This window comes from Staurois parvus, unplaced genomic scaffold (genome assembly GCF_062004578.1).
Source record: "Staurois parvus isolate SC_StPar_1 unplaced genomic scaffold, SC_StPar_1.0 ptg000096l, whole genome shotgun sequence".
Classification (NCBI taxonomy): domain Eukaryota; kingdom Metazoa; phylum Chordata; class Amphibia; order Anura; family Ranidae; genus Staurois; species Staurois parvus.
In genome coordinates this window covers 5,198,030-5,486,387 of record NW_028317892.1, presented here as the reverse complement: position 1 = coordinate 5,486,387, position 288,358 = coordinate 5,198,030, and the positions used below count along the sequence as shown (strand labels likewise).

Genomic DNA, 288,358 nt, shown 5'->3' with positions numbered 1-288,358 from the left:
CACTACTACTGTGTATCCCTCTGGAGCTGTTGGGGCTGCCCTTGAGGCCCTGTATGATATTGAAGTTGACCACTACTGTCATAATGCATAGCCCCTAGTCTATCTCAGGAGCAAGCAAGGGAGGGTGGCTATGGTCCTTCTTACAGTGGGACCATCCTCTAACAGAAAGTCGGATCACAGCAGCAAAATAAAGGAATTTGGAGATTTGGAGGAGGCTGAGAGCAATAGAAGGTACTTTTCTGAGTTAAGAATATATACTTGAGCAGAATTATTTGACCAGAGTTTAGTGCACATGCAATGTATACAAATGAATCACAGTTTTTAGTAGAGGTAAGGGTTCCGATTCACGCAAGTTCCAGCTTGCGGAAGAGCAGACCACTTTGTGCAATGTGAGTGCTTACAGATTGTCTTTTTGTAAGCCTCCCTATTCTTCCTTGCAGGCTTAACAAGGACTATCAGACCATATTGCTCCTTGGAGACAAGATGATGCATGTAAATTTGGCTATCCTGCAGTCTGTATTGTTGCATTAATGCTGGCATGTGTTAAACTGTTGACATTTATAATCTTGAAATAAATCGCCTGTGTCATTCTGTGATATATGAAGTGTATTTGCCAGTGTGCTAAGAAAGAACAGTGCCAGTCCACATTTTTATTTATTTGCCAGCAAACCCTGATTCTTGTTTCGCAATCTTTATTGCTACAGCCAAGCTGACACTTGTTACATCGATGACTTTTTTTCGTTGCATCAAATATATTTGTGGCCTTCTTACGCTCCACAATCAATTGACAGTTTGCCAAAAGAGTGCTAAGTACTGGGACATTTTGGGTTGATATACTAAAGGCCCATTTCACACAAACGTTCCGATCAGGTCCGCCAGCCCGTTTTTCAGGTGGAACCGATCAGAACTTCTATTTTATTCTATAGAGCAGCTGGTGTAAATGGACACGTGTCCATTGACACCTGCCGATATCCAATCTGATCCGCCAAAAAGAGACAGACGGGGATCCATTCCCCTTCCATCCGTCGGATCTGATGGGAAGGCAGTCAGATGGAAATGGACAGGCGGTCCGTTTCCATCCAACTGCCCATAGAGAACAGCTGGCTGTGTCTGCTCTGCAGCAGCGGAGCGGACATGGACCTGTCATTCGCTTGCTCAGTGGGGAACAGCTGAGAGATCTCTCGCTGAGGAAGTGGATCCACTGACAGGTCCGCCCCATTTGAAAGGGGCCAAGGCAAATCGGCTGTTCAATTTGCAAGGGAATTTTTTTCTTAACTCAGAGAATGAAGCTCAGCTTTGTTGATTTATATTATCCAATCATATGCAAGTATTACTGCAGTGTTTTTTTTTAATTTTCCTTACACAAGGTTGGGTTTTCGTTGCAAAGTGAATTTTTACCACATTCATTAAGTTAAGGGAAAATTCCAATGAAAAGTGAAAATTTCCTTGCAAAGTGAATAGTCCATTTGCCTTCAGTAAATCAACCTCATTGTGTTTGTTAATATTTGCCTAAACTAACAAGGAATCTATTTTTCACCATACACACATTTTTCAACTTCAAAAAATCCAAGCTTTGGTGTGATGTGGACAAAAAAAGGTGTTAAAAAAAAAACAACTCAATTTCACTAGATGTAATACAAACATACAAGTATTTCAGTCCTCAGTCCATATCTTTACACCTAATTCCTGTGCATTTCTTATGCCGGTTGTAGCACACCACACATTGTTAGTTCGTTGTGTAGTCATCAGGGGCGGACTGACAACTCATGGGGCCCCTGGGCAATAGGGGATCATGGGGCCCCTGTGTCCTTGCCCAAACTCAAAAAAGCCTATGAAAAAGGTACCAGGGGCATCTCATGGGGCCCCCTACTGACCCCGTGCCTGAGTTTCAAAATGGTCAGTCCGCCCCTGGTAGTCATATTGCTGTTTGGCCTGTTACTACTGTGTATTTGGACAGCATTATTCTAGAAATGGTTTCTTTATTACAAACACTACATGCTTTAAAGCCCTCCAGTCGTTACTTTTCTGCTTTTGATAGAAAAAGCAATTCACCCCCATGCACACTTGACGTTTTTATAGCGCTGTTTTTGGCGTTTGACTTTTTTTCTACAGTCAATAAACTCCCCAGCATGTTATCCTTTGCATCCATGCACACATAGACTGTAATCAACATTTTGGCTGGGATGTTTTTTGGGAGGAAAAAAACCCCCAAACTAGTAGGTTTTTTAGCTGTAAAAATGCTCTAATGCTGAAATACACAGTAAAACACCACAAAGTGGCGTTTTTGGATTTTTTTTAAGAAAAAAAAAAAATTTTTTTGTAAAAAAACTGCCAAAAAACGCTAAAAACCGCAAACATGGAAAAACGCTAATCGCAGAAAAACCCCGCTAAACGCTAATGCAAAAACGCTAAAAAAAGCTGAAAAACTCACGTTTTTAATGTGACTTTACATAGCTAACGTTACCAGTGTTCTCAAAACCTCCAGTGTGCATGAGTACTTCAGTGTAGCCAGGTGCCGGCTGTATCATTCAGGGACATTTACAGATGAGGCTATGATCCATTATGCTCAATTTGCAGATCCGATCCATCCTGCGGGGATCGTCGGCTTCCTTTACAACTTACCTTTTCTTGGAGCGGGTCCGGGTTGAGCAGCAAGATGTGTCTCCCATGTAGATATGTCCCCCCTGAAGCAACTGCGCATTCCCGGTTTCAGGCACGATCAATCGATGATAGCAGTAGTTCTATTATCGATTGATCGTGCCTGAAATCGGGACATGCGCAGTTGCTTCAGGGGGGACATCTACATGGGAGACACATCTTGCCGCTACACCGGTGTCACCCCGTATAGGTTGCATGCCGACGATCTCCGCAGGATTGTCGGCATTCAACTTATACGGGGTGACACCGGACCCGCTCCAAGAAAAGGTAAGTTGTAAAGAAAGCCAACGATCCACGCAGGATGGATCGGATCCATCCTGCGGGGATCATCAGCTTGCTTTACAACTTACCTTTTTGTGGAGCGGGTCCGGTGTCACCCCATGCAGTTGGAGTCACCCGGTGCAGACTGCAACCCCTGCACCTGCCTACGGACGCCACTGATCATGAGCGCTCCTGATGAACTGTGATAGCACATGAATTTGTGAGTGTATTTTATCTATTGTTTCTAGCTACCTACATCATCAAGAGCACTCCTGATGTGCTTGTGATAGCACACAAATTTGTGAGTGTTTTTTGTTTCTTGTTTTATGGATATTTTAATAAAGATTCTTGTGCAATAAACCTCTATGTCTTGTCCCTTCCATAACTCCATTGACTGCCCCTTTCAGGGGAAGCAGTATGTGACATCTCTGCAGTTTTTGACCTTCGTAGTCAATATATTAAAATGAGTTTAACATCATCGGGGTGTCCCTAGGAGATGAATTCCACATGAATGAAGGATTGGAAATGTGATTATCCCACATCTGTTTGGGACTGGCTTAGTGCATTTTGGAGCGCATAAAATTTTCTGTACACTGTGGACTATATGTAAGAACTGATTTGCATGTTTTGTTAAAATGTTTTATTTATATATTATTCTAGATTAAACATTTCATAATTTTGCTCTGTTCATACTTCATATTCATATTTTCGGTGGATCATTTATTAAAAGAATAAACACTTTAAAAAATGTTTTTACTTTAGGGTATGTATATTTGTGATCTGTGTTATATTTGCTTACTTTATTTGGGGTTTAGTGTTGTAGATTGAGTTGTTTGTATTTACAAAGTAATATATTTTTGTTATTAACACAGATTCTTTGATGATTTTTATTTTTTGGGAGCAGCACGTGTAGGGAAAAGCGGAATTTGTTGTTACATATTTTGAAATTGTAATTCCACTATGACTTAGTAGTGAAGAAACAGATGTGTGTGAAGTCCTAGGATCCATCGCTATCATACATCTACTGTTTGTGATCCCCTACATATGTGTTGAATGGAACCAAACAAAAAGAACAGGTGTACAAAATCATCCGAACATTACTTTCATGAATCAATAACATGTGGATTGGTTGGAAATATCTAAGATGCTATTATTGTAGTTATATTCCTCCACAAACAAAGAGTCATTCAGGTTTCCTTGATTTGAGGGAAACATGAAGGAGGTTGAGGGTGTGTCAGGAATGTACATTCAAATGAACTGAATATGGTCTGCGGCTGAGGTTAATGTCAACAATTTCCTTTATTGCCATAGTTACATGACTGTAGTCAATTAGAAGGCCAACCACCTGTAGAAGAGACTGCTGAACACACAAAATATCATAATCTGATTAACAGCTATTCACCAGGGGTCTTTTAGGGATTGGCAAGCAAAGAAGTGCCATTTCAGTTATTACCATTATTAGCGTACTGCTTTCTATGTTTCCCATGTTCATAAGCATGATATGCAGAAGGGATACTTTAATATTTAAAGTGTTACTAAACCCACAACAGTAAAATCAGTCTGTATATGCAATAAATGTTTGTTATACGCGCTGTGGAACCTAAGGGGTTAACCCTATGCCAGAGGTGGACTGACCATTTGGAAACTCGGGCACTGCCCGAGGGCCGGGGTCAGTAGGGGGCCCCATGAGATGCCCCTGGTACCTTTTTCATAGGCTTTTTTGAGTTTGGGTGAGGACACAGGGGCCCCATGATCCCCTATTGCCCGGGGGCCCCATGAGTTGTCAGTCTGCCCCTGCTCTATGCATTGTGTAAAAAAGATGTTTAATCCTGTCTTCTCTGATCCTCCCCTTCTTCTACTATCCCCGACTCATCTCCTGATAGAACAGAGCCTTGGGGGCAAGCTGCACATGCTCAGTGTGGTGTGTATTGCTAATTTTTTTTTTCTTGGAATGTGATCAGCACAGGGCCAATCAACACTGTCCAGACAGAGAGTCAGGGGTCCTGCAGTCTCATAGTACAGTGTGAGGGGAATGAAAACTCCACTTACAAGCTTTAACCAGTGCTCTGTTGGATACTGATAGAAGTCACAACACTGCTGTATAGTGCTGATGAGTAAAGGTATTCAGCAGTTTATATTTACTAAAATAATTGCATTTCCATGTTGTGTGTACTGTGGGAGACCAGATAGAGTGAATGCAGAGTCTTGGGTTTAGTTTAGTAACACTTTAAAGCAGGGGTGTCAAACTGGTGGCCCTCCAGCTGTTAAAAAAACTACAAGTCCCATCATGTATCTGCCCTTAGAAGGCATGCTCGTAACTGTCAGTCTTGCAATGCCTCGTGGGACTTGTAGTTTGGCAACAGCTGGAGGGCCGCCAGTTTGACACCCATGCTTTAAAGCTTAAAAATTAGGCCAAACAAATATTGTCTAAATACAAAAGTCATGAAGATTCCTGCTCAAAAGTCATGAAGAGTCCTGCTCAAATCTTGGTGTGCTTTGTATTTTTCTTCCAGATGTGTGCAGTAACCCAACATAAGGCAGCATATCCACGTTTCCTCTGTGCAAGAGCTTACTTTAATAAAGACCAGTCGCTGCTGCTCTTGCAAGGTGACTGCTCTTGTATCTGCCGCCTTTCCTGTAGTTTTCTGCAGGCAGCCTATAGTGGGTGGGGCCTCCTGGGTCCCTCCCACAATTCTAATCTCTTTACAGGCTATGTACAGCACAGTGATGATGTCCCTGTAATGTTAGGTTTTCCAATAAGATTTGGTGTACAAAAAGTGGATTTATATCTTGTCTGGCTATTGGGGAATGGAAATGAAAGTTTGTGTGCTTAGAGTTCAGATTTAACAATACTCCACCAGCTAACCATTTTCTAGTGACAATAGTCAAGGTCTGGTAAAGAATAAGGAATCCCAGCCTCTTCCCATGGACACATATTAAAAGAGAAGCTAAGCACACATGACCCCAGACAGCGGCGGACTGACAATTCATGGGGCCCCTGGGCAATAGGGGATCATGGGTCCTCGCCCACACTCAAACCACACCCAAAAAAGCCTATGAAAGGAACCAGGGACATCTCATGGGGCCCCCTACTGACCCCGGGCCCTCGGGCAGTGCCTGAGTTCCCCAACGGTCAGTCCGCCCCTGACCCCAGATAATCCAGGGAATTAACACGAAACGACACTGCATCTGAGCACCACAAACCAAAAATGCTATTTGATTCATTTTTAATATTCAAAGCAAACTCCCCCATCCATTTATGTCTCCATGCTTTATTTTGCTGAGAATTCACTTTGAAAAACACCCCTTGGCATTTTTTGCTGTTCATATAGTATTTGCTTACTGGAATCTATCTGCCCTTAGATCAGGCATGCAGGCGGGAGGGTGTGCTTAGCTGAGAAATCCTCTCCTGAAGAATCCTGGGTTGTATGACATCATTTACCTGGGCTTGGAAACCAGGAAGTACTTGAAGAAATGTAAAAAAAAAATGTAAACATGATATGCTTTCCTATCCATTTACTAATGCTAGCAGCATAAGGATTAAACATAGTCAATGTTGAATGAGAGAGTGAAGTTCCACTTTTAAGAAAAATGGGACTTTTAAGGTGGGGGGTCTCTCAAAGAAAATCTCACAAAAACAAAATGAAACAAAAAAATGAATAAGCTTTATTTAAAAATAATATTGTATATAAAAGGTGCACAAACCCTATAAATAAATGAATAAATGATAATTAACACCTTATACATGTTCATCCATGAGAAATCGCAAATTCCACAATAAAAAAAAATACAATCCATGAAACAATGTGAAGTAATAAAAACAAAATCGAAAGATGGATTAAAATAAAATTAATAATAAACAGAGAAGTCCACTCCCAGTGTCCAAATTAAAGCTTTAAAAGACAATCAAATATCAATATAAATGATACATGCATGAATCCAACATGCAGTGTTCCCGGACCACCAATTAGCAAAAAGTGCAACCAGATTTCAATGATCTCTGAATGCAAGAGATGAAAAGCGCTTAGACACCTAAATGAGGTCACTCCAGAGCCCACTGCCACTTTCCAGCCCCATCTGGTCAATCCGCAATTTACAGGGGTACCCAACTTTCCTCCGGGATAGTAGGAAGAGAACAACAGAAGACCATAGAGTAGTATCGCTAAAACTCCCAACTTTATACATGTAAAATATACTCACAAGCATCACACAGCGGGTTGCTTGGTCCACGGTACATTGGGAGCCATGTTTATATGAGAGGCATGCCAGAGTCCAAGATACCTCCCATCTGATGCTTAACTGGCTGATGGCATGTTTTTTTGTCCTTGTAAATTTTGAAACAGGCTGGCAGACACTAATACAAAGGAGTTTGATATGACATTATGAACATAACCCCCTTTGTTCCCCTGAAGATGCCCTTGGGGTGAAACGCGTCGGTTTTCATCTGTCTACTACATAAGTAATCTTCTTTTTGCCAGCACTTTCTGTACTGAACAACTGAGAACAGTGTATAATGTCCAGTATTCCCTACAGAAATGTTGTGGTTGATTGAATGTATTTAAAACCTTATACAGTGTTCTATGGGGATTATGCTCATAGGATGGCATACAACAAATATGTGATATAGTATTTGACTGATTTTAGGGGTATTGGGGATACATGTCCTTGTGACTTTTACCTTTATTTGTAAATAGAGCTTATGCATTTTAATGTTTTTATGAGATTTTCTTTGAGAGACCACCCACCTTAAAAGTCCCATTTTACTTAATTCCCTGGTTTATGTGGGGTCTTGTGTACCTAATACTATCTAATAGGGATGAGGTGGTTCGCTCCAGATATCACCCTGTCACTATACAAATGTAAAGAAATTAAATCTAAGCAAATATTTTCTATTGCTCCTAATAGCAGAGCTTTTTAAATCTATAAATGTAGTGATCAACAATTTTCTATTATTTCTTCAAGCTGGCAGGACTATGATTCATTGTATGAATATTATGTAGTCTTTTTTCTACACAGCATATGGAGCTTTAGCTCCTTTCTTAGGTTTTCTTTTATTATTTACTACAGATACTTATACAGTGCTGTCAATTTACGCAGCGCTTTATACATATAATGTACATTCACACCAGTCCCTAACCTTCAAGGGGTGTACAATCTAAAGTCTCTAACTTAAATTCATACATACACATACTAGGGACAATTTAGACAGGATCCAATTAACCTACCTGCATGTCTTTGGAGTGTGGTAGGAAACCAGAGTACCCAGAGGAAACCCACGCAGGCACAGGGAGAACATGCAAACTCCAGGCAGGTGGTGCCGTGGTTCGGATTTGAACCAATGACCCTAGTACTGCCAGGCGGAAGTGCTAACTATTTAGCCACTGTGCTGTGCTTATCTAGTTTTTTTGTAAAAATCCTTTTGCTTGCAGAGCTAAATCTGAAATGTATACACACAGTGAATCAGAATAATAATTAATTACCCTTGCTTATCATCCCTCTGTACAGCTCCATTGAAGTCTCAATTAGACAGAGAGAGCCTGAAGGCAGGGAGCTTCTCTTGTTCTTTCTTTAGTTAACCCTAGTGCAGTTGTAATATTTCCAATCGATGTAATGCTTTGAAATCACCCTACCATCAGCAGAGGTGATTAGTTAAATTTAGTTCTGCTGGGTGGTAATCTGTCCAGACTAATTTGTAGTAGCTCACTTGGTTTTCCCATAAACTCATTGGCAAAATACAGGAGAGCAACAGTAATGCTAGATTAATAATATTTATGTCTTCCCTGCCCAGCCACTAAGATGTTTATTGACAGTGGTGCATGCTGGGGGAGGATATAACTATTTGGTGAGTGGCCTGGTGAGCTCTCTTTCTCTCTCCGAGCTGCCACTTGGTTGTGATCAGAGCCCATGATTGTCACTCCATCTACATCCACTGCTGAGGAGTACTCAAGAATGCTAAGAACCGTTGCACTGAATTTATATTCCAGCTCATACATGAAGAGACAGAGCCAGAGAGGTTAGTCCAATCAACTGGCAAAACTATCAGGTTTGCAAAGGTCACACTTGCAACTGGGCCTTGGCGTTCCACCACCTTGTGGGGGGGGGGGGGGGGGCCCAAGATGGCAGTAAATGAGCCCACTGCAGAACATGTGAAAGGAATTGCAGAAGCATAATAAAGGGCTCAATCATAGGAGGAAAAGGTCCTGGGATCAATGGGAAGGGCTCCGAGCTCTGAGAGAAGGGCCCTCCATGGTTTCTTGCACCGAGGACCTGAAGGTGATAGTTATGCCTCTGATCCAACCAGTTGAGGAGGAGGAAAACAACCAGTCAGCCCCTGAAAGTGATGAACATATGGACAAGCTTCTCCCTGAACATGTTGGAAAAAATGATAGTGAAAGCAACTCTGATCGTACAAAACAGAAAGTCAAATGGGCAAAACAACCCCCAAGAGACTAACCTAAAATTTTAAAGGAAATAGCTCTGAAGAAATTCTTACTACTGTGCAATGGTCCCCTGACACTTAAGTGCTGTCCAATATAGCACCAGAGGAGAAGGCTCATAGCTCCTGTCCTGACACCTTGGTGGAAACTTCCCTTGGCCGATATGTATTACAGGCTTTAGAGAGAACATTAAGCCATACATCCTAATTGTATTAAGTGTTGTTTATTGCTGCGTGCAGCAATATGTTATATGCTGTGTATGGCCTCTAGGGGTCTCACTACTTAGATACTGGTACAACTGTGTTATTGCGTCTCTTTGGTTGTAGTTCTGAAAGCAGACACATGTTTAATGGCAGCTATGAGCACCTAATAAAATGTCTCCTACTAACTACAGTGTGTGAGCATCTGAGCAGGATCGACTAACAGAACATGGTGGCAGCTGGGCACTGGACCTCTGAATAGCAAGTCTTCTGTCTACAAATACAGATTGTGTGACACTAGAACTGTACAGAGAATCAGCAACTGTAAGTACAGAGTCCCTATCAGACTGCACTATGGAGAGTGGCCTGAAACCCCCTCAGAGACTGGATGTCACTTCTTCCAATCTCTCACAGACATGGAGACACTGAAAGGAAGAGTTTACTCTGTATGTGGACCTGACAGTGGCACCCAGAGATGAGCAGAGGGAAGTAAAGCTGTTTTATTACTTGATTGGGGAAAAAGGCAGAGAACTAGCCGAGACCCTGCTCACAGACAGCATGGCACTGACAGACATACTGCAAGCATTTGATAAGCACTGTGACCCCAAAAAGAATGAGACGGTGGAGAGATACAAGTTCTTCTCAAGGAATCAGGAGATTGGGGACAGTGTGGACAGATATGTGACAGAGCTGAGGAGACTGGCTGCAACCTGTGGATTTGGGGACATCAGGGACTCCCTTATCCGAGACAGGATAGTGTGTGGCATCAGAGACTCTCACCTCAGAGAAAGATTACTGAGGGAGGAAGAGCTGGCTTTGGAGAAATGTATACAAATCTGCAGGGCTGCTGAGCTGACTAAAGACAGGCTGAAGATGATGGAGGGCACCAGTGATGCCTCAGTACATGCAGTATCTGTGAAGGGCAGAGCAAGGTCCAGGCTCCCTGTGAGCTCAGTCCAGTGTAAATACTGTGGCAAAAGACATGAAAGAGACAAAGAGAAATGTCCAGCGTATGGGGAGTCCTGCAGGACTTGTGGCAAGATGAACCACTTTTCAGCTGTGTGCAGATTCAAAACCAGCAAACAGTACAGACAAGTCAACACAGTGACCCAGGACACAGACGAGGACAGCACAGAGGGCATCACATGGCTGCAGCTGCAGTCTGCAACAGAGAATGTCAATGTAGTCAAACAGCCAGTAGCCAATGATGCAAAGCAGCTCTTTGCCATATTTATGGTGGATGAACAGCCCATAAGATTTCAGCTGGATTGTGGAGCAAGCTGCAATGTCATTCCATTTACTCTGCTTAACAAACAGGTTCCCATTGAGCCCACTGATAAGGTACTGGTCATGTACAACAAAAGTGTTCTGAAACCCATGGGAACATGCAAGCTAAAATTAAGAAATCCACGTAACAGAAAGAGCTACAGAGTGGAGTTTACTGTGTTGCAGGAGGACGATCACATTCCTTTGCTGGGAGTTAAAGCAGTTCAGGCTATGGACTTAATAAAGGTGCAGTCCCATAACATCATGGCTCTGGAAGTTTCTGAGAATACTCAAAATCCTAAACAAAAGGCAGAATACATTTTGGATTTTCACCACATAAAAACAGAGTATGCTGATTTATTTGAAGGTGATGGGTGCCTGGAAGGTAAATACAAACTAGAAATTGATCATACAATACAGCCTACCAGACTGCCTACAAGAAGAGTACCTGTAGCCTTAATGCAACCGCTTAAAGAGGAACTGCAGGATTTGCACAGCAGAGGTATGATAGCACCAGTACAGGAAAGCACAGACTGGATAAGCAGTTTGGTGATAGTGAAAAAACCATCAGGCAAGTTAAGAATATGCATTGATCCTAAGCCACTGAATAAGGTCCTTAAAAGAAATCACTATCCAATGCCAACAATAGAAGATATTCTACCAGATCTATCAAAGGCTAAAATATTTTCGGTATGTGATGTGAAAAATGGGTTCTGGCTCCTGGAACTGGATAAAGAATCAAGTTTATTAACAGCATTTTCTTCCCCATTTGGACGCTATAAGTGGCTGAGAATGCCAATGGGATTAAGCCCGGCTCCAGAAGTATTCCAACAAAAATTGATGCAAGCTTTGGAAGGACTATCTGGAGTAAAAATAATAGCAGACGATATACTAATAGTTGGGGAAGGTGATGATCTAGAATCCGCAACAAAGGATCATGATAAAAAGATGATACAATTCTTAGACAGATGTAGAAAAAAACAAATCAAACTGAACCTGGCAAAATTCAAACTAAAAATGACAGAAGTACCATATATAGGACATCTTCTTACCTCAAATGGTGTTAAAGTCGATCCAGAGAAGGTGAGGGCAATACAGGACATGCCGACACCTACAGATATACGTGGAGTACAACGATTCCTGTGCATGGTGAATTATCTTTCCAAATTTTGCAAGCATTTATGAGACATGTGTGAGCCACTGAGACAGCTAACTCACAAAGATGTACTCTGGGAATGGACAGAAAGCCATGAAACTGCTTTTCAGTCAGTGAAAAATGCTATTGCAGACGCAGCAACGCTAAAATATTTTGATCCAGATCAAGCAGTGGTAGTACAATGTGATGCCTCAGAAACCGGCCTTGGAGCCACACTAATGCAGGATAAACAGCCAATCACATATGCAAGCAGAGCGTTAACTCTAACAGAGCAAGGATATGCTCAAATCGAGAAGGAACTACTAGCGGTAGTATTTGGGTTAGAGAAATTTCACCAGTACACCTACGGTCGACAAGTGGTGGTGCATTCAGATCACAAGCCTTTAGAAAGTATTACAAAGAAGCCACTACTGAATGCCCCAAAAAGACTGCAGCGTTTGCTGTTAAGGCTTCAGAAATATGATTTTAACATTTGTTACTGTCCAGGGAAGGATTTACTGATTGCAGATGCCCTAAGCAGAGCTTACTTACCCATCACAAATGAAGAAGAAAAAGACATTGAAAGCATCAATATGTGTGCATATCTGTCTGTCTCAAAAGACAGACTGAAACAAATACAGACCTGCACAGCGGAAGATAAAACTCTACAGATCCTAAAGACTGTCATCTTGAAAGGATGGCCAAAACACAAGCAGCATGCTCCAATGGAGGTTTCTCCATTTTTTCACATAAGAGATGAACTCTTATGTGAAAAGGAGAAAGGGCTGTCATACCAAACTCCCTTAGAAGAGACATTATAGAAAGATTGCACTTGACTCACTTAGGTGTAGAAGGATGTCTACGTTGTGCACGAGAATATGTTTATTGGCCTGGAATGAATGACCACATAAAAAACTTTATAGCACAGTGTGAAATATGTGCAACGTACAATGATAAGCAACCGAAAGAGACATTGCAACCACATACAATTCCAAACAGACCATGGTCAAAAGTAGGAACAGATCTGTTCACGTGGAACGACAAGGAATATCTAGTAACTGTGGACTATTTTTCCAACTTCTGGGAGATAGACTACTTACAGGACACAAGGGCCAAAACAGTAATTAAAAAACTCAAGGCCCATTTTGCCAGATATGGCATTCCGGATATTGTGTTCTCTGACAACGCTGCTCAATTTACATCGGAAGAATTAAAAAAATTCAGGGAGAGGTGGGAATTTGAGCACCAGACATCATCTCCTGGATATCCACAGAGTAATGGTAAAGCGGAGTCAGCAGTAAAAACAGCCAAAAGACTCATACAAAAGGCAAAACAGGCAGGTACAGAGATATACCTGTCTATACTGGACCACAGAAATACACCCACACAAGGCCTAGACACCAGTCCAGCACAGCGGCTTATGAGTAGACGTACAAGGACTCTCCTACCAACTGCAGGTCAACTACTAAAGCCAAAGCTTGTGGGCAATGTTAAAGCCAAACTAACAAAGAATCAAGATAGGCAAGCTTTCTATTATAATAAAACTGCAAAAGATCTGCCTGTTCTCCAGAGCAATGATAATGTACGGATTCAGCCAATAGGCAAATATGACAAACACTGGAAAAAAGCGAAGGTTGTACAGAAATTGGGACCACGGTCCTATGAAATTATAACAGAGGAAGGAAGAAGATGGAGGAGAAATCGGAGACATCTGAGAAAAACACAAGAAGGAGATGATACAGGGCCCTGGGAACAGTATATGGACACTCAAAGCGATGAGACTATGAATACCAGCAACAAAGAAACAGGGACTGCTGAGGAGCATAGGGAGGTCTCTAGGCAGAGAGAGACAGTCCCAGAAAATAGTCTGCCAGAATCAGAAGAACACCAAGACTTCTGTGAAGAAACCTCATATGTTACGCGAGCTGGCAGAACAATCAGAAAGCCGGCTCACCTCAAGGATTATATCTAATTTATAGCTATGTTCTACTTCACCATTTTGTGTTTGTTATATTTCATTGTTCTTTTATTTAAAAGAGAAAGGATGTAGCAATATGTTATTTGCTGTGTATGGCCTCTAGGGGTCTCACTACTTAGATACTGGTACAACTGTGTTATTGCCTCTCTTTGGTTGTAGTTCTAGAAACAGACACATGTTTAATGGCGGCTATGAGCACCTAATAAAATGTCTGCTATTAACTACAGTGTGTGAGCACCTGAGCAGGATCGACTAACAGAACACTGCGGGTCTCTCATTTCAAAGTCATCTGAATTAATGTGTGCACTGCTTAAAAAATTTGTGCAATCCATTAAATGTTTACAAAACCTTAGGATGTGTCAAAGAGTGTAAGCAGCCAAAGTGGGTGACCCTCTAAAGGACAGAAGAACCAACCAGTGGCTCCTAAACGGGTTTCACTACTTTTTTGGGGGAAAAAGAAGGACAAATGTAGTAGAAAGGCCTGTTTAGTTCGGTAGTGGCCCTACCTTAACCTGGAGTGTCTCTAGCTAAATTAGCAATGTTTGCAGGTAGGAAGTCTGAGCTTTGTTTATATTATCTGTGCTCACTAGGGTTCTCCTAAGTTTAGGACATTGATTTTTTTCTGCCTTCTGTGGTTGAGTTGTCTCCAGCAGTTAATGTGAGAGGTAATAATGTATGAGTTACAATATAAAGGTGAATGCCACTTCCTGGATCTCTCTGTTTTGTTTTTTGCCACTTCCTGGATCTCTCTGTTTTGTTTTTTGCCACTTCCTGGATCTCTTTGTTTTGTTTTTTGCCACTTCCTGGATTTCTCTGTTTTGTTTTTTGCCACTTCCTGTCTCTCTCTGTTTTGTTTTTTGCCACTTCCTAGATCTCTTTATTTTGTTTTCAATTTACCATTTAATTTTGTAATACGCTCATTTTGAGAAGAAAGCTCAAACAGCTCTCCTCTCCCCTGGCCGTTTACATAAAACTTTGAAGTTTGTCAAGGGGCTCACAGAATGCAAAGTGTTCTGTGATTGGACAAGGGGAGAAGAGGGGGCAGGCAGAGCAGCTGTAAATGATGCTACCGCTGCTGTGTAGGACACCATGCATGGAGCACCAGAAGTAACAATAACTGTTCTATCAGTATTAAATGAAACAGTAAATTGTTACAAAAGAGAGAGAGAGCTACACCTAACTCCATATTTCATTACAGCTTGAGTGAATTATCATGTTAGTCTGCTGACTCAAGAGAGTTTGATAAATGTCAGGAAACTAAAATTAGCCAAAACGTCCCCACCACCAAGCAGAATTGCAGGATTTTTTTTTCTATTCTTCTGGGCCTGCCTCATCACCATGACGTATCACTTGTCCTGCAACCTCCTGGGATACTTACCTCACATCTCCCAGGAGGCTGCAGAATCAGCACACAGAGCTACTAGGGGCAGTTGTCATAGGAGCTGCCTGCCTAAACCCACAAAAGGTAGTCAGCTAAAGAGCACCAAGATGGCGGCTCTTGACCCACCGTATGGTACCCAGACAATGTATTGCAGAGGGACAACACTGGATTCACTGTATGGGTGAGTATGTGTTTTGAAGAACCCAAGAGCACAGGTAAGAGGGAAAAAAATGGGAATAAGGGAAGATGAGTACTACTTCAAAACAGGTGTGGATAAAGAAAACCTAGCAGAAACGACATGCATACTCATTTGTTTTTCTTCATTACCACAAGGCATTTTTATATTTTGTGACAAATGCTGAGGTGTAAGTGAAATGCATTCCATGGTGACGAATATCTCAAGCTTTGCAAGGCCGAGTATGAGTGCATCAGCATACATGAAGCGATTTAATCTGAACCTTCTGTTTATTCTGTCTGTGGAGAAAACAAATACATTTCACATTATCCATACAGCACCAGTATCATAATGATTCTTTTCAAGTACTTAGCATCTTATAAATATTGACATAGTTACTAAGCATTGCCAAGGCTGAAAATAGAGTCCACTTGATAGTAATGTGCCATTAACAGAATACCTCTAAGTGCCTGCTCTTTATTTCGTGGCAGCTTTGCTCACTGCAACATAGATCAAAAAATTCATGACACAGTTAGTTTTGATTATTGTTTTATATATTATTTACACTTTCCAGTAGACGATACAGCCAAGATGCAAACGTTGATAAAAATACAGATCATAACAGGAAATAAAAGGCACAAGACCCTGCTGAAATCATATTTCTTTGTTATGCAACCATAAGCAGTATCATTAACCACTTGCCTACCGGGCACTTATACCCCTTCCCGCCCAGGCCAATTTTCAGCTTTCAGCGCTGTTGCACTTTGAATGACAATTGCACAGTCATGCAACACTGAAACCATATGACATTTCTTTCACACAAATAGAGCTTTCTTTTGGTGGTATTTAATTGCCGCTGGGTGTTTTATTTTTGCGCTATAAACAAAAAAAGAGCAAAAAATTTTGAAGCACTGATGGGCACTAATATGCAGCAGTGATGGGCAATGATGAGGTGGCACGGATTGGCAGCACTGATGGGCACTGACAGGAGGCACTGATAGGTGGCACTAATGAGCTGGCACTGATGATGCTACACTGAAAAGCGGCACTGATGGGTGGCACTGATGGACAGCACTGATGGGCAGCACTGATGGGTGGCACTGATGGGCACAGGTGGGTGGCACTGCAGGGCACAGGTGGGTGGCACTGATGGGCACAGGTGTGTGGTACTGATGGGTAAAGGTGGGCAGCACTGATGGGAACAGGTGGGTGGCACAGTTGGGCGGCACTGCTGGGCACTGATCATCAGGGCACTGATCATCAGTGACCTGATGATCAGTGCTGATCCATTCGCTGACAATTGCCAGTTCTCGGCAGTACTTTCCTCATGCTGTGACAGCGTGAGGAAAGTGCAGCCAATAACAGGCAACTGTATTTACCCCGTGATCTGCTGTGTCATTGGACACAGCTGATCACATGCCCAAAGGCTGATTGGCTGTTTACTGTATGACATAATCAGCTGAGTCCGTAGGGGGCACGCAGGGGGTGTGTTCTGGAATGACATCCATGGACGTCGTCCCAGAACCAGACAACCACGCCATAGCCATCCTTCGGCTATAGCGCAGTTGGGAACTGGTAAACATTACACTGACACCCTCTGCAGATCACAAGGGCAGTGCATTTTGAACGCTGTGCTGGAAATGCACACAGATCGCGGGTTTCATGCACCACATTCTAGTGTAAACCAGGACTAAATGTTTGGGCTCATTTATGGTAAACTAAATGTGATTGGTTGCTAAGGGCAATATAGATACTGTTCCATCCTCCAAGATTATAAATCATACTAGATATTTTAGACCCTAGAGTTCCACCCAAAAGGGGAAGTTCCACTTTAAAGACTTGTCCCCCGTTCCCCATTAAGGATTGGCACCTTTGGGGAGCGGGTACCCGAATTTGACAGGTACCCGCTCCCACTTTCAAAGCGGAAGTTGTCCTCCTACCCTCCCTCCCTGAAGTCTTCTGGGACACGTGACAGGTCCCAGAAGACAACGGGGGCCATTCAGGAAGCGCAGCCCTACTCACGCATGCGCAGTGGGCACCCAGCTGTGAAGCCACAAGCTGTCACAGCCGGGTGCCCACACTGAAGATGCCGGTGCCTGGAATACAGGACGGCCGGTGAAATGGGCTGTGGCTGGGGCAACGCGGGATCGTGGAACAGGTGAGTGGCTGTTTTTTAAAAGTCAGCAGCTACAGTTTTTGTAGCTGCTGACTTTTATTTTTTTTACAGAGTGAGTGGAACTCCGCTTTAACAGAACTTAGACTGAACACAGCAGGCGATAAGAGGTTCACATTTTGACACAGAGACTGGTGCCAAAAATGGCTCTGGTGTTGTCTGAGCTGTCTTCTTTAGGGCCCATTCACATTTCTCCATTCCTGGGCAGCACAATAATACACGCTAATAAAGTATATTGCATTATAGCAGTCTAATCATTTTGAATGGGATGCCAACGCACATGGACAAAAAAGGGCATGCACTTATTTTTTCCAAAACAACACACTGCAATGTATAGTAGTGCATTACTGTTCATTGTGCTACACTGCAATGCAGGTGTGTCGGAGCTGTATTAGTGTGTTGGGGTGCAATTCAAAATGAATGACACCACAAATGCTCTAATGCATGTTAGGTGGGTGAACATGCATTGCAGTAAATTGTGCAGTACTGCAGTGCAGTGCAAAAGTCTTCATCAGTCCTTAAAGTACAACTAAAGGCAAAACTTTTTTTCTAGATTTGGACAGAGTGGAAAGGGATTAGAACCCCTGCCAGCACTTATAGCTGTCTGTGCCCCCGTTAGGGAGATTCACCTCTCTATTTATCCTGTTTACCATTATAGTTGAAAGTTAAAGTAAAAAAAAAAAAAAATGTTGGGTTGTCCCCAGAAAAGTAATAGAGGGGAAATCTTTCAAAGGGGACACTAGTTCTGTGACCTGGGGGTCTCCTATGGATTCCCTTAATTTGCAGGGATTTCCTCTCACTTCCTGGTTTGGCAATGGGACAGGAAGCGAAGGGGAATCTCCCCAATAGTATACAGATGGCAAAAAATACACTGACAGGCAGGGGCGGACTGACCATTTGGAAAGTCGGGCACTGCCCGAGGGCCTGGGGTCAGTAGGGGGCCCCATGAGATGCCCCTGGTACCTTTTTCATAGGCTTTTTTGAGTTTGGGCAAGGACACAGGGGCCCCATGATCCCCTATTGCGGGGGCCCCATGAGTTGTCAGTCCGCCCCTGCTGACAGGGGTTATGACCCCTCTCCCCTTACTCTATCCAAAATGAAAAAAAAAAACAATGTTTTTGCCTATAGTTCTTCTTTAAGGCTCCTTTACTCTCTGAGGAGTATTCCACTCCGGATCACTTTTGACAGGCAAGGAACATAATGCTGTCTGTTTTAACGCCTAAACACCTGTACCTCTGCTCCTCAACCTTGTGCATTGCACAGGTTTGCTTGGAGGCTGTGGCACAACCCACCAAACATAACAGGGGGGGATAATTTTTTTGTCAACTGTGGTGAGCAGAAAAGCATCTCAGAATGCACAACACATCAAACCCTGAGGCTACGACCACAGAAGACCACACTGGTTTCAATTGTTCTCACTGAGGACACCATGTTGAGGCAACAGTGGGCACTTGTAGGCAGGTGCTTAAAAGTGTGTGCTACAAAATAAAGTTCACTTTATTTTTACTGTATTGTTCAAGAAAGATGTTAAATATGTACAGACAGGGGTGGCCTGACAACTCATGGGGCCCCCGGGCAATAGGGGATCATGGGGCCCCTGTGTCCTTGCCCAAACTCAAAAAAGCCTATGAAAAAGGTACCAGGGGCATCTCATGGGGCCCCCTACTGACCCCGGGCCCTCGGGCAGTGCCCGAGTTTCCAAATGGTCAGTCCGCCCCTGTGTACAGGTTCTGTCAGTATTGTGTCAGTAGGCTGCCCAAGAGTTAGGAAGGGGTTAAGTCTGCCTACTCCCAGGTGTTCAAGGTCCTGTTTCTGTGTCCCACTCCTTTGGAGTCAATGGGACACCATTTTGCACTGGAGTCAATAGGACGTGATTTTGCATTAAAATGAATGGTTTTTATATTGGAGTCAATGGGACACGATTTTGCATTGGAGTCAACAAAACACGATTTTGCATTGAAGTCAATAGGGGGTGTTTTTCCATTGGAGTAAAAGGGATGCAATTTTGCAATGGAGCCAATAGAAATCAATTTTGCATTGAAGTCAATAGGGGGTGTTTTTACCACTGGAGTCAATGGGACAAGAATTTGCAATGGAGTCAATAGGACACAACTTTGCATTGAAGTCATTAGGGGGCGTTTTTGCATTGGAGTCAATGGAACGCAATTTTGCATTGACGTCAATAGGGGGGAGTATTTGCACTGGAGTCAATGGGACGTGATTTTGCATTGAAGTAAATGGGGGGGGGGCATTTTTATATTGGAATCAATGAGACACGATTTTGCATTGGAGTCAACAAAACACGATTTTGCATTGAAGTCAATAAGAGGTGTTTTTCCATTGGAGTCAATGGGATACGATTTTGCAATGGAGTCAATAGGAAGCAATTTTGCATTGAAGTCATTAGGGGGCGTTTTTCAATTGGAGTCAACAGGACGAAATTTTGCAATGGAGTCAATAGGACACAATTCTACATTGAAGTCAATAGAGGGCATTTTTTCATTGGAGTCAATGGGACGCGATTTTGCATTGAAGTAAATAAGCAGTGATTTTGCATTGGAGTCAATAGGATGCTATTTTTGCATTGAAGCCAATGACATTATCTGCACCTTTTTTTTCTATTGGCAAAATACAGATAACCCTATATTCAAGGCAAACTCTCCCATCCATCCCTGTCTCCATGCTTTCTGTTGCTGAGAAATCACATTGAAAAACACCCCCTAGCATTTCTGGCTGTGGCCATCTTGAGTAAGAGCAGATGATTCATGTAGGATTTATTAACTGGAGTCCATCCGCCCTTAGCTCAGTCATGCAGGCACGAGGGTGTGCTTAGATGAGAAAGCCCCTACTCCCCTCCTGTAGGACTCTGGAGGTGTATGATACCACTTGCCTAGGCATAGAGACCAGTAAGTTAATGAAGAAATGTATAAAAAATGTTTAAAGCAAGTAAATACAATATACCTTCCCATCTATTTACTAATGCTAGCAACATAAGGATTAAAAATAGTTCATGTTAATTGAGAGAGTGAAGTTTCGCTTTAAGTTCAGCTTAAGGACACTGGTTTAGTTTGCAGTAAAACAAATGGATAACTAACAGCAGTTTGCACAAACAAAAAGCTTTTACCTATTTGAGGCACACAGCATGCACTCATTGGAATAGGAATTTCCATCAGTTCCACAAACAGGCTCAAAGTTCCTTGGGCACCCAGGCAGTTCGTACAAATGGCATTTTGGCTGAAAAAACAATGTCAATGCACAACTATATTTAACAAATATATAATTGTCTTCCATACAGAGTGCTTTCAAAGCATTTGGACCTGATAAGATAGAGGTAAATATTTAATTTATGTGACTATTGCATCTGTTCAATTACAGACAGCCAGATACACTGAAAAGAAGAGTTTGTAGGAACAAGGAATTGTATGCTATCCTAAGCAATGACATAAAGAAAATTATTTTTCAATAAGAAATATCTGATGTCAAATGGTAGAAGCGCTCTCAATATAGGAAGGTGGGGTACAACCCTTTCATATTAATTAACTCAGATTTAAAAAGACACATGCACTTTGCCCATTGAGGAAGCATCAGGTACTGTATTTTCACTAGCCGAGGCAGAGAAGGGAGAAGCAGGGAAACTCCACCAAGATGTACAGTATATTAGATCAGGGGTCTCCAAACTTTCTAAACAAAGGGCCAGTCTACTGTCCTTCAGACTTAAGAAGTGCTGGACTGTTGGGAGTAGAAAAGGTCATGACTTACGTGGAATAAACAATGTCCCATCTTTGGTGTCAGTTGGAGGGTTAGAGCCCCATCATTGGGCCCTATTGTTGGTGTCTGAAAGAAATTGTGCCCCATTGGGAGGAATTGTGACCCATCATTGGGAGTTATTCTGCCCGTTCATTGGTGTCAGAGGGGGGAATTATGCCCCATTGTTGCTATCAGTGGAGAAAAATAGTGCCCCAAGGGCTGGATAAAAGTAAGCAAAGGGACGCAGTTTGCAGACCACTGTATTAGAGCATTGGAAGGGCCCTGTTACACAGACACTCTTACTTTCCCCTGAATGGGCAAAATGACATTGTCTCTTTAAAGACAGTTTATAATGCTTAAAGTGTTACTAAACCCACAACAGTCAAATCAGTCTGTATATGCAGGAAAGCATGCTTGTTATAGTCACTGTAGAACCTAAGGGGTTAATCCACTGCATTGTGTAAAAGGCTGTTTGATCCTGACTTCTCTGATCCTCCCCTTCTTACAGTGCCCCTTCTTATCTCCTGATAAGACGTATCGTGTGGAGACACTCTGCACATGCTCAGTTTGGAGTGTATTTCTAGAGTGTTTTTTTTTTCTTGGGAGAGTGCATGTGATAAGCACAGGGCCAATCAGCACTGTCCAGACAGAGTCAGGGATCCTGCATCCTCCTAGAGCAGAATGAAAACTCCTCCTACAAGCTTTACATTTGCTCTGCTGGATATTGATAGGAGTCACAAGACTGCTCTAACTGCTGATGAGAAAAAGTATTTAGCAGTTGTGACAGGAGGTCAGGAAGAAATAGGGGATGTGTTCAGGATGGGAGGTATATTTGTCCCAGGTTCCTGCTCTACACAGACTGTTTCTCCTGTTGTGCTGTGTAGTGGGCCTGTGTGGCTCACCGATGAGTTAATGAGCTCAGGTGTAGTGAGTTAAGGGCTCTGGGCTCTATAAAACTCCCAGGCTGCATAGGGAGAATGCTCCAACCTGCAACCAGTTGGCTGTGCAGGGCAGACTGGGGAGCAACCAAGCCATCCTGTGGTGAGAAATAATCTGTGTGAACACCCTGTGTCTGTGCAGTGGTAGGCTGTATTCAGACAGCTAGATAGGAAACCTGTGTTTGTAGTTAGATGCCCAGTGTGGCAAGGCTTTATTTTCTGTTTTTGTTTTGCTGTTTTTGGATTTATGCACCGTGTGTTCACCAGACTTTGTAAATAAAGCACAACCTTATTCACCAAGTACCTGCTGTCGTGCTGAGCCTCTTTCATGGTGTTCTGACCCATCCAGGGGGTCAAGCACAACCCGCTACTGAGCTAATCCCTCACACAGTTTATATTTACTAAAATAATTGCACTTCCATGTTGTGTGTACTGTGGGAGACCAGATATAATGAATGCAGGGTCATGGGTTTAGTAACACTATAAGTTTGGTTACATTTTGTTTAACCCATACCAGACATGGTACCTGTATTAAATGAAAAGTTTCCCCGTGCTATTGCCTGTTATTTATTGAAATCTCCTCTGCTCTTCAATACCCCTGCGGTTGTGATCTTCTGATGCTGCTGGGGTTAACAGGAGGAGACACTGGACCTGTCACGGCAACTATGCCCTCTGCTTCATTCACAAAAGCTGTACTATCGCTTCTACCAATGAAAAGTACTCTAGGAATGAAAGTGCTGGACCTTCATTTGTTTGCCTGTCCTCCATTCACAGAGCATGTTTCATGGCAAGAAGCAATAGTACAGCTTTTATGAATGGAGCAGCGGGCTGGAAAAGGTGGGCATAGTTGGCACATGAGTGCCTTTGAAGGGTCCATCTGATTGTATTAACCCCTGCAGAATCAGAAGATCACAGCTGCAGAGGTATCTGGGGATGGTATCAGAGGAATGAAGATTTCACTACAAAAAAGGAGACAGCAGTACAAGAGGCACTTCATTCAGTGTACGTATCGTCCCTTTAAGCAAGTACTGTTACACTTGACAATTAGAATCTGGCAAAGTTCAACATCATATTTTTTATGCATGCTAGGCCTAATATGCTGAGGTTTTCCACTTAACGATATGCCAAGCCAGCCTAGAATAATTTGAAACTGGGGCCGCCCAACAATTAGAGAGACACCTATTAGCAAACGTATGTAAGCATAGGACACCCCCCCCTTAAAAGAGAATTATACAAAATAATCATTGGTTAAACCCACAAGTACTTTTTTTACCACTAATTTCTTTATATTAGCTTTAACCACTTCCTGTCCGCACACTTTTACCCCCTTCCTGTCCAGGGCAATTTTCAGCTTTCAGCGTTATCACACTTTGAATGACAATTGTGCGGTCATGCAACACTGTACCCATATTAATTTATTTCCCATTTTTTTGAGACAGAGAGAGCTTTATTTTGGTGGTATTTATTCACCGCTGGGATTTTTATTTTTTTGCTATGTAAATGAAAATGTCCAAACATTTTAAAAAAAGTGTTTTTCTTATAAAATGTAGCAAATAAATAATCTTTCATCATAAATCTTGGCCAAAATGGCCGTTATCTTTTTAGTAAAAAAAAATAAATAAGCCAAATTAGTTTATAACCAAAAATTATAATTTTTAAACTTTTGTTTTACATTTTATTTTATTTTTTTAGATTATTTGTTTTTTTTTTTACATACTGTCACCCTAGTAGTACAGTGTCACCATGGTGACACTGTACTACTTGTGGGGGTGATGAAGGTTTTTTTCTTTTTTTTTTTTACAGTGATTGCTTTTACACCCATATAGGATGTAAAAGCAATCATTTCTCTTTCTCTCCGTCTGCATTCTTGCAGCCATTGAGAACTACTGAGTGAGCTGTGATTGGTCACAGCTTGTCACATGGTAAAAGGCGGTTTTGAATAGCCTTGTACCATGTGACCTCTGTGATCATTCACAGATTTCACACGTAGTAAGCAATGATGTCACAAATGACATCTTGCTTACTACTTTGCATGTGATCACTGATTGGCCAATCAGTGATCACATGATCGGGACCTCGTACAGAGGTCCCGTCCAAAGATCGGTGTTTCACTGTGTCCGGAGGACACAGCGGGCACCGGATCGCGGTGCTGCGCACTCTCAGAGAGCGCGCACAGCTAGAAATGGCGGGTGCCGTTTATGAACAGCAACCCGCCCCTGGAGTGCTACCGTGCTGCCATTTATAAACAGCAAGCGGACAGCAAGTGGTTAAGAAGGGCTTTTTTCAGTAGGAATGCAGGGGAACGTAGTTCCGGCACCTTCAGCATTTAAGGTATGTAATGACCAGGGGTGCTGGGTTGTGCTGTAGGGTCTATTGATGCTGGCTGCTGCTGGATCTATTGTAACTGGAGGGGAACTATTTTAGCATGGTGGTCTATTGTTGCTGAGATGTCAATTGTTGCTGGGATCTGCTGTTAAGGGAGGAGTCTATTGTTGCTTGCTGATGGGAGATCTTTTATTGCTGCTGGGGATCTATTGTTGCTGGGGTGGTATTTTGTTGTGGGGGTCCATTGTTGCTGGGGGGGTATTGTTGCTGGCTGTATTGTTTTATTTTACTGCTTTCCTTGTTATCATTAACATATTCCATACAAAATTATATTTGGTTCTATATTCTCTACAAAGGACCGGTACTTGGAGGTGAGTAGGGAGTGGAACCAAGGGATAGTTCTTGGAGGTGAGTAGGGGGTGGAAACAAGGGGTGATTCAGAAAAAGGGAGTTCCTGAAAAAAACCCTGGCTTTAAATAATTACAAATGCAGCGATTTAGAAATTGGATTGGAAAAGGTTTAGCACTGTAAAACACTTTTTGATAGTGCATTTTACAGTGCCTTGAAAAAGTATTCGTACACCTTAACGTTTTCCACATTTTGTCATGTTATAACCAAAAATGTAAATGTATTTTATTGGGATTTTATGTGATAGACCAACACAAAGTGGCACATAATTGTAAAGTGGAAGGAAAATGATAAATGGTTTTCAAAATTTTACAAATAAATATCTGAACAATGTGGCGTGCATTTGTATTCAGCCCCCCTGAGTCAATACTTTGTAGAACCACCTTTCACTGCAATTACAGTTGCAAGTCTTTTTGGGGATATCTCTACCAGCTTTGCACATCTAGAGAGGGACATTTTGCCCATTCTTCTTTGCACAATAGCTCAAGCTACAATCAGACTGGATGGAGAGTGTCTGTGAACAGCAAAAGTCTTGCCACAGATTCTCAATTGGATTTAGGTCTGGACTTTGACTGGGCCATTCTAACACATGAATATGCTTTGATCTAAACCATTCCATTGTAGTTCTGGCTGTATGTTTAGGGTCATTGTTCTGCTGGAAGGTGAACCTCCGCCCCAGTCTCAAGTCTTTTACAGACTCTACCAGGGTTTCTTCTAAGATTGCCCTAAGATTTGGCTTCATCCACCTTCAGATCAACTCTGACCAACTTCCCTGTCCCTGCTGAAGAAAAGCATCCCCACAACATGATGCTGCCACCACCATGTTTCACGGTGGGGATGGTGTGTATAAAGTGATGTGCAGTGTTAGTTTTCCTCCACACATAGCGTTTTGCTTTTAGGCCAAAAAGTTCAATTTTGGTCTCATCTGACCAGAGCACCTTCTTCCACGTTTGCTGTGTCCTCCACATGGCTTCTCGCAAACTGCAAATGGGACTTCTTATGGCTTTCTTTCAACAATGGCTTTCTTCTTGCCACTCTTCCATAAAGGTTAAATTTGTGGAGGGCACAACTAATATCTGTCCTGTGGACAGATTCTCCCACCTGAGCAGTGGATCTCTGCAGCTCTTCCAGAGTTACCATGGACCTCTTGGCTGCTTCTCTGATTAATGCACTCCTTGCCCGTCCTGTCACTTTACGTGGATGGTCATGTCTTGGTAGGTTTGCATGTCAGGGCAGGAGCCGAGGAACGGACAGGCAGGCCTAACAATGTAACGCACTGGCTGACGACAACCACCACCCACAGACCGAAGTCCCTCAGGGCGCGGAGTCTAAGTCCCAGGCTGCCCTTCACCAGGGCCCCTGATGGTGGGGATGGACTTGACGCAGCCAGGAACCAGGTCGCAGCCCCCGAGACACCTCAGCTGCGGTAATGGCTGCCGCCAATGGCGTGTAGCTGGTGGAAGAGACAAAAGAGTAGTCAGACAGGCCGAGGTCAACAACAACAGGACAAAACAGTACAGGACAGCAGACGAGAATCACAGGTCACGAGCCGGGTTCAGCAACAGAGGGTCAGATCAAAGGAGAATACAAAGAATAGTCAAGTCACAAGCCGAATCAGATACCAGGAGAGTCACGAGAGTCAGAACAGAGTAATAGCGACACAAGACACAAGTGCAAAGAGCATGTGCAGGCTACAGGCTTATATGTCATCAGCCACGCCCCTCTGGGGGATGGACCTCAGAGACCTGAAGGCATAAAAGGATTCCCACCATGCACAGCAGAATCCAAGATGGACGCCAGCACATGGAGTAGCATAACCTCAGGGAAAAGGTAGGACCTTGACATTGCAGTTGTGCCATACTCTTTCCATTTTCGGATTGAACAGTGCTCCCTGAGATGTTCAAAGCTTGGGATATTTTTTTAAACCCTAACCCTGTTTTAAACTTTTCCACAATTTTATCCCTGACCTGTCTGGTGTGTTCTTTTGCCTTCATGATGCTGTTTGTTCACTAATGTTCTCTAACAAACCTCTGAGGGCTTCACAGAACTGCTGTGTGTATGTGTATATATACTGAGATTAAATTACACACAGGGGGGCTGAATACAAATGCAGGCCACACTTTTCAGATATTTATTTGTAGAAAAAAATTGAAACCCATTTTATTATTTTCCTTCCACTTCACAATTATGTGCCACTTTGTGTTGGTCTATCACATAAAATCCATTTACGTTTTAGGTTGTAACATGTACATTGGATGACTTTAAAGGTACTACGATGATAATTCCTAAAATTCAACGCTTTATTAAACATGTACACATATAAAATTCACTTACAGAATATAACCCAACCCTGTAACATATGAGGAAATCAATGCAGATTCACATACTATAAGTAGATCCCACAACATCATAGATAAGCCATGTCTCGGCAATAACTGAAAGGGGTACTCTTAATATAGTGATGATGATGGCTCAACATGTTTCGTGATATATCTGCATTGATTTTCCCATATGTTACAGGGTTGGGTTATATTCTGTAAGTGATTTTATATGTGTACATGTTTAATAAAGTGTTGAATTTGATGAATTATCGCTGTAGTGCCTATTAAGTCCATGTTTTTCACCCAGTCTACATTTAGCCAATGTTAGCATGAAGCACTTTAGAACTCTTATTTTGCCCAAACAGTAACCACCCTGTGTTGGGAGCATTCATTGTCATCTTTGGTTGTAACATGCCTAACGTGGAACATTTCAAGGGGTATGAATACTATTTCAAGGCACTGTATATACAAATATATAGATCAGATAAAAAATGAGGGACAAATGAGGAGGAAGGAGGGACAGAGGGACTTTGTTTCCAATGAGGGACAGTCCCTTGAAATCAGGGACAGTTGGGAGCTATGCAGATATCAGATTTGGATTGGGTAGAGGATTACTGTGAAGAAAATACAAAATGTTAGCTGCAGTCAGAGTTTATTCTAAATCAAATCTAGATTGAAAGCTGAAAAGTTTTATTTAACCTGTGACAAGTGTTAGAAATCTCTATTCACATACTGTACATGCTGGAGAGATGCAGAATTCATCACAAGTCACAGCATTGCAGATGTCCTTTTGACAGCTACCTCTTCACACCTAAGGCCTCACACACACTTGAGCACAAAAACACCTGTAAAACAAGCATTTGCCATTTTTTTTTCTGCCTCCAAACTCCCTCCATGGCAGCCTATGCTTCCATGCACACATAGGCATTTACAAGAGTTTAAAGGGAGGGGCATTTAGAGGGAAAAAAAAACATTACAAGAGAGGAGCATTTTTGCAGAAAAATGCCGAAACACACCTAAACAAGTGTAAATGTGCTTAAGCACTTAAATAAATTGATAAATGAATATTCTGGTCAATTAAATAAATGCCCAGGCACTTAACACACCTAAACTTGCCTAAATGCATTTGCAAAAATGTAGATTGTGTTTTTTTTGTTTTTTTTAAGCTGCTTTTTCATCTGCTAGGAGAAAAGCATTTAAAAGAAGCTCAGAGTATGAAGCCTAAATTCCACATAGTATTCGTTTGCCTTTTTGCCTCATTATTAGTATGTGGACCAGGAGCCAAAGAATTGCATTTCAAGTCTGTTAGCTTTGAGACAGATTCCTTTTAACACTGTGGCTGATCTGCTGAGATAGATATAGACATGAGATGACTGTCATTTTTTATTGTGTGACGATGACAAAAGACTATACTTTACTAAGATACCCACATACACTGCTGACCAAGGTTGCTTAAAATGTTACTAAACCCACAACCGTAAAACCATCTGTATATGCAGTAAAGCATGCTTGTTATACTCGCCGTGGAACTCAAGGGGTTAATCCTCTGCATTGTGTAAAAAGGATGCCTGATCCTGTCTTCTCTGATTCTCCCCTTCTTCTACTGTCCCAATCCATCTGCTGATAGTTCAGAGCCCTAAGAGTCACTTGGTAGAGAGTTTTTTTTCTTTGGGAGAGTGCATGTGATCAGAACAAGGCCAATCAGCGCTGTCCAGAAAGTTGATGGTTATGCAGCCTCATGGGACAATCAGAGGAGAATGAGAACTCCTCCCACAAGCTTTAGCCAGTGCTCTGCTGGACAGTGATACAAGTCACAAGACTGCTCCAACTGCTGATGAGAAAAGGTATTTAGCAATTTATGTTTTCTGAAATAATCGCATTTGCATATTGTGAGTACTGTGGGAGACCAGATATAGTGAATGCAGGTTTCTGGGTTTAATAACACTTTAAGGAAATAATTATAGGCCTGAAAAACCCTGTCAATCAGAACTGCTGATGACAGAGGGGTTAGAAATTCATCTCTCCCAACTTATAGATGAAGTTTGGATGGTCCCAGGAGTCATATTCCGCTGTCTAAGGGCAATTGGATCATGTCCATAATTTTATCCAACCCGTTGTGTCTATGGGTACCTAAAAAAAAAAAAAAAAAGAACCTATACAGGGCAAACCAGCAGGTTTATTTGAATGTCTAACCTACAACCTTTCCCGATATACACTATATTGCCAAAAGTATTGGGATGCCTGCCTTTACACACACATGAACTTTAATGGCATCCCGGTCTTAGTCCATAGGGTTCCATATGGAGTTGGCTCACCCCTTGCAGCTCAAACAGCTTCAACTCTTCTGGGAAGGCTGTCCACAAAGTTTAGGAGTGTGTCTATGGGAATGTCTGACAATTTTTCCAGAAGTGTATTTGTGAGTTCGGACGAGAAGGCTTGGTTCACAGTCTCTGTTCCAATCATCCCAAAGGTGTTCTATCAGGTCAGGACTCTGTGCAGACCAGTCAAGTTCCTCCACCCCAACTCACTCATCCATATCCTTATGGACCTTGCTTTGTGCAGTGGTGCGCAGTCATGTTGGAACAGGAAGGGGCCATCCCTTGGGAGCATGAAATTGTCCAAAATGTCTTTGTATGCTAATGCCTTAAGAGTTCCCTTCACTGGAACTAATGGGCCAAGCCCAACCCCTGAAAAACAACCTCACACAGGGGCGGACTGACAAATCATGGGGCCCCTGTGTCCTTGCCCAAACTCAAAAAAGCCTATGAAAAAGGTACCAGGGGCATCTCATGGGGCCCCCTACTGACCCTGGGCCCTCAGGCAGTGCCCGAGTTTCCAAATGGTCAGTCCGTCCCTGACCTCACACCATAATCCCCCCTCCACCAAACTTTACACTTGGCACAATGCAGTCAGGCAAGTACCGTTCTCCTGGCAACCGCCAAACCCAGACATGTCCATCAGATTGCCAGACAGAGAAGCATGATTCATCACACCAGAGAGCACGTCTACACTGCTCTAGAGTCCAGTGGCGGTGTGCTTTACGCCACTGCATCCAACGCTCTGCATTGCACTTGGTGATGTAAGGCTGCTTGGATGCAGCTGCTCGGCCATGGAAACCCATTTCATGAAGCTCTCTATGCACTGTTGTGCTAATCTGAAGACCACATGAAGTTTGGAGGTCTTTAACTATTGACTCTGCAGACAGTTGGTGACTTCTGCGCACTGTGTGCTTCACCATGTGCTGACCCCGCTCTGTCATTTTACGTGGCCTACCACTTTGTGGCTGAGTTGCTGTTCCCAGTTGCTTCCACTTTGTTAAATTACCACCAACAGTTGACCGTGGAATATTTAGTAGCAAAGAAATTTCATGGATGGCCTTATTGCACAGGTGACAACCTATCACGGTACCACACTTGAATTCACTGAGCTCCTGAGAGCGACCCATTCTTTCACAAATGTTTGTAGAAGCAGTCTGCATGCCTAGGTGCTTGATTTTATACACCTGTGGCCATGGAGGTGATTGGAACACCTGAATCCAACGATTTGGAGGGGTGTCCCAATACTTTTGGCAATATAGTGTAGATTCATCTTTTTCTTGCAGTTTTGTTTTCTACTCCCTCAAGCCTTCCCTAATAAGAATTCAACTTCTTTTCTTCAATGACAAAAAGTGAAAAGGTTTGATGTGGATTGGAATGCATTTATTATTCTTTAATAGCTTAATATCCTGATAATAAATATGTAAATAAACAAAGACAAAATAGTGACATTGTTCTGTGGTATTAAAACAATTCAGGACTAAACTAAACTATTCAAATAAAATATTTTTTTTCTGAGATTAGCTATAGGACACACAAAAAAAAGATACAGTATGTGATGCCACCTGCTGGGCAAAATGTGTTCTACAATCTATCATTCCTATGATTTCATTTATTATTATTATTATTATTATTATTATTATCATCCACTTGCCCTCCTGAGGATTTACCCCCCTTCCTAACCTGGCCATTTTTTGCGTTGCGGCGCTGCGTTAATTTAACTGACAACTGCGCTGTCATGCAACGCTGCACCCAAATTAAATTTACGTCCTTTTTTCCCCATGAATTGAGCTTTCTTTCGGTGGTATTTGATCGCCTGTGCAGTTTTTATTTTTTTACCGACAATTTTGAGAAAAAAACAATATTTTTGACTTTTTGCTATTAAACATGTCCAGAAAAAAATCAAATTTTGTCATAAATTTAGGCCAAAATGTATTCTGCTACATGTCTTCACATCTACACATCCCAATATGTGTAAATTAAGTGGTTTATGTGAAAGTTATAGTGTTTACAAATGGCAGTGTATATATATACTGGGATTTTTTTTTACTAGTAATGGCGGAGATCAGTGACTTATAGCAAGACCGCAGGGACATTCTGACACTGGGGGGAACTGACTTGGTGTCACTAACATCCCCAGTGACACCAATATAGTGATCAGTGCTAAAAAAAAAAAAGCACTGACACTGTACTAATGGCACTGGGCATAAAGGGGTTAACATGAGGGGCGATCAAAGGGTTAACTGTGTGCTGGGAGTGTTTTACTATGGGGCGGTGTCTGTGTGCTTCACTGTAAGCACACTATTTTGGATGGCTGTGCTGTGCACAGCCATCCAAAGCAGTGTGCCGAAGCTGCCAGGGAAGAGAACTGTTAGTAAAAATCCTCAGTAATCACCGGGCGCCAGCAAGTAATCACCGGCCGGGACCCGGTGATTAACAACCGCGACCAGGAATGGCGGTGTGGGTAGGACGCATGCCCCCTACGCAATTTTGCTCACCAGTGCCGCCCTGTAGCAGTATTTATGCTATAGTGCGGTCGGGAAGCAGTTATTATACAATATTTATATAGCGCGAACAGTTTGCTCAGCGGTTTACGTAAATGTAAACCCTGTCACTACATAGTTACATATTTAGGTTGAAAAAAGACACAAGTCCATCTAGTTCAACCAATAGAAGAAAACACACTTAAATAGAAAACCTTCATGTACACAATCCTATAATCACAGTTGATCCAGAGGAAGGCAAAAAAATCCCAATAAAGCATGATCCAATTTGCTCCAGCAGGGGGGAGAAAACTCCATCCTGATTCCCCAGGAGGGAATTGGATATTCCCTGGATCAACTACCCCTGGTGTTAATACCTATAAGTGTCCAGTTATATTTTGTGCATTTAGGAAACAATCCAGGCCTTTTTAAAAACAATCTATTGAGCTTGGCAGAACCAGCTCTGGAGGGAGTCTTTTCCACATTTTCACAGCTCTTACTGTTAAGACGCCTTTTTGTGTTAGGAGGTTAAATCTCTTTTCCTCCAGACTAAAATCCCATACAAATTGCATATAAACTTGAACAAAAAGATATGCTAATTATTTAAAAAGTAATTTTCAATATATTTCAGTAAAATAAAACCTGGTGATCCTGCCATGAAGGTCTTTTTTCTGTCTCCCAAACATGCTTCTGCATTGTCATCCTGTCACACAGGTTACCAATGAAGAATACAGGTGGCTATTTCTAAACATATTATGCAGGCATGATCCACTGTTGTCACTATTAGGAAACCCACCCTGAGAAATGTCATGCAGCCATTAATACATACATGTAGTCAGGAAGTGATAGCAAGAGCTGCAGGAGATCAGCAGCATTGAGAATAGGAGGTAAAAAGGCAGGGCTTTAGCAAATTGAATGCCAGTAAGAGTTTACATCTATTTTAAAACATTAAAAACAAGTAACCTTTGTAGTATGGCTCTCCCTGCACTGCAAGGGTTAAGTGCTCTTTCATTTAGAGGGAACATAAACAGCAACTCTATGTACTTATCCCTTGCCCTGGCAGCTGACACTTCTCTCTCTTGAGTGTGCGCAGGCCTTTGACATCCTCACTTACAATGCAGGACTGCTGATCCTGCACTGTACAAGATGACGTCACAGTGCATGTGACACTAGGAGCAGAAAAGAGAGCCTTAGTGCCAGTTGTGCAGTTGGGAGGAAGCCAGCAGCAAAGATTACAGTAAGTAACTGCTTTTTATGTTTACCCTATACAAAAGCAAGCTTTTATCCCTTGCTGTATGGGGGAAGCCTCACTGCTAATATAATGCTTGATTTTACATGGGAGTTCGGCACTTCCTGGAAGACTTTTGGACATTGTATAAATGTATCCTAGGTATTTTACCTACGCAGGTTGAGGGGTTCAAGGGTTTGTGTCTGATATGGAAAAAAATGTTTGTTTTCTCAGATCTCAGGTCTTATAGCCTGGAGCATTTGTGGAGCTTTATGTGGGATAAAGCCTCCATTCCTAGGTCCACATCTTTACAGATCTTTTTATATCTGAACTGACTGATGTTTAGGGCTTTAAGTGCTGCCTTTTCCTAGGGGAACCTATTAGAGAGCACCCTGCTAGTCAGGAAATTACCCAGGTTAAGTTAGTGGCTTGGATGGGTCAGATGATTTTATTGGTTTTATGCTATGGACTTGCTAAATAAAAGGACAGGACAAATGTGCATGGACTGTTCCTGCTACTATCAGTTAAGCCTGCCCCCTACTTTATACAGTTTATATACACATTCTTTGTTTTACAAATAAACATTTATTACATGAGAAAGGATTCCCACAGCACTATGGACTTTACTTTTAAAGCAAGAGCACAGCAGATGTGTATGCTTCTCACAAATTATGTCTTTGAAAAACCTTAAGGCATTTGTTGGTAAAGGAAATAAGGGGAATGGGCCTCTGACTCCTGTGTGTATATACATTAAGTTTGAGCTATTGAACTCTGTAAACAAGCTTCTTACAAACAAGGAGCTAAAGAAACATAAAAATTTGTAAAAATAACTCCAAATAAGCTCCAAAAGGAGAATATAAAGCCAATTAAAACATAAAAAGCATAGCTTGTAAAGTAAAGATAAAGAGCAAAAGAAGTGCCAAGAAAATAATACCTTTATAACCCTAAGGCTAACTACGCACAAAGAAACACTGGTGTGTTGGCACAGATACAGCCTAAACTAATATAATCAGTCATTTCAAGTTATATAAAGCTGTATCAGGCTATTTGGCTCTCATCAGTACATTGTGTGGACACCATGATTCTATTATGTGGGTCTCGGAGAATAACCTAACAAGGATAGCGAGTTGGCACATGGTGTAGAAAATTAAAAGGAAGCAAATGCCAATCCTCTAAAGTCCTGAGAGAATAGTTCTTGTACCATGTAAATAATTTCTTTATGCCCCTGTGGCAAACTATGACTCCAAAACTGCTTTTTCACACTGAGTTGCAAAGACAAAGAATTTCTGTTAAGGTGTGTTTTGGCAAACCAAGTTTCATTATTGTCACATATAAAGATGAGGATTCCTTAAGTCTAGTGACATTTCATCAGTAATGTACATAGGATAAACTTAGACCCAGATCTACAACCAGTGGCTAATATCCAACTGTCCCCATCTCTATGGATTCCATAATAAACAGGACAGCAGTTGTAGACACAAGAGGATTGCATAATGGGTTTGCCATCATCCACATGGTGGTCTTCCCTCTTACTTGTGCCAGACATAGCCAAGTAAATAAAAAAAAAAAAAAAACAAAAGTGGGGGGAAAACATACAGTAAACCAGCCACCCCTAAGCACTGTTAAAGCTTTTTAAAAAAAATGTCCCCCTAGCATGTTGTTCTACTATGCACTGCACTGCATACTCACACACTATGACAGACTTACCTGTAAAAGGGACTCCTCCAGCCTCCATCATCACACGGTCTTCCTTACAGGTTTGCGGGCTTTGTCTGAACTGCGACGACGCCACTCCCAGGCATGCGCAGAGGCGTTAGGATCATGGCACAGCACTCTGGATTGATGGTGCATTCAGTGTGCCTTCAATTTAGTGCACAGTGCACATAAGCCGTCTGCAGAAATTGTGAATATCTCCTAAACGGTGCACCTTTCAGGAGATGCTCATTGTACCTAAAGGTAAACTATATTACCTGTAGGTACACGTGACCAAGTGGTGTTTACTATCGCTTTAAGTGCTAATCCCTTTACCAGGCCCACCACCTTAGGGGACGGTGAGTCAGTCAGGCTGCGTAACAATTGTTGCTGTAGATGGCAGGTTGTGACCCTTGGATGCATGTAGTTGTGCTGTGTGCCCAAATAGGCAGTGGCTGAGGGTGCTGGTTAAAACTTTCAGGAGCAGTGAAGCAGAAGGAATGAGGGCATTGAAAGGGCCTTAGTAAGAATAGAGTGGAAACCTGCCAAAAGATAGTGGCCAGGGAACAAATAACCGGCCTTAGTGACACCAAGCACCATAGTAGCTCTAGACAAATTAAGAGGAGGCAATCCGCTGATACATTCCATGAGCTGCACGCAGTGTACTCGCTCAGATTGAGGAATCTTCAGAGAAAGGGACAGGGGCTACCATGATTTGGACCTGGGGAAGGCTCTGCAGAGAATCCGCAGACCAGAAACCTCTGGAGTGACACATGTAGTAGAGTCCTGTGTTTGCAAAAAGACACATCCAGGTATACTGCTGCAGTGCTTTTCCCGTGAGACGACAATAATTCAGTCAATTAAGAAAACCTGAGCTCAGACTGATTGGAGAGACTTCCAGAGTTTAACATCAGGCTTGAATCAAGGCCTAAGTTGTTAGAAAATGAAAAAAAAATCCTCACAAAGTCTTGAAACAGCAGAGCTAGAGAAGATCTGACCTCCTAGAGTAGTCTTTCTCAACCAGGGTGCCTCGAGGTTTCTTCAGAGGTGCCTTGGCAAAATGTCTACAAATTGCCCAAAACTTGCATACATGCCAGTGGGTGGAACAAGTCTGCCTTTTAGTTATACAAAGCCACGGGTTTTCATTGTGCAACATTACGACCTTCTAGCCGTCAGCGTCCTGACAACCAATTACATCATCAGTTGATAAGGAGGATGTCAGCTGCCTGCACAGCATCCTAGTTTGACCCTCCCCTGCCCCTCTCCATCAGTGTTGGGGTTACATTAGCTCAGTGATGGTGCAAAACTGAGGGAGAAGAGAAACAATGGAATACTAGTCAGTACCAGTGTGCAATAGTGTATTTGCTTTGGGAGAAAAAAACACCTCTATTGTTGGGTGTTCTACATGTGCGGATGTTGCTGCATTATATCAAACTATTAGAATAGTTTTTCACATTTTAGAATGGGTGCCCTTTTAAAATTATGGACAGTTTTGAGGCACCCCATTTTAGAATGGGGTGCCTCAAAAGACTGTCCATGGTTTCAAAGGGTGCCTTGGAACTGTCCATAAGGGTGCCTTGACTGAAAAAGGTTGAGAAACACTGTCCTAGAGGACACTAAGCTAGCTTTTTTGTACATAGTGTTAAGTTCTCCTGTAGGTGGTAGTATAACCCAAGGTTCTTAATAAGAAAGGCTGTGTCCCTCTATGGGCAATAGAGAAAATAAATTTTACATACTAATGCAGGCCATACATGGGTCGAATTTCCGAACAAATTTTCTTTAGAAAATAGGAAATTTTGTGCATTTTGTAATCCAATGGTGCCACCACTGATTTCAAAATTTTACCAACCAAGCCTTTAATTTCACCTCATGTTGCTATTGAAAAGAATTTTCATGAGCAAGAATTTTCTTTTCTTTCCAGGTCACAGCTCATACTTAAGCTGGCCATACATGGGTCAAATTACGAAAGACTTCTCCCATCATTGATTCAAAATTTGTTAATTTTTCAAACAATTTACAACATGCCCGATCACTCAAATTCCATATTCACTCGAAAATTGACCATTGCTGTGGGCCACTAATGGTGCAAAATTCTAATGACAATTCTTAGAAAACATTTTCGAAAGAAAATTCTTTTGGAATTCAACCCGTGTATGGCTGGCTTTTGCTGCGTTTGCATAGTTCACAAATGACTTGTTTTCACCCTCAGAAAAATATTATCATTTTCTGCCTGTGCAGGAAGAATGCTTTGACAGCCAATACACCATCAATGGACTGGACTAGTGTGATGGAAAATATTATATGTATAGGAACTGCATATATTTTTAGGCTTATTTCAGCCTAATGAAGAGGAATGAAATTCTGCAAAAGAGGGGAAGAAAAAGAGCTGCATACAGAACTCAGCCCGTGTCATGAAATGAAGGGGTTGCAGGACTGGACAAATCAAAGAGCATGCTTAAAGGGAAGGTATTTTCAGTGAGCACATATTTTTTAAGTCATTTCACATTTTAAATGCTCTTTCATGTTTACGGTTTTTTTTTTAAATTAAATGTAGTTATTTGCAGATTGACCACTAGAGGGAACTGTGCATTTGACTAATACAGTTTAAGGTGTATTTCCACTTTTGCAGTCAAAATTGAGAGAACCCGTTTGTATGTTTGTTCCCATTCACAAACCTAGGAATAATGTCATTTCTTTGGAGCAGGCCTTTATGCAGACTGCAAGCTACTCTGATGTCAAATTTGGTCTGTCCACAGACAGACTGGGAACATGCAGTTTCCTCTTATTAACATGCAATGCAGAAGCCCAGCTTCTAGATCTTTAATCCTTTGTTAGGACAGGCAGTGTTCAAATCTAGTTTACAAATGATCATGGAAATCAGCCAGCACAGTACATGGTTAATTTTGGTAAAAATTTAAAGAAGTACAGCCAATACTCTTGTGGCTGCACTTCTTTGCATCACAGGAGTGCAGTCCGTTCTGCACTCCTAAGACCTGTGTTCAGCTGACAGTGGGCTGAAGCCAGGCTGGGGAAAGATCCTGACTTTAAAGTCGGGATTCACCCCAGAGTCTGGAGCGGCACCTGGCTCAGCCTCTCGAAAATCCGCTGAGAGCCTGAGCCTGCTGCTCCCTCCACAGCCCAGTGCTCAAGTGAGCACGGGGTAGGGTGGGGCAGAGCAGACAGTGGTGACTGACAGTGCCTGTTGGACCATGTACTTGTATTAAAAAGTATCCTGTTCTCTTTGTATTGCTTCTAGTGTATGAAAGACCTGGTGTTTCTGACAGTCCCTCTGCTATCCTATTTCAAACTGACAACACTAGGCATAAAAGCACATCCATCTCAGTGTGGTCAGTTTACTGGCTGTGCTGGGAGAACAGCCTGCCTATCCTCCTATGGTCAGACTTATGCTGACACGCAGCCCTACACAGCCATTCACTGGGAAGATCAGTGTATTTTTGTTTCTCTCCCTCTGCTGACACGCCCCCTGCAGTCTCCACCCCCACCTCTTCAAGTCCCTTATGCAGGTATTCAAAAAGGTAATATACACAGTTGTGTTCAAAATAATAGCAGTCAGACATCACTAACCTGATCAATCGCTGTTTTTGGTAGAAATGATATTTCTACATGGCAAATAATTTACTAGCAGGTGTAGTAGAGTAATAGAAATCCAACAGACCCAACAGTCATGACATGCATGCTGCTGATTCTGTGTAATTGAATCACTAATTGAAAGGGGCATGTTTAAAATAATAGCAGTGTGGAGTTCTATTAGTGAGGTCATTCATCCTTTGAAAAACAGGTGGCAATTATTGCCCTTATTTAAGGAAGGAAGGCAGCAAATGTTGTACATGCTGGTTACAGTGCATTTCTCTTTGAAATTCTGAGGAAAATGGGTCGTTCCAGACATTGTTCAGAAGAACAGCGTACCTTGATTAAAAAGTTGATTGGAGAGGAGAAAACATATAAAGAAGTGCAAAAAATTATAGCTGCTCAGCTAAAATGATTGCAAATGCTTTAAAATGGCAACCAAAATCTGGAAGACGTGGAAGAAAGCAAAAAACTACCATTCGAATGGATAGAAGAATAGCCAAAATGGCAAGGACTCAGCCAACAATCAGCTCCAGGAAGATCAAAGAAGGTCTAAAGTTACATGTGAGTACTGTTACAATTAGAAGACGCCTATGTGAAGCCAAGCTATCTGCAAGAAGCCCCCGCAAAGTCCCACTGTTGAAAAAAAGACGTGCTGAACAGGTTACAATTTGCCAAAGAGCACATTGACTGGCCTAAAGAGAAATGGCGCAACATTTTGTGGACTGATGAAAGTAAGATTGTTCTTTTTGGGTCTAGTGGCCGGAGACAGTTTGTCAGACGACCCCCAAACACTGAATTCAAGCCACAGCACACTGTGAAGACAGTGAAGCATGGTTGCGCAAGCATCATGATATGGGGATGTTTCTCATACTACGGTGTTGGGCCTATTTATCGCATACCAGGGATCATGGATCAGTTTGAATACATCAGAATACTTGAAGAGGTCATGCTGCCTTATGCTGAAGAGGAAATGCCCTTGAAATGGGTGTTCCAACAAGACAACGACCCCAAACACACCAGTAAACATGTAACATCTTGGTTCCAGACTAACAAGATTGACGTTATGGAGTGGCCAGCCCAATGCCCGGATCTTAATCCAATAGAAAACTTGTGGGGTGACATCAAAAATGCAGTTTCTGAGGCAAAACCAAGAAATAGAGAAGAACTGTGGAATGTAGTCCAATCATCCTGGGCTGGAATACCTGTTCACAGGTGCCAGAAGTTGGTTGACTCCATGCAACACAGATGTACAGCAGTTCTCAGAAACAGTGCTTATACAACTAAATATTAATTAAGTGATTCAATGGAAAGCAAAATCTTCAAACATTTTTCAGTTTATATAGTGAATGTTTGAGTTTGTAAAGAAGAATACAAACACTGCTATTTTTTTGAACAGTCTAATATTCACTTTTCTTCACTTTTTTTAGAGGAACAACACAAATTTGATATATTTTTCTTCATGTTTTGATTTGGAATAGAATGTGTAGTGTTCCCAATGCACTTCTGTGTATGGAAATAAAAGCTATTAGAAGGATTTTGAGCTGTATTCACTTTTTTCAACACGCTGCTATTATTTTGAACACAACTGTGTGTGTGTGTGTGTGTGTGTGTGTGTGTGTGTGTGTGTGTGTGTGTGTATGTGTATGTGTGTATATATATATTGGAATTTTTAAAATATATTTTTCTTTCATATGGGAAATGAGGTACACATCACACTTCTTATAAATATTCTTTGCTTACTTTAAACCCCCCAAATTTTTTCAAAGGAAACACCTATTTTTTCATTTGTTAGAGGACACATCTCTGCTTTAGATCAGTGGTCTCCAAACTGCAGCCCATGGACCGGATGTGGCCCTTTGCTTGCCTTTATCTGGCTCTTGAGGCACTATTCCACCAACTGAAACTAATATTGGAGCACCATTCCCCCTGCTGACACCATCAATGGGGTACTATTCCTCCCATTAAAACCAATGATGGGGCATTTTCTGTTCCCACTGGCCACAGTTTGGCCTTCCTAAAGCCTGAAGAACAGTAAACTGGCCCTCTGCTTTGAAAGTTTGGAGACCTTTTTGATTTAGATGATCTCCTATTGGGGACAGTGCCACCTGCAGCAGAAGGATGCTAGATACAATTGAAAAAACAAAAGACACCTCAGGGATGGCCTGCTGGTGGCCAATTTTCCCCATGCTGTGAAAAAGCTCAACTAGTAGCTTCTACAGGAGTTTGGTGTTTTGCTTGTAGAACCAGCTCAGAGTTATCCTATGTGTCCTTGCACATTACGACAATTAGAGGCATATTTTAAGCTCAACGTTTAGAGGCAGAAAAAAAAAACCTTCTGTATTGCGTTTTTGATCAGCGCTTTCTGGCAGAAAAAATGCTAAACTCTACTAAACTCACCTAAACTGTGTATCAGCATTTTTTTCTTCCAAGAGAACTGACTTTTTTGTAAGCCCAGTGTGCATGGAGCCTTTGTGTTGAGGAGTTGGAAAGTAAAAATGTTCTTTGAAGTTCTATTACCTTTGGTTTTACTTCAAGCATGTTTCTGCCTGGGTGACAGACTAGTTGGCCTCAGACTGTCCTGTCACAGTGTCCCCCTCAATTAACAGCACCCCAGCTGCAGTGGATGGAATCCTACTCCTCCCAGGGGACTCTCATGATCATGGCCTGGGCAGCAGCATGGTAAGTGGAGGATCTCTATTACTTCCCTTCTTCTTCCACCCAAGGTCTGGTGCGTTGTGCTCTTCTCTTCTGAGGTGAACTTTGTGGGGGCTTTGCTTATAATCCTTGTCCCTCATTTCAAATATACTGTATGTCTTTAAAAATACAAATCTACATTTTTGGAATGCATTTTCAAATATATGTAAAAATATATGTTAAGTTACTTTATTAACTTATGTTATAAGTTACTTTATTATATGTTAAATAAAATCTGAAGAATATATTTGTAAAAAATATATTTTTAAAAATATATTTTTTTTTAAATATATTCTTCAGATTTTTTAAACATATAATAAAGTAATTTTAACATATATTTTTACATATATTTGTAAATGCATTCCAAAAATGTAGATTTGTATTTTTAAAGACATACAGTATATTTGAAATGTATTTTTTAATTTTTTCATATATTTGTAATAAAAACGCATTTCAACATGCAGTGTATGTGTATATGCATGTATGTATGTATGTAAAATATTAAATATATTGAATGTGGCCAAAATTGTAACATTTCAAATATATGGCAATATATTTGGGAGGAATATTATATAAAAATATATTTCAAATATATTTTTCTTCCATATGGGTTGTAATCATCCCTTAGATGTGTATGTTTCAACTTATTTTTTTATTTTGTTTTCATTTTTTTTTTATAGAAGCTAATTTTTGTAGGTGCTGCAAAATTCTTGTTTTATGTTATAAAGCTGGATTGTTATGCTCTTAGCAGAAGAATGGCAACCCTACTGGGACTATAAAGTGGATGTACTGTACACTTGCAACTTAATAGATGTGAAAGCAGCCTGCACTCTCAGGTAGCTGCAGTATAATAGCTGCAAAGTTCAGTGAATAGACAAGCACAGTGTGGGAATGTGGTGTAATCTGTCTGTACAAAGGAAATCAGATTCCTGCATTGAGTAAAACCAAAGGATACAGGATAATGCTAGTGAAAGACCTTTTTATATTGTAATTGACACACTTTTCCTGAACATTTGTAGAGTTAGATATATGACATTCAGCAACTGCAAAAAGACCTATCAGTCTGGGCAGGGCAATCTTTTGTCAGCAAAATAAAGAGAAAGTTAACCTCCTTCAGCTGCTGAACATGTATTAGACCAAATACACAAACCAGCTTCAGAAAGTAATGATACATTATCAACGCCTAAGATCCTATCACTTGGCAACGGAGAATTCTTTATTGTTTTTTTATTTTTGGGTGATTTATTTGGGTTCTCAACAGCACTTCATTTAAAGTGTTACTAAACCCAGGATCCTGCATTCACTATATTTGGTCTCCCACATGACACAGAACATAGAAATGCAATTATTTTAGTAAATATAAACTGCTAAATACCTTTTCTCATCAGCAATATATAGCAGTCTTGTGACTTCTATCATTGTCTGGCCAAGCACTGGTTAAAGCTTGTAGGAGGAGATTTCATTCTTCCTTAGCTGTCCTATGAGGCTGCATGACCCCTGACCCTCTGTCTGGACAGTGCTGATTGGCCCTGTGCCGATCACATGCACCCTCTCAAAAAAAACAAAAAACTCTTCAGCAATACACCCCAAACAGAGCATGTGCAGAGTGTCTCCTAGGGATCTGTGTTATCAGCAAATGGATTGGGGACAGTAGAAGAAGGGGAGGATCAGAGAAGACATGATTAACCCCTTAGGTTCCACAGTGAGTATAAAAAGCATGCTTTACTGCATTTACAGGCTGATTTTACTCTTATGGGTTTAGTAACACTTTAAGTTTAACTAAGTGCTACATAAGTGTTTTTTTTTAAATACAAGAGGCATGTGTGTTCTTTCTTGGAGTCTTTGTGGATTTCTGCCAGACCTCTGCAATAATCCAGCATGAAACAACACCCTCACTTGTATTTCCTGTAGTAAACACCAGTCACTCCTGCTGAATAATTGTGCAGGATGACTGGTCTTGTATCTGTCCCCTTATAGTTTTCTGCTGGCAGTATGTAGTTGGTGAACCTGTCATGTCTCACCCACAACTTTGTAAAGGCTATATGCAATATAGTAAGGATGTCACCATTCAATTTACAAAATAATATTGTTATTATTATACAGTATTTATATAGAGCCAAAAGGTTTGCTCAGCGCTGTACATTATAGTGGGGGACAGTACATGAGACAATACAGTAACAAAACAATACACAAGGGGTTCGAGGGCACTGCTCCTTGGAGCTTACGATCTAGGAGGGAGGGGATAGTGGTACAGGAGGAAATGGCTGTGGGGGATGGAGTGGAGGGAGGAGTGGAGGAGATTGGCTGTTAGGTGAGGGTGGGGTAGGCTTCCCTGAAGAGATGGGTTTTCAGGGTGCGCCTAAAGGTGAGGAGGGTAGGTGACAGTCTGATGGATTGGGGTAGAGTGTTCCAGAGGATGGGGGAAGTCCTGGAGAAATCCTGCAGTTGGGCGTGGGAGGAGGAAACCAGGGAGCTAGAAAGTAGGAGGTCTTGTGAGGAGCGAAGAGTATGGGTTGGGTGGTATTTGGGTATCAGGTCGGTGAGGTAGTTTGGGGCAGCGTTATGAATGGCTTTGTATGTCAGAGTTAGTAATTTGAATTTAATGTGTTGGGCAATCGGAAGCCAGTGGAGGGAATGGCAGAGGGGGGTGGCAGAAGTGGAGCGGTTGGTAATATCTGGGTTTGCAGGGCATTTGGTGTGAATTTATATCATTTGTGGTTACTGAGCAATATATTTAAATGAAGGTGTTGTGCCTGGGAATTCTGCTTATTGGAAAATTGCCTTGAAAGATCCTCCCCTCTTTTTAATGAAATGAAAAAATTAAGATGTTTACCACACATATGCTATGCAGATGTCTCCATTGTCTTTGTTTTATGGGTGACATCTGCCTGTCTATGGCAAGCTTTAAAGTAAGTAAAGTTATATGAAATACATAAAACTTTTATGGTCCTTTCCTAAACTTGCATTAAACGAGTATCTACTTACCGCATGTACAGCTTCAATTTCAGGAACTGGAAACAGCACTAAAAAACAAAACAAAAAAACAAAAACAAAAAAGCAGAATTAAAGCTATAATAGAATACAACAATTCTCCTAACACTAAATTCAGCTATAAAATCTAATATATTTAAAAAAAATACACAGTACATGTGAATGTGATCTACTTGAAATTAATCATCTATAGTCAAAGCGGTGCTGAGAAATATATGGGATTGCTGGCCTCTTATTCTGAAAATGTTAGTTGCCTGAAACGAGAATGCATATCAGGAGTTCAGATTTCGCTGGCTGCATGGTCAATCTTGGTCAGCAACTACAGTTATTGAATTATTGGATCTGAATGACAGTCTAGCAACTAGCATTTTCAGGAGCCAGAAATGGCAGCTTTCGTATTCATCTTTGCACAGGTTTTCTTTTACCAGTATGCTATGTGGCTTATTCTCTAACTGGTTTTTCCTCAGCAGTCGTCAACAAGAATCCTAGCTGCACTGCCTGATATTAGACATGTGCACAGCTTATTTTGTTTTTGTTTAATGCCTTAATTGAAGAAGAATTTAGTTTTGTCATATATACCCCATTCCCATGCACATGTTGGGGGGGCAGGATATGGGGACCCCCTTGTTAAATGGGAATTCCAGATTCCGATAAGCCCCTCCACCCATAGACCCCCACAGCCACCTGCACCGGGTTGTGGGGAAGAGTCCCTTGTCCCCTTCAACATGGGGACAATGTGCTTTTGGGTGGAGCCCCCCCCCCCATTTTGAGGGCATGTGGCTTGGCATGGTTCAGGAGGGAGGGGCACTCGCTCATCCCCCCTTTCCTGGCCTGCTGGGCTGCATGCTTGAATAAGGGTCTGGTATGGATATTTGGGGGGGAACCCACACCATTTTGTTTTATTTTGGTGTGGGGTTCCCCTTAAACATATTTCAGGCAAACATTACAATACGGTCCCCAATGCTTCTTCTCTATTGAAAAACAAACAGTTTTGGGAAGCTCATATTCTGAGTGCATGTACATGATTGAAGGCTCACAACATGAGTCTCAACATAATTTAAAAATATACTGCATGTGTGTGTGTATACCGTATGTAATACATATTGGGGGTTAAGATGCTCCACAACAAGTGGGAATGTGTGTGTTATGGAAAAAGAAAAATCTGTTACTAAGAAGTACAAAACCTTATTACATTTATTACATTTATCATATAATACATTTATATATGTATTATATTATATGCTGTATAAATAAATTATATACTTAAATAAATCTTAAATATATATATATATATATATATATATATATATACTGTTTAAGGAAAAGTGTTCTGATGAAATTCTAGCAGATACAAATATATAGGTTTTAGTAAAGACAACATAATATATTTTGCATGCATTGGTGTCATTACCTGCTGTTAGTGTGCAGAGAAGTACAAGTCTTTTCAATTTCAGCTCCATGGTTGTATGTGACTGTCTGCAGTCTAGTGCTCAGGACTGTATGTCGCTGATTTCTAGAACAGAACAAGTTTATCCTTTGTCTGCCTTTATCAGGCTCACCGAAACAAGATGAGGCTGTTTGTTCCCACCACCACCGTTTTATGAAAAAAACATCCCACATTTGACTCAGATTGATTGTAGGGCTATAACAGTCAGTTCTTATTTCAAATACTATTTAGGAAGTGACCACCTGGTTTTATTATAGATCATTAGCTAACATATCACAAAGAGTTAATGATCTGTGACCAAAATATAGAAACCCCAATATACAGTGGGAAATATAATTATTTGATCACCTGCAGATATTGTAAGTTTGCTCACTTACAAAGAAATGAAAGGTCTATAATTTTTATCATTGTAGAGACAGACCATCAACCAAAAAATCCAGAAAAAACAAGATACAAATGTTATAAATGGAGTTGCAGTTCAGTGAGTAAAATAAGTATTTGATCCCCAAGCAAAACATTATTTAATACTTGGTTGAGAAACCCTTGTTGGCAAGCACAGAGGTAAGACGTTTCTTGTAGTTGATTACCAGGTCTCCATACATCTCAGGAGGGATTTTGGTCCACTCCTCTTTACAGATCTCAAAATCCTTGAGGTTTCTTGGCTGTCACCTGGCAACTCGAAGTTTCAGTTCCCTCCACAAAGTTTCCATAGGATTAAGGTCTGGAGACTGGCTAGGCCCACTCCATGACTTTATTGTGCTTCTTTTTGAGCCACTCCTTTGTTGCCTTGGTGGTATGTTTTGGGTCACTGCCATGCTGGAAGACCCATCTTCAGTGTTCTGGCTGAGAGAAGAAGGTTCTCATCTAAGATTTTACAATACATGGCCCCGTCTATTTGCCCCTCAATGCGGAAAAGTCAGCCTGCACCTTTAGCAGAGAAACAGCCCCATAGCATAATGTTTCCACCTTCGTGCTTGACTGTAGTGATGGTGTTCTTAGGATCATAGTCTGCATTTTTCTTCCTCCAAACACAGCAAATTGAGTTAATGTCAAAGAGCTCAATTTTGGTCTCATCTGACAACAGCACTTTCTTCCAATCTTTCCCTGAATCAGTTAGATGTTCATTGGCAAACTTCAGACGGGCCTGTACATGTACCTTCTTGAGGAGGGGGACCTTGCGGGCGTTCATTCCATGGCGGCGTATTGTGTTACCAATGGTGTATTTGGTGACTATGGTCCCAATTGCCTTGAGATCATTCACAAGCTCCTCCCATATAGTTCTGGGTTGATCCCTCACTTTTGTCATGATGATCCTTACCCCGTGAGGCAAAATCTTGCACAGAGCTCCAGATTGAGGGCGATTTATGGTTATTTTGTATTTTTTCCATTTGCAAAAAATCGCTCCAACAGTTGTCTCCTTCTCACCAAGCTGCTTGCTGATGGTCTTGTAACCCATTCCCACCTTGTGCAGTCTACAATCTTGTCCCGGAAGTCCTTTGACAGCTCTTTGGTCTTGCCCATGGTGGTGAGGTTTGAATGGAAGAAAGAGATTCTGTGGACAGGTGTCTTTCATACACGAGTTGTCATTAGAAGCACCTTCTTAAATTGACAGGACTAATTTGTGTACCACATGAGCACATTGCCAGTCTGTCGGAGCCAGAATTATTGTTGGTTGGTAGGGGATCAAATACTTATTTTACTCACTGAACTGCAACTCAATTTATAACATTTGTATCATGTATTTTTTCTGGGTTTTTGGTTGATATTCTGTCTCTATCATTTAACTGCTTCCCGACTGCCCTATAGCAGAAGTACTGCTACAGGGCAGCAGGGATGCGCAAAATCATGTATATATGCGTGATTTGCATTTCCGGTTATGGGGCACTGCCTATCTGCGCCGCTATTGGCTCCTCTGCATGTTAATCGCCCGGTCCCGGCCGCCAATGTTCGGGTGATCATCGGTGGAGCTGACAGGGGAGAGGTCTGTATTTAAACACAGATCTTTCCCCTACCAGCACAGACATACTGCTTTGTATTGCTCTGCACAGCAGAGCAAAACAAAGCAGAATGTTTACATAGTAAAACACACACAGCACACTATGTAAAACACAACGCAGCACACAGTTAACCCTTTGATCGCCCCAGATGTTAATCCCTTCCTGCCCAGTGTCATTAGTACAGTGACAGCGCTTTTTATTAGCACTGATCACTGTATTAGTGTCACTGGGGATGTCAGTGGCAGTTAGTTCCCATCCAGTGTCAGAATGCCCGTTGCAGTCGCTGATTGCCACCATTACTGGTGATAATAAAAAAAATTCCAGTATATATACCGCCATTTGTAGACGCTATAACTTTCACGTAAACCTATTCATTTACACGTATTGGGATTTTTTTTAGCAAAGACATGTGGCAGAATACATTTTGGCCTACATTTATGAAGACATTTTATTTTTACTTTTTTTTACTGGATATGTTTTATAGCAAAAAGTATATTGGTATTTTTGTTTATAGTGCAAAAGGTGATCAAATACCACCGAAAGAAAGCTCTATTTGTGGGGGAAAAAATGACAGAAATTTCATTTATGTACAGCATTGCATGACCGCGCACTTAACAATTAAAATAACACAGCGCCTTATCGCAAAAAATGGCCTGGCCAGGAAGGGGGGTAAATCCTGTGGAGGGCAAGTGGTTATAATACATATATGATAAAAATTATAGGCTCTTCATTTCTTTGTAAGTGGGCAAACTTACAAAATCTGCAGGGGATCAAAAAATTGTTTTCCCCACTGTAATGTAAGATTACTTTGGATATCAATAACAGTTGCAGGTTTCAGTAGAAATTTGGTAATACCCTTGCTTCTGCAACTGTCCAAGGTTGTTCCTTCCTAAAGACCACCATGTTTGGGCACCATTCGAATGGGCGCTTTGCCACGCTGTGAATCTAAGTGTCAGGAATCTACAGATTTCTGCTACTGGGATTGACAGCTGCATTTGGATAGCAACTGCTGCCAAGCCCGTATGTTGTGTGTAGAAGTGACTGAGACAGGTAGCTTTGGCCGACCCCCGACAGCCTTTCATTGCAATGTATGCACTCGGTGACTGCTGTATCCATTTGCAGCTGTCAATTTCCCATGCAGTGGAGTTGTGCCAGCACTGCATGGGTTAAATGCTCGTTTTTGTCTAGGGGCTCAGAAAGTAGAGATATACTTACCCAATCTGCCGATCCTCTGAGCACAGGACTACTCCCCGATGCTCCTGCCCCCCCATGCGCTAGAGGTCTTGTGAATGGGCTATTCCCAATGACATCAAGCCCATAGACCAGCTACGTATGAGGATGGCAGGAACACTCCCCCCCCCCCCCATTCTTCCCCCAATCTCTCTCTTCCCTTCTCTCCTTTTTTCTCTTCCCTCTGCCCCCCCCCCCCATTCTATACATCTCTCTCTCCTCTCTTTTTCTTCCCCTCTCTCACCTCATTCTCTTTGTCTCTTCCTTCTCCCCCAACTCCTTTGCCCATGTCCCTCTCCCTTTCTCCCCCTTTCTTTCTCTTTTCCTCATCTCTCCTCCACCCATTTCTCTCTCTCACTTATCAATTGCTCTCTAATTCTCCTTCTCCCCCCCTCCACACACACTCTCTCTCCTCTTTTTACTTTTTCTTCACCCCTCTCTTCCTCCATCTCATCTCCCTCTCTTCCCTCCTTAGCTACCCCCTATCTCTTTCTCCCCACCTCTCTCTCTCACCCTCCTCTCTCTCCCTCTCCCTATCCCCCAACTTTCATCCTGACTCCTGCACTCAAATATGTTGAGATGTATGTTATAGATGCTGGTTTTAATTAAGTTCTTGTTTAACCGCTTCCTGACCGGCCTATAGCAGAAATACAGGGTGGCACCGATGTGCAAAATCATGTGTATATATATATGTGATTTTGCATCTCCGGGTAGGGGGCCCAAGTGCTCTACCCGCGCCGCCATTCATGGCTGCGGCTGTCAATCACCGGGTCCCGGACGGTGATTACCTGTTGGCGCCCGGTGATTACTAAGGATCTCCGACTGGGAGGAGGGCTGACCAATCACAGCAGATCACAAAACAATTGTATACAATGGATGGCTTGCTTTCATGCTATCCTTGTATACATTGTATTGTTAGCTGTGATTGGTCACAGCAGTCACATGGTACAGACAGGGCCAATCACAGCCCATATGGAAATGGTAAAATATGAAAGTGCAGCGCTAACTTAAAACAATGATTACACATATGATAGATCCCATATGAATGTGGATCGGCAAAATGACGGCGTCAGTTCATCAGATGTGCTAAATATGTATACAGTCTCCAACGCGTGAGGAGCCAGAGATAGTAGATATCAGAAATGATAAAGAATAGCCAAGTAATGCACTAACCAGATAGCGCATGTTAAAGCGCATGGGACATTTAAGACCTGTCCCTGGTACTCAGCCACTGTATCACTGGAGCAAGGCGGTGTCATCTATAGGGTGACCACTAGATGTCATCTGTCCGGATGGAAGCTGTATCCAGCCACTATGTTAATGGATCAGGTAGGTGTCATCTATAGAGTGACCACTAGATGTCATCGGTTCCAGGAGAAGCTGTATCACGGATCCAGGGATGTCACTGCAGATGTGTTCTTGTTAGGCACAGTCCCAGGACCTTCTGGATTTACAGGCTCCCCAGAAATAAAGAGCCCGTGGTTATGGTTTCCATGAACCGTACAAAAACTGTAAACTATTGCACCTTTCTGGTCTAATCAGGCTGTGTACTTACACGATACGCGTTAGGGAAGTGCCAAGCTATCTTATGTACATGTACCTCCGGTCTGGCCGTTTATAAGCAGCTGTACCTTTTGCTAGTAAGTTCTTTTCTGATTGTCCAATTTTAAATAAACGTTATCACACTATTTGAGGCCTTTTTCCACGGGCTCTTTATTTCTGGGGAGCCTGTAAATCCAGAAGGTCCTGGGACTGTGCCTAACAAGAACACATCTGCAGTGACATCCCTGGATCCGTGATACAGCTTCTCCTGGAACCGATGACATCTAGTGGTCACCCTATAGATGACACCCACCTGATCCATTAACACAGTGGCTGGATACAGCTTCCATCCGGACAGATGACATCTAGTGGTCACCCTATAGATGACACCGCCTTGCTCCAGTGATACAGTGGCTGAGTACCAGGGACAGGTCTTAAATGTCCCATGCGCTTTAACATGCGCTATCTGGTTAGTGCATTACTTGGCTATTCTTTATCATTTCTGATATCTACTATCTCTGGCTCCTCACGCGTTGGAGACTGTATACGTATTTAGCACATCTGATGAACTGACGCAGTCATTTTGCCAATCCACATTCATATGGGATCTATCATATGTGTAATCATTGTTTTAAGTTAGCGCTGCACTTTCATATTTTACCATTTACTCTGGAGGTTCACGAGGTGCCTTTTTGTGCCAGCAGCTACCCTATCTACATTCACATACTGCGCTCGATTTTATATATATTTTTTATATATGTTTATTTTATCTATTCACAGCCCATATGTACCATGTGATGAGCTTGGCCCAATCAAAGCTAATCACAACAAAAGACTGAATGAATTAGTAAAAATGGTTGCTAATATCAATTAAATACATTGGTACTAGCAATCCTAATGTGCTTAGAGTAGTATGTTATTATGGTAACATTGTATTGCTCTGGTCACAGTGTGTTGAAAAAAAAAGTAAACACAGAAAATATATATAATAAAAAAGAAACAAATTGAAAAAAAATTACAAATTAAATTCTGATTCTTATTTTTTATTTTTTTTACATACTGTCACCAATCAGTGTCCCTGATCATCGCCACACCAGTTATCTGATAACGCTGTACTGGACTGGTGACAAAACATTAAAAAAAATTGTGAATTTGAATTTTTTTTATTTCTACATTTTACAAATAATTGTGACAAAAAATGACAACTTCAAAAAACTCGCCATGCCTCCTAATAAATAATTTGGACTGTCTATTTTCCAAAAATGGGTCATTTCAGGGGTATTTGTAATATCCTGGCATTTTGGGCCTCAAAAAAGTGGCTGTCAGTACATCAGGATTGATCATATATATTTGGACACAGGCATGATTTTAAATTTTTTCAGATATTTACCAAAACATATTCAATATATAGTTATATAATGGATATGGGCTGAAAGTGCACACTCTTAGGTTTAATTTGAGGGCATGTACATCCAAATGGGAGGAAGGGTTTAGGAATTACCCCTTTTTCAAGGGACCAAAAGTAATATGTCAATGAAAGCCTAGCTTACTGGTACGTGACTGCCCACAAGAATGCTATGTTCACTGGTCAGAAAGTACAGGAGGCTGAAGAGGATGGGAGGGACTGGTGTCTAGCCAGAACTTATTGGGACATGCAGATGGGTCAGTTTAGGAGGCAGGCAGACCCTTGGTGAGCAAACAGGTAAAGGATTGGTCCAGACAGCAGGTAGAAATATGGCCAATAAACAGGCCAAAGGACAAAGGTAACATTGCACTGGTGTGGCAGTGATCAGGAACACGGTTGCTGGCTGCACTGGTGACATGGTTACTGGCGTGGCAGCGATCAGGAACACGGTTGCTGGCTGCACTGGTCTGGTGACATGGTTACTGGAGTGGCAACGATCAGGAACACTGTTGCTGGCTGCATTGGTCTGGTGGCATGGTTACTGGCGTGGCAGCGATCAGGAACACTGTTGCTGGCTGCACTGGTCTGGTGACATGGTTACTGTCGTGGCAGCGATCTGGAACACTGTTGCTGGCTGCAATGGTCTGGTGACCTGGTTACTGGCATGGCAGCGATCAGGAACACTGTTGCTGGCTGCAATGGTCTGGTGACATGGTTACTGGCATGGCAGCAATCAGGAACACTTGCTGGCTTCATTGGTCTGGTGACATGGTTACTGGTGTAGCAGCGATCAGGAACACTGTTGCTTGCTGCACTGGTCTGGTGGCATGGTTACTGGCGTGGCAGGGATCAGGAACACTTGCTGGCTTCACTGGTCTGGTGACATGGATACTGGTGTAGCAGCGATCAGGAACACTGTTGCTGGCTGCAATGGTCTGGTGACATGGTTACTGGCATGGCAGCGATCAGGAACACTGTTGCTGGCTGCACTGGTCTGTTGACATTGGGACTTCGGTAGAAGTGATGAGGAACACGGTTGCGTGTGATGGTGTGTGACTTGTGTGATGGTGATCATGAACACTGTTGATGGCTGCATTGGTCTAGTACGGAGGCAATCAGGAACACTGTTTCTGCTTCAATTGTTTTTGTTAATTTTTATTTAAAAAAGGAATACAAAACAATTTGCTTGTACAATGTTAAGCTGTCAGGAGGTAATAGAAACCAACAATATCAAATGGACAATGATACAGACTCAAATCATAGTCCAGCATGGAAACTAGCAGCAAGGTAATCATTAAATAGTCTGCAGGTGCATTAGGAGATTAGCCTGATTTAAGGATAAATAACAAATTGGCAAATGATCCCTAAACACCATTTCCAATGCAGTCCCCTCCATGGTGCTAATATCTGCAAATTCAAGAAACTTAAATAGTTTCTAAACTGCGTTGTATCACATATGAAAGTCAAAGAGACAAAAACAAGAGCCAGGTTGTATGTCCTGACAGCAATTTATTAAGCACTTGAGAACTAGAAAATGATAAAAGGAAGACGGGAAGAGAAGGGGGAATAGGGAATCGGGGTGTGCCCATCCAGGAATCCATCACCATCTCACTAAGAGATGGGAACACTGTTTCTAGCTACACTGATTTCGTGACACTGTGGCTGACTGGCTGCACTTTTAGGGCTCATTTGCAAGTGAGGATGGGGCAGTAAAACATTGTAGTTGAGCCTCAGTTTTACCCCCCAACCGTTACTCCTTTTGCTGCAAAGGCATTGACTATCGGTGTACACATGTGGCAACTGCGATGTCACTCTTGGCAGGTGCAGTACCTGCCGATTGTGACCTATTCAAGTGAATAGGGGTACTTGTGTGGAGACCAAAGGGTTATAGCAGGCGATATAACACCTCCTCATTACCTATCAAATGCTTTCCAAAGGAGTGATCCGAACTTGGATTGCTCTTCAGAGAGCACCACACATGTGAATGGGGCCTTATGTGACACTGGTTTGGTGGGACACTGGGACTAGCTGCACGGGTCTGCTGACATTGTACTGTTGTGATAGTGATCAGACAATGGTTGGCTGCATTGACATACAGTGATATCAGATCAGCCAGCCATTATACATTATCAACACCACAGTAGTACATTGGCATTATAGTGACACTGCACTTGCTTTGGTGATGTATGTAAAGAGAATTTTTTTGTTTACATACGGTCACCAGAGCAGTGCAATGTCACTATGATGATATTGTACTGCTTTGGTGGTGATCAGAGACAATGGCTAGCTATACTGACATACAGTGATATCAGAGCAGCCAGCCATTGTACATGATGACTGCCATAACAGTGCAATGTCACCATAGTGACACTGCCCTTGCTCTGGTGACAGTATGTATAATAAATATATATTTACAACCAGGACTGTCTTGTGCCAACGGTAAAGCATGGTGGCGGCGCATGATTTGTGCAGCCATACCTTGGTATTCTGCTGGCCTCATCATCACCTTGAAAGGTAGAGTCACTGCCAGCAACTTTGTAAAATTTTGCCTGACCATATGCACCCCATGGTGCAGACATTGTTTCCTGAAGACGGCACCATTTACCGAGACAATAATGCTCCAAGTCACACAGCTGGTATTGTCAAATTGAGGTTTGACGAGCATGCAGACCAAGTCTCGTACCTTCCCTGGGCACTGCAGTCACCGGACCTCAATATCATGGAGCCACTATGGTCAGTTTTGAAGAACAAGGTTCGGGCTTGTTTTCCACTGGAACAGGAATAATTTTTGCATGAAGAGTGGGTAGCAGATTCCATTATCCACCACCCAAGACTTATATTTGTCATTGTATATTCCCAGGAGAATTCAGGCTATCTTGGATGCCAATATTAAGTAACAATTTTGTTTTTTTACATGGTGCTTCCATAAGTGTGTGTGTACGTACACATACATATATACACACACCTACCTGACATGACATATTGCTATGACATGAATGGTGATCTGCTGGGAGTAGAGTACAGCTACGTCCTCCCGAAACAGAAGCAAGGCAAAAATGTATTTTTCATATTGTATGTATTAAGGGTGGGTTTAACCTCCTGTCAGGTTTTTGTTTTGCCAACTCTGTCTCATTGTTGAGATAAGAAGAGGTAGTTCATGTTCTTATTCAAAAAACATTGGGGAGAATTTACTAAAACTTGAGTGCAAAATGTGGTGCAGCTTTGCACAGAAACCAAACAGCTTCCAGGTTTTTTGTCAAAGCTTAACTGAACAAGCTGAAGTTAGAAGCTGATTGGCTACATTGCACAGCTGCACCAGATTTTGCACTCTTCAGTTTTAGTAAATAAACCCCTGTGTGTAACTATATAATGGGAGCTACCATGTTTTATTATGACAATTAAGTTTATTCTTGGTATAAAAAAAACAAACAAAAAACTGCGTTCTTAGGGGTACTTTTCCTCCCTCTCTGCTTCTGGGTATGGTTTTCTATTCTGTGTACAATCCCATTAGCTAATTCCCTTGGTCATATGATCTAAGAAAACCAATCTTGCTGATCTACCATATATCATCTAACAGAACTGGCAGTTAAACCTCAAGCCACCACAGCTCCACTATCAGCTACATGTGCTTCTTATTAATTATACAGCTGGAAAGAACATCAAGCAGCAACCGCCATGCAGTTTGTATCCCAAAAACTGCTCGTTCTTATCTAGAGCACTGCTTGCTTTCCATGTAAATATTCATTTTAAAAATTAATATCTACAGCATGTGATACTTAGGCTATGTTTGAAGAGAAATATCATCCAGATCTAGTATAACCCCCGTAGGAAATACCTACGTAAAAAGGACAATAGTTAAGAGAGTGAATATTTTTTAGACACAAAGAAATTAGACAGACAAATGCTTAAGTGTCCAGTTTTAATACTTAATGCAGCATATATTTCATAATACAAACTTAGTCCAAATACTAACTCCAGACAAGCAAATGCTACAGAGCTAGAGTCTGCATTAATATTGCAAAAAAATTTAATATTAGCCCTTTCATGTTATGCAAGTCATACAATTTTTCCCACTCCAAAAGTCATTACATATAAATCTGTCATTCAAGATTATGTTAATTTAACAACGATCTTAAATACAAAGTTACTACACAATGCAGTGCATACAGAGAAGTATGCCAGTATAACTGAGGGTCAGATCTTGGTCAAACACGAGGATTGTACATGAATCTGATTGTTAACATTGGTCTGAGGAATAATCACATGTTTATAGACTTGCCTTGCTCTTGTTGGAAAAAAACAAACTGATTGTTTAAAATATATATATTTTTTTTTACAAAGGCTGCCAATGGCAGCTCATACGTCCATCTGAAATGATTACTTGTGCTTATGGAAAGATTATTAAAAAGTGCTCTCCTGGCTGGCATTTTGACCCTCTTTCTGGGGTTACTAACCCTTAACTAGCCTGCAAACAAAGACTTTCAAACATTCTCTCATTTTTTGAAAGCTGAAGGAAGTGAGACTGATTTACTAATGGGCAGCCTGGGAGGGAGGTAAAAACAGGCGGCTCAGTCGGGGTTATACTCTTTGTCCCAACTGCCCACCTAAAGTATAACATTACAGCTGTTAACTCACCGCCCGTTCAGCTTGCCCATTGAGGTCAATAGCAGCACCCCGCAAAGCGAGCCAAACCAAACTGATACGAGACATGGAGGAGATCAGCTATGAGGAAAGATTAGAGGAACTGAATTTATTCTCTCTTGAGAAGAGGAGATTCAGGGGGGATATGATCAACATGTATAAATACATCAGTGGTTCATATAGTAAACATCGGGGTAGAGTTATTCACCCTGAGGTCATCACAGAGGACAAGGGGGCACTCTTTACATCTGGAGGAAAAGAAATTGAATCTCCAAACATGGAAAGGTTTCTTCACAGTGAGAGCTGTGAAAATGTGGAATAGACTCCCTCAAGAGTTGGTTCTGGCCAGCTCAGTGGATTGCTTAACAAAAGGCCTGGATTCCTTCCTAGATACACAGAATATAACTGGATACTAACATTTATAGGTAAAGTTGATCCAGGGAATATCCGATTGTCTCTCGGGGGATCAGGAAGGATTTTTTGTCCCTGCAGGAGCAAATTGTTTCATGCTTTGTTGGGGTTTTTTTTTTGCCTTCCTCTGGATCAACTGTGGGTGTAGGATTCTAGCTTTTTTTTTTTTAATGTTTGAACTGGATGGACTTTTTTCAGCCAGACTAACTATGTAAATTTGACTTGCGGTTCCTGTGCAGTATTTTATCACAAAACCACCTCCTGGGATAAAGAAAAAAAAAAACCGCAGAGGAGCTGGCAGGTCACTTTTCAGAGGGCGGTCAGCACAGCTGCCCATGTGAAAGAGCCCTCAAAGAGTTGAAATTATTCTTCACTCATTTTATTGAGTGAAGATTCTCAACTAGAAAAGCTACAATTTCTGGGGAAATTGTGTGAAGTGTTCTTGCCTCCACCAGTAGACTACAACTGGAGTGGGTGTAGTGGCTTGTCACTCTGCTGCCTGCTCACACACCTGGGTTCCTATGGCAACTCACTCTACAGCAAGGGCAGAGAAGAGCGGTTAAAAACAAACTGCTCCAACTTGCTCACTTCAGTGGCGGTTGCTATCTTCAAACGGTTGTAGTTTAAAAATTATAAATCCTACACTGAAGAGCTTTATATTGTGAGAATCACAAGATCCAGACCTACATTTTGATGCATAGTATGTCTCTGAAATATTAAAAATGACGGCACAGTCACAGTTTAGATATTGCCCTTCAAATTTGAGGTGGCTAGATTGGAGCTTCAATGAATGTCAATGGGTGGCGTGAGTTGCAAACAAATGATCATATTGTGAAAACTAGCAGGACTATGGCATTTTTAGTGACAGCAGGGATAGCTGAACATTTTGATATAAGATTTGTGTAGGTGGGCTTGAAAATGAGGGAGTGATGGCAGTTTAGAAATCATGTCCTGATTTTTCAGCTCACACTCTAGCTTTTGTCAGCTCCCACTCTACTTTTGAACATTCTGCCATTCATTCCTATGGGACCAATTTCACCACAAAAACGGCGATATTTCGTGAACCATTCGGCAAAACGTTCCACAAAGTAATAGCACACCAATCGGGAACAATCCGCACGTTTCAATATATTACGGTCTATGTAGTGTAAAAACTGTGGGAGGAGTTAGGGTGGTAAATTTGGCTATAATAATAAGAATATATATGTGAGATAACAGTAAGTGGTCTTGCCATGCAAGAACACTTAATTAGCCAATGATGTTAAAAGCACATTTCTGCTTGTTTATGCACTTATGTCATCTGCACACGATTGGGTATTTATAGTTTACAATTGAGTAAAAATTCTCAGCTCCTTTAGTAAACTAGCAATTGTGTATCTGCCTAACAATTACCCAACTAGCCTCCAGATTTATCACATGATAAATGTATCCAACTAAAAAAACTTGCACTCCATCAGCTGAAGTACTGGCTATATCACGGTGGTGAAGCTGGTTGTTCCCCTAATATTTAACAGTCATTCCGGGGTACTGCTATAAAAATAGAGGGGTATTTAGAATTGTCAATAAATGCTCAGGTAAGTGAGCATACCTTTTCCAGCAACTGAATAACATAAGTACATTTTCTAGGTGGTGTGGATAAGTGTAGGTGGTTCTATTCAGGTGGCAACACCTCAGACAATTTACCCAGAGGCCAGCAGTCATGCAGATAGAAGGCTATCCACCTTGAATGTAACAGCATTATATTTAGTGTAGATACCCAATGATGTCTTAGCCTACAGAACAGCCAGCTAGTCGGTGAGTTAAGTGGAGCTCCCCTACATGGAAGCACATCTGCTTCCTGCAAATTCTGCTCACAAAGCCTAAATGCTGGGGTTTGCTGGTTAAAAGTGTAGGTTTAGAAGAAGTGATTCATGTAAGTGGAAATATGGGAGCTGCTATTACCGCCTTGTTTTTAAAGTTCCGGGCTTCAGAACAGTCATCCTAATTCTAGCTACCTGAGTTACACACCCGAGTCTGCACCCTCAAAAGCAAGTCAACAATGACAGCTTCCATATTTCCTTCTAAACAGGTAAATATGTATTTATTAAAGATTTTCAGAATACATAAAACAGGTGAAAAAGAATTTGTGGATGAAATGGACAATACAATTGAAATGTTTACAAAGACAATATAGCAACAACAATGTTTAATTGTGTATTAAAATGTATACATTATGAGACCAGGTACCTAAAAAGCTAAGAAGGGTTTAGATACTAGTGCATGAAAAATAGGACATGTTGTTGCATCCCTGGATAAGAACAGCCACCACCTAAATTTTAAAATCTATTACTACAAAAGGTGCATCTTTGACTTGCCATGGACAAGGAACAGTATGAATCCATCACAGGGCAGTCATTAAAATAGATCTTAACCCAATCAATAAGCTTTAGCATGTTAATGCAATTATAAACATTTTCAATCTTTTTAAATTTCCAATAAAATAATACTTGGTGACACTTCCATGAAGATCTTTGTTCAGGCACTTCCTATTATGACAGGGGTGTCAAACTCCATTTCACCGCAGGCCGTATCAGCATTATGGTTGTATCTTAAGACTAGATGTCCAGAGCACCCCACCCCCCATTACATCAGATGTCAAGAATCCCACACCTTCCCCAACATCATCGTGCAACCCCCTTGGGGGAAGAGCTGGAAAGCAGAAAGTGCAGGGTCTGGAGGAGGACCAGTGGAGTGGAGTCAGTTACGAGTCTGCTGAATGCTGAGACCAGGGGAAGCAGAGATGAGGGGGTGTAGGGATGAGGAGGATTTGGCAGATTTGTTCTATTCTCCTCTCTGCTGCTGACTGCTGAGACAAGGTAGGGGCAGAGACAAGCGGGTACCTGCAGGAAAGGTGCAAGGGCCACATGAAATGGCCAGATTCGGCCTGTGGACCTTGTGTTTGACACCTGTGTATTATGAGGTGACAACTACTTATGCTCCCAGTGGACACTACAAGCAGCTGTACCAACACACATTGTGAGGCATGGTGCACTGTTGTCCCTACCAGGAAAGCCAGCCATAGACAGATTAAAATTCAATCCATATATGGGCAGGCTGGTTGTACTGGCATCGATTTATCGATCAACCTCAGTACAACCAGTCTGTCGTTTTTGTTTTCCCATATGATCACTGCTATAGTCACCAGCAATGCTCCATAAACTGTACATGATGCTGCAAAAGGATGAACAGTGAATATGTGATGGCAGCAGCCTTACAAAGAAAACTGATGGAAAAGGAAATGAAAAAAAGGTGTTAAAACAGGTCTATCAAGTAAAATCACATGAAAGGGAATCCATTATTTGTAATAAGTCAAGTGAGCAAAAGCACACAACTAAAATTGTGTAATACTAAGCAAGATCAATAGATTTGCAGCATCATTTCCAAATATTGGTATTTACTTTCCTCGGATGATGTTGTTAGCAAATATGTAGATAGAAAGCCCAAACTCATCTTTAGACAACCTAAAACTATTCGGGACTTCTCTGTAGTCACTCTTCAGATCAAGGGGTGACCAATGCAAAAAGAAGGGGACATTTCCTTGCAAAAATTTAAAACAATGTCTGTGGCTCTCTGAGGAGAGCAGTATTGTCCAACTGCATGGATGTATGTATGTGGAGCATTCCACACAGGAAAAACAAAATAGATTTTATGCACAAAGAAATATATGATCATGTATACCTAGTGGCCAATGGCAAAATTTAAACTCCATTTAGCCGCCATGTGGGCTTATGCCACAATTTCAATTCTTCAGTTATACATTTTTTTGTGTTGGATCATGTTCGTGAGAATGAAAGAGGAGGTTATATTGATGTACCTGTTAAACAATATTTATACAAATGTTGAAAGCCATGACACTTGCGGGTTTAAATAAAACCTTGAGTAAAATCCCCCTATTTTTTTATTTATAATAGGTACTTATATAACGCTGTAAATTTTACGGAGTGCATTACATATATTGTACATTCATATCAGTCCCCTAACCCTCAAGGGGTGTACAATCTAAAGTCCCTAACTTACATTCATACATACACATACTAGGGCCAATTTAGTCAGGAGCCAATTAACCTCCCAGCATGTCTTTGGAGTGTGGGAGGAAACTGAAGCGCCTGGAGGAAGCCCACGCAGGCACAGGGAGAACATGCAGACTCCAGGCAGCTGGTGCCATGGTTGGGATTTGAACCAACGACCCTAGTACTGCCAGGCGGAAGTGCTAACTGTTTAGCCACTGTGCTGTCCATACATTTATTCTATTTGAAAAATTATCTAGGTAAGCTGTGTGACCTTTTTAAAAATATATATACAATATGTGTGCTTTATTTTATGTTTGCGTGTTACAGTATTTTTTTTTCTATGAATTGTAAATTTATCCTGCATTTATCCATAATAGGAGGATTTGATCCTACTTTATCTCTTATCCTTGGCTCTCAAGATTCTCCCCTTTTCAGTTTCTTTTTTTTCTTCCCTACATGCAGGGTGAAAAAAATATGGATGCCCAGAGACCATTACCCCGATTGAGGCTTGGTCCCTTTAAAGCAGCACAATCACAGAACATTGCTTTGCTATTTTGGCTCATCCCGAAGCCCCTCCTTTTTCTGCCCAGCTGGTCATAGTGATTGCAGGGTAGGTTATACCTTTGCAGGCAACAGTAACACTTGAGAGACGTGCACTGGCTGGCAATCAATCTAGATTCTTCAGCTGATCTAGTACTAGCAGCGGCTTTGCTGCCCTCTTACGGACTGGAGAAACCCAGAAGAAAAACTGCACAAAACAAGAAACAAACAGAGGGCGATCCAGCCTAGCGCATTACCTTTGATGATTTTATTAGAATTAAAAAAACAGATGCGACTTAAAATATATTTGTTTGTGTATACATCAAATTCCACAATGAACATTAAACCGTCTGGTCTCTTCAACGAATCTCAAATGTGAGAAGACCCTCCAAACAGGCTGACACATTTTGTGGCTCTGATGAAGAGGGGATAAACCCTCAAAACACATCAGCCTCTTTGGATGGTCTTCCTACATTTTGGGATTCGTTGAGAAGACCAGACAGTTTCATGTTCATTATGGAATTTGATATCCAAGTTGTTTGAGTATACATCTGATTTTGTAATTCTAATAAAATGGACTGATGTGCCCTTTGTTATTGTAAGTTATACATTTCCCTGTTCCTCCTGACAGGTTGGGGTCAGTGTAGATCTACAGGTGAAACTCGAAAAATTAGAATATCGTGCAAAAGTTCATTTATTTCAGTAATGCAACTTAAAAGGTGAAACTAATATATAAGACAGACTCTTTACATGCAAAGCAAGATAGTTCAAGCCGTGATTTGTCATAATTGTGATGATTATGGCTTACAGCTCATAAAAACCCCAAATCCACAATCTCAGAAAATTAGAATATTACATGCAATCAATAAAACAGGATTGTACATAGAACAATATCGGACCTCTGAAAAGTATAAGCATGCATATGTACTCAGTACTTGGTTTGGGCCCCTTTTGCAGCAATTACTGCCTCAATGCGGCGTGGCATGGAAGCTATCAGCCTGTGGCACTGCTGAAGTGTTATGGAAGACCAGGATGCTTCAATAGCGGCCTTCAGCTCTACTGCATTGTTCGGTCTCATGTCTCTCATCTTTCTCTTGGCAATGCCCCATAGCTTCTCTATTGGGTTCAGGTCAGGTGAGTTTGCTGGCCAATCAAGCACAGTAATCCCACGGTCATTGAACCAGGTTTTGGTGCTTTTGGCAGTGTGGGCAGGTGCCAAGTCCTGCTGGAAAATGAAGTCAGCATCCCCATAAAGCTGGTCTGTGGAAGGAAGCATGAAGTGCTCCAAAATCTCCTGGTAGACGGCTGTGTTGACCCTGGACTTAATGAAGCACAGTGGACCAACACCAGCAGATGACATGGCTCCCCAAATCAACACAGACTGTGGAAACTTCACACTGGACTTCAAGCATCTTTCAGTGTGTGCATCTCCATTCTTCCTCCATACTCTGGGTCCTTGGTTTCCAAATGAGATGAAAAAGTTGCTCTCATCAGAAAAGAGGACTTTGGACCACTGAGCAACAGACCAGGTCCATTTTTCTTTAGCCCAGGTAAGACGCTTCTGACGTTGTTTGTTGTTCAGGAGCGGCTTGACAAGAGGAATACGATATTTGCAGCCCATGTCCAGGATCCGTCTGTGTGTGGTGGCTCTTGATGCACTGACTCCAGCCTCAGCCCACGCCTTGTGAAAGTCCCCAACACTTTTGAATGTCCTTTTCCTGACAATCCTCTCCAGGCTGTGGTCATCCCTGCTGCTTGTGCACCTTTTTCTTCCACACTTTTCCCTTCCACATAACTTTCTATTAATGTGCTTTGATACAGCACTTTGGGAACATCCAACTTCTTTTGCAATTGCCTTTTGAGGCTTTCCCTCCTTATGGAGGGTGTCAATGATGGTTTTCTGCACAACTGTCAGATCAGCAGTCTTTCCCATGATTGTGATTCCTACTGAACTAGACTGAGAGACCATTTAAAGGCTCAGGAACCTTTTGCAGGTGTTATGGCTTAATTAGCTGATTAGAGTGGGACACTTTGAGCCTAGAATATTGCACCTTTTCACAATATTCTAATTTTCTGAGATTGTGGATTTGGGGTTTTCATGAGCTGTAAGCCATAATCATCACAATTATGACAAATCACAGCTTGAACTATCTTGCTTTGCATGTAATGAGTCTATCTCATGTATTAGTTTCACCTTTTAAGTTGCATTACTGAAATAAATGAACTTTTGCACGATATTCTAATTTTTTGAGTTTCACAGTTGTGGACGTGGACGTTGTATATGCCTCTTCTATCTCCTATGAGCACTAACATTCTAAGCATGTGTGGAGTTGTTGTACATGCCTGGGTGCGTGGGCACAGTGGACAACTCTGGCGCCCCCCTTGCTTTTATGGCAGGATCTGGATTGGGCACTATGGGTGGACCGTATCCCGACATTGGTGACAAATGCATGGCACCCTGGTGTCTGCACCAGATGTGACACAAGGTGCAAGTGCATCATTTCAGGTGAAGAGTGCATCTAAGGAGCATATCTGCCGGCTCAATTTTATTAGGTATGCTGGTGGGACATGCTATGGTAGAGGTTTAAGACCTCATGCACACAGGACGTTTTTGCAAACTCTTCTAGAAGCCTTTCATCCTGGCAGCAGAGTTTTAGAAGAAAAAATACAGTGTTAACAAACGTTTAGATGCGTTTACAAGCATCAAGCATTTTTTCTGTTAAAACTCTGCTGCTCTCTAGACACACTGGCAGTGGGGCTTATTTTCCTGCCTCCAAAAGCCCCTGCCACTAAATACTGTTAAAAGTCTGTGTCCATGGACACATGAGGGGCTTGATTTACTAAAGGCGAATATACTGTGTACTACAAGTGTAGTTGCTCCAGAGCTTAGTAAATAAAGTAAAATCTTCACTCTGCAAAGAATACCGAATTACATGCAAGGAAAATAGAAAAAAAATCAATTTTTGCTTGCACATGATTGGATGATAGAAATCAGAAGAGCTTTGTCTCATTTCAGAGCTTCAGATCTAAAGCAACTGCACTACTACTCTACTTTTACAATCTGTTTTTACATTTATATATATGACTTCTCTCTCCCCTTCTATATGGCTGGCGTGATATGACTAAGAGCTTATTTACACCTTGTGAGGTGGGTTAGAAGCTTTTTGATTAAGCGTTTAATTTGATTTTTTTTAATGCTTTACCACTAATATATAAATATTATACATAATATATTATTATATATGTTAGATATATTATGAGGACAAATACCATTTTAGTCCAAAACACTATCTGGGGTCCATTTTGTTTATATTCAAGTATGGGATTTATACATAGGCATGTGACGTTCCAATATTTATTTTGCCCATCTATGCTCCAAGCCAGTTTTTTGGTCATAAATACTTATTATATATACACACACAGCATACTATGACTTAAGACTCAATTCATATATGGTATATGACACTGCACAACCCTTTGTTTGCTTCTCCCTTTGGTTTCCTAATGCATGTGGGCTTTGATCTTCCCTTTTCTATCATCGGGGAACTGTGTGCCTTGTAGGAATCCTCAGCATTTCCTCCTGTTAGTTTGGTATGAGGGAAGCAATCTAGCAAGTGTTTAAGTTACTATATATACTGTACATTATAATAGTATTAAATGGATATGAAAACTTATTCAGTGTTTATGCTTTTCATACATATTTCCAACGTATTTTAATAATGTATTTTCCTGATGAAGCCATGGCGTGAAAAAACGTAGAATAGGACACCTCTAGCACCCCTTATATGTGATGTGACTTTTTTCACACTTGAAATACCCTGATTATTAACATTTATAAATGACCTCTTTTTATAGATTGTTCTTGGTAGTTTTCCAGTCTGGGAATACACGGTCTCTGTATAGACAAGATATTCTGTAAGCTGCATGTGTATTGAGGGCTACTTTTTAATCTTTCAGTTTTAATCTTCGTAAAATAAAAATAAAATTTTATGCAATTTCTTAGTCTGTTGTTGGCACCTTAAAAGCCTCAGGTTTGCTTTCTTAGTTATCTATGCATGTGATCAAGGATGTGGTGCCAGTTGTATAATCATCAATCCTATCCTAATAGGACGGGAGCTGCTGTCTTATGAGAAGGAATGTAAGGGATGGGAAATTGTGCTGTAATATTTAAAAAAAAAACAAAAAAACACATCAATAACAGTTACAAAAGGAAATAATCTCCTTCCCTTTACTACTCTACAAGAGATATGAATTACCTTCCAGATTACTGTTCGGTTATCTTCAAATTTTGTGCACTCTATTGCCCTAATCTAACCTTCTTTTCCCCTACACTCATTGAAAAATTTGCATTATGGGAGCGACATGCAGAGGACTGGTCTCTAACATATACAAACTCTTGATAATACCCAGTTCTGATTCAGACCAAAAACATAGCTAGATAATCAAACAGGAACACATTTTAAATAGAAAGTTCACAATGGAGGAGGGAGATTGCACACAACTTCTCTTTGAACAATCTATAAAGAGAATCAATTCAAGATATTTTACAATAGGATTTTATTTCTCCCACTTCACTCAGTTAAAATACATTTTCCATATTCCAATCCATATTTCCCATGGTATACAATTGCTGTACTGGTTTCTTATCAAGATCTAGAGCCTGGACTTTTGCCCACTGTGCCAAAATGATCTTCTATCAGACATCATCTTTGCTGTTGTTACACTATGCAATCTTGAAGCCTAACACTCCATTAATATCACCGGACCGTATACTATAAGAGTATAGCTACCATTCCTTATACTGTCTGTGACAAAGTTCAAGCCCTGTAACTTTTTTACCTCCTTTATCTAAGGTAGCCTATTAATCAACCATGTATTGGGTCATCTTGAGTGGAACCACAATAGGCATTTCACTGTAGTGTACCCTTGAAAATTCTTCTAACACATTTAACTAAAAAAAAAGGAGAGTGTATGAAGTGTTGAATATTGTTATAACTAAGAGTTTGGAATGGCTGGGCCAGCAATGGCATTGGAAAATGTTTCTCTTTATTATGAAAAGTGCAATTCTGCCCAAAAAGGTGAACTTATCCTTTAAAAAGTACCCGGAGTGTGGAAGTTGTGCCCAAAGGGTAAAGGACTATTCACCAGTACTGATTGTAGGTTTTGTGCAACTGATCTTACCATGCTCTGTTCCATATGGTCTCTTTCTGTGGAGATGGCCATCTTGGTACAAGATAAGGGCTCTTCTTCCTTGTGTCAGAGCTCCTCCTCTAAAGACTGGTGATCTAAAAATTGGCTGGGGAAATATTCAGGAATCAGCAGGAGAGGTGGAGAAGCACAGACCTACAGAATGGAACCTTGCACTCTATGTCCCAAGGTAGAGTTTCCTCTCCAGAAAGGCAAACAGTGATCTGCACAGTAATGACTTCACAAAATTCCACTCCAAATCTCCTGAGACTAGCAGACAGAGCTGGAGTGACTTAGATGATCTCATGCTGCCTGTATACAACTATGAGGTTCAGACACAGGAGTACCTATGCATAAGAAATGTACAGCTATTTCACAATTCCACACAACTCATGAAGAGCAGAAGACAAAATCGTTTTTATGGTAAGGCAGTTCAGCCACTGAACTGTAACATCTGCTATAATAATAAAATTACCATTTGCTTCTGAGAGACCAGCTAAATTGTTTCAGGCTTACTGGGGCTTATTCAATGCATAATATAAACCTATGCTATGAGTAAGCACCAGTAAGCATGAAACGCGCTAGCTGATCTCTCACCCCTCCCCACTGTGTATTCACTGGTCTTTATGGACATTCTACGGATACCTTTCAATAAAGGCGATTTCAGTGTGCGACCAGATTTTCTCCCTCTGCTATCTCCAGTTATGAGCTAGGCCGGCACCTGTGTTGTGCGACTGTGGCAGATTCAGGAGGACCAACCTGGAATAGTGTTCCCCCCCCTCTATCCCTGTCTGCAGCCTTTGCAACTTAAGAGGAAGGGGTTGGTGGTGGTAAAAACACATGGTTGGGCCCTTACTGTGCTTTTCTGCCTCCTTGTATGGTCATCCTTGAGCTCTCCTTTTTTTTCCTCAGTTTTCTTTTCTGAAACGAGCAATATATGTTAGTTGCAGTCATGTGCACTACTCTATGCACACTACACATCCCACAGTCCATAGTCCCTAGTCTGGGGATAAGCAACCAGTAGATCATGATCTACCAGTAGATCTCGGCCAGGACTTCCTGACTCACCATCCCAGAGCATCAAACGGAGTGCGATGCCGAGGGACGACTTATAAAGTTGGAGCTATAGTAGGGAGCAAGAGCCACATAACTTGAGGTCTCCTCTGTAGTGCTGGTTCCTAAACCCTGTCATGGTTGGAGGGTGTAGAACCTTCCAAGCATGGCCCATTAAGTGAATGAAGTATATGATTTTTTTTAAAAGTAGTCCTAGGTTAAATACTAGATGCCCTTTTATATATCCACTATGAAAAAGTCACATCAGTAGACCATCTTGAGTAGATAAGAGATGACTATTCAGAGAAAAGCTTTCAAAAATTGTTGGATGTCAATTGCTGCTATGTGCAACACAGAATATATATCTAATTATAAAGGAAATTCTCAATGACAGGCATGAAATTTCAGTAAACCATATATTGCATATAAAACAAATCCATGTATTTTCTTGCTATTACAAATAGATATTATAGATATTGCCTGGAATACATTTATGCACAATTGGGGGGGGGGGGGGAATAGTACAGCCAATAAATGTACACATGTCAAGATGTGCTTAAAATTTGAGGTATTCTGCAAAAACTAGCTTTTATAAAATGGTTGCATACTTGCAATAACTTGGAAAACAATGTTCTAAAACAAATTTAAAGTACAATGGAGTAGAACTTAGAAATATAGAAGTACTTACTTAGTAATACTTTTAAGTTTTATATCTGGGAAAGCTCTGACATTTTGCTGCATATGCTGTGAAGCATGGAAGACCTTTTACTCTGAAATCTAAACAAAACGCACACTAAATACCTAAGCCGGCCATAGATGGATCCAGCTGCTCCGGCCAAAATGTGATCCATCTATGGGCTGGCTGGTTTTATTAAAGTTGATCCATCATTTGACTTCAGTACAACCAGCCTGTGAGACATTTTGTATGCAATTACTGCCAGCTATAGCGCTAGCAGTGATCATTGTGTTTTGCTGGCAAAGAAGGCTCCCTGCTGGCTCTGCAGGAGAGATTAAGTCAGTGTTAATGAGGGAACCCATGGTGGAAAGAAAGAAAAAAAATTGTATAATCTATGGCTTGCCTTAGTCTTCACCTAATACCTTTTAGCAAAGTTTCATTTACTGTGCTTCCATGACCTCCCTTGTACCCCCTGACAACTCTCATATTTACCAATCCCCAATCTGTGGAGTCTTGGAGCTGCATAGCCTCTTTTGAATTTTGCACAGGAAAAAATGGATATAGGGGCATACATACATGGAAAAAAACAATGAGGATTGTAAAGAAGAGACTGTGTTAGGTAGAGTAGTCCACACAGCAAAATCGCAGTGCAGCACAGATATTTAAATATGTGATTTGTCATGGGAGGAGGAGGAGCAAGCATATAAAGTGTAACTCCACTGAAAGTAAAGTTGCACTTTACATCAATTCACATGTGCTAAATAGCATACAGCGGTATAGTCAGCTGCCTGCCTTTCAAGGTTTCTGTTTGTCCATGTATTAATACTATCCAGACTGAAAGAGAGCTTTTGTAATTAAAAATAGCACTGGTGTAATATAAAACCATAGAAATGTATACGATAAATACAGAACAATGTCTATTTCTGTTTTAAAGCTAAATCATGAATTTCCACTCTTTCCTGTGTCTTATTGCACGAAATTATTTGTGTAGGTTAATAGTCTTGCCTGGCAGCTAAGGGAGAATAGCTGTGTCTTCACAGAAACAGCTTGATGCCATCTGCCCAAAGCATGTGCTGCAGCTCGTGACTGAGAATACAAACAGTGCAGAGGTCCCTTCACTGAAGAGTGCTGCTGTACTGCACTATGCTGTTCCTCTATGAAAAATACAACCTTTACAGACCGCAAAAGTGACAGTGATACTGTATAAATGGCAACATAAAATGTTTGCAACTACTTAACTGTGCAGCTCGCCTTCCTAATGCAAGCAGCTCACTGAAAACTCTGTGAAATACTAACTTTCTGAAAGTCAGCATTTGCATAGGACTAGGCATGCCCACTGTCCTACATATGAAAGTACTCAGGCCTGGTGAGATGCCACTCAACAACTTGTGGGAAATGCAAGTCGTACAATATAACTGTTTTACTGCTGTCTATAAACACCATAGTTTTTTTTTTTTATTTTTTGTTGATGCCGTGATGCTCTCATCATTGCTCATCTGAGCACCAGGCATCAAGCTGCATCTGTTGATACACTATATTGCCAAAAGTATTGGGACGCCTGCCTTTACATGCACATGAACTTTAATGACATCCCAGTCTTAGTCCATATGGTTCAATATTGAGTTGGCCCACCCTTTACAGCTATAACAGCTTCATCTCTTCTGGGAAGGCCGTCCACAAGGTTTAGGAGTGTGTCTATGGGAATGTTTGACCATTCTTCCAGAAACGCATTTGTGAGGTCAGGCACTGATGTCGGACGAGAAGGCCTGGCTCAAAGTCTCCGCTATAAATCATCCCAAAGGTGTTCTGTGGGGTTGCGGTCATGACTCTGTGCAGGCCAGTCAAGTTTCCCCACCCAAAACTCGCTTATCCATGTCTTTATGGACCTTGCTTTGTGCACTGGTGCGCAGTCATGTTGGAACAGGAAGGGGCCATCCCCAAACTGTTCACACAAAGTTGGGAGCATAAAATTGTCCAAAATATCTTGGTATGCAGACGCCTTAAGTGTTGCCTTCACTGGAACTAAGGGGCCAAGCCCAACCCCTGAAAAACAACCCCACACCATAATCCCCCCTCCACCAAACTTTACACTTGGCACAATGTAGTCAGGCAGGTACCGTTCTTCTGGCAACCACCAAACCCAGACACGTCCATCGGATTGCCAGACAGAGAAGCATGATTCTTCACAGAGTCCAGTGACGGCATGCTTTACACCACTGCATCTGAAACTTTGCATTGCACTTGGTGATGTAAGGCTTTGATTCAGCTGCTTGGCCATGGAAACCCATTCCACAAAGCTCTCTATGCACTATTGTTGTGCTAATCGTAAGGCCACATGAAGTCACATGGAAGTCTTTAGCTATTGACTCACCTATTGGAACACCTAAAACCAATGATTTAGAGGGGTGTCCAAATACTTTTGGCAATATAGTGTATATTTGTTCAGCATGTCCCTGTCGCAAGCTAGTTTAGCCCAATCTAAAGTTATATCTAATCTAAAGCATATTTAAAGTCAAAATTGTTGGATAGCATGAAAGGTCAAAATTGCTGTCAGTTTTTTTTCTTTATACCATCTGTGTTTCATTAAGGAAATTTCACGTCACTTTCTGTGCTATAGACTTTGTGGGAATGAGAGGATCTCTTTCCAATGTAAGGGAAACTCCCACTTAGACAGCCGTCATATGAACAAGTGTGTCCATTGGAATATTTATCCTCTATTCTGTATTCCTGGTGATACTGATGATCAGGACAGAGAGAATGAAACCCCCTAAAGGGGATACAGACTACAAACAAAAACCTGACAGTTTTAACTCTTCACTGTCCAAATGAGAAATAAAAAAAAAAAAAAAGACATACACACATAAATTATATATTTATTTATTTTTGGGGGGGTTTTTTGCCATACACTTTATATTTAAATGTATATTTTTCCATGGATAATTCATTAAAGGGATAGTTCACCTTTTCAAAAAAAGCTGTCAGCACCCCCGCAGCTTGTCCAACGGTCGGGGAATTTGAAATACCTACCCTTCTCTCTTTTCTCCATGCAGTGCTTCAGTATTGCACCAGATAGATTATGATTGGCCAACACCATCCCAGTGAATTGATTTGGTCTGTCCTTGAAGAGCTGCACAGAGAAGAAGGAATTTCAATCCCTGGACTAGCTGTGGGAATGCTGACAGCTTAGCAACCCCAGAGGTAAGTACAGAGGTGACCGAGGGGGTGGGAAGGGTGTCTGGTGTTAGTTCACCTTTACAGTTTTTCTGTTAAGGCTGAATTAAAACTTGAATGTGTGTTAGGCAACACTGCTGATTTACCCACTCTATACTGGGTTTTCAACAGGAATATATGGAACGTTCCCATTTTATAAAATGTAAACCTGACATCAAAGCCATAGCGGAGTTTATAAGTTTTGCTAGGGGTGAGGAGATTTTTAAAAGGAAAAATATAGTGTATTTTCAGCGAGCAAATATTTTGAATTATTATTGTAGTGTATTATTGTAGTGTTCTATATATATATATATACACACACACACACACATATATACACATACATACATGTGTGTGTATGTACATATATATATGTATGTGTGTGTATGTACATATATATATGTATTTGTGTATATATATATATATATATATACATATATATATATATATATATATATATATATATATATATATATATATATATATATATATATATATATATATATATACATATATATATACATATATACACACACACACACACACACACACACACACACACATACATACATACATATATATATATATACACACACACACACATATACACACACATATACATATACACACACATATACATATACACACACATATACATATACACACACATACATATATATATGTACATACACACACAGTGGGGAAAGTTTGGGCACCCCAGCTAAAAATTTGTATTAATGTGCATAAAGAAGCCAAGGAAAGATGGAAAAATCTCCAAAAGGCATCAAATTACAGATTAGACATTCTTATAATATGTCAACAAAAGTTAGATTTTATTTCCATCATTTACACTTTCAAAATAACCAAAAACAAAAAAATGGCGTCTGCAAAAGTTTGGCCACCCTGAAGAGTTAATATCTTGTACTGCCCCCTTTGGCAAGTATCACAGCTTGTAAACGCTTTTTGTAGCCAGCCAAGAGTCTTTCAATTCTTGTTTGAGGTATCTTTGCCCATTCTTCCTTACAAAAGTCTTCCAGTTCTTTGAGATTTCTGGGCTGTCTGTCACGCACTGCTCTTTTAAGGTCTATCCATAGATTTTCACTTATGTTGAGGTCAGGAGATTGTGAAGGCCATGGCAAAACCTTCAGTTTACGCCTCTTGATGTAATCCCCCGTGGATTTTGAGGTGTGCTTAGGATCATTATCCATTTGTAGAAGCCATCCTCTCTTTAACTTCAGCTTTTTCACAGATGGCATCAAGTTACCATCCAAAATTTGCTGAAATTTTATTGAATCCATTTTTCCTTCTACTCCTGAGATGTTCCCTGTGCCACTGGCTGCAACACAACCCCAAAGCATGATTGATCCAACCCCATGCTTAACAGTTGGACAGAGGTTCTTTTCATTAAATTCTGTGCCCCTTCTCCAAATGTACCTGTGCTCATTCCGGCCAAAAAGTTCAATTTTAACCTCATCGGTCCACAGAACTTGTTTCCACAATGCATCAGACTTGTCTATATGTTCATTTGCAAAGTTCAAACGATGATTTTTGTGGTGAGGACGTAGAAGAGGTTTTCTTCTGATGACTCTTCCATGAAGACCATATTTGTACAAGTATTTCTTTATAGTGGAATAGTGTACCACAACGCCAGTGTCTGCCAGATCTTTCTGGAGGGATCGTGCAGTCAAACGTGGGTTTTGAATTGTTTTTCTCACAATCCTGCGAGCTGTTCTGTCTGCTATTTTTCTTGGTCTTCTAGATCTTGCTTTAACTTGCACTGTTTCTGATGACTGCCATTTCTTAATTACATTCCGAACAGAGGATATTGACAAAAGTTTGGGTGCCCAAACTTTTGCAGATGCCATTTTTTTGTTTTCTGTTATTTTGAAAGTGTAAATGATGGAATTAAAATCTAACTTTTGTTGACATATTATAAGAATGTCTAATCTGTAATTTGATGCCTTTTGGAGATTTTTCCATCTTTCCTTGGCTTCTTTATGCACAGTAATAAAAAATTTTAGCTGGGGTGCCCAAACTTTTGATCCCCACTGTATATTTCGCATCTATATCCAAAAAACAAGAATGTAATATAGTGCAGATTTAGTCCTTAGATGTGGTGGCTGCATTTGTTCTCTTTTTCAGGCTCTTTATTTTTACTCAGAGATTCTGTCAGTACTACACTTCCTGTCCTAGGGTGACAAAGCTCAAACCATAGGTTTAAAGAACCCTCTCATTTCCATAACTTACTGGGGTGGTTTTTTAGTTAACAGAGGTGAACTAGGCAGGGTTAATAACAATGATTCAGATAACACTACAGAATGAATAGGGTAGCACTGGATTTCTGGCAGGTTCAACAGATATTTTTGCACCTTTTGAACAGATATAACAAAACACTTTCAATGGTATGCTTAACAGACCAAATGGGGGCAACTAACAAATTAATTGTTAGGGTTACATACACTTTAAAGTAGTAATTTAGTTTTGTACAATTTTAAATGTTTGCTATTCAATACTTCTTTATTAAAATACTGAGATTTTTAGATTATCCACTGGAGGGAACTCCTAATGACTAAGTGCAATGCAACTGCATTTCTCTTAACAACCATCAAGAAAAGATATCAGTCATATAGGGAGTGTATTGTGTTCAAGGAGTCAGCTAACTCACAAACATGCATTTTTGGATGAAGAGTAAAGCCGGCCATAGGCGGTTTGAATCTCAGCCGGTTCCTGCTGAACCATGTATAAACAGACTGAATAGACACAAGTTGATCGATCCATGACGGAATTTACATGTGATTATCCCTAGTGGCTGTTCTAGGCAATAGCAATAATCACTGTGTTCTCCCAGCGGGGACGGCTCCCTCCGTCTAGGGAACACAATGGCTCAGCGGGAGGGATTCCCCTGTAAACACTGTCTGTGTTGATGGGGGAAATTAGTGAATATCTTTCCTGCAACCAGTTGTTGCAGGAAAGAAATTCTCTCCGTCTATGGTATGTCTAAGGCTTCATGCATACTGCAGCTTAAAGACACCTTTTTTACAGGCATTTGAAGTTTTTTTTTTTCTGACTTTAAATGGCCCTCTATGTTAGCCTATGTGTCCATGCACACAGACATTTACAGGTGTTTGGAAGCAAAAGAGTTTAGAGGCTAGAAAAAAAAAAACAAAACAAATTTGTACATTCTGGAGAGGAGTGTTCGGACTGAAAAAATGCACAAACGTGCATCAATGCACGTTTGCATGGTAATACATTTTAATATCCAGCATAAATTAATATTCTGGCTAGTTAGAATGCATTAATACCAAACTTGCATAAACGCACATGCAAAAAAAAAAAAAAGTGACTTTTACTGCGTTTTTCCAACTGCTTTTCTCCTAGGTGTCCTTTGGAGTGCAGTGTGCATGGAGCCTAAAGCACAAATATTATACAGTATGATAAAGCAGGAAGCAGAGGCAGTATATGTAAGAAACAAATATGACTGCCCTCATGTACATATATCTACAAACTTTACATACAAACCAGATGTTGAAAACATTAACATTATTTACAAAAAGCTGATCTCTTTTTGCAGGTAATTAAACAAAAAAAAAAATGAAAAAACAATACATTCTCTACATTCCCTTTAGTTTCACTGTTGAGAAAAAAAAAATATTGCCCCATTGCATCCTATACTGAATATTCAATTGGGGGGCAGGGTTCTGCTTTTTTAATTGTTCTTTACATTTTATTGCCAGTCTGTAACCCATGAATGGGTTACTAAAATAAAAAAAAAAAAAAAAAAACACAATGCAGCGTTCAATAAGTGCTGGTTTCAGACAGAGAAAGTTCAATTCCTTCTAGCTTAAAAAGGATTCTAATTCAGTACAATGTGCTACCGACTGTAGGGCATTAGACTGAGTTACAGAAGCATCTGGCTTGCAATAAACCCATCAAAAGGCCATCAAAGAGCCAAATGATGAGACATGTGCAAGACAAAGAATATGTTGCTGGAAGATTCAGATATAATTACAAATCAAGCATTTAGGGAAGCAAAGAAACCTTTAACGATGTCCTATTACATCATGAAAAACACATTTACAATTCCAGTTCAGCAAAAAAAAAATTAAAAAAAAAATCACATATTCCAAACTGCATAGAGAATTATTTGAAGGCTCCTGCATTAAACATACCTGTTTTCACCTGTGCAGTCTTTGGGTCACAACTTCTCGATACATAATAGAAATGTAAATAAGCAATAAAAACAAAACAAAGAAATCATCCATGAAACCTAGAATACCAAAGAGAGCTTCAGGAATAATGTCCAGTGGTGACACAAGATAGAAAAAGGCTCCCAGCAGACAGAGAACAATTCTGATTCGGAACATCCAGAAGAGACCACCCACTGAAAACATCTCTCGAAATGCGTGGCGTAACAAGGTAGGCAGATCCATGATCCTTTCTAGAAGCTAGAATATTAAAATACAAAAACAGAATTATTTTCTTGTTAGCGTTTAACAATGCATCTCTATATAAACCTGAATGGAGATAAACATGGAGGCTGCCATTGCTGAACTCAAAATGCCAGTTTCCAGAATATTATGTTGATACACTTCCTTCAAGTTTAAGTTTTGGGTAGAGTGGAGAAGAGTTAAAATGTCCTCCAGGTTGTAATTTCTGTCTGTGCCCGTACTAGGGATCTCACTTCTTATCCCTATGACACCCATACCAGAAACAGGGGGTGTGGTTGTAACCAGAACAGGTAGGCATAGACAGCAATAAAAAGCCATTGCCAAAAGTCCTAACCCTTCTTCACTCTATTAACAAATGTGTTTGTTTGCTCACTGAAGTGATAGTGAGCAAAGCAAAAACCAGATGGATGCTCTAACCCCCTACCCCTTTGTTCAAAAATGCAGAAATGATGGCAGACCATAAATGAACCATACCCTAGAGAACGCCCATGTCGGCTCAGAAAGTACCACTAGGTAGTCTCCTGCACATATAAAGCACTATACTGCAAGGGTGCGTGTTATCCTTCAAGAAGTCTATGCATTACCAGGTCCTTACAGCTGAAGTTTAGTTAAAAAACTGGGTTTTTTTTTTTTGCTACAGCTTCAATCACATAACATACCTGTAATAAAGTATATCCCTCGTCCTGTAGGTTGATAGTTGCTGTAGCAATCTACCTCAGTGATGCCTAGTCTTCTTCACAGCGCTGAACTTTCAGTGCTGCAGGGGATAAAAGCTTTGGGACGAACTTTGGTGAAGATCCTGGTGGGTGCCCGCTCCTTCCTCCCCTTGCCTCAATTCAACAAAAGTCTTTCGTTGTTTTACAGTGTTACATGCTGTGATAACAATGCAAGGACTTTGGTCAATGGAGGAGAGGACTTCAAGGTATTTGAAGGTTAGACCTGAAGTTATTAACCCTGCAGCACTAGGAGTTCAGTGCTGTGAAGAGGACCAGGCATCACTGGGGAGTAGATTTCTACAGGAACCATCAGTCAGCAGGGCAAGGGACACACTTCATTACAGGTAAACCTGGCTTCTGGCCTTGTTCCAGCTGTTTTCAGCCCATGTGTACCTAGCTAAAGTTATGCAACTTCAGCTGAAGAAAAAAAAAAGAAAAACCTAAAAACTTCAGTGTTAAATCTATCACATTCACATTGAAATAATGTTGGCTGAAGAGAGACTGAGTACTAAGCAAAAAAAAAAAAGATATGAATCTCTTTTGCCGCACTTAGGAATTGGGACCCAGTTTTTGATATTTGAATGTGATTAACCCAATTATGGAATTTGTACTTACAGAACGAGGCTGTCCCGAAAATCTTCTATTATAACTGTTAACTTCCTGAAATATCTCTTGCACATCTTGCTGTTCAGTGACTTGAAACATCGGAAATAGCAACGTTACCTAAAATTAACAGTTATTTCAATTAACATCCAAAACCCACTCAACAAATGTTTTAAACCGGATAATTCACTCACACAGATATAGATGAATTATTCATATCACTAATCTATTATTCAGTGACTCTGTACTGGATTAGAGTGGACCGATCATAAAAAACACACACTTTACAAATAAACAAGACACGTTACTTTGAGTAAGTGAGGACCTCTTTCTTGCCTTGAGTAGGAAAGTGGTGACGTTCTCTCCCTCGGGTCATTTTAGTAGGCAAATACAGTGAGGAACAGAAGTATTTGAACACCCTGCGATTTTGCAAGTTCTCCCACTTAGAAATCATGGAGGAGTCTGAAATTCACATTGTAGGTGCATTCCCACTCTGAGAGACAGAATTAAAAAAAAAATTCAGGGAATCACATTGTATGATTTTTAAAGAATTTATTTGTCTTGCACTGCTGAACATAAGTATTTGAACACCTAAGAAACAGCAGGAATTCTGGCTCTCAAAGACTTGTTACTGTGCCTTTAAAAAGTCCACCTCTACTCCACTCATTAATCTAACTTAGTAGCACCTGTCTGAGCTCTTTAAAGACAACTGTCCACCGCACAGTCAGTCAGATGCCAACTACTACCATGGGCAAGACCAAAGAGCTGTCAAAAGGCACCACAGATAAAATTGTGGACCTCCACAAGGCTGGAAAGGGATACGGGGCAATTGCCAAGCAGCTTGGTGAAAATAGATCAACTGTTGGAGCAATTGTTAGAGAATGGAAGAGGCTAAAGAAGACTGTCAGTCTCCCTCAGACTGGGGCTCCATGCAAGATCTCACCTCGATAAGAAAGGTGAGGAATCAGCCCAGAACTACAAGGGAGGAGGTGGTCAATGACATGAAGAGAGCTGGGACCACAGTTTCAAAGGTCACTGTCGGTAGAACACTACGCTGTCATGGTTTCAAATCATGCATTGCACGGAAGGTTCCCCTGCTCAAGTCATCACATGTCCAGGCCCGTCTGAAGTTTGCCAATGACCATCTGGATGATCCAGAGGAGGCATGGGAGAAAGTCGTGTGGTCAGATGAGACCAAAGTAGAACTTTTTGGTCTAAACTTCATTCGTCGTGTTTGGAGGAAAAAGAAGGATGAGTTACCATCCCTACTGTGAAGCATGGGGGTGGTAACATCATGCTTTGGGGGTGCTTTTCTGCGAAGGGGACAGGACGACTGCACTGTATCAAGGAGAGGATGAATGGGGCCATTTATTGTGAGATTTTGAGCAACAACCTCCTTCCCTCAGTCAGAGCATTGAAGATGGGTTGTGGCTGGGTCTTCCAACATGACAACGACCCAAAGCACACAGCCAGGATAACCAAGGAGTGGCTCCGTAAGAAGCATATCAAGGTTCTGGAGTGGCCTAGCCAGTCATCAGACCTAAATCCAATAGAACATCTTTGGAGGGAGCTGAAACTCGTGTTGCTCAGCGACAGCCCCGAAACCTAACAGATCTAGAGGAGATCTGTGTGGAGGAGTGGGCCAAAGTCCCTGTTGCAGTGTGTGCAAACCTGGTCAAGAACTACAGGAAACGTTTGACCTCTGTAATTACAAACAAAGGCTTCTGTACCAAATATTAACACTGATTTTCTCAGGTGTTCAAATACTTATGTTCAGCAGTGCAAGACAAATAAATTCTTTAAAAATCATACAATGTGATTTCCTGAATGTTTTTTTTTAAATTCGGTCTCTCAGAGTGGGAATGCACCTACAATGTGAATTTCAGACCCCTCCATGATTTCTAAGTGGGAGAACTTGCAAAATCGCAGGGTGTTCAAATACTTCTGTTCCTCACTGTACATTATCATCTCTGGCTAGCAGGAGCACTTTTATCACAATATTACAGTCTTATCTTCACCGAGACTGCATATGCAGCAATAAATATGGCTTTCCCATGTACAAATATAATCACAAATGATAAATAGAAACACGTGTTTTAATATGTTAACACACACATTGATAAGACTGTTTACATAAAAATACTGTTTACATAAAAATACACTTGTCCATGCACTTGGCTGTGCCTAGCTTCTATAGCTGGCCACACAGTAGGGTTTATTTACTAAAGCTGGTTCACTCAATCTGGTGCAGCTGTGTATGGTAGCCAAAAAGCTTCTAGCCTCAACTTGTTCAGTTAAGCTTTAGTAATAAAACCTGGAAGCCGATTGGTTTCTATGCAGAAGTGCATGAGATTCTGAGTGAACCAGCTTTAGTAAATAAACTTCACTGAAATAAATCTGTCTGGTTCCTGCTCAGCAAAAGTCGATCATTTGATTTCTTGACTTCTGTCTTCTTGATTTTTTTACTTCTGTTGAAGGGTCATGCTAGAAAACGTTTATCAATCAGCGGCTGCAGCCAATCAGGGCGATCACTGATCACTGTATCCTGAGAGCTGTCAGAGTACAACACCCCTGCAATTGCTTCTCCATAGAAGTAGAGTAGGAGTGAGTGCATTCACACTAGTGTGTTCTCTCCTGCATTTGCTTTCACGCTGAGAAGGTGCAGCATTGTGAGTTTTGTGCGCTTTTGGATCCAAAGACATGAAAAGTGCATGAAAAAACACATGTGCATATGTTTTTGGTGCATTTTAGGCAGCATTTTGTGTTTAACAACCAGTCTCCTCCTCCCACGAATAAATGCATGAAACATGAAAACACATCAAATGCACATGTAAAAATGCATGATCATGTGGGAACACCACTAGACTAAGACAGGATGTGTGTTATTGGTTGGTTCAATAAGTAAAAAAAAAAAAGAAAAAGATAATAACAAATATTACACAGCCAGCACATCTAAGGATTGGTAAACTGCTTTATATTATACTTTTGTTATTGTTTTTTACGTACACTTTAATGTTAATTCTTTCACATATTTATCTAAAACGTTCAAAAGATATACAGTGTCCCCCCCTACAAACATGCAATGTAAAAAGACAATGTTACATCACAAATAAGGATTTTAAATACAAATGGAACTTTTTCTTTATTTGGAAGAAGTGGTGAGGGGATTACAACAGGGTTACGACAGGGTTTATTAACGGTCCATGTCCCCTGTGGTTCTGATCACCAGTGTCACCAGGAATTAAAATCAGCGTAATTCCAAAGTTTTTAGATGTCACCAGAACAGGAAAAGATGGGAATCCTTACAATCAGCACACTTATCCCCTGGCAACTGCCAACTTTCCAATGATGTTGTCCCTATCTAGAGCCGAAAAATGCTGCTTACCGTTTGACGGCAAATGGGACAGCTAATAGCACCAAGCCATGATCCATACCTCCAATATGCAATGATGCATGGACCTGCAAAGAGATTTTCAATATTTATTTAACTGTATGCACAAGCTAAATATCACACCACTATGTACCAGATTTATTTACAAAGAAAAAAAAAAAAAACAAATGAGCAGGTCTGGGCCTGTTTTCCTAGCATTCAATCAGATGTACAGCTTTAATAATGCTGTCCCCAGTCCAGATAGCTGCAGGGTAATCTGTCTTAGCAATATTTCTGTGACTGGCCTGCAGCAGGAGGAGGGAGTAGGAGTGTGTTTTCTCCCAGATGTGTCTGGAGTTACTGATGATGTCAAATGCTGATATCATGTGGTCTTCCCGGTACCTCTCCTTTCATCTTGTGTAGACATTTTTGTGGGAGGCAACTGCAGTGCACTTCAGGACCTGGAACCAGTAAGTCAATAGTACACTACAGTACAGGGCTGGAACATAGGGGTGGGGGGGGGCATCCCAGAGGGGCAGCTGCCCTGTGGACAGTGTTTTAATGTAGAGAAAGGGAGTGGGAGGGAGTGTAGCAGTAGATACCAATAGTGCTTTCTGGCATTACTACACTGAACAAGATTGTGCCCGGAGAACCATCTGCTGGCAGCCACCTTTAACCTCCCTAGCGGTCTGATTATGTCCATATTTCTGTGCTCAAAGCAGTACATTTTTTTTGCATGGAAATATGTATTTTTTTTATTGTAGGCTGTAATTTTTAGGAATAACTCACTGAAATCTGTCCGAACAAGAGTCTAATATACATCCCGGGTAGGCTAAAACTTGAAACACAAAATAATAACATAAAAATAAATTTAATTCAATAATATAATCAAACCAAAAACACTGAAATTTGAAATATAGCGCCAAGTTCGCACATCACTGAGCAAAGTCGCAAAATCGTTTTCAGTGTCTGATGCCGAATTTCCCCACGAATCATCACTCAATTCTGCAAGTCGTTCTGATTTACTATCGCTGTTCTCTAGCTGGTCTAAAACCGCTTTTGACCTAAAGGGACGCTTTTTGGACACCATGGACATTTCTCAGTTTCCGGGCAGAAAGAACAGTAAAAATGCAGGCAGGGCACAGGACAAAGCACTAGGGACAAAATGTATGTGAAATGGTTTGATACAGTAATGTTATACTATGTGGTTTTAGTGAATGTCACTTTTTGTCATTTTCAAATTTCCCGCTGTTCCGTCCCCCATACGTCCCGATGCTCGCAGGGGACGGAACCCAGAAGACAGATGCCGGCATCCGCCGGATTACATTGCCTAGGACACTGCAGGAAGGACATCGCAGGAGCGTAGGACAAGGTAAGAGATCGAGGGATCCCAGAGCAGCGCCGCATGGTAAGCCCGAGTGTAGCTCGGGGTTACCGCTTGTGGTACTGAAACTTTATCCCGAGCTACACTCGGGAATACCGCCATTGAGGTTAAACGCAGCGCAAAAAAAATATATATATATACAGTCAGGTCCATAACTATTGGGACATCGACACAATTCTAACATTTTTGGCTCTATACACCACCACAATGGATTTGAAATGAAACGAACAAGATGTGCTTTAACTGCAGACTGTCAGCTTTAATTTGACATTTACATCCAAATCAGGTGAACGGTGTAGGAATTACAACAGTTTGCATATGTGCCTCCCACTTGTTAAGGGACCAAAGTAATGGGACAGAATAATAATCATAAATCAAACTTTCACTTTTGAATACTTGGTTGCAAATCCTTTGCAGTCAATTACAGCCTGAAGTCTGGAACGCATAGAAATCACCCAACGCTGGGTTTCATCCCTGGTGATGCTCTGCCAGGCCTCTACTGCAACTGTCTTTAGTTCCTGCTTGTTCTTGGGGCATTTTCCCTTCAGTTTTGTTTTCAGCAAGTGAAATGCATGCTCAATCAGATTCAGGTCAGGTGATTGACTTGGCCATTGCATAGCATTCTACTTCTTTCCCTTAAAAAAACTCTTTGGTTGCTTTTGCAGTATACTTTGGGTCATTGTCCATCTGCACTGTGAAGCGGCGTCCAACGAGTTCTGAAGCATTTGGCTGAATATGAGCAGATAATATTTCCCGAAACACTTCAGAATTCATCCTGCTGCTTTTGTCAGCAGTCACATCATCAATAAATACAAGAGAACCAGTTCCATTGGCAGCCATACATGCCCACGCCATGACACTACCACCACCATGCTTCACTGATGAGGTGGTATGTTTAGGATTGTGAGCAGTTCCTTTCCTTCTCCATACTCTTCTCTTCCCATCACTCTGGTACAAGTTGATCTTGGTCTCATCTGTCCATAGGATGTTTTTCCAGAACCGTGAAGATTTTTTTAGATGTCGTTTGGCAAACTCTAATCTGGCCTTTCTTGTTTTTGAGGCTCACCAATGGTTTACATCTTGTGGTGAACCCTCTGTATTCACTCTGGTGAAGTCTTCTCTGGATTGTTGACTTTGACACACATACACCTACCTCCTGGAGAGTGTTCTTGATCTGGCCAACTGTTGTGAAGGGTGTATTCTTCACCAGGGAAAGAATTCTTCGGTCATCCACCACAGTTTTCCATGGTCTTCCGGGTCTTTTGGTGTTGCTGAGCTCACCGGTGCGTTCCTTCTTTTTAAGAATGTTCCAAGCAGTTGTTTTGGCCACGCCTAATGTTTTTGCTATCTCTCTGATGGGTTTGTTTTGTTTTTTCAGCCTAATGATGGCTTGCTTCACTGATAGTGACAGCTCTCTGGATCTCATCTTGAGAGTTGACAGCAACAGATTCCAAATGCAAATAGCACACTTGAAATGAACTCTGGACCTTTTATCTGCTCATTGTAATTGGGATAATGAGAGAATAACACACACCTGGCCATGGAACAGCTGAGAAGCCAATTGTCCCATTACTTTTGGTCCCTTAACAAGTGGGAGGCACATATGCAAACTGTTGTAATTCCTACACCGTTCACCTGATTTGGATGTAAATACCCTCAAATTAAAGCTGACAGTCTGCAGTTAAAGCACATCTTGTTCGTTTCATTTCAAATCCATTGTGGTGGTGTATAGAGCCAAAAATGTTAGAATTGTGTCCATGTCCCAATATTTATGGACCTGACTGTATGTATGTATGTATGTATGTATGTATGTATGTATGTATATATATATATAAATAAATCACAAAAAACTTAAATGAAAAATATAGAAAATAATGACCAAATAAAAGTGCATAAAATAAAAGTCCCAATCCAAAAATTTTTTGATTAACCATTAAATGCAGCCTAGGACCTGACTTGTCACATGAGAGTTTTGGTGACTGCCTGTGCAGAGAGAGGACAGGGGGGTGCTGGAGAGGCGACATACTCCATCTGATGCTGCAGACTTCTCCACATCTGTATATGGTGCCTTGTGCAGCTGTACAGGTGCTACCACTGGAAATGAGGGCAGGGAACTTGCCAACAGATAGTGGACTGTGGGAACTCACCAGCAACGCCCTGCCAAGGTCCACTGAGTGCAATTCAGGGAGCGGGGAATGTACACCGAAGGTGGCTTTGTTATGGGGGTGGGGAGATTGTATTGAGAGGATAGAGGAATTTTTGTTTGGGAGACACTCTGTGCTTTACTTAGGCAGCCCATAAATGATTAGTTTTCTTTCCTTACACCGTTGGTGGAAGGAAAGAAAAATCGCTTGAATGCCTCCTGAAGCGCTTTTGTTTTCTGCTGGTGGGGATGCGGGGAGCCTTCTTGGCTGGCACAACACATTAATTGCTGCTAGTGGCTGTAGGCGCTGGCAGTAATAGTAAGTAGAAAAATCTAACAGACTGACTGTACCCAAGTGGATCGCTGGGTCAATTTGGGATATATCAGCCTGCCTACACATGGGTCGAATCTTATCCCAGTCCCTGCTGAACTTCAGTTCTTGTTTGCCTGGCTTTACTTTTGACCTCTGCTCAAGACTGCATAACATGTAGAGTGTAAAATAGGCTTAGGTGTTATTAAACCCTACCCTTTTAGGCCACTCCCACTATTTTGTCCATACCCACTTGTAGCATGCTTTACATGTCACTATTATCCCTGCCCCCTGCCCTACCCCCCCAGTTAAAGTGGGCATAGTCAGGCAGGCGTCACTGGATTTCATTTTGAAATTTTGCTCACCTTACTTTTCAGTACAGAGCACATTAAATAAAAGCCCTACACATTTGCATTACAGACAGTCACAGTCCTAGCACTGCTCAGTTTTCATTTACCACAGAAAAGATGTCCACAGTTTGTTTCCACTGGAAACGTGGCCTGTTGTAAACAGACTGGACAAGACATGTCTGAGTAAAACTGATGCCGCTCATGGATTGCTGTTTCCTGAAAAACACAAAGAACAAATCCAAATCACATACATAAAATGCATATTTTATTATGCATAAAAAAAAGGAGGTAATGGTTTTATTCTCTTATTTTTTTACCATGTCCTATATCACCAAGCGAGAGTAACTAGATGTAGGGTGTGGTGTTCAGTATATATCCAGTAATTGCTCTCGCTTGAAAGTTGCCATACACATTTATGAAAGGATAACTTGGTTACAATTACAATGGGTACTGCAAAACAATTAAAGCCCAACCCTAGGATAAAATTAACCTCCCCACTTCCCTATCACTGATTGTGGATATTAAACAAAAAAAAAATGTTTTGACCCTCCACTGCCCAGCTTTCTGCTCTTTGCTTACTACCTGCTAAGGTCCTTTTTTTGGATGTCCATGTCATTGTCTGTGTGACATGGACAAATATCTTTGGCTGTCCAGCGAAGGGATCCTCTAAGTTACAAGAAGAACACTTATGTTGGCCTAAAGGGAGTGAATGGTCCGGGCAGTTCAAGGCAAATTTGAGGCACTTGACTACCAGTTCCATTTGATTGCCAGAATGCAGATGGTCGTTGGCAGTGATGCACATGCAGTATGAACTCAGCAGTCATTTCTGAATTCCTACTGAAGGACAGTCATTCAGGGCTAATAGCGGTTAATTGCACATTTTTGACATGTCAGCCCTGAGCAGTAGCAACGGTCAGTAGAGTTGAATCACATTGTACATACCTACAGACAAGATTTTATACAGAATCTTCCTACCAGCAAGATCAGCATAAATAGATACGCTCTTCTGAGTGAGCCCTTAAAAAGCAGCTGTACTGGGGACCATAACCTTACCCCAGCTGCAATCTCTACACCCTATTTAGTAACATCCTAGCATGAAATAGAGCAGTGTTTCTCAAACTTTTTTCAGTCAAGGCACCCTTTACAATTATGGACAGTCCCGAGGCACCCCATTCTAAAATGTGAAAAACTATTCTAATAGTTTTATATAATGCAGCAACATCCACACATGTAGAACACCGAACATTAGAGGTGATTTATTCTTCCAAAGCAAATACACTTTTGCACACTGGTACTGACTACTGCTCCATTTTTCTCCATCACTGAGCTAGTGTGACCCAAACACTGATGGAGAGGGGCAGGGGAGGGTCAAACAAGGATGCTGTGCAGGCGGGTGACAACCTCCTTATCAACTGACGATGTTATTGGCTGGCAGGACCCCTGCGGCTAGAAGATCATAATGGTGCACTATGAAAACCTGTGGCTTTGTGTAACTATAAGGCAGGCTTGTCCACCCACTGGCTTGTATACAAGTTTTGGACAATTTTTAGACATTTTGCCAAGGCACCCCTGAAGAAACGTCAAGGCACCCCAGGGTGCCTGGGCACTCTGATTGAGAAAGGCTGCAATAGAGGAAAAGAAACTCAATTAAAAGGTCGGTCCACCCAAAAATATTTCATTTACAGGTCAAACCTGCTTCACTTTAGCCACCCACTAGACTCTTGTATCATTTTCTCTTTTATAACTCCTGGCTCTGTTCTTGCCACTTTGAAATTTAGTGTGTTCACACTCTCCTGTTGTATCCATAAGGCGCCTTTCACACGGGCATTCTGTCCTTTTTCATCCGACTATTGATGGATGAAAAACGAACAGCAATGCATTCCTATGGGCATATGGATGTAAACAGACGTTGTCCATTTAGATCCGTTTTCATCCGCTTCTGTTAAGGTTCTTTTTTTTTTTTTTTTTTAAATAGAACAAATCTGCATTTTTGTTCCGTTTAAAAACAGAAGTAGATGAAAAACAGATGTAAACAGATGAAAAATGGATGTAAACGGAACAGAACTAAATGGAGAGTGGATAAACTGATGTAATCTGCATCTCTTTTTTCATAGCAAAAATGTGACTAAACAGATGAAGCAGGCGGACCACCCGTGTGAAAGCAGCCTACTATAAATACATAGAAATTGTAATAGCCATTGCAGGTGTGTAGACTCTAGTAATAAAGAGCAGAAATCACCACCACCAAGTGAAATAAGAACCATTAAAAGTTTGAACTCCCCAGAATGCACTAAACACTGAAATAATTATTCAACTTATACCGTAATATCCATGCATACCTATTTAGACTACTTATAGTGTTTCAGTGGCAAGATGTAGCACCTTATGAAATACATAGATTTGTGCTGGCAAAAATTATTAAAAACATACTCATAGGTTAATATTCCTTAGTCCCCTTCAAAGGAAATGAAGAACTCACTTGTTCATTTTGTAGCTGCTCTCTGATGGCTCTCACCCTTTCTTGGTTTTCAGGGTGGATATTTTGCTGCTCATTTCTGTTTAAAACATGGAAAAAAACATAACTATATGTCACTAAATGAAAAATGTTACCCCAAAACTGTATAAACACAGTTATTTATGTCCAGGTCTATTCATCTCTACTAAAATAAGAGCTTCTCTGTGTTTTGTAAAGTGCAACATCCCCAGCTTTCCATTAGATGTGAACTAATTTCTGTACATATTTCAAGAAACAAACAACTTCAGTTATAGGTCCGGTTCACATTTCATGTATTCCAGTGCGGGGGTTTTTTTCTGCATCCAATAACACACAGAAACTAGGTTACATAGCTGTCAATGGCATAGTTCACACCAGTGCTTGCAGCTCCAGTGCGTTCAGGTTCCAGAAAAAAAAAATGCCTTTTATTCCCTGCACAGAACTGTACTGGAGCATGGAAAAATGCACTGAAGCGCATCAAAAACAGACCAGACTTCAAATGACCCAAAAAAGGACAAAAACCACATCTGGAGCACATCAAAAACACATAAAAAATGCACCAGAATGTGTCAAAAACACAAATGCAGAAACGCATCTGGACTGCGTTTCTATGGTGTGAACTGGCCCTTAAATGTTCAACGGGTATTACAGAAGAGTTGACTTGTCAAATTTCAGAAAATTCAGGCCTCTAGTTTCAGAACCGCTATCAAATCAGCCTGACACATGTACTAAACCTGTGGTGATATTTAAAGTCAAAGAGCTTTTAACTTACATAAAATGACCAACACAGATTGGCATTTTATTAGGGTGCCCAGTTCCATCCTTGAAGAAAACACTGTTTGGCTCTGCCCAGACTACAGCATTACCAACTCTTTTCTGATGAGGGGCCTCATTCACACTCGCATTGCAGTAATGCTTGTTACACATTTTAGTGTATTACTGTGTCATTCAATGAAAGCACCACATGGCATAAAATATATTACAGTATGCTGCACTGTAAGTAAATGCAGAAAGACCTATTTTTCATACGTAGAGATGGGTTTGAAATGAATTTGCTGCATAACACGGTGCAATGCATCTCATAGCACAAAGGCACGTGCATTGCAGCACAATGTGGTGTGAATAATCCCCTTTAAAAGTCCATCTTTGTACAATTAAAAAGGTCTCAATCTCAAAATAAACACATGGAGGATCTCAGAGGTACTTAGGGAACACCTAAAGAAACAGGATCATGAAGACCGATATGCTATTAAAGTTCTATAGAAGCATAAATAAGGGGTGGCTACAAAGAATATCCTAAATTCTGAATACCCCCTGTAGCACAGTATTATGCATATTCATTATTAAAAAACTTAACGTATTTACACAATTAAAACGCTACCTACAGAAGCCCATCAAAGTTCAGTGACTAAATGAGTAGTGTCTTAGTCAAAATGGGAACCAAGAGGCCAATAGTAGCTCTGAAGGATCCACAGTTAAGATGGGAGAAATTCTCCATGAGAAAACTATGCCTGGACATTCCTAAAATTCCTGAGACTAGAGTTGAGGTTCACCTTCCTGCAGAACAATGAACCTAAACACACTGCCAAGGCTACACTGGAATATCCTTAAACCAAGAAACAGAAACCAGAGGGCGAGGCCAAAGTGATGACTGAGGCCAACTAGAGCTCACATCCCTTTCTGTTTGACTCCTGGGGATCAGTAGGGCGGCGTCCATCCTTCCTCACATTCAAGAACCAGAAAGTCTTAATGTGAAACCAAATTCCCAAGCTTTTTTCCAGCCTCTGTCAGATGCCAGGAATGGATTTTTAATTCCAGGTCAGCTATGTAAAGATAATGATTTCACAGTATCTCAACATCAATTTCACAGTATCTCAACCTCAACCATTGCTGACCCTGCTCTGCTGGAGCCATCATTGGGCTGCCTCAAACCAGGTAACAGAGGCATGTCCTGCATCAGAAACGTAATGAAGAACAGAACCACTCCCAACTGTTAGGCCTAAACAAACGCCAATTCCCGTGGCAGAAAACAAAACACTCACATAGAGCATTCTTATACACGTTTAGGCGCATTTAGAAGTGTTTAGAGTTTTTTTGCCAGAAAACGCCAATCAAAAATGCAAACTAGAAGGGGGTTTTTTCTGCCTCCAAATGCTGAGCTTAAAATATGCCTCTAAATGTCCAAATGTGCATGGACACATAGGATAACACTGAGCTGCTTCTACAGGAAAAACACAACTCCTGTAGAAGCAGCGTTTTTTTAAGCAAGTGTGCATGGACCCTTAGAGCTTCCTTAAAGTAAGCCAATGAGGAGAGAGCAGCCGAGCCGTGACTATGTGTCTTTTGGGCGCAGTGAGCAGCGGCTCAGGAGTGAGCATGTAGCAGTGCCCCCAGGGCAAGCAGCTTTCCCTGGGGGAACTGCTCGAGGGGGAAGGGCCAGAGCGCTGTAGGACCCAAAAAGAAGAGGATCGGGGCACCTGTGTGCAAAACTACTGCACAGACCAGGTAAGTATGGACATATTTTTTTATTTTATGAAGTATCATTTTAAGGTGCCTGCAGCCTAATAAAAGAGCTTTCTACCAACATGTAAGTCTACATCAAGCCTGTTCCAATGCACACTCCTCGGAGAGAGTATGACCTTCTTAATCACTTTACTACCGGGCTATAGCCGAATGACAGCTACAGCGCGGTCCTCCAGTTCTGGGAGGGCGTCATATCCCCTCCCTTCTGGAACGTCCTCCCAGAATGTACCCCCAGTGGCATGCACCCACTAGGGGCGCATGATCGCTGTGACCTTTGGACACAGCTTATTACATGACATGGTAAAAGGCCAACCACAGCGGTCTTTTACCACATGACCAGCTGTGATCACAGCTGACCACCATGTAAATACACTTGCCGGTTATTGGCAAGTACTTTCCTCACACTGTCAACAGCATGAGGAAAGTACTGCTGGTAACTGGCAACTGTCAAAGCAGACATCTGCAAGGATAATCAGGGCACTGATTATCAGTGCAACCCAAAAAGTGCCCAACAGCGCTGCCCATCAGTGCCCAACAGTACTGCCCTGCCAATCAGTGCCCAACAGTGCTGCCAATCTGTGCTAGTCAGTGTCGCCTATGAGTGCTGGCAGTCAGTGCCCTTCAGTGCTACCTATTAGTGCCACCTATCATTGCCACCTATCAGTGCAGCATCATCAGTGCCTCCTCATCAATGCCCACCAGTGCCGTCTCATCAATGCAGCCTAACAGTGCCCGCCAGTGCCGCCTATTAGTGCAGCCTCATCAATGCACATCAGTGAAGGAGAAAAATTATGTGTTTGCAAAATTTGATAATAGAAACAAAGAAAACTTTTTTTTTTCAATGTTTTTGCTCTTTTTTAGTTTATAGTGCAAAAAAATAAAAAACCCAGTGGTGATTGAATACCACCAAAAGAAAGCTCTATTTGTGTGACAAAAATTGATAATTTCATATGGGTACAGTATTGCATGACCACATAATTGTCATTCAAAGTGCAACAGCGCTGAAAGCTAAAAATTGGCCTGGGCAGGAAATGGGCAATAGTGCCCGGTAGGCAAGTGGCTAAACTGATTTCTCCAGCTTGTAGAGGTGCTGTGGATGCAATAGCTGTCAATGCAAAAAAATATAAAGTACATTTAATTATGCATCACAGAAAGACATAGCATGATCCTGGTAATGTAATTATTCTGTAAATATCTGCACAATTTTTGTGGCATTTTAATGTACAAAACATTGCAGGGTATGCAAATACCTCTACTCACTTACGAACATTTGGATTTTAAAATGTCACTTTGCAACATGGCATCATAATATACTACATCCATTATTTCAAACAGCTACAAATCAAGTACTGTGCTTCTTTAACATACCTTAAGAGAAAATAGATGAGTATAGCTACAAAGCTCAGACTTAGTACAACTGCAACAATCACTTGATTGCTTACTCCTTCAATAAATGTCCCATCGTCCGACTGTAAGTGCAGAATATTGTGGGGGTTTTCAGCCATTCCAGAATTTAGGCGTTAATACCTAAAATAATACCTAAAAGCAATAACAAGTTAAGTCAATAACATAATGTGTGTACTTTAAGTTCAGTCTTATTTTCACTTTGCTAGCACAGGAAATACATTGACTGTATATAACACATGATGTTAAATTAGGTAACTAGGCCTTTAGCGGAATTCCAACACCTTTGAATAAAACTTTTAACTGTCTCACACATAACAAAAATTAAGCCACATACATAAAGGCCTTGGAGACACTGACATCACATCACTGCAAGACTATATAAGCTATTCATACATTGATTTGTAAAGCGTTGCTGTCAAATGCTATTTTTTAATGCTATAGGTGGAGAAGTATCTGTTAGGATGGTAAACTGGTAGGATGCATGAAGAAGTCTCACCAGGTGTACTGCACTTATTTTTCAACTGTCTATTGTGGTTTTCAGTAAGGTTTGTTTAACCTCCCTAGTGGTCTGATTATGTCAGTATTTCTGTGCTCAAAGTGGTAAATTTGTTTGCATGGAAATAGGTTTTTTTATTGTAGGCCTGTAATTTTTAGGAATAACTCACTGAAATCTGTCCAAACAAGAGTCTAGTAAACATCGCGGGTATGTTAAAATTTGAAACACGAAATCATAAATTATAATTTAATAAATCATAAAAAATAGTAACAAATTTAATTAAATATAATCAAACCAAAAACACTGAACTTTGAAATATAGCGCCAAGTTCGCACATCACTGAGCAAAGTCGCAAAATCGTTTTCAGTGTCTGATGACGAATTTCCCCACAAATCATTATCACTCAATTCTGCAAGTAGTTCTAATTTACTATCGCTGTTCTCTAGCCGGTCTAAAACCGCTTTTGACCTAAAGGGACGCTTTTTGGACGCCATGAACGTTTCTCAGTTTCCAGACAGAAAGAACAGTAAAAATGCAGGCAGGGCACAGGACAAAGCACTAGGGACAAAATGTATGTGAAATGGTTTGATACAGTAATGTTATACTATGTGATTTTAGTGTATTTTGTGAGTCACTTTTTGACATTTTTAAATTTCCTGTCAGTTCCGTCCCTATACGTCCTGACATCGCAGGGAACAGAACCTGGAAGAAGGATGCTGGCATCGGCCGGAGGACATTGCCGGGGATGCTGCAGGGGGGACATTGCAGGAGCGAAGAACAAGGTAAGTGCAGAAGGGATCCCGGAGCAATGCTGCAGGTATTCCTGAGTGTAGCTCGGGGTTACCACTTGTGGTGCTGAAACTTTACCCCGAGCTACACTCGGGAATACCTCCAGGGGGGTTAAAAAATAAATAAATAAAGATGTCATACTGACCTGCTCTGTGTGGTGGTTTTGCACAGCGCAGCCCAATTCTCTTTTCAGGTCCGCCACTGGCACTCTTGGCTACTCCCTCGTGATCAGTGACCCAATAGCAAGCTGCTTGCTATAGGGGAATTGGTGCGCGCTTGCTCCCTAGCCTGGCTTTAGGCATCCATAAGACACATAGAGCCATGGCTTGGCCCTGCCCCTGCTCTCTTCTCATTGCCTCACTGGCTGTGATTGACAGCAGCCAATGAGAGAGAGTCCTGGGACAGCTGAGGCTCTCGTGCACATCGCTGGATCGAGAGGGGGCTCAGGTGAGTATTAGTGGAGGCTGAGAGAGAAGTAGCACACAAAGTTTTTTTACCTTCATGCATAGCCTCTTTACAACCACTTCACAATCCTGTTTTAGTTAAGTAATCCCATTACAAATCATTATGCACAAGTCATCACATTGCACCATAATATTGATATATTTTATTTGTCCTGATCCCATCTGCGTGACGGGAGAACATGTAAGAGGATGTGCGCGGACTGCGATCCGTATCTGTATCTGTATATGACTTGTTATGCCTTTCATACTTCAATAAAACTTTTTTGGAAAAATATTGATATATTTTTATTTCTTATCCCATTTGATCAGAGAGTATTGATTGTAAAAATACAGGTGTCTATGCCTCTGTCCAGTAATAACTACAATCTTAACCCCTTAGCGCCGGCACCTCCCGGCCCTTTAAGGGTTTCAGAAGCCGGGAGGCGGGGCAGGGTTTTAGGGTCATGTGACCACCATGATTTGCCATCACGGCGGTCACATGATCGGGAAAGGTCACGATCGAAAGAGGAGATCGGAACCTTTCCGTGAGTACCGGACATGTGTGCAGGGCGAGCGCTGTCAGCACGTTTTTCTTAATTGCACACAAATGTGCGGCCGCTCGGCGTCTAGGCCGGCGTGAAGAGGTTAAACCCCAGAGCTAACTTGATTTCATGAGAAGATTGCTATATTCATTTTTAGTTTTTAATAATTTCTAACATATAAACATGATGATTTTAGTTAAAGTGGAACTTCACCTCTCTCAATCAACACAGACTATTTCTAATCCTTACACTGCCAGCATTAGTAAATAGATAGGAAAGCATATCATATTTATTTGTTTTAACCTTTCGTGCATTCCGGCAGTTACTTAGGCAAATGATCTCGTACATCCTGGGAGTCATCATGGGGGCAGGGAGGGTTCTCAGCTCAGCCAATGCCTGAGCTAAGGACAGATGGATTCCAGGAAGTAACTGTTTGTTTAGCACTGATCACTGTATTGGTGTCACTGGGTATGTCAGTGACACCAAGTCAGTTCCCTCCAGTGTCAGAATGCCCGCCGCAGTCCTGCTATAAATCGCTGATCGCCGCCATTACTAATAAAAATAAATTTAAAAATTCCAGTATCTATACCGCCATTTGTAAATGCTATAACTTTCACGTAAACTAATTTACATGTATTGGGATTATTTTTTTTTTAGTAGACATGTAGCAGAATACATTTTAGCCTAAACTTATGACAAAATTTGATTTTTCACATTTTTTTTACTGAATATGTTTAATAGCAAAGTGAAAAAATATTGTTTTTTTTAAAAAAAATGCCGATCTTTTTTTTTCTATAGCGCAAAAATAAAAAGATGGACAGGCGATCAAATATCACCAGAAGAAAGCTCAATTTGTGGGAAAAAAAAAAAAAAGGACGTAAATTTAATTTGGGTGCAGCGTTGCATGACTGCACAATTGTCAGTTAGGCTACGTTCACACTAGCGTTGTGTGCAGGTGGCAGAGAGGCATTTGGGAAGCGTTTTTACCGCTTCCCAAACGCCTCTGACAATTCTGCACATTGCAGCACATGGTGCTGTTTTTAACGGGAGTGTTAGCATTAGCGTCACGGCAAAATGGACACCTCTGGTCAAGTCAGGAGGCCTTGAAGCCTCCTATTCTAGCCTATGGTGCTGCTCCGCAAACGCCCGACCGCGGTTGCGGGGCGTTTGCAGAGTGGTAACACCATTTAAACTTCATTATAGGCTTTTGTGGGGCGTTTTTAATGCTCGGCAAACACCTAGCAACCGCCGCTAAACCGCGCATGCGGCGTTGGTGGAGCGTTTGCCGAGCGTTAAACACTCCACAAACACCGGACCAACGCTTGCCAAACGCTATAGGGCCGTTTGGCAAGCGTTGGTAAAACAGTCAAGTGTGAACGAGCCCTTAAAGTAATGCAGCACCTTAATGTAAAAAATGGCCTGGTCTGGAAGGGGTGGTAAATCCTCAGGAGGGCAAGTGGTTAATACAGTGCGTGTTTTCCCTTTCTTCCTAAGGATTTCAGTGTGCCATACTCAAGGATGGACTAGAGTTTGTGTTCACACTGAGCAGATTAACCCTCTCTATTTGTCTTGATGACCACTGTCCTTGAGACAGAAAGTGGGGAGGGGGAAGATGTCATCAAAGCAAAAGATGAGAAAAATATTCCATTGGGAACACCATTTTCAATGTCGACTCTCCAAGATGGGAATTCCGTTCACTTTGGAGAGATTTTCTCTCATTTTCTGTTGTGTCTCTTAGATAGGAAGTGAGGGGAAATTACACTAGTGGCACAAATACACCAAAATAAACTGCATAGGGTTTTTAACCTTCCTATACATGTATTAACGTTCATGTAGTAAGACACTGAAAAGTTGTAAGGCCAACGTAAAACATGAACAAACCTATGTTGAAAGACACAAACTATATAACCTCTGACTTACAGCATTTTTTGCCCTTAAAATGATGGGCTCTGTTGATATCCCATCCCCTTGATTGCTGATACTTCCCTTCTCCTTGCCTTGTTTGTCTAGTGGGCCAAGAGTAGATAGCTTTGTGTTGGCTCCATGTCCATGACAAGGGATAGCAACAAAAGGTACGAGCAGGGAGAAAGGTCTTATCACAGGGAGCTTGTTACTTATGCTTAATGGGAGAACAGTGACTGGTCTGCTTTAGTGGAGGGTTTATTGTCCATCTCTGTTGTGTAGGAGGCTGGCAGAGCCTTCAGTAGAAGAAGAAGAAAAAAGGGAAGCGCCATCTAAGTGCAGCAAACCTACAATTTTCATTAAGCTCATAAATTGGCAACTCACGTTAGAAACTGCAGTTTTTAACATGCGAGTTGCTAATTTATGAGCTTAATGAAAATTGTGAGTTTGCTGCACTTAGATGGCGCTTCCCTTTTTCTGCTGGAATTGTGTTTATAGAGTTAATTTCTAACTCTTGGCTAGCAGCCACAAGTTTGAAGCAGACCATAAGAGTGTATTCCCTGGACTCCACATTGGGTTTCAATGGAATTTTAATCGGACTTTTAAGCTATTTTGTACAAAAGATAAGCCCTATGGCTTTAACTCTTTATGTGCCATAAATACCCTTTTACCAGAACTTATTGCAGATTTCTTCCAGGGAAGCAGGTTTTCATGTCAAACACTGAAGTAAGCCCAACAAAAAAAAGTTGTAAGTTTACAGAAAGCATATAAAATAGCTCTTTCCCTAAAACACGGGTGACAAAATGGCAGCTCTCCAGCTGTTGCCAAACTACAAGTCCCATGAGGCATTGCAAGATTGACAGTTACAAGCATGGCTCCCAAAGGCAGAGGCATGATGGGACTTGTAGTTTTGCAACACCTGGAGGGCTACCAGTTTTGACACCCCTGCCCTAAAATCTCTCTTCTCAACCCTTCTTGATCATAGAGTAGACTAGACTAGATTTACTCAGCCTTCAAAAGTGGGTATCTACTACATCATCTGGCAAATAAAGTGCATATACCCTACACAAAAATGCCTTGTGACCACTAGACAGCAAGAGAACTGTGCAGCTCCAGATTTTTGTAAGTGCCGTCTTGCAAGTCAGTAACAGCAGACTCTCTTGTGGACATCTTGATTCTTTTGCGCTAAATTGGCAGGCCATGAATCAACTTTTCTGGACCAATTTCAACTATGTTGCCAACTCCCCCTCAGGAATAGAAGAGATTCTTCTGCAGCCAAGATCCTGGAGGTATATGGTTTCAGTCCTGGACATGCATGCCATCTGCACAAGCATTCAGGTCTCTGTACAGGATGAAGCAAGTATGCAGGATTGTGATTAACCCTTTAATGGGAAAGACGTCTGATCATGTGACCACTTTGACAGCCAATCTCAACGGCCACATGATACAAAAGCTGCAGCGGCAAAAGGGTGTTAAAGCCCACTCTTGTATCATGTGACCTCAAAGATTGGCTCTCAAAGCGATCACATGAACAGAAGCTTTTTCCATCACATGCTGGGAAGTCCTTCCCGCTGGCTCCAATCAGAAGCCTTGACCGAAAGTAGGCAGTGAAAGCTTGGTCAGTGTGCTGGGGGGGGGGGGGGGTGCAGTATGCAACTTCCTGCCGCTGCGGATGCATATGTGTGGTGGCAGGGTGTTAAAACCCACCTTTCTTGCCACCGCATATATGTGTTACGTGGTCAGCAAGAGAGTAATGTTATGGTGTAGTTTAGGTTTAGTTGTGTTTTTGGCTTTTGGCGTATTTTTCTACAGCCAGTAAACTCCCCAGCATGTTATCCTATGTGTCCATGCACACAGACTGTAAACAATGGTTTTTGGCAGGGGCGTTTTTTGGCTGGGAAAAAGCCCACAACTAGTGGGTTTCTAGAGGAGTTTTTTTTAGCTGTAAAAACGCTTTAACATGGCAAACCACGTCAAATCCGCGTTTTTGGACTTTTTTTGACCACAACAATGTATTTTTTCCGTAAACAAATGCTAAAAAACGTTGCAAAACGCTAATGAAAAAACACAAAAAAAATGCTGCAAAACTCACTTTTTTTTAAAGTGACTTTATACAACTAACGTTACCAGCATTATTAAAACACCACGTGTGCATGCAGCCTAAGTCTGGCCATAGACGAGCCGTTTATCAGCTGACAATTCGGCCGATAAACAAAAAATCGGTCGGCCCCGTTGTTGATGCTGCCACCAAAAAAAAAACGATCGTTTTTCATGGATTTTCCAGCATGACCGATAAAACTAAACGAGAATATCTGCGAAAAACGGCCGACAGGCTGCCCCACTAACGGCGTGAATATTGGCCGATTTTTCGTGCGGACGAAAATTCGGCCAATAAATGACCCGTCTATATCCTGCATAAGAGTTAACCACTTGCCTACCGGGCACTTTCACCCCCTTCCTGCCCAGGCCAATTTTCAGCTTTCAGGGCTGTTGCACTTTGATTTACTATTGCATAGTCATGCAAAACTGCACCCAAACAAAATGTGTATAAATTTTTTTTGAGACATATAGAGCTTTCTTTTGGTGGTATTTATACACCACTGGATTATTCTTTGCTAAACAAACAAAAAACAAACCCAGATTTTTTATTTTTTGCTAAACAAACAAAAAAAAACCCAGAAATTTTGAAAAAAAAGGGTGTTTCTGTTAAAATTTTGTAAATAAGTAATTTTTCTCCTTCACTGATGAGGCTGCACTGATGGGCACTGACATGTGGCACTGATAGGTGGTACTGACTAGGTATTTATAGACTGCACTGATGAGGAGGCACTGACAGGCATCACTGATGGGCACTGATATGTGGCACTGACAGGCGGCAATGATGGACACTGATGGGGCTGCACTGATAATCAAGTATGATAGGTAAGATACGACTTGATGTGTTTTTGATGCAATTTTCATATTACTGCAATTACTGTAGGAGAATAGCTTGGGGAAAAAAAGCACGGAAATCGCATTTAAAAATAAATGTGTGTAAATGCTTTTTTTTAATGCCTTTTCATTGAAGTCTATGGGGCACAAAATTGCACTGCATTTCACCAAAGTAACAAGAGACCATTCCTTAAAGTCACACCGTAATTGCCTTGCATTGAAGTGAATGGGCAACACTGAAATCAATGTGATTTTTATTGTCATACAATTTGCTACCCGTGTTGCAGTGAATTTCACACCAGTGTGAACCAGGCCTTATCAGAAAGTGAAAGAATTTATGAAGGTTTTCCTTGATTTAGATAATGACCTGATCCAATTATTCTCTAGCTAAACGCTATATCATTTGATTTTCCAGTTCCATGGATTTTACACTTTATTTTGATGGCAGTCATCCACACTATAGCAACCCAGAGGAAACCACCAGGGGCTTGCATAGTGTGTCAAATTTCAATCACAGGTTCCATGTTGTCCATTCATGTATTCTTTGGTCTCTTTGGTATTCTTATTGTGGTTAGTGAACCCTTGAGGCTAATGCACAGATAGCCAGTATTACTAAAAAAATGTGTAAAACATGCTACTGCCTACTTTGCTTAACATTTTCATCTTCTCTCCACTCTTGACTTATGTTTGGCCTTAGACTGGGCATAGACCAAGGGTGTCAAACTGCATTTCATCGCAGTATCAGCATTATGGTTGCCCTCAAGGGTCGTTTGTATCTGTAAGACTAGATATCCAGAGCACCCAACCCACTATTACATCAGATGTCAAGAATCCCACGCCCTCCCTAATATCACTATGCACCCCCTTTGGGGGCAGAGCTGGAAAGCAGAAAGTGCAGAGTCTGGAGGAGGACCAAAGGAGGAGTGGAGTCAGTTACCAGAGTCTGTTGAATGCCGAGACCAGGGGAGGCAGAGATAAGGGGGTGCTGCAGCTGCACTGAAAGGTGCAGGATTTGGCAGAGGAGTTCTATTCTCCTCTCTGCTGCCGACTGCTGAAACAAGGTGGGGGCAGAGACAAGGGGGTACCTGCAGGAGAGGTGCAAGGGCTACATGAAATGGCCTGGAGAGCTGGATTCAGCCCGCAGGCCTTGTGTTTGACACCTGTGGCATGGACTGTTAGTTTGTATTCATTCAGCCAACGGGCTGAACAAAGAAAAACTTAAGCCTAATGCACACATACTGAAATTTGTCTGGTTCAGCAGAAACTGGCTGAATTCTGATATTTATGAACCACTGTCTTTTTAACTAAAGACTGTCTATTAAGCCAATGGCTGCAGTGCTGTTCTGTGTATTCTAATGGAGGGAGCCCCTGCTGTCAGAATACAACAGAACAGCTGGAGAGATCCTTGCGCCCACACAGGGGCGGATTGACCATTTGGAAACTCGGGCACTGCCCGAGGGCCCGGGGTCAGTAGGGGGCCCCCATTAGATGCCCCTGGTACCTTTTTGATAGGCTCTTTTGAGTTTGGGAAAGGACACAGGGGCCCCATGATCCCCTCTTGCCCGGGGGCCCCAGGAGTTGTCAGTCCGCCCCTGCTCCCACATCACTTGTGTTGATGTGGGGATCTGTCAGGTTTTTTTTTTCCTTTGTTCAATCCACTACTTGAATGAAAAAAAAAACAAAACTATACATGTATACCCAGCTAAACAGATTCCTCCATCCATTCCTCCTGCTGCTATCAGCACACACTGATCAGTGCCTGTACTCACTTGGCTACAGCTCCTGATCAACAAGAGTTTTCCAGTGTACATGTTTGAAAGAAGTTGATCCAATGGTTGCCATCTGTTGAACACGGAGGGCCACACACACACACACATCAAAATTTGACCCGCCCCTGCTGAGCCAGGTGAATTTCAATCTGTCTATGCCCAGCTTTGCTCGCATTACACCTTGTAAACCTTACATATACCCAGTGAAGTGACTGACCTCAGGTGATACACAGAGATAGAACAAATCCTCCTACATAAGTTGTACTTGTCTATCAGCAGTTTTCTCTAGTCTAGATCCAGTAAAAGTGTTGAATGGCTAAAGCTTGTAGAGCCTTCAAAAGAAAAAAAAAAGGAGCGGAAAGCTAAAGTTACACTCTGCAGAGCTCAGTGAGGAGAGTTCTGAGAGCTGATTGGATAGAAGGGACACCCACCAAAGCCCCTCCCCCCTCCACACAGCTCACCAGAGCAGAGCTGAGGCTGTCAATCTACTGGAGATCCCTGTCACCATTATTCTCATGGTGTTAGGAAAACTTGACAGATATGATCCATGCTGATAACAGAGGAATGAAGCAGAAGGCAGAAATTACACTTATTGCTCTTAACTCAGACAAGTACACACTATAGAGGAATATGCTTTGTTCATATTTCATGTCTACAACCACTTGCAATTGCATAAGCACATATATACAGTACTTCAGGAAATAAAAATAAACCCAAACATTAAAATATCATATAAGCTTCATATAAGCACACTTGTCCTCAAAAAACCCCTCCATCTTAACCTATTTGTCCATTGAGACATAGGTGTTTACAGGTATTTAGAGTCAGAAAAAAACATCACTTGCAGGTTCTGAAGAGTAGCGTTTGGTAGTGGTGCACCAAAACGAATATTCAGGACTGAAACCAAAAATTCAAGATGCACTTGACCAAAAACAAAAATTGAAACCGAAATGGACAGTTTTTGAAAACATTTTTCTTTCATATATACACTATATTGACAAAAGTATTGGGATGCTTGCTGTTACACATGAACTTTAATGACATCCCAGTCTTAGTCCGTAGGGCTCAATCAGTTGGCCCACCCTTTGCAGCTATAACAGCTTCAACTCTTCTGGGAAGGCCGTCCACAAGGTTTAGGAGTGTGTCTATGGGAATGTTTGACCATTCTTCCAGAAGTGCATTTGTGAGGTCAGGCACTGATATCAGACGAGAAGGTCTGGCTCACAGTCTCTGCTCTAATTCATTCCAAAGGTGTTCTATCTGGTTGAGGTCAGGAATCTGCCGTCCGGTCAAGTTCCTCCACCCCAAACTCACTCATCCATGTCTTTATGAACCTCGCTTTATGCACTGGTGCGCAGTCATGTTGGGACAGGAAGGGGCCATCCCCAAACTGTTCCCACAAAGTTGGGAGCATGAAATTGTCCAAAATGTCTTGGTATGCTGACGCCTTAAAAGTTCCCTTCACTGGAACAAAAGGGGCCAAACCCAAACCCTGATAAACAACCCCACACCATAATCCCCCCTCCACCAAACTTTACACTTGGCACAATGCAGTCAGAGATGTACCGGTCTCCTGGCAACCGCCAAACCCAGACACGTCCATCAGATTGCCAGACAGAGAATCGTGATTCTTCACTCCAGAGAACACGTCTCCACTGCTCTAGAGTCCAGGGGCAGAATGCTTTACACCACTGCATCCAAAACTTTGCATTGCACTTGGTGATGTAAGGCTTGGATGCAGCTGCTCGGCCATGGAAACCCATTCCATGAAGCTCTCTACACACTGTTGTTGTGCTAATCTGAAGGCCACATGAAGTTTGGAGGTCTTTAGCTATTGACTGTGCAGACAGTTGGCGACTTCTGCGACCTGTGTGCTTCAACATGCGCTGACCCAGCTCTGTCATTTTACATGGCCTACCACTTTGTGGCTGAGTTGCTGTTGTTCCCAGTTGCTTCCACTTTGTTATAATACCACTAACAGTTGACTGTGGAATATTTAGTAGGAAGGAAATTTCACGGATGGACTTATTGCACAGATGGCAATCTATCACGGTACCACGCTTGAATTCACTGAGCTCCTGAGAGAGACCCATTCTTTCACAAATGTTTGTAGAAGCAGTCTGCATGCCTAGGTGCTTGATTTTATACACCTGTGGCCATGGAGGTGATTGGAACACCTGAATACAATGATTTGGAGGGGTGTCCCAATACTTTTGGCAATACAGTATAGAAAATTGTATTATATCTGACTTTTTAATTAATATAATGAATTTAAACGAATATGAATTTAAAAATCCAGCAATGTAAAAAAACTTACTGAAAGTAACCCACAAAAATTGGACAGAAAATGAAATATATATAAAATTAAAAAAAAAAACAAAACTAAATAGAACTAAATTGAAGTCAATGGGGGGGGGGCTATGATTTAGCATTGAAGTCAACAGGACGCGATGTTGCATTGAAGTCAACAGGGCGCGATGTTGCAATGAAGTCAACAGGGCGCGATGTTGCAATGAAGTCAACAGGGCGCGATGTTGCAATGAAGTCAACAGGGCGCGATGTTGCAATGAAGTCAACAGGGCGCGATGTTGCAATGAAGTCAACAGGGCGCGATGTTGCAATGAAGTCAACAGGGCGCGATGTTGCAATGAAGTCAACAGGGCGCGATGTTGCAATGAAGTCAACAGGGCGCGATGTTGCATTGAAGTCAACAGGGCGCGATGTTGCATTGAAGTCAACAGGGCGCGATGTTGCATTGAAGTCAACAGGGCGCGATGTTGCATTGAAGTCAACAGGATGCGATTTTGCATTGAAGTCTTATCATTATCGGCACTTTTTTTTTTCGGTCAGCAAAACACCAATAACCTGATTTTCAGCGGCCGATGTATCGGTGCATCACTAGCATTTGGGCTTAAAAAACGCACAAACATGCATAAACGTATTTTAACACTAGGCACGTTTATGCACGTTCACGTGCTAATACATTCGAATGGTCAAAACAAATTAAAAGAGAAGTACAGCAAAAGCTCTTTTGGCTGTACTTCTCCTGTGGATCACAAGAGTGCAGTTTATTCTGCACTCCTATGACCTGTTTTCAACTGACAGCAGGCTGAAGCCCATGTTGGCTGAGTCACTCAGACGGTCCAGGCTGGGGAAATATATAAAAATAGTGAAGCGCTACTAAAAATAAACAATTCTAAAATACAATATGCTAATAATAATAACTAGAAAAGCTACAATTTCTGGGGAAATTGTGTGAAGTGTTCTTGTGTTCAGCTCACACTCTAGCTTTTGTCAGCTCTCACTCTAGTTTTGAACATTTCACCATTCATTCCTATGGGACCGATTTCAGCACAAAAACGCCGATATTTCGTGAACCATTTGGCAAAACGTTCCACAAAGTAATAGCACACCAATCGGGAACAATCCGCACGTTTCGGTTTATTACTGTCTATGTAGTGTAAAAACTGTGGGAGGAGTTAGGGTGGTAAATTTGGCTATAATAATAAGAATATATATGTGAGATAACAGTAAGTGGTCTTGCCATGCAAGAACACTTAATAACCCCCTTTACTACCCATACATGGGTAATATATGGTGATTAGCCAAAAACGTGGTCCCTTACAATAAGGGAAAGAATACACATACAGTGGGGCAAAAAAGGATTTAGTCAGCCACCAATTTTGCAAGTTCTCCCACTTAAAAAGATGAGAGAGGCCTGTAATTGGCATCATAGGTAGACCTCAACTATGAGAGACAAAATGAGAAAAAAAATCCAGACAAATCGCATTGGCTGATTTGGAAAGAATGTATTTGCAAATTATGGTGGAAAATAAGTATTTGGTCACCTACAAACCAGCAAGATTTCTGGCTCTCACAGACCTGTACTTCTTCTTTAAGAGGCTCCTCTGTCCTGCACTCATTACCTGTATCAATGGCACCGATTTGAACTTGTTATCAGTATAAAAAGACACCTGTCCGCAACCTCAAACAGTCACACTCCAAACTCCACTATGGTGAAGACCAAAGAGCTGTCGAAGGACACCAGAAACAAAATTGTAGACCTGCACCAGGCTGGGAAGACTGAATCTGCAATAGGCAAGCAGCTTGGTGTGAACAAATCAACTGTGGGAGCAATAATTAGAAAATGGAAGACATACAAGACCACTGATAATCTCCCTCGATCTGGGGCTCCACGCAAGATCTCACCCCGTGGGGTCAAAATGATCACAAGAACGATGAGCAAAAATCCCAGGACCACATGGGGGGACCTAGTGAATGATCTGCAGAGAGCTGGGACCAACGTAACAAAGGCTACCATCAGTAACACACTACGCTGCCAGGGACTCAGATCCTGCAGTGCCAGACGTGTCCCCCTACTTAAGCCAGTACATGTCCGGGCCCTTCTGAAGTTTGCTAGAGAGCATTTGGATGATCCAGAAGAAGATTGGGAGAATGTCATATGGTCAGATGAAACCAAAATAGAACTGTTTGATAGAAACACAACTCGTCGTGTTTGGAGGAGAGAGAGTGCTGAGTTGCATCCAAAGAACACCATACCTACTGTGAAGCATGGGGGTGGCAACATCATGCTTTGGGGCTGTTTCTCCGCAAAGGGACCAGGATGACTGATCCATGTACAGGACAGAATGAATGGGGCCATGTATCGTGAGATTTTGAGTGCAAACCTCCTTCCATCAGCAAGGGCACTGAAGATGAAACGTGGCTGGGTCTTCCAACATGACAATGATCCCAAACATACCGCCCTGGAAACGAAGGAGTGGCTTCGTAAGAAGCATTTCAAGGTCCTGGAGTGGCCTAGCCAGTCTCCAGATCTCAACCCTATGGAAAACCTTTGGAGGGAGTTGAAAGTCCGTGTTGCCCAGCGACAGCCCCAAAACATCACTGCTCTAGAGGAGATCTGCATGGAGGAATGGGCCAACATACCAACAACAGTGTGTGCCAACCTTGTGAAGACTTACAGGAAACATTTGACCTCTGTCATTGCCAACAAAGGATATATAACAAAGTATTGAGATGAACTTTTGATATTGACCAAATACTTATTTTCCACCATAATTTGCAAATAAATGCTTTCCAAATCAGCCAATGTGATTGTCTGGATTTTGTTTCTCATTTTGTCTCTCATAATTGAGGTCTACCTATGATGCCAATTACAGGCCTCTCTCATCTTTTTAAGTGGGAGAACTTGCACAATTGGTGGCTGACTAAATACTTTTTTGCCCCACTGTATGTGTTTACCGTGCAAGATGACGATTAAATAAAGTGCCTTAAAACAATACATATAAAAAAAAAAAAACATATGCAAATGCCTGATAATCCCAAAAAATAGTCCAAAGAATATGTATAACTGTGATCTTTAGACAACAGAACAATCATGCAGGTGATGAAGTGCTCTAGTGATCTTCACTCAAGTGTCAAAAAATCCTCAAACAGCAATGCCTGCTCACCTCCACACATTGACCCAAGGGGCCAACACGCTTTTAGGATCACCTTAAACCAGATCCTTAAAGTTACTTCTTCCACCCATGGACAAACAGATATCTCATATGCTCCTCTGTTCAGCAACTCTTACTCCTTGGATGGTACTCCTTGGATGGTACTGCAATAACGCTTTTACTCCACCTCCACTTCGGGTCATATTAGTGAAATATAAAAACAGATTCCTCCATAGTGTAATATGTTTTAATAGATAAATATATTAAATAGCCATTGTTACACTCACATGTGCTCCAAACAGAAATCGCTATTCACCACATCCTATGGGTGTACTGCATGGGCTGGGTGTAGCAATATGGCCTCTGCGCCCGAAAGTGCATCACCGCGTAACCAGAAATGGCGTACCGACGCGTTGCCTCGTGACTTCATCAGGGTTAACCAGGCTGGGGAAAGATCCTGACTTTAAAGTCGGGATCCACCCCAGCATCTGGAGCACCTGGCTCAGCCTCTCAGCAATCCACTGAGAGGCTGAGCCAGCCTCCCCCTCCACAGACCAGCGCTCCAGTAAGCATGGGGGGCAGAGCAGATAGACATCACAGGTCTAACAGTAGGCTGCGGTTCACAAGGCGCATGTGCTGTGGGAAGCTGGCTGTGAAGCTACAAGGAGTCACAGGCAGCTTCACTTAGTAAACATGCTGGCATCAGGAACCCAAAGACCAGTGAAGAACCGTCCCAAGCGAGGAAAGCCCTGGATCCCTGGACAGGTAAGTGTCCTTTTATTAAAAGTCAGCACCTACAGTATTTGTAGCTGCTGGCTTAACTTTTTTCGGGGAGGGCACTGAAAATCCTCTAAACATTCCTAATTCTGTAACATTCATAATCCAGTGTAAATGGGCCCTACCTAACGCTAGTTTAACACATCACCTTGCAGGATGCAAAGAGAAATCAATATATTACCCCATCCACATTAAACAGCATTATTTTTTAACATCCAAGATTATTGTTTATTGAATCAATGGTATAGTACAATAACAGCAACACACAAGCAGTACAGTGAGACATTATCTGAAAACATAAATCAAAACATACAAGATAAATCAGTGCAACCCTTCAGGCATAGAGGAGCAGGGATCACAGCAATGTCAGTGGCAATGCAACCAGTTAACAAGCAAAACATCAACAGAGTAGCATGTTCATTGTTCCGTCCAGGGTTACCAAACCTTATCGAACTTCCCAGGACAACCTGTATGTATGTACATTTTTACATAGGTAATACTGCATTAATAGACGCTTCCCACAAGGCCATTGGGGGGGGGTCAGGGAGAGGTTCAGTTCCGAAGTATCTCCTTGGCATAATATAACAAGTGGGAAAGGAGCAGTTTGGTGTGGCGAGGCCTCTGTTCACCACCTTGTATACCCAACAATACAAGCTCAGGGAAGAGTGAAAGGGACAGCCGTAGCCGGGTGTTAACACAGATAAACACCTCCATCCAAAACTGCTCCACTTTAGGACAGACCCAAAACATATGAAAGTGCCCTCACAGGAATGACAACGGGGACAGTCAGCGGACCTCTGTGGATAGATTCTGTGCAGTATCTGAGGTATGTAGTATACCTTGTGCAAAAATGTCTGCAGCAATTTGTCTCTAGAGGAAATAACCAATTTAGAACTATCTTCAAAACATTCTTCCCATGATTCCCCATCCAAGGTTGGAATGTCCTCCTGCCATTTCACCCATACCCTATCCATCTTGGGGGAGTCCAAGCTGAGAAGAGCCGAATAAGAGAAGACAAAGGTTTAGAAAGGGACTCCTGCACAAGAAGATCCTCTATTGAGTCAGTCTCCAGTCTAGGGGAGGTTGGAAATTCTGCTTGTGCTTCATGGCACAATTGGTAATATCTAAAGTACATCCACCCAGGTAATCTGTGTTTACAGGAGAGATCTCCAAATGATAGCAAGGTACCCATAGGCATGATGTCCTTAACCAATCTGATGCTATAACGTGCCCACACCTGGGGGTCAGGTAGCTGCTGGAAATGAGAGAGTTGGATTGCCCCACAAAGGGCAATATGGGGACCACTCATGAGTCTGCAGAAAACATTTCCTAGCTACAGTCCAGACAAGAATAGTGACCTTCGTAGGGAGTGGAAAGGGAGGCGTAAGCCATAGGGCCTCAATGTACAAGACTACTCAATTTTAAAAGGGAACCCAGTATGGCCGCTTCGAGACATACTACAGCATTAGCCCGAGATCCTGTGAACCACCATCGTACAGTGACTAAGATAGCTGACCAATAATAGATCAGAAAATTGGGTAGTGCCAAGCCACATCATATCAGCAACTGGAGGGTGGACCTTGCAAAAAGGGGGGGGGGGCACTAAACAGCATTGATAAAGATATATCCATTGGTAAATGTCAGCGGCTGTCAGAATACCCAAATCTGATTGGCTTCCGTCACTGCTCATTCAAAAAAATATCCTGTACTGTTGCTTCCGGTCTAGGTTCTAAGAGTGTGTGACAGGGTGACAATGCAGGAGAACAACTGAGAGACAGAGACATCCTATAACAGGCTAATATTTAAATGAAAGCGGCAGATTTAAATGTATTGTCAATGACTTTTGAATTTAATATGTTAGGGTTTTTTCACATCAGCCGTCATGCTAAAACACCACAGGCTAATGTCAGTTGTGTAGGGGCAGTGCTTGGCATGGTTACAATGCAAGGCATGGTTTACCTTATTTTTAAAGTTTACTGACGTGTCAAAAAGTGACACGTCATTCAAGTCTACGCACCTAGGTGACATGCGATGAGTTGTACTGCAAAAAAATGCAGCAAGTCTGTATTTTCACGTAATGCAATGCATCTAGCCTAAAGCACCCATACGTGGATCAAAATTCAGCCAAATTACAATCCATTTCTGGGCAGACACTGTCTTATTTTCCGCGTTCAATCAGCGCTGCAGGCTATAGCCTGCAAAGCTTATCAGTGTATTCTGATGGTGGGGAAAGTCTCCCTATTGTCAGAATACAATAGCTCAATCAAGAGGATTCCCCCGTGCACATTCAGTGTGTGGATGAGGGAATCAAGTAAATTTTTTTTTGTTTAACCAACTGGTTGAACCAAATAAAAAACTGACTTATCTATGACTTTTCTATAAGTTGTTGTAAACTCTTACATATACCCAGTGAAGTGACTGGCCTCAGGTGATACACAGAGATGAAAAAAATCCTCCTATATACTGTAAGTTGTATCTGTCAACCTGCCACCTTCCGGTCTAACATCAGTTCAAAGTCCAGAATTTCTAAAGCTTGCCTGAACTGTAAGAAAAAAAAAAAAAAGGGGGCAGACAGCTGAAATTATATACTGCAGAGCTCAGTGAGGAAAGCTTTGTGAGCTGATTGAAGGGATGGGACACAACTCCCTTCACACAGCACACAGGAACAGAGCTGAGGGTGTCAATCACAGGTTGTGGTGGAGCTTCCTCCCATCACCTTTTTCTCCTGGTGTCAGGAAAGGTTATCAGAAGTGACTCAAGCAGATAGCAGAGGAACACTTAGTGCTCTGGAAAGAGGCAAGTACACACTATAGAGGGATATGCTTTGTTCATATTTCATGTCTGAGGTTTACAACCACTTTAATTTGATCCATGTAGATCAATGCAACTCAACGGAGATGGTGTGAACGAGCCTTAAGGCTGGATACACCCTTGAATTTCTTCAGGCAATTTTACATGCTTTTCTGCACATTTGTGTGCATGTTTTCAGGCTTCAGCTTTTTTGATTAGGCTGATGGAAAGCTTGTTACTTTGAAAAGGAGTGTTGAGAGTTTGCAAGAAGAGCATTAAGTGCATTTGTAAGCATTTTTCAGGTGCTTCCATTAAAGTCTATAGACACCAAAAATGCGTTACTCTGCCCCAAAGTAGCTTAAGTATTTTTTGGAGTTTCAAGGAACAAGATGCTTAAGTGTGAACAGGAACCATAAGATACAATGGCAATCCTCATTTCTTTTGACTCCCATTTCAAATTGCTCAGCTGTGAACCAGCCAGGGCTAAGGTATATGAGCCCATTTACACTGGTAGCAGCCCTTAATACTGCTCTGAAAAGTGATCTATGGTAACAGGATCCTGGATGTCAGATTGGGAACATGTAAGAGATCATTCTAATGGTAGTTATACACACTTTGATAAACATTTTTTTTGCTTTTCAGTCAATCTCTTCCAATGGAAATAATCTACAGATGCCAACCCATTTGATCAATGAATCACACAACGGAAAGTGGGTTTTGATCAATTGATACGATCATACAATATTGATTATGTCTCCATTTCCACCCTGTCACCCTTATCTGATTGATCGAAATAAGATTGTGTTAATGAACAAAGTATCTTCGTGCTGCCGATTAATGAAAAACGATTGATAAAAGTCAACCCAGGTCGAACAACTCAAAGTGAAGTAAGGCCCATTTCACACGGGCGATCTGATAAGGTCAGCTTGCCAGTTTTTTAGGCGGAACTGATCGGAACCTCCATTCACCTCCTCCATTCGGGTGTAAATGGGCTGATCTGGTCTGCTAAAAAAGAAAAAACAGAAGGGGATCCGTCCCATGTCTAAGGCAGGGGTGTCAAACTGGCGGCCCTCCAGCTGTTGCAAAACTACAGGTTCCATCATGGCTCTGCCTTTGGGAGTCATGCTTGCAACTGTCAGCCTTGCAATGCCTCATGGGACTCGTAGTGTGGCAACAGCTGGAGGGCCACCAGTTTGACACCCGTGGTCTAGGGCATTCGGATTGGAGGGCATTCAGATCGGAGGGAAGTTAGGTGTAAATGAACAGTGGAATCTGTTCACTCCCGGCTGACCATAGAGCAGAGTGAGCTCTGTCCATGTCCACTATGCATAAACTGATCAAATCTGCCATCCACCCACTCTGCTCTGAGCTGCAGGGGTTCAGTGAACACACCCCCTGCTGATTAAAACAGAAGGCGCCAATGTGAAAGGGCGCATAATCACAACGGAAGTTATGGCTATTCGATTGTTTGCAGTTTCGATTGTTTTGTTTGAATCACACATCAACTGGATATGAAAAAAAAACCCCAAACATGTATAGCAACCATATTGCTCATGACACTCATTACAATCTTATTGCATAGATCTCCTTTATATCTACCAACAACTACGTAGTGTATGTAGGACCTGCTTGATACAAATTGATTGGATAGCTTAGGTAGATCATAATATTACATAGTTTTGGTGAAACTTAGGTTGATTGAACAAAGATTGCACGGTTATATTGTAACACGTATACTCATCTTAATGGTGGTAACAATTTTTTATATAATTTCATTGTCTAAGCCTGGGTTCACATATGTGTGGTGCTGTATATCGCATGTGATTCACACAGGAACCGTACCGCATTCCTGTGCAAATCACATGCAATTTGTGTGTGGTGCAATTGGAGCCATACATTTTGTACGGCTCTAATCGCACCCCACCCGCACCACAAACGTGCAGGGCCCTTTTTTGGGTCCGCACTAGAATCGGATCGCATAGGTATTCACACATATGCGATCTGATTCTGTACATCGCACCGCAGTTTGTGGACTGCTTTCGGGGTGTTAACTTGAAATACACAACCTCAGTGGTTTGCATGAACGGGGTGCGATTCTGATGCGGTGCGGAATTCGCACTGCAAAGTTGCAAATTCTTCACCACATCAGTGTGAACCAGGGCTAAAAATATACTGTCCAATCAGAAATACTACTGGAAGATCGAAACGTTAATTCGATGTGGCATAGACTTAAAGGATAAGTTCACCTTTGGGAACTTGTTACATATTCCACCCGTTTTTAGGGTGGAACATGTAACATGTTCCCATAGCTGCAGCCGCTCCCCCTCCTCCTTCTGACAGTACGAGAAGTCTCCCCGTACTATCTGTCAAATGTGAAAACAGCACAGCCGTGCGCGGCCCCACCCACACGGCCGCATCATTCATTCACAGACTTCCGTGAATGAATGAACCGCAAGTCCCAGCAGCCTTAGCATGTTCCTATAGCTGCAGCAGTCCCCCTTCCCTCTGACAGATAATACGGGGAGAAGTCTCCCGGTACTATCTGTCGAATATAAAAACAGTGCAGACGTGCGGGGCGCCACCCACATGGCCACATCATTCATCCACATACTTCCATGAATGAATGAACTGCAAGTCCCAGCAGCCTTAGCATGTTCCTATAGCTGCAGCAGCCCCCCTTCCTTTTGACAGATAGTACCGGGATACCTCTCCCCATACTATCTGTCAAATTTGAAAACAGCGCAGATGTGCGGGGCACCACCCACATGGCCACATCATTCATCCACAGACTTCCGTGAATGAATGAACTGCAAGTTCCGGCAGCCTTAGCATGTTCCTATAGCTGCAGCAGCCTCTCCCTCTGACAGATAGTATGAGGAGACTTCTCCCCGTACTGTCAAATGTGAAAACAGCACAGACGTGCGGGGCATCACCCACATGGCCGCATCATTCATCCACAGACTTCCATGAATGAATGAACTGCAAGTCCCAGCAGCCTTAGCGGCTGTGGACTTGTACTTTGGCTGTGGAGCGCCGTGGTAGATCATTGAAGCTTCCTGTCAGAATATCTGCTTGCTCATACATCCCGTACGGCAAGCAGATATTCTGACAGGTCTGCAGGAGACATGCATGGCACCAGTGATCTACTGCGTGCTGGTGCAATGTCCAGGCTCCTGTAGACAAAAATAATAAATGCACATTGTTTTGCAGGTAAAATAATAAATGCACATTTTTGTGCAGTTAAAAAAAATGTGCATTTATTATTTTACCTGCAAAACAATGTGCATTTATTATTTTTGTCTAAAAGGTGAACTTATCCTTTAACAATCATATCAAATCTACTTTCCTACCTTCTGGACTTTCTGTCCAGACCGATCAGAAGAATTTTGATTAAATCTTTTCGGAAACGCCTTGATCCGATCATTCCACTGCATTGTTACGTGTATGGCCACTATAGTGTGAAGGAATAGGACAGCTACAACATGAATACATCTGATACATAGACTTGTATAGAGAGAATACGAGCATACCACAGTATAGTAATAACAACCCTTGTGACTGTGTGTAAATACAAAGTAATTACCTTGTCATGGTTGAGAGACAGTCCAGGAGTATGGCAGTCCCAGTACACTACACTGCAGACTTTGGAAGAAGTTTTCTCAGACAAGTAGCAGGCAGCCCCAGGCAGAGGAGAATGCAGACTATTTCATGGTGGGACTATGGAGGGAGAGGAGGAATAGCAGCAGCCTGTCAGCCCTAGGCTTGTATGCAGCAGATAAGACGTTAGAAGCACAGTCTAATCCATTCTCCCAGGCTGACAGTGGCACAATCTCATCTCTTCCTGGAGGAGGGCCCTGTGCAGGAAGACCAATGTATATCACTTCCTGTAGCAGCATTACATGACAAGTCTGCACAGCCAGCTGCTGCTGTCTATGTGATTGTCTGTCAGTGTGTGTGTGCAGAGGCTGCTGACTGCTTATGTCCTCCCACTCCTTCATACAGCCCTTCACACACTACATTCCTCATCATTAGAACTGGAGAAGACTAGACTGCCACATTACACACATTCTTCACATTCACAAACAGCTTTCATTGTCATAACACCCTTTCTTCTTCTTTATACATAATAGTACCAAAATTATAATTATACAAAATGTTACCATAATCACATTCTAAAGTTTGAATAACAACTAAAAAAAAGGTGCAATGGTGATAAAAATGGAGCGATTGTAGTGATATACTAAAGTTTTTTTTTAAAAAAAGGGCAGCACAGTGGCTAAATGGTTAGCACTTCCACCTGGCAGTACTAGGGTCGTTGGTTCAAATCCCAACCACAGCACCACCTGCCTGGAGTTTGCATGTTCTCCCTGTAGTAATAATGTAGTGCAGTTCTAAAAATGATAAATGGCATAAATACATAAAATACCAATATAAACACATAACCTGTACAAGGTTAAAATGCAGTACTTACACCAATAAAACTGCCAAAACATGTAAGATAAGCAATAAAAACACATAGAATATTACATAGTGCAGTGCTACAATGGGTGACAGCAATGTAAATTAAATAAAACACATATAGCTATAATCAAATCACCAGTAAAGGTATGTAAATCTGCATATAGAAAAATGTCTGACTAGAATTTGGATAAATATAAAGATACTAAATATCCCACAAGGGACTGCACACAATATTAAAATGATAAATAGTTGGTAAATATAATATATTATAATTAATATAAATATAATATATATATATATAAATGTAAATATAAATTTATATAATATAAATGTAGGTGTAGACAAATATTCCAGATAGGTGACTCTAATTATCCCAATAGAAACATATAATCCAGTGACGTGCGGTGAATAGTAAAATTGCACGCTCACCAGAAGCGCAATTTACATGCACATTTTTTTTATATAACAGCCAGAGGTCCCCTCTGTAATGGAACAGGATGCAGCCTGGTATGGAAAACCTCCTCTATGGATCTAGGCGGTTGGATGTCAATCAGAGGTCCCATTTAAAGGTAAGTTGCAGTGGGGTCTGGTAACGGATCTCTCTCCTCTGGGCCCTGGGATGGTCACCTGTGATCCTGGGGGTTAGATGCAGCTGATTACTAAAGATGGCCGCCGGACCTCCGTGATCCGGCGGCGTGACGTCACGGCGTGCAGGGCTCCTTCTTAACGCATTTCGTATAAAACGTACGTTCTCAAAAGGGGTGTTGCCATGTTCTCCCTGTGCCTGCGTGGGTTTCCTCCAGGTACTCCAGTTTCCTCCCACACTCCAAAGACATTCCGGTAGGTTAATTGGATCCTGTCTAAATTGGCCTTAGTATGTGTACAGTGAAGGAAATAAGTATTTGATCCCCTGCTGATTTTGAATGTTTGCCCACTCACAAAGAAATGATCAGTCTAAAAATCGAATGGTAGGTGTATTGTAACACTGAGAGACAGAATATCAACAAAAAATTCTAAAGAAATGCATGTCTAACAAATTATGCACTGATTTGCATGTTCATGAGGGAAATAAGTGTTTGATCCCCTTCACAAAACATGACTTAGTACTTGGTGGCAAATCCCTTGTTGGCAATCACAAAGGTCAGACGTTTCCTGTAGTTGGCCACCAGGTTTGCACACATCTCAGGAGGGACTTGATTGCTCCTGTGGACAGGTGTCTTTTATACAGGTAACAAAATGAGATTAGCAGCACTCCCTTTAAGAGACTGCTTCTAATCTGAGCTTGTTACCTGTATGAAAGACACCTGGTAGCCAAAACTCCTGCTGAATAATAGGGGATCAAATACATATTTCCCTCATGAACATGCAAATCAGTGCATAATTTGTTAGACATGCATTTCTTTTGAATTTTTTGTTGCTATTCTGTCTCTCAGTGTTACAATACACCTAACATTCCATTTTTAGACTGATAATTTCTTTGTGAGTGGGAAAACATTCAAAATCAGCAGGGGATCAAATACTTCTTTCCTTCACTGTATGTATGAATGTGAGTTAGGGACTGTACGCCCCTTGAGGGTTAGGGACTGGTGTGAATGTACAATATATATGTAAAGCACTGCATAAATTGACAGCGCTATATAGGTACCTGTAATAAATAAAGTTTATGTATATGAATACTGTCAAGTAGCAGTGTGCACTGTGGATGTCATTCCTCAGGGGTGAAGGTGGTGGTTATTTCGATTTGGCTGTAGATATGTGTAATGTGTCTGTTAGTCTCAGGGGTAAAGGTTGTCTTTATTCAGGATGCAGGCAGTCCTGTGCAATGTGGCTGTCACTCTATTCTGAGTACAGGCAAGTCTGTGCAATGTGGCAGTCATTCCTCAGGAGTGAAGGAGGAGGGGGGTCATTCAATTTTGGAAACAGCTAGTCCATTGCGATGTGACTGTCATTCCTCAGGGGTGATGCTGGTAATCTTTCACTTTCAGGTAAAATTAGTCCTGTGTAATACGGTTGTTGGCCCTTAGGGGTGAAAGTGGTAGTCATTCTGTTTCAGGTTCAATTCAGTACAATTTGTCCTCAGGGGCAAAGATGGCACACATTCTGATCTGAGTACAGTTAGTCCTCAGGGGAAAAGGTGGCCATCATTCTGTTTTGAGTATGGTTAGTCCTCAGGGGTGAAGGTGGCACTAACTCTATTCTGAGTACAATTAGTCCTCAAGGGTGAAGGTGGCAATCATTCTATTCTAAGTACAGTTAGTACTCAGGGACAAAGGTGGCCGTCATTCTGCTTCAGGTACAGTCAGTCTTTTGTAAAAAAAGCTGTAGATCCTCAAGGGTGAAAGTGGCACACATTCTGTTCTAAGTACAGTTAGTCCTCAGGGATGCAGGTGGCAGTTATTCTGTTTCAGGTATAGTAGGTCCTGTATAATGTGACTGTCAATCCTCTGGGACAAAGGTGACAATCTTTCTGTTTCTGATACGGTAAATCTTGTGTAATGTAACTGTCAGTCCTCAGGGATGAAGGTGGCAGTCATTCTATTTCAGGTACCATGAGTACTATGTAATGTGGTCATCCATGGGATGCAGAACCCATAAGCACCCCTTTAACCAAATAGTAACAAAACCTCTTGAAATAGAATAAAGGTTGAAAGCAGCAGTCATCCTGTTCTCAGTACAGTTAGTCCTCAAGGGTGAAAATGCCAGTCATTCTGGTTTGAGCACAGACATTCCTGTGCAATTTGGTTCTGAATCCTCAAGGGTGAAGGTGGCAGTCATTCTGTTCTGAGTAAAGTTAGTCCTCAGGGTTTAATGTGGCACTCATTCTGTACTTAGTAAAGTTATTTCTCAGGTGTAAAGGTGGCAGTCATTCTGTATTGGACAGGGGCAGACTGACAACTCATGGGGCCCCCAGTCAATAGGGGATCATAGGGCCCCTGTGTCCTTGCCCAAACTCAAAAAAGCCTATGAAAAAGGTACCAGGGGCATCCCATGGGGCCCCCATTGACCCCGGGCCCTTGGGCAGGGCCTGAGTTTCCAAATGGTCAGTCCGCCCCTGGTATTGGATATAGTTAGACCTTTGTAATATAGCCACCAATCCTCAGGAGTAATCAGACAGTCCTGTGCAATGTGGTTGTCAGATCTCTGACTTTCATTCTGTTCTGAGGACAGTTAGCCCTTGAGGGTGAAAGTGGCACTCATTCTGTTATGGGTACAGACATCCCTTTGTGATGTGGCTGTCAATCCTCAAGGGTGAAGGTGGCACTCATTCTGTACTTAGTACAGTTACTTCTCAGGGGTGAAGATGGCACCCATTTTGGTTCCAGTACTGATAACCCTTCATGATGTGACTGTTAATCATCAGGGGTGAAGGTAGCAGTCATTCTGTTGTAAGTACAGTTAGTCCTCAGGGGTGATGGTGGCAGTCATTCTGTTTTGGTAGAATTAGCCCTCTGTAATGTAGCTGTCAATCCTCAGGGATGAAAGTGGCAGTCGTTCTGTTTCCAGTACAGGCTGCCCTGTGCAATGTGGTTTCCATTCCTCTGCGGTGATGTCAGCAGTCATTCTGCTCCTAGTAGAGGCAATCCTGTGCAATGTGGCTGTCAGTCCTCACGAGCAAAGGTGGAGTCATACTGTTTAAAGTACAGACAATCGTGTACAATGTGGCTGTCAGTTGTCATAGATGAAGATGGTGGTCATTCTTTTCCAGACACAGGAAGTACTATGTGATGTGGCTATCAATCCTTAGAGGTGAAGGTAGTTGTTATAATTTTGTGGACGTGGAGTCATGTGTAGTGTGGCTCTCAGTCCTCAGGGGTAAAAGGTGGTTGTCATTCTGCTCTGGGTACAGGCATGCTTGTGCAATGTGACTATGAGTCCTCGGGGGGATTGTGGTGGTCATATTTCTGTTCTGGATGCAAGCAGCCCTGTTAAATATGACTGGCACCCAATCCCGTGGCACAGAAGGGAACAGACAATGGTCAGGAGGGGTAGAATGGAAACTTTAATGGGTTGACAACTTTTGCTGTGAAAGAGCATATACGAAAGGGCAGAGTATTTTTGGATTAAAAATGTAGATTTTCTAACTCCACCAATATTAAACATATATCATATATTGGTGGAGTTAGTGTATCTACATTTTAAATCTGTTTGTTAATGTTTGTAATCAGGCACATTGTGGATTGTTCTAATTTATTTTATTTCATTTATTTTGGTCACTTCATTTCCAATGTATTAGTTTAAACCCATATTTTCACTAAGCACAGGGGTTTATGCATAATATCTCATTTTGGGGGAACATTACAATGTAAGGCCTCATGGTGCTTTTTTGTAACGTCTTTGTCATTCTATACTACATACAGGTAGCCTTCTACAATGTGCCACCAGTCCTGGGAATTAAAGGTGGCAATGATCCTGTTCATAGAACAGGCAGTCTGTGTATGGTGTGCAGGTAGCTTTTAGACCTGGTTCACATCTTTAGCATTTTACATGCATTTTGGTACACAAAAAAATGCATGTTTTATACAAATACTAAATCCAATGAGCCTGCTCACATTTGTGTACTGCAGTGCGGCACATTGGTACAAATTGCACATGTCCAATTATTGGTGCATTTTTATGTGTTGTGATGTTCAAAATAATAATGAAAACGTGTAAAATCCATTATAATGCACATCAAAAAATTCACTAATAAACAGAAAAAGGCAGACACAGATAGATGCGAACCCAGCCTTAGTGGTAAAAGAGATGTAGAAAAGGAATACCGCTCACATGAAACAATCAATGTCAAACCCCACACAGGTGCAGACCCTGGCTCGCCACCACACCAACATGGAAAAGAAGGGTTTGGCCACACACCGGAGGTTTGATAGACAAATTTTAATTATTTATTGATCCATAAAAAGACACAAGACATACAGCACTAGGACAATGCTAGCTGTTAACGCGTTTCACACGGTCACGTGCTTAGTTAGAACCAAATATAGCCATAACATTATGACTGAGCACGTGACCGTGTGAAACGCGTTAACAGCTAGCATTGTCCTAGTGCTGTACATCTTGGGTCTTTTTATGGATCAATAAATATTTTTCATTTTTCTATCAAACCTCTGGTGTTTGGCCAAACCGTTCTTCTTTTCCTAGAAGATATGTAATCTGCTTCTGCTCTTCTTTGTCTGTATTTGACTACAGAGCGTGATGAGTCCAAAAGAGAATTGAGGAAAGCAGGAAGGTTGGACAAAATGACAGTCAGTAAGAGGTCTAGTCGTATTACACTGTATGTTCTTTAAAGCTAAACTCCAGGCAAATATAAAAGAAAAACAAAATAATGCAGCTCTGTATTTATTAATACCTTATTAAATGTATTTAAAAAAATGTAAGTACGTAAATATCACTTGGTATCAGTCTTTTGCCATGCCCTGTACCACAGAGTTCAAAGGAAGGAGAAGCAACCAATCATTTGTGCTGCATTGTTCATGTGCTAACGAGGAACATGCTGATTGGAGGAGAGAACAGAGTGGCAGAGATATTACAGAACATATCAAATATCATAACCCAATATACAGAGACATGTTAATTAAGTTAATACATGCAATTTTATTATTATACAGGATTTATATAAGAATAATAATAATACATGCCATTTTTTATTATTATTATTATTAGTATTATTATTATACAGGATTTATAGATTTATATAATAATAATAATACATGAAATTTAAGCACAATTTAGTTTTGTCTTCCTAGTGCTTGTAAATTTGTTTGTCATAAATGCTGCTTAACTCCTTTGGGCCAGTTTCAGAAGGGTCATGTGACGGCGGTCACATGATTGGAAAAGGTCCCAATCGCAAGGGGAGATCGGGACCTTTCCGTGAGTCACGGACATATGTGCTGGGAGCGCGCTCTCAGCACATATGTATTTTCAAATGGTACGCAAATATACGGCCGCTCGGCGTCAAGACCCAGATGCAGAGAGGCCAAATATTTGCGTGTGCATGGCATCTAGGGGTTAAAGAGTAACTCCGCTTTTGTTAGGGAACAAACATTCCCCTCTGGGTGATCAATGTACATTTCAAGGATTTTAACAAACTTTGTGGCAGATTCCTACCTTTTGTTTTTCTGAAGAAATAGCTGTTTTTCTGTGTCCATGTGCAAAATGAATGTGAATGGGAGTGATTTTATAATTAATAATCAGCTGCCACACCTGGCAAGATCTGCATCCTTTAGATGTGATTTCCCTTTAGAAGTATCTCATCAAAAAATACTTTTTTGTTGCAGGGGATGCTCAAAATCTGACTGGCATCTTAATGCTTCAGTGAAAAACAATGAGCCAATTTCACAAGCAGGAAATTACATTTCTGGGGGACGTTTCCTATTCCTATACCATCTGCGTATGGAATGCCTCCAGGTTGCCATATTACATTGCATTTTACAGAAAATTACAGCAACGCAGATTGAAAAGGAAAGCAAATTTTTAATAACATTCAATTACAATATGACTTGTGTAGCAATTGTATATGCTATATATATGTATATATATATATATATATATATATATATATATATATATGTGTGTGTTTTTTTTTTTATTTGCAAACTCTTTCCTACTAAAATGGGGTTACCCTATAAATTGTGACAAAACACTAGCGTGCAGTTCTCAGGTTCATTGAGCGTATTACAAACACAAACCACTAGGTGGAGCAGCTACCATGTGTTAATGTATTTCTTTGCTGGAATTATGGGTTGAAGCATTTGGCTTCATTATCATAACTGTGATCGTCCAACCAGGTTTAGTGCAAAGAATAATGGTGAGTTTACAGTGCACATACAGTACATATAGGTGCTGCTGTTGTTCAAATAATACATCATGTTAAATATGTTAGTGATCAACAAAACAACAAAGATCAGAGTGGGAATCTTATACCAAAGCTGTAAGATTGTAATTAGTTTTGCATAAAACTAGCGGTCCTACTAAGATTGGTAAATGGTATATCTTAAAGTGTTAATAAACCCACAACAGTAAAATCAGTCTGTATATGCAGTAAAGCATGCTTGTTATATTCACTGTGGACCCTAAGGGGTTAGTCTTCTGCATTGTATAAAAAGGATGTTTTGACCCTGTCTTCTCTGATCCTCCCCTTCTTTTACTGTCCCCAATCCATCTACCATAGTACAGAACAGCAGTGGCAAGTCTGCACATGCTCTGTTTGGTGTGTATTGCTAGAGAGGGTGCTAGGGTGTATGTGATCAGCACAGGGCCAATTAGCACTGTGACAGAGGGTCAGGGGTCCTGCAGCCTCATAGGACAGTTAGAGGAGAATGAAAACTCCTCCTACAAGATTAACCAGTGTTCTGCCACTGATAGAAATCACAAGACAGCTATAGACTGCTGATGAGAAAAGGTATTTAGCAGTTTATATTTACTAAAATAATTTCATTTCCATGTTCTGTGTACTGTGGAGACTGGATATAGTGAATGCAGAGTCCTGGGTTTGGTAACACTTTAATGCATGGTTTGTATTTTTATACTTAGGTCATCTATACAGTCAGGACCGTGGATAAGGGGGTAACACCAGTTCTCCTGTACGGGACCCAGGCGAGCTGGGGAGCCCAGGCAACTAGGTGAATTGGATGTAGGCAGGGAGGGTGATCAGCACAGCATGGGAGCAATTACTGGAACCAATCCCCTGTATGGCTCTGACTGCAGCAGCTTAAAACTGGCTTCTTTTCCTTTCCTTTTCCTTTCCACTGGCTTTCCGCTGCTGCAGAGAGAGCCATACAGGGGATTGGTTCCAGTAATTGCCCTGACACCGCACCCATCTCCCTGTGCAGCATACACTTTCCCCTGCTGCCCAAGCCCCCCTGTGTGCCCCCATCCCCACCGTGCTACTGGCTTCCCTCCTCTCCTTACCACCACCAGCTGCAAGCACACAATAGGATCCTTCAGGGTGGAGAGTGGGAGAAGGGTCCGGTAAATATGTCACATTTACCAGCCCCTTCCTTTCCTGAATGAACACAATGAGTGATCAGTACCAATCATTTACTGTGTTCATTCATAACCAAAGCATATTAGAGCACGGTTTTTTTGGGAGGTGGGGTGGACCCCTGTCAGGTTGGCTGTATGGGGCCCATGGTTTCTAACAGCAGCCCTGCATACAGGCTTTGATTTTAGCATTGTGAATATTGTGAGTATTAGGCAGTCTGAGTTGGTCACATTTACAAAGACCCTTAAGTGACCCTGTGGTCACTTAAGGGTCTTAAGCAGCAACCAATGAAAGTTGGTATCTACAGGTGCCTGCATAGTACATGTATACCATATGAAGCATTCAAAGAACAGGGGCGGACTGACCATATGGAAACTCGGGCACCGCCTGAGGGCCCAGGGTCAGTAGGGGGCCCCATGAGATGCCCCTGGTACCTTTTTCATAGGCTTTTTTGAGTTTGGGCAAGGACACAGGGGCCCCATGATCCCCTATTACAATCTAAGGTCCCTAACTCACACTCATACATAGACATGCTACGGCCAAGTTAGACAGGAGCCAATTAAGCTACCAGCATGTGCTTGGAGTGTGGAGGAAACTGGAGTACCCGGAGGAATCCTACACAGGCAGAACATGCAAACTCCGGCAGGTAGTGCCTTGGTTGGGAATTGAACAGATGGTCCTAGAATTGCTAGGCAGAGGTGCTAGCCACTTAACCACTGTCTGTGCCCAGATTTCCATAGCCATTGATGGTTTAGTGTTTTTACAAATGGTCATTAAGCTCTAACAAACAAAAGACAGTGCTTGAAAAAAACTTCTGTTTATGCTCATGAGTATTGAAGAAAAGGATATTATACTTGTACAGAGATAGAGGTAACTGATATATGTAGCCTCACTTGCTCTTGGAAGCTTTTTTTAGATTTACTGTGACTGAGCGGCAACTGCAGATTCAGTAACGTAAATAAGCAAGTTTGGGGCACGCATGCAGACGCCTCCTGCTGTGGTTGGATGCAGCGGGATTTTGTCAGCAGGTCCAGGCCAATGATTTATGGCTGAGACCTGCTGATCAGCTGTGTCCAATCACAACACAGAGTCCTGTGTTTACAAATACACAGGACTCTGTACACAGAGCAGCAATCTAGCTGCTGCTTCTCCCTGCAGAGAATGAAAACAACCAGATCTGTTAGTAAAAGCAGGTCATATTACACTTGTTGGGCAAACAGTTAACCCTTTGATTGGCCCTAGATTTTCCATTCAATAAATCTTTATTATACAATGTATACAATGTAACCTCTGTCATGTTTACAGTCAGATACATGCAATCAATAGCTTACAAGTTGAGGAGGTAACACATCATATACAAAAACCATAACAAAGACAAAGCTTATGGTGCATCAGAGTAGTCCACTGACTATAAGAAAAATTAATAATAGCGCCTATGGTCAAAATTGTATAACTTACTAATAGTGTACCAGCTGCAAAAAAACCACCATATATAAAGTGTACCAATTAATAAATAATTTGCGCTAGTAAATATATATAAATATATGTAAAGAAATCATCAAATCATAAGTCCAGAAAAATATATATATACCAATACCACAGAAAAATATAAAAAACTTTTTAGGTGCAAAAAAACTTTTGTGCAAAAGGAGTGTCTCAATATAAAAAAAGTGTCTCAATATAAAAAAATTTCACCAAAAAACCTTGATAATATAATGGCAGATCATCCATAAAAATATCTTCAGAAACGGAAGCTCTCCAACACACCGATCCTCATCGATCGAAATAACAGGACGAAAAACTTTGTAGTTAATCGAAAATCCACTTCTCCAATAGAAAAAGGACCACCTTCAAACGTATCCATGGGGGGAAATGCCAAGCACTTGAGAGAAACAGAAAGACTTCATGGTGCAATATTATAAAAACCAATTCCTTTATTAGATACTCATTGCACTTACTCAAGAGGTGTCCCGCGGATGGACGCTCCGTGAGGACGTCAATGACGAAACGCGTAGGGCGGAGCTTGATTGATGTGATGTCATTACGTTTTTGACTGCCAGCTATTGCACATGTGCTGAGTAGTCAGGCTCGTTTATGTGATTGCTGTTGATGCTGTTGATGCTGGTGTCGGCTGGGACACCTCTTGAGTAAGTGCAATGAGTATCTAATAAAGGAATTGGTTTTTATAATATTGCACCATGAAGTCTTTCTGTTTCTCTCGAGTGCTTGGCATTTCCCCCCATGGATACGTTTGAAGGTGGTCCTTTTTCTATTGGAGAAGTGGATTTTCGATTAACTACAAAGTTTTTCGTCCTGTTATTTCGATCGATGAGGATCGGTGTGTTGGAGAGCTTCCGTTTCTGAAGATATTTTTATGGATGATCTGCCATTATATTATCAAGGTTTTTTGGTGAAATTTTTTTATATTGAGACACTTTTTTTATATTGAGACACTCCTTTTGCACAAAAGTTTTTTTGCACCTAAAAAGTTTTTTATATTTTTCTGTGGTATTGGTATATATATATTTTTCTGGACTTATGATTTGATGATTTCTTTACATATATTTATATATATTTACTAGCGCAAATTATTTATTAATTAGTCCACTGACTATGTTACCTCAAAGGAAGACGAGCATAAGTAACAACAGAAAAGCCATACGCCCTGAGGAATCAGGCATTGGTGCATGAGATATCAATGTATAGAAATGTACTATTTAAAAAAAAAAGTGCATAGGAACAAAGCACAAATCATCCCTACAGAAGAGCATAGAAAATGAAAATAAAAAAGACAGGGAGAGAAGGAGGACATCAAGGTGCTTGAGCCTGTGCCCCAGGTCTCGATGTTTAAAGTATATTCGCCATAGATTTTAATCACTGATCACTGTATTAGTATCACTATTGATGTCAGTGTCGGTTAGTCAGTTAGTGTACCTCCCAGTGAGGGTCTGTTGGCACAAGATTGCTTGCCACACTATCACAGTCCCACTATCGTTGATCATCCTCATTACCAGTATAGTGTCATAGCTGTATAAATTTCAGTATATACTGTATGCCATAGTTTGCAGATGCTACTTTCACACAAACCAATTAATATTAACTTATTATGATTTTTTTTTACCAAAGACATGTAGCAGAATCCATTTGTTCTAAATTTATGAAGACATTTTACTTTTTATTTTATTTTTTTTTATTGGAGATGTTTTATAACAGAAAGTAGAAAATAACATTTTTTTCCAGGATTTGCTGTGGTTTTTTTTTATATATATAATAAAACCGCAGTGGTGATCAAATATGAACAAAGGAAAGATCCATTTGTGTGAAAAAAATGATCTAAATTTCACTTTGGTACAGGGTTGCATGACTGAGCAATTGCCAGCTAAAATAGCACAGTGCTGAGTAGCAAAAAACGTCTTGGTCATGAAGAGGTTTTAACCTACCGGAGATAAAGTGGCTAAGGGCTAAGAAACTTAAAAGACTTCTCTAGGTAGTAATAAGGCAACCCTTCTTTCATACAGGGAAAAGTCTCAAAAAGAAACATGTACTGTTAACAGAAATTAAATCTCTAAACTGAGATGCATTTTTATTTTTGGATGAGGTTCACATTGTATTTCTAAATATGAACTAGAGAAGCAAAAGAACCTAGCTGGAGTTAGTAGTTTAGGTGCATTTCACAGCATCAAATGTTTATTTATTTTTTCATTTATTTTAGGCACTTCTATAGCGCTGTCAATTTACGCAACGCTTTACATATATATTGTACATTCACATCAGTCCCAAGGGAGGTACAATCTAAGGTTCTGTATATGCTGTTATTACATTGTGTATTGCAGTCAGATATTTGAGAATTCCCACCTTATACACTACACAAGACAGACTGAAAAGAAAAGATGTGGGCTGAGGCAGGTCAGTGAAGTGGTTTGGGCCTCAACTATGTGTTACTAAACCCAGGACCCTGCATTCACTATATCTGGTCTCCCACAGTACACAGAACATGGAAATGCATTTAATTCAGTAAATATAAACTGCTAAATACCTTTTCTTATCAGCAGTTAGATCAGTCTTGTGACTTCTATCAGTGTCCAGCAGAGCACTGGTTCATTTTGTAGAAGGAGTTTTCATTCTCCTCTGACTGTCCTATGAGGCCACACAACCCCTGACCCTCTGTCTGGACAGTGCTAATTGGCCCTGTGATGATTGCATGCACCCTCCCTCCCCCCCCAAAAAAAACTCTCTAGCAATACACACCAAACTAAGGGTGGCTCAGCAGATGGATTGGGGACTGTGGAAGAAGGGAAGGATCAGAAATGATAGGATCAGCCTTTTTACACAATGCAGAGGATTAACCCCTTAGGTTCCACAGTGAGTATAACAAGCATGCTTTACTGCATATACAGACTGATTTTATTGTTTTGGGTTTACTAACACTTTAAGGAACTCTATGTTGACTGCAAAAAAGAATTGTATCTTATCCAAAGGATATAGACATAGAAGTTCCTTATTTTAAAAGTAGGAACAATATCTGATTCTGGCAAAACAGGCAATTAAAAGAGAATTATGGGAAACATGCTTACCTAGGTGGATGCACCAAGTGACGTCAGCTGACAGTGGGCCAAGACTTCATTTACCACGTAGCGCTGTGGACATTGCATCTCCACTAACATATCCTTCTTACAAAACAAATTTACTGGACAAGGTTTTCAACTACTGAAATGTCTTGGCCAGTGACTTTTGTGGGTAGTTCAAAGACATTATACTGTATGATCTCTTTTCTTTCTCCTATCCCTTCTTTTCTCCCTCTTTCCTTCCTTTCTAAAGTGACCTCTGTTAGTTTTTTACATGTTGGACTTGTAGTTAAGTGCACTTTAATTTTGTTTTACATCTGTTTTATCTGTGGTTATATTCAATCGTATGGAATGTGTGTCTTTATGGAAACTGCACCAAAGATGTAGTGAGTTGTTCCACCACACTAAAGTACACAGGTGCTAATTTAGCCTAAGTAAAAATGCCCAGTGATGAGCCCTTCAATCCCCCCAACCATACCACCGTATTAAAGTGTTACTAAACCCAGGACCCTGCATTCACTCTATCTGACCTTACACAGTACACGGAAATGCAATTAGTTTAGTAAATATAAACTGCTAAATACCTTTTCTCATCAGCAGTTAGAGCAGTCTTGTGACTTTTATCAGTGTCCAGCCGAGCACTGGTTAAAACTTGTAGGAGGTGTTTTCATTTTGCTCTAAGAGGATGCAGAACCCTTGACCTCTGTCTCGACAGTGCTAATTGGCCCTATGCTGATCACATGCACTCTCCCAAGAAAGAGAAAACTCTCTAGCACACCAAATTGAGCATGTGCAGAGCGTCTCCACATACTATGTCTTATCAGGAGATAAGGGGGATACTGGAAGAAGGGTATAATCAGAGAAGACAGGATCAAACAGCCTTTTAATACAATGCGGAGGATTAACTCCTTAGGTTCCACAGTATACAAGCATGCTTTACTTCATATAACACTTTAAGAGAGCAGACCAATTTGTGGTGAACTGGATTTTTCCTTAACTTTTCTGCCTTCTTTTTCCATCCCTCCTTTTCTCCTTCCACTTCATCCCTTACTATCTTATGTCCTTTTCTCCCTTTTATATGTTCCTTCCATCCCTGTTTTCCCATGACAACTTCCCTTATTTCCCTTAAGCGGACTACACACTATACATATTTCAACTGATTCCTAATGAACCATTTGAAATTCACTCCCTGACGCAACCCTCCAGCCTGACATCCTCGCAGCCATCCAGGTATTCTGACAGCCATTGATAACATCTTTTCATGCTGTTCTCTGATTTCTTTCCCTTCAGTTACTCCCTTCTTCCATCCACCCTTTCTTCTCATTTTTCTCTTCTCTTCTGTCATTCTGTCCACTCCTTCTATTTAAATTTACTAACTACTGTATATTTAACATAGCACTACCACTAGGGAGTACTTTTGAGTGCATAGGTATTTTGTAAAATATGCCACAGTATAAAAATTCTACAACTTTCCCGTTAGCCAAATGTTTACAGCCTGCTAAAGTGTTAGCCTTCTAAATGTGTTAACTCAAGTGTTGGCGCTATATAAATCCTGTATAATATTAATAATAAATATTTACACACAATATTACACTATGACTCGGTTCACACTAGCCAACTCCAAAGTCGCACTGAATATTGACTTTACACTCTCTGCCACTGAAGCTGTATCAAAGTCACATCAAAGTAGTGTAGGGACATTTTATGAAGTCACAGCAAATTCAGTAGTAGTGTCAATTGGAACAGCTGATAGAGAAAGATCTTAAGAGTCGCAGCTACCCAGGACTAGAATTGCACACATATTCTACCTAAAGCATGATTGCTACTACAAACTTAGGCTGGCCATACACTATACAATTTTCTGTCCAATTTCCTTTAGATTTACCGTCAACTATGTAGTGCAAAAGCCTGCCTAATTGGATACAATTGAAAGTGTTGTTACAGTTGCAAGAAAAATATGTGAACCCCTTGGGATTACGTGGAGTTTTGCATGAATTGGGCATAAAATGTGCTCTGAATGTCATCTAAGTCACAACAATAGAAGAACACAGTCTGTTGAACATAATACTACACAAACATTAGATGTTGCCATGTTTTAATTGCACATAACATGTAAACATTCACAGTGCAGGGAGGATAAAGTATGTGAGGCCCTAGCTTAATGACTTCTCCCAGAGCTAATTATAGCCAGGAGTGAGCCAACCTTGACTCCAATCAGTGTGATGATATTGGATGTGTTGCTGACAGCTGTCCTGCCCTTAAAAAACACACACCTGTTTTGGGTTTACTGGTTTCAAGAAGCACTGTCTGATGTGAACCATGCCTCGCAGAAAAGAGCTCTCAGAAGACCTACGATCAAGAATTGTTGACTTGCATGAAGCTGGAAAGGGTTACAAAAGTATCTCCAAAAGCCTTGATGTTCATGTGTCCACGGTAAGACAGACTGTCTACAAATGGAGAAAGTTTAGCACTGTTGCTACTCTCCCTAGGCGTGGTTGTCCTGTAAAAATGACTGCAAGAGCACAGCGCAGAATGCTGCACGAGGTAAAGAAGAATCCCAGAGTGTCAGCTAAAGACCTACAGAAATCTCTGGCACATGCTAACATTTTTGTTGACACATCTACAATAAGGAAAACATTAAACAAGAATGGAGTACATGGGAGGACACCACGGAGGAAGCCATTGCTGTCCAAAAAGAATATTGCAGCATGTTTGAAGTTTGCAAAAGAGCACCTGGATGTTCCACAGCACTACTGGCAAAATATACTGTGGACAGATGAAACCAAGATTGAGTTGTTTGGGAAGAACACACAACACTATGTGTGGAGAAAAAACGGCCCAGCACACCAACATCAAAACCTCATCCCCACTGTGAAACATGGCGGAGGGAGCATCATGGTTTGGGGCTGCTTTGCTGCCTCAGGGCCTGGATGGATTGTTGTCATCGATGGGAAAATGAATTCCAGAGTTTATCAAGACATTTTGCAGGAAAACGTACAACCATCTGTCCGCCAACTGAAGCTCCGCAGAGGATGGGTGATGCAACAGGACAATGACCCAAAGCATACAAGTAATTCAACAAAACAATGGCTGCAACAGCACAGAATACGCCTTCTGGAGTGGCCCAGTCCTGACCTCAACCCGATTGAAATGCTGTGGCATGACCTTAAGAGAGCGATTCACACCAGACATCCCAAGAATATTGCTACACTGAAACAGTTTTGTGAAGAGGAGTGGTCCAAAATTACTCCAGATCGTTGTGCAGGTCTGATCTGCAACTACAGGAAAAGTTTGGTTGAGGTTATTGCTGCCAAAGGAGGGTCAACCAGTTATTGTCCAAAGGTTCACATACTTTTTCCTCCCTGCACTGTGAATGTTTACATGTTATGTGCAATTAAACCATGGCAACATCTAATGTTTGTGTAGTATTATGTTCAGCAGACTGTGTTCTTCTGTTGTTGTGACTTAGATGACATTCAGAGCACGTTATGCCCAATTCATGCAAAACTCCACGTAATCCCAAGGGGTTCACATACTTTTTCTTGTAACTGTAGGTTTGACCTCATATTATATGGTTTTTGGTAAATCTAAAGCAAAATTCTCAAGAAATTTGTATAATGTATGGCCAGCCTAAATCTATGTAATATGTCTCGCTTCATGAGCTTTAAGTGACCTAGAGCATAATCAGAGCTTCTGTCTTGGTTTAATCAGTTGCATAACATTCCAACAGACCTGAAAAAGTAATGCTGGTATCCAGTATTTTATCATTTGACGTGGCAGGGCTATTTTGTCCAAGAGAGATTATTTTCTGGGATACTTTTACACTCTCTGGCATTGAAGCTGTATCAAAGTCACATCAAAGTAGTGTAGGAACATTTTCTGAAGTCACAGCAAATTCAGTAGTGTCAACTGGAACAGCTCCCATAGAGATACATAGCATTCCAAATATCCTCAAACTTTCGGTCACACAAGTCAGATCCTAAGTCGTAGGAGTTTGAACCGAGCCTTAGACCCCTTTCACATGATCGGACAGATCAGATCTGCCTGTCTGTTTTTCAGGCGGACCCGACTGGACTACCCATAGTTCTCTATGGAGTGGCAGAGAAGTACAGACATGTACGTTTTCACCAGCCTGTATACGATCTGATCCGGTGTGCCAAAATCAGACAGATGATCCGTTTACAAGCAACTGCCCCATTAAGAAGAGCTGTGTCCACTCTGCACAAGCAGAGTGGACACAGACCTGTCATCTGCCTGCTCAGCAGGGATCAATGGACAGATCCCCTGCTGAGCAGGTGGATCCACTTGATGGCGTCCGCCCCCTGTGAAAGGGGCCTAAAGGCTCAATTCCCCGAGCTCTCACATCAGGATGTTTCCTTATTTCCAAAAATTGACAGTTATTTACTGCTGAGCTCAATCACATTTCAAAATTACAGACACATGTAGGAAAGTTAAGATCCTTTAGTAAAGCTTGAATTGAGCCTTATGTTTAGCCACCCTACAACACATAGCACATAAATATCCCGAGGAAGGAAGCAGGTGGCTTCTGCTTCATTGCCATCACTTCCCTTGTTAATCCACCCATGAAAGCTGAGCTGTCAGCCACTTGTTTATTGAAGATAAAATACTTAATTCATCCATATATCCCATGTAGAGCTCAAGTGACATCTACTCACAGTGTGAAACATTTTATTTATTTTATAATGAAAGACATTCTAAATCAACATAGAATATTACAACATGGCAGGATATCAAGTGTAAAATTCTTTGCCCATTTTGGCATTTTATTTAGATATTTGTGGTTTCACTGAATGCCAGGGTCAGATAGTGCTAATTAACCTTGACTGCACATCATCTGCAAATCTTCACACAAGTATATTACTTATCACAGTTATTATAAGTATCAACAGCGAGAGGAAATACACATATATTGCTATTATTACATTTTCTGCATCTTCTTCTTTTAGCCTGTTAAATATGCCACTCAAAAGAAACTGTCAATTTTGTCAGGATATCAGAGCTGTCCAGGGTCCTTTGTATACTTCCTGTGTTATCTTAAGAAGTCTATTATATTATATAAGTACCTGAAATAAATACATAAATAAATAAATAAGAAGTCTATTTAGCCCCCTCAGTTCTTACCTTGGGCCTACAAGTCATTTAGTGCCCTATGCTTTGGAGATGAGACAATGGAATGGATTGGATAGTTAAGCAAAAGAAATAGTGAAAAACAAATATATTACAGGAAGGAAAAAAAACACCAAAAGTAAAATTAGAAGATAAACCTGTTGCATCTCTATAGCCACTTGCCTACAGGGCTCTTACACCCCCTTCCTGCCCAGGCCAATTTCCAGCTTTCAGCGCTGTCACACTTTGAATGACAATTGCGCGGTCATGCAACACTGTACCCATATGAAATTTTTATCATTTTTTTGTGACAGAGCTTTCTTTTGGTAGTATTTAATCACCTCTGGGTTTTTTATTTTTTCTTAAACAAACCAAAAACCACTGAAATTTTTGAAAAAAAAAAATTTTTTTCTTAGTTTTTGTTATAAAATTTTGTAAATAAGTGATTTTTCTCCTTCACTGATGTGCGCTAATGAGGCTGCAGTGATGGGCACTGATAGGCTGCAATGATGGACACTGATAGGTGGCACTGATGAGGAGGCACTGGTAGGTGGCACTGATGGGCATTGACAGGCATCACTGATGGGCACTGATAGGTGGCACTGATGCACACTGATAGGCGGCACTGACTGGCATTGATGGGTAACACTGAAAGGCAGCTCAGATGGGCACTGATATGTGGCATTGATGTGCACTGGTAGGCACTGAAATGTGGCACTGGCAGGGGGCATGGATGGGCACTGACAAAATGGCACTGATGGACACTGACAGGTGGCACTGCTGGGGCTACACTGATCATCAGTCCTCTGATGATCAGTGTAGATGTCCCCTCCGAGGAATGCCGATTACCGGCTCTTTCACATTACCGGCTGATCACATGACCGAGCCGACATCTTTGGCTCTTTCCGTGGATCGGTGATCCACTGTGTCCTAGGGACACAGCGCACCTCTGATCGCCGAGCGCCCCCGGAGCCGGGCATGCGTGGTGAGAATGGGAGAACATCATATAACTTCCTCCCAGAACGAGAGAACCGCCTTGTGCCCGTCATTGTACTATATGGCGGGTGTGAGGCGGTTAAACTGGTGTTAAACCCCAAATCATAAATTTATTATATTGCAGGTTACCAATTCTAAGATGTGATGGCTGCATTAGTTTTCTTTTTAGGCTTTATTTCCTTTATTTTCACCTGATGATCCTGCCAGCAAATCTGTTGTTTTTCAAGTGCTTGCTATGGGGGTAGATGTGCAAACTCACTCCTGAGCCAGGCTCTGTGTGTCTATGGACATAGACATGGGTTGATTTTTTTTTTTTAAAACTGGAGAGTGCAAAATCTGGTGCAGCTGTGCATTTTAGCCAATCAGCTTCTAACTTCAGCTTGTTCAATTAAACTTTGACAAAAAAAAAAAACCTGGAAGCTGCTTGGTTTCTATGTAGAGCTGCAACAGTTTTTGCACTTCCTGTTTTAGTAAATCAACCCTATAGTGTGGCTCAAGCCACACCTCCTCCCTCCTTACTGGATTTGATTGACATCAGCATAGAGAGAGAGGCCATCTTTAGGGCAGAAGTCCCGCCCCCCACTGGAATAACTGAGAGCAAGGCTTGGAACATAGCCCTGCGCCTACTTTCGGTCCTGCGCTCTTCAGAGACTCAGGTCAGGAAGGGGGATAAATCCTCTGAAGTGGTTAAATGCAACAGTGAGCTCAGGGATCAGGATTAAGTAACGCACTGAGAACAAGAATTAGGATTAAGGTGTCCGTTTATGACACAGAGAATAGCTGTGATTCAGAGGATCGCAGCTACTCTCTGGTAATTCACAGTTTATGACACTCAGGAGATCAGTGAGGAGCGATGTCAGCCTTTCACTGGTGATCTGTGTTCTGCCTCCAGATTCTCCAGCCCAGAGTTGGAGAATCAGAGGAACCGCAAACCAAGCAGTGATAAATTACCTCTGCTTAGTGAACTGATCTCTTACTGTAATCTCGCGAGATTATAGTAAAAGCAGCCGTTTTCCAGCATTTGTAGATCATTCTCCCTTCGTTCGGAGAACTGATCTACACCGCTTCATAAAAGGCATTCACAGGAGAACTGTGTTCTCCGAGAATTCCGGAGAACTGAGCAGCGATCTATTACCGCTGGTTCATTAACGGACACCTTAGTAATTTACAGACATCAGGGCTGTAACAAATAAATAAGTAACACAGAGGTCAGGATTAACAGTTCAGGGATCAGGTCAGTAGGAAGTTATTCCCCGATTAATCCCTTAAGGCCCACCCACAGTACATTTACTGCTGCAGGGTGGGCCCTGGGTGCAAAATCACATATACATGATTCTGCATTTCCGGGTAGGGGGCGTGTGTGACCACCCTACCCGCGCTGCCGATCGTGGCCCCTGGTGTCAATCACCAGGTTCTGGCTGGTGATTACCGGCAATCACTGTTTGGGCACACTGCTTGGGATGGCTGAGCACAGCCATCCTGATCAGTATGCTTTACAGTGAAACACCCCCCCCCCAGTAAAACACTCCCATCAAACAGTTAACCCGTTGATTGCCCCCAAATGTTAACCCCTTCCTGCCCAGTGCCATTAGTACAGTGTCAGTGCATTTTTATGGCACTGATCACTGTATTGGTGTCACTGGGGATGTCATTGACACCAAGTCAGTTCCCCCCAGTGTCAGAATGCCTGCCGCAGTCCCGCTATAAGTCGCTGATCGCCGCCATAACTCGCTGATCGCCATTATTAGTATAAAAAAAAAATTCCAGTATCTATGCCGCCATTTGTAAATTCTATAACTTTCACGTAAACCAATTACTTTACACGTATTGGGATTTTTTTTTAGCAGAGACAAGTCACAGAATACATTTTGGTCTAAATGTATGACGAAATTTTTAAAAAATTTTTTACTGGACATGTTTAATAGCAAAAAGTCCAAAATATTGGACATACAGGCGATCAAATACCACCGAAAGAAAGCTCAATTCATGGGAAAAAAAGGACGTAAATTTCATTTGGGTGCAGAGCTGCATGACCGGGCAATTGTCAGTTAAAGTAACGCAGCGCCGTAGCGCAAACTGCTTAATTGCTCCCTGACCACCCGGATGCCCCTTCCAGATAGCGTCAGATTGCTCGTCAGTACACATGTAATCATATTTAACCCCTTGATTGCCAGGAACACGCTCATACACAATAAACCTCCATTGCTAGTATAGTGTCTGAACAGATCAATATCTTTGATCAGATCAGCACTATACCAGCGTTCATATTAGTATAGTGTCCCCAAAAACACGTTAGTGGGATCAGCCCCGGAACCAGCCAGCAACCTGCCAGCACTTGCGTTTAGCCCCTACGCTTACCCCCCCCTTTCTCCCCGAGCAAGTGCAGTGTCAGTAAGTCACTGTCACTTGATACATTGCACAAAAAACTGCAGTGTTCGCAGAATCAGGCCTGATCTCTGTTAGCACTTGCCGGTAAATTTTGTTGACTCTCATATGCAGCAGGGTACCAGTACTAGTGCCGCTCTACCTTTTGGTGAACTGGCGAGCACCAGCAGCCTAGTACATCCTGGTCTTTCACATACCAGCACTGCAGTATCACTTGGTGACGTGGCGAGTCCCATAAGTGCAGTACAAGCTGGTGCGGTGGCGAGCACAAGTATTGTCCTGCAACCACCAAGAATTCTCACACAGGCCCGTAGAGCCCCTAGCATCCTTCCGGATGTGCTTGCAAATCCTGATTGGCAGCCCACAAATTCTGCAGCACCCGTACTTCCCCCATTCACTGTCCAACCCAGAATTCAGATGGAAACAGCAAATTTAATTAATCCCCTTGATTTTTTTGTAGCTGTTTTTCATGGAAGATCTGCAAGCATTGATTGTGGATCAAGGCAATTTACATGCACAACAATTTATCATCGCCAACTCAAATTCAAACCTTGCCAGACCATTCGCATGGAAACCCATTACGGTTTACGAATTAAATTTTTTTTTTGGGACTATCCCTCAACATGGGCATTACTAAAAAAAAATTAATTGAGGTTGTATTGGTCCACAGACATAATTCAGCATATGCCGTGTTCTCTGCTGCCATGGCCAGGCTTAGATATGAGAGTATAATGCGTTTTATGCATTTCAATGACAATACACTCTGTCGTCCTCGGGGTGACCCTGAATTTGACCGGCTCCACAAAATTCAGCCCCTCGTAAATCACCTTAACCAAAAATTTGCAGATGTCTATACTCCCCAGCAAAACATCTGCGTTGATGAGTCCCTCATTCATTTTTCTGGCTGCCTTGCATTCAAACAATTTCTCCCCAGCAAGCGTGCCAGATATGGGGTCAAGATGTATAAGACCTGTGAGAGGGCAACAGGCTATACATATAAGTTTCAGATTTACGAAGGGAAAAGATAGTCATGTGGAGCCCCCCGGATGCCCAGACTACATGGGGAGTAGTGGCAAGATAGTTTGGGACTTGGTGTCATCATTTCTCCATATGGGGTACCACTTATATGTGGACAATTTTTATTCAAGCGTACCACTATTTAGACATTTATACAATCTTGTAATTGGCGCATATGGCACCATGCGACCTAATGTGTGCCCACCATTAGAAATGGGTGGATGCAGAGCAGTATATTCTTGGTGAGATTACATAAAGTAAAGTAAGAGCAGAGGAGATATCTAGAGTCTGATAGACCCCAGATTTCTCAAAAAAGAATATATGACAATGCCCACTGAAGTTATATATATTGCAGAATATTTGCATTCCCTGTGATAGCATTAAAAGTGATCAAAAAAAAAAAAAAGACTGTGTAAAAATAATTTAAAAAAATCAAAATAACTTAAAAACAAAACAAAAGAAAAAGCACCCTTGCGCGCAAGCGTTGACCCTGTGCTGGTATGTAAACAGCAGCTGCACCATGCATGTGAGGTATCGCCGCGAGCGTCAGATCAAGGGCAGGAATTCTAGCACTAGACCTCCTCTGTAACTCTAAAATTGTAGCTTGGAAAGGCTTTTAATGCGTTGCCTATGGATATTAAAAATGTATGCCGTTTGTCGCCATTGCACCGGGCATGCACAGTTTTAAAGCATGTCATGTTTGGTATCTATTTACTCGGCATACCATCATTCTTTATATTTTACCAAATAATTGGCCAATATATTGTGTTTTTGTGCATTAAAAGTAAAATAAATTGTATTTTTTTCAAAACATTTGCGTTTGAAAAATCGCTGCAGGAGTACTATGTGACATAAAAAACTGCAGCACCCGCCATTTTATTCACTAGGGTGTTTGCTTTAAAAAATATATAATGTTTGGGGGTTTAAAATAATTTTCTAGCAAAAAATACTGATTTTTTTTCATGTGAACAAAAAGTGTCAGTAAAGGCTTGGTCTTCAGGTGGTTAGACGAGTGAGTGATGTGTGGCACAAACTTCTAATGCTGGGCATAAAATGCCCCCACACCCCAAAACGACCCCTTTTTGGACACCCCAAACTACTTGCTGAGAGGCATGTTGAGTCAATAGAAGAATTTATTTTTTTACCATAAGTTTTTCGAAAATAACAAAAAAACGTTTTTGTTTTTAACAAAAATTGTCAATTAAATGATTTCTTGCTCACACGTGCCATGGGTATATGTGGAATTACTCCCCAAAATACATTCTGCTACTTCTCTCAAGTATGGAGGTACCACATGTGAGAGACTTTTTTGGCAGTCTAGCCAAGTACAGGACTCCAAAATCCAATAAGCACCTTCAGGCTGTTAAATTGACTATTTCCTCATTACACTTTCTGACTACCTATCACAGTTTCGGAGGCCCTGAAATGCCAGGATAGCACACCCCCCCCCCCCCAAATGACCCCTTTTTTGGAAAGTAGACACCCCAAGGAATTTGATAAAAAGTATGGTGAGTATTTTGCAGATCTCGTTTGTTGCCACAAGTTTTTGGAAAATGAAGAATGAAAATAAAAACTTTTTTTTCTTTTCTTTTTTTATATTTAAAAACCTTATGAGGAAGAATGAAATCTGCAAAATACTCACAATGCCTCTGTTTAAATTCCTTGGGGTGACTACTTTCCAAAAGCCATTTTGAGGGGGGTTTGATGCTATCCTGGCATTACAGGGCCTCTGAAACTGTGATAGGTAGTGAGGAAGTTACGCACCTTCAGGCTTTCAAAGTGGTCACTAGATTTCAGGCTCCTGTATGTGGCTAAGCTCCCAAAAAGTCTCACACATGTGGTATCCCCATACTCGGTAGAAGTAGCAGAATGTATTTTGGGGTGTAATTCCAGATACCCATGGCTTTTGTGTGAGAAATATATAATTTAAATGACAACTTTGTGTAAAAAAAAAAATGTTTTTGTCATTTTCCAAAAACTTGTGGAAAAAAAAATTAATCTTCCATGTCCTCAATATTCCTCTCAGCAGATAGCTTAGGATGTCTACTTTCCAAAAAGGGGTCATTTGGAGGTGTTTGTACTGTCCTGGTATCTCAGCACCTTAAGAAATGTGATGGGCAGTCAGAAAGTAAAAGCTGTGTAAATTCCATTATCTATACCATAGTTTGTAGACGCTATAACTTTCACACAAAGCAATCAATATACACTTATTGGGATTTTTTAACCAAAAATATGTAGCAGAATACATTTTGGCCTAAATTTATGATGAAATTTGAGTTTTTTGGATATTTTTTATGACAGAAATGATAAACGTTCTTTTCAAAACTTTGTTTATAGCGAAAAAATAAAAAGCACACAGGTGATCAAATACCACCAAAAGAAAGTTCTATTTGTGTGAAAAAAGTACGTAAATTTCATTTATGTACCGTATTGCATGGCTGCGCAATTGTCGGTTAAACTAGTGCAGTGCTGTATAGCAAAAAAATGGCATAAATTGCAGTATCCATACCAAAGTTTGTAGACGCTATAACTTTCACACAAAGCAATCAATATACACTTATTGGGATTTTTTTTACCAAAAACATGTAGCAGAATACATTTTGGCCTACATTTAAGACTAACTTTCAGTTTACTATATATTTTTTATAGCCGAAAGTAAAATATATTGTTTTTCTTCAAAATGTTCAGATTTTTTTGTTGATAGCACGAAAAATAAAAAGTGCACAGGTGATCAAATACCACCGAAAGAAAGCTCTATTTGTGTGAAAAAAAGGACGTAAATTTCGTTTGGCCACAGTATTGCATGACTGTGCAATTATCAGTTAAAATACTGCAGTGGCGAATAGCAAAAAGAGGCCTGGTCATTAACCTCTTCACGCCGAGCGCACGCAAATGTGCAGCCTCTCGGCGTCTGGGCCTTGACGCCAAGCAGTCGCACGTTTGTGTGCAAAGAAAAAAAACGCGCTGAGAGCGCGCACCCCCAGCACACATGTCCGGTACTCACAGAAAGGTCCCGATCAGGTGACTGCCGTGACAGCGAATCCCGGCGGTCACATGACCCTAAAACCCTGCCCGCCTCCCAGCTTCTGAAACCCTTAAAGGGCCGGGAAGCGCCGGTGCCAAGGGGGGTAAATCCTCAGGATGGCAAGTGGTTAAGGCTTGTGTCTCAGTCATCCCCAGGGCCCAACATTGTCCTGGGAGCAGGAGGTGTACATTTTGTAGTGCGCAGGCTCCAACTGATCACACTGTGCACTGTAAATCCTGTCAATCCAAAATGGCACAGCTGGAGTGGTCAGCACATTATGGATTTATGAATAAGCCTGCACATCCTGGAGCTCCAGTGGTGTCATGTTTGAATCCACAATTGTGCAGTGTAACGAACTGCAGCCTGTGCACTTTACAGTTTGTGGGACAAATCTAGGGATACATGTTTCTGAGGCTATACCCCTCAGAACTAGAACTAATGGCAACCTAATCTCAGATTGAGGGTTACAGCCAGCCTGGAGTCATATAGCCCCCAGTCTGAGGAGTACACTCTGCCCTGTGTCACATGGACCTTAGATTGAAAGAAAAAAAAAAACCTGTTTGGTGTCACATAGCCTTCACATTGATTATAGCCCAGTCTAGTGTCATATGGCCCTCATAATGAGGAATACAACCAGGCCCAGTGTTACATAGCTCCCAGAATGCACAGTTTAACCCATTCCAGACTACAGCCTGTCTGGTGCCCAAAATGGGGAGTACAGTCTGTCTGGTGTCACATAGTGCCGAAAATGAGAATCACAGCGTGTCTGGGGTCACATAACCCTGAAACTGAGGTGTAAAACCTAGCTGGTGTGACATACTATACATTCACATCAGTCCCTGCCCTCCAGGAGAATAAATCTAAAGTCTCAAACTCACTTTCATACGTATTCTATGGCCAATTTAGACATGAGCCAAATAACCTACCAGCATGTCTTTGCAGTGTGGGAGGAACCCATAGTAAACTCACACAGGCACAAGGAGAACATGTAAACTCCAGATACCCCTGAATGAGTAGTACAACCGGACCCAGAGTTGCATTGCCCTCAAAAGGAGGGGTCCAGCCTGTTTTGTGTCACATAAACCTCAAGCTGAAGAGTACAGCCTGCCCAGTGTCACCTAGTCTTCAGGCTGAGTACAGCCTAGCTGGAGTTACATTATTATTATACAGGATTTATATAGTGCCAACAGTTTGCTCAGCTCTTTACAATACAAGGGGAGACAATACAGAGACAATACAATTCAATACAAGAGGGTAGTGAGGGCCCAGCTGCTGGGAGCCTACAATCTAATTGGGAGGGGCTGGTGGTACAAGAGGTAATAACTGTGGGGGATGGACTGATGGGAGAAATAGAAGACTTGGTTGTTAGCTGAAGGTAGGATAGGTTTCCCTGAAGAGATAGGTTTGCAGGGATCGCCTAAAAGAGTAGGTGCTAGTCTTACAGATTGGGGTAGAGTTCCATAGGATGGGGGAGGCTCTGGAGAAGTCCTGGAGACGAGCATGACGGTTTTGGTGATATTCAGAGACAAGATTGGTGATGTAATTTGGGGCAGAGTTGTAAATGGCTTTATATAGTATTATTAATGTTTTGAATTTTATTCATTAGGCAATGGGAAGCCAATGGAGGGATTGGCAGAGGGATGGCAGATATGGAATGGTTAGTAAAGTGGATGAGTCTGGCAGCAGCATTCATGATAGACTGAAGAGGGGATAGCCTGTGATTACGTAGGCCAATGAGGAGGGAGTAACAATAGTCAAGGCGAGAGGTAACAAAGGAGTGAATAAGTTGCTTAGTAGTTTCAGTGGTTAAAAAGGGATATATTCTGGAGACGTTACGGAGGTGAAGTCTACAAGATTTGGACAGTGATTGGATTTGGGACTGAAAAGACAAACTGGTGTCCAGGATTACACCTAGTACCCTGGCATGAGGGGAGGGACTGATGGTTGAATTAATGATCTTGATGGAGAAGTCTGGAAAGGGGGGCACAGTCTGGAGGGAATATTAAGCTTGGTTTTAGAAAGATTGAGTTTGAAGAAGTGGTGTGACATCCATGCTGATATATCAGTTAGTAATGCGAGAGGAGACTCAAGGGGTGAGATGAGGAGTAGACAGATAGATTTGTGTGTCATCAGCATAGAGATGGTACTTGAAGCCATGGGAGTTAAGCAAGTGACCAAGGGAGGATGTGTAGATGGAGAAGAGAAGGGGTTCAAGGACAGAACCTTGGGGGACCCCCTACAGCAAGAGGAATTGGAGAGGAGGAGACAGAGTTATACAGTGGGGCAATTGCAGATTCAGTCTTCCCAGCTTGGTGCAGGTCTACAATTTTGTTTCTGGTGTCCTTCGATAGCGCTTGCGTCTTCACCATAGTGGAGTTTGGAGTGTGACTGTTTGAGGTTGTGGACAGGTGTCTTTTATACTGATAACAAGTTCAAACAGGTGCCATTGATACAGGTAATGAGTGCAGGACAGAGGAGCCTCTTAAAGAAGAAGGTACAGGTCTGTGAGAGCCAGAAATCTTGCTCGTTTGTAGGTGACCAAATACTTATTTTCCACCATAATTTGCAAATAAATTCTTTCCAAATCAGCCAATGTGATTGTCTGGATTTGTTTTCTCATTTTGTCTCTCATAGTTGAGGTCTACTTATGATACCAATTACAGGCCTCTCTCATCTTTTTAAGTGGGAGAACTTGCACAATTGGTGGCTGACTAAATACTTTTTTGCCCCACTGTAGGTAACACTGAAGGAGCACTGTGATAGGTAGGAGGAGAACCAGGATAGAACAGAGTCCCACAGACCAAGAGAGTGGAGTTTTTTGAGGAGGAGGGGATGGTCAACAGTATCAAAAGCCGTAGAGAGGTTGAGTAGTAAGAATATGGAGTAGTGGCCATTGGTTTTAGCAGTTAGTAAATCATTAGTGAGTTTTAGTAGGGCAGTGTCAGTGGAATGCTGCGAGCAAAAGCCAGACAGTAAGCGGTCAAGAAGGTTGTTGTCAGTGAGGTAGGAGCTCAGACGATTGTAGATTAAGCGATCTAAGAGTTTAGAGGTAAATGGGAGCAGGGACTAAGACTAAGGCGTACAGCCTGTCTGGTGTGACATATTCCCCTGAAAGATTACAGCCCAGCCCTCCAGGTAGTACAGCCTACCTGGAGTCACATTGCCCTCAGAATTGGAAGTACAGCCTGTCTGGTGTCACATAAACCTCAAACTGAGGAGTACAGGGTGTCTGTTGTCACATAGCCCCAGGAATGAGTACAGACTGTGTGGTGCCACAGACACCTCAAACTGAGTACAACCTGCCTGGTGTCATATAGCTCCCAGAATGAGGAGTACAGACTGTCTGGTGTCACAAAACCTCAAACTGAGGATTACAACCTACCCGGTGTCACATAAACCTCAAACTTAGGAGTGCAGTATGCCTGGAATCACATTGCCCCTAGAATGAGTACAGCCAGCCTGGAGTCACAGAGCCCCCAGACTGAAGAGTACAGCCTACCTGAGGGGTCACATAGCTCCCAAAATGGGGAGTGCAGCCAGCCTGGAGTCGCATAACCCCTAGAATGAGGAGTACAACCTACCTGAGGGTTACATAGTTCATAGAATAAGGAGTACAGCCAGCCTGCAGTCACATAGCTCCCTTAAGTACAGCCAGCCTGGAGTCACACAACCCCTAGATTGAGAGGTACAGCCTGGGGGTCACATAGCCCCCAGAATGAGGAGTACAACCTACCTAGGGGTCACATAGCTCCCAGAAAGAGTACAGCCAGCCTGGAGTCACATAGCCCCCAGAATGAGGAGTACAACCTACCTGGGGGTTACATAGCTCCCAGAATAAGGAGTACAGCCAGCCTGGAGTCACACAGCCCCCAGACTGAGGGGTACAGCCTACCTGGGGATCACATAGCCCCCAGAATGAGAGGTACCGCCAGCCTGGAGTAACGCTGCCCCCAGAATGAGGAGTACAACATACCTGGGGGGGTCACATAGCTCCCAGAATGAGGCGTACAGCCAGCCTGGAGTCGCACAACCCCCAGACTGAGGGGTACAGCCTACCTGGGGGTCACATAGCCCCAAGAATGAGAGGTACCGCCAGCCTGGAGTAACGCTGCCCCCAGAATGAGGAGTACAACATACCTGGGGGGGTCACATAGCTCCCAGAATGAGGAGTACAGCCAGCCTGGAGTCGCACAACCCCCAGACTGAGGGGTACAGCCTACCTGGGGGTCACATAGCCCCCAGAATGAGGGGTACAGCCTACCTGGGGGTCACATAGCCCCAGAATGAGGGGTACCGCCAGCCTGGAGTAACGCTGCCCCCAGACTGAGGGGTACAGCCTACCTGGGGGTCACACAGCCCCCAGAATGAGTAAAACCTACCTGGGGATCACATATTGTAGCTCCCAGAATGAGTACAGCCTACCTGGGGGTCACATAGCTCGCAGAATAAGGAGTACAACGAGCCTGGAGTCACACAGCCCCCAGAATGAGGTGTACAGTCTACCTGGGGGTCACATAGCCCCCAGAATGAGTACAGCCTACCTGGGGGTCACATAGCCCCCAGAATTAGCACAACCAACCTGGAGACACATAGCCCCCTAGAATGGGGTGTACAGCCTACCTGGGGGTCACAACCCCCAGAATGAGGAGGTGTACAGCCTACCTGGGGGTCACATAGCCCCCAGAATGAGGAGTACAGCCTACCTGGGGGTCACATAGCCCCCAGAATGAGGAGTACAGCCTACCTGGGGGTCACATAGCCCCCAGAATGAGTACAGCCTACCTGGGGGTCACATAGCCCCCAGAATGAGGATACAACCTACCTGGGGGTCACATACACTATATTGCCAAAAGTATTGGGACACCTCTCCAAATAACTGGATTCAGGTGTTCCAATCACCTCCATGGCCACAGGTGTATAAAATCAAGCACCTAGGCATGCAGACTGCTTCTACAAACATTTGTGAAAGAATTTGTCGCTCTCAGAAGCTCAGTGAATTCAAGCGTGGTACCGTGATAGGTTGTCACCTGTGCAATAAGTCCATCCGTGAAATTTCCTTGCTACTAAATATTCTGTTGTCAACTGTTAGTGGTATTATAACAAAGTGGAAGCAACTGGGAACAACAGCGACTCAGCCACGGAGTGGTAGGCCACGTAAAATGACAAAGCGGGATCAGTGCATAGAGAGCTTCATGGAATGGGTTTCCATGGCAGAGCAGCTGCATCCAAGCCTTACATTGGCAAGTGCAATGCAGAGCGTCAGCTGCAGTTGTGTAAAGCACGCCGCCACTGGACTCTAGAGTAGTGGAGATGTGTTCTCTGGAGTGACGAATCATGCTTCTCTGTTAGGCAATCAGATGGACTTGACTGGGTTTGGCAGTTGCCAGGAGAACAGTACTTGCCTGACTGCATTGTGCCAAGTGTAAAGTTTGGTGGAGGAGGGGTTATGGTGTGGGGTTGTTTTCCAGGGGTTGCACTTAGCCCCTTAGTTTCAGTGAAGGGAACTCTTAAGGCGTCAGCATACCAAGACATTTTGGACAATTTTATGCTCCCAACTTTGTGGGAACAGTTTGGGAGTGACCCCTTCCTGTTCCAACATGACTGCGCACCAGTGCACAAAGCAAGGTCCATAGAGACATGGATGAGCGAGTTTGGGGTGGAGGAACTTGACTGGCCTGCACAGAGTCCTGACCTCAACCCCACAGAACACCTTTGGGTGAATTATAGCGGAGACTTTGAGCCAGGCCTTCTCATCTAACATCAGTGCCTGACCTCACAAATGCGTTTCTGGAAGAATGGTCAAACATTCCCATAGACACACTCCTAAACCTTGTGGACAGCCTTCCCAGAAGAGATGAAGCTGTTATACCTGCAAAGGGTGGGCCAACTCAATATTGAGCCCTGAGGACGAAGACTAGGATGCCATTAAAGTTCATGTGTGTGTAAAGGCAGGCGTCCCAATACTTTTGGCAATATAGTGTAAGGAGTACAGCCTGCCTGGAGTCACACAGCCCCCAGACCGAGGAGTACAGCCAGCCTGGAGTCACACAGCCCCCAGACCGAGGAGTACAGCCAGCCTGGAGTCACACAGCCCCCAGGCTGAGGAGTACAGCCAGCCTGGAGTCACACAGCCCCCAGGCTGAGGAGTACAGCCAGCCTGGAGTCACACAGCCCCCAGGCTGAGGAGTACAGCCAGCCTGGAGTCACACAGCCCCCAGGCTGAGGAGTACAGCCAGCCTGGAGTCACACAGCCCCCAGGCTGAGGAGTACAGCCTGCCTGGAGTCACACACCCCTCAGAGTGAGGAGTACAGCCTGCCTGGAGTCACACACCCCTCAGAGTGAGGAGTACAGCCTGCCTGGAGTCACACACCCCTCAGAGTGAGGAGTACAGCCTGCCTGGAGTCACACACCCCTCAGAGTGAGGAGTACAGCCTGCCTGGAGTCACACACCCCTCAGAGTGAGGAGTACAGCCTGCCTGGAGTCACACAGCCCCCAGAGTGAGGAGTACAGCCAGCCTGGAGTCACACACCCCTCAGAGTGAGGAGTACAGCCTGCCTGGAGTCACACACCCCTCAGAGTGAGGAGTACAGCCTGCCTGGAGTCACACACCCCTCAGAGTGAGGAGTACAGCCTGCCTGGAGTCACACAGCCCCCAGACTGAGGAGTACAGCCAGCCTGGAGTCACACACCCCTCAGAGTGAGGAGTACAGCCTGCCTGGAGTCACACACCCCTCAGAGTGAGGAGTACAGCCTGCCTGGAGTCACACACCCCTCAGAGTGAGGAGTACAGCCTGCCTGGAGTCACACAGCCCCCAGACTGAGGAGTACAGCCAGCCTGGAGTCACACACCCCTCAGAGTGAGGAGTACAGCCTGCCTGGAGTCACACACCCCTCAGAGTGAGGAGTACAGCCTGCCTGGAGTCACACACCCCTCAGAGTGAGGAGTACAGCCAGCCTGGAGTCACACAGCCCCCAGGCTGAGGAGTACAGCCAGCCTGGAGTCACACAGCCCCCAGGCTGAGGAGTACAGCCAGCCTGGAGTCACACAGCCCCCAGGCTGAGGAGTACAGCCTGCCTGGAGTCACACAGCCCCCAGGCTGAGGAGTACAGCCTGCCTGGAGTCACACACCCCTCAGAGTGAGGAGTACAGCTTGCCTGGAGTCACACAGCCCCCAGACTGAGGAGTACAGCCAGCCTGGAGTCACACACCCCTCAGAGTGAGGAGTACAGCCTGCCTGGAGTCACACACCCCTCAGAGTGAGGAGTACAGCCTGCCTGGAGTCACACAGCCCCCAGGCTGAGGAGTACAGCCAGCCTGGAGTCACACAGCCCCCAGGCTGAGGAGTACAGCCAGCCTGGAGTCACACAGCCCCCAGGCTGAGGAGTACAGCCTGCCTGGAGTCACACACCCCTCAGAGTGAGGAGTACAGCCTGCCTGGAGTCACACAGCCCCCAGACTGAGGAGTACAGCCTGCCTGGAGTCACACACCCCTCAGAGTGAGGAGTACAGCCTGCCTGGAGTCACACAGCCCCCAGACTGAGGAGTACAGCCTGCCCTGTGTCACCAGTCCTCAGACTTAGTACAGCCTCTATGGAATCACAGCCCCCAAAATCAGCACAGTACCCCTCAGCCTGAGTAGTAGAGCCCGGCCTGGGCGCCTAGCTGTGCCAAATATCCGGTGATGCTGTGATTGTGCGCAGTGAGGGCTGGGTGTCAGCTGTGCACAGCTCTCTCTGTCATCCATAGACACACACACAGAGTAGGGGGAAGAGGAGGAGACCGACCACCCATCCCCCAGCTAGAGCAGGAGCGGCCCACGGGGAAAAGGGGGAACACTACCGGGCTAACCCCACCTCAACCGGACCTATCGGGCACCACCACAGCAGAGGAACCCGAGCACAGCCGGGCGTAGCGGCCATCTCCTCCTGCACCGTAGAGCCCGGTACACGTCAGCCAGTGCGGACAGTGTACATTGTGTAACGGGAGAGCATCGTCCGGTCCATGTGATCAGTGCCTGGCACCTCCCCGGGGAAAGGCTGTGTGAGGAGCGGCTAGCGGAGTGCGGAGAGGATGTTAAACGTGGAGAGCCTGGACCGGGTGGATCTGTGTGAGAGTCTGTTGACGTGGGTAAGTCATGGGCTATCCCTTCCCCCACCGGCAGACACTGAGAGGCCCTGTCCTCAGCAGTCCCCCTATTATTATCATTGGTGTCACTGGAGGCTCCTGTGTCTGCGGGGAGCACTGCCTTCAGCTTGTTTGTCAGGATTCAGCCTGCTTAGTCCTGGTACTACACAGCTGTGGTAGTACCTACGTTTCAGTCAGGCGGTATCTGGGGCACCCCCCACTTTACTATTGTTCTTGGGGCCCCATGTCTGCCAGCCAAGGGACCTAAACTAAGTGTTTTATAGCAGCCTGTTTAGGGCTTGTCTACGCCACAGTCCGCGTGTTTTTAAGCGCGAAAAATGAATGTATTGCAGTGAGCCATTATTCTGGTGTCATGTGCGTTTACAGTAGAAAATAAAAAAAGCGTGTCCACTGCAGGTAATCGCTGGCTGCAGAGAGCTGTGAATAGCCGCGGCCGCTGGTCACCTGTCACTATGGTGAATGGAACCTGCAGCCATACCTAGCTGCTTCGGGAATATCTGATTCCTGCCAGTACAATTCACACCGACCCTAATCTCCAGTGTCAATGTAGCCTAAGGCTGACCTACACTATACCAACTTTCTTACTATAGGGGGCCTCAAGGGTGGTCCCCAACATCATCAAAGGGCTGCACAGAAAAGTAAGTGAAAAGTCATCATCGGAGATCTCACATATCATAGGCTATGGACGTGATACAAGTGATGGACGGAGACCGCGGACGTGATACAAGTGATGGACGGAGACCGCGGACGTGATACAAGTGATGGACGGAGACCGCGGACGTGATACAAGTGATGGACGGAGACCGCGGACGTGATACAAGTGATGGACGGAGACCGCGGACGTGATACAAGTGATGGACGGAGACCGCGGACGTGATACAAGTGATGGACGGAGACCGCGGACGTGATACAAGTGATGGACGGAGACCGCGGACGTGATACAAGTGATGGACGGAGACCGCGGACGTGATACAAGTGATGGACGGAGACCGCGGACGTGATACAAGTGATGGACGGAGACCGCGGACGTGATACAAGTGATGGACGGAGACCGCGGACGTGATACAAGTGATGGACGGAGACCGCGGACGTGATACAAGTGATGGACGGAGACCGCGGACGTGATACAAGTGATGGACGGAGACCGCGGACGTGATACAAGTGATGGACGGAGACCGCGGACGTGATACAAGTGATGGACGGAGACCGCGGACGTGATACAAGTGATGGACGGAGGCCGCGGACGTGATACAAGTGATGGTCGGAGGCCGCGGACGTGATACAAGTGATGGACGGAGGCCTCGGACGTGATACAAGTGATGGACGGAGGCCTCGAACGTGATACAAGTGATGGACGGAGACCGCGGACGTGATACAAGTGATGGTCGGAGGCCTCGAACGTGATACAAGTGATGGACGGAGGCCTCGGACGTGATACAAGTGATGGTCGGAGGCTGCGGACGTGATACAAGTGATGGTCGGAGGCCTCGGACGTGATACAAGTGATGGACGGAGGCCTCGGACGTGATACAAGTGATGGTCGGAGGCCTCGGACGTGATACAAGTGATGGTCGGAGACCGCGGACGTGATACAAGTGATGGTCGGAGACCGCGGACGTGGCACAAGGGATGGTCGGAGGCGGCGGACGTGGCACAAGGGATGGTCGGAGGCGGCGGACGTGGCACAAGGGATGGTCGGAGGCGGCGGACGTGGCACAAGGGATGGACGGAGGCGGCGGACGTGGCACAAGGGATGGTAGGAGGCCGCGGATGCGACCCAGGATACGGTCGGAGATGGTGAACATCAGAGACTGGAGATATATTACATGAGACTAAAAATCCGTACTGTTACAGGGCAATAGGGAAACACAGATTAGTGTCTTCAGGGACCCTGAGGATCTCATTTTGACCTCATTCTCACTGGCAGTAAATCAGGCAGTTGAGCCACGGTTTTATAAGCCCCCTTCCTTCCCGACCACTCACCTAAAGAAGAATATGCAGCCGTACAGGGCTATGCACATGCTGCGATGCTTTATTGGGGGGGGGGGGGTATTAAATCTCCTGTCACAATCAGCAGTACTGAATGCAACCCATCTAAGTGAGCAGGTTTGTACCACATCTGCCTTGCAACCATGTCCAATACACACAGTTGCTGCACAGTGGTACACCCTTTTCAGACTTTAAAAAGGCAACGAGGAGGCAAATTATTGCCTAGCTGCTGTCTGTCTGCTACTTCTGAAAAGCAATAAAGCATGTATTTTCAGAGCAGCAAGGACTGCTGCCTGTGTGAACAGGACTTGGAATCTGCATCAACTATGTAGTACAAGGGTCTGCCTGATTTGATACTATTTGAATGGATTGTTAATGCATGTACTTTTATTCCGTAAGTTTGGCAAATCTAATGGAGGTTGTATAGCGTATAGCCAGCTTTAGGGTGACCACATACTAAATATATACAGTATATAGTATGTGTGTGTGTGTAAAATATATATGTAAAATCTCCTTTATATCTACAAGTCAGAACTGAATGAGCCTTATTTATCAACGTTTAAAATAAGGGCTGTCATTATTGTCTTTTGGCACCCACTTAGATTCAAACTTAACCCCTTAAAGTTAATGGGCTTCCTGAACATTTGATTGCTGTGATTGGCTGTCACAGTGATCCCATGAACGGAGGTCTGTCCTACCAGCTCTCGATTTGTCATTCTGAGACCGGAAACTTCCAGTGACAGCGCAATCACAGTGCTGGGCTGGGAGAGCTTGATTGAGTGCACTTCCAACACGGAACTGCAACATGCATATGTGGCAGCATGGAATAACATGGCAGACCAGACGCTGCCCAATGTCTTCTCTCAGGTCCCCCCATGACAGCGCACAGGGGTTCTTGTTCTCTGTCTTTGGAGGCATATGTGGGGGGGTTGGGTGTCGAGGCCCACCCACCTTGCTGCGCTCTATCTATATATACTGTGTATGTATGTATGTGTGTGTGTGTGTGTATATATATATATATATATATATATAATTAATGCAGTTAGCAAGACTAATGCTGGGTACACACTATCAGATTTTTTTTTTTTTCGTTCAATACAGTGGGCTGAATGAAAACAAAACTGAAGTGCCTGGGAGGAGCTTGCTGTACTATCTGATGTTAGTACAGCGATCTCTCTGCTGAGCTATTGTGTTTTTGATAGGAGGACTGCATCGGCCCCACCCTCCTCCAGTACACACTGGTCAGCGCTTGCAGCCATTGGATGCCAGTCTGGTGCTGGTTTTCCAGCATGCCCATTTGACAGAAGCTAGCCAGATTGGTGTACCCTATTGAACAGGCTGAAATTCATCCCATGTGTATAGGATTTAAGGCCAGGTAAGCTAAAACACATAGTCTTCTCCAGAGCCTCTCCCATCCTCTGGAACTCCCTACCACAGCATGTCCGGTCAGCCCCTGCCCTGTCTGCCTTTAGGTGATCTTTGAAAACTCACTTCTTCAGGGAAGCCTACCCCACCTCCACCTAAGAACTGTACTTGAATCACCTCCACCAGATCATCCCCCCGCAGCTATCACCTTTTGTATCATCTCCCCCTTCCTTTAGATTGTAAGCTCCACAAGCAGGGCCCTCACATTCCTTCTGTACTGAAAGTATTGTAATTGTACTGTCTCCCTTATATTGTAAAGAGCTGAGGAAACTGTTGGCGCTATATAAATCCCGTATAATAATAATAGTCTGTTTTGACTTGTGTGATAGATGCCTCTATAATAAAGTATATTTGGAGGATGAAGCTGTGTGCTGGCAGTTGCTTCTTTTGCAGTATGACATATAGCCCATCTGCATGCAGCTACATTTATGAACGACAAGCAGGAAGGGGTTGGATAGTTGGAGAAGGCAAGTTTGATAAATGTACTCACAAAATCACTGACTGATTATACATTTTAAAAGTTTAAGAATTCTTCAGCGGAGATGTGGGTGAACAGTCTGGTTGCCTTGTGTGTTGTGTTTTCACTTTAGCTTAGTTGCCCAATCAGCTGAGAGCTTGTCATCTTCTGAATACATGGCCTAGAGTTTTAATTGATGCTCAGGATGTTGGAAATGTTATTGATGTAAATATTGTGTGAAGTGTGTGAAGAAGGAGCCTTGATTAGACAATGGACAGACATTAGGAAACAATATGCCTAACTGAAACTCTTTGTTTCCCCTTGCAATCACACAAATATACATACCAGGACCAGGCTTTTAGTTTAGGTCTTGGGGGAGGTAACCTCTTTTCACCACAGTAAAGGTTTGCTAAAGATTTTGGGACAAATCTAAGGTACCCCATAACGTGATATTCTTTCAGTGTGTGGAGATCAGTGATATATGACCATGGACCCCATTTGTATGATTCCTCTTGTTTTAGTGGTGAACCAGTGAACTATCTGTAGAAAACAAATCACAACTGAATGAAGTGGGTATCTTTCTAATTTGCGTACAATTAAGAAAGCAGTTTGGAGCATTGTCACTTCAGTCCATTGTTCTGGTGGTCAGACTTTCACTGTTTCTCTTTGAATGTTTCTATTACATAGCATGTATAGGGCATTGTTCTTGGTGGTAAAGACATGACAAGGTCTGTGTGTTTTCTTAGGTCAAGATATAAACAGTGTTACCATTTGCCTGGCATTCTTTCATTGCTAACAGGCAGTCTAGTCCAGTTTTCCACTCGATCTAATTAGTGTAGATTTCTTGTTGTAAAAGCATTGTTTGATAATGTCAAGTCACTGATAAAATGTACACATTGTCCTCTAATAATGATGGTCACAGATTTAGCCATGCAAACCATAACTATTATAGAAGGAAAAACCAGACCTGCGCTTTTTATTTGAATGCAGTTTGGGGTGTTGCACTGCTAGTCAGTTTACACCTACTTTGCCATTCTAAATAAATAGAAATGCATGTGTATTATGGTGACATAGATGGAGATTTACAGGGAAATTATAGTGAGTGCACTTTCTACACAGCCTAGCCCATCCTCTCCAGAGGCATGCTTACTCTGTGTTAGTTGCCTCTGCTTTCATGATCTTACATCCTGGCCTGTCAGTCTTCAGTTCACTGGCTGTACCTGTACATTAGCTTCCTATAGGGTTTAACAGGGCTCTTTTCTCAGCATTTCCTGCTTCAGGAGATGGACCCCATGGAAGGATAAAAGGGTAAAGTTTAGGAAGGATAGGTTAGCTTAGCAAGGATTTAAGGGAACCCCATAATTGGCATCTCTAGCCTCAAGAGATGACCCCATGAAAGAGTAAAAAGAAAAAGGTAAGGTGGGCCAAGTTAGCTGAATTGGGGTTCAATGGGGCCCCTTCCTCAGCATCTCCAGCCATAAGAGCCTTATGGAAGGGTAGGATGGAAAAGATAAGGTGGGTTTGTTAGCTTAGTGGAAGTCAATGGCGCTGTGTCCTTCTTTTTTTTTTTTTTTTTTTTTTTAAAGCTTAAGTTCACCTTTCTACAAAAAATAATAAATGCACATTTTTTTTTCTACAGGTGAAAAAATATGCGATTATTTTTTTATAGTAGGATCCTGTAAAGCAAAGAATGCAGGTCTCCTGCAGACTGTCAGTATATCTTCTTCCTCATACAGGGAAGCCGGTACTTACTGACAGGAAAACTCTATGAACTACCACAGCACTCACAGTGCCATGGTAGTTCATTAGGAACTACAAACTGACAGCCGCTACGGCTGTCGGGACCTTTAGTTCATTCATTCACAGAACATGATATATAATTAATAATTATATACACAGTAGGGCTGGCTGTGTTTTTAGTCTCACACCAACAATTGAAACTGAGGGATGTTTACTAAAATATTTAAATTGCCTTGATGGGGAGGGGAGGTGGTATTATGGCCAAATTGGAGCAGCTTTTTATTCCTGCAGGTCTTAAACATTTGAAGCGGATGCATAACATCCACATCAGAACAGCAGCTATGGAATCTGTTTTAATACCATATGTGAAAATTATCAGCAGATTCCCTTTATTCCAAAAAGCTTTACAAAAACTGGGCTTTATACAGTACTGTCAATAGTATAATGGTAGTTTAGTAAACATCCCTCAGTTTCAATTGTTGGTGTGAGACTGAACACAGCCACTTAACCTTTTCTTTTGCACTCACACAGTGCACACAGTCCTCCACCCACATCGACGGGAACACCCTGGACCTCGTTTTCTCTCATCTCTGTACCCTCCACAACCTCACAAACACCCCTTTCCCTCTCTCTGATCACTCCCCCCCCCCCCCCCCACATCAAACCATCACCAGCCGTAACCTCCGCAACCTGAACCCGGCCCCTCTCCACTCTGCAGCTGACCGTCTGTACGACAGTATCCTTCCACTGTCATGCCATGACCTGGCCACGACTCGCTGTCAGCTGCCTTAGACTCCTTAGTACCCCTAACCACACGTAGCATTAGACCCCGAGCACTTCAACCCTGGCAGAATGACCTCACAAAAAATCTTAAACGACGCAGTCGCGCGCTAGAGCGAGTATGTCGCAAAACCAGATCCCCTTGAGCGTTCTCCCCCACCACACCTAACATCCCACACACTATAACCTCCCCAACACTCCGCTCCTTCAGCCTTGCTACCACTGAGGAGGTCACTAAGGTCTTCTCAGAAGCCCGCCTCACCACTTGCCCCCTTGACCCTGTCCCCACACAACTCCGGTCACCCTCCTCCTCCATCCTACGCTCCCTCACCCACATCTTCAATCTCTCCCTCTCTACTGGTGCATTCCCCTCCCCCTTAAGCACGCGCACATCACCCCCATACTCAAAAAACCCTCCCTGGACCCCACCGACCTGAACAACCTTAGACCCATCCCCCTGCTGCTATTTACATCCAAGCTCCTTGAGTGCTTAGTCTACAATCGCCTAAGCGCCCACCTCACTGACAACAACCTCCTTGATCCACTACAGTCTGGCCTCCGTCCCCTACACTCCACTGAATCCGCCCTACTCAAAATCACTAATGACCTGCTAACCGCCAAAGCTAATGGCCATTACTCAGCCCTCCTACTCCTCGACCTGTCCGTGGCCATCAACACAGTTGACCACCCCCTCCTCAATAAACTATACTCCCTTGGCATCAGAGACTCCGCTCTCTCCTGGCTCTCCTCCTATCTATCCCAACGCTCCTTCAGCGTTACCTATAACGCTACCGCCTCCCCCCTCTCTCCCCCTCTCTGTTGGGGTCCCCCAAGGCTCTGTCTTTGGGCCCCTTCTCTTCTCCATCTACACCTCCCTCGGCAAACTGATACACTCCTACGGCTTCAACTATCACCTCTACGCCAATGACACGCAAATTTACCTCTCCACCCCTCAACTCACCCCTTCAGTCTCCGCCCGAATCACCCACCCACCCACTGAACGACATATCAGACTGGATGTCGCCCCATTTCTTCAAATTGAACCTTTCCAAAACCGAGCTCCTAATTTTCCCCCCAGCCCGCCCCCCCCATCCTCTCCATCACGACCAACAACGCCACCATCAGTCCCACCCCGCAAGCCAAAGTCCTAGGTGTCACTCTAGACTCAAACCTGTCCTTCCAACCCCATGTCCCATCATTGGCAAACTCATGCAGGCTCCACCTCCGCAACATCTCCAAAATACGTTCGTTCCCAACCCCAGACACTACTAAACAACTCGTTCACTCCCTTATCTCACGTCTGGACTACTGCAACTCTCTTCTTACTGGCCTACCCCAAAACAGGCTATCCCCACTTCAGTCTATCCTGATCTCAGCGGCCAGACTCATCCACCTTACCAACCGCTCCGCTTCTGCCACCCCCCTCTGTCATTCCCTCCATTGGCTTCCGATTGCGCAATGCATTAAATTCAAAATACTAACATTGACATACAAAGCCATTCATAATGCTGCCCCAAACTACCTCACCGACCTGATACCCAAATACCACCCAAACCGTACTCTTTGCTCCTCACAAGACCTCCTACTTTCTAGCTCCCTGGTCTCCACCTCTCACGCCCAACTGCAGGACTTCTCCAGGACTTCCCCCATCCTCTGGAACTCACTACTCCAATCCATCAGACTGTCACCTACCCTCCTCACCTTTAGGCGCACCCTGAAAACCCATCTCTTCAGGGAAGCCTACCCCACTCTCACCTAACAGCCGATCCCCTCCACTCCTCCTACCACTCCATCCCCCACAGCTACTTCCTCCTGTACTTCTATCCCCTCCCTCCTAGATTGTAAGAACGAAAGAGCAGGGCCCTCAAACCCCTCGTGTATTGTATTGTTACTGTATTGTCTCATGTTCTGTCCCCCACTATAATGTACAGCGCTGAGCAAACCTTTTGGCACTATATAAATACTGTATAATAATAATGGTGCTTGGTGAGCCTTTCCTTAACCACTTCAAGTCCGGACACTTTCACCCCCTTCCTGTCCAGGCCACTTTTCAGCTTTCAGTGCTATTGCACTTTGAATGACAATTGCGCGGTCATGCAACACTGTACCCATATTAATTTTTTAGCATTTTTGAGACAGATAAAGCTTTATTTTGGTGGTATTTATTCACCACTGGGATATTTATTTTTTTGCTATATAAATGAAAGTCCAAACATTTTGAAAAAAGTTTTTCTTATAAAATTTTGCAAATAATCTTTCTTCAGAAATCTTGGCCAAAATGTATTCAGCTATCTTTTTCGTAAAAAAACCCCAAAAAACCCCAAATTAGTTTATAACCAAAAAAAATTAAAAAAAAAAAAGGTTTTACATTTTAATTTAATTTTTTTATTTGTTGTGAATAGCTAAGTGGGCACCAACAATTTTTGCCTTCTTTACTCGGTAAGCTCTGACATGACTCTGTTTTACTAGCAGTGCACACAGTGAATGACGAAAATGAAGCTGTTACCTGTTAGCTAGGTGTCTCATCACACAGCGGAAGCTGAAGAATGTTGCATCATTTCTGCTTACAATGAAACATGTCACTTTCACACTTGCAAATCATGTAGTGTTTCCATATTCTTGTACAATCCCTGTAGTAACCGATAAGCTTGAAAATATGTGCACCATTTGCTTAGCAGTAATATATAAGCTGAGTGCTGATTTTTTTTTTTTTTTTTTTTTTTTAGCATCAGGTGCTCATGTTTTGCTGCAAGCCCCTATTCCACCTGTGTGGCAAATGTATCCCTGAGTAACCAGTGTACTTAAAGTGATACTAAAGGTCATTTTTTTTTTATTATTAAAATAAAAAAGATGTTATACTTTCCTGCTCTGTACAACAATATTGCACAGAGTAATCCATTAGCTCCTCACCTCCTCTTTGGCAGTCCCCCGTTGCTCTTCCCTCCTCTGGGTGCTTCCTTAGCAACCTTGATGCTCCTACTGCCCTCAGTGTCTCCTGTGAGATCAGTGGTGCTGCATCTGTCACATCTTTGACAATGCTGGAGTGGTGAGAAGAGTCAGGTAAGTGTTTAGGGGAGAGAGGGCAGGGTAGGTAGTGGGGAGTTTTTTTACTTTAATGCAGGGAATGCAATGCATTCGGGTAAAACAAACATTTTGATTTTAGAGCAATTTAACTTAAAAATGAATACCAATACAATGTAAACAATTGTGAGCACCAATGGCCAAACTTGAGTGCATCAAAGTGCACGCACTATTTTGGTACATTGCTAATGCAAATGAATGGATTGTCTTTACGTCCACAACCATGTAACGTCAACCTTAATGATGACATTGTATTGGTATTAATTTCTAATTTAGATACCCATTACACTTAGGGGTATATTTATAAAGCTTTGATTATGACCTTTACTAAACATTTACTGTAGGTGTATCTTTCTGTTGCATGTGTTTTGCATTTCAGTGATTGACATTCACTGCAGATAAATGGAATTCTGTGCCCTTTTTACTATGCCCTTTTATAAATACACGGCACCAGTTCGGTTGTATGTAGAGCTGGAGGATTATGCTGATTTTATAATATTCATATATACTGCAGAGACCAGACCAAGATATTGTTAGGCCCCACGTGTGCTGGGTGTTTAGTACCCGTGCATGGGGCTCTGGTGTTTAGCTGTGGGCAGAGGGCATAGGTGTCCCATCCAGCCCTGCTGCCAGCAGCCTGTTAAACTCTGAGAGGCTGACAGCTGCTAAGGTTGGGCAGGGCACCTAGTGGTATGACTATTTAGGGCAATATACACCCAGGGATGAATGTCCAGAATGCATGAAGTCTGGGCTCTGGGCATTCATCTCTGTGTGGAAAATATTTTGGCTTTAGGTATACTTTGAAGTTGAAGCCCCACACTGCAAAGGTTAATTGCCTGTTTTGTCTAGAACAAGGGTCTCAAAACTGCAGCCCAAGGGGTCCAAGCCCTTTGCTAGCCTTTATCTGGCCCTTGGGGCACTATTCCTCCCTCTGCCACCAACAATGGGACACTATTCCTCCCTCTGCCACCAACAATGGGGCGCTATTCCTCCCTCTGCCACCAACAATGGGGCGCTATTCCTCCCCCTGACACCAACAATGGGGCACTATTCCTCCCTCTGACACCAACAATGGGGCACTATTCCTCCCTCTGACACCAACAATGGGGCACTATTCCTCCCTCTGACACCAACAATGGGGCACTATTCCTCCCTCTGACACCAACAATGGGGCACTATTCCTCCCTCTGCCACCAACAATGGGGCGCTATTCCTCCCTCTGCCACCAACAATGGGGCGCTATTCCTCCCTCTGCCACCAACAATGGGGCGCTATTCCTCCCTCTGCCACCAACAATGGGGCACTATTCCTCCCTCTGCCACCAACAATGGGGCGCTATTCCTCCCTCTGCCACCAACAATGGGGCACTATTCCTCCCTCTGCCACCAACAATGGGGCACTATTCCTCCCTTTGCCACCAACAATGGGGCGCTATTCCTCCCACTGATACAAACGATGGGGCACTACTCTTCCTACTGACCACCAACCTTGAGGCCATGTTTATTTTCACTGATGCTGGGCCCAGGACATTTTTACCGACACTGGCCACAACCCTGCCCTCTTAAAGTGTGAAGGACAGAAAACTGGCCCTTTGAAAAGTTTGGAGACCCCTGCTCTAGGAGAAATGAGGCTTCCTGCTTGCTGTATGAAACTCCCTATATCAGTTCTTCCCCACTTGACCAGTAATAGCTCTTGCAGCACCAGCAGTCTTGCATTTTACATGCATCTGCAGGGAGCCCACCTACACATCACGAGCATCAGAAAGTAGAGAAGCATGGCAGCTGCCAGGTGAATGAAGAATAAGGTAAGTATTTCACCTTATTCATTAGCATCTAGATCAGTCATTCCCACCAGGATTCCTCCCGAGGTTGCTAGGGTTTACTTGAGCTGTGGCTGGCTTACCTTTCATCAGATTTTGCCTGCATTGTTTCAGGACCAATGCTGCTTGGCGCATAGCCAGTGGCATGACACCAATGATCTCTTTTAGCTGTCTGTAATGAGGCAGTCTTCTCGCTCATCCCCAACATAATTTTTCTCTTCCAAATATTACAAAACAGGGAGAGATTGATAGGATTTTTAGGCAAGTAAAAGGTGGACGACCACAGACATCTTTGACTTTCATTTATTATACCAGGATGATGCCTGCAATTACAGGCATCATTCGGGTATATATATTTTTTTTTTTCCTTGCATTCCCAACCCCCACCCCCTTTCTCTGTCTTATTGACCCAAGATAGCTCCATAAAGAGGACCTGTCATGTCTTATTTCTATCACAAGGAATGTTTACATTTCTCACAGCATGAGGAAAGTACTGCCGATAACCAGCAAATGACACACAGGACATCTGCGCTGATCATCAGGGCACTGATGAGCAGTGCCACCAATCAGTGCTGCCCTGCAGTTGTGCCCGTCAGTGCCCATCATTGCTGCCTATCAGTACAGCATAATCAGTTCCTTCTCATCAATGTCCACCAGTGCCGCCTCATCAGTGTCACCTCATCAATGCTGCCTATCAGTGCAGCCTCATCAATGCACATCAGTGAAGGAGAAAAATTACCTGTTTGCAAAAGTTTATAATAAAAACAAAGAAAAAATTTTTTTTTTCAAATTTTTTTTTCTCTGCTTTTGTTTATAGTGCAAAAAATAAAACAACCAGTGGTGATTAAATACCACCAAAATAAAGCTCTATTTGTGTGAAAAGATAAAAACTTCATATGTGTACAGTGTTGCATGACCACGAAATTGCCATTCAAAGTGTGACAGCACTGAAAGCTGAAAATTGGCCTGGGCAGGAAGGGGGTAAAAGTGCCCTGTAGGCAAGTGGTTAATGCATTTATTCTATGTTATGGGCATTCGTCCCTGAAGGCATAGGGCCCTAAATGCAAGTACCACTGAAGTGGCTTTTAGCCTACCATGAATGTTTGTTAACAGGCTGCAGGCAGTGCGATGGATGCTGCACCTGGACACTGGGCAGCCTAGATTAGACTGTACCAGCAGACAAAATAGTTGTAATTGTAATGATTGTGGTATTGAGAGGACTCATTTTTACTTGCCAAATGCTTCCTGCTTCGTTTCTTTGCTACACTTAGACATGCATATATGCATAGACGTGCATGTAGTTGCTGGTGTCCTTACTCATTAAAGTTTCTCATGCTATCATGTGCTCCATCGGCCTTGTGTTATTGTAATACAGGAAGCCAAACCCTGTTTTGCACTTCAATCTTAATTGAATGTGTGACATTTGTGAGGGAAACAATATTAAAAGGTCGTCTTGGAGAAAATAAAATAGAAGACACGGGTTGATTTACTAAAACTGAAGAGTGCAAAATCTGGTGCAGCTGTGCGTAGAGACCAATCCGCTTCCAGTTTTTGTATTTTTGTCAAAGCTTAACCCCTTGACGCCGACGGCACACAAATATGCGGCCTCACGGAACTGGGCTTTTTTCCGTGGGGCCGCATATTTGCGTACCTGTCTTTGTGCTGGGAGCGTGCTGCTCGGCGCGCTCCCAGCACAGAGACCACAGTGTCACTGAGAGCCCCGGGTCCCGTTCTAACAATCGGGACTCCTGGGTACTCCATGTGATCGCTGTGATAGCCTCTGATTGGCTATCACAGTGATCAGTCACTGTGCAGCCCGGCCCCCTTGCTTTTTTCTCTCTCTATGAATGGAGAAGAGAGATACATTGTATATCTCTAACTCCTGACATAGAGAGAGAAAAAAAAGTTTGTAAAAAAAAAAAAGAAGATAAATAAATATTAAAAAATAAAAGAAAAAATAAAGAAAAATACCTAGATCAAGGTTTCATCTAGTTCAGTACCAGGGTTAGTGTTTGGGTCAGGGTCAAAGGTCAGGAATTAAAAAAAAAAATTGGTATCAGCGTCAGTTAGCGTTAATGTCAATGTGTTTTAGGTAAAAAAAAAAAAAAGACAAAAAGAAAATGCGCACTATTGTTTCTGGGCTGTACTACGGGTACAAACAACAAATAACATACACATATATGGTATCGCTGCGATCGTCAAGAGCTGGAGAATTTATTTTGGGTTGTTCTTTGATGATAGGTTATGGTCGTAACCAGAAACACACAGCTAAATAAAAAAAACAATTTTTTTTTTTTTTACTATTTTGGGCCAGTTTTCCTTTGATATATCCATTTACCACCAAATGAAAGCCCAATTTGTCCTGAAAAAATCAAGGTATAATCCACCTGGATGTACAAAGTAGTTGTGATGATATGTACGGTTTTACTAACATATGTCAACGTTGCAGAATTGTGCTTAGGCATTTAGATTTGTTTTATCCTTAGGCGTGAAGGGGTTAATTGAACTAGCTGAAGTTAGAAGCTGATTGGCTGCTATGCACAGCTGCACCAGATTTTGCACCCTCCAGTTTTAGTAAATCAACCCCATTGTCTTACCATTTATAAATGCGTAAATGTAGCATTGTCCTGAATGATTTGTGCTAGAGTAGCGCATATTTCCACATTCAGCAGGACACATTTTTAAAGTAAATATGTCTGCCTTCTTTCTGAAAATACTAGTTTTCTGGCTGTCATAATGACTTTCTGACCCCTTGAGTAACTGACCCCAGTATGGAGTTTAGTATCGTTCTAGGTCTGTGAAATGTATGGTGTCTATATGACAAGAAGGCAGATTGCTTTCTCAGGAGGAGGTCATCAGTGGCAGCCTATATATTCTTTTCTGATAAGTTTCCTTTTGCTAAGATGTAAATGACCACTTGTATGTCCAGGCCTTACCTATTACTTGGATCTCCTTTTCCCCCGGTGAACCTTGCATTTGTTCTTTTCTTTCTTGTTCATGTGGTGAGAAACCTCATCACCAGGCTTGTAAAATCCTAGCACGGGTAGTTGCTGGAAGGTCCTTTCGTGATGATGTAGCCAGGCCCCCAGAACAACAAGAACGCTTTCTCTACACATAGTGGGGGTTGATTTACTAAAACTGGAGAGTGCAAAAACTAGAGCAGCTATGCATGGCAGCCATTCAGCTTGTTCAATGAAGCTTTGACAATAAAACCTGGAAGTAGATTGGTTTCTATACAGAGCTGCATCAGATTTTGCACTGTCCAGTTTTATTAAATCAACCCCAGTGTGTTGGCAGTTTGGGAATCAAGGCAGCAGCATTGTTTTGCTGGGGTTAAAATGACTGTATACATGTGGAGTGGGGCAGTCAGGGGTGAAGGAATGGCAGAGTTTTGGAGACCAGCAGGGAAGGCTGACATTTCTGGTTGGGAGTTTTGGTTCCCCTCAGCTCCCAACCAGAAATGCCAGCCTGTTTCAGCTGGTCTCCAAAATTCTGCCATTCCTTCACCCCTGTCTGCCCCACTCTACATGTTTCAGCTTGCACAGGAAGTTAGGAATGCAGGTCTTCTGTTTTCAGTGTAGGCCCAGAATGCAGACCTTCTGTTTCCATGTATTCATCCCTGAAAACACAGGGCCTTAAATGCCACTGCCACTTGGCAAAGTGTTCAACTTCTTCCACTTGCATCATGCCATAGACTGTGACAGGCTGCCTACAGTGGGGCTACTCCCGGGCACGCTGCTCCTAGACCAGCAATGGGCAAACTACGGCCCGCGGGCCGTATACGGCCCGGCGGACCTTTTAATCCGGCCCGCGGAGCCTGATACTATCAGGATGGCTGTCAGGATGTGTGTAGGCGGGGCAGCGTGACGAATGTGAGGGGAGCTAGGCTCCTCTCACAGTCTGCCCTGAAGACCGGTGTAGCATGAAAATCTGTCTCCTATGAGGATCTGTCCCCCTCGACGTATCTGCGCATGTGCCGGAGATCACCGATCGGCTGCTAATGCCTGAAACTGGAACATGCGCAGATACGTCGAGGGGGACAGATCCTCATAGGAGACAGATTTTCATGCTACACCGGAACGGCGCGGGAACACGGCGAGAGGAACGCGCGGAGCAAAGGTAAGTGAATTGACACGGGGGACTTAATATGGGGGATGAATTACTATATGGGGGATGAATTACTATATGGGGGATGAATTACTATATGGGGGATGAATTACTATATGGGGGATGAATTACTATAGGGGGGATGAATTACTATAGGGGGGATTAATTACTATATGGGGGATGAATTACTATATGGGGGATGAATTACTATGGGGGATGAATTACTATGGGGGATGAATTACTATATGGGGGATTAATTACTATGGGGGATGAATTACTATGGGGGATGAATTACTATATGGGGGATTAATTACTATGCTTACTATGGGGGAATATTACTATACTTACTATGGATGACACATACACATCATTCATCTACTCTTGGTCCGGCCCCCGGGTCCAATATATGAACCCATTGCGGCCCTTAAGTCAAAAAGTTTGCCCACCCCTGTCCTAGACAGTGCTGTGTGGAAGGGGCCTAAAACATTTACCATGTTAATGAACACATTATTGTTGGCATTTCCAGTTGTCCTTCATACTGCACTGCTTTATAATCTGTCTCTCTGAACTCCATTTATTTCAGAATATGTTGATGAAGGACACTAAATTGCCATGTTTAGCATGAATTGAAGCAGGTATAAATTTGCAGAAGGAGAAAGGAAAGCAATGAGGTCTTTACAGCCTTATGTTTTAACATCTGAGATGAGAAGAGGTTTGTGTGTTACGTAAGATGCCACGTTCCATCCGACAGAAAATTCTTGGAATGCCTTTAAAAATTGTTGACATAGTTTTTAACTTGTAGCTTGTTGTAGACTGCTGGTCTGTTATTTCTGTCAGTGAAATGTTTAATACATTAATATTATGGGTAAATGCAGCCTTATGTGTTTTGTGTTGTTTTTTTTGTTTTTTTTAAACTTTCGATTCAGTATGGAGATTTATCATCCTCGTTTCCATTTTGAATCTAAAGTCAACTGTAGCAGTTTTTTGGGGGTCGAGTTATGACCTCTTTCAAGTAATACAGGTTTTGTGTCCATTGGGGAAGTCTTTCTTCCTGTCCTGGGCACCAAATGAGGGCACACCCATAACAGCCTCTGATAAGTTTGTACACTTCTCCAATCCAAACCTAGAATAAGTATTGTCTGGATTTATCTCCATCACCAATTAATATCAAAAGCAATTATAGTTACATTCAAATAAAATATAACTTCTTTGCTACCCATTATTGGTGACATAAAATGTACTGGAAAAAAACTAAAGAAGTAAAAATGGCAAATATTGTTTAGAAAACATTAGGGATGCACCGAAATTTCAGTGGCCGAAACGTTTTGTTCGAAAACACCCCTTTCGCCCGTTGGACGACATGAAAAAAGGCACCAATACAGGTGCCGAAAAAACCCCGCCACTCGCTGCCGCTCGGTAGTTCTTGGCCTTACCTGAGAAACCATCAATCCCAGTGCTGGGCATAGAGATGAGTGAAGTAAAGATGGCCGCGACTCATCTCTATGCCCTTGGAGGACCGGAGCGATGTCGCTTCCCGTTCCGGACATGTTTTTTTTCTTTGGTTTTTTTTTTTTTGTTTTTTTTTAAAGCACTAGATCAATGCTTTTTTTATCTAATGCTTTACATTGCAGAGGAGAGATGTGGGGTCTTATTGACCCCATATCTCTCCATAAAGAGGACCTGTCATTAATTATTTCTAATACAAGGGATGCATGCGTTTCTTGTTATTTAGAATAAAAGTGATTAAATTTTTTTTTAAAGGGACAGTGCAAAGAAAAAAAAATTTTACTTTTTTTTTTTTTTAAATTTAAAGTGCCCATGTCCCCCTGTGCTCGGACGTAGTGGTGAACGCATACATAGGCCATGTCCACATATGTAAATGATGTTCAAGCCATGTATTGTTTTCCAAAAAAAAATATTCATTTTTAAAAACCGCATTTCGGTTTCGGTTTTTGGCCAGGTGCATTTTGAATTTCCGTTTTCAGTTTCGGCACCAGAATTTTCATTTCGGTGCACCACTAGAACACATGTAAGCTAAAAAATGATCTTGTATTAAAAGTATGTACTCATCTCTGCCTGACTGTCACAGACCACTTATTTTCTCAGAAACCTTTGGTTTATTCATCTACCTGGTAAACCCATTTGGGTCCCTGGAATTAACAAATGCGCCAAATGCATGTGCCTGTCTAGAATTGTACCTGAATTTGGCTCATGCTGCACCACTTTTAGAATGCACGAGATACTTTTGCAAAATCTGTCTGAGCCAGTTTTTTTTCTCTCTATGCCAAAAGAGAGTTGGTCTTATTTACTTAATTACCACCTTTTAATTTGTGCCACACTGAATGCACCAAATGTAAAAGTGGCGTATTTTAGAACTATCTGAATTTGGTGCACGAGTCGCTGTCAGAACCAAGTGTCACAAATGCTTCATGAATTTGGCACAATACATTACCAAGAGGGATAATGCCAGAAAAGTGGTGCAGCAGCTTTACTGAATTTGCCCTAGTGTCTTAGAACTAAAATCTCTTCCTTGAATCGGAAAATTCAGTGTGGTGTTTTAATCCTCACAGTTCATGAAGTTTCTATGCTTGTTATAACTGTGCTTCCAGACAAATTCCAGGTATGAATATATTTACATAGTTACACTAGTCCAGCTTGGACTAATATAACTATTCATATAAATGTGGAAGCGGTTTGTAAGTGTAAAATCAGTATTTACTGCCTCTACATTGACTGCCATTATCTTATGGGTCCCTTGCCGAGCAGCTGCCTTGTTGCATTGTGAATACAGGAGGCTTGGCTGCTTCTGTGCCTCCTGTAGCGCATTCCCTAAGGGACCTGACTCGATGGTATGGAAGTTGGTGGAAGGATTTCAACACAGTCGTGCAGCATTTTTATGAGTCAAATTGCAACCTTTGCTGACTCTGACTGCTGGGAATGGGCTTGCTTAGAGAAATGGTCCCTACAGACGGAAGGGACCTGCATCACAGGTTGGGAACACCAGATGTGGACTTCATGGCACCAAGGTTCAACAACAAACTGGATAGGCTTGATGCCAGATTCAGATATATCTGATGGAAGCAGTAAATGCTCTGGGATCAGTATAGCCTGATCTATGCCTTTCCTTGCCTGCTATACAGGATCAAGATAGAGGGCATTCCGGTGATCCTCATAGCTCCAGACTGGCTCAGGAGGATGTGGTACCATACTGGAACCAGATTATCTGTCCCAGCGACTGGTTTACAATCCTGCTGCACGGTTGCTGATTTTACCGACATGGCTGTTGAAGTTCAGGTCCTGAGGGGACAGAGGCATCTCCAAAATTGTTAATTCCCAGTGTTAAAGGCTAAGATGTCTGCTTTTTGGAATTTCTACCATCGCACGTGGAAGGCATACTTTTGTTTGTGTGAGGCAAGGGTTTTTTCTGTAAATGGGCCTGATCAGCATTTGCTCCTGTAGGGTCAGATCTCAGCACTTGCCATCTTGTTTCAAAGACCACTAACTTCACATTCTTAAGTGGCTTCACCTGTACACTCCTTCGTTTCTCCTTTGTATCTGAATTTCATTCTTTTCGCACTTCAGAATCCTCCTTTTGAACCCATGAGGGATATTTCTCTCTATTTTCCTTCCTTCTCTGACACCAAAGGTTGTGTTCCTTGCCATCACTTCTTTGAGGTACATGTCTGAGCTGGTGGCCTTACCCTGTAAAGAACTCTTTCTGATCTTGCACAGGGGCAAGGCTGTGTCGAGGCCTACAGCTTGCTTCACTCCTTCCTAAAGTGTTTTTGGCCTTTCACCTCACACAGAACTCCATTCTTTCCATCCTTCTGTCTGGCTCTAGATGAAGCTTGCGCTGTGTGTGTCTATCTCACAGCCACTGCTTCCATTAGAAAGACTGATCCTCTTTGTTATTTCTGAGGGTCCCTGTAAAGAGGGACCTGCTTCTTGTTTCCTCATTTCTTGGTCACTCAGACAAATAATCATCCAAGCTAATAGTTTTAAGAATCTGGTTCCATCCTTTCCTGCCATGGTGCACTCTACTAGATCTCTGAGTGCTTTTTGGACATTGTGGCATAAGGCCACTGTTTCCAGTTTTGCAAGGCTGCCACCTTATCTTCTATTCACACATTCTCCAACTTTACCAGGTGGATGTTCAAGCCTCATCTTCAGGCACAAGTTCCTTCAGCTAGTGTTTTGTTGCTCTTGCCCACCCTTCAGAATAATTTTAGATGTTCCAGGCTGTCATCCTGTGTCCCTCAATGAATGAGAAAAGAAACATATTTTTGTACTTGTTAAATCTTTTTTTGTGGCTCATTGAGGGACACAGGTCCCATCTCTCTGTTTTTATCATGTGATAACTAATGATGCACAATATCGGTTGCCAGAAATTATCAGCCAAAAATAGGGTTATCTGAGTTTTGTGATTTAAAAAAAAAAAAAAGTGGCAATTAATGATAATTACGGTAATGTAGAATTGTGTCCTGTTGACTAGATTGCAGAATTGTGTCCCGTTGACTCCAGTGAAAAAAAAATGTTTTTTAATATATTTTTCTTTTTTTTCGGTCCAATTTTTTGTTACTTTCAAGAAAAGTTATTTTACGTTACTGGATTGTTTTTTTTTAAATTCACATTCATTTAAATTCATGAGATTAATGAAACAGTCAAATATAATAGTTATATATATTAAAAAAACAAACAAAAAAACTCTTTCTGTTTTCGGCTAGGTGCATCCTGAATATTTGGTGTCAGTCCAGAATTTTCATTTCGGTGCACCACTAGTGATAACTGCTTTTCCACAAAACTAGGAATGTGTGTGGTAAGAAAATTTTTGTGAGTGGCAGCATTTTCCTCCTGGCCCCTACTGAATACCTTCATAGCAAAGTGGTATAATGCTGAAGCCAAGTGCATGTAATTACAGTATGTCAGGGAAGCATGCGGTTTGTTGGGTCACTTCCAGCTAGTGACAGTGTCGCACGTCTAGATCTTGTCCTGGGAGCAAAGGAGAGTGCTATTTTTCTGAGTCATAACCAAGAAAATAATGCAGCTTCTTAACTGTGGTTGCAATGTCAGATTTGTATTATATCATAAAAAGTAATGCTCATAAAACTCATTAATCCTTAAAATACCAGTTTACAGCATCTTTCATGTCTCCTGCATTTTGTTTTTTTAAAACAAGAAACTGTTACTGAACTTAAGGTTCGAAACTTGAATGTGTCAGTACAACACGGAATCTCCCTATCTAGGTAGTAATTGCAATGCTTGATCACATTTTTTCTCTGCTAGTTTAATACAAAATGCAACATTTATAAGAGCACTTGCTACTGCACGTTGGTTGTAGTCCCCACTGCTTTTTGATACTGTCATCACGCTTGCAGAGTATGCCATTTATTTTTTGTCAATAAACCTTTCCCACTAGCCATGAACTAGACTTTGAATCATGCCTTTTTTCATTAGTACGAGTGTTTTGGGTAGGGTCACAATGAAAAGGAATCATTCCTAAATTTTTTCTAATATTGTGCTTAGGGCTGTCTCAGCATTGTGTGACTAGATGCAATAGTCTGTAGCATCACTGGCAGTTACTTGGCAAAGCTATGTGATCATTACTAGAAAACATGAGACTGGTTGCCTTTCTTGGGTTAGCGCACAGTGCTGATTTCTCATTGCTCCACTTGTGGGTTTCTAGGTGGAGGACCATGCCACCGGGATATTCTCTGCTTAGCATTAGAAGCATGTTACATTGTCTTGTTTAGCTTTAAAAAGGAAGGGAAGGGGGAAAAAGATGCCTTGAAAAAGTATTCATAGCTCTTGAAATTTCCACATTTTGACATGTTGCAACCAAAAACATAAATGTATTTTATTGGGATTTTATGTGATAAACCAACACAAAGTGGCACATAATTGTGAAGTGGAAGGAAAGTGAGAAATGGTTTTCAGAATGTTTTTACAAATATCTGAAAAGTGTGGTGTGCATTTGTATTCAGCCCCCTTTACTCTGATACCCCTAACTAAAATCTAGTGGAACCAATTGCCTTCAGAAGGCACCTAATTAGTAAATAGAGTCCACCTGTGTGTAATTTAAACTCAGTATAAATACAGCTGTTCTGTGAAGCCCTCAGAGGTTTGTTAGAGAACATTAGTGAACAAACAGCATCACGTAGGCCAAGGAACACACCATATAGGTCAGGGATAAAGTTGTGGAGAAGTTTAAAGCAGGGTTAGGTTAAGAAAAAAAATATCCCAAGCTTTGAACTTCTCACGGAGCACTGTTCAATCCATCGTTCGAAAATGGAAAGAGTATGAAACAACTGCAAACCAACCACAATTAATGCAACAAGGAGAGCATTAATCAGAGAAGCAGCCAAGAGGTCCATGGTAGCCCTGGAGGAGCTGCAGAAATCCACAGCTCAGGTGGGAGAATCTGCCCACACCAACCTCCCCCCCCCCCCCCCCCTCCCCATGACCCCTTTTTGGAAAGTAGACGCCCCAAGGAATTTAAAAAGAGGCATGGTAAGTATTTTGCAGATCGAATTTTTTTTTCTCACAAGGTTTTGAAATATAAAAAAAGAAACATTTTTCTTTTTTCATTTTCCAAAAACTTGTGCCAACAAACCATGCTTCTCATCAAATTCCTTGGGGTGTCTACTTTCCAAAAAGCAATCATTTGGGGGGGTTTGGTGCTATCCTGGCATTTCAGGGCTGCCAAAACTGATACAGTTGTGACCAAAATTATTCAACCCCCAATGCTGTAAAGGGGTTTAGGGACTATAGTGTACATTTGGAATTGTATTCAGAATCAAATCCTACAAGGACGTTGTAACTACCCAAATGCAACTAAAATGACATCAATTGTTTATGTAATACAGTAGTAAATGGTTCTTATGTGGTTTCTTCATTGCCACAATTATTCAACCCCTTAAAGACTACCACTCTGAAGAACAGAGGTTCATACAGGTGCTTTCCATCAGGTATTGAAAACACCTGTGGATGTCACCGAGCAGCAATCAAGCATAATAAGCACCAATTAGGCAGCTTTAAAATGACTGTGATACTCAGCTCCTTCTAGACATTTACTGGTGTGGTTACAAACATGGTGAAGGCAAGAGAATGGTCCAGGAAGACAAGAGAAGAGGTGATTTCTCTTCACAGGAAGGGCAATGGCTATAAGAAGATTGCAAAGATGTTAAACATACCAAGAGACACCTTAGGAAGCATCATTCGCAAATTCAAGGCAAAGGGCACTGTTGAAACGCTACCTGGTCGTGGCAGAAAGAAGATGCTGACTTCGACTGCTGTGCGCTACCTGAAGCGTAGAGTGGAGAGAAGTCCCCGTGTGACTGCTGAGGAACTGAGAAAAGATTTGTCAGATGTGGGTACAGAAGTTTCAGCCCAGACAATAAGACGCACACTGCGTAATGAAGGCCTCCGTGCCAGAACTCCCAGGCGTACCCCCTTGCTGTCTCCAAAGAATAAGAAGAGTCGACTGCAGTATGCCAAAAGCCATGTGGACAAACCACAAAAGTTGTGGGATAGTGTTCTGTGGACTGATGAAACAAAATTAGAACTGTTTGGGCCCATGGATCAACGCTATGTTTGGAGGAGGAAGAACAAGGCCTATGATGAAAAGAACACCTTGCCTACTGTGAAGCATGGTGGAGGGTCAATCATGCTTTGGGGCTGTTTTGCTTCTGCAGGTACAGGGAAGCTTCAGCGTGTGCAAGGTACCATGAATTCTCTTCAGTACCAGGAGATATTGGATGGAAACGTGATGCAGTCCGTCACACACCTGAGGCTTGGGAGACGTTGGACCTTTCAACAGGACAATGATCCCAAGCATACCTCCAAGTCCACTAGAGCATGGTTGCAGAGGAAAGGCTGGAACATTTTGGAGTGGCCATCGCAGTCACCAGACTTAAATCCGATTGAGAACCTCTGGTGGGACTTAAAGAAAGCAGTTGCAGTGCGCAAGCCTAAGAATGTGACTGAACTGGAGGCCTTTGCCCATGAAGAATGGGCGAAGATACCCGTAGATCGCTGCAAGACACTTGTGTCAAGCTATGCTTCACGTTTAAAAGCTGTTATAACTGTAAAAGGATGCTGTACTAAGTACTAAGATTGAATGTCACTTGGGGGTTGAATAAAACTGATAATGCTGTGAGCACAGAAAAGACATTTGTGGTTATTTCATTATAACTGTTATGTTATATTTGTCTGACCTACAAGTGCCTCTTTAATGTAAATGTAAGCAAGATGACTGAATGATCAAAAGCAATGTCAAACTGGCCAAAACACTCAATTTCAGTGGGGGTTGAATAATTTTGGTCACAACTGTAGGTAGTCAGGAAGTGTAATGAGGAAATAAATGGATTTTGGATTTTGGGGTCCTGTACTTGGTTAGACTGACAAAAAGTCTCTCACATGTGGTACCCCCATACTTGGGAGAAGTAGCAGAATGTATTTTGGGGAGTAATTCTACATATACCCATGGCATGTATGAGCAATACATCATTTAAATGCCAATTTTGTGTAAAAAAAAATTAATATTTTTTTTTGTCTTTTTCCAAAAACTTGTGGTAAACTAATTCTTCTATTGACTCAACATGCCTCTCGGCAAATAGTTTGGGGTGTCTACTTTCCAAAAAGGGGCCATTTGAAGTGGGGTTCATTTATAAAAAAAAAAAAAAAAAAAAGCAACTTCGCTGGCGTGCACGAACATTGACCCCCTGTCGGTATGTAACCAGCGATTGCACCATGCATGTGAGGTATCGCCGCGAACGTCAGATCAAAGGCAGTAATTCTAGCACTAGACCTCCTCTGTAAATCTAAAATGGCAGCTTGTAAAGGCTTTTAAAGCGTCGCATATGGATATTAAAAATGTATGCAGTTTGTTGCCATTGCATGGAGCGTGCACACTTCAGTACTGGACACTTTTACCCCCTTCCTGCGCAGGCCAATTTTCAGGTTTCAGCGCTCTCACACTTTGAATGACAATTGCACGGTAATGCAGCACTGTACCCAAACCAGGGTGGATTTGATTTAAATCAAACGGATTTAAATCACGATGTAATCACTAGTCAGTAAGGCTTGATTTAAATCCTAGTTTTCTACATAAAGACTAATTCTTGCTGGTATAACTTTAATATGCAAGTAGATGAAGATTTTTAGAATAACTTTTCATATTAGTTTTTTTATCCCCAGTTTAATAGGTTAATCATTCATATTTGGACAACTTTTCTGTTGTACTTAGGAAGGAGAGAAATAATCATTACCTTAATAATAACAATTTAAATAGATTTATTCAACTGAAACAATAACATTCCAGCATATGTTATTTGCTTAAACATCCATGTTTGTTAACTAATTTGGCTAAACAAAATATATATATTTTAAGAAACTTAGACTGTCAGCCCCTTCCTCCTCACACTTAGTTTCACTTTCTTCTTGTGCAGATCTATTCCACTCCAAACAATCAGAAAAATATTGTTTCTATTCTATTCACTGAACTTCTTGAAACTTAGCACTGAAGGGGTTGATTCTGTATTCATAGGTTTGTAGAAGTTAGGATTAAGGTCTTTTTCTTAACTCTGTTCATGTTCAGGGGCGGACTGACCATTTGGAAACTCGGGCACTGCCTGAGGGCCCGGGGTCAGTAGGGGGCCCCATGAGATGCCCCTGGTACCCTTTTCATAGGCTTTTTTGAGTTTGGGCAAGGACACAGGGGCCCCATGATCCCCTATTGCCCGGGGGCCCCATGAGTTGTCAGTCCGCCCCTGTTCATGTTATAACATTTTTGCTGTGAAGAGGAGGTATGTGATCTCCGCTGAGTCAAATTCACTTTTGAGAACTGCAAAAGTAAACCAAGCATCTGTGATAATATCTTGTAGGCAGAGAAACTGCCCAATAATCTTACAAAAACCTCTGGAAGAGCATGACATTGTGAATGGATTAATGGAATTTATTTACCAAAAAAATTAAACATATACAGCCTTATTCTACATAATTAAAAAACTAATTTTATTTCATGATGGAATAACCTTTGGATGGTAATATATTTTCCTCAAAAAGCATTTTATTTAAAAAAAATCCAATTTAAATAAAAAAAAATTAATTTCTTTTTTTTTTTTTTTTTTTTTTTTTTATCATTGATTTTTATCCACCCTGACTCAAACTAAAATTTTGTCATTTTGTTCTCATAACTAGAGCTTTCTTTTGCTGGTATTTAATCACCACTGTAAATGATTAGAATTGTGTGATAAAGATTTTGGTTTGAATGGTTTCCATCAAGGCATTATGTATTTCCCAGGATTGTAAGTAATGATGCAGCACAAACTATTTGTACTTACTTGCTTTGATTCCCACAGTCCTCACTAGCTAGTTCTTTGATTGCTCTTGATAGTAGGCATCAGTGTGGGTGGTGATTATGGAAGTCCATGCTCAAGCTGTACTACATTTTACATTAGCTTTGTTATGTTGCATTATGACACACATTGTAGAGACACGCTCATCTGTTAAGATGACAGCATACCATGCCATCTCATGTTATCTCTGATGTGCTCAGTATCTTAGGAGCGATTTAACGTGAATATCTCATATGAGGCAGTATCATGGCGTGGAATGGCAGACTGAAATATTGATAAACTCTTTGTGCTTTTTTAAAAATGACAAAGGTTCAGATTTTTTCTTTAAAATAACAAACATGTCATATTTACCTGCTTTGTGCAATGGTTTAGCACAGAGCAGTCCTGATCATCTTCTCGGGTCCCCTACCTGGTGCTCCTGGCTGCTTGCTCTTGGGGCACTCGTGCATGCTTGCTCCTGAGCCGCTTATGTTTGAGATGCACAGAGCATGGCTCGAACCTGCCCCCCCTCTCCCTCCTCACTGGCTGTAGTTGACAGCAGCAGGAACCAATCTCTCCTGCAGCTGTGTCTCAGCTAATGAGGAGGGAGAGACCCAGTAGAGCTGCTGCTCTCATGCCTATCGCTCGATCGAGTTCAGGTAAGTATTGGGGGGCTGAGGGGGGAGCTGCACAATGAATATTTTTTATATTTTTTTGCCTTCATGCGTAGAATGCATGAAGGTAAAAAATAAACCCTTCAGCCTTTACAACCACTTTATATATAATCAAATACTTTTTTGCAGTCCAGATGATTTACTGATGTTGGGATTAAGAATCTTCACTTAGTAAATTGTACCTGTGTTCATTTTGAATACCCAGCCATGCGCAGATGAAAAAATAAACAGGAATTTGCTTTCCACATGATTGGATGAATGAAGTGAATTGTTACTTATTTTAAAGGTTTATTTTAGACATTCTCAACTTCTTTGATAAATCAGCCTTAGGCCGGCCATAGACGCCTTGAATTTTGTCCGGTTCAGCAGAAATTGTCCGAGATTCGAAGCTTGTATGGGCAGGCTGAATATACCACGTTGATCAATCGATCAACTTGGGTACAACCAGGCTGCCGGATTCACTTACGATTATCGCTAGAGGCTGTTAAAATTGCTAGCAATAATCCGTGTCTTCCCTCTGCTGGGAGAAGACAATTGCTCAGCAGGAGGGATACCCCTGTCAGCACTGTCTGTGTTGATGGGAGAATCCTATGAATTCCCATGGTTGCAGGAAAGATATTTGCACTATTTATGGCAATGTTTTTTTAGTCAAGGCATCCTTTACAATTATGGACAGTCTCGAGGCACCCTTTAAAATTATGGACAGTCTGTCAATAATTTTAAAGGGCACCCCATTCTAAAACGTGAAAAACTATTCTAATAGTTTTATATAACACAGCAACATCCACACATGTAGGACACCCAACATTAGAGGTGATTTATTCTTCCTAAGCAAATACACTTTTCCACACTGGTACTGACTAGTATTCCAGTGTTTTTCTTCTCCCTCAGTTTTTATCCATGAGCTAATGTGACCCCAGCACTGACGGAGAGGGGCAGGGGAGGGTCAAACTAGGATGCTGTGCAGGCGGCTCGGTCCACCTGCTGACTTGTATACAAGCTTTGGGCAATTTTTAGACATTTTGCCAAGGCAACCCTGAAGAAGCCTCAAGGCAGCCCAGGGTGTCTGGGCACCCTGGTTGAGAAAGGCTGGTCTATGGCCTGCCCTAGGCTTGTGTTTTTCACTTGTGATTGGGGGTGGTATAAACCAGCTGTTGAGCAAAGGCAGCAGTATGGGGGTGTAGACATGCAGTGGCAAAAATGATTGCCTCCATTGTGTCCTGTTGGCAGCACTGCCCAACAAATGCAACCAATTCAAGTGAATGGGGCCACACCATAACTGCCTTACAACCGCATCCAATGTACATGGTTGTGGTGCAGGCTTTTAGGGGTTGAAACATGCAATGAGGAGACACCATAATGCCTCCTCACCACCTCAAACCCTCTAACAAGTGATCCACTGTCTATTGCTCTTCAGAAGGCTACCGCAAGTGTAAACAAGCTCTTATAGTCTGACCTTTGACAGATAATTATTCCACATGGTCGACTGAGTTAGCCCTTGGCCTTTTTTGTTTCTTGGATATTTGTACATAGTATAATTCAAAGCTCTTTTCTGTCCACCTGGGAGTTTTTTTAGGTGTTCCTTACCTCTTTTTTTTCAGTTATAGCCCCTTAAATTGCATTCTTTTAAAAATCCAAGAGATATAGGGACAACTCAGCAGCTACCGTACAGTCCCAAGAACTCCGTTGTGTGACCCTTCAAAAATCATATGTGATCTTATTTTTTTAAATATCTGGCTCACAACCAATAAACCTCTTGCACCTAGCTGCTGTCTTGTCATCTGCATGCTATAAAATGGATATCTCTGATTTTCATTGCCTGTGTAAACTCCAAAGACAACATTGGGCAACTAATGTGTGCTATACACCCTGTGCATATATTTTTGAGTATAACATTTTTTTTCTTGTTTTATAGATACAGACATTTCATGTAGATGCACCATGCAAAACAGTAGAAGACCTTACGAGTGGTGTAGCAATGGCCATGGTCCTCCAAAAAATGTAAGCAAATGCATGCATATGAAGCTAAACTTAAACAGTACAGAAGGTTGATTGAAAGCATGTTAAAAAACTTGTCGGCATGTGTACAGTGGTGAAAATAATTATTTGATCCCTTGCAGATTTTGTTAGTTTGCCCACTTAGAAATTAAGTGTTTATAATTTTTATCAAAGGTTCTGACCAATTAGAATGCCTTGATTTGTACACTGGAGGTACGGATAGGAGGTTAAGCCGCAGAGATTTCAAAGCCCTGGATCAGTAAAGCGGCTGAGTGCCATGAAGAAATTTCTAGTGGAGCTCTGCATTACAGCCCCCATATCATGCAGCACAGTCCCCCATATTACGCAGTACAGCACCCCCCCATATCATGCAGTATAGCCCCCCCCCCGTATCGCACAGCCCCCCATATCACACAGCGCAGCCCCCCCCCCCATATACAGTACAGCCCCTCTGATCACACAGCACAGCCGCGCCCCCCCAACTCACACAATATAGCCCCCCCATGTCACACAGTATATATGATCAGTACAGTACAGAGGCCCCTCAATACAATCAGCACAACACGGGTCACACACATGCTCAGTGTGGCTTCCTTCCAGACACGTGATCAAAACAAAGAGGAATAGTGTGGCCCCCCATAGGTATAATACAGGGGCCCCATATATGATTAGTAAGGCCCCTTGCCAGACAAGTGCTCAGATGATCTCCTTGGCCGGCACCTCATTCCTCCACTCATAGCTGTCCACTATGGAGGCTAGAACCACCGTGTGAGCCTTCACCACTGTACCGTTCATATAGAGAGAGGGGGACAGGCACAATTTTAGATTTTTCAGGTATCTACCAAAATATATTTAAGCTATAGTTAATGGATATGGGCTGAAAGTGCTCACTCTCCAGTTTAATTTGAGGGTTTCAAATTGGAGGAGGGGTTAAGGAATTACAGCTATTAAGAGTAGCCATCCCCCTTTTTCAAGGTACCAAAAGTAATTGGACAGTTGAATCACAAGCTGTTTCATGACCAGGTGTGAGTTACTCCTTTGTTATTTCTTTATCAATTAAGTAGGTAAAAGGTCTGTAGTTGATTGTAAGTGTGGTATTTGCATTTGGAATCTATTGCTGTGAACCTACATCATGCTTCAAAGGAGTTGTCCATGCAAGTGAAACAGGCCATTGTAAGGCTTAAAAAATGAAACAAATCCATCAGAGAGATAGCAGCAACATTAGGAGTGGCCAAATCAACAGTTTGGTACATTCTGAGGAAAGAAGAACACACTGGTGAGCTCAGCAACATAAAAAGGCATGGACATCCACAGAAGACAACAGTGGTGAGTAATCGCAGGATCCTCTCCATGGTAAAGAAAAACCCATTCACAACATGCAGACGAGTGAAGGGCACTCTCCAGGAGGTGGGCGTATCATTGTCAAAGTCTACAATCAAGAGAAGACTTCACGAGAGCAAATACAGAGGGTTCACCACAAGGTGCATACCATTCATAAGCCTGAAGAATAGAAAAGACAAATTAGACTTTGCCAAAAAACATCCAAAAAAGCCAGACCCGTTCTGGAAAAGCGTTCTTCGGACAGATGAAATTAAGATTAATCTTTACCAGAATGACGAGAAGAAAAAAGTGTGGGGAAGGCTTGGAACAGCTCATGATCCAAAGCACATATCATCATCTGTAAAAAATGGTGGAGGCAGTGTGATGGCATGGGCATGCATGGCTTCCAGTGGCACTGGACCATTGGTATTTATTGATGATGTGACAGAAGTCAGAAGCAGTCACATGAATTCTGCAGTGTATAGAGATATACTGTCAGCCCAGATTCAGCCAAATGCAGCAAAGTTGATTGGACGGCACTTCACAGTACAGATGGACAGTGATCCAAAACACCTGATCTCAACCCAATTGAGCATGCATTTCACTGAAGGAAAAACTAAAGGCAGAAAGACCCACAAACAAAGAACAACTGAAGACAGCTGCAGTTAAAGCCTGGCAAAGCATCAGAAACAAGGAAACCCAGTCTTTGGTACTGTCCATGGGCTCCAGACTTCAGGCAGTCATTGCCAGTAAAGGGTTCTCAACAGAATATTAAAAAAGAACATTTTTATTTATGATTATATTCATTTGTCCAATTACTTTTGGTCCCTTGAAAAGGGGAGGGGGGTGGCTACTCTTAAGAGCTGTCATTCCTAATCCTTTGGATGTACATACCCTCAAATTAAACCTGAAAGAGTGTACGTTCAGCCCATATCCATTATACAACTATAGCGTGAATATGTTTTGGTAAATATGTGGAAAAAATATAAAATTGTTCCTGTGTCCAAATATATATGGACCCAAGTGTGTGTGTGCTTAAATGTTTGCATGCCCTGGCAGAAAATGTGAAATTTTGGCATTGATATTGAAAATATGACTGATGGTGCCAAAAAATGCTCTTTTATTGAAGGATGATGATCATATAAAGCCATTTATTATCAAATAGTTGTTTTGGCTCCTTTTTTGGACATCTTTTTATGTCCTTTTCAATCTTTATAAAGTTCCATTACCTTGTTACCTAGGACTTTTGACAGTTCTTTTCTGATCCCCATGGGTCAGTATCTAGCCTAATCAGTGCTTCCACGTAAGAGCTAACAAACTCATTGACTATTTATACATTGACACTAAATGATGTGGGACATTAACCTCTAATTGGCATTTTAACCCTTGTGTGTCTGTACCAAGGCCAAACATTCCAGGGTCGGCATAGAGATGGTAGGTAAAGCCGTGGGAGTTTATCAATTGGCCAAGGGAGGAGGTATTGATAGAGGAGAGGTCCGAGGACAGAGCCTTGAGGGACCCCGACAGAGAGAGGGAGTGAAGGGGAGGTGGCAGCGTTATAGGTAACACTGAAGGAGCGCTGCGGTAGATAGGAGAACCAGGAGAGAGAGGAGTCTCTGAGGCCAAGAGTGCTGTTTCTTGAGGAGGAGGAGGGGGTGGTCAACCATGTCAAAAGCCACAGAGAGGTCAAGTAGTAGGAGTATAGTATAGTGGCCATTGATTTTGGTGGTTAGTAGGTCATTGAGTTTGAGTAGGGCAGTTTCAGTGGAGTGTAGGGGGCGGAAGCCGGACTGTAAAGGATCGAGAAGGTTGTTGTCGGTGAGATGGGAGCTCTGGCGATTTGTAGACTAAGCGTTCTAGGAGTTTAGAGGTAAATGGCAGTAGAGAGATGGGTCTTAGGTTGTTCAGGTCGGAGGGGTCCAGGGAGGGTTTCTTAAGTATGGGAGTGATGTGCGCGTGCTTTAGAGGGAAGAGGAAGGTACTGGTGGAGAGGGAAAGATTGAAGATGTGAGTGAGGGAGCATAGGATGGAAGAGGAGGGGGACCGCAGGAGTTGTGAGGGGACAAGGTCCAGGGGGCAGGTGGTGAGGCGGGCTTCGGAGAAAATCTTCGTGACCTCTTCGGTGGTAGTGAGGTCAAGGGAGCAAAGTGTTGAGGGGGTTAATGTGTGAGGAGTGCTAAGTGGGGTGGGTGTCTGAGCAGTGGCGAAGTCCCTACGAATTGCGTCAATCTTGTTTTTGAAGTGGTTGGCAATCTCGTGGGCGGTAAGTGAGGTACTGGGTGGAGGTGGAGGCGGAGAAAGTAGAGTTAAAAGTGGAGAAGAGCCGGCGAGGACTGGAGGAGAAGGTACTAATGAGGGTAATAAAGTAGGCTTGTTTGGCAGCGTGAAGGGAGGAAGTGTACGTTAAGAAGGCAGATTTATTGCGGGTGAACGCTTGTTGGGATTTGGTTTTATGCCATAGTCGCTCCAGCGCATGACTATGTCGTTTGAGGTTTCTGGTGTGGTCGGTCTGCCAGGGTTGTAGCGGCCGGGGCCTAATGCTTCGTGTTGTTGGGGGTGCGAGCGAGTCTAGAGCGGCTGAAAGCGAGTTGTTGTAGACAGCAGTGGCCAGGTCAGGGCAGGACAGGGGATGGATGCTGTCGTAAAGTTGGTCAGTTGCAGAATGGAAGACAGCAGGGTTCCAATTCTGGAGGTTTCTGCTGGTAATTGTTTGCCATTTGGAGGGATAGGTGTTTGAGGACGAGGAGACGGAGAAGGAGATGAGGTTGTGATCGGAGAGAGGAAAGTGGGTGTTTGTGAGGTTGCAGGGAGTGCAAAGGTGAGAGAAGACAAGGTCAAGAGTGTTCCCGTCAGAATGGGTGGAGGACTGTATGCACTGTGCTAAGGTTATGTGGAGGAGTTGGGATGTAGCTGGGTTATTGGTGTTGATAGGGATGTTGAAGTCTCCGAGAATGATAGTGGGTAGCTCAGAGGAGAGAGAGAATAGCCAGGCGGGGAAGTCGTCAAGAAAGCGGGACACGGGTCCAGGAGGCCGATAGATCACTGCAATCCTCAGAGAGATTGGAGAGAATAGCCGGATGCAGTGGGTCTCGAAGGAGGAGAAGGAGAGAGAGGGAGGATTAGGGACGACTTGGAAGGTGCTCAGTGGTGACAGGAGCAAACCAACCCCACCACCTTTCCGACCACTGGGTCTGGGTGAGTGGGTCCAGATGAGACCTCCATAGGACAGTGCTGCGGGGGAGGCAAAGTCTGTTGCTTGGACCCAGGTTTCAGTGATTGCTAGGAGGTTAAGGGAGCGGGAGACAAAGAGGTCATGGATGGAGGTGAGCTTGTTGCAGACCGAGCGGGCGTTCCAGAGCGTGCATGAGAACGGGAGGGTGGTTTTGGGGAGCAGGGGGACAGATATAAGATTGAGAGGGTTGCGGCAGTTTACGGAAGAGAGAGGATGTCTTGTGTGTGGGCGAGGTAGTGGAGGACCAGGGTTCGGGGAGATATCCCCAGAGGTTAGGAGAAGAAGGGTGAGAAAGGTGGCATGGGAGCGGGATGTATATGAGCACGCATGTGATCATCATCCTTCAGTAAAAGAGCATTTTTTTACATGATCAGTCAATATCAATACCGAAATTTCACAATTTCTGCCAGGGTATGCAAACTTTTGAGAGTGTGTGTGTCCACTATTCTTTACAGATATTCTCTAAATCCTTAAGGTTTCTTGGCTGTTGCTTGGCAACTTTCGGACTAAGGTCTGGAAACTGGCTAGACCACTTCATGACCTTAACCGCCTTCCGCCCACCATATAAGGTAATCACGGGTGCAAGGCGGTTCTCTCGTTCTGGGAGGACGTCATATGACGTCCTCCCAGTCTAACCGCGCGTTCCTGGAGTGCGCAGCGTGGCGATCGGTGGTGCGCTGTTTCCCTCGGACACGGCGGATCACCGATCAATGGAAAGAGCCGAAGATGTCGGCTCGATCACGTGATCAGCTGTGTCCAATCACAGCTGATCGCATGTAAATCGGGAAATGCCAGTTATCGGCATTTCTCTCCTCAAGAGCTGTCACGCTGACAGCTCGAGAGGAGAGCCAGTAATCGGCATTCCTCGGAGGGGACATCTACACTGATCATCGGGGCACTGATGATCAGTGTGCCCTAATGATCAGTGTAGCCCCAGCAGTGCCACCCTTCAGTGCCAGCTGTCAGTGCTCATCAATGCCACCTGCCAGTGCTCATCAATGCCACATATCAGTGTTTACCAGTGCACATCAATGCCACATATCATTGCCCATCTGAGCTGCCTTTCAGCGCCACCTATCCGTGCTAGTCAGTGCCACCTATCAGTGCTGCCAACCAGTGCCACCTATCAGTGTGCATCAGTGCTGCCTGTCAGTGCCACCTATCAGTGCCATATGAGTGCTGCCTTTCAGTGCCCGTCAGTGCCACCTACTAGTGCCTCCTCATCAGTGCTGCCTATCAGTACCCATCACTGCAGCCTCATTAGCGCACATCAGTGAAGGAGAAAAATCACTTATTTACAAAATTTTATAACAAAAACTTAGAAAAAACTTTTTTCAAAATTTTAATCTTTTTGGTTTGTTTAGCAAAAAATAAAAAACCCTGGGGGGGGGGGGGGAATTAAATACCACCAAAAGAAAGCTCTTTCTGTTTAAAAAAAAAAAAGAAAAAAATGTCATATGAGTAGTGTTGCATGACCGTGCAATTGTCATTCAAAGTGCAACAGTGCTGAAAGCTGAAAACTGGCCTAGGCAAGAAGGGGGTATAAGTGCCCTGTAGGCAAGTGGTTAATATGCTTCTTCTTGAGCCACACCTTTTGTTGCCTTAGCAGTATGTTTTGGGTCATTTTCATGCTGGAAGACCTATCCACGACCCATCTTCCGTGTTCTGACTGAGGGAAGATGGTTCTCATCCAAGATTTTACAATACATGGCCCCGTCCATTGGCCCCTCAGTGCGGCAAAGTAGGGCCTGTACATTTAGCATAGAAACAGCCCCAAAGCATAATGTTTGCGCCTCCGTGCTTGACTGTAGGGATGGTATTCTTAGGGTCATAGTCAGTATTTTTTTTACGCCAAACACGGCGAGTCTAGTTAATGCCAAAAAGCTCAATTTTGGTCTAATCTGACCACAGCACTTTCTCCCAATCTTTCTCTGAATCATTTAGATGTTTATTGGCAAACTTCAGACAGCCTGTACATGCCTTCTTGAGGAGGAGGGACCTTGCAGGCGCTGCAGGATTTCAATCCATGGTGGCGTATTGTGTTACCAGTAGTTTATTTGGTGACTGTGGTCCCAACTGCATTGAGATCATTCACAAGCTCCTCCCATGTAGTTCTGGGCTGATCTCTCACTTTTCTAATGATCATCCTTACCCCATGAGGCGAAATATTGCATGATCTCCAGACTAAGGGTGATTGATAGTTATTTTGTATTGTAGACAGTTGTCTCCTTCTCACCAAGGTTCTTGCTGATGGTCTAGTAGCCCATTCCAGCCTTGTGCAGGTCTACAATCTTGTCCCTGACAAGATTGATCTTGCCCTGGAGGTTTCAAAGGAAGAAAGATTCTGTGGACAGGTGTCTTTTATACACATAAAAAGTTGTCTTTGGAGCACCTTCTTAAAATTGACAGGACTAATCTATGTACCACATGAACAAATTGCCAGTCTGTGGGAGCCAGAAATATTGTTGGTTGGTTGGTAGGGGATCAAATACTTATTTTACTCACTGAACTGCAACTCAATTTATGACATTTGTATCTTGCGGTTTGTTTGTTTTTTTGTCTGTATTTTTGGTTGATATTCTGTCTCTATCATTTAAAATACAACTATGATAATAGTTATAGACCCTTAATTTCTTTGTAAGTGGGCAAACTTACAAAATCTGCAGGGGATCAAATAATTATTTTCCCCACTGTATATACACATAATGCATTCATAAAGTATTTAAACCCCTTTTACGTTTTCAGTTTTGTTTTAGCCTGATACTACAGTTGTTTAATTTTTTTTCTCATTAATCTACACTCATTACCCCATAATGACAAAGTGAGAAGAGAATTTTAGAAATGTTTGCAAATGTATGCCTGCGATGAGGTAGGCCAATGAGGAGGGAGTTACAATAGTCAAGGCGAGATATAACAAGGGAGTGAATAAGTTGCTTAGTGGTTTCCGAGGTTAGGAACGGTAGTAGGTTGGAGATGTTGCGGAGGTGAAGTCTACAAGATTAGGACAGTGATTGGTTTTGGGACTGAAAGGACAGATGGGAGTCTAGGATTACACCTAGTACCCTGGCATGAGGGGAGGGACTGATGATTGTGTTATTGATCTTGATGGAGAAGTCAGGGGAGGGGGCACGGGCTGGAGGGAATACTAAAAGCTCAGTTTTGGAAAGAGTGAGTTTGAGGAAGTGGAGTGACATCCATGCCGATATGTCGCTTAGTAGGTTAGTAATGCGAGAGGAGACTGAAGGGGTGAGGTGAGGAGTAGAAAGATAGATTTGTGTGTCATCAGCATAGAGATGGTACTTAAAGCCATGGGAGTTTATCAAGTGACCAAGGGAGGAGGTGTAGATGAAGAAGAGTAGGGGTTCAAGGACGGAACCTTGAGGAACCCCTACAGAAAGAGGGAGTGGAGAAGAGGAGCCAGAGTTATAGGTAACACTGAATGAGTGCTGCGATAGGTAGGAGAACCAGGAGAGAGCAGAGTCTCGGAGGCCAAGAGAGTGGAGTTTTTTGAGAAGGAGGGGATGGTCAGCCATATCAAAAGCCGCAGAGAGGTCAAGTAGTAAGAGTACGGAGTAGCGGCCATTGGTTTTAGCAGTTAGATCATTTGTGAGTTTTAGTATTAATGAGAAAAACATGAATTTAAATCACTGTAATATCAGGCTGCAACATAAAATGTAAAAAAAAGTGAAGGGGGTCTGAATACTCTATGAACGCACTACAACTGTGTATGTATGTGTGTTTGTGTGTATGTGTATATATGTATGTGTGTGTGTGTATATGTATATATATGTGTGTGTATGTATGTGTATATATATATATATATATATATATATATATAGACCTAACTGTATGTATGTGTGTGTGTGTATAATATATGTATATTATAGACACAGGCACAGTTTTTTAGTTTTTCTCAGGTATTTATTAAAACAGTCAAGGGATCGTTATATAATGGATATGGGCTGAAAGTGCACACTCTCAGGTTTAATTTGAGGGTATGTACATCCAAATTGGAGGAAGGGTTTAGGAATTACAGCTCTTAAGAGTAGCCATCCCCCCTTTTTCAAGGAACCAAATATAATTGGACAAATGAATAAAGTCATAAATAATATGTTATTTTTTAATATTTTGTTGAGAATCCTTTACTGGCAATGACTGCCTGAGGTCTGGAACCAATGGACATTACCAAAGACCGGGTTTCCTCCTTTCTGATGCTTTGCCAGGCTCTAACTTCAGCTGTCTTTAGTTGTTCTTTGTTTGTGGGTCTTTCTGTCTTTAGTTTGCCTTCAGCAAGTGAAATGCATGCTCAATTGGGTTGTGATCAGGTGATTAACTCAGCCATTGCAGAATATTCCTGCGATCATCCACCACTGTTATCTTCCGTGGTCTTCCATGCCTTTTTATGTTGCTGAGCTCACCAATGCATTCTTTGTTCCTCAGAATGTACCAAACTGTTGATTTGGCCACTCCTAATGCTGCTGCTATCTCTGTGATGGATTTGTTTAGTTTTTTAAGCCTTACAATGGCCTGTTTTACTTGCATGTACAGCTCCTTTGAAGCATGATGTAGGTTCACAGCAATAGATTCCAAATGCAAATACTACACTTAGAATCGACTCCAGACCTTTAACCTGCTTAATTGATGAAGAAATAACGAAAGGGTAGCCCACACCTGGCCATGAAACCGCTTTTGATTCAATTGTCCAATTACTTTTGGTCCCTTGAAAATGGGGGGATGGCTACTCTTAAGAGCTGTAATTCCTAAACCCTTCCTCCACTTTAGATGTACATACCCTCAAATTAAACCCGAGTGTGTGCACTTTCAGCCCATATCCATTATATAACTATAGCTTGAATATGTTTTGGTAAATACCTAAAAAAACTAAAACTGTGCCTGTGTCCAAATATGTGTGTGTGTGTGTGTGTGTGTGTGTGTGTGTGTGTGTGTGTGTGTGTGTGTGTGCGTGTATATGTATATGTGTATATATATATATATATATATATATATATATATATATATATATATATATGAAGAATGTGACTTTATTTTGTCTTTAACAGTGACCCAGCATACTTTGATGAAAACTGGTTAATCAGGATAAAAACAGACGTTGGAGACAACTGGAGGCTCAAGGTACTGCTCATTTCAGACCATTATCTACTTGACAGTTTGTAGTTCTAGTGTCACTCGTCAGTACATGTTTGTTCTGCATTTTATGATGATTTGTTGAATTTGTTATGATACACTTAGGTGTCTGTTTATTAACCAGTTCCTCGCCGCCCTATAGCAGAACTACTGCTCAAATCATGTGTGTATATATACGTGATTTCGCATTTCCGGGTAGGGGGCGAGCGCGCCGCCCTACCCGCGCCGCCATTGGCGGCTACAGATGTCAATCACTAGGTCCCGGTCCGAGATTTCCCACTGGCACCTGGCGATTGCCGAGGAACAGTGAGAGGGCAGAGGTCTGTGTGTAAACAATACAGATCTCTCCCCTGTCAGCACTGACATGCTGATTTGTAATTCTCTGTATAGCAGAGCAATACAAAGCAGCATGTTTCCCTAGTAAAACATATACACACAGTTAACCCTTTGATCGCCCAAGATGTTAACCCCTTCCTGCCCAGTGTCAGTACTTTTTATTAGCAATGATCTCTGTATTAGTGTCATTGGGATGTCAGTGGCAGTTAGTCAGTTCCCCCCCCCCCCCCCCCCAGTGTCAGAATGCCCGCCACAGTCCCGCTATAAGTCGCTGATCGCCGCCATTGCTAGTATTAAAAAACAATTCTAGTATATACATTGCCATTTGTAGACGCTATAACTTTCATGTAAACTAATTAATTTACACGTATTGGGATTTTTTTTTTAGCAAAGATGTGTAGCAGAATGCATTCTGGCCTAAATTTATGACGAAATTTGATTTTAGAAAATAGTTTTTACTGTATATGTTTTATAGCAAAAAGTCAAACATAGTGTTTTTTTTTCCAAAAAAACCCCATTCTTTTTTTGTTGATAGCGCAAAAATAAAAAACGCACAGTCAATCAAAAACCACCAAAAGAAAGCTCTATTTGTGCGGAAAAAAGGACATACATTAAATTTGGGTGGAGAGTTGCATGACCACACAATTGTCAGTTAAAGTATCGTAGCCTGGTCAGGAAGGGGCGTAAATCCTCTGGAGGGCAACTGGTTAATGTTTTCACAAAACTTTCACCAGATGCACAAATGTTTCCAATTGAAGCCAGTTAAAAAAATGTATGGTGCCTAACTGAAAACAAAAATGTATAGACAGACCCCATAGTGTATTGTGTATTTCCGTAAATCAGAGCTGGGCAGATGGAAAATAACGATAACTGACGTGCCTATAACATTAGCGTGTGTGTATATCGGGAAATAGCAAGCTAAGACTGCAGGATTAATTACCTTTGTCCAACTTAGTAGTTATAAAATCAACAATAAATAAAAATCTTTTTTTTTGTTTTTTTTATTCTTAAACTTTACACATAAGGGATTCATTGCCACAAGAAGATGAATGCATGGTCATTAGAAAATCCTTCGTTTTTGACAGTCTGTTTACGCAAATACATTGACAAAACGTCCTGCAATTGTGTATTTTGCTTGTTTGTTGACCTACAATTTGCCATCCAAGTCAATCAATATTGAATTTTTCCAAAGCATTACACATTGAGTGTTATTGCCTGGCAACCAGGGGCGGACTGACCATTTGGAAACTCAGGCACTGCCCAAGGGCCCGGGGTCAGTAGGGGGCCCCATGAGATGCCCCTGATACCTTTTTCATAGGCTTTTTTGAGTTTGGGCAAGGACACTGGGGCCCCATAATCCCCTATTGCCTGGGGGCCCCCTGAGTTGTCAGTCTGCCCCTGCTGGCAACACACAATCAAATCAAACAACTTGCCGTGGTGTTTACCAGTGTTACAAAAACTCTTAAAGTGGCGTTTCACCCAAAGTGGGAGGCACCGTTTGTCCCCCCCCCCCCCCTCCACTGCCACATTTGCCACTTTTTTTGGGGGGGGGAGGCGGCGGGTACCTGGTTTTGACAGGCACCCGCTTCCACTTCTGGCTAAGTTCGCCAAGGCCAGAAATTCGGCCCCCCTCCTTCCCCCTCTGTAGTATTCTGGGACACTTCACAGGTCCCAAAAGACTGCCAGACCATTCAGGAGGTGCAGCTCAACTAGCGTATGCGCAGTGGGCACCTGACTGTGAAGCCGCAAGCTGTCACAGCCAGGTGCCCACAGTTGAGATGCGGTGCCAGGTTGAGCAGAGGTAGAAAAGGGACAGCGCAGGTGAGCACATCGCTGGATCCTGGGACAGGTAAGTGTGTGTTTACTAAAAGTCAGCAGCTAAAATTTGTAGAACTGCTTTTAATAAACACAAAAGCAACAGGAACTCTGCTTTAACATCATTATTTGGTTGATGTTATGTGTATATTTAGATGGACTAATTCAAGCCACTTTAGAGCAAGTATTAAAGGTGCTGAATACTGGCCAACCATATAGCTCATTAGCCAGCTAGACCGTTCAAGTAAGGATCTCTAGTCTTGCATTAATCTATTTTCTTGGCTGCACATGGATCTGAGGTTTAGCCAAAGGTTTATGTCTATCAGCAGATGTTGTCCTTTTTGTCCTTAGGCTTCAGTAATAGGTTTAGCCCTCATGTACAAAAGTACTAGGTTTCACTGGAAGGTAGTTCTGACAATGGCTAGACCTTTAGTTTAATTGCTACACTCTGCAGTCTAAAATTGTTATTTGGTTTAAGCCCCAAGATTGGTAAACCCTCAGTATAAATTACTCATACAGTATGTGATATTGATTTATTAATAGCTTGTTTAGTCTCCTTGGGTTTTTATCCCCACCTTTTGTGTGCTGTTGATTCTGGAGGTTCTTCTAGTTTACCTAGAATTATTCAAGGTTAATCTTTTTTCTTTTCTTTTGCAGATCAGTAATCTAAAGAAGATTTTAAAGGGTATCTTGGATTACAATCATGAGGTAAATGCTGAAAGTAGAAGTATTTGACATTTCTCACATGGAAGAAAAATATATTTTAAATATATTTTAAAAATATTCTTCCCAACTATATTGACATATATTTGAAATACTACAATTTTGGCTGTATTCAATATATTTCAGAATATATTTCAATATATATATTTCCCAAAGACAACCTCTGGATATGACTCTGAGCATGTGCACTCAACTTCTTTAGTCGACCATGGCGAGGCCTGTTCTGAGTGGAACCTGTCCTGTTGAACTGCTGTATGGTCTTGGCCACCATGCTGCAGCTCAGTTTCAGGGTCTTGGCAATCTTCTTATAGTCTAGGTCATCTTTATGTAGAGCAACAATTCTTTTTTTCAGTTCCTCAGAGAGTTCTTTGCCATGAGGTGCCATATTGAACTTCTAGTGACCAGTATGAGAGAGTGAGAGCAATAACACCAAATTTAACACACCTGCTCCCCATTCACACCTGAGACCTTGTAACACTAAGGAGTCACATGACACTGGGGAGGGAAAATGACTAATTGGGCCCAATTTGCACATTTTCACTTACGGGTGTACTCACTTTTGTTGCCAGTGGTTTAGACATTAATGGCTGTGTGTTGAGTTATTCTGAGGGAACAGCAAATTTACACTGTTATACAAGCTGTACACTCACTACTTTACATTGTAGCAAAGTGTCATTTCTTCAGTGTTGTCACATGAAAAGATATAATAAAATATTTACAAAAATGTGAGGGGTGTACTCACTTTTGTGAGATACTGTATATGCTCTATATACTCTGTAGCTATTAGTCTGCTGACTTTTAAACATTAAGACTCATATCATATTTGGAGCTATAATAACAGGAATTTATTATTTAATGTTAGGTAAAGAGAATTGAAAATCCATGTTTATTTGACGATCAAACGCAGATCACCTTGCTGTGCCTTCAGTGTTATAAATGGACTGATTTAATTACATTTTTTAATTGAAAGATTGTCACATTTATAATAGAAGTTTCATGTATACTGTTTATAGATTTTGGGACATCAGATCAATGATTTCACACTTCCAGATGTCAATTTGGTTGGAGAGCACTCCGATGCTTCAGAACTTGGAAGAATGTTACAACTTATTTTAGGCTGTGCAGTAAAATGCGAGCAAAAGCAAGGTAATCCCTTTCAAGTTTTTATCCCTTTTATAAGGCTAGGTTCAAGCTGCAGGCTGGTTGCAGCACTCACAGCCGCCAATGTGCTTCTCGTGCGAGACTGCACCCTCACGCATATCATCTTGGCATGATCGCAGGTGCGAGAACCGCGTGGAAACCACATGGTCAAGAAGACCATGCGGTTTCCATGTGGATGCCTTTCAGAAAAGGTGTATGCAGCTTTTCTTTGCTTGCAACGTGGGCACTGCAGCCCATTCAAATGAATGAGCTGCTCTGCTCGCGCACACACGGGCCGCACAACTTTAGTGTAAACCAGGCCTAAAACCACACTTTTGAAAAACTATCTTGTGTTTTGTTTTTTTTTTTTTTTCTCGCTTCAAGACCATTTTGTATATATTTTATTTTGGTTCTGGTTTTTTTTTAGCATTTCTTTAGTTTTTGACTGTGATGCCTGTTATAATTACAGTGTATGCTTCTATTATATGTTAAAAGACCTTGACCTTGATACATCCAGATAGGATTGTACCTGTTCAGGGTTTAACTAGGATTTGTTTCAAATTTCATAGTAACTATTGCATCAGGCGAGTTGTGCAAAATTTGGAAAAAGATACATGTCTGACTGAAATATAATTACCGCCCAGCATAGTTCATACCTCAGAACTAGTGTGCCTTTACTTTTTATTGACAGAACAAATTTTACTTTTCATAAAAGGAATTTTTGTTTTGTGTGTTTTAAACACCTAAATAGGCATAATAAAACAAGTCAAACAAAATGAACAAAAAAAAAATCAACACAGCTTGAGGGGATGTGATATAAACTTAAAAACTCAGTCACAGACCTGGGAAAAAAATGCTGATAAGGACTTCTGGCTTTTTTCACATTTTACTGATCTGCATATTTTTTCTGGCCAACATGACAAAAAGTTTTGAAGACAGTGAGCCGTCTTAGCAGCCAGGCAACTAGCATTTTCAGTAGGAGTTCCTGCATTACCAGCCATCATGTTTTTAATGCAACATATATACACACACACACTAAAAATATTTATTTTTACTTTAGAGTATTTGTTGTGGCCAAACGATCAGACCACAGAACAAGCTTAACCCTAATGCCAGTGCTGTATATCTTACAAGGTGGCAACGGGGTGTTTTACACGCACACAGGATGTACACTACACAAGCTGGGTCGACTTTCCAATGAAAATCCCAGCACCATATCCCTTCTCAATAAAACATCTCTTCTGGTGTCTAGTTTCACTTTCCCATGCCTTCACTATCAGGGAAGAAGCTAATGAAGTGGAATCTGCTCTCTGTTAGCTTCCGTGGAAGGCAAGGTGAGACATCAAGGGTCTACAAAACCCCCACTGCTCAAAAAAATTAAAGGAGCTCTTTAAAAACACTTCAGACCTCAATGGGGAAAAATATCATGCTGGATATCTATACTGATATGGACTGGGTAATGTGTTAGGAATGTAAGGATGCCCCATCGTATGATGGAAACGAAATTTCAAAGACACCCCGAAAATCAAAGTGAAAAAACGATGCAGCAAGCTAGTCCATTTTGCTGAAATTTCATTGCAGCAACTCAAAATGGTGCTCAGTAGTTTGTATGGCCCCTCTTGCTTGTATCCATGCCTGATAATGTCGGGGCATGTTCCTAATGAGACGACGGAGGGTGTCCTGAGGTATTTCCTCCCAGAACTGGACCAGGGCATCACTGAGCTCCTGGACAGTCTGAGGTGCAACCTGGTGGCGTTGGATGGACCGAAACATGTTATCGCAGAGGTGTTCTATTGGATTTAGGTCAGGCGAGAAAGGGGGCCATTCAGTGGTATCCATTCCTTCATCCTCCAGGAACTGCCTGCATACTCTCCCCACTTGAGGCCAGACATTGTCATGCACTAGTGTAGGGTGTGACAATGGGTCCAAGGATTTGATCCCGATACTTAATGGCAGTCAGGGTGCCATTGTCTGGCCTGTAGAGGTCTGTGTGTCCTTCCATGGATATTCTTCCCCAGGGTGCTGGACAGGGCTCCACAATTCCAGAGCAGCTCTGCCAACAGGTATATTTACGTTGGTCTAAGCAGGACCTTTGTGACTATGCAATAAAACCATACGCGGAGTTCAGCTTTAATCTAGACTAGTTCTTCAGTTTGTTTATTTTTATGTTTTTTATTCAATTGTTACTCTTCTACTTCTAGAATATATTCAGACCATCATGATGATGGAAGAATCTGTGCAACATATGGTGATGACTGCCATCCAAGAGGTGCGTTTAAAAAAAAAAAAAAAAAATAAACAAAAAAAAAAAACACATTTGATACATCCAAAGTTATCTGCTTACTTACACCCGTATTTAGGTATGTTACTGTTGTAGGCTGTAGCATGTTACTGTTAAGCATCCCCCACTCTCCCTGCAACCGCTGTTATGTGTTGAAAACAGTGTGGCTTCGCTCACACAGTTGCGTCATTCGGTCACAGAGTTCTGTGAATGTATGAACTACAATTCCGCAGCAGATGTACTTGTAGTTTGAACGGGCTGCGAGCAAACTGATCAGAAGCTCATAGTTCATTCATTTTTTCTCTAGCTTTGTAACAAAAAGCCCATACAGGATTATGGGCAAAAAGCAATAGGAATCAGCAGATCAAGGGCGCACTGCTTTTCAGACTCCCGTAAAAGAAATAAATAAAAATAAATGCACACTTTTTTTTTCACCTGGAAAAACTTGTGCATTTATTTTTATTATTAAATATATTTTTGTTTGTTAATGTGAACTTAGCCTTTAAACAGTGGTACCTGGTTACCATAGGTCTATACTGCACCTTTTCCTTTTTTGGGGATATATGTGGTTGCACCACCTTGTGTCTCTTCCACTGCACAGTGGGTGCTTTTACCACCCCTTCCTGTTAAAGGATGGCTGTAATAACACCACTCTGTCTCCTCTACACCACAGGTAGGCACAGATATTTTCTTCAAAAATAAACTAAAAAACTAATACTGTTTTCTATTTAAAATGTTTACTTAGGATAAATATATAAAAGGTCATCTCACATTAAAAGATGCACAAAACCTGTACACAAGGATAAAAATCATCCAGTGCACAGGGATAAAAACTCATCCAGTGCCCTCCTCTTTCTTCCCCAGTGTTTTTATTTTTGGAGAATATATCTGTGCGCACCTGCATTTTGGGGGAGACTGAGTGGTATTATCGCAGCCATCCTTTAATGGGAAGAAGTGCTGATAGAACCTACTATGCAGTGGAAGAGATGAGGTAGTGCTATTAAATATATCCCCTTAAAAGAGAAGGGCGTAGTATGGGCCTGTGGTTACATAGTCAGTTTGGCTGAAAAAAGACAAAAGTCCATCCAGTTCAACCACTAATTGGTAACCAAGTCCCCACTGTTTAAAGGGTAAGTTCACCTTTTGGTAAAAAAATAACAAATGCACTTTTTTTTCCACAGGTAAAAAAATGTGTATTCTTTTTGCTGCAGGAGCCTGTAAAGCATTGCACCAACAATCAGTAGATTGCTGGTACCATGCAGGTCTCCTGCAGATCTGTCAGTATATCTGCTTGCCTGTACGAGCTAGCAAATATACTGATAGGAAGAGCCGTGGTAGTTCATTGAGAACTACAACCCGACAGCCGCTAAGGCTGTTTCTTATTCACATAGTAGTGGCGTGATCAGACGGGCGGAGCACCGTGCGGCCACTATCTTTTTAATTATTTTTAAGAAAAATTTTTTAAAATTCTTTTTTACATTCACAAGCTAGTGGGGGGGGAGATCCCCCCGCTAGCTGTCAAAGCAATGGATCAGCGGGGAGCTGGTGCTTTCATAGCATTATATTGCATGTTACACCCCGAATATGGGTGTAACATGGTATGAAAGGTGAACTTTAAATCCTTTAAGGTGAGAATCCTTCTTATTTATACATTGGGAAAGGAACACGGAGTGGTGGTGTGTGCCAATATTTTCCATGTGGGATTCACGTGGAACAGTATATCAAGATTGAGTACTGAAGAGCACGTTACATATTTTTGGGTCACATTTTAAAGGGGGACAGTATTGTATAATTCTGAAGAGTTGGACTCTTATGATTTTAATTTATTCAAATGGTGTGATAGCATTGATGTATGCTTTTAGCTAAGGTGGTTCTTTGTTTCAGTGTATTTTAAGTTTTCAACATTAGTGAGCGCTGCACTTAAATATTGTTTAATATGAAAAACAGTTTCCTGCCCTTTTGAGGAACTTGAGTGTTAGTATTAGTGTAACCAGATTAAAGATAACCTTGTTTTGTGTGGCCCAATTGTTTCTCTGGCACCAATAGGGTTGGGGCCGCATGTACTTAATGTGGGGCAAAACGCGAAGTAGATGTGGCAACTGAGCTGCCCCCCGTCTCGAGCCCGCGCCGCTCCTCGGTCTCTCCACTGCTGCTCAGTCAGTTCTCCTGTATGGCTCTCAGAGCAGTGGGCAGGAGCTAGTGGCCAGCAGACACGTGGGCCGCCTGTGACTGTTAGGAGGGAGGAGCTGGAGGAGACTCCATCGCCTGATGCCGAATATGTGTCACTGCTGCCACCACAGACTGACGGCCCAGATCGAAGAAAAAGGGAGTGAGTGCCAGCCTGCCACTGCCAGTGAACACTTACTGTTAGAACAAATTATAAGACAATTTGTATAGACATGCTGGACTGGCCTTGTCCCTTTGCTGGACTGGCCTTGTCCCTTTGCTGGACGGGCCTTGTCCCTTTGCTGGACGGGCCTTGTCCCTTTGCTGGACGGGGCTTGTCCCTTTGCTGGACAGGGCTTGTCTCTTTGTTGAATATATAGGAGACACTAGAGAAAGGGGAGGGGCATGACTGCAAGTGGAACTGTGACAGGGGGCTGTGATTGCTAGGGGCACTGTAATGTAAAAAATAGACCCGGGCATTTTATACTGAACAGCCAATTTCTCCAGGGACCGGGGGGGTTAAGTGTGAGGGGATTAGGGTTCGGGGGTTCGCAGGGCCTGCATTGTAATGTAAAGGGGCACTGTGATATAAAGGGAACTGCACTGTAAAGGGGCACTATAATCAATACAGTGCCGTCCCCTTTATATCACAGTTCTCCTTTACATAACATTGCGGGCCCTGCAAACCCCCCTACCCCTAATCCCCTCACGCTTATCCCCTCACGCTTAACCCCACGGTCCCTGGAGAAATTGGCTGCTCAGTATAAAATGCCCGGGTCTATTTTTTTTTTTTGTCTCAATCTGGGCCTGTCTGGCACTATACCAAAATTAAAGGGTTTCCAGTTGTTATAGGCAGAGTTTTTTTTTTTTTCTTTAAACTCGTATAGCTTTATGGTTTTGAAAGGTACATAATTAGCAAAATTTTTATTATAGAATGATTGCATGATTTTTTGTCAGTATGACTGCTGATAATGATCCTACACTGAGTTTTCAGCATGAAGAGTGTCCATAAGCAATGCGTTTTGCCTCTTGTAACCAGTCATTTCTTTTTCCTGCACTGTAAATGGTGCCAGATTTTGAACATGCTTTACTTTTTCTTTGAGCATGTATTATAATTCGGGGCCCCCAAGGCCAGAGTCCTGGCTAAGCTTCACCTTCTCTTATTAGCTACATGCTGCTACTTCAATAATTTATGCTGTTCCTTCTTGTTTTCTTAAAATGTGTGTCATGTCGTGTGCAAATGGTACACGCTGCTGTGAATTTATTTGTGAAATTAGGGAAAGAGAACATCTTTAGAACTTTGGAGCCTGGTGTTCTTTTAACTCTTTTTGACCTCTTTGCAGCTAATGAGCAAAGAAACTCCAGTGTCAATAGGAACAGATGCTTATGCTGAACTTGACCGACAGGTAACCTTCTTTTTCACACTAAAGGATGCCAAGTACTTGAACATGACTCATAACTGTCCCAAATGTCTACTCTTGACTAATAGATGATTCTTTATAAATAGTTAAAGAAAATTACTGAAGAGCTCCATGATGCCTTGGCAGCGAAAGAAGAAATTGCCCAGCGGTGCCATGAACTAGACATGCAGGTTAGTATTCCTGTGCAAATGTTTTCTGGCTACTATATCAGCAAAATGTTAAAATAAAACACAATTTGTCATGTGCAGAATATTAAATTGTGATGTCTGGTGGGATGAAATACCTACAGATTCCTGGCAACCTATATAAGATATTGTATATATGGCCAGTTAAGAGCCCATAGGAACCCTGCCTACATCTGGCTGCGACCAGGGCAACAACCCCCCATTGTGCTGCTTATAGGGTTCACTGAACCCATGAGCAGTAGTCCCTCTTTGTATATGTTCCGGGTTTTGCCAAGCAAAGTGCAAAACATCCAAAAACATGCTGCTTTATATTGCTCAGTGCAGGAGCAGCTCAGATGCTCTCTTTAACTGCCTCTTGCATAAGGAAATGATGCGCAGTCGGCGGCTCTCTCGTTCTGGGAGGACGTCATATGATGCCCTCCCACTCTTAACTGCGCATGCGTGCCCATGCGATCGTTGCTGCGCTGTGTCCCTGGGACACAGCGGATCACCAATCACAGTAAAGAGCCGATGACACAGGCTTTGTCATGTGCTCAGAAAATGCCGGTTATTGGCAGTCCTCCACGCTGACAACGCGTAAGAAGAGGAGAGCCGGTACTGATGATCAGTGTAGCCCCATCAATGCCACCTATAAGTGCCCATCAATGCTACATACCAGTGCCCATAAATGCTACATATCAGTACCTACCAGTGCACATCAATGCCACATATCATTGCCCATCAGAGCTGCCTTTCAGTGCCACCTAACAGTTCCCATCAGTGCCGCCTTTCAGTGCCATACATGAGTTCCATATATGAGTGATGCCTGTCAATGCTCATCAGTAGAGATGAGCGAATCGAACCAGGCGAACCGGAATTCGAGTCGAATTTCAGGAAATATTCGATTCGCGTCGAATCCGAAATTTTGCCTACTTCGGGTGCGCGAATCGAATATTTCCCGATCAGCCAGCAAAAGTGTCCCTGCAGTGAGCTCCGCTATTTCTGACAGTTCTCTGACAAAAGGAACACATGTTTAGCGGTTGAAACATTGTATCTATTAGTTTCCATTTAGGATACAGATGTTTCAACCGCTGTACATGTGAAGAAGCTGTCAGAGAACTGTCAGAAATAGAGGAACTCTGCACATACACTTTTTGCCGGCTTGGAATTATTCTTATTTTCATCCTACTTCTTCTTCATCCTCATCCTCTTCTTCTGAGGATGAGGATGAAGAAGAAGAAGAAGAAGAAGTAGGATGAAAATAAGAATAATTCCAAGCCGGCAAAAAGTGTATGTGCAGAGTTCCTCTATTCTGCAGATACACTTAGAGGAGCTCTGCACATACACTTAGAGGAGCTCTGCACATACACTTTTTGCCGGCTTGGAATTAATCTTATTTTCATCCTCCTACTTCTTCTTCATCCTCATCCTCATCCTCAGAAGAAGAGGATGAGGATGAAGAAGAAGAAGAAGTAGGATGAAAATAAGCATAATTCCAAGCCGGCAAAAAGTGTATGTGCAGAGTTCCTCTATTCTGCAGATACACTTAGAGGAGCTCTGCACATACACTTAGAGGAGCTCTGCACATACACTTTTTGCCGGCTTGGAATTAATCTTATTTTCATCCTACTTCTTCTTCTTCTTCATCCTCATCCTCATCCTCAGAAGAAGAGGATGAAGAAGAAGAAGTAGGATGAAAATAAGAATAATTCCAAGCCGGCAAAAAGTGTATGTGCAGAGTTCCTCTATTCTGCAGATACACTTAGAGGAGCTCTGCACATACACTTAGAGGAGCTCTGCACATACACTTTTTGCCGGCTTGGAATTAATCTTATTTTCATCCTACTTCTTCTTCTTCATCCTCAGAAGAAGAAGAAGAGGATGAGGATGATGAAGAAGAAGAAGAAGAAGTAGGATGAAAATAAGAATAATTCCAAGCCGGCAAAAAGTGTATGTGCAGAGCTCCTCTAAGTGTATCTGCAGAATAGAGGAACTCTGCACATACACTTTTTGCCGGAAACCGCTGTATGGAGGGAATGTCCCAGAACTGTCAGAAATAGACTATTTCTGACAGTTCTGGGACATTCACTCCATACAGCGGTTGAAACATTGTATCTATTTGTTTCCATAAATGGATCCATTTATGGAAACAAATAGATACAATGTTTCAACCGCTGTATGGAGTGAATGTCCCAGAACTGTCAGAAATAGACAGAAACTGTCATAGAACTGTCCTTCTTCTCATCCTTCTCCTTCTTCTCCTCCTTCTTCTCCTCCTTCTTCTCCTCCTTCTTCTCCTCCTTCTTCTCCTCCTTCTTCTCCTCCTTCTTCTCATCCTTCTTCTCATCCTTCTCCTTCTTCTCATCCTTCTCCATCTTCTCATCCTTCTCCTTCTCCTTCTTCTCATCCTTCTCCTTATCCTTCTCCTTCTCTTTCTTCTCATCCTTCTCCTTCTTCTCATCCTTCTCCTTCTTCTCATCCTTCTCCTTCTTCTCATCCTTCTCCTTCTCCTTCTTCTCATCCTTCTCCTTCTCCTTCTTCTCATCCTTCTCCTTCTCCTTCTCCTTCTTCTCATCCTTCTCCTTCTTCTCATCCTTCTCCTTATCCTTCTCCTTCTCCTTATCCTTCTCCTTCTCCTTCTTCTCATCCTTCTCCTTCTTCTCATCCTTCTTCTTATCCTTCTCCTTCTCCTTATCCTTCTCCTTCTCCTTCTTCTCATCCTTCTCCTTCTCCTTCCTCATCTCCAAGGGCATTTAAATTAAAGGTACAGTGTTCTGCACTAATTTAAAGGCTCTCTGAAGCCTAGAAACCCTTTTAATAAGTTAACTTCGTAGCGAATTAATTCGCATCGAATCGAATTTCATACTGGAATTCGCCGAATCAGCCGAATCGAATTTTTGAGAAATTCGCTCATCTCTACTCATCAGCGCCACCTATCAGTGCCTCCTCATCAGTGTAGCCTATCATTGCCCATCACTGCAGCCTCATTAGCGCACATGAGTGAAGGAGAAAAATTACTTAATTTACAAAATTTTATATTGGTCTTTTTTAGTTTTGTTTAGCAAAAAAAAAAAAAAAACCCAGTGGTGATTAAATACCACCAAAAGAAAGCTCTATATGTCTCAAAGAAAAGATAAAAATTTTGTTTTGGGTACAGTGTTGCATGACCACGCAACTATCATTCAAAATGCGACAGTGCTGAAAGCTGAAAATTGGCCTGGGCAGGAAGAGGGTAAAAGTGCCCTGTAGGCAAGTGGTTAAAGGTCATCTACAAAAGCACCCCAAATTCTTCCCATTGGATGACATGTCTGTTCAACAGAAGCCAGTCTAACGGCTGGCTTCTGTCAAACACCCTTGCTGGAAAGCCAGCATCCGATCAGTGCTTGCAGCACTGATCTGTGTATTCTGATGGGGAAGGGCAGGGGAGATCCTGCATCCAGCTCATTTTGTGAGGATGCAAGAGTCTGGTAGTTTTTTTTTTTTTTTTTGTTTTTGTTTTTTTTTTGTTTTTTTTTAGTTCATGCTACTGGTTGAAAGAAGAAAAAAATAAGTGTATAACCTGCTTAAAGCTGGCCATATGCAGCTTGAATTTTGGTAGATTTTTGCTGAATTGGGTGAAATTTGAGTTGTGGGTGGCTCCATAAGCACCACCTGGCATGATAAGCCAATTTGAAAATGGACTATGCTTGGTGGATACATATTGGGAAGATAAGTGGAATTGGAAGATAACCCTTATTTTGGTGCTGAAACTCAGAAAAATACATGTTGCTCGCATACCTGTTGGCTTGTATGCCTGTTCTGTTGCTCTATTCTAAAAATAATTATGTTTGCCCTCATAGTTAAATATAGTAATGAAGCACAGTCAGGAGATCAGTGTGCAGCCACTCATTAAAAATAACGTATCAAAGCACAAGTATTTTTATACCATAACTAAACTGTGTAGAGAGATTAATTATACCATTCTACAAGTTCTGTAGAACAATTCAAGAAAAAAAACTGTGTTGTTGCACTACACTGTGTGCAGAATCACCCTCAGTTATTTTGTGGTTGCACCAATGAAAATCTAGTTAATTACTCTTTTACTTTGCTTCTTGTGGATTTGAAGGTGTACTGTATCCAGGAGGAGCGAGATAAACTGAGATATGAATGTAATGATCTAGAAGAAAGGGTAAATTGTGAATGTTCACTCCTACAGCATCTACACCTACTAACACAATGTTGCTTTGGTTTGCATACGCACTGACTTGTTTTATTTTAGTTGGAAATACTAATATACTTTTAACATTTAAATGATTGCCAGTATTTTACAGAAATACACATCGTAAGTATGTTGCACTTTTATCATGGGCAATAATGTTTGAAAAGAACTACAGTGCAAAAGCATGCTGTTTTATGCTGCTTTGCAATGCACAATACGTAAAAGCCTACGTCAGTATTTCAAAAGGCTATATGGTTCAATATTAACTATGTAAAGCTGCAAAGTTAGTTGCATTAGGGCTTTATTTTTGTAATTAAATGGATTGACTGCTCATTTTTAAAGGTTAGGCTAGCCAAAAACAGATGCTTTGGAAAATGCTCTGTTTGAATTCCCTAATAAATTTAATGGCTATATAGGGAGTCTTAATCTCCTTGTTGGGTAATTTATATTATATTATGGATGCAACAATAGTTTTGAGGCTTCCTCTGCTTCATTTGTAGTTTTAAAAAAAAATAAAGTATTTGGATGATTGATCTTGAAAAATATCAATTTCCGTAGGCTTTTTTTTTTTTTTTTTAAAGGCACAGCATAATATTTTTGGTGGAAGCAAGCTTATTTAAACATTGATGGGATACATGATTCAGCAGAAATGCTTTTAAAGCAGAGCCTAAACCCTCCTCTCCTTTACAGTCAAGGAAGCTGCCATTTTAGCCTCTGTTTGATCTGCAATTGCCATGGTACGGTACATGTGATCAGTTATAACAGCAACTATTTAATGGCTTGACAGTTCAGTTGAGAGCACAAGCTACTGTAAAGGCTATTATTCTTGACGTGCTTTAAATGTAACTTTAAATGTAACTGTTTTGCAACACAATTAAACTAATGGGTTGAGTTTTGATTTAAAGTGGTTGTAAAGGCTGAAGTTTTTTTTACCTTCATTCATTCTAGGCATGAAGGTAAAATAACCTTCAATGTGCAGCTTCCCCCAATACTTACCTGAGTCCGATCCTGATCCAGTGATGTGCACGAGAGGCTCCCTGGTCTTTCTCTCTTTATTAGCTGAGAAACATAAGTGGGAGCCATTGGCTGGCAGCCAGTGAAGAGGGAGTGGGGAACAGAACTGAGCCATACTGTGTGTGTCCCATAGACACACAGACGACTTGGGAGCGATCACTCAGCAGGGGGGAGGGGCCAGGAGTGCTGGTGAGGGATCCGAGAAGAGGAGGACCAGGGTTGCTCTGCAAAATTATTGCACAGAGCAGGTAAGTATAACATATTTATTATTTTAAAGAAAAATAACCTTTATACCCACGTTAATGCTTGTTCATTTTATGTGCAGTGACTGTCATTTTTCTGCACTGGATCAATACCCGTCACTGCGAGGGCACATAGAAAACAATTGTTTTCTATATGTCCTGTTCAAACCACAATGCCCGTGTTCTATTGGTGTGTTGCGGAAAGATGACGACCTGCTGCATTCTTTTGCAGTGAAAAGAGTGGCACCACATGTCACCACACTGCAGCACAAGGCACCACACCAATGTGTGGAGAGTTGAATAAATGTTTTTTTAATTTATTTTTTTTAAGTGAGAAAAAATTTTCTTGAAGTGAGAGAACTCCTGTCCAAGGACCTGTGTTTGGTCTTGTGTCGATGGCATCAGTTTGACATCTGTTTCCTTTTGGGAACATGCAGAATACCTTGACAGGTGCATTCAAGTGGGTTTTGCACTCCCATAGACTTGTAATGGTATGCAAAACCCATTTGAAGTGAACAAAAGCCCATCAACACAGGCCGTTTGGCAGTTGTTAATACATAAAATGTCCCCATTGGAAGCCTTACAATCTATTTCTGTTGTAGTGACAATTCAAAAGTTTGGATATGGATTATGGCTTTGGATACAATTTACTACTGCTGTCAGATTTTTGCAAAACAAGGTAGAGAAGAAACCATACAGTCTCTCTTCTGAATTTTCTCAGAGACTTCAAGTAGCAGAGTTAAACTGGTGTACAGTTTGAAGACAAGCACCATAATAACCATAAGAACAGTTTTGTTTTTTTTCAGGAGATGCAGCAGATGGTCTATGCTCTGGAACTCTAGTACACCAGCTTCCATGCAACACTATTATTCTTTTTTTTTTTCCATTTATTGGATTTAGCTTCTTGGGGCTCGTTCGCACCCGCTGTGTTGGACAATGTTGCCCAACTCAGTCCCAATGCAAGAATAAGGTAATGTCCTATGGCTTCAGTCTCACCTGCGTTGGTGTGCACTGAAATAAAAAATGGGATGTTTAATCTTTGCAGAGCTTGTTCTGACGCACTGTATTGCAGTGCAAAAGAATTACATACATCTGGAGAAAAAAAGAAAAGTGAACACTGCAATGCGTTTAGACAGTGCATAATGGCACACGGCAGAATGCTTTCTGTTCACCTTAACATGCGCACGCTGGTGTGACTGCACCCTAACTGTGGCATTTTAGAGTAAATCAGAATATTGTTTGTTTTAACATAGTAATTAATATAATGCATTTTTGTGTATTTTACTGTGAGCCAGGAAATTGTTATGATAACACGTTCTGCTGATCCAACTGCTGTGTGTGGCTGGCATGTATTGGATTGTATGGGAAAGTACCTAATATGAATAGTTATGTGAGTTGCGTGGCTTTATTTTAGGTTGCAGGCCTCCAGGAAGAGAAGAGCAGCTTGCTTGCTGAGAACCAGGTTCTTATGGAACGTTTGAACCAGTCAGACTCATTGGAAGATCCCAACAGCCCAGCTGGAAGGCGACATTTACAGCTTCAAACACAACTTGAGCAGCTGCAGGAGGAAACATTTAGGTATTTCATTCTCTAGTTCTCTCTTTTCCAGTTTCATCTTTTGTTTAATAAAACTATCTTATGTTATATAATACTGTAACATTTGTGTATTTTTTTCTGAATTTGTGTTTTCATATTGAACAGCTCTAGACAATAGGATGAAATGATCATACATGAACTTTTAGTAATGATACATTAAACATTTTCTGATTTAGAAGACAAAACACTAGGTTTGAAGATTAATTAGAATTTAGCATTTTTGCAATTTGCTACTTCACAAGTATATATTATATGCTCATCGTATCACGACTCGGTTACTGAAACTCCCTCCTCACTGGCCTGCCTCGCCGCTGGCTATCCCCGCTTCAGTCGATCCTGAATACGGCTGCCAGACTCATTCACCTTTCCAACCGCTCCGTTTCCGCCACCCCCCTCTGCCAATCCCTCCACTGGCTTCCGATTGCGCAACGGATCAAATTCAAAATCCTAACATTGACGTACAAAGCCGTCCACCATACTGCCCCGAACTACATCACTGACCTAATATCCAAGTACCGCCCAGCACGCAAACTCCGCTCCTCACAAGACCTCCTTCTCTCTAGTTCCCTGGTCTCCTCCTCCCATGTCCGCCTCCAGGACTTCTCCAGGGTGTCACCCATCCTCTGGAACTCCCTGCCCCAACCCATCAGATTATCACCTACTCTCCTCTCCTTTAGGCGCACCCTGAAAACCCATCTCTTCAGGGAAGCCTACCCTACCCCCTGCTAACTTGACCGACCTCCTCCACTCTTCCTACCACTCCATCCCCCACAGCTATCTCCTCCTGTACCACTATCCCCTCCCTCCTAGATTGTAAGCTCCAAAGAGCAGGACCCTCTATCCCCTTATGTTTTGCATTGTATTGGTATTGTTCTGTCACATGTTCTGTCCCCCTTTGTAATGTACAGCGCTGAGCAAACTATTGGTGCTTTATAAATACTGTATAATAATAATATGCAAACGTGCTAGGACATTGTCATTAGCAGATAACAAAAGCTTTGGGAATTGCACTTAGTCTAAAAAACAAGAAAATCTTCCTCTGCAATGTTTAGTGCATCACCTCCATGAAACAAGGGTGCAGACAGTGAAGTCTAAAATATTCCATGTATGCTTGTTCCAAATTGGTGGTGGTTTATAAAGCAAAATGAAATGACAGCCCTGCAGCAAGTACTAAACAAATCTGATTTTGTGGTGCACAGAGCAGCTTTTAATCCATTTTCACATTAAACTTTCTTCTCCAGATTTGCATAATTCATTATCCTGCATTGTTAACCATTTCAGAACTAGTAGTTTTGTAGCCCATTTTCACATTTCAGTTGTATTCCTATTAATTTGGTAATAAGTTTGCCAGGTGAACAACTTAAAAATGCTAGTAAAAGCACTGATTTAATTCAAGTATTGTAATCACTTGCTAGAAAACTTGACAACTATTGTAGTCAACTCCCTAGCACAGCTTCCTCCCTCCTTGCACGCCATAGTCTTCTACTCTTCTGGGAGTAACTAATTACTGTCTGTACTGGCCCAGGTCCTCCACCCCTTTTCTCATCTGCCTACATATCATTTCATGTAGCAGCCAGGGGAGAAGCAAAGGGGAATACTATAGCGTGTTACTTAACTCTGAGCCTGCTGGTAACATCCAAGATAGTTGGGCCCAGCTGCAGCTTTGCTGGTTTTAGATGCCTACACAAGGGTGACTTTTACTGGTATATAATATTCAATCTTTGAATATACATTTTAAAGGGAAAACATTTAGAAAATTGTATCCCAGTTTTTACCTGTGAAGGCTTTTATACACTATGCCCTGAGCTTTTTCAGGCTGGATAAATGCAGGTCACTGCTAGGGCCCATAGAAACCAATAGCTTTTTATGTGTCCTGTTCACACCACCACACTATTGTGATCTATGATTCAGTGTGAAAAAATGCATCATGTCTGCAGTTTTCAGCAGAATACTGGATTGCACCCGATGTCGATGCACTGAGCTGCTGTGCAATGACATTAATGAATGGTCACTTAGGGTCACTTAAAATAAAGTTGAAAAATTCAAAAACAAGCATTGAAATGTGCACTGCACCACTCCCTGCTGAAGCTGACACTAAAATTAGCTGGCACTGTAAAGCACTGTGCTTTTACCTCGCAGCCTAGTGTACACCTAGCTTATCAGTTTTAAAGTGGATGTAAAGGCTCAAGGTTTTTTTTTTACCTTCATGCACTCTATTCATGAAGGTAAAACAAACTTCTGTGTGCAGCAGTCCCCCCAGCCCCCTCTAACACTTACGCGATCCAGAGATGTGCACGACAGCCTCGGCTGTTCTGGGTCTCTGCCTCTTCATTGGCTGAGACAGCAAGCGGGAGCCATTGGTTCCCACTGATGAAGAGAGGGGGTGGGGCAGGGCCAAATCGCAGCTCCGTATGTGAATGGACACATATAGCAGCGGCTTGGGAACACGCCTAGACAGGAGTAGCCAGGAGCACCAGCAGGATACCCGAGAAGAGGAGGATCCAGGCTACTGTGTGTAAAGTCACTGCATACAGCAGGTAAGTATAACATGTTTGTTATTTTAGATTGTAAGCTCCAAGGAGCAGGGCCCTCCTATCCCTCCTGTATTGTTGCTGTATTGTCTCCCGTTATATTGTAAAGCGCTGAGCAAACTGTTGGCGCGATATAAATCCTGTATAATAATAATAATATTTTACAAACGAAAAAAAAAATTAACCTTTTAGTATCTCTTTGAGCACAATACTGTTATTGTAGATAAATCTTGTTATTTTACCCTGCTTGTCTTGTTTGTCACAACATTAAAATCAAGTTACAGGTACAAAAGAATGTTCCAGATTTAAAGAGCAAATTCGAATGTGCTTTACTAACAGTAAAAACAGATATTAAAAATGTTTAAAATAACTGGTAGGAAGTGGCAGAAGAGGAATGGGTTAACTAAAACCAGTTAAGGGTTACATGGGAAATCTTTATGCCAGATATATAGATATTGATCTAAAGTAACATGAGCTACAACAGCATGAGTTTGTACATTTGTTAATAAGTTCCAGTGCATAATCTTGGCATTCAGCTAAGGATTATTAGGTCAGCACCCATAGTGATTGGTTCCTGATTGCTAAATCAGGACTTCAGCTACCTAGTGACCTTGAGCCTCAGTAACAGCATGTCCATTGGAGGATAGGTTGCATCTTCTCATATAAAGATCTTGGGCCTGTAGATGATTTCCTTGATGTTTACAGAATGTAGTATGTACACACGTGAGCAATATACAAAATAGGTATTTTTCAAGTTAAGATGTCAAAAGCAGTTGATCTGTTAATCTTATATAAATTGTTTATAAAGCATGCTTTCTTTCATGTTTTATAGGCTTGAGGCATCCAAAGATGATTACAGGATACGTTGTGAGGAGTTGGAGAAGGAGATTGCAGAATTAAGACAACAAAATGAGGACTTAACCACACTAGCAGATGAGGCACAATCCTTGAAAGATGAAATGGACGTGCTTCGGTACATAACCATATTGTATTTATGTTTACCTAATATAACATTATTTTATTATATTACATTATATTATCATATATTACATTATATGATCATATAACAATTTCAAAATGTTGACATAAGGGATAATTGTATTATAATATATGTATAAAATAGGGAATCAAGTTGGTTAGACTACATTCTGCATCGGCTAGTTATCGCATGATATTGAACCGTCTCTATTTGTTCATTTATATCGATCTGTTATGTATATGCAGCAATCTTTGTTTCTAAAAACATATCTGTATATATAATATGAACAAGCATTTTTTTCTAAACTGATTCATGAGTAGCTGTCATCCTTGCAGTGGTGGTGTGCTTGCCTCTGATAAGTGACTCTTGACCTTATGTGGTTGTAGTTACTAGTTTTGAAGACTGCTCAGATCTTGTTTAGAGAGATTCCACTATAGCTTCCTCTGTAGATGTGTCCAGTTTGAGCTATGTTTATGCGAATATAGACCCTTTTTTATCTGCTTTTAGCTTAGGTGTCAGTGCAGTTTTACACCAGTTTAGCACTTGTCCAGTGGGTTAGTACACTCTTTGTGGTCCTTTTGGCTATAAGAAAATGTTTCTATTTAGTCCGTGCATAGAGAGTACTAAGGCAAGCCATAGATGATGCAGTCCGTTTTAATGAGGGAATCCCTCCCACGGAGACGGAGCCATTGTGTTCTCCCAGCAGTGGGATGAGCTGTCCCTTCTGAGAGAACACAGTGACTATTGTTAGTGGCTATAGCCACTGGCAGTAATCTCATGTAAAAATCCTACATGCTGGTTGTACCCTAGTTGTACAACAATTGCATTGGGTACAATCAGCCTGGCCATGTATGGTTCGAATCTCGGTTGGTCCCTGCTAAACTGGCCGAGATTTGAACCATCTATGGCCAGCTTTAATGTAACTCGTGTAATATTGGAATTCCTGAAACTGTCAGAATATAGTGCTAGACAAAATCTCCAGTGTTAGTTTTCAATATTTTTGCTTTACAGTCTAGTTATAATTATGACATCATTGCAAATCAGTTGAAAATTAGTTTGAAGCAGAGAAAAGCAACAGGTTTTCTTTAATGTTTCCTTCACCCACAGCACATACTCCCCTTTTCTGTCATTCCATCATTCTTTTTAGCCACCAGGAACAAAAAAAATACTAGATACACCAAGGTATGGATGAGCATGTGGCTTGCTCCTCTTCTTCCTATGTGACAGTGCTGGGTTTGGTAATTGCCCCAGCATTGTCATTCATGGGGAAAGGGGATGGACAGGAAGATGATCCTATCCAGAAAAGTGAATGGAGCAGCAGGGGAGCAAAGAAACGGAGTATGTGCCGCTCTGCAGGATATAATTTAAAGCAAACCTGTTGCTATACCCTGCATGGAATAAGTACAAGTTTAGCTCCAGTTTTACATTTTAGACTTTTTTGGTATCTGGCAGATTGAGCAGCATGTGGTTAAATTTTTTGTTGACTTCAATGGCAAGATTTTCTAATTAAATCTTCTAGTTGCACCCTGTTACTGTAGCTATGACAGTGGCAAATCATGCTGTTATTCTACCCAGAGTAAAACTCCCTAATGTAGGGTAAATTAATGGTTGGAAAATCCAGCTACAAGAATATCTTGCCATCCTTTCTGCTTTCTCATAGAGGCTGCTGCTGGTTGGTGATTTTGCCCACTGCTGCTCTCTCAAATCTGAACTATAATTTTTGGTTGAAGATTGCGCTGTCTGTAGTAAAGTGGCATCAATATTACATAGTATTACTGTATTTCTAGCCAAAGTTAGAGCTGCTTTCTGGTTTATCCCTGCTAAGAAATTGGTTACCATATGCCTCCTTAGTGAAAATGGTTGTCCACAGCTGACATGGTCCGTGAAAGGAAAGTGACACTTACAGCAAAATAGCATTTAGTGCCCTTTCAAATATATGCGAATTGGATGCGGTTTGAACCGCATCCAATCCACATGACATATGAAATACCATTGCTTCCTATGGTGCCTGTTCACATATGTCTGGTGCATGGCTGGTGCCAATTCAGTGCAGTTTTAAAAAGTGTCATTTCCGATTTCTGAGCAGTGGCTTCAGGTTTAGGTGTGGATTACAGGCTATTGATAAGATCTTGACCTAATCCTGTCCTGAACCTGATGTAAACCTGACATGAACCTGTGAACAGCTACTGTATCAATTAGCTGTGGAACCTGAGCTTCAGTCTGCTCTGGATTGAAGCTCAGGTTTCACATATGTGTGAGTAAGCTCTTAAAGTTAACTTGTCATGAGAAATATTTGGGTCAAAATGACATACAGGCAACTCACATTTTCAGAAGCACAGGTTTGTAATGGCATTCTCCTTGTTTCTGGCATGGCAGGGTTACTTTAAGAAGTTTAATGATATAATGAAACTGTTGTATATGGCTCTCCTCCTTTGTATTGTCCACTTAAAACTTGCAGACCAGTTTTAGTGTCCGTTGCTTCACCTTTTATTAATAATATGTAGCGCATCAAAGAATGGCAGCTTGCATCTGAAGCTTCTCACACAGATATTTTGAGTTTGTGGCAAGTTCCCTTTAACAGCTTGTTGGCAGTGGAATGTTGTATGATGTTACTTCTATTCTTGCTGGGGTAACATTTTTGGTCTTAAAATTATGCATGCAAATGTTTCTATATTAAATAACACAAAAAACAGCGCAAAAATTAAATACATAAAACTAATCACAAATATTTATTTATTTGTGATTAGTTTTATGTATTTAATTTTTGCGCTGGTTTTTTGTGTTATTTATTATTGGTGGTTTTCACTGGTGCACAGCTGCATAATTGTATACTTTCTTTGATTGGCGCTGGGATTTTTTTAGTTTAAATGTTTCTATATGTATTTTTTCAGGCATTCTTCTGACAAAGTTACCAAGTTGGAAAGTCAGGTTGAGTCATACAAGAAAAAGCTGGAAGATCTAGGAGATTTAAGAAGGCAAGTGAAGCTGCTAGAGGAAAAAAACACCATGTACATGCAAAACACAGTCAGCCTAGAAGAGGAGCTCAGGAAAGCCAATGCTGCTCGAAGTCAGCTGGAAACCTATAAGAGACAGGTATACCCTATACGCTCATCTTCTTTTAGGTCTAATAAGTGCACCATTACTGTTCTTGCTTTTAATTGCAATATATACAACTTTGTAAACAGGTTGTTGAGTTACAGAACAGACTATCAGAGGAATCTAAAAAAGCAGACAAGCTGGAATTTGAATACAAGAGGCTGAAAGAAAAAATAGACAGTTTGCAAAAAGAAAAGGACGTAAGTAATACCTGTGGCCTTACTGATTTTTAATGTAAAGGATTTCCTATAATGCGCCCCACACACACGTATGTATTGCATTGTTTACCTTTAAGTAATGTCTGTGTGACCTTCACATTTTTACAAGTTTTCTCTTTCATTTTTCATTTATTTTATCAAATGTAGAGATTTATACATCAGGACCTTTTGGCGCGATATATTGACCTTTACAGGAAATCTGCCAACATTTTTAAAGCCCTAGTGTCCAACATGCGGCCAGTCTGCTCTTCGTGTGGAATAATCACCTAGGCGATCCGAGCAGAAGTGGGAGCGGGTACCTACCAAAACTAGGTATCCATTCCCTGAGAAAAAAAACATAAAAAGTTCCAAATACGGGGGGGGGGGGGGGGCAGTGGAGGTAGAAGAAAAGCAGAACTTACATTTTGTAGATGAAGTTTCTTTTTAAGCTGATCCATAGAATTTTGCATTTTTCTGTGTAATGTTTGAATCTGTTATTACAAAGGAAGGTTGCCCAATTGACCCCAGATCCCTTATATTTTTTTTAATGCCACAGAGACTGCGGTCAGAAAGAGATTCTCTGAAGGAAACTATTGAAGAGCTGCGATGTGTGCAGGCTCAGGAAGGTCAGCTTACCACAGCAGGTAAAACACCTACAGCCTGTGACTGTTTTCTGTGTGGTGTGCCGACTGCAGAAATAGAAAAACAGTTGTGTTAAGGGGGTTTACTAAATGCAAATAGACTGTTCACTTTTGTAGGGAATTGATCCAAGAGTTTAGTGAATGAGGTGGAGCTCTGCTGATTTCCATCATCCAATCATGTGCAAGCAAAAATGCTGTTTTTTTTTTTTTATTTTTCTTGCATGTGATTTAGTGTACTTTACAAAGTGAAACTTCTTCACATTTATTTAGCTCTGGGGAAAATGTCCTTGCAAAAGTGAACTTTCTTTTTTATTTTTCCAACTTCCATTGCAAAGTGAACACGATTTTTTGCTTTTAGTAAATCAACACCAACATGTATGTAAAATGTGTGTGTAGGTATATATAAACTGTTGTGCTGTATAATTACATTGTTAGGCTGAAAAAAGACACGAGTCCATCTAGTTCAACAAATAGAAAAAAAGAGAGCCTTCAAATACACAATCCTATACCCAAAGTTGATCCAGACGAAGGCAAAAAGCTCCAATAAAGCTTGTAGGCTTGAAGTTGCTTCTCTGCCCAACTTCCCCATATAGTTCATATGTTTTTTGTTTCTATTTCATACACCACCAATGCGGTTTAGTTGTTGTCCACATTTCTTTCCAGGTTAGAGCAGATGACTTCTTGGCCCTCAATAACAGCTCACTATATCTGACATTGGCTGTTGACTAAACATCAGAAGAAGTGCCTTGCTACTGAAAAGAGCCCTTGTAAACTGGAGAACTTTTCTAGAGGACTCAAAGGGATTTTTTTATGAAGCCTAGAGAGTACAAAATCTGATGCAACTCTGCATAGAAATCAATCGGCTTCCAGGTTTTATTGCCAAAGCTTAATTGAACAAGTTGAAGTTAGCTCATTGGCTACCATGTACAGCTGCACCAGATTCTGAGTGACCAGTTTTAGTAAATCTCCCCCATAGTGTGAGCTTGCACAATTAATGGACTGATTATTTAAATTATAATCCATACATATTAAATATTTAAACTGTTAAAATGTATTAGAGTCTTTCTATTAGCAGTCTTTTTTTCTGTTTATTTTTACAAAGTATTTGATATTGATATATGTATTTTCATCATCAGGCTTGATGGCTCTAGGTAACCAGGAGCCAGCGGACAGTCTAGCTGCAGAAATTGTTACACCAGAAATAAAGTAAGTGTTGGGTCTATCTCCTTTCCAAATGCTTTGTATTAACTTACTAACACAAAGTAATCCTCCTTGTTTTAAAAATCTTCGTAGAACTGGTATCCCTGTTAGAAGGGTGGTACATACATTGAATTTGTTTTGAAATAATGGTGCCGAAGATACTCAGGCATCATCAGTCAGTGCCATTTTTAGTATTTTAATTCTTATGTCTAAGGGAATTTTGCTTGCGGTCTTTGGAGCTTTGTGAAAAAAATCCTAGGCATAGGATCAGATTGCAGGACATTTTAGGTGATCACAAGCGCAAAAAAAAAAAAATTCTGATAACTGTATGCATTCTGATAACTGTATGCATTTAGTACATGTAGTGATAGTATTCAGCATATGAATTCCCCTGTTAATTGTGCAGTTTTTTATATAAAAGTTTCCATACATTTACATGCAGACCAAGCTGTCAAGCAAAGATTACATTGATAGAGGTTAGAACAAACTAAAAAACTGCAAGAAATACTTATAACAGTAACAGTAGGTCCTAGTTCACATATGTCCATTTTTGGATGTATTCTTAAAAGGCTGCTTCGCATGACCGCAGAAGTATCATGGATTCCTATGTAGGGTGTCCACATAAAAGCCCTACATCCGCAGTGTGTTTTTGGAAAAGGGCCATGTGCGAGTTTTAGCAGTGCATTCTGAATTTTCATTGCAATAAAGTTCAACAGGACATGCATGTGAAGGAGAACCGCAAAAGATTTGCATCAGCATCTTCAGGTTATACTGGCATCTACAGAAAAAATGGACACTGACAATTGAAAAACAGCCCCCACAAGATAGCCCTGCCCACAACCAGTATTTTGCTAGCGTTCTTAAGGGAGTCTATGCTTTTTTCAGCTCTAATATTTTCTGCTTCTTTTATAAATGTTCTACGATCAACATCTGCTGGTAGATTCATGCCGGATGCAAAAATTCTGGAGGTCATCCTAGTCAACCATCAAGCACAGGTTTTCTTGGTTCATTGCTAACTATTATTGCCTCTGCGATGGCCCTGCATATCTGAAAATGTCTCCAGTCATCAACTGCTGATGGTAGATTCAGGTTGGATATGGAAAATTTTGGAAATCTATCCAGTCAGCCCAGTTTTGCATTTTATTATCTATACCAATGTTCTCTCTGTGACAGTACTGTAGTCTGTAGTGACTGTCTGTGGTCCAATTCACCTCAGACTCTGCTATTCAGAGTCTGAGGTTAATTGTCTGGTGGTTTCCTCGTGGAATTCCTCGTGGAATTCCCAGTCCAGAGCTGAGGAATTTTCCCTGTGCCCGCCTCTGCAAATTGCTGTTGTGAGTGCCACAGGCATACATTGGCATAAGGTTTCTTCTCTTTAGGTACTAAGGATACGTATGTGGTATTTGCTACAGTAGCAGTTGTAACTGGCTGGCTGTTTTTGTGTGGGGAGTTAAAATTCCCATTTTTATTGTGCCTGCTTTTTAATCTATGTATTTTGCAATTTGACTACATGGGTTAGAACTCTGTTTTCTACTGCAAGCAGAAAAGTTGGCGTTTTATTTTTCATGCCCCACCCTTCTTAGTTGCACTTGAAGACCTAGCTTTAAAAGGGAAAGGAACACATGCGCCCATAGAGATTACACATCTCCAGCCTCCTGTGTCACTGGGGGCAGAGTTGTCACGTGTGTCTGTTGCTTCTTAGTTGGCTCTAGAAGCTTGGCTTTTAGGAACAATGAAGGTGGAAAGGAGGAAGCGTTGTGGCTGTAAGGGCCTTAGACAGGCTGCAGATGGAGAAGTGGCTCTATGCTGGTGCAGGCCTGGCTACACACCCCACAGTTGGATAAGTACTTGTGGAGTTACCATTAATGCCTCCTGCTGCTGACTTACAAAATCTTCTTTGGATGTCACGTATGATCTGGTACCCATAAAGCAGAGCCATTTCAGATGCAAGTGTTGTCTGTAGTGTTCTCAGCACAGTGCTTCACCATGTTGTTTTCAAAAGGTCAGTGGAGTTCCTTTCCTTTATTTCTCTCTGTAGGTGCTAAGCATTTTTGGAGAGCACAGTACTGACCAGAGTTTTGTTACAAGCTTTCTCATCTGGGCAACCTAGAGATTAGTTTGTGTGTCTTAACCCTTAGCATTTGTTTAGCCTTTACTGCTCCTTACAAGCAGAAGGGGGTTCACTCTGCATATGCAAACGACGCACAGAACTTAGTTTCCCTTTTCTCTTGTGTGTAAGGGGGTTCTTTATGGGGAGGACCTCTGAAACATACACTAACATTTGTTTCGCTACTTCCTGCTAAATGTGACAGACATTTTGCACTTCTATGTCATCCTGGACCCTCTGTGGATCTGTTATCTGGCTGTTTTCAGTCAGTGGCTATTACCCCCAAATTTCAAGAGATTGTTTCCTCAATTCAGTTGTCCATTCTACCCATCAATTATTGTAATCAACGGCTCCTTTTACGAGTTTGATCGTTGGCCCTTGTCCTACACCAAAGCATGTTACAGAGTGTTGCCTTTAAAAGACCACATCATTCTTGTAGCTGTACCTTCTCAAACCTAGCTGGTCAAATTCCATTTTAAAGAGATATCTCCACTACTGCATTTGATCCTTTGTTAATAGCATATGTGGACAAATGTCTGTAACGTTTAAATTTTTGCTCTGACAGTCTGCTAAATGCTCCCCGGTTTGCTTTGGAATGGATCTCATGTCTATAGACTTGTTGAAAGTGATGGGCTGTGAAATTGTTGTATTCTTCCACATGATCTTCAAGGGACAATGCTTCTTTTGGATTGATTCCAAATACTTTGTCTAGGAGGCTGCTGACAGCAAAAGTACTGTTTCCTCAGGGGAAGAAGTCTATAATGCAGACTGCGCAGTAATCCCATTTTCAGATTATTCAGAAACATTCCTTTTGTTCACTCCCTCGACATGGGAGACTCTCCTGGCTTTGTTCCATGTCCAACTACAAGTCTTTGCGCTCAGTCATAAAAAAACTCTCAGACAGGGTTGTTCCCTGTATGTGCCCCCATTTTTCATAGTGGGGGGTCGTTTATTAACCTTTTATGATTGCTTACACATCTGGCATCTCCAGTGCTAGAGTTCAGCAAATTGTTTTGAGGGCTACAAAATGTAGTTTCACACATTTATAGCAGATCTCAGTTCAGCCCTCTTGGACATCTGTCCTCAAGGGTTTTAGTGTCTCAGTTGCTACAGTAATACAGTTTCTAGGATATTTTCTACTTTACTATCCTCATTCTAGTCCAGAAATTAGAGAGAATACAGCAGGTCTGTCTTCACATGCCTGCAACAGGGAGACTTTCTGGCTACTGGGATCTGTGACCAGATCCCCTGCTGAATCGTAGCTAAATGGGATTGATATCAGTGTTTCGTTTGTGTCTGCCGGACACGTTATCTCTATAGGTGGCTGGATGTAAATGGACTCTGGACTACTACATCTGGTATGTTGTTTGATCTCCATGATTTTTAAATACAGCATGGAATGAACAAGTTGGTGACATATTGCAATATCTTTTTCCATTCTTCAAGGACGACCTCTTTTAGAGCATGGATGCTGGCTGGACAGTGATGCTCAACTTGTCTCTCTCTCTCAGAATTCCCCATATGTGTTTGGTTGAGTTCAGATCAGGAGACATACTTGAACGCTGCATTGCTTTCACTCTGTTCTTCAGATATGCAACAGTGGCCTTAGATATGTGTTTTGGATCATTGTCATGTTGGAAAAGTGCATGACGACCAAGGGCACGTAGTGGTGGTAACAACATCTATTTCAATATAGAGCAGTACATCTGTGAATTCATGATACCATCATGATACCCAACACCAGCAGCACTTATGCAGCCCTACAGAAGGACACTTCCACCACCATGTTTCACTGTAGGCGCCATGCATTTTTCTTTGTACTTCTCACCTTTGCAACACCATACAGTTTTAAAGCCATCAGTTCCAAAAGCATTTATCTTGGTCTCATCACTCCAGAGTCCCAGTAGTCATCTTCTTTTTTCTGCATGGCCCCTGGCAAATTCTAGGTGGGCTTTACAAGGGGCTTCCTTCGTGGGGCGACAGCCATGCATGCCATTCCTCTGCAGTGTACGCCGTATTGTATCACAGGAAACAATCACCCCAGTTTGGCTTTCTACTTCTTTAGCTAACTGCAGTGAATTTGCATAGCGATTTTCTTCAACCCTTCTAATCAGAAGACGTTCCTGTCAAGGTGTTGATTTCCATGGATGGCCTGGATGGTTGCAGTTCCATTTTTGTTAAATTTTTGTATCACTTTTGCTACAGTATTCTGACTGATAAGTAAAGATTTGCTGATCTACTTGTAGCCTTCACCTTTCATGTGTAAAGAAGTTATTTTCTATCTCAGGCCTTGTGACATTTTTCTTCCATGTGGTACCATTGCTGACAGCATGAAATAGGAAGGGGTTTTCTTTAAGTAACGTCCTTTTATAATCAGCTGTCTGCTGGACACCTGTTTAATGAATATTTAGACTCACCTGAATTCTTGTTAATTAGGATTTTGTTGTCTAAAATTCAGCTTTGCTCCTAATGCAGGCCATACATGGGTCGAATTCCAAACAAATTTTCTTTAGAAAATTGTAAATTTCGTGCATTTTTGTAATCCGATGGTGCCTTCATTGATTTTGAAAGTTCAAGTAAGCCTTCAATTTTACCTCATGTTGGTACAGAAAAGAATTTTCGTAGCCAAGAATTTATATTTCTCACAAAATTCTCCCATCATTGATTCAAAATTCGTTCGCTTTTAAGAAAATTTCCAAGATGCCTAATCACTCAAATTCAATGGTCACATGAAAATTGTCTGTTTCTGTGACCCACTAATGGTAAGAAATTCGAAGGAAAATTATTAGAAAAGATTTTGAAAAGAAAATTCTTTTGGAAATTCGACCCATGTATGGCCAGCTTAAGACTTTTATTGGGGTGTATTCATTTTTGCAACATGGTCTTGAATGAATTTGTTAGGAAAAATACTTTTTTAGTGTGCAAATTAACAAATCTTGTTTGAGTCAATGGCCCACATTTGTGGGAATATTTTGTTTATGACATTCACATCAGTCACTGCCCTCAAGGAGCTTACAATCGAAGGTCCCTCATTCACATTCATACATACACATACTAGGGCCAATTTACCGGCCAGCACATTTTACGCTCTACTTTTCACAGGTAGACCTTTTTATGTTTGTTTGTTTTTTTTTTTGTTTTTTAATCTGACAGCTTTAAGGGCATTAGTGATCCTGCTGACACTAGTGATTCTGCCTTTTAAAACTGCCTCAGCAGAGTCCATGAAGTACAACTCTATCTTACCTAATGGAAGTTGCTCCCTCGTTGGCTGAAAAGTTCCAGAATCTCAAATGATTGTCAGGAAGAAGCCACAGGTCAACATCTCAGTGCTTCAGCCATCAAGGAAGCAAAACTATAGGGGAGGGTAGGCTGATTCTTTGTAATTCCATCACCTGGGAATTTGTGTCTTGCAACAGAATTGCTAGTGTGCCGTGAACCAGGAAAAATAAGTTCTTATACTAAGGCTCAAAATTTCAAGTCCGAGCTACTAGTCAGGCCTTAAGAGTTACCCACCACCAGTTGCCGCACCCCCCCCCCCGGCCCCCCTTCCATTTCCACCCCTAAGCACGCCCTCATAAATTATCTCATGGAATTACACTGTTAAATGTTTTATGCAGAATAAAGTTACAAAAATAAATATTAACAACAATGTACACATAACAAGAAAATAAGTGCTTTACATCAATAGGGGCATCACTGCTGAGGCACTAATTTTCCTAGTGGTGCCAAAGCTGAGGCACTATTCCTCCCACTGACATCAGTGATGGGGCACTATTCCTCCCACTGACAGCAATAATGGAGCACTATTCCTCCCACTGACACAATGATGGAGCACTGTCCCTCCCACTGACACCAATGATGGAGCACTATTCCTCCCACTGACACAATGATGGAGCACTATCCCTCCCACTGACACCAATGATGGGGCACTATTCCTCCCACTGACACCAATGATGTGGGCACTATTCCTCCCACTGACACCAATGATGTGGGCACTATTCCTCCCACTGACACCAATGATGGGGCACTATTCCTCCCACTGACACCAATGATGGAGCACTATTCCTCCCACTGACACCAATGATGGGGCACTATCCCTCTCACTGACACCAATGATGGGGCACTATTCTTCGCACTGACACTCCGCATTGGGCATTGTCCCTTTGACTGATACCGATGACAGGATATAATTCCTCCCACTGATACAAAGATGGGGTGTCGAATCACAGAGGTATGCCGTTCTGGGCCCTGGAGAGGTTCTTACTTGTGCTGTCAGTGGCTGTCATCCATCCGAGTGAAGTGTCCCCTTTCCTCTCCCTGGGTACCTGAGCTCCTTATCCCTCTGTCAGCTCCAAGAACAGCTGTGCCATGCAGGGTGAAATGTTGGGGTCCATCGGGATAAGAGCGGCTGCTGCATACCAAGTCACACCCATCCTGTTCCCATACATCGGATTGGAGCACCCTCGGATTGGTCAGAGAGTCAGTGGAGCTCGCGGCCCCGCCTGCGCTGGGGAATAATATACAGCACAGTGTGCGTGCCACTGCCTGTTTCCTGTCTTGTGTAGAGTGTCAGCACACACTCGCCCCCACGTTATTTCCACTCGCCAAATGCAAAACGGCAAGTGGAAATTTTGGGGCCTGCTTATATCATGCTGTAATGAAGATTTTTGATGTGCTATTTGTATGCTGTGCCTGTCAGCATGATATAAGGGAATGATTTGCAACAGACACAGTATTACTGAGCTGACCAGCTATTCTCTTGTTGATAGAAATCAAGATAAACTGTTGAATAGTTGTGTTTTGTATTTATAACAGCTTTTCATGGTATTACAGTAAATAGCTTTTTCCATGGACCACAGTTCTTCTTTAAACATGGAGAATTGTATGTTCAGCCTACATCAAAGCTATCAAAGCAAGCGAAAAACATTGCTAAAGGGTGATGGAAATCAATATAATAATCTGAAACCCTTTTCTATAATTCCAAATCTGTGACATACCATACATTGCACAGCTAACTGTCAGTCTTGAAAATAAACTCCGCCAACCACTAAACAGCATCTAGTACATTTGCACAGATAAGTTCAAACTGAGCCTAAAAAATTCCCAGGCCTTCTCATTTACAGCTTGTAATGTGGCTTCCATCCAAGCAGTGAGCAAATCCCAGTGCATTGATGAAAATGTATACAAAAAGATTACAACTTCAGTATTGTTTGTTTTGTGTCATTTGTGTTTTTTCTTCTCTGTGGAAGGTAGTACTAACATAAACTACAATGAATGCTGAAACTGTTTTAGTCGTGGACTTAATCATCCAGTGCTTATCTGTTCCTGTCCAAAATTTATGACGCTGGCCAGCTTTTGGAATGTGCGCACATAAAGAAACTCACACTGACACCTTTGGTCTGTGAAAACTTCTCTCTAATTTATTGAAATGAAACCGTGAGTTTATGGATGAAAAATGATGCGAACATCACGTGATAACAGCATAAGCATTATATTAGTCTTTGATTGGTCACTTTACACGAAAACAATCTCCGTCATGGTATAGGTGTGATCTTCTTCAGTCTTATCTTAAAAAGAGAAAAACATTCTTTTGTCTTCCAAATCACACGATGGGAGGGGGTCTGTTCCTGTGAGCAAATATTTCTTAAGCAAGGATTTCTTAAAGTACCACAAAGCCCAGCAGGCAGAAAATATTCACACAGCATATATATTCATGCTAAACATTTATAAATATGTGGAAAGAAATAGTATTAAAGTATAAAAGTAAATATTTATAAAACTTATAGAAATAGCGTATATATATATATATATATATATATATATATATATTCAATAGGAAACGAAATAGGCATTTTACCAAATCCATCACAGTCCCCCCTTAGAATGACTATTTTACTCTGTCCCTATAAAGCCTAGCTCATCTGTCCTTATGTACCTTGGAACTCTTTTATGCTGTACGTTAGACAAGTGATGACTATTTCATCACCTCCCTTGCCACAGACTTTGTACATAAGGAAGTCAGATGCTATCCCTACAAAATTGTGAGATTACTGTTGGCGGGGAGGGACCGTAATGGGGTATAAGGTTTTCCTTCATCTATCATATGGGGATCCTCTTGCTCCTGGTTCAGGCAGGTAGGTGTTCTGTTGTCTACAGCTTTGCTCATCAATTTCCTCACACATGGTATAAGACAGCATACAACCAGGACCAGGAGAATCAGAATTATTAGTACAGTTACCCCTATTTGGGCAAGTATCTTTTGCCACCCACTCATCCAACTGAAATATTGATCCCACAAGTCTGTGATCCCTGAATTCTTTTTCAACTCAACTGACAGATCTTCCAATTTCTTCATAGACAGAGTAACCTTACCATTCGAGCCAGTATTGTCAGGAATATATGTACAACATGTTTCGGTTCCTTCTATCATTTTACAGACACCTCCTTTTTCTGCTAAAATCATGTCCAGAGCCATTCTATTCTGGAATGTCATGTAGGATGTAGGGGCTAACTGGTCAACGATTCCTTGAAGGGCATCCGTGGTGTAATTCACAAACTTCTGTTGGTTGTAGTATATGTAATTTATCTAATCTACATTTTTATTAACAGTTATCATGGGAATCAGGGATTCAAAACCTGCTTTACTTGGTCTCTGGGTTTAAATTTATTAGACACCCCCCTTGGGACTCCAATGGCATCTATATACACATGTGGGTCAAAACTACCAGAAGGAGCTTTTTGTTTCCTCCTACGGCCAGGCGTTGGGTTAGGGATATTCTCTGCTAGGATGTGGAGAGGCATAATGGCCTTTACAAGGGCATACTCACCAGTCCAAATCCCTTCCAATCTTATTCTAATCTTTTGGTCCCCAGTAATCATCCATGACACATATGTATACCTGGTCACTACTATCAGAACATGCTCGTTGTGTCAAGATCATATAGATTACGGTCATAGCACCACATGGGATCTGTACTACAGAAATCAAAGGTGTAAATAGCTACATGAGTGTTGGATGAGTTGTACCAAAATATAGTGGTGTCACCTATTTCAGTGATATCCACCTGTTGAGCCTCTGTCAGACTCATTAGAAAAAGGATATACAACATAGTTGTCATGGTGTAGATGACGCCTTTCCCTCAGGGTTCGGGACTTTCTTGCAGTGGGAGGCGTGTATCCAAGTGTTCTTCCTGGCCACCTTGTCAGAAGGGGCTGTGGTCAGCAGAACTTGGAATGGACCATCATATCTTGGCTCAAGGGAATGTTTCCTCATAAATGTCTTTACTAATACCCAATCTCCGGGTAATAGGCTGTGAGTTCCTGTATCTGACTCAGAATCTGGAATGGAGAAAACACTTGGACATGGATACGGGTTAATTCACGTGATAATACAGTCACATAATCAGTTAACACATCAAATTGTAATTGCAACTGTTGTGGAAAATAACAACCAAATCTGGGGGCTGAGCTAAACAAAATCTCATAAGGGGATAGGGAGTGTTCTCTCTTGGTGTGTATCTGACACTAAATAGGGCAATAAGCAGACTGTCTGGCCAACTCATGCCAGTCTCTTGGGCTACTTTTAGCATTCTTTCTATTTTCCCACTACTTTGGGGGTGATAGGGGGTATGGAACGCCAGAGTGACTCCTAATGCCGCCCATATTTCTTTGGTTACTGAAGCTGTGAAAGCGGGGTCCTGGTCACTCTCTATCACCTCTGGAAGCCCATATCTGCATACAACCTCAGTGAGGAGTTTCTTCACAGTTGTTTTAGCAGTCCTGTTAGTTACAGCAAAGGCCTCTGGCCAACTGGAAAACATGTCCAACACCAGTAGGGTGTACTCAACCGCCCACTCTTTGGCATCTGGATATGATCAATTTGTATCCTTTGAAAAGGGTATAGGGGTTTGGCCAAGTGTTTCTGTGGTGTCTTCTCTGTGCGTCCCGGATTGCATTTTGCACAGATGGCACATGTTCTGCAAAAATTGTTCGTCAATGTGGTGATTCCAGGCGCTATATCGTACTTGTTGATGACAGAGTTCATGAGGCTCTTTGACAGATGGGCTGCTCCGTGTGCCCACTGGACTACAGCTGGAAACATATTCTTGGGTAAACAAAGCCTCTTGTTGCACTCAAACAGACCGTCTTTGAGAATAGCTCCTCTCCGTCTCCAGTTTTCTTTTTCTTCTGGACTTGCTGCTTCTTGGAGTTCCTTGAAGTAGTTTCTGTCCACAGGTAAGGTCTGTAAAGTGAACATTGGTTCCCACTCTCCGGTCACCTCTCCTTCCATTTCTGGTGGTCCCATGGCCGCTCGTTTTGCCGCCAAATCTGCCAGATTATTGCCTTTGGCTTCTGAAGAGTTTAATTTCCCATGAACTTTTACCTTCAGAATAGCCACTTGAATGGGTAGAAGGAGTGCTTCCAGCAGTCGTCCAATGGCTGCTCCATGTCTTATGGATGTACCTGCCGCAGTCATAAATCCTCTTGCCTTCCATATGGGTCCAAAGTCATGGGCCATCCCAAAGGCATATCTGGAGTCTGTGTAGATATTGGCCCTTTTTCCTTAATTCATCCGGCATGCTGTTGTGAGTGCTTGAAGTTCAGCTCCCTGTGCAGATATTGCTGGCGATAGGGCTCTTGCCTGTAGGACTGTGTCTTCAGTAGTGACCGCAAATCCTGTGTAATATGTGCCTCCTTCATCTGCATATCTGGAACCATCAACAAAGAAAGTGAAGTCTGGATCCTGCAGAGGTGTTTCACTCACTGTGGGGAGATGGAAGATTTCCATTTCCATCACTTCAAGACAATTATGAGGCTCAGTGGCTCCATCATCCTCTCCACTTTCTGCATTACCTTCATTACCCCCCTCAGCAATTGGGAGGAGAGTGGCCGGATTCAGGGTTTGGCAACGTAGGAGAGTGACGTTATCAGGAAGGTGGAGGGAACACTGTAGTCTAAGATGCCTCGCTGTGGACAAATGTTTAGGTTGGACTTGGTTTAAAATGGCAGCAATGGCATACGGTGCCAGAAGAACAAGTTCATGTCCCAGTACGATATCAGAGGTCTTATCCAGCAGAGCTGGAGCAGCGAAAACTGCACGCAGACACAAGGGTGCTCCTCTAGCCACTGGGTCTAAACGGCATGAGTAGTAGCCTACGGATCGTAGGCAGTCTCCGTGGGACTGGGCCAATACTCCTGTGCCATGGCCTTGGCGTTCAGACATGAACAGTTTGAAAGGTTTCTCGTAGTCTGGTAGACCTAGGGCTGGGGCTGAAGAAAATAAGCGTTTTAGAGCCAAAAAATTGGAGTCGGCCTCTTTGGACAGATGGAAGGGCTCAGACTTGAGAGCATCGTAGAGTGGTTGCATAAACCAAGAAACATCAGGAATCCATGACCTACAGTAGGATATGAGGCCAAGAAAGGCATGGAATGGCTTCTGGCCTAAAGGCCTCCTCCGTAAGATGCCTTGTTCCATGTGAGAGGCAGTGGCCCAAGAATACGACTGTTGTAGAGCACCATTGCAACTTCGGTTTAGAGGCCTTACAGCCTTGGTGTGCCAAGTAACATAGTAAACTCTCTGAGGCTTCTTCAGCCGTGGGCAGGTCATCAGCACAGAGGAAAAGTCATCCACATATTGAAGAAGGACCACTGCCGAATGTTCCTTTTGCCACGTGCCCAGTATGGTGGTCATGGCTTTGGCAAACTGACTCAGGGAATTTTGCGCCCCCTTGTGGCATAACTGCCCAGGTGTATTGCTGCCCCTCATGGATAAAAGCGAAGAAGTATCTGCAGGGAGGATACAAGGGAACGCTGGAGAATGCATTTGCCAGGTCCACCACGGTGAATTACTTTGCTGTTGGAGATACCCCTGTGAGTAAAGTGTGGGGATTTGGAACGATAGGTGTCTCTAAGACAGTGGCTTCATTCACTGCTCGGAGGTCCTGTATCATCCTGTACTTCTCTGGTTCTCCTTTGGGTGTCTTCTTTTCTTATCGGGAACAAAAGCGTATTACATGGAGAGGTACAAGGTATGAGTGCACCATTTGCCACAAGGGACTTGACCTGCTTCAAAATGGCCTTGGATTGCGCCGGTTTCAGTGGGTACTGTGGTTTCCTGGGTAGGGGAGCTCCAGGCTTCAGTTCCACCATAATTGGGGGTACCTTTTAAACGTCCAATATCTTCGGGTCCTGTGGACCATAGACAACTTGGGATTCTGCTCAGCACATCCGGTGCCACGTAGAATGTACCATTGACTTGTAAGACCGGACACACTGGGTAGAGGCGGCTCACTCAAGGCGTTGGCCTTCCATTTGTCTAATTCGGTGTACCAATATGGCCGCCTCCAGGAAGTGTACTGGGCTGGGCAGGAAGGGACAAAGCAGGAGCAGCAAGATGGCTGCCATCAGGAAGTGTACTGGGCAGGGCAGGAAGGGACAAAGCAGGAGCAGCAAGATGGCTGCCTTCAGGAAGTGGGCTGGGCAGGGCTGGGGTGGTGGGCATAAAGTAGGCAATAGATGAAGGGCAGTGCTGTCCCTCCCCTCCTCCACCCCACATTCCAACATAGGGCGGTGGTTTTAGCACACACTTCCATTTACAATTTTGTGATACAAATACATTATACAATTGCCATTTTCCTGAATTTCTTCCAACTATCCTTCTTTATACAACACTTTTCCAGTTCTGTACCAAACTTCTGTCACGTTCAGCAAACCTTTTTTCACATAACATTCCTCTCTGTTCCTACAATGATTTATGCCAGTCCTGACCTTCAGCTTACAAACTTTCGCTACTTTAGATAACTGTTTTAACTGCTTCACTTCCTTCACAATATGACATGCCAGTAATCCTTTTCAATATTTTAACACATTAATGGTACACATAAACAGTTTTTTTTTTTTTTTTTCCCTGTAGCAATACCTGTTCTGTCCACTACTCTTTGTGGATAACTTCGGCTACATTATACCAAACTTCTTGCTGTCTTCAGCACGTTTGTCAACTAAGACATCTTTCTTCTCTTTTTTTTTTCTCATACCTCCTTATCTTTGATTCCACATACTTTCTAACTTAACTAATCCCTTTAACATACTGCTCCCCCTCCCTCTGTGCAACCAGGTCACGTGCTAACATTCCTTTCTAGGGGTCTTATCAGCGTCTGACCCATCTCCTCCTGTCCCTGGTCCTTCCTAACAAATCTAAGACACTTCACAGGCTGCTGTCCAGACTTTCCTTAACCCTTAACAAACCCCAACCTTCTGTTATGAATGGCAAACATTAGCTTACAGACACACATTTAGGACATAACATAGCAGTCTATCTTGGTGGGCTCTGAGTACAGATCACTGAGTAACTCTTCCTAGCCCCAAAAATGGCTAGGGCACCCGCTGTCACACTACCGTGACGCATATCCGACACCTCCTCTGTTGTGGTCAACACACAAGGTTACCACACACCCAGAGAAATTATGTGTCAAAACCCTCAGTAGGTCCACTCCTCTTCCACCTCAAGACTGATACATAAAAACACACAACAGAGACCCAGGTAACAGATAAGCACATGCAGGTATATTTAAATAAACTCCGGGCATACAAGGTTACCTGCCTTTATTGATCTTTAGCAGCCGTACTAGGCACAGGTATGAATCAACAACAAAGACAGGATAAGCAATGGTAAGATAGCAAAATATATCTTACCATGCTCCGAGAGGTGATCAAGCTCTCCGGCCTGTCCAGTTTGACTGACACCGAACGCCTTTTCATGGCGGCTGGCTGCAGGTTCATTATTAAGTTCCCGGGTTTCTTGGCACCAAATTGTTTTAGTCATGGACTTAATCATCCAGTGCTTATCTGTTCCTGTCCAAAATTTATGACGCTGGCCAGCTTTTGGAATGTGCGCACATAAAGAAACTCACACTGACACCTTTGGTCTGTGAAAACTTCTCTCTAATTTATTGAAATGAAACCGTGAGTTTATGGATGAAAAATGATGCGAACATCACGTGATAACAGCATAAGCATTATATTAGTCTTTGATTGGTCACTTTACACGAAAACAATCTCCGTCATGGTATAGGTGTGATCTTCTTCAGTCTTATCTTAAAAAGAGAAAAACATTCTTTTGTCTTCCAAATCACACGATGGGAGGGGGTCTGTTCCTGTGAGCAAATATTTCTTAAGCAAGGATTTCTTAAAGTACCACAAAGCCCAGCAGGCAGAAAATATTCACACAGCATATACAGTCATGGCCGAAATTGTTGGCACCCTTGATATTTTTCCTGAAAATCAAGTATTTCACACAAAAAAGGTATTGCATTAACACATGTTTTGCTATACACATGTTTATTCCCTTTGTATGTATTGGAACAAATATAAAACAGAGGCAGAAAAGCAAATATGACATAATGTCACACAAAACCCCAAAAATGGGCTGGACAAAAGTATTGGCACCCTTAACTTAATATTTGGTTGCACACCCTTTGGAAAACATAACTGAAATCAGTCGCTTCCTATAACCATCAATAAGCTTCTGACACCTCTCACCCGGAATTTTGGACCACTCTTCCTTTGCAAACAGCTCCAGGTCTCTCTTATTGGAAGGACACCTTTTCCCAACAGCAATTTTAAGATCTCTCCACAGGTGTTCAATGGGATTTAGATCTGGGCTCATTGCTGGCCACTTCAGAACTCTCCAGCGCTTCTTTGCCATCCATTTCTGAGTGCTTTTTGACGTATGTTTGGGGTCATTGTCCTGCTGGAAGACCCAGGATCTTGGACGCAAACCCAGCTTTCTGACACTGGGCCCTACAGTGCGACCCAAAATCCTTTGGTAATCCTCAGATTTCATGATGCCTTGCACACAGTCAAGGCACCCAGTGCCAGAGGCAGCAAAACAACCCCAAAACATCATTGAACCTCCACCATATTTTACCGTAGGTACTGTGTTTTGTTCTTTGTAGGCCTCATTCCGTTTTCGGTAAACAGTAGAATGATGTGCTTTACCGAAAAGCTCTATCTTGGTCTCATCTGTCCACAAGACGTTTTCCCAGAAGGCTTTTGGCTTACTCAAGTACATTTTGGCAAACTGTAGTCTTGCTTTTTTATGTCTCTGTGTCAGCAGTGGGGTCCTCCTGGGTCTCCTGCCATAGCGTTTCATTTCATTTAAATGTCGACGGATAGTTCGCGCTGACACTGATGCTCCCTGAGCCTGCAGGACAGCTTGAATGTCTTTGGAACATGTTTGGGGCTGCTTATCCACCATCCGGACTATTCTGCGTTGCAATCTTTCATCAATTTTCCTCATCCGTCCACGACCAGGGAGATTAGCTACAGTGCCATGGGTTGCAAACTTCTTGATAATGTTGCGCACTGTGGACAAAGGCAAATCTAGTTCTCTGGAGATGGACTTGTAACCTTGAGATTGTTGATATTTTGCCACAATTTTGGTTCTCAGGTCCTCAGACAGTTCTCGTCTCCTCTTTCTGTTGTCCATGCTTAGTGTGGCACAGACAGACACACAATGCAAAGGTTAAGTGAACGTCTCTCCTTTTTATCTGCTTTCAGGTGTGATTTCTATATTGCCCACACCTGTTACTTGCCCCAGGTGAGTTTACAGGAGCATCACATGCTTGTAACATTCTTATTTATCCGCAGTTGTGAAAGGGTGCCAATACTTTTGTCCAGCCCATTTTTGGAGGTTTGTGTGACATTATGTCGAATTTGCTTTCTTTCCTCCCTTTTTTTGTTTTGTCCCAATACACACAAAGGGAATAAACATGTGTATAGCAAAACATGTGTTAATGCAATACGTTTCGTGAGAAATACATGATTTCCTGGAGAAATATCAAGGGTGCCAACAATTTCGGCCATGACTGTATATTCATGCTAAACATTTATAAATATGTGGAAAGAAATAGTATTAAAGTATAAAAGTAAATATTTATAAAACTTATAGAAATAGCGTATATATATATATATATATATATATATATATATATATATATATTCAATAGGAAAGGAAATAGGCATTTTACCAAATCCATCACAAAACCACATGACGTTTTTTTTCATAGATCAGTAGAACACATTTGCATTGCAGTAAAGTGTGAGTACACAAAACAGACATGTGACACATTTTGTTCAATTTCCTTAGGGAGAAGCTAATCCGCCTTCAGCATGAAAATAAGATGTTAAAAATTAATCAAGAAGGATCAGACAATGAAAAAATTGCTTTGTTACAAAGCTTGCTTGATGATGCAAATATGCGGAAAAATGAGCTGGAAACAGAAAACAGGTACCAGAGGCCAAATTGTGCTTTAGTATTCTGTCTGCGCATATAGTTTTACTTTTTTTTTTTTTTTTTCCTCTTAAATAGCTGAATATCTTTAGGTTGTCATGTATGCACTCGCTTTTTTTTTTCTTAGACTGGTAAATCAGAGGCTTTTGGAAGTACAGTCACAAGTGGAAGAGCTTCAGAAATCATTACAAGAACAAGGGGCAAAAGCAGAAGATGTAAGTGAAATTTTCACCAAGCTCCGTTATATATTAATATATATTACAAAATATACCTGATCATCTCTTTTTTTAATTATTTTTAAATAGAAATCAACAAAACATAACAAATCGATAAGGAAAAATGAAACCATTAAAATAGGCATAAGTATAAAGCAGTGAATGTGACATTTACCAAACATTCAGTGAAGGTGAATCTTCCAGATGTATGTGTTTAAAATCCAGTGATTGATTCACCACCAGTAAATGTTTGTTGAATGCCGCAAGTTTGTAATTTACAGTAGGGGAGAGAGAGAAAAATATAAGAATATTTTGTAACTGGTCCCAGCCTTCTGTTACAAACAATAGTACCCCTAAATTATTAAAATTGACTTTGAATCTCTATTTTAAAAGACCATTTTTGGGGGGGTGGGGTGGTTTGGCACATTGTAAAAGTACTTACTAAATCAGTAATGCCTGGATTTAAGGGTGGATAATCCATCAAGTGATCTCTTGGATACCTTAAGGTGGTTAATCCATTACTGATCCCTGGTTACATTTAAATAGTCTAACTTGAACCTAAAAGCCCTTGTCTATCCCTGTATTACAAAATAGAAACTGCGTTTACAGCAACACCCAGAGATAAGTGTTTGATGCAAGTAGAACCTTTTTACAATGGAATTGGACACATTGTGCTTCAGGTCTAATTAGAGTTGTATTTTCTGTCGTTCTACTCCTTGACAACACCATAGTATGGTTATAGTCGCAAATCTGTTAAGAGAAAAGGAAATGCTTGATGTCAAACTTCTCACTTTACAACCTTCACTGTTTCTCATGTGCAAATGTTCAAAAGTGATCACAGGAACACTGTTCTCAGCTGCATAAATAAAGGGCTTAGAGAGGTGGGGGTGAAGACTCCTTGTGATGATGATGATGAGCAGGAGATGCATGGCAGCTTGAATGTAGCACATACACAGCCCAGTGTGAACTGCAGAGACAGAAATACACCATGACAGCAGGGCAGGGGGTGTGTACATGGATTTTCCCAGTGAGGGGGGTGGGGGGTAGTGATATCAGCAAGAGGCAGAGAAACAACAGTACAATGACCTTCCCTGTGATTATCTGTGCAGGAGGGCATGTCCACAAATGTCTGACGATTGGATTACAGACAGGCTGTGCTTCCAAGTGTAATGCAAACAAGAAAACTCACCATGCTAGGGTGGAGGTGCTTCCATGCCCTGATGTGGTGAGTTTGCAGTGGGAAAGCAGGACTGACAAGATCACTAGGTATTTCACATAAAAGAAGCAATGTGAAGAGAACAGGATATTTTTTAAAACTAGTACATGGGAACACAGACACATAACAGAAGTATGAAATGTTAACACACTTTAAACAAGCTGAAACTGCTCCACCTCTTTATCCTGTGAAGGCCATTAAAAAAAATCTTATTTCATCTTAGGATCTGGCAGCCTATAATCCATAAAGAAGAAAGCCAACACAGAGCAGCAAGCCTTTGTGTTTATTGCAAAGTGAACACAGCTTCAGTTAATCATGCTGATGTGTTTCTGCCTACAAAGAGGCCTTAGTTTTGTAGGCTGTATGTTATGAGATATAAGTCCTCTTTATAGATAGAAATGCTTTATCATGACAGTTTGGAAATGTGTGTTCACTTTGTAATAAGCTTTTGCAAGGACCTGCTGTTGTGTGCTGGCTTTTCTTTACTTTCCTGTTGAGTCCAGTTTCACTGAAGATCTCTGAAAAAAGGTTTTGTTTTAGAAAGCACTTCAAAGGTGTAAGAGCAGAAGATCTCTCATTAAGCTTGAGAAAAACTCAAAAACTCTTGGTACCAAACCTATTGAAGGAAAGCTAGTGGCCTGTTTTATACAGTAAGTTTGAAGCAGTATTAAACCCAAAATGAAATATTTATTGCAGCTTACCAATTCTTCAATGCAATGGCAGCATTAGTTTTCTTTTTAATTTCCTTTATTTTCCCCAGTGATTTGACCAGTTAATCTGTTATTTTTCAAAAGAACAACCTGTCCTGCAGATGTAACGGTTAGAGGATTGAGGCAAACCAGTTAGCACTATTGCTTACAATGATCAGTTTTGTTTATTCATGTAAAACCTTTATCTTAAAAGGCAAAAAAAAAATTTCTGTTCCTTCTGAAAAAATGTTAGCTGGAGTTAGGCTTTTTAAGTGTTACTAAACCCAGGACACTGCATTTACTATATCTGGTCTCCGACAGTACACACAACATGGAAATGAAATTATTTTAGTAAATATAAACTGATAAATACCTTTTCTCATCAGCAGATGTCCAGCAGTCTATCACTGTCCAGCAGAGCACTGGTTAAAGCTTGTAGGAGGTTTCATTTTGCTCTAGGAGGATGCAGAACCCCTGACCTCTAGCTGGACAGTGCTGATTGGCCCTGTGCTGATCACATGGACTGTCACAAGGAAAAAAACTCTCTAGCAATACACACCAAACTGAGCATATTCAGAGTGCCTCCAGATAGTATGTCTTATTAGGAGATAAGAGGGGGACACTAGAAGGGGAGGATCAGGGAAGTCAGGATTAAACTGCGTTTTTACACAATGCAAATGAATAACCCCTTAGGTTCCACAGTGCGTATAACAAGCATGCTTTACTGCATATACAGACTGATTTTACTGTTGTGGGTTTAGTAACACTTTAAAGCAGAATTAACCCCCAGAAATGCTTACCTCCAATTTCCAGCAAAGCAATAGTTACATTCCTTGCCGGCTGTTGTCATCATCGCCCTTGCCACTTTCGGGTGTTGGGTTCTTAGCCTCCTGATTGACCGGTGGGAGAATGATGTCAGTCATTCTGGCATGGCCAGAGTGTGCTGACATTGCATGTTGAACCGCGCATGTGCAGCTCTGTCTACATTCAGTAGAAGGCTACAAGCAGTCAGTTAAGTGTGTTCTGTCTCTTCTGCAATAAAGAGCTCCCTCCTCACAGTATTATTTTACTACCTAAGTGTAGCTCTGCTTTATATTGTTTATTATTGTTATTAAACTAGACTTATATCGAGCTTTTGCTCTATATAACAGAACAGTTTGCGCAGCGCTTTACAACATGTTAATCGCTAATGTAAAGTCCCTCTAAATCTACTAGTCCATCTAAAACTACCTTCTGCAGGCAATGCTTCTGTCCAGGGGTGGATGCATTGTCCCTCCATAGATAGAGGAGCCACCTTAAGACCGGAAGTTTTACTAGTTGCCCAGGTGAAAATAAAGGATAAAAATGCCTACAAACAGAACAGTAATGTAGCCACCACATCTAAGGATTGGTAAATTGTAACAATACATTTTTATTTTGGGATTTAGATGTACTTCAAAGAAAGTTTACATGCAGTTCTTGAGTTTTAACTGTTTCCAATAAACACCTTTTAGTATGTGTTATACAGTACGTATGGTAAATGTATTATCACATACAGTGGATATAAAAGTCTACACACCTCTGTTAAAATGTCAGGTTTTTGTGATCTAAAAAAAGAGATACCGATAAATCATTTCACTTTTTGGCCATAATTCCAAAAGATATGTTTGGCACAAAAACAACACTGTTCTTCACCAAAAGAACATCATACCCACAGTGAAGCATGGTGGTGGCAGCATCATGCTTTGGGGTTGTTTTTCTTCAGCTGGAACTGGGGCCTTAGTCAAGGTAGAGGGAATTATGAACAGTTCCAAATACCAGTCAATATTGGCACAAAACCTTCAGGCTTCTAGAAAGCTGAAGATGAAGAGGAACTTCATCTTTCAGCATAACAACCCAAAGCATCCATCCAAATCAACAAAGGAATGGCTTCACAGAAGAAGATTAAAGTTTTGAAGTGGCCCAGACCCGAATCCGATCGCAAATCTGTGGGGTGATCTGAAGAGGGCTGTGCAAAGGAGATGCCCTCGCAATCTGACAGATTTGGAGTGTTTTTGCAAGGAAGTGTGTGAAAATATTGCCAAGTCAAGATGTGCCATTCTGATAGACTCATACCCAAAAAGACTGAGTGCTGTAATAAAATCAAAAGGTGTGCACACTTATGCAACTATATTATTTTAGTTTTTTATTTTTACGTCCCTCCACCTTTCAGTTTGTTGTTCAACTGAGTTTTACGGTTTATAGGTTGCATTAACCACTTCCATGCATATAAACGGCCGGAACGGGAGCAGTGCAGGAGCGGGTGGCCGTTTTATAAACGTCCTCCCCGTTTCCCTGCTTGTGCGCGCTCCCTGGGAGGACACAGCGGAACACCGATCGCTGTACAGGACCTCTGTTTGAGGTCCCGATCATGTGATCACTGATTGGCCAATCACATGAATAGTAGTAAGCAAGGTGTCACTTCTGACATCATTGCTTACTATGTGTGAAATCTGTGAATGATCTCAGAGATCACATGGTACAAGGCTATTGCTTTTACAGCCTTTATGAGCATAAAAGCAATCAGTGTAAAAAAAAAAAAAATCTTCATCACCCCCCACAAGTGTCACTGTGGTGATACTGTACTGCTATGGTGACAGTATGTTAAAAAATAAATAACATAATATAAAAAAAAAGTAAAACTTTTTTTAAAAAATTAGAGTAATTATAATTTTTGGTTTTAAATTGGGTTATTTTTTTTTCACTAAAAAGATAACTGAATAAATGTTGGCCAAGATTTATGAAGAAAGATTATTTATTTGCAAAATTTTATAATAAAAACACTTTTTTAAAAAAAAAATTTGACTTTTTCATTTATATAGCAAAAAAAAAAAAAAATCCCAGTAGTGAATAAATACCACCAAAATAAAGCTTTATCTGTCTCAAAAAAATGCTAAAAAATTCATATGGGTACAGTATTGCATGACCGTGCAATTGTCATTCAAAGTGTGATAGCACCGAAAGCTGAAAATTGGCCTGGATAGGAAGGGGGTAAAAGTGTCCGGACTTGAAGTGGTTAAAGGTGGAAATAGTTCTGAAATGATTTATCTTTGTCTCATTCTTTTACATCACAGAAATCTGACATTTTAACAGGGGTGTGTAGACTTTATATCCACTGTATGTGCTTGCAGATCTCTAGCTGACACCATAGTATTCTTTAGCACTTGTATGTTTGGAAAAAGAAAGGGTTTGCAAAAGTATGGGAGTATTGGAAGTTATTGTTCATTCCATCTGTATGGAATTAGGAAATAAAATTTGTTAAATCTTTTTCTCAATCTTTTTCTCAATGCTTCTGTTAATTGGCTTGTTTTGCACACACACAAGGCAATAGTAAGTATTTATTTTTGTAATACATTACTGGTTAAAGCTGAACTCCAAGTATATAAAGAATACAATCATAGATCATATTGTTAATGGACCCGTAACTGTTTTTTTAAATGCATACAATGTACGTTTCTAATTTTGCCATGATACCAACTTCTTGCAATCCCTTGTGCAGCATAGCTCATACTGGGGAAGGGAGAAGCAGCACAAGGAATCAGTTGTGCTGAAATGCTCATGAGCCTTCAAGAAAGTTGCTAATAGAAGGGGAGAGCAGAGTCAGAAAGAGATTAAAGAAAAAACCCCTAGCGGAAAATCTACACTGGATTTTAAAGGTACCACATTAAATGTATATAAAAAGTAACAAACCTCTTTATTTCATCACATAAAAGTTAAAAACCCCTAAAGAACACATTTTGTTCAATATTCAGAAAAGGTATTGTACAGAAATGGTTTCTGCCATACAAGTGAATGTAGATTTATACAACCCCTAAGCAGATTTATCAACGAGGTTATCTTGGCTTTGTTTGATGTGTTTCCCAAGTCAAGGCCTGCTTCTTCAGGAAAAACCAACACTTTATAAAAATCTGCATAGAAGACGACGTGCAGCTAAATTAAAAACATACATGGATGAGAGAACTCCATGGATGAGCAAGCACAGAATGTTCTGCCTCAAGAAAATGGAACCATATAGGGTGTGAAGCCGAAGAGTGATGTCACCAATGCCGCTGAGACGCCTAATGGTGTTGCAAAAACAGGCAAGAAAAAAGGCCCTCGGAGGGCTGCCAGCTACGTAGTATCTGCAACCGCTTGCAAGTATAATCCATCTGAATGGGACACTGTCTTCTATGCAGATTTTTATAAAGTGTTGGTTTTTCCTGAAGGCCTTGGCCTGTGCAACGCGTCGAAAAAGCCAAGATAATCTCCATTGGTCAATCTGCTTAGGGGTTTTATATATCTATGTTCACTTGTATGGGAAAAAACATTTGTGCCCAATGCTTTTATGTGATGAAATAAAGGTGTTTGTTGCTTTTTATATACATTTGGTATGGCACCTTTTGAAGTTCTGTGTAGATTTTCCTGTAGGGTTTTTTTTCTTTGTTATGCTAGGTGTAATGGAGAATATGGTACCCGTAAATCCAATAATGCTATATGGGAGGTTTTCCTGCTCCCACTCCCCATTTATTTATATTCTCACAAAGAGACAAGTTAATCCACCTGCGGCTTCTCCTTTCATTGTGTAGTCTCAGGCTGGGGAGAAACAAGTGTTTTTTACCTACAACAAAGAAAAATCAGGTCTCCTGCCCTGCCAGACCAAACTGTGCTGTGTGGCAGAGCTGCATTACTCTATGAACTGAATGGATAGAAATAAAAAATTTTTTACAGGTAAAACTGCTCTCTCATTTGTTTTCCATATGTATTTTTCTGTATATTTAGCAGTTTGCTTGGAGCTCAGCTTTAAATATGTTTGTATTCCATGAAACTGTAGTGTAATTCATTAATCATTGAAGAATATATAGAAGTAAATTATGAATTATATCATTGCTTTATCTTTACACTAGGGATTGGTATACTAAAACAATACACATGAAAATTACACACGATTGCCATCACCTATATAACCGTTACCTTGGATTTATTTACAGTCCTGCAGTGATTGTTGTGTAGAGTCTTTATGGTTATTCATAGAAAAAACATATTTTACTATATATTTTAGATAATTCTTATTAAATTATAACTAGTTAGTGGTAGTAAACTCCCTGTTGATTTTGTCCTACAGGCAAGCTTATAATACAGTTTACCCGTAGGTAAAATGAATATCTCCTAAACGTGCACGGTTTAGGAGATATCCCAGTGAGCGAAAGCCTGTGACTCTGAAGGTACAGCATACCGGTACCATTCCTTCAGAGCTCTGTGGTGACAGTGCACCGCTGGAAGGCTTCCTCTTAAGGTAAGTCTTTCATAATGTGCTAGTATGTGATGCATACTAGCACATTATATTACCTTGCAGGGGGAAACTTTTTTTTTTGTTTTTCTTAGAAGCTTTACTACCAATTTAAGGGTAGTGAATATTAATTTTAATGCTGTCCTTATCCATATTACAATGAAAATGGAAACTCATACAGTGGAGAAACAAAAAGCCAAACCTGATGCATTCCACTCAAAACTCCTAAAATGGAATGGACAAAATTATTGGCACCTTCTCAAAATAGTAAGAAATAATTGCATTCCAAGTTTCTGATGCTCCTGTAATTTGTAATGCAGCTCACCTGTATCATTAACAGGTGCTAACAATATAGAAATCACACCGGCAACCTGTTAAAATGGGGAAAATTTTACTCAACCTTTCTGTTTGTCTCTGTGTGCCAGATGGGGCATGGAGAAGAGAAAGCACAACAAAGAATTGTCTGAGCATTTGAGAACAAAAATTGTGGAAAAGCATGGACAATTTCAAGGTCTCAAGTCAATCTCTAGAGATCTTAATGTTTCTGTGTCCACTGTGCACAACATTGTCAAGAAGTTTACAGCACATGGCACTGTAGTTAATCCCCCCAAAAAACTAACTCTCAAGGGCACACAAAGCCATTTGATTTTCAGCTGTGATCAGCTGTGGTCATTTTGATTAATTCAGTATGAAAAGAGCTTTCTTGGAGCATTTCAGTCCTGCTAGTGCAACTGAAGCAAAAAATCAACTGTGGATGGCAAGGCGCTGTCAAAAGATCTCTGGGATAAAGTTGTGGACAGGCACAAGTCAAGAGACGGATTAAGAAAAAACTGGAAGGTATTTGGTACAACACAGACCCTCCCTGGATCAGGACGCTGCTCTAAACTGGATAAAAGAGCCAGGAGAGAACTGGTTAGAGAGGCTACCAAGAGGCCTACAGCAACTCTGAAGCAGTTGCATGAATTGATGACAGAGTGATCATTGTGTGCATGTGGCAACAATATTGCAAATTCTCCACAAATGTGGCTTGTATGGGAGGTTTGCAAGAAAAAAAAACACTGCTCAAGAAAGGCAACATGCAGTCATGACTGAGCTTTGCAAAAACATACTTTCAAGATTCTGAGGCCACATGGAAAAAGGTGTTATAGTCAGATGAGAATAAAATTGAATTATTTGGCCTCAACACTAAACCATATGTCTGGTGTAAATCCAATACAGTTCACCATCCAGATAACCATACCTACCGTATTTTCCGGCGTATAAGACGACTTTTCAACCCCTGAAAATCTTCTGAAAAGTCGGGGGTCGTCTTATATGCCGGTGCGAGCCGGTGTCAGGGCGGCACTTTTTCGAGGGGCGGCGCGGCGCCGCCCCCCCTCCTCCTCCAACGGACACCAAGTACAGGGGTGGGCAGAGGGGCTGCTGTACCTTACCTGGCTCCGGTCCCACGACGATCCGGTCCAGGAAGCGCGGCTGTTCCTTCTTTCAGTTCGGCCGCTCGATGGTCACGCGGCCGCTCGGCTCCGCCTCCTCACCGGTGATTGGGCGCCAGCACTGGAAAGGCACACAGGCGACCAATCACCGGCGAGGATGGCGGAGACGAGCGGCCCCGCGAAAATCGAGCGGCCGAACTGAAAGAAGGAGCAGCTGCTCCTCTCCCCCACTGACACTAACGATGGGGCACTATTCCTCCCCCACTGACACCAACGATGAGGCACTGTTCCTCCCCCACTGACACCAACGATGAGGCACTGTTCCTCCCCCACTGACACCAACGATGAGGCACTGTTCCTCCCCCACTGACATTAACGATGAGGCACTGTTCCTCCCCCACTGACACCAACGATGAGGCACTGTTCCTCCCCCACTGACACCAACGATGAGGCACTGTTCCTCCCCCACTGACACCAACGATGAGGCACTGTTCCTCCCCCACTGACACCAACGATGAGGCACTGTTCCTCCCCCACTGACACCAACGATGAGGCACTGTTCCTCCCCCACTGACACCAACGATGAGGCACTGTTCCTCCCCCACTGACACCAACGATGAGGCACTGTTCCTCCCCCACTGACACCAACGATGAGGCACTGTTCCTCCCCCACTGACACCAACGATGAGGCACTGTTCCTCCCCCACTGACACCAACGATGAGGCACTGTTCTCCCCACTGATACCAACGATGGGGCGCAATTCCTCCCACTGACACCAATGATGGGGCGCAATTCCTGCCACTGATACCAATGATGGGTGCTATTCCTCCCACTGATACCAATGATGGGGCGCTATTCCTCCCACTGATACCAATGATGGGGCGCTATTCCTCCCACTGACACCAATGATGGGGCGCAATTCCTGCCACTGATACCAATGATGGGGTGCTATTCCTCCCACTGACACCTATGATGGGGCGCTATTCCTCCCACTGACACTAATGATGGGGCGCTATTCCTCCCACTGACACCAATGATGGGGCGCTATTCCTCCCACTGACACCAATGATGGGGCGCTATTCCTCCCACTGACACCAATGATGGGGCGCTATTCCTCCCACTGACACCAATGATGGGGCGCTATTCCTCCCACTGATACCAATGATGGGGCGCTATTCCTCCCACTGATACCAATGATGGGGCGCTATGCCTCCCACTGATACCAATGATGGGGCGCTATTCCTCCCACTGATACCAATGATGGGGCGCTATTCCTCCCACTGACACTAATGATGGGACACTATTCCTCCCACTGACACCAATGATGGGGCACTATTCCTCCCACTGACTAATGATGGGGCACTATTCCTCACACACTGACATTAATGATGGGGCACCATCATTGGTGTCAGTGGGAGGAATAGTGTCCCATCATTGGTATCAGTGGGAGGAATAGTGCCCCATCATTGGTGTCAGTGGATGAAATAGTGCCCCATCATTGGTGTCAGTGGGAGGAGTAGTGCCTCATCATTGGTGTCAGTGGGAGGAATAGCACCCCATCATTGGAATACCATACTGAAATAGCATACCATATTGAAATCAAATCTGATGTTTTTTCATTTTTATTTGGTGTGCATTGGAAGAGGGGTAGTCTTATACGGCGAGTATAGCTCAAACCCTATATTTTAGCAGGAAAAGTAGGGGGTCGTCTTATACGCCCAGTCGTCTTATACGCCGGAAAATACGGTACATTAAAGCATGAAGGCGGTAATATCCTGTTATGGGGGTGTTTCTCTGCAGCAGGGACTGAAGCACTTGTCAGGATAGAAGGAAGTATTGATGGGGCAAAATACCATCACATTTTTGAGGAAAATCTGTTGCCATCTGCCAGAAAGTTGTTAATGGGAAGAAGGTTTACCTTCCAACATGACAGTGACCCAAAGCACACAGCAAGAATAACCACACAGTGGTTGAAGGAGGAAAAAGTGAATGTCCTTGCAATGCCTAGTCAGAGCCCAGACTTAAACGCCATTGAAAATCTATGGAATGACTTGAATACTGCAGTCCACAAATGGTCACCATCAAATTTAACTGAACTTTAGCAGTTCTACAAAGAACAATGGGCAAATATTGCAAAGTTTGTAGAGACATATCCCAGCAGACTAAAGGCTAAGATTAAAGTAAAAGGTGGTTCAACAAAATACTGACACAAGGGGGTGATCCTGTTTCCAACTCGGTAAATCTGTTTCTGAATTTTACTTTTTTTTTTTTTTTTTTTTTTTTTTCTTCTTCTGACTTGGTGTTATATCTTTCACTTGTATCTTAAGTAAGCACAGCTGGATAAAACAAAAACTGTTTCTGTCTTCATTTCAGGCTGCAAAGCAGCAAAATGTGATTATTTCAGAAGGGGGGTAGGTTATTATTTTCTATACACACTGGAAGTATAAAAGGTACATATACTGTATCTCATGGAAGTGAGTACACCCCTAACATTTTTGTAAATATTTTATTATATCTTTTCATGTGACAACACTGAAGAAATGACACTTTGCTACAATGTAAAGTAGTGAGTGTACAGCTTGTATAACAGTGTAAATTTGCTGTCCCCTCAAAATAACTCAACATACAGTCATTAATGTCTAAACTGCTGGCAACAAAAGTGAGTACACCCCTAAGCGGAAAATGTCCAAATTGGGCCCAAAGTGTCAATATTTTGTGTGGCCGACATTATTTTCCAGCACTGCCTTAACCCTCTTGGGCATGGAGTTCACCAGAGCTTCACAGGTTGCCACTGGAGTCCTCTTCCACTCCTCCATGATGACATCACAGAGCTGGTGGATGTTAGAGACCTTGCGCTCCTCCACCTTCCGTTTTGAGGATGCCCCACAGATGCTCAATAGGGTTTAGGTCTGGAGACATGCTTGGCCAGTCCATCACCTTTACCCTCAGCTTCTTTAGCAAGGCAGTGGTCGTCTTGGAGGTGTGTTTGGGGTCATTATCATGTTGGAATACTGCCCTGCGGCCCAGTCTCTGAAGGGAGGGGATCATGCTCTGCTTCAGCATGTCATAGTAGATGTTAGCATTCATGGTTCCCTCAATGAACTATAGCTCCCCAGTGCCGGCAGCACTCATGCAGCCCCAGACCATGACACTCCCACCACCATGCTTGAATGTAGGCGAGACACACTTGTCTTTGTACTCCTCACCTGGTTGTCACCACACACACTTGACACCATCTGAACCAAATAAGTTTACCTTGGTCTCATCAGACCACAGAACATGGTTCCAGTAATCCATGTCCTTAGTCTGCTTGTCTTTAGCAAACTGTTTGCAGGCTTTCTTGTGCATCATCCTTAGAAGAGGCTTTCTTCTGGGACAACAGCCATTCAGACCAATTTGATGTAGTGTGCAGCGTATGGTCTGAGCACTGGCAGGCTGACCCCCCACCCCTTCAACCTCTGCAGCAATGCTGGCAGCACTCATACGTCTATTTCCCAAAGACAGCCTCTGGGTATGACGCTGAACACGTGCACGCAACTTCTTTGGTTGACCATAGCGAGGCCTGTTCTCAGTGGAACCTGTCCTGTTAAACCTCTGTATGGTCTTGGTCACCATGCTGCAGCTCAGTTTCAGGGTCTTGGAAATCTTCTTATAGCCTAGGCCATCTTTATGTAGAGAAACAATTCTTTTTTTTCAGATCCTCAGAGAGTTCTTTGCCATGCGGTACCATGTTGAATTTCCAGTGACCAGTATGAGAGAGTGAGAGTGATAACACCAAATTTAACACACCTGCTCGCCACTCACACCTGAAACCTTGTAACACTAACAAGTCACATGACACCGAAGAGGGAAAATGACTAATTTGGCCCAATTTGGACATTTTCACTTAGGGGTGTACCCACTTTTGATGCCAGCGATTTAGACATTTAAAGGCTGTGTGTTGAGTTATTTTGAGAGGACAGCAAATTTACACTGTTATACAAGCTGTACACTTACTACTTTACATTGTAGCAAAGTGTCGTTTCTTTAGTGTTGTCACATGAAAATATGTAATAAAATATTTACAAAAATGTGAGGGGTGTACTCACTTCTGTGAGATACTGTATGCATTTGATAGTGAACGGTATGGTAACTTGTATACACAATTTTATTGATTATAATTTGTGGCACACCCTGTAGAGGGGCAGAAATTCTATTCCTGGTGAAAGTTCCTTTTACGTACGGCTTGCAATCTAATCTCTGATACTCCTATATGACATTTTGTGAAAGTTATAGGAAAGTTATTTCAGCCCTCATGTTACTCTATATTTTACTATATTTTCCATCCCCAAAAATCTGTAAACAAAACATGGGTGTGCTTTAATAGATGCCTCGCCTTGCCCCTTGAATAATAAGCATGTGCAAATTATTTTTTTAGAGAGGGAGGAAATAAAGGCAATCAAAGTATCTGCCAAGTCCTTACCTAGGTGACTGTGGTCTTCATCTTTCATGTTTTGCAAACTTTTATGAAATTTTATAATTATATTACAGAACACTGATAATATCTATGTGCAGGATTTGTGAATAACCTGATTTTGTGTTTTTGTCTCTCATTCCCAACCCTCCTCATTTAGTCACTACTTTTGAAGAAGAAGCTTGAAGAACATTTGTAAGTATTAATATATTCAATTTGCCATTTAAAAGTTGAGTGACATTCATAATTTTATGCACCAGCTGCATAGCACTTTAATACTTTAATTAGAAGAACTTCATGATTTAATAGCTTACATAATGTGTATATATGAACGTTAATAAACACATGTTTTAATGATCTGCTTTATTAACATAATGATTTCCATGCTACATCGAATATTCAGTGCTACCTCAATGACCTTTTTTTATACTACACCAAGCATAAAATGTTAAGTGAGTGTGTCAAATATAATACCTGTATGTTATTTAAAATACCTAGGTTAATAGTTGTTCATCAATGTTCAACTTTGTAAACTTTCTAATGGGCTTTCTAATACGGAAGCCTAGCTCCAACTCTGTATTTGTTCTCTACACCTGTAGAAAGAGCAGTACCTATACTAGCGTTAGATAATGAGGGGTGTGCGTCCCTCCTCTGACTCTTGTAGATGTGTGTATGAACACTGTCAGATATCCTGTTTAAAGGTCATAGCACAAACTAGTTGGCCTCAGGTGTTAAAGTAGACCCTAATATATTGGGGCATCTTCTCCATAATCAATAACTCAGGAATGTGATATTCCTATTGCCCGACGCCCAAGACATGCATTTCTGGGTGCCGGGCAAGAGGTTTTTTTTTGTGTTTTTGTTTTTTGTACATTTAGCCCTGCTGTGGGTAAGCAGCAGCATTTAGAGCTGGCTCTCTTGTACAGGCAATCCGAGTGGCTGACTAGTCTTTTGGATTGCTTTTGCAAGCAGCGGGAGGTGACGTAGGAGATGGGACTGGAGATGGAGGAGATGGGACTGGAGTAGGAGGGTGACATGGTATTGGAGGAGGACGACGTTGGATTGACGAGTTGGGACTGGAGGAGGAGAATGTGGGATGGAGGAGGAGAACGTGGGATGGAGGAGATGGGACTAGAGGAGACTGTGGGGTGGAGGAGATGGGAGTGGTGGAGGAGGGGAACATGGGATGGGTGAGATAAGACTGGAAGAAGAGGACATGGGATGGGGGAGGAGAACATGGGATCGGGAAGATGGGATGGAGGAAGAGGAGGACATGGTATGGATGGTCAGTGGATTGGCCCTGGGGAATGTCGGTGGTCAGGCTCAGGGGGGTCCAGGCCTAAAGATGTGTAAGGGTCCCCAAAATTTCTGATGGCTGCCCTGTCCATCCCACTGGGACACCCGATCGACCGGCTGGCGCTTTCGCCAGCTGATCATAGAGGCAGACAAAAACTGGAACCACTCTGTTCTGCTCTATGATATAGGAAACAGGATGTGATGAGCATACGTTTTCCTGGATGTTAACGATGCTATTTTTAAAAATCTAACACAACTTGGTATGATCAAATGCTTTTAAGGGCAGAGGAGGGATTTGAGGTCTTATTGACCCCAGATCTCTCCATAAAGAGTACCCATGACTGCCTATTGCTGTCACTAGGGATGTTTGCATTCCTTGTGACAGCAATAAAAATGATTTAAGAAAAAAAATGAAAGCACCTCGTGCTCGCGCAGAAAGGCAGACGCCTTCAACTCTTCAAATTTTCCATCCTGGCAATTTGACTATACCAAATTGGGTACTTGTGTTGTGCTCTGTACGTTTTCTGCTATCTTGACTGAAGGAGGGTGATGTCGCCCATTCCAGTATTGTAGCCTGGTGTTAGTTGAGTGCATGTACTAACATTTTTTTCCTACACTTTTTTATTTTAATAAACAACTTGAATTTATAATGGGGAGGGGCCCTGCTGTTTTAAACAGGTCTTGCTTTTTACTGAAAGTCTCCTTTTAAGTATGAAATATTAATTTTTAACATTGCATATTTATCTTACTGTAAAGGAATAAAATATAAATGTTCTTTAGACCTGAACATAATTCATAAATATAAAGAATACTATTAAAAGTCTTGTCTCATGGTACAGCTTTGCATTTTGCTGAACAGTACTGCTATAGGTAACAGATTGCTACTTTTGTAAGCAATGTGGTTTTTTTTATTGCAAATACAGGGAAAAGCTTCATGAAGCCAACAATGAACTGCAGAAAAAACGTGCAATTATTGAAGATTTGGAGCCACGTTACAACAACAGCTGTAGGTGGCATTTGATTTTTTTTAAGGCAAAGTGAAGGCTGACACAGTATTTTACTTATGTCCCAGAGTTTGAACTAGAAGATGAGTTGAAAGTGACAAGAATATCCAAACAAGATTCCTGGTTGTTTTGCAAGTGTCTGCAGGTGTTACATGAGTGAAGTACAAAATTGTCTTTTGCTTTTTCAAATTAACTTGGACAACAAACAGAAAGTCAAACATCCAATGTATGTGAACCTGTGCAGTAGATTTTGCATCATTTTAGCAAACCAGCTCAAAGAGCTATGCGTATATAAAATGTGTAGTACATCAGAGAAAGATGATTGGTTGCTTTACATTACTGCACTTTGTGCTTTATTTTTTTTTTCCCAGTCCTTTTTTTTGTAGTGTAACGGTGTCCCTTATACTACTGTGTTATTGTTAATCTTCATCAGTTGTTTAGTTGGGAAATATTGATAAACCATGTTAAAAGATCATTACCTTAATATTGTCCTTTTTTTTTTTTTTCCTCTCTTTTTTCTTTCCCAAAAAATAAAGCAATGAAAATTGAAGAGCTACAAGAAGCTTTACGGAAGAAAGAGGAAGACATGAAACAAATGGAAGAGCGTTACAAAAAATATCTAGAGAAAGCAAAAAGTGTCAGTAATATATTGCCAGTTTTGGAATTCTTTGACATGTCTGTTGTACATATTATGCAGTTCTTAGGTATCCTTTATATCTCAGAATTTTTTTTTTTTAATATACATTTTCTGTCTCTACAGGTTATCCGTACATTAGATCCAAAGCAGAATCAGGGGTCAGGACCAGAAATACAATCTTTAAAAAATCAGCTGCAAGAAAGGGACAAAATGTTTCATTCTTTAGAGGTGAGTAAAGAATGTCAAGGAAGTATAAAAGAAAAACATATGCAGTGCATCTCTGCAATACATGCAAACTTTTAGCAGTGATTTGTCCCTTTAATCCTTTCACTGCCAGATTATTTTTTTGCATTTTATTGCACACATGCTTAAAAAATAATTTTGGGTCTAAAGATTTTGTAAAACCCCCAAACATGATATATTTTCTCTAAAGCAGACACTGTAAAGCAGGGGTCTTCAAACTGCGGGCCGGATGTGGCCCTTTGCTTGTTTTTATTCGGCCCTTGGGCCACTCCACTGATACGAGGCACTATTCCTCCCACTGACACCAAAGACAGGGCACTATTCCTCCCTTTGACATCAATGATGGGGCATTATTCCTCCCACTGACACCAATGATTAGGGCACAATTCCACCCACCGACACCAATGATTGGGGCACTATTCCACCCACCGACACCAATGATTGGGGCACTATTCCACCCACTGACACCAATGATAGGGCACTATTTCTCCCACTGACATCGATTGGGCTCCATTCCTCCCACTGACACCAATGATGGGGCACCATTCCTCCCAATAAAACCAATGATGGAACACTATTCCCCCCACTGACACCAAATATGTACATTTTTCACCCCCATTTAGTAAACCAAGCTCATCGCATTTGCTTTGCTTGCTTTTATCTGGCCCTTGGGGCGCTCCACTGATAGAAGGCACTATCCTTTCCACTGACACCAAAGACAGGACACTGTTCCTCCCACTGACACCAACAATGGGGCACTATTCTTCTCATGGACATCAGTTATGGGGTACTATTCCTTCCACTGACACCAGTAATGGGTTACCATTCCTCCAACTGACACCAACAATGGGGCACTATTCCTCCCACCTTTTAAAAAAAAAAAAAAAAAAAAAAAAAAAAAAAGTACCCCCATTTAGTAAACCAAGCCCATGACATTTTCTACTCCCACTGGCCAGTCTGGCCCCCCTAAAGATTGAAGGACAGTAAACTGGCCCTTTGTTTAAAAAGTGCGGAGACCCCTGCCGTAGAGTAGACAATAGTGATAATTCCAATTTTTTATGTCACACGATATTCATGCAGTAGTTTACAAAATGCAGATCTTCAGTAAAAAATACAGCCAAGTAAAAAAAGATACTCAACATCAAACTGTAAAATCTCATGCACCGTGAAACAGCGACAAACTTCAGTACCTTTTATTTTCCATAGGTAATGTTTTTTTTTTGGGGGGGGGGGTTTGTTTTTTTTTTTGGTCCAGACATTTTAGACTTATACACTTTAACATCTCTGGGCCTTAACGCCGAGAGGCTGCATATGTGCGTGACAAAATGTAAACAATGCTGTGAAGAGTGTGCACCCTGCACGCTCCTGGCACAGTTGCTGCTGAGTAACTGAAATCTCCCAATTGCTACTTGCGATTGGGAGCTTTCTGATCTTGTGACAGCCAATCACGGCGGTCACATAATTGAAATGCCTTCCTCCCGGCGTCTGAAACCTCTTAAAGGATGGAAGGCACAGGTGAGAATGGGTTAAAGTATGCATGAACCCTCACTTTGTGAAACTCAGTCAACTTAAAATAGAAAAACAAGACAAAACATTTGTGTGTGTGTATACAGCAGATATAAAAAGTCTACACACCCCTGTTAAAATATCAGGTTTCTGTGATGTAAACAAATGAGACAAAGAAATAATTTCAGAACTTTTTCCACCTTTAATGTGACCTATAAATTGTGTAAATCAGTTGAACAACAAAATTAAATCTTTTAGGTGGAGGGAAGTAAAAATAAAAAACTAAAATAATATAGTTGCAGAAGTGTGCACATCCTTAAACTAATACTTTGTTGGAGCACCTTTTGATTCTATTCCAGCACTCAGTCTTTTGGGTATGAGTCTGTCAGCATGCCCCCCCCCCCCCCAAAAAAAAAAAAATTTCAGTTTGTTTCTCAGTTGAGTTGTACAGTTTATAGGTCACATTAAAGGTGGAAAAAGTTCTGAAATGATTCATGTTCGTCTCATATTTTTTAGATCACAGAAACCTGACATTTTTAACAGGATTGTAGACTTTTATATCATATATATAAAATGTTTATTGCATTGAAATCCTAAACTTCTCTTTACCGTACAAAACATGGGACTTGGGGTTATATGCAGCTACTTTCAGGTGACTGTATACTGACTAAAAGACATTTCTAGGGACACCCATAGAGTACACCATAAAACCCCATTCAGTTTTTTTCCCTGACACTTCTGTCAAGGTATGACTTCTTACTGTTCTTGGCTATATAGCAGTTTCCGGATTGGTTACTCCCAGTGTATACCTGGACCCACTGTATGGAATCAGCCTGTAATGTTTGATTTGGGCACTGGATTCTGCATTTGGTGCTCACCTTGACAATGCAGCATGTAGTTAGCCACAGAGTGCTATAAAGGTCTAGGGCCGTAGTCCATTTCTATGGTTTCCAGACCCTGAAGAACCTTTCAGGGGTTTGCTCACCGTGACGGGTGAAGCCTGGACCCTTAGTAGGCCTGGCTACATGGATAAGGTAAGACAGTTTCCTTGTATATTGGCACTGGTTCCTGGCCTTTATTATTACCTTCTGCAGTGCATAGCACACTAAGTGTTTTTATTGGCAGCGGTCTTGGGTGTTACTCACTTTATTATGGTAACCCCTTTTTTGCCAATAATGCACACGGCACTTTCCTGCACTCCTGTTGTCATATTGTACAGAGAAACAGACATGGAATGGTCAGCTCCTAGGTAAAAACGACTCCTATAGCTGGACAATCAAAACCCAATCCATTCTGGCCTTCTTTGTGTGAGTTTCTCAGTGGGTATCCCCTCACTTGGCAATGGTGAATCACAGGCACATGGGTGCTGGATCAAAATAGAAAAATGATATGCGTTCTGCAAACAGCCTACAGGAATCCCAAACCACAGCTCAGGGTGATAACGCATCACTTGTCCCAGAGCAATGTCGTATTGTGACACCATTACCATTATTGACTCTGGCTCTAGATAATGTGATTCATCAAGACATTGGAATGTCCCTTATGTCTGTGCTGTGATTTTGTGGCTGAAAGCTTAGCCTGTGGAAACTGCTTGTAAACAGCATATTTTTTTGTATGCCTTTTGATGGTTAACTCCTATTTGGGGAATACCTTGGTAAATTTAATGATGAAGTCACGGATGGGGGGGGGGGGAGGGGGCTCCTACCTCCCCAAGAAATTAAGCCCACAGCTGAGCATAAATGGCCCAAGATCCGGCCAGTTCAGCATGGACTGGCCGTATTTTAATAAGTGTGTCGCCATCCCTGCTCTTCAAAAGGCTCGGCAGAAGTTAATCGTTTGGGGTTTCTTCCATCAGTGGCTGCAGCTGCTGATAAATGTATTCTGATAGTGGCAGGCACCACTGTCACAATACTGTGTCACAGCAGGGGGGATTAATCCACCACTAACTGTGTGTCGCCAGCTTAAGTTTCCTATAGCCTCTCATTAAAAGAGTTCTTTTCGCTCTACCTAGGCGTCTACTTCCAAACCAAGGCCTAACACCTCTTTGTTCACCAGCCCTGGACCCCCAAGTCCATTATTCCTGCCCAGAAGCCCTCCTCACATTGAAGGGGCGCCCCTGCACTTCGGTACGAGGGACATCTGTTGGCATTTGCACCAGTATGTATCGAATATGTTCTTTATAGGGTTTTTATCTCTGCCACCCTTCCTCGATATTTGCCTTCCAGTGTGCCAGCTTCAGACCAAAAAGAAGGCAGATTCAATGACTGCCTCACAGCAACTTCAGGCACAAGGAGTGCCTGTATCAGTTCCTTTAGAATATTGGATTTAAGGCTTCCAATAAAACTTATTCACAGTCCAGAAAATAAATATTGGCCTAATACTAAACTTAATCGATAAGTTCATCTTTGGGAACATGTTACATGTTCCACCCGTTTTTAGGGTGAAACCTGTAATGTGTTCCCGCTACTGCAGCCTCTCCCCGTTTCCCAAATCCCCCCCCCACCTCATGATAGTGGGCCAGGGATCTTCTCCCCACACCCACTGTCACAATCTGAAAAGAGCGTGGCCATGTGGGGCCCCACCCACACGGCCTGTGTCATTCATTCACAGAGTTCTGTGCATGAATGAACTACAAGTACCAATAGTCTTTGTGGCTGATGCCTTGTTGTTCTTAATGTCCTACCTGTTGAGCACTCTTTGTATTTCATTGATTCTTCTTGTCCTTGTGTAATTGCCTGCCTGTATAAGGTACAGGCAAACAACTACACTTGACAGTCTGCAGAAAGCTGACATTGCACCTGTGATCTGCTGGTGCAATGATTTACAGGCTTGTAGGAAAAAAAAAATTGTTGCATTTAGTTATATGTTAGAAAGGTGAACTTATTCTTTAAAAATTTTAAAGAATTCCTTTGTGTGTCTAAATTCCAGATGAAATCAATGAGTTTTGTCATTGCTTCTCTCAAGGGGAATTTCTAACATTAGTTGACATACAAGATGCCTATCTACATATCTCCATCTTCTCTCCAAATCAACACTTCCTGCATTTTGCTGTGAGAGACACATACTCCCAATTTGTAGCACTACCATTTGGGCTCTCCTCTGTAACTGTTCACAAAAGTGATGGCCCAGCTTCTGGCTCTTCTACGAACCTAGGGCAGTGATATCACAGGATACCTGGAAAGCTCCCTGCTGAATCACTTCTCAGCCAAAACCTTGACTCCCAACATTCAGAGGATGATTCAGTTTCCTCAAATCTTTGCTGGATTATCAGGCTTTCAAAGTCTGCTTTGCAGCCCTCACACCATCTTGAGTATCTGGGTCTACCCAGGATTTTCCATCCCCAAGATCAGGTTACTTCCCTAAGGTCTGACATGAGAGCCCTCAGTACAAAGCAGCACCCCTCAGTTTGCTTCTGCATAATCCCTTTGCCCAGTTTCACTACAGGCCCCTTAATTTCACCCTCCTCCTGGAACAAACAAATCCAGTCCTGGGAATGCACAGTGCTTCTGTCCAGCCATATTAATCTCTCCCTGACATAGAGGATCTCCGATCTAGCCTTAGAGTTGGGAATGTCTTCCCTTCACATGCCCTGAAAGGTGGTGACAACTGAGTGACAGCCTTACTCCTGGGGTGGAGTTTACTATGGTCTGACTGTCCAGGGGACTTGGTCCCCACAGGAGTTGAAACTTTCAACATTTTGGAACTGAGAGCAATCAGATTGTCTCTACAATACCTGACCTTCTTCTACAGGGTTAACCAGTCAGGGTAGAGTTGGCCAATGCCACATCAGTGGCCAAATAAACCACCAGAGGGGCACCAGAAGTTAGGCTTCCCTAAAAGAAACAAGTGTGATACTCTCCTGCGTTGAAACTTACATTTCAGTTCTCTCGGCTGTCCACATACCTGGAGTGGACTATTGGCACATGGACTTTCTAAGCTGTCAACACCTCCAGTAGACCTGGGGAAGTGGTCACACAGAGATCTTCAAAGTCTCTGTCACAAGTGGGGAAAACCAAATGTGGACATCCTCAAAACCAAACTGAACAGGTTTGAAACCAAGACCAGGGATCCCCTGGCCTTTACCGTGAATGCTTTGGTGAATATTTGGGCTCAATTCAAGCTGACTTATACTTTGTCCCTGAAGATCCTCCCTTGGCTGCTGTGCAAGATAGAAGAGGAAAGGGTTCAGCTGATTCTCATCACATCAAATTGTCCCAGAAGACAATGGGTCATGGACATGTTATTCCTCTTTTGCTTCGAGCCAGAAAAACCAACTCCCGCAAGACTTATTGTTGGACGTTAGGCAAGACTTACTTAGCCTGGTATGAGTACAGGAAGTTGAGCTCCATGAAATACTCATATTATTGGCCTTTCTTCAGTCCTGTCTTGACCAGCGTCTGGCCCTAGATACCCCTATGGTAGAAGCTTCTGCCTTATCCATTTTATAGCAGAAACCTCTTGCTTCGCAATCCATATTCAAGACTTTTCCTCAGGAATTGCTCATATAATTCCCCTAATTCGACTTCCCGTGTCCCCTTAGAATATCAGCCTGGTGTTCTGTGTACTTCAGAGACCTCCCTTTGAACCAGTTAGAGATATTCCACTGGAAGACTTAGTATGTAAGGTGTCCTTCTTGGTCACCAATACATCTTTTAGGTGTGTTTCCATATGGGCAACTCTTGTAAGGTCTACTGTAGAAGGCCTTTTTTTCTGTATGCAAAAAACTTTCCTTCCTACCCAATGTGGTCTTTTTTTCCCACCTCATTGAGGACATGGTTCTACCTTCTCTCTGTCTTGCCCCGAAACATGACAAGGAAAATACCCTACAGCGCTTGGATGTGGTCAGGAAGTTCCTTCTGCCAGCATGTGGTCAGGAAGTTTGTCCTGCCTGCATGTGCTCATAGGGGACATCCTGCTTCCCACCATTGCCAGGTGGATTAGGCAACACCTTTCCAGGTGCACATAAAAGAGCAAAGAAAGCAGGACACGTAAAAAGTACAACTTTATTCCATCAAAAACATAGCACACTTACATTGAGGTGTACTGTGTGCAAGAGAGCCACATGCACAAATCCAGGATGGTATCAGGGCCTTAATCAATAAGCCTCCATGGTATGAAGCTGGAACCACTGCACAGATGGAGCCAGTGGCGTCTACGGCCATCCTGCGTGTACCATGTATCGCAGCAACAAGAGTATCAAAGGGAGCTCCTGCAACATGTTGTCCGTTCATTCCCATTGATGCTCTTGTTGCTGTGATAAAGGATGAACGCAGGATGGCCGTAGATGCTGCCGGCTCTATCTCTATGGTGTGTACAGTTTCATACCTCGGAGACTTCCCTCTGCACTTCTTGCTGCACACAGTATACCTCACTGTAAGTGTGCTGGGTTTTTGATGTTATAAAGTTGGCTTTTTACTGATCCGTGCGCCCTACATTCTCTGCTTTTTTTAATGCATATGGATTGGATCGGTCCCAGATCTACTTAGGAGCTGCAGGATCTTTTCTTCCTTGGTTTTGCCTACTATAGACTTTATGTGGACAGTTCCAGTATGCAAGAGTTTTTGCATGTATCACTGAATATCTGGTGTGCGTTTTTCTGCTCCTATCCAGTAGTCTGTTGTTCTAAACACATTTTCAGGGCATACCTCCTTAAGAAATGGGTCCCTTCTCTCACTGTCAGAGCTCATTCCTCCAAAGTTGTTGGTGTCTCTTGTGCTTTCCAATATCAAGCCTCTGCTTCCCACCCATCTACTTGCCACCTTGTCCTGTGTACATACATCTCCAAATTTTACCAGATCGATGTTGTGGCCTTGGCTCATGCAAGTTTTTAGGTTGTCATTTGAATGTTATTTGTTTGGGTGTTTTAGCCTTTGTTTTGTGGTCCTGTTGCAATTCTGTTTGCTGTGTTGCTGCTGAAACCTTAGTTTATAGCTTGGGTTTGTGCCATGGTCTATGAATACAAGTCTTATGCCCTGTACGATTAAGGTGATAGGAATTTTGACTTGTAAATACCTTATATTGGAATACAGTATAGGACAGAGGACCCTTCCCCTATGTGCCCTGATTACTCATTGCTTTCTGAGGAACTGGAGTCTATAGCAGTGGGTGGGGTTTTTTTTTTTTGTGTGCTCTGTGGGTTCCCCTACCAAGTTTTCCCAGTGTGCAAGCACCTGAAGGTAGCTGCATATAACCCATAATCTATAAATACAAGTTCTTTGCCCTGTACTCCATAAGGCAGGGGTCTCCAAAATATGGCCCTCCAGCTGTTGAAGTACTACAAGTCCCATCATGCCTCTGCTTCTGGGAGTCTTGCCTGTGGCTGTCGAGGAACTGCAAGTCCCATGAGGCCTTGCAAGACTTTTAACACCTGGAGGGCCATAGTTTGGAGACCCCTGCCATAAGGAATTTACAGGTAAGTAAAAAAAAAAATCAAATTTTTTTTATTAGTTTATTGGCTTACCAAGTCAGGGTTTAAATTTGTACAATTGCTATCTTTCATATTCTTTGTATGTTTGTATATTCATTTTAGAAAGAGTTTGAGAAAACCAAGACACAGAGAGATCAGGAGGAGAAACTGATTGTGAGTGCGTGGTATAACATGGTAAGCATGTTTATATTAATTTCTCTGTAGGTGCATAATTTGGTGAAGATTAACCACTTGCCCTCCAGAAGATTTGCCCCTGTTCCTGACCAGGCCATTTTTTGCATTACGGCGCTGCATTACTTTAATTGACAATTACACGGTCATGCAACAGTGTACCAAAATGAAATATATGTCCTTTTTTTCCCCACAAATAGAGCTTTCTTTTGATGGTATTTGATCACCTCTGCAGTTTTTACTTTTTGTGTTATAAACAAAAAGACTGACAATTTTGAAAAATAAACCCAATATTTTTTATTTTCTACTATAAAAAAAAACATTTAAAAATCCAATGCCTTCATAAATTTAGGCCAAAATGTATTCTGCTACGTATTTTTGGTAAAAAAAAATCCCAATAAGCATATATTGATTTGTTTGCGCAAAAGTTATAGCATCTACAAACTATGGGACATATACTGGAATTAATTTATTAATACTATGGCGGCTATCAGCGACTCATAGCGGGACTGCAATATTGCGGCTTGCATTTGTACACTAACTGACACTTTGTCCCAACCAGCGACACTAATACAGTGATCAGTGCTAAAAATATACACTGATCACTGTACTAATGACACTGGTTGGGAAGGGGTTAACAGCTGAAGTGATCAAAGGGTTAACTGTGCCTAGCTATGTGCTTGGTGTACACTAGATGGGGCTGGTACAAGGGGAGTGATGGATCCTGTTCCCAGCTCTGCAGAGACACACAATGGTTCACTTTCTCCTGTCACAACACAGCTGTGCCTATGTAAACATAGGCACAACTGTGTTCTTCCTCCCTGCCCCACGATCTGCGGGTACCGGCAAAGATCCTTTCGCCTGGACTCACAGAACAGCTTCTGCTGTGACAGTTTGCAGCAGAAGCGATCCGCCGGTGGTGCGCGCTCACCCCCGTGAGGTGGAGCTGCAAAATCATGTATATATACACGTGATTTTTGCACAGGGGAGCCGCCCTTCAGCAGTAAAACTGCTATACGGTGGAGGGGAAACTGGTTGATGTAAAAAGAGCTGTAACTAAAATTTTTATTTTGTTTGCTATCTGTAGCTGTGCTGCATAGTAATGATTACAATAGATAATATAGATCACAACTAGTGCATGTTTCTTAAGAACATTTCGAAAGGAACTCCGAGCAGCTATCCAGAGCTCATCTCACATTGACTTGACTGCAGCAAACTAATTTCCGTTTGTGTGCACTTACCTAATGCAATCAGAGACCTGTGATCACTCACCAGCAAGATAATTGGGCACTGTAAGGTGGCTGCTTTTTTTTAAATAGCTGTAGTTTGGCTCTGGCCAAAACAGCTACAGGTTTTCTTTAAACAGAATAAAAAATGCTTAAAAACATTAACTTCCTGCCTAATAATCTCTTATGTATGGGAAGTGTGCTCATAAGAATACAGGTGTACCTCGGTTTACAAATTTAATGCGTTCTCTGGGACGTTTCGTATTGCGAAACGTTTGTAAACCGAAACGTGGTTTCCCATAGGAATGCATTGAAAACCAATTAATCCGTTCTGGAGGTCAGAAAAAAGTTTTAAAAAAGTTGCTGTCACTATAGGTCAGTGTTGGTTTTTAAATGTAATTACCGGCTTTTTTTTCTTCACTATAGCTCAGAGAATCCGCTGTCACTTTCCCCCCAGCTAAAAGAAAGAAAGAGTTTCCTTTTACTTTATTTCCCCTAAAAGAAACAATGTTTCCTTTTTACTGTGTTTCCTGAGATAAAAGAAACAAAGTATCCTTTAGCTGCGGGGAAAGTGACAGCTAATTCTGTGAGCTATAGTGAAGAAGAAAAAAAAAGCCGGAAATTACATTTAAAAATCAGCACTGACATACACTTTGTATTGCGAAAACAATTCGTAAACCGTGGCATTTTCAATGGATTTTCATTCGTAAACCAAGGTACACCTGTATTTCTTGTTGCCCATAGCAAACAGGAAGCTGTCAGATTTAATTTGTGCAGGGCAGAGTTAAAAATTTAGCAACAATTGTTGCTGTAGGAAACCACAAATGTTCTTGCTGGGGCACAATTTATATATTAGTCCCTTTTGTCCCTCAGACAGAAAAGTTACAGTCCATTGGATGCTTCCAGTTGGCTGACTAGCAAAGTTGCATAGTTCTGAAAATTTTCCACTACTGTACACTTATGGCTGATTTCATGTACATAAGTGTGAATGCTGTTTGCTCCCTACTTACATCATTAATTTCTCAGTTTGAGTTCAGCAGTCCTTTTAACAGGTCGTACTAGAAAAGAGTTGGCTGAAATCTCTGCCACAACATGTTCAAACAGCATGCAATATTTAGGTCTCATGCACACAGGACATCAAAATGCCGCTTTTACAGGCATTTTAATTTTTTTTTTCTGTTTGTTTTGGGGTTTTTTCGCCTCTAAACACCCTTCTATGTTAGCCTATGTGTCCGTGCACACATTAGCGTTTACAGGTCTTTAGAGGCAGAAAAAACTACCATCACTTGTGCATTGAGAATATGAATATTCTGGCCAATAGAATTCATTACCTCAGAACGTGCATGCAAAATGCTGCTGGAGCAAAGGTGTTCAGGGGAGGGAAAGAAAAAAAAAAAAAGCCTGTGTGCATGAGGACACTGATTTACACTACACTACACTGATTTAGGTGCTTGTGAGTATCTTGTAGCTATGCACTTTTCTAGTCTGACAGACCTATTCCATTTATTACTCACAAAGTTAGGAATAAATCTTTCTTATTTCTATGAACTGGAAATGCAGAACACTGAAAATGAATAATTGTGCTCTAAAGGTATATTTTGTTATACTCCTTCAACTAAGCACTTAGTGTTGGTCATGCAGCTTGAACAGTGGTTTACTTGAGTATATTAAGCCCCCCTCCATACCCTTAATATCAATGAGCTTTGCCCGCATCTACCAAAACACTGTCTGCTTTGGGGTTTGTTTGCCCAGAAGTGCTCTTACAGCCCTATATTTATGAAAGAGCAGATATTATTCTCCATTCTCCATGGGACACCGCAGTTTTTAACCCTGCATTTGCATTTTTATTCCTAAAATGCACAGTGAAGATCCTGTAGTGTACTATAGAAGTTTGCTTTTGTATGGTCACAGATCTTTGTTGTTCTGTAGGTGTTTGTGTACCCAAGCTTTGGTGCTTTGCTTCTGTCATCATCTTGAATGAATGTAAAAATGTAATGGTTGAATTTTGAATCAGATCAGTATGGAACAGTATTCATTTGTATTTACTTTTTTTCCTCCACAAACATGAATACAACTAAAATGCATACCAAACCAATCTCAAATGCACAGCATTTTTCCTGTAGCACAGACTTCCATTATTACCCCACACCCGGAGCACATTTATACCGTTACCCATAGCAACAGACAAGACAGAGTTTTTTCACTTAGGTGGTTCTTCACTCTGGGGAAAAATAATAAGTCAGCAGCTACAAATCCCTTAGGTACTGACTTTTAATAAAAGGACACTTACCTGTCCAGGGATCTAGTCCCGTCCTCACCCAGACTTCACTAGCCTTTGGATTTCTGGAACCAGCATCCTAACTGTGGGTAGTCGGCTATGCTGCTTGTGACTTCACAGCCAGCTGCACACTGCGCTTCGTGAATTGTACCACAGTCTTCTGGGACCTGTGACATGTCTCAGAAACCTACGGGGAGAACTTCTGCTTGGATCACCTAGGCATAATATGTTGCTTACTACAATAAATGTGCCCAAATTTTTAAAGCTCTGGTGTCCAACAAGCAGCCTGTCTGCTCTCTGGAATACCTGGATACCTGTCAAACCTCAACCCCTTCCCCCCCTTTCTTTCCAAAAAATAACATTGCAAATATGGTGGGGAGGATGCAGAGGACTCAAAGCAGAACTTCCCCTTTTGGGTGAAGTTCCGCTTTAATATTTCTAATTAGTTTTACTCAAATTAACACCCATGTTAAAGATCACCATTCGTTTCTGTTAGGCTCATTGATTTAAAATCACTGCTGATTTTTTTTTTTTCTTTTCTCACAGGGAATGGCCTTACATAAAAAAGCTGCAGAAGACAGACTAGCAAGCACAGGATCAGGACAGTCGTTTCTTGCAAGGCAGCGGCAAGCTACAAGCTCAAGGAGGTCTTACCCAGGACACGTCCAGTCAGCCACAGCGAGGTAGAAGACCCTTAGGCCGGGAAATCTGCATCATACCCTTAAGTTGCACATAACTGCATTTCAGGAAATGTCACCAGTGTGCTTTTAAGCTGTTCCTTTTAAAATGTTTTGTTAGATTTGTTAGTCTTATTAATGTGTCCATTTTAAGTTGCTTTTACTGTGCCAAATTTTTGAGCCCAGAACATCATAAATGTTTCTTACGCAAACTTTAATTTAAGAACAAAGAACAATACTCTGACATGTCTTTTGGTATAATCCTATGAAGAACATGAACTGGCAGTAAAAACTTGCCTACGGGGAGATGATGTTTATGTGTAATGTATACTTTGAACAAACACCACAGTGCTATGAGGACAATTACTGTTAACTATCTCAGACTCCTGGCCCTACCTGGGCAGGACTTTCACAGAGCAGCAGTCACAGATGACAAGAAATGTAACCATATGAAATGCATGTAGTGTGGCTTCATTTGAAAGGTATTCTGTGCTCTGCAGGCCTTTGTCTCTATGTGGCCTGATGACTTATACATACAGTCAAGAAAACTTTTTGTATACATGTTGGTCATCGGCTCAGGACATCTTAACCTATTTCTTTTGTACATATTCTTACCTTGGATGTCGATACAAGCATGTGCGCAGTCTTCAGTGTGGTATCTCTTAATGTGTTTAAAGGGTATAGACTGGTTAGACTGAATCCAGCACTGCCCTTTATATGCACAGAATGTGTATTTTTTCAGGAATATGTACATAATAAAGTGCTGCATTTGGGCTGGCTGGCTGGGAGGTTGTCCATTGCACTAGAAACCTGTGAGAATGCACTGTACTGTACGACAACTTAAATACCCCAAACAGATTTGTGAATGGAAATTAAATTTAATTTTGCATTTCCCTTTCATTTTGCTACCATAAGGGAAGAATCATTTCAAACAACTAAGTGATTGAAGTCCCTTTTTATAAAATCGGAAAAAGAATAGATTGGGAATATAATTGCCAATATGTTTATATCTTACTACTTTCTTTTCATATTTGTGCATTGTGAAGTTTGTGCCACTATGTGTAGTATTTAAGTAGTCTATTTGAGAAAGGATTCATGAATGTCAAAGTAGCACTTTACATGGTTGAATGCATCTTAAATGTTTGAGTTCTTAAAGTTGTAAATGGCCAAATGCTGTTTACCTTTTTAGCCACTTTAAGTTATATATTTTACTTGTGCATAATGCAGGAGACTAAAGTTTTTAGAAGGTAATGTTTTTTTATGGAAATATAAAGCTGGGTGAATGGAAGTGCACTGGTTGCTACAGTTAATTGGTTACTTTCTAACTAAACGAAACCCTAAGATGTATGTGCGACAAATTGATTATAAATTACAACGATAACACAAGTAGCAGAATGTTTTTGTTTTTCTCTTTTATATCCGCATGAAATGAAAAAGGTGAAATTTAAGTTATATGCTTTAATCCGCTTTGGAGTTGTCATTGCATTTTTTTCCATTCAAAAAAAAAATTGTAAGGAAACCAATATTTTTTTCAGTGAAGCAAAACTGAGGCATTTTAGGAGTATAAACACACATTTAGCATCAGAGTTACCTAGGAACATCAGCACTAGGGGAGTCTAAACCTGGTGGCAGGCTGCCCCTAATCAGATGACTGAAGTAGCTGATATTGATGCCAACAGGGGAAAAAAATAACTATGGATGCACTAGCAGGAATGCCTAATTGACCCTTTTAGTCATTTACCATTGATTAAATGCCAGAAATGTATGCTTGAAACCCATTTTATATACTGTATGATACTTTCCAAATATTTTCTCTCCTTTGAACTTTTTGTAGAAGTATTGGCCATATATGATTTGTCTTTAGTGGGCATTGAGCTATTTTTCTATCTGGCAACTTTGTACCCTGAGCAGCCTTTCTTTTTGTTCATATCTTTCTAAATTCTATACAAGGCAAATAAAATCAAAGCAAGTTTATATCACGCACAGCAGTATGGTAACAACATGACTTCATAATTATGTATATACTCTTAAAGGGTTGTCCACCTGAAATGAAAGTTTCTGCTTTGTGATGGACAGTGGGTTGAATTGCCCTGCTTCTTAAAACTCTTTGGAACACCAACCCCTATAACCTTTCTGAAGAGTTTCATGGCCTTGGATGCATTATCTAGATTAAACCTAGATAAGTACCAGGGGAAACCAGCAGTGACAGTGGGTTAGCCAATTGATATAAGAAGGTATTGGGGATGTAATAAGTACTGTTAACTGAAAGTACACAGTTTGTAGCAGGGTATAATACCTCATTTTCAACTGATGTTTTATTGCCTTAACGTATTTGACCATGTATTTCCTTCGAAGTACTGGAGAGCTTGCTGAAACATTTAATGGCAGTTAAAAGTATGATATGTTTTTATGGTGCAAATACAGATAATTTTTTTCTTGCAATAATGAATCTGATATCATTTAAAGTGAATGCAAAACAACATTACATTTTGGTAATGTGACGCTTGCTATAACATGTATAATGCTCTTTTTCAGGATGGTAGGGCAGTTACCTTTTCTAAAGCATTCACAAGTAGACATAGACATAAGATATTAAAGTGAAACTAAAGGGTCATCTAGTTTTACCTAAAATAAAAGAGGGGTTTATAATTACCTACTCTGTGCAGTAGTTTTGCACAGAGCGGCCCCTTGCCTCCTATTCTGGGGTCCCCCACTGTCATTCTTCTCTTCTCTGTGTGCCACTTGCTATGGGGGGCACATGTGCTCCTGAGATGGGCTGTGTGCGTCCATAGAGACACGCAGCAAGGCTTGGCACTGCCCCCTGCTCACTCCTCACAGGATTTGATTGGCAGGAGCCAATGGCTCCAGCTGCTGCCTCTGTGCCTGTGAGAGCAGGGAGAGAGAGCCAGTGCTGCTGCAGATGGGCACAGCTTTGGATCAAGGTGGGGCGGAGACAACTAGTGGAAGGTTTTTTTTTTTTACCTATGCATTAAGATAAAACACCTTTTGGATTTGGAACCAATTTAGGTAAGATGTTCGAAGTAACCACCTTCTTAAGGGTAGTCACCATGCTTAGTTTAACACTTGCATTTGCTATTTGTAAAATAACGTCTCTTCATTGTGTCCGATTAGATTCCAAAGGTCCTGTAGCCAAACTCATTGTAGTACTACAGTGATGTCAAACTTTGTGTTTTCCTCTGAAATACTCCAGGTATCAATGAATTCAGCTCAACATCCTACGTGTCACATCTCATCTAAACCAGCCATTCGATTGTATGCCAAAGTAGAGCATCCGTCGTGGTGCTTGTTTTGTAGGTGTAGTGTCAGGGATGACTTGTGTATAGGTGTTCTTGTTCACATTAACTGGGAAGATAAGCTGAATTCACCTATGGTATGAGAAATGTGGAAGCTGCTATTGCTAACCTTTTCCTGAAAATACTAATTAACTAGCTTTTAAGATGTCCCACTGGCGTTATTACTTAGCTAGAATAAGTATGGAGATCAGGAAATTCACAGAAAAGTGAGATGCCCTAACGGCAAATCTGTTGTGTCATTGGCTTAAGACAGTGTTTCTCAACTCCAGTCCTCATGGACCCCCAACAGGTCATGTTTTCAGGATTTCCATTATTTTGCACAGGTGATTTGATCAGTTTCACTGCCTTAGTAATTACCACAGCTGTTTCATCTGAGGGAAATCCTGAAAACATGACCTGTTGGGGGTCCATGAGGACTGGAGTTGAGAAACACTGGCTTAAGATAAGTTCACCTTTGGAACATGTTATATGTTGCACCTGTTTTAGGGTGGAAATTTTAACACGTTCAAGCATCTGCTGATCGCAGGTGCAATACTCTGCAGGCTCCCAAGAAACAAATATTTGCACATTTTTTACCTGCAAAAAAAAGTGTTTTTTTTTTTTTTTTGGTTTTTTTTTTTAAAAGTGAACATATCCATTAAAGAAGCAACAGCGTTTGTCAGTTTGATTATGGCATTCTCCATGTTCCATGACTAGTTTGTTTTAAGTGTGATGGTTAAATCCAACCACCTTTACAGACGTGTCTTAATCGATTATTTAAAGTACAAAAGATCCACAGTATCTTTTGTTGCATGTGCTGCAATGAGACTCTTCAGATATTCCTTTGAGGACATGGAAAACAGGGGTCTTCCAATGGCTTCTAATGTTCCCATAGCCTATTTTTGAAATGGTGGTCATTGAATGTATTAGGGCAACAGCAAATTTGGATGTTTGTTGAGTTTTGGTAAAGTGGAGCTCCTGAAAACCAGAAGATACAGTTACTGCTATATGTGTTAATATCACAATGGAACCTTTATTACACATTAAAAGGTCAAAATGTAAGATGCCTTGTAAATGAACTAATACAAATAGATCAGGAAGGATGAAATAAGGATTATGCTAGTCTTGAGTTCCTATAGTTAGCAAAGCTCCAGGGTTACAGCACTGTGATAGGTTTACTCGTTTTAAGATTAAGAAATACAATAGGCCCAAAAAAGACACTGTCAACCAGACCTTCTATTGTTAGTGGCTATAGTAAATATGAGAATGGTTTGGAATGGCAAGCTGACTTTAGGGCACACCTACATAAGGGTTTTGGATAGCCCCATTAGGAATGCTAACCAGTCCTCTGTTCAACGCATGGCAGGCAAATTATACATAGGAAGTGACAAATAATTGCTTAAGAAAATTAGACAAAATATACATGTGCTTTCACTGTTTTCCTGACAATAATTGTAATTTTTTTTTTGTCAGTTGACTGTGTAATTTCTGGTATGGATAAACCTAAACTGGGAGATATGATTTTTTTTTTTTAATCTTTGACACGTGCTACAAAAATGTATTTCCTATATCAGTTAATGGCTCACTTTATTGTCTGCACAGCTGAGATTTGGTACATTAGCGCAGTTAAGCTATGTTACCTGGTGCTAGTGTAGTATCTTATACTTTACAGATTTAATAGATATTTTTTGAGTGGTAAAAAATAAAGAAGGCACAATATAAAACACAATAGGCGGATGCATGGCTGGTTGTCACCTCAACATAATGAATAGAGCAGTAGGGTACAAGAAGATCATGTGGACACCATGAACTTCTAGATCTGTGAATACAGCAGGGATGCCTGTAGGCATTAGTGTACGTGGTGGGCTGGTAACCTAGACTGAGAAAGTCCAATGTTTAGAGTAGATGGCGGGTGTCCCACTGACGTTGCTCAACAGTGATCTTTGGTATGCAGGAGGAAAAGACCTAGACCTGGAAAAGTTCTTAAAGCGAAGCTCCAGCCCCCCCCAAAAAATCCTGTAGCTGCTGACTTTTAATATAAGAACACTTACCTGTTCAGGGATTCAGCGATATCCTCACCTGAGCCGATTCTTTAATCAGCTTCGGGTGCAGGCACTGGCATCTTAAGTAAGGCAAACCAGCAGTGAGGCCTTGCAGCTTCACAGCCGGTTTCCTATTGCACATGCGTGAATGGGTCTTCTGGGACCTGTGAAGTGTCCCAGAAGACTGCGGGGGGAGGAGGAGGGGAGAACTTCTGGCTTAGATCACCACATCACATCTGAACTTTTGGGTGAAGTTCCACTTTAAGAAAGGGGTGAAAGAACCTCCTTCATACGTCATCCTACTGTCATTCTGTACAAGTATTAATAAAAAGTATTAGGACAGGAATAACCAGTATGCATGACTTTGGAATCCTTCAGATGGCATATTTTTTCAACTGTTTAGTAAATTTCAGCGAGCTTTCCTTTATCGTAAGATGAGAATAGAGAAACATAGACAATAAGAGAGGAAAAGAGTGAGGAGAACCTGAATGGCTAGGTACAAATGTGGTAAACACTCAAAGCTGTTATTAAGGTCTATGGGTGTAATTATTATAGTGTCTACAGTGTCGGTTTCTACACAGGGGAGTGTTTTTATTATTACATTTCTGTTATTTCTATCTTATTAATACATTTTCCTTACTATTTATTTGCAGTGATGTAATTGCATGATCGTGGCATGGTTTTGCAGTCAAATACTGCTCGTTGCATGAAACTTATGTTCGGATGGCCTAACCTGCAGACTAACCAACTTCTTTAGGGGATGTGGTTTAACTGTGCTTGCTTTCTTACTTTAAATGCTGCTACGTTAAGCAACCCATACTGTTGTCACATCCTGGTTTTGCAGGTATTGTGTATTTTACTTTTTAATTTACTAATAACAGCTTATATGTGATAGCCTGTCCATCGCATGAGCCATATTCTGGTTAATTAAAGATGTTGGTTAACACTGTGTGTTCTAACTTTGGTCGTCAGGAACAATTGGTAGGTCATGTTTTCCACACCATCAGTTGTTTTCATTAGGGATGCAGTGTAAGTAGAGACCAACGTAACTGATAAAATTGCCTAGATTCTAAAATTATTAAGGACCTAACAAAAAGACCTCACCACCTGAGTACCCAGTCATGCCCACCCGTCATGCTCATTACTTTCTCTGTTTGCTTTACATTGAATGCAGCAGACTTCTGCTGTTGACATTGTGTTGTTATAGAACAAAGTCAGAAATGCTAGAGGAAAAATCTTCTTGGGGTCATAGGGATATATATTGAGAGCGCTATAAAGCCTATCAGCTCTCATCCATATCTGAACGGAAGCTTTGGTGGACAAACCCAATTAAAGAACTACAACAAACCTTGTAACAGTCCTGAGAAATGATTTGGAAAAATGCATAATTCAGTCTAGTTACATGAAATACTTAGTGACTGAAGCAATTAACAAAAATACGTACCAAAAGTGGTACCAGTTTTACTAAAAGTATAATTGTTGTTCATCTCCTCAGTCTTATGGAATAGCTGAGTGTGTATATTACCACATTGCATAACAATGACATACCAAAATAAGCTGGAGGGATGATTTTAAGTTTTATGATACTGCCTATTGTATGTTATAACAAGTTATTGATTACCTTTTTTTCCAATATTCTGTGTAATTAATTTGCATATACTGGCTGCCTTAGCATTTATTTAAATAAATTGTGCTCATACTTTAATATATTTCTACTTAACACCTATTGTATTTATATCCGCGCATTTGTATCTAAACAGGGAGCCGAAGGCTCTGATTTTTTTCCCATTTTATTGTATATTATAATTAAACTTTTTATGACAGTATTATGTATAGAACCACAACACTTACTGTTAAATTCTTTTATATTGTGTAAGCTTTAAGGTGAGTTATATTTAAAATACGTTGTTTTAATTTGGCTGTATTCAGACTACACTTTATTTTCTAAGCTACAAGGGCAGTTTTTATTAGCTCAGTCAAATGACTAAAATCAGTTGTGATCAATTAGAGAGGAGTAGCAGTTGATCGCTAACTGATGGGACAATGGATGGCCTATGGTTTTAGCTGCCAGAATTATGCAAACTATTGCAGCAATGTGCAGTCATGTGCTATTAATCGCTACTACATGCTACTGTGTAGCTTACTCCTACAGAACTTATTCTATCATTGATTAATTGCTACTCTTCTCAGTTATTTTACTAGTTTCAGTGAGAATTGCCCATGTAGCTTCTATTTGAAGCTGGAGCTACAAACTTTTTTTCTTTTAACGACTCATTCAGATGGGTGCTGAGACCAATCTAAGCCGCTGTCTTCTGTGTGTGAATCCACTTCAGAGCTGCTTGCAGGCAGTCTATAGAAGTGGACGCAGACGATGCGGCTGCATGGACAGTCACATGTCAAAATTTGATATGCGGGCAGGAGTGAATGTATAGACCAGAATGCAGACAGAATAGTAATTTCAAATTTGTATCACTGTAGAATATTGCTAGTTGTTGCAACAGTAAAGTCCCCACACAGGCAGATTTCTAGCTCTGAAACTAAAGGGCATTAAACGGTCTGTAAACCCTTTTGGGGAAAAAGGAGCAAATGTTGATTTGTGATTTTTCTAATATTTTGGTAAATCTCTGCACCCAGTTCTATCGCTTAACGCTTGCAAGTAAAGTGGACTCAGACTAAAGTTTAGCAGGCTAATGGAGATTCATTAGTACAGTTTATTGCAAAAAAGCAATAAGTAACAATGTCTTTTAGTATGTATTTCCCAAATAGGTGCCACAGAGCACTTCCACATGACAGTGCCTAGGCACTCTTCATTATTCATAGCCTATTAGGAATAGGTATACCACTCTTTCTTCTGATTTACTGGACTACATTGGTGGTATCATCAGGGGTCGGTTCTAGAAACAGGAATAACTGTTTTATGGGCAATAAATGAAAAAGCGGGCTAAAGAGCAGGTGCAGGAATCTTTAAGTGCTACGTAATTCATCACAGATTTGTCTCACATTTGAAGGAAAAGGGTTGCCCAAGTCTCTGTCCACATTGTCTAACCATTTCATGTAATGGTATGAATACCATGTCATGTATTTCTGGCAGATCTGTCATTAGCTTTGAAAACTCTTTTTCCCATACCTGCCCACCATTTAGGTCTGTTATGTCACCCCTATGAAAAGTAGTTTTGAGTCTTCGCAAAACAGATAAGGGGAAGATATCCTCCAGCTTCTCTTTCTAGGAAAGACAACTAAGGCTAGCGCTACATTGTTCAAATTAGTTGCATTCATGGCAGAATTTGAATTGTCTTGCAGTAGAGGTGGTACAATAAAAAATACTGTCCAGCAATCCTATGAATTAGTGGTTAATCTCAGTATTCTGCAATTATACTACATCAGACGTTGTCAAGTCTCCTAGGTAAGGGGTCAGATAAAATGCTTGCATTTACTACAGATACCATTGTGACTCAAGTTAGGAAAAGCCCTGTAACTATAGGATACTTGGTGCAGAAGGAACTTTGTCGTATACAATTACTCTGGAATGTCAGTGCTTTTCAGAGTTTATAAATTGAAAGTTCCACTCAGTTATTACTGACCTAGAGTCCTTTACTTTTAGTTATAGAATATAGAGGCTTAGTGAAATATAGCTGCAATTTCCGTCCACTTAGGAGTACTTAGAGCATTTATATTGTAGTTTTATATACAGTCATGCATAATGGAATAGGGCTGCCTCACAAGCATTGTTCCTTGGTATCCTACTTCTCTTATTTTGGCCTCAGATTGGGTATCATCTAGACAAACTGTCTTTAGAATTCATTTTCTGTAATAAGCAATTCAGCCTCTGTGGTCAGCAGTACATAGCAGGGATGTTGCAATCAGTAGTGATGAGATTCATGTATATATGATGAATGGTTATCATTTTGAACATAAAATGTAAGTTTTTCACGCAATTCTTCCAGTGTAAACAGAAGTGTACTTTTGTTAAGGAACTTGTAAATAAACTATTTTGAAAGAAATGTGTCTGGAATCTGCATCTTAATAAAATGTATGTTTTTATACTCTTTACAATTACTTTAATTTAAAAAAAAACACAAGTTTGTATTTTCACATTAAAGTAGATGTAAACCTAATCACTAAAATCCCAGTATTTTAAAATCTACAGCTTTTTATTCAAATAATGCCTGGTGATCCTGCCATGAAGGTATTTGTTTAGGCACTTCTTGTTGTTATAGGGTCACCTACTCCTGTCACTGTTTCCCATGTGTACTTCTGTGTTTGATTTCTGATGGTGGCTGTTTCAACACACATTACAAAGGTATAGTCCACTGTCATCACTTTCAGGAAACCCACCCTAAGAAATACCATGAAGCTATCGCTGGAGTGCATGCATGTAGACAGGAAGTGGCTGTAAAGAGGTTGCAAAAGATTAGCAGCACTGAAATATAAACGAAGGATCAAAAAGGTGAAACCGTGTAATCTATGAAAAAAACATGTAAATTGTTTGATACATTGTGCATATAGTAAACGTAAACTGCCCATACATTAGTATTTTTTTTTGTTTCAACCAGCGGGTTGGAAAAAAAAAACTGACCCAAGTGCTTCCACTGTGTCATTGTATTCTGACAGCAGGGAGACTTCCTCGCCATTAGAATACACAGATCAGCGCTGCAGTACTGAGCGTGCAGCTAAAATAGAAGGTGGTTGAACAGAAGTCGATTGGTAAATCGACTTCTCTTAAACCACAGTGGCCACTGCTGAACCAGCCAAATTTTGATCCATGTATGGCCAGCTTAAAATACATTTCACACTTATGTTTAGGAAGATATGTGAAAGCACGTTTACATATTTCTTTGCAAATTGTGAAACAATTTTTCAGTTCAGCTATTGTAATTCCCTAAAATCTAGATTCATATGGAGTTGCTATATGTCAGCTGAAATAAGGCAGCAACATGTCACCTGTGATATAAGATGTAGGAAACTTTAGGTGGTCTTAACCCTCTCCTTGCCAGGTCTGTACGGTGTAAAGACCTACAGCACTGCTTCCAGCAGGCCAGGTCCGTATACCATACGGACCTACATTCCTCCTCTGCTGTAAGCTCATGGTCACTTCAGTGACCGTGAACTTATAGCAGAAATGTTCAGCACACTCTGCTAAACAAAACAATAGCTCTGATTAGCGGCTAACAAGCACTGGCTTCTGCACATATGATTGTTAGCTTAGATCATGTTGCCCGTATTTCCAGACTAACCGCAGGAAAAAAGAAACTTTGTGTTACTAAACCCACAACAGTAAAATCAGTCTGTATATGCAGTAAAGCATGCTGGTTATACTCACTGAGGAACCAAAGGGGTTAATCCTCTGCATTGTGTAAAAAGACCGTTTGATCCTGTTTTCTCTGCCCCTCATCTTGTTCGGGTGTCCACCTGATAAGACAGACAGAACCCGTAGCCACATGCTCGGTTTGGTGTGTATTGCTAAAGAGGTTTTTTTTTTTTCTTGGGAGAGTGCATGTGATCAGCACAGAGCCAATCAGCGCTATCCAGACAGAGGTCAGGGGTTTTGCATCCTCCTAGAGCAGAAATAAAACTCCTCCTGCAAGCTTTAACCAGTGCTCTTCTGAAGCCACAAGACTGCTCTAATTGCTGATGAGAAAAGGGATTTAGCAGTTTATATTTACTAAAATAATTGCACTTCCATGTTGTGTGTCCTGTGGGAGACCAGATATAGTGAATGCAGGGTCCTGCGTTTAGTAACACTTTAAAGTGTTACTAAACCCAGGACCCTGCATTCACTATATCTGGTCTCCCACAGTACACAGACCATGGAAATGCAATTATTTTAGTAAATATAAACTGCTAAATACCTTTTCTCATCAGCAGCTGTGTGACTGTATCACAGTCATGTGACTTCTATCAATGTCCAGCAAAGCACTGGTTAACCATTTGCCCTCAAGAGGATTTACCCCCCTTCTTGACCAGGTCATTTTTTTGCGATACGGCACTGCGTTACTTTAACTGACAATTGCACGGTCATGCAATGCTGCACCCAAATGAAATTTATGTCCTTTTTTTCCCCCCACAAATAGAGCTTTCTTTCGGTGGTATTTGATCACCTCTGCAGTTTTTATGTTTTGTGCTATAAACAAAAAAGACCGACATTTTTAAAAAAACAAAAAAAAAGACTTTTTGCTATAAAACATCCAGTAAAAAAAATGTAAAAAATCAAATTTCATAAATTTAGGCCAAAATGTATTCTGCTACGTGTTTGCTAACAAAAATCCCATTACGTGTAAATTAATTGGTTTACGTGAAAGTTATAGTGTTTACAAATGGTATATATATACTGGAATTTTTATTTATACTAATGGCAGAGATCGTCGACTTATTGTGGGACTGCGGTGGGCATTCTGACACTGGGGGGGGGGGATTACGTAACTGCCACTGACATCCCAATGACACTAATACCGTGATCAGTGCTAATAAAAATCACTGACACTGTACGCACTGGGCAGGAAGGTGTTATCTGGGGTGATCAAAGGGTTAACTGTGTGATGTGTGTGTTTTACTGTGTACACTGTGTTGTGTTTTACTACAGAGATGTGCTGCTTTGTATTTCTCTGCTGTGAAAAGAGAACAAAGCAGCATGTCCATGCTGACAGCAGAGAGACCAATGTTGTTTACACAGAGGTCTCTCCCCTGTCAGTTTTCCCCAATGATCGCTGAGTGCTGGCCAGGAATCGCCATCTGGGACCCGATGATTGACATCTCTAGCTGACAATAGCGGCACAGGTAGGGTGGCGTGAGCGCCCCCTACACGGAAATGCAGATTACATATATCTGTGATTTTGCGCAGCCCTGTTGCCCTGTAGCAGTACTTCTGCTATAGAGCAGAGGTTTGTAGGAGTTTCCATTCTGCCGATTGTCCTATGAGGCTGCATAACCTCTGACCCTCTGATTGGCCCTGTGTTGATCACATGCACTCTCCCAAGAAAAAAAAAACTTGCAATACACACCAAACTTAGTATGTGCAGCTTGCCCCCAAGGCTCTGTTCTATAAGCATATGGATTGGGGACAGTAGAAAAAGGGGAGGATCAGACCTTTTTACAGAACGCTCAGGATTAACCCCTTAGGTTACACAGTATAACAAGCATGCTTTACTGCATATGCAGACTGATTTTTACTGTAACACTTTAAATGGCACTTTCAAAGTGTCCAATTAACTTCTACAGCAGTTATTTTTATTCCATATATGATTCCAGAGTTGTATGGGTGCTCTTATGAAGGTAATTCATTTGGTGCCTCTCATCCTCAACAATGCTGTGTGCTGCATTGCAGCCATCCTGAAGTCAGGAACACTGTTAAAACCTACATTTCATTTGCTAGCAAAATAGAGTGATTTTATTTCAGATAGAACAGAAAGCTGTGATATAATACATTTTGTTCATTTAAAATAATTTACAAAACAATCATCAATCATATGTGCTAGATTTAGCAACTGCAGATCAGTAAATGAAGACCTAAGGCCCATGGAACACTTCTGATTGTGATGTTAGCAGCAACAGGAACACTCAACCAAAAGATGGTTATTGGGATCTTAAACAGTGCTGAAAACATCCTCTCAGAAAATACTCTCTCGGTATAATCCCCTAAAAACCACGCATATATAAACATAAAACCAAAAGCAGCTTGGCAACCCCCAACACCATCTCCCCCCCGACATGAATCATATAATATTGACTGTAATACAAAAGACTGTAATCAAGAAATAAGGGAGATTGTATCAATATCCCAATGCGTTTTGCAAATAGCTTCTTCAGGGGTTTAAGGAGTGCAATTGGCTGTAGCTGCCTGAAAGATAGAAAATATAATAATATACACATAATGCCAACAAAGAAAAAAACATGAATGGTACACAATATATAACTATATTTAGGAAGAAACACATAAAATTCATAACTTAGAAAGGTAACCCTGAAGGGGAATTTGACCTGAGCTGATGGATGACCCACAGTGCACGACTATTGAGGTCGGAGGTAAGAAAATGCAATATAGGAGATGGGCCCACAGCCCAGAAATTGGCTTGGTATATATTTAAAGTCCATTTGGAGGCTAGGAATACATGGTTACATATGGTTGTATTGTGTATGATCCTTAAATCAATTTATTTATCCATGTTATATTGACCAATTGTATACTGCTTTTGCAGTGTCTCTGCGTATACTACCTCCTTTTATAATTATGGGATATATTGCATCCCGCTGTTTGCCATAGGTGCTGGCGATTTGTTTATTCCTGGGCTGATATGGCGCTTGTCTCTCTATCATCACCGCGTGTGTTCACTGTGACATCCACCTGCATTGATGAGTCCTAACGTGTGGACGCCGGGGCATCTTTCTCTCCCTTATAAACCCTGCTGCAGTTCAGACAGGGTCATTATCCCCATGGCGGTGCTTGCAGAGGTTACTATTGCCACAATTGTGTTCAAAGGTATGTTTTTCTATATACTGATTTGTTGTTTTATGGTCTGGTTTTACTTTTGTGCAGATATCTGTCACCAGAGGATAAGCTATAGTGAACACTATTGGTCTTTCTACTACAGGCTTTGGATGTGGATAGCAAGATTGTGGCTATAGCAGAGCTCTTCTTATATCTTCTTGGACCTTTTTGGACAGCTCTACATCAAGGTAGTTTTTATGGATACATATATGTATACCTTTTATATCCCATACTTGCTTTGTGGCAATTCCTCTGTAGACCCCAATGTTGTGCTGCCTATAATTCGGTTTAATCTATTCAGCACTACTAAAGGGGACATTTGTGGATTGTATTGTGGTCTCTCCTCTCTATGCTTGGGCTGCTGGGGCTCCCAGATTGGATTTCTGGGCACAAGGCTGATCTCCTATATTCCATCTTCTTACCTCTTTCCTCAGTAGTTGTGCACTGTGGGGCGTCAGGTCAAATACCCCTTGAGGGTTACTTTCATAAGTTAGATATGAAAGGTACTCCTGCGCTATTAAATATAAGAGCTATGCAGCCAGCACTAAATGGGCACCAAACAATACAATATAAAATCTTACCGTAGTGCAGCGCTATATAGTAACATACCAAACATTCACTTAATATGACCGTAAAAACACAATGGACTCAAAACCCATATATTGGAACAAATCCTCACTTGAGGGATCAAATAAGTGCTGAACCTGTGCGTGTTTCCCTAAAGGTGGCAATAAATATCATGCAAATAACATAGAAGGTGAGTGCCCTAATAAAACGAGGAAAAAATCTCTTCATGCAGGTGCTCAAAACCATGTGACAATCCTCAGTGCCTGGGGTGCCCCCTCACCTTCCTGCCCAGGCCCCTCAGGACCAATGAGCCTTATGCTGTAGCTTAACGCTCCTCCACAAGGTGGGGTCCTCCTTAGCAGTAGTGTTGGGACTCTCTCCTCTGTAGAATAAGTAGCCAATGCTGCCTCCTGTTATCAAGACCAGTGCCACTCCATAGACGTCCCCAGTAAGGCAAGAAATCCAAATCTAGTGTAATACCGTTGGTTTATTAAGAACAAATCACATAAACCTACTCACGTATTAAAAGATGTATCCAGCGTTTCTCACCACACTATGGGTGTACTGCATGTGTGGGCTATTTCTGGGTGCACCAAGATGGCGTCCACACCGGATCTGACGTGACCGCGGCTGCTGCTCAGGCCCCTCCTACCGGCGTATCTACGCGTATCACGATTGAAGCACGTGACTTCCTCAGGATACCATTCATGTTTTTTTTGGCATTATGTGTATATTATTAGATTTTGTTCTTTTTCTCCAGCAGCTTCAGCTCTTGAATCCCTGAAGAAGCTATTTGCAAAACGTGTTCGGATGTCCTTTATACAATCCTCTCCTTGTTTCTTGATTACACTGTCTTTTGTATTACAATCAATATTACATGATTCATGCCGGGAGCTGGTGGGGTGTGAGAGATGTTGTTGGGGGTTGCTGAACTGCTTTTGGGTTTATTTTTATATAAGCACGGTTTTTAGGGGATTATACCCTGAGATATTTTAATGCATTTTGCACTAAAATTTTGTTTATGAAAAGGTCTTTATGAGTATTTTCTGAGGGGAGGTTTTCAGCACCGTTTAAAATCCCAATATTCTTCTTTTGGTTTATTCTTTACATGTTTTTGGGATTAGGAGCTGAGCTAGTCAACTGGACCTGTTATTTTCTTTTTGAGCAACAGGAACACTAAAAAAGTGCAGAGAAGATACTCACTCACCTGTTTCCACCTAGTAGCTCCCTTTTTGGGCCGATGAGCAAGGAGTAGACCTAGTGGAAGCAGGAGAGTATGTGTCTGCCCTGCAGAGGAATCCTGCCACCATTACAGCAGGATCGCAAGTGTGACGTGATCCTAAACCGAATGTGCCACTGTTTTGTTATAGTAACAGTGACAAGTGAAAATAGATTACATTGAAATTTAACAATTTCACTTTTTCCCCAAATTTTTTAAATATATTGATATCATTTTCTTTACACAAAACTATTGACAGATGCATTGACTTCCACTAAGGTAAGTTAGACGTTTTCTCAACCTGCAATATCACATCAGTACCACATGGTGGCAGAATTCTCACAGGGAACTACCTGGAAAAAATTACAAGTTCCCTTTATTTACAGTAAAAGTACCTTGGGGGTCTTTATGTTCTCTTTTTTTTTTTTTTTTCCCTGTATAATGAATTATAGCCATTAAGAAATAAAGTGATCTGTTCAAAAATACTTTTTTTTTCTTATTAGAAAACAAAATAATTTGAGTCACATGTTATAAATCTATATTAAATCTATCACAGAATTTTACATTTCCCAAGTGCATTATGGGATCGTTATGGAATCATTCTTCCTCAAAAGAAGAGAAAAATACACTTTTCAAATAAAAGGCAACATTTTCCAAGTAGGTCATTTTAAAGGTCCAGTAAAAGGTAAAGCTGTTAGGGGCAAGGACATCTGAGCATGCTACATGCATGCCATTAGACATCCTCTTGTGCTTGAAAACACGTAACTGTCCATTAACAAGCTTGCCCTTTCGTATCAGTATGTATATTGGCTGTCTTGTTTCCCATTCTCATCGCACTATTAAAAGTTGCTGTAAATGCCAAAGTAGAAACAACAGATGAGGTAGCAGTGGTGGAATGGCTGAACTGCTGCTTGCTGTGTGTTTAGAATGAACATTTCCAAGTCCTCTGGGTTGTGGCTCCACTGTACTGTATCCATTCATAATTTGGATTTGTGAAGGGGGATCTGTAACACTGAAAAATATAAATTCAATTTTTATGGTGGTGTGAGAATACATGTTGCCAACTAAACAAACAGGACATATAAAGGGAAACTATCATGGTTTGTGCATGTGTATATATACAGTATAAAAAAAATCTTCCTTTTCCAAAAACATTTAACTCCTTCTGAGCCTCCTGATACCATAGGAGTCACTGCTGTGATTATACATTGAGTTCTGTAAACATTGAACAGTTGAAAAAGAAAAGTAATGCTCCACCTGCTGGCTGGAAAGAAGACTGCATAACATTACAGCAGCACTCAACTGTGAGGGACAATTATTAGATATTGGCCCACTTCCCATCCAAAATTCCACAATTGACTTAAAGCCTAACTCCAGCTTTGCTGTCATTTTAAATAATTTGCCTGGCCCAAACCAACTATTTCCTTTACTAACTGCTGTGGCTTCTGCTAGTGTAGCATCAGCTACATACAGCACTGTGTTCAACCAGCAATATGGGGACTTCTCCTTTGCTGCTGGAACAAAATTGAGTGCTGCTCAGTCATTCATGGGAAGCCTTGTATTTTTATTAATGAATTTGAAGCTTCCGATGAAGGAGGTGGAGATCTTGATGTCATCTGCCAATACTACGTAAAGTTTATACAGCGCCAACAGCAGCCGCATCAATTAGTAAAGGATATTGACTGTCTTAGCCAAGTTGGCCCAAACAAACTGATTAAAGTAATAGCAAAGCTCGAAAAATATTTGGATTGTGGAATTTTGGCATGGGAGGGGGACCATGTTTTTATCTATCCTTGTCACATTTGAGAAATATTTCCCCTTAGCCCCATACCAATGTTTTTAGCAGAATAAGTTGGGGTTAGAACCTGTCAAGTATTACCATCTGTGTTCCTGTTGGGAGGGACAAGATGTGCAGCAAAATCTTCCCAGCAAGGACACAGCAATGAAAACCTGACAGAGGGTCCATTTCAAAGATTTGAAGAAAAGAGCAGCCACACACACCAGATGAAATTGCACGCTCCCATATTTATTGTAGCACATCAACAAAAGTAACAATGACAGTCCCATGGATGCCTCCATTTGCCAAGACCAGAGAGACTCTTAACTCCTGTGTCATTACAACATTACAAGGTTTATTTATATGTGGCTTGCCTACAACTCTACTAACTGTTGCAGAAAGTATCATGCACATGATGATTAAACATGAACTCTCAGTGTGTGTATATGTATGTGTGTATATGTGTATATATATATACAGTCATGGCCGAAATTGTTGGCACCCTTGATATTTCTCCAGGAAATCATGTATTTCTCACGAAACGTATTGCATTAACACATGTTTTGCTATACACATGTTTATTCCCTTTGTGTGTATTGGGACAAAACAAAAAAAGGGAGGAAAGAAAGCAAATTCGACATAATGTCACACAAACCTCCAAAAATGGGCTGGACAAAAGTATTGGCACCCTTTCACAACTGCGGATAAATAAGAATGTTACAAGCATGTGATGCTCCTGTAAACTCACCTGGGGCAAGTAACAGGTGTGGGCAATATAGAAATCACACCTGAAAGCAGATAAAAAGGAGAGACGTTCACTTAACCTTTGCATTGTGTGTCTGTCTGTGCCACACTAAGCATGGACAACAGAAAGAGGAGACGAGAACTGTCTGAGGACCTGAGAACCAAAATTGTGGCAAAATATCAACAATCTCAAGGTTACAAGTCCATCTCCAGAGAACTAGATTTGCCTTTGTCCACAGTGCGCAACATTATCAAGAAGTTTGCAACCCATGGCACTGTAGCTAATCTCCCTGGTCGTGGACGGATGAGGAAAATTGATGAAAGATTGCAACGCAGAATAGTCCGGATGGTGGATAAGCAGCCCCAAACATGTTCCAAAGACATTCAAGCTGTCCTGCAGGCTCAGGGAGCATCAGTGTCAGCGCGAACTATCCGTCGACATTTAAATGAAATGAAACGCTATGGCAGGAGACCCAGGAGGACCCCACTGCTGACACAGAGACATAAAAAAGCAAGACTACAGTTTGCCAAAATGTACTTGAGTAAGCCAAAAGCCTTCTGGGAAAACGTCTTGTGGACAGATGAGACCAAGATAGAGCTTTTCGGTAAAGCACATCATTCTACTGTTTACCGAAAACGGAATGAGGCCTACAAAGAACAAAACACAGTACCTACGGTAAAATATGGTGGAGGTTCAATGATGTTTTGGGGTTGTTTTGCTGCCTCTGGCACTGGGTGCCTTGACTGTGTGCAAGGCATCATGAAATCTGAGGATTACCAAAGGATTTTGGGTCGCACTGTAGGGCCCAGTGTCAGAAAGCTGGGTTTGCGTCCAAGATCCTGGGTCTTCCAGCAGGACAATGACCCCAAACATACGTCAAAAAGCACTCAGAAATGGATGGCAAAGAAGCGCTGGAGAGTTCTGAAGTGGCCAGCAATGAGCCCAGATCTAAATCCCATTGAACACCTGTGGAGAGATCTTAAAATTGCTGTTGGGAAAAGGTGTCCTTCCAATAAGAGAGACCTGGAGCTGTTTGCAAAGGAAGAGTGGGCCAAAATTCCGGGTGAGAGGTGTCAGAAGCTTATTGATGGTTATAGGAAGCGACTGATTTCAGTTATGTTTTCCAAAGGGTGTGCAACCAAATATTAAGTTAAGGGTGCCAATACTTTTGTCCAGCCCATTTTTGGGGTTTTGTGTGACATTATGTCATATTTGCTTTTCTGCCTCTGTTTTATATTTGTTCCAATACATACAAAGGGAATAAACATGTGTATAGCAAAACATGTGTTAATGCAATACCTTTTTTGTGTGAAATACTTGATTTTCAGGAAAAATATCAAGGGTGCCAACAATTTCGGCCATGACTGTATATATATATATATATAGTGGGGTTAGCTCAGGTGGGGGATCTCCTTCCCTGGGAAAAAGGTAGACCGCACAGCAGGCTTTCTTAAAATCTGACTGGTTGTCAGCTTTATTTACAGGTTTGCAAAAATGCCAAAACAAACAAAACAGTAAAATAAACCCTTGCCATCCAGGCACTAACTAAACAAGAAACTTTCCTCTCTCAGAGGTGAAGGGCTTCCCCCTGTCACCCAAAAACAAAACAAACGCAAACCTTTTCTTGTAGGTATAGTACACACACACAGCTCTCTCAGAATACCTCTCTGAGTCCCAGGCCACGAGCGACTCCTTGCTCCAGCCCTGCCCTTTTTGTATCACCTGTTGGTGGTCATCAGTGGAGCCCAAACTCTGGTCCGGAACCACCTCTGCCATTGTGGCCCCAAAAACCCGGAGTGGACTCCACCTTACACCTCACAGTATGATCTCATGCGAGGTGACACATATCGTCCATCCATCACTCTGCCGTTCATACTGTCACATATCCCCCCCCCTCTGCTCAAGCCCCTGCGGCTGAGCAACTGTTCCAACCAGGCAATGGACCTGGGAGAGGGCATCTACATTGCTTTGCAGTTTCCCTGCTCTGTGTTCCACCGTAAATCTGAACGCTTGTAGCGCAAGAAACCACCTTGTCACTCGGCTATTTTTCTCCTGGTTATCGCACATCCATTTGAGCGGGGCATGATCAGTAACCAACTTGAACTGTCTTCCTAACAGGTAATATTTCAGGGCCTCCAAGGCCCATTTGATGGCCAAACCTTCCTTCTCCACAATGGCATAGTTTCTCTCATGTTTATTGAGCTTTCTACTTAGGAAGACCACGGGGTGCTCCTCCCCATCTCTTATTTGGGACAGTACCGCACCTAGTCCCACGTCAGAGGCATCAGTCTGTACCACAAACTCTGTTGTGAAATCTGCAGTCACAAGCACAGGTTGGGCACAGAGAGCTTGTTTCAGCCTTTGAAATGCGGTCTCCGCCTCGGGATTCCACTTAATCATGACCGACCCCCTACCTTTTGTCAGATCTGTCAGTGGGGCTGCAATGGTGGCAAAATTGGGGATAAACCGCCTGTAGTATCCTGTGATCCCAAGAAATGCCCGGACTTGCTTTTTATTTACCGGTCGGGGCCACTTTTGAATTGCCTCGATTTTATTTATCTGAGGCCTAATGAGACCTCGACCAATGATGTAACCAAGATATTTGGCCTCTTCCAAGCCTATGGCACACTTTTTGGGGTTGGCGGTAAGACCTGCTTCCCTCAGCGAATCTACTACTGCTTGCAAGCGGGACAAATGAGACTCCCAGTCTGAACTGTGGATGACGACATCGTCCAAATAGGCAGCTGCATATTGGCGATGTGGTCTTAGCGTTTTGTCCATCATTCGTTGGAATGATGCCGGAGCACCATGTAAACCAAACTGCATCCGCTTATACTGAAAAGACCCCTCGGGGGTAGAGAATGCCGTCTTTTCTTTTGCAGCTTCCGTTAAAGGAATCTGCCAATAGCCTTTAGTTAAATCTAAGGTGGTTATGTACCGAGCCGTTCCCAACCTGTCAATGAGTTCATCCACCCGAGGCATCGGGTACGCATCAAACTTAGACACACTGTTCAGTTTCCTGAAATCATTACAGAAACAAATTGTTCCATCTGGTTTTGGGACCAACACTATGGGACTCGACCACTCACTGTGAGTTTCCTCAATCACTCCCAACTCTAACATGTCCTTTATTTCCTTTGCCACCGCCTCCCGCCTGGCCTCGGGTATTCTATAGGGCTTGACATTTACACGGACCCCGGGCTGGGTAACTATGTCATGCTGTATGACCATCGTCAGTCCAGGTAGGTGGGAGAAGAAATCTCCATTTTTCCTCACAAACTCCTTAACATCATTTTGTTGGGCTACTGACAAGGTTTCCGTTATAGGTACCTGAGGGGCCACGGGAACCACGTCCTTTTGGGGGCTTGGTACTGCCAACAAACTTTCCCTGTCTTTCCAAGGTTTTAAGAGATTAACATGATAGATTTGTTCAGGTTTCCTTTTCCCTGGCTGGTAAACTTTATAATTTACTTCCCCCACTTTCTCCCTAATTTCAAAGGGACCTTGCCACTTTGCGAGGAATTTGCTTTCCACGGTGGGGACTAGCACCAGCACTCTATCCCCAGGGTTGAAGGTACGGATCCTGGCACCCCGGTTATAAACCCTTCTCTGGACCTCCTGGGCTTGCTCCATGTGTTCCCGAACAAGTGGCATGACAGCTGCAATTCTATCCTGCATCTGTGAGATATGCTCGATGGTACTTCTATAGGGCGTGGACTCTGTCTCCCAGGTTTCTTTTGCAACATCTAGCAATCCCCTGGGATGTCTACCATACAGTAATTCAAAAGGTGAATATCCTGTAGATGCCTGAGGTACTTCTCGTATAGCAAACATGAGATATGGTAGCAAAAAATCCCAATTTCTCCCATCTTTGTCCACCACCTTTTTTAACATATTCTTAAGGGTCTTGTTAAACCTTTCCACAAGCCCATCGGTTTGGGGGTGGTAGACAGAGGTACGGAGATGGGAGATTTTTAACAATTTGCATAACTCTTTCATAACTCTAGACATAAATGGCGTGCCCTGATCCGTTAATATCTCTTTTGGAATACCTACACGACTAAACACCCGGACAAGCTCTTTGGCGATATTTTTAGCTGAGGTATTACGCAAGGGGATGGCTTCAGGATACCGGGTGGCATAGTCAAGTATAACCAGTATGTGCTGATGGCCCCGGGCAGACTTTACTACTGGACCCACTAGGTCCATGCCCACTCTTTCAAACGGTACTTCAATTATGGGTAGAGCTACTAGCGGACTGTGAAAATGGGGTGAGGGCGCAGAATATTGACATTCCGGGCATGACTCACAATGTGCTTTGACATCTCCATGTAAGCCTGGCCAAAAGAATCTCTGGGTTATTCTCTCCTTTGTTTTCTCTACACCCAGGTGTCCACCCATTATATGCCCATGGGCTAAATCTAGTACCATCCGGCGAAAGGGTTTGGGGACCACTAACTGTTCTACCACCTCCTCCCCTTGCTTTACCACTTGATACAGCAAGTTATTGTTAAGAGCCATGTAGGGGAAAGACACCGCTACATCATTTTCAACTGGTTCCCCATCAATTATTTTAATGTTTTCACGGGCTCTATTAAGTGTGGAATCTTTCAGTTGTTCCGTACAAAAATCCTCTTTTCTGACCTCTAGGTCAGGCACCACATTCTGTCCACTCTCACTAGAGCCAGCGATCATCTCTGGTTCCATATCCTCAGTGTCTGGGGTTGGATCCAACTCCTCCTGCTCCCCCGCCATTACAGAGAAAGGGAAAAGGTCTACGCCTTCCTTGGACACACCAACAGTTTCCCCTTCCACCTTGCCGTCAAAGGGGTCAGGAGTGAGTTCAGGAGTTTTCAGCGTTTCCCCAGCAGGGGGAGCTCGGTCCTCCTGACTCCCCTCCTTATCCCATAACTTCCAGAAATGGGGAAAATCTCTCCCCGATATGGCTTCATGAAGCAGAGAGGGCACCACCCCCACAGAATGGGTCACAGGGCCCCAGGGGGTATCAATCTCCACCATAGCAGTCTGGTAATTACGTGTATCACCATGAATACAAATAACCCCAATCATGCTAGGGTGTAGGCTGGCAGGGTTTACCAAATCACTCTTAACTAAGGTCACAACACTACCCGAGTCTAGCAGAGCAGTTACTGGCTTTTCATCAATGGCAATCACACACATTTGCTTTTCCATGCATTTCTGACATGCTGCAGTACATACCACCTGTGCAAAAAGAGACATGCGTTTTCCTAAATAAGCATTTTCACATTGCATAGGTTCATCATTTAAAGGACAGTTTGCAGCAATATGACCTAACGCATGACAACGATAACATATTATATGTTCAGTGCTTAGACCTCTAAATGGCTTTGGGGACCTTCCTGACCTATTGGGCCAGTCTCTAGGTCCTAAGCGTACAGTCTCATTATCTGACACCATAGTCTTATCATTTTTTCCTGAGCCTTTGGCCCATGGAACAGTCTTACCGGATCCTCCGGATAGTTTTCCACCCCTAGTGACCTTGGGGTACGGCCCAGGTGAATGAAAAAAGTCCTCAGCGGCTGCATATCTCTCCACCAGGTCCACCAGCTCGTTTGCAGATTTAGGGTCTCCACGGCCGACCCACTTCCTCAAAGGGGCAGGGAGTGCACGCAAATATTGGTCCATGACCACACGCTCCACAATCTGAGGGCCTGACAATACCTCAGGCTGGAGCCATTTTTTGGAGAGATGTATCAAATCGAACATCTGAGATCTGGGTGGTTTGTCAGCCCTGTAATAGCAGTCAGACATCACTAACCTGATCAATCACTGTTTTTGGTAGAAATGATATTTCTACATGGCAAATAATTTACTAGCAGGTGTAGTAGAGTAATAGAAATCCAACAGACCCAACAGTCATGACATGCATGCTGCTGATTCTGTGTAATTGAATCACTAATTGAAAAGGGCATGTTCAAAATAATAGCAGTGTGGAGTTCTATTAGTGAGGTCATTCATTCTTTGAAAAACAGGTGGCAATTATTGCCCTTATTTAAGGAAGGAAGGCAGCAAATGTTGTACATGCTGGTTACAGTGCATTTCTCTCTGAAATTCTGAGGAAAATGGGTCGTTCCAGACATTGTTCAGAAGAACAGCGTACCTTGATTAAAAAGTTGATTGGAGAGGGGAAAACATATAAAGAAGTGCAGAAAATGATAGGCTGCTCAGCTAAAATGATTGCAAATGCTTTAAAATGGAAACCAAAACCTGAAAGACGTGGAAGAAAGCGAAAAACTACCATTCAAATGGATAGAAGAATAGCCAAAATGGCAAGGACTCAGCCAACAATCAGCTCCAGGAAGATCAAAGAAGGTGTAAAGTTACCTGTGAGGACTGTTACAATTAGAAGACGCCTATGTGAAGCCAAGCTATCTGCAAGAAGCCCCCGCAAAGTCCCACTGTTGACAAAAAGACGTGCTGAAGAGGTTACAATTTGCCAAAGAGCACATTGACTGGCCTAAAGAGAAATGGCGCAACATTTTGTGGACTGATGAAAGTAAGATTATTCTTTTTGGGTCTAGTGGCCGGAGACAGTTTGTCAGACGACCCCCAAACACTGAATTCAAGCCACAGTACACTGTGAAGCATGATTGTGCAAGCATCATGATATGGGGATGTTTCTCATACTACGGTGTTGGGCCTATTTATCGCATACCAGGGATCATGGATCAGTTTGAATACATCAGAATACTTGAAGAGGTCATGCTGCCTTATGCTGAAGAGGAAATGCCCTTGAAATGGGTGTTCCAACAAGACAACGACCCCAAACACACCAGTAAATGTGCAACATCTTGGTTCCAGACCAACAAGATTGACGTTATGGAGTGGCCAGCCCAATCCCCGGATCTTAATCCAATAGAAAACTTGTGGGGTGACATCAAAAATGCAGTTTCTGAGGCAAAACCAAGAAATAGAGAAGAACTGTGGAATGTAGTCCAATCATCCTGGGCTGGAATACCTGTTCACAGGTGCCAGAAGTTGGTTGACTCCATGCAACACAGATGTACAGCAGTTCTCAGAAACAGTGCTTATACAACTAAATATTAATTAAGTGATTCAAAGGAAAAAACAAAATCTTCAAACATTTTTCAGTTTATATAATGAATGTTTGAGTTTGTAAAGAAGAATACAAACACTGCTATTTTTTTGAACAGTCTAATATTCACTTTTCTTCAGTTTTTTTAGAGGAACAACACAAATTTGATCTATTTTTCTTCATGTTTTGATGTGGAATAGAATGTGTAGTGTTCCCAACGCATTTATGTGTATGGAAATAAAAGCTATTAGAAGGATTTTGAGCTTTATTCACTTTTTTCAACACACTGCTATTATTTTGAAAAGTTATAGCATTTACAAACAATGGTATATATACTGAAATTTATGCAGCTTTTACTTTGACTGCCGATCTTGAGGTGCTAAAATGCCAGGGCAGTACAAAAACCCCTCAAATTACCCCTTCTTGGAAAACAGGAATTTGCTGAGAGGCATGTTGAGTGAAAATGAAACATTTTATTTTTGTCACAAATTTTTGGAAAATGACACAATTTATTATTTTTTTTTACACAAAGTTATCACTTAAATGATATATTGCTCATGCATGCTGTGGGTATACGTGGAATAATACCCCAAAATATATTCTGCTACGTCTATGGGGATACCACATGTGAGAGACTTTTTGGTGACCTAGCCACATACACACCCCCAAAATCCAATGACCACCTCCAGGCTTTCAAAGGGCATATTTCCTCAAATCACTCCCTATCGCAGTTTCGGAAGCCCTAAAATGCCAGGATAATACAAATACCAAATACCCCCCCCCCCCCCCATCCTCCAATTACCCCTTTTTGGAAAGTAGACACCCCAAGGAATTTGATAAGAGGCACGGTGAGTGATTTACATATATCATTTTTGTCACAGGGTTTTGAAAGGAATAAAAGTGTTTTCCAAATACTTGTGGCAGCAAATGAGATCTGCAAAATACTCACCATGCCTCTTAGCAAATACCTTAGAGCAGTGATGGCGAACACGTGGCACGCGTGCCACAGCCGGCACGCCGAGCCTTATCTGTGGGCACGCCAGGAGAATACTGTATTTTTCGCTCCATAAGACGCACTTTTTTTCCCCCAAAAAAGGGGGGAAAATGTCAGTGCGTCTTATGGAGCGAATATAGAGCCGGTCCGGTATTTCCACCGCCGCCGTGTCAGAATACCGGGCCAGCCGCTCAGCTCTGCAGTGGGACCGTACCTGTCCCTCTATCCAGCGGCGCGCTGTCTTCCCGGCTTCTGTAGTGTGCGTGACAGCCGGGTCCCAAGTGCGCATGCGCAAGAAGCAGTGCTCTTTGTGAATGGTAAGGCGGTACCTGGGACACATGACAGATCCCAGAAGCCGCCGGACCAATCACAAAGCGCAGCGCTTCTCGTGCATGCGCACTGGGCATCCGGCTGTCCGACGAGCGCCCACACTACAGAAGCCGGGAAGACAGCGCGCGGCTGGATAAAGGAACAGGTAAGATAAAAAAAAAACTCTGCGGAAGTAAGAGCGGGTACCTGTCAAATTCAGGTACCCGCTCCCCCTCCCTCCCCAAAGGTCAGCAGTCATCTGTACTGTCCGCAGTCTCTGGTCATCCCTGTGCTTTCCGCAGTCTCTGGTCATCTCCTGTACTGTCCGCAGTCTCTGGTCATCCCTGTACTGTCCGCAGTCTCTGGTCATCCCTGTACTGTCCGCAGTCTCTGGTCATCCCTGTGCTGTCCGCAGTCTCTGGTCATCCCCTGTACTGTCCGCAGTCTCTGGTCATCTCCTGTACTGTGTATGCAGTCTCTGGTCATCTCCTGTACTGTGTCCGCAGTCTCTGGTCATCTGTACTGTGTCCGCAGTCTCTGGTCATCTCCTGTACTGTGTCTGCAGTCTCTGGTCATCCCTGTACTGTGTCCGCAGTCTCTGGTCATCCCTGTACTGTGTCTGCAGTCTCTGGTCATCCCTGTACTGTGTCTGCAGTCTCTGGTCATCCCTGTACTGTGTCTGCAGTCTCTGGTCATCCCCTGTACTATGTCTGCAGTCTCTGGTCATCCCTGTACTGTGTCTGCAGTCTCTGGTCATCCCTGTACTGTCCGCAGTCTCTGGTCATCCCTGTACTGTTAATTAGTTTGCACTACTGTACGAGTTGTTTTTTCTAAACCAAAAGCTCGATATTCAGGTTTCATTGCAGTGTTGGCACTTTGAAAGAAATAAGTTGGTTTTGGGTTGCAGTTTGGGCACTCGGGCTCAAAAAGGTTCGCCATCACTGCCTTAGAGTGTCTACTTTCCCAAAAGGGGTCATTAGGGAGGGTTGGGGGTGCTTCTACTATCCTGGCATTTCAGGGCCAACATTAGAAGCTTTTGCCAGATATCACCCACTTTTCTAACCACTTGAAGACCAAGCCTTTTCTTACACTTTTTTTGATTACTTGAAAAAACTGGGTTTTTTTTCTAGATCAGGGTTTCTCAACCAGGGTTCCGTGAGTGTTCCTCCAGAGGTTGTCAGGGGTTCCTTGAGCAATGAGCAATTTTTGACTCTCAGGTAAGTTCCCACTGACACCACTGATCTTTTTAGACAATCTGTAAGGGGGTAATTCTTCCCAATGACCACAAGTTCCCACTGACCATCACACTAATGTATCATGAGTTTTAGATAAAGCCATTTTTAGCAGGGGTTCCCTGAGACCGGAAAGTCAAGGATTGAAAAGGTTGAGAAAGGCTGTACTAGATGATTACTTTTGAAACCCCAAACATTATATTTGTTTTTTTTAAAGCAGAGGCCCTAGAGAATAAAACGGTGGGTGGACTCTATTTACTAATTAGGTGACTTCTGAAGGCAATTGGTTCCACAAAATTTTAGTTAGGGGTATACGAGTTAACAGGGCTGAATACAAATGCATGCCACACTTTTCAGATATTTATTTGTAAATAATTTTAAAAAACATTTATAATTTTCCTTACACTTCACAGTTATGTGCCACTTTCTACTGGTCTATCCCATTAAAAGACATTTATGTTTTTGGTTGTAACATGACAAAATGTGGAAAACTTCAAGTAGTATGAATACTTTTTCAAGGCACTGTAGCAATAGGCAGCAACAGGTACTCTTTTCTGAGAAATCTGGGGTCTATTCGACTCTAGATCTCTCCTCTGCCCATAAAGCATCTGATCACACCAAGATCGGTGTGATCAGATGCTTTCCCAAATTTAAAATGGCGCTGTTTATATCTAGCGAAATGGAAATGATGAAATGCTAGTAACTTCTGGTCTCTTAGACCATAGAGATGGTCCATTAGGCGACACTGTAAAAGTTTGTACAGGCCATCAAATTAAAGCTAACTGTGAATAATGGCCCTGGAATTATTCATCTCTTCCAGTTTCACAGAGATGATCAGTGAAAAGATAGTCACTGACTGTCCACTGTTTATCCCCATTGCAAGTCCCTGGCATCCAGAAGGGGCAGCAGAGCCCAGGATGCATAGTGGGAAGGCGACACCTACTGGAGCCTATGAGAATGATCAGTCAGCTTTATAGTTGCCCAAATAATTTCTACAAGAAAGCCAGCTAAAGAAATGTAAACAAGCTTGCAGTGGCTAAAAGTATAAATAAACATAGGAATGCGCTTAAATTATATCAAATTATCAAACTGTGCAATAATTAAAAAATGAAAAAATATATCACATCATAAAAAATTATATAAAGCAAAGTAGTGTCCAAATTATTTGTGTATATAAAGTCCCAAAAAATCAGTGAGGGACTTTGAGTGACAATTGCGCGCTCATGCAACACTGTACCCATATGACATTTTTATAATTTTTTTTCCACACGAATAGAGCTTTCTTTTGGTGGTATGTACTCGCCGCTGGGTGTTTTATTTTTTGCGCTATAAAAAAAAAGAGCAAAAATTTTGAAAAAAAAAACTTTTTTTTTCTTTGTTTCTATTATAAAATTTTGCAAATAGGTAATTTTTCTCCTTCACTGATGTGCGTTGATGAAGCTGCACTGATAAGCAGCACTGACGGGCACTGATAGGCAGCACTAATGAGGTGGCACTGATAGGCGGCACTGATATTCAACAATGATGGGCACTGATAGGCAGCACTGATGAGCTGGCACTAATATGCAACAATGATGGGCATTGATAGGTGGCACTGACTGACAGCACTGCTGGGCACTGACTGGCATCACTGCTGGGCACTGCTGAGTGGCACTGCTGGGCAGTACTGATGGGCACTGATGGGTGGCACTGATGGGCACAGGTGGGTGGCAATGACTGATGGCACTGACTGGCGGCACTGCTAGGCACTTACTGGCAGCACTGATGGGTGGCACTGCTGGGCTGTACTGATGGGTGGCACTGTTGGGCACAGGTGGGTGGCACTGCTGGGCACTTGTGGGTGGCACTGCTGGGCACTGATCATCAGGGCACCGATACCTCCTCTGACAATTGCTGGTTATCGGCAGTACTTTCCTCATGCTGTGACAGCGTGAGGAAAGTGCAGCCGATAACCGGCAACTGTATTTACTGGTGATCTGCTGTGTCAATGGACACGGCTGATCACATGGTAAAAGGCCGCTGTGATTGGTCTTTTGCTACCTCACCATAGGACACAGCAATCACGAAGTTTGCCGGGGGCACGCTGGAGGCCGCATTCTGGGAGGACATCAGAACTGGCCGGCCGCAGTGAAGCCGCCATTCGGCTATCTGCGGTCAGCAAATGGTTAAACTGTGTAGGGGTTTTTCAGTGTCAGGGCAGTAAGCATGTGGGACTCACTTCCACAATTGGTGGTGTCAGCAGGAATCATCAATAGTTTTAAAAAACTCCTGGACAGGTATCTTGAAGAACACAGTACACAGGACATGAACACATACACACGGGTTGAAATGGATGGAATGGAGTCTTTACCAACTATAGAACTATGTAACAATATTCTTATTCTGCAAAAAAAAATCCATACACACAATGATCTATACACACAATAATCTGTACACATAATAATCCATAAACACGAAAATCCATACACACGATAATCCATACACACAATAGTCCATACACACAATAGTCCATACTCATGATAATCCATACACACGATAATCCATACACACGATAATCCATACACATGATTATTATTATACAGTATGATAATCCATACACACGATAATCCATACACATGATAATCCATACACACGATAATCCATACACACGATAATCCATACACATGATTATTATTATACAGTATGATAATCCATACACACGATAATCCATACACATGATAATCCATACACATAATAATCCATACACACGATAATCCATACACATGATAATCCATACACATGATTATTATTATACAGTATGATAATCCATACACACGATAATCCATACACATGATAATCCATACACACGATAATCCATACACACGATAATCCATACACATGATTATTATTATACAGTATGATAATCCATACACACGATAATCCATACACATGATAATCCATACACATAATAATCCATACACACGATAATCCATACACATGATAATCCATACACATAATAATCCATACACACGATAATCCATACACATGATTATTATTATACAGTATTTATGATAATCCATACACATAATAATCCATACACACGATAATCCATACACATTATTATTATACAGTATTTATGATAATCCATACACATAATCCATACACACGATAATCCATACACATGATTATTATTATACAGTATTTATGATAATCCATACACATAATAATCCATACACACGATAATCCATACACATGATTATTATTATACAGTATTTATGATAATCCATACACATAATAATCCATACACATGATAATCCATACACATAATAATCCACTGGTTAATGTAATCTATTTTTCATAAAATAGTTTTTTACTGTGTTTTTCTGCCTCCTTAAAAGTGAGCTTCCAAACCTCTCCTTTTCTCCCTCACTTCCATTTGTAGGAACAAGCAGTGCATGTTAGTTGTGGCCATGTGCACTGCTCTATGCATACTACACATCCCATAATTCTTAGTCCTTAGTCCATTTTGGGATTGAGCAAGAAAGGGTTGCTACATTCCTACATACAGTGGGATCATAAAGAACGAGCATAGGCACTATCTAACCCGGAGTCAGATCATAGCAGCAAAAAAGCGGATTTGGAGAAGGCTGAGAGCTATAGAAGGTCCTTTCAGAGTTATACTTGAATTGAATTTTTCTTTAAACCAAAATTTAGTGTCACTTTACATCACTGGCAGCAAAAGGGTTAAAATAAGGAGAAATTTGCTTGTATTGCAAAGATGTACTACATATGTTTTTTTTTTTAAACTATACTCTGACCTTTGCTTTATGTCATTAGCGCAAGTTATCATATATGTAGTTTAATGGTTGTTCAAATTCTAATGTGGGACTCTCTTTGTGATGAAATCAGTAGACTTTATGTGAAAGGGGGATGTTTCATAAAGGGCTTTTTTTAGTTCTAGCTGCAGTGTTTTGAAAGGCTGCAGATACGTTTTTTTTGTTCAATGGATGGACAACTGCAATTAACACCAAGGTATTATGTCACAAAACACACACATAGCTATACATGCAGCCACTAATAGATTGAGCTGTATTTCTGTTGGGGCATTTCACACCTTAGTGCTGATGATTTTCTGTTTGCTTTCCCTGTTTATCCTCTTTAGACTTTACTAATGTGTAGCCATGACACCAACAGTCTGGTTGCAGGGTCAGTAGTAAAGGAAGGAGTGCTATATATTTTTTAATGTATGTTTGTGTCACAGAGGACTGTGAATGAGTGATGTAGCCGGGCAGGCGGAACCCCGCAAGGCAATTTTCTAAAAAAAAAATTATCAGCTAGCGGGGAGGTGATCTCCCACTAGTTGTTAAAGCAGGGCAGCACAGTGGCTAAGTGGTTAGAACTTCCGCCTGGCAGTACTAGGGTTGTTGGTTCAAATCCCAACCAGAACACCACCTGCCTGAAGTTTGCATGTTCTCCCTGTGCCTTCTTTATTTGAGGTTGTTGTATATACC

General features: G+C 41.9%; 4 protein-coding genes across 5 annotated transcripts in view; 1 reads left to right on the top strand and 3 right to left on the bottom strand.

Moving 5' to 3' along the window:
* Positions 1 to 15,617: 15,617 nt before the first annotated feature.
* SPINK2 (serine peptidase inhibitor Kazal type 2) lies at positions 15,618 to 45,922 on the bottom strand. The gene is made up of 4 exons (XM_089670961.1): positions 45,809 to 45,922; positions 44,392 to 44,429; positions 20,789 to 20,898; positions 15,618 to 15,790 (listed from the first exon to the last, which is right to left on the bottom strand). Exons 1-4 carry the CDS (start codon positions 45,855 to 45,857, stop codon positions 15,745 to 15,747), a joined length of 243 nt encoding a protein of 80 aa, XP_089527087.1. The 5' UTR covers positions 45,858 to 45,922; the 3' UTR covers positions 15,618 to 15,744.
* A 28,361-nt stretch (positions 45,923 to 74,283) lies between these two features.
* RNF170 (ring finger protein 170) lies at positions 74,284 to 113,301 on the bottom strand. Its single transcript, XM_089670863.1, has 7 exons — positions 113,015 to 113,301; positions 91,495 to 91,665; positions 87,589 to 87,664; positions 85,217 to 85,325; positions 80,938 to 81,011; positions 77,565 to 77,672; positions 74,284 to 76,230 (listed from the first exon to the last, which is right to left on the bottom strand). Exons 2-7 carry the CDS (start codon positions 91,629 to 91,631, stop codon positions 75,961 to 75,963), a joined length of 774 nt encoding a protein of 257 aa, XP_089526989.1. The 5' UTR covers positions 91,632 to 91,665; positions 113,015 to 113,301; the 3' UTR covers positions 74,284 to 75,960.
* Positions 113,302 to 146,710: 33,409 nt separating this feature from the next.
* Positions 146,711 to 265,466, top strand: HOOK3 (hook microtubule tethering protein 3). Of its 2 annotated transcripts, XM_089670861.1 has the most exons (23): positions 146,711 to 147,118; positions 175,458 to 175,543; positions 185,153 to 185,225; positions 188,046 to 188,096; positions 189,125 to 189,257; positions 191,453 to 191,520; positions 195,042 to 195,104; positions 195,206 to 195,289; positions 199,389 to 199,451; positions 202,152 to 202,315; positions 205,697 to 205,837; positions 208,735 to 208,936; positions 209,029 to 209,139; positions 209,693 to 209,780; positions 210,914 to 210,983; positions 227,231 to 227,371; positions 227,502 to 227,589; positions 240,826 to 240,860; positions 242,885 to 242,967; positions 243,502 to 243,602; positions 243,726 to 243,830; positions 251,881 to 251,952; positions 256,000 to 265,466. In XM_089670861.1, the coding sequence occupies exons 1-23, from the start codon at positions 147,062 to 147,064 to the stop codon at positions 256,138 to 256,140; spliced, it is 2,220 nt and encodes a 739-aa protein (XP_089526987.1). In that variant the 5' UTR covers positions 146,711 to 147,061; the 3' UTR covers positions 256,141 to 265,466. The 2 variants fall into 2 exon arrangements, with proteins under 2 accessions (XP_089526987.1, XP_089526988.1); XM_089670862.1 differs by lacking the exon at positions 199,389 to 199,451.
* Positions 265,467 to 268,821: 3,355 nt separating this feature from the next.
* LOC149467965 (metalloprotease TIKI1-like) overlaps positions 268,822 to 288,358 on the bottom strand; it is a 185,344-nt gene continuing 165,807 nt past the window's right edge. The window contains exon 7 of the mRNA XM_089670859.1: positions 268,822 to 272,745. Within this exon, the coding sequence (XP_089526985.1) occupies positions 272,562 to 272,745 (184 nt within the window). The 3' untranslated portion in view covers positions 268,822 to 272,561. The remainder of the gene's footprint in view (positions 272,746 to 288,358) is intronic.

Coding starts and splice junctions, on each gene's coding strand:
- HOOK3 (XM_089670861.1), top strand. CDS start 147,062: ATGTTAAACGTGGAGAGCCTGGACCGGGTGGATCTGTGTGAGAGTCTG. Junction 175,544..185,152: donor GCCATGGTCCTCCAAAAAAT/GTAAGCAAATGC, acceptor TGTCTTTAACAG/TGACCCAGCATACTTTGATG. Junction 188,097..189,124: donor TCTTGGATTACAATCATGAG/GTAAATGCTGAA, acceptor TACTGTTTATAG/ATTTTGGGACATCAGATCAA.
- SPINK2 (XM_089670961.1), bottom strand. CDS start 45,857: ATGGAGCTGAAATTGAAAAGACTTGTACTTCTCTGCACACTAACAGCA. Junction 44,430..45,808: donor TCTCTGCACACTAACAGCAG/GTAATGACACCA, acceptor TTTGTTTTTTAG/TGCTGTTTCCAGTTCCTGAA. Junction 20,899..44,391: donor AAATTGAAGCTGTACATGCG/GTAAGTAGATAC, acceptor TTGTTTTTTCAG/CCAAAATGCCATTTGTACGA.
- RNF170 (XM_089670863.1), bottom strand. CDS start 91,631: ATGGCTGAAAACCCCCACAATATTCTGCACTTACAGTCGGACGATGGG. Junction 85,326..87,588: donor AGCAGCTACAAAATGAACAA/GTGAGTTCTTCA, acceptor TGTGTTTTTCAG/GAAACAGCAATCCATGAGCG. Junction 77,673..80,937: donor GTCCCATTTGCCGTCAAACG/GTAAGCAGCATT, acceptor TGTTAATTTTAG/GTAACGTTGCTATTTCCGAT.